A 246,884-nucleotide genomic window follows, 5' to 3' on the forward strand; every position below is an offset into this window, starting at 1 on the left:
CCCTACTATGGGTCGGGCATTGTGTTAAGCACTGGGGTTACAAAAAAGATGCAGCCCTACTATGGGTCGGGCATTGTGTTAAGCACTGGGGTTACAAAAAAGATGCAGCCCTACTATGGGTCGGGCGTTGTGTTAAGCACTGGGGTTACAAAAAAGATGCAACCCTACTATGTGTCGGGCGTTGTGTTAAGAAGCAGCCCTCCACCAAGACCTGCCTTCCCCTGGCAATGCCCCATCCCCCAGCCACTTTCCTCTCAAAATTACACACTCTAGTTAGCTAATTCAACTGTTTCCTCTCAAATCCTTCTACTTCCTTTGTCCTATTGTCTCTTATTTCTTCCCAAACCTCAATCCCACATTACTCCTGTCATCTATCTTCTCTGCTTCTACTAGCTTGCTAGAGGCCATACAATCTTGCTAATTGGGTACATTATAAATTAATGTTAATTTCAACGCAATTCAATTTAAATAATTCCAAACAGACCCTCACTCCAGTAAAGCGATTTTTTTCTCTTTCCTAATCCCCTCAACTGCTAAACTTCCAAACTATTTTGTATTTTTTCCTAATCCCTTCAACCACTAAACGTCCAAACTGTCTTGTATTTAAATAGTTTGTCTTCTCTTTACAGGGTGTAAGCACCTTGAGAGCAGGAATTGTTTCATTCTTTATATGTGTATTCTTGGGCCTAGAACAATGCCAGGTATGTCATGGGTACTTAATCAATTGATTGATTGACTTAATAATGAACCTTTCATAATCTGGCTCTAATCTAGATATATTGCTTATTAATTCCCCTTCATGCATTCCAGAATCTAGCCAAATTTGTCTACTTAATGTTCTTTCAAAACACCCAATTTAACCTAACATTTTTGTCTCCATCCCTTTTTATATGCTGTCCCATATCTGGAACATAATCCTCACCTCAATGTCATAGGATTTATATCTCCCTTGTCTGCTTCAGCAGATGTCTAAAAAAGGTACCTGTGAAACCTGGACAATATATTAGCACCATAACAGGAAACTGAATTGCTTCCATTGAATTGTCTTAGGGAGATTCTGAAGGTCACCTGGCAGGCTAGGATACCAGATACTGAGGTCCTTTTCAAACTTATTCCAAACCTATTGCAGAGAGCACAACTCCTTTGGGCTGGCCACATTGTTTGAATGCCAAATGTAGGCTTGCCAAAGAGACTATTTTATGGAGAACTCACACATGGCAAATGCTCACAGAGTGATCAGAAAAAGCAATGCAGGGACACTTTCAAAGACTAAGAACTTTAGAATTGATTGTGTGACATGGGGGTTACTGACATAGGACTGCCTAACATGGCGTGCCCTCATCAGAGAAGGTGCTGTGCTCTATGAGCAAAGCAGAAGTGAGTTAGCCCAAAGAAAATGTGAAATACGCAAAATTAGAGAAGCTACCCCAAATGTTTGTATGAACTATTTGTGTCCGACTTGTGACAGCATTCTAAGCTGGTATTGGTCTGATCAACCACCTAGGTAGGGAAGTCACTTTGGTCCTCTTCAAGAATGAAGGATAATAACCAACCAACCAACCAAAAAAGGCACCAGATGGAACAATTCCCAAGATCAGAGACAAACGTGGTTAGCTTCTCCATCTAGTTCAGGACTGCACAAAATATCCAGAAGCCTTCAGGAGGAAGCCAGCATGATAATGGCCGGAAGTCTGAATTTTCTGGGGTATTTAAATCCCAGCCTCTCTCACAGAGCCTGACACATGTGGGTGCTCTCATCAGGGATGCCCAAAAAGAGGCAGAAGTCATTGTGAGCTGTGGACAATCAAACCCAACTCCAAAGACCTCGGCACTCGTCTGTTGGTACAGCAGCAGGAAAAAGAGTCAACCCCCATTGGTCACTACCAAGGCAGACAAGACTTTGGGACTGAGGGATGTTCTCTGACAAGCAAGAGATAAAGTCATCTCAACATCCAAGACTTAGTAGGAAACCCAAGTCATGCAAGATCTCCAACAACCATAGTGGGGGACAGAGCCTATTCTCAGTTGAAGATTTCATAAGGAAAAAAGACAGAGAATGAAAGATCAACATCCAAATGGGGCCAAGAGGAAGGAGGCTAGAGCCAGAGGTTTGGGCAGTAGGTGGGTGCCAACTACTCCAGCACAAACTGCAGAAATGTTCAAACCACAGAGATCAAAGGGCCTCTATCAAGACCATCTGGCCCCAGCACAAGGCCCCAATCCAGAACCTGAAGCATGGAGGCAAACAGAAGAAAATATCAAGCATAGTGAAGACATACTGTGAGTTGAAGGGATAAACCCAAAAAAAGCATCCCCACAAAGGGAAGTACCTCTGAGAAAGAATGGCTTGGTCACAAGGATCCCAAGAATGACTGGAATAATGAAAGCAAACATTTTAAAATGGAATTAGATTTTAAATAGGAGCCCTGAAGAACAATTTGGAAGAATAGATGGGTTAGAACAGAAAATGAAAATCTTTCCCAAGCATGGATCAAATAAACTCAATCTATAAAACAAGTTATATAATGATAATAATAGGATTTTATATATCACTTTAAGATTTACAAAGTACCTTACATATATTATCCCATTTGTTCCTCACAAACAAATCACTGAGGAGGGTACTATTATTATCCCCACTTTACAGATTTTACAACAACCCTGTGAGGTGGGAGATCTTAATCTCCATTTTACTATTGAAAAACAGGTCAAATGACTTACTCATATCATAAAGCTAGTCCGTGTCTGGGTCAAGATTTGAATTCAAGTGTTCCTGAGATTGGATCCTGCAGATCCAATCCTCTATTCACAGTGCCATATAAGTGCTTCATTATTAGAACAAACTCAAAAGACTGAAAAATGAGAAGAATATGATCAGAAACAACTGACTTTGAAAATGGGTCAAGAAGAGATAATTTAAGAATGATCAGACTCTGTTCAGGACCTATTATAATATGACCACCACAATTCATTTAATAATTAGAATTTTGCTACTGCAAGTCCTAGCCTTTTTGACTCAGCAGAGTACAAATTAATTGGTATTATTTTCTATCAGGCACATAAGATGTATAAATTGCCACAGCATATATATATTATATGTATATACATATAAACACATATGTATATAATTTTATGAAAGCTCATTTATCCATAGCTACATTTACAAGCTTGTCTTTCAATCTTTGTGTATTAGAAGTTCATTCCCAGCTGAATAAATTGTGGTAGGTGATTATGATGGAATACTCCAGTGCTAAAAAAAAAAAGGATGAGCTGGATGCCCTCAGAAAAGGCTGGGAAGTCCTCCATGAGCTGATGCAAAGCAAAATATACTGTGTATAAAATAATAATATTGTAAGATGATCAGTTGTAAATGGCATAACTATTCTCAGCAATATAATGATCCAAGACATTCTGAAGGAGTTATGATGAAAAATGCTATCTGTATCCAGAGAAAGAACTAATGGTATCTGGATACATATTGAAACATATTTCTTTATTTTTCTTGAGAGATTTTGTTGTTGTTGTTCTATATTTTCTTTCATAACATGACTATTATGGAAATGTTTTGCTTGACTACATATGTATAAATTATATTGAATTGCTTAATATTCTCAATGAGAGGTTGTGGGGAGGAAGGGAGGGAGAGAATTTAGAACTTAAAATTTTAAAAATGAATGTTAAAAAGAAATCTTTGTTTTGGTCTTTTCCTCTCTGTTCTCTGTGAAGACAGTGAGTTTTAAAGGTTGTTATGGCCATGTGTTGTACTCAGCATAGCATCAATGCCCCTAGGACCTAGGCCACCAAAAATTGAGAAAAGAATTTATCCAGTATTTGTGCTGTATCAGAACATGAACTTAGTACAACTAGTGCTATGTAGAAACATAAATTGAACCTATTCTCCTCTAGAGACCAAGGTGTTATAAGGGAATATATGTCCCTCTTATACTTCTGTTCTTGCTTTATGGATATCCCAAAATTCTTAGTACAGTTTAAAGCTACTATACCAAATTGTATGGTACTAAGATTTTGGGGGCATCCTGTATCTTTGAAATAAATTTCCTTTTATAAAAGGTATGATGTGTCTGACTGAAACTGAAAAACCAATATGAGCTTGGAAGGCTCTTACATATGTTGGACACAAATAGTACAATTGGAAAATTGGTTCTTGACCCCATTTGATGTCATGGTATCCTTTTTTAAGCAAGAAGAACAATAACCAACTAACCAATTCTTAGTAAAAAAACTAATTATATCAAGTGATTAAGTGGAACTAGGGTGCTAGTCAAAGGCTCCTAACAATGCAGGGAACAGCACTGGTGGAGGCTTGAACTAAGTAGAGAAAGGATACCTCCTAGGTACCCCACAAAACTTTTCAGGAAGCTTGAGGGGTTGCAGCCTACCCCTGGTAAACGAGACTAAGCATATATACCATACTAGTTTCTGGATCTGAAGCTGAAAATTAAGACTCAGTACTTGCATCTAGTCTTAAATCACTTTAAACTCCTGGAAAAAATGAAAATGGAACTGGCCCAGAAAGCAAGGTCAGAGATTGCAGATTACATAGCTTTTGAGAAGGATGAGCAGGTTTGGAGCCATGTGGATTAAGAGAAGATTCTCTTGCAAAGGGCACTGAGACATTAGAATTCTACCATGAGCCTCATTCAGCCTGATCTATTAGATGAAGGATTAGATACTGGTCCAGCTAAATCTCCATCCTCGTTGATCTGTTACTTCTGGATTTTAATCGGAAGCATCTGAGTTGAAAATAGCTTTGCGCTGAGTATAGTAAGGAATATGACATACTCTGTAGAACAGACCAGAGAGGAAGAATGAATAACAGACTAACATACAAATAGAGGGTGAAGGCTCCATCCAAAATTCTGGTAGAGAGATACTTGGTTGAGGTGGACAAAAACTACAATGTTCTTTATGAGCCTGACTCATGGTAGTTCTTCATGGAGTGGAGACAGATTTTATTGGTGCTGGATTCACAGATAATGGGAAAAAAATAAGATGGTCACGTCAATATCTTACATTTTATACAAAGACAAACTCCAAGTGGATTAATGAGCTAGACATAAAAGATGACATCATAAACAAGAGAAGCACGGAAGAAATTATTTTTCAGATCTGTGGATAGGGGGAAAATTCATTTTTGTTGGTGAGGCATTTCATTCATGTCTGACTCCTCTTCCTGACCTCATTTGGGGTTTTCTTGGTAGAGATACTGGAATGGTTTGCCATTTCCTTCTTCAGCTCATTTTACAACTGAGGAAACTGAGGGAAACAAAGTTAAATAACTTGCCCAAGCGCATGTATCTGGGGCTAGAGCTGAACTCAGGAAGATGAAGCTTCCTTTTGAGCCTGGCATTCTATTCACTGTGCCATCTAGCTGCTTCAAAGAATTAATGCCCCAAAGAAAAAGGACCAACAAAATAAAATAGGCAATTTTGAATATATAAAATTTAAAAGCTTTTGGACAAACAAATCTAATATATTAAAAATCAGAAAACTGGTAAGTGGGAAAAAGTCTTTGCAGTGAGTATCTCTGATAAAAGTTCCATATACAAGATTTATAAGGAACTTGTTGATTTTATTCATCATAAACCAAGAAGAACTCTCTCTCTCCTTTCCCAATAATAACAATAAATATATAAATACATAAAGCATTCATCTTGGCCCAAACAGCCCCATTGCAAATAACATCAGAAATAAAAGCCTCCATAGCCTCTTGGTTAGTCAAAATTGACCAAATCAAAATTTTAAGGCTAAAGCCATTCTCTGATAGTGATTGGGCAGTTCTTATAGAAAGAAGTCCAAGCTATCAATACCTACATGAAAAATGATATACTTCCTTATAATTAGAGAAAATACATTGTTGGTAGACCTCTATATTGATCTAGCCATTCTAGAAAGCAATTTGAAACTACAACTAGTTGTCAAACTGTGTATAGCTTTTGATCCATCTATACCATTATTCAATCTATCTCCCAAAGAAATCAAGGAATGACAAAAGGGACTTATATGTATAAAAATATTTATAGCATCTCTTTTTATGGGAGCTAGATATAGGAAACTAAGAGGATACCCTTTTTTGAGGAATGGCTAAACAAATTGTGGTATATCAATTTAATGGGAATATTATTATACCAAAAGAAATTACAAAATGGACAATTTCAGAGGTAAATAAAAAGAACCCCATGAATTGATGCAGAACAGAGTGATCAAAACATGGAGATAAATTTGCAAGTTGACAATGAAGAGAAACAACTTTGAAAGACTTTAGAACTCTGATCACTACAGTGATAAACCAAATATCTAGAAAACTGAAGATGAAATATATGAATCAGTTTCTGCTAGGGAGGTGAGCAACTAATAATACAGAGAGAAAAACATACAATTTTGGGCAGGGCCAATGTGAAAACTTGTTTTGCTAAACTATGTATAGTTATAAGTTTTCTTTTTTTTCCTTCTTTCCTTCCTTCTTCCTTCTTTCCTTTTTTTCTTCTTTCTAAAGTGTATGGGAAGGACAGATTATAAATGAATATAAAAACTTTTTTGTTCGTTTTTTTTAAGAAAAAAGACATCCTAAAACAGGAAGACAAGGAGGTAATAGGTTTACAGCATCAGTTACTGAGTTCCAATGGAACAATATCTATGCCCATTTCTCTGCCCATGCCATTACCAAGTTTTCCTTTCTTTTTTTTTTTTTAATTTTTATTTAATAGCCTTTTATTTACAGGATATATACATGGGTAACTTTACAGCATTAACAATTGCCAAACCTCTTGTTCCAATTTTTCACCTCTTACCCCCCCCCCACCCCCTCCCCTAGATGGCAGGATGACCAGTTGATGTTAAATATATTAAAATATAAATTAGATACACAATAAGTATACATGACCAAAACGTTATTTTGCTGTACAAAAAGAATCAGACTCTGAAATATTGTACAATTAGCTTGTGAAGGAAATCAAAAATGCAGGTGTGCATAAATATAGGGATTGGGAATTCAATGTAATGGTTTTTAGTCATCTCCCAGAGTTCTTTTTCTGGGCATAGCTAGTTCAGTTCATTACTGCTCCATTAGAAATGATTTGGTTGATCTCGTTGCTGAGGATGGCCTGGTCCATCAGAACTGGTCATCATATAGTATTGTTGTTGAAGTATATAATGATCTCCTGGTCCTGCTCATTTCACTCAGCATCAGTTCGTGTAAGTCTCTCCAGGCCTTTCTGAAATCATCCTGTTGGTCATTTCTTACAGAACAGTAATATTCCATAATTTTCATATACCACAATTTATTCAGCCATTCTCCAACTGATGGACATCCATTCAGTTTCCAGTTTCTAGCCACTACAAAAAGGGCTGCCACAAACATTCGTGCACATACAGGTCCCTTTCCCTTCTTTATAATCTCTTTGGGATATAATCCCCAGTAGTAACACTGCTGGATCAAAGGGTATGCACAGTTTGATAACTTTTTGAGCATAGTTCCAAACTACTCTCCAAAATGGTTGGATTCGTTCACAACTCCACCAACAATGCATCAATGTCCCAGTTTTCCCGCATCCCCTCCAACAATCATCATTATTTTTTCCTGTCATCTTAGCCAATCTGACAGGTGTGTAGTGGTATCTTAGAGTTGTCTTAATTTGCATTTCTCTGATTAATAATGACTTGGGGCATCTTTTCATATGACTAGAAATAGTTTCAGTTTCATCATCTGAAAATTGTCTGTTCATATCCTTTGACCATTTTTCAATTGGAGAATGGCTTGATTTTTTATAAATTAGAGTTAATTCTCTATATATTTTGGAAATGAGGCCTTTATCAGAACCTTTGACTGTAAAAATATTTTCCCAGTTTATTGCTTCCCTTCTAATCTTGTCTGCATTAGTTTTGTTTGTACAAAACAAGTTTTCCTTTCTTATAGCCAGTTCTAAAGGGGCTATAAGATTTTGCTAATGGAGATTTGTCAACCATTTCCAACATTCATCCACTTTAGGTACCAACAAACCCTTCTCCCTAATGCATGAATTTGTGATGATGTTAATATTAATAAAAAAATGTTCCTTTGCATGGGTTGCTGTTTGTGGCCTTAAGCCACCATCTCCTGCAAGACCCTCCTCAAAAACTACTGCTCTCTATGACTCTGTTGCCTGAATTGCTATAACCAGACAAATATGTTGATACCAACAACTCACATCTGAAAATATAGACTTTGGGGGCAGCTACGTGGCATAGTGGGTAGAGCACCAGCCCTGAAGTCAGGAAGACCTGAATTCAAATGTGACCTCAGACACTTAATACTTCCTACTTGTGTGACTCTGAGCAAGTCACTCAGCAATATATATATATATATATATATATATATATATACTTAGATGATCTTTCCCTGAGATTTGAAGAAATGAAGAACAAAATGTAGATCCTTTTCATCCATTCAACTATTTTTTGTGTTTTTTCTCTCTGCATCTCTTTATGCCTCTCTGTTTCTCTATCTCTTTGTCTCTGATTATATTTTTGTTTCTCTGTCTCTTTCTGTTTCTGTCTCTTTCTCTTTGCATCTCTTTGTGTCTCTTTGTATCTCTTTGTCTGATTGTCTGTATTTCTCTCTTTTTTTCTGTTTCCTTCTGCCACTTTCTGTCTATCTGTGTCTCTGTTTCTGTCTCTCTTTATTTATTGCTACACAGCTCCAGGATTTGGGAGCTGGGACTAAGCAATTATTGTAATGAAGATTCTAATCCCTGTATTTACAAATGTTCATTTCTCCCTAAACTCTTCCTGCTATACCAACTTTTGCCACTTTCCAGTGGCAAATGGAATTAAAATCCTCTAAGAACAAAACAGGGAATGGTTCATGTCAGAGATGATTAGTTCCTTAAAATACACTTATCTCCTGTAAGTAGGATTTACAGGTTTTATTCTTGGCTGTTTTTAATCAGTTTCATTGGGGAAAAGGAAAGGGAAAATACCATGGGAGAAGCTAGACCTTGTTAGACAATGGGGAAGAGTGTAATATGAGACTTTTTATCCCTAGGCTGGAGGCAGAACTCAGAAAACCCTTAGTAAAGAGGGCAATATATAAAAATAAAAGAATATATCTATATATTCATGCGTATACATATATGTTATACACACATACATACACATGCATATATTTTACTGGCTATAAAATTATATTATGTCTGGATTTAATTGCAAAGTTTTGTGGAAAGCTGATGATATCTGGTCTCTCTTAATTCTAGTAGATTTTCAGGGAGACAGTCCCGCAAGGCCTTTTACCACTTCAATTGGAGTACTTTGTTTCTCTTCCACGAGAGGGCAGCCTTGGACAGCTCCCTGCCTTTCCTATAATATATCGAAAGCTTTTTTCATGTCCTTTCACCATTGATATCTGAATGACGATTTATAGATGAGGCAGAAAATGTTTGTTCAAGGATTCTACCTGCCTTAATACAAACATTCAGGGTTCTCTAGGAGTATGATCTGGGAATGTGAAGGGAATCTATTTAGATTATGTGGATCCTTCAGTAATTTAATCTTAAATAATTTTGTGGATACTCACACAAATCTGTTTGGTCTCTGCTTTCCCCAGACTGAACCTTCTGACATTCTAACTCTTATGTTCTACTTTAATCTATTAGCCAGCACTGCTTTCTACAAGCGAGAGAAAGATGGGACCATTCCTTTCTGCATATATAAGTATGTGTACATAAGTTTCAGATAGTATTTTTTTGGTGGAGGTATATTGCATGTTGTACTAACTCCTAAAATACAGTAGAGGTTTTTTTAAAGTTGATTTTTCCTTCCCTATGAAGTGTAAGCATTTCATAGGTAAACTCTCAAGGGGAGAAAAAGTCCCATAAGCACCTCAATAAGACACTTGAAAGAATAACCCAAGATCATTCTTCTGGCATTTGTCAAATAATTTAAAGCAAATGCCTTGGGAAGATAATTTCATTATCATTTTGGTCGTATCCTATAAATATTAATTGTCTTTTGATTTTTTTGTCCTTATTCCTAAAATCACTCAAGGAAGTCTTTCCTCTTATCTATCTTGGCTCAAAAAACCTGATAATAACTGACATCAGAGATAAAAAAGCCTCCTTATCTCCATTGTAAGTCAACCTTGAGTAAATCAGGAAATATTCCACTCTCCTGGGTCATCCCCTTCAGGCTGATACTATACTCAAAAATCTCAAAGTGTAGATCTAAAAGCAAAAGTATCAGATGGCCTTGCTTCCTACCAGTCACCAAGTTGGGGCCCATCAAATAAACAAACAAAAAAACAAACAAAAAACCAACTTCCAAACCAAAAAACAAACAAAGAAAAGAAAAACACCACCAAACCTGAAAATACATATCACAGATGGAATTTTTACTACATGGAAATTATAGCTGGAAAGACATCTATTTGTCTTTCCAACCAATTTGTACACAGATTTGGAAGACAATAGCAGTCTGCTCTATTCTCCAACCCTGATCTCAGCTATATAGAATGTTCTTCAGTAAACTTTTTTGTTGTAATTGAACACTTAAAGTATGTGTATGTGCCTTTTCTATTCCTTCTAATGTGGAGCCAGAGTTTTCACATAGTCATTCATTTGGAGAGGACTTTACTACAAATATAGTAAATCAGTAGGGGATCCTCAATTACATATGAGTGATGTCTAATCGATATTCCCTGAAAATCAAGACCAACCAATAACAACAACAACAAATAAACAAACAAAAAAAACCTAGATACTATTATTTCAAGAATCATAAGAGAATCTTATTGTTCAGATCTATTAGATATAGAGGGAAAAGTGAAAATAGAAATAATCCATCAATCATTTTTTGAAACTCCAAATTGTAAACATCTAAGAATGCCATAACCAAAGTCCAGAGCCTCTAATCCAAAGAAAAAAATACTGTAAAAAAAAGTTAAAGGAGTACCAAGGAATGATAGCCAAGATCACAATAAGACTATGTTGTAACTACCATAAAAAAGAGAAAATCTTGAAATTGTACATCTAAAACGCAAAAGATAGAGGGTAAAAATGGATCTTTTGTATAAAGGATTTTCAGAAATTCCTGATGAAAAGTCTATAAATGGATAAAATTTTTAAAACAAACCCAGGAGACGAGAAAATTAGAAATATTTAAAAAATATATCATTAGTGGGACAGGTAGGTGGCGTAGTGGATACAGCACCAGTCCTGAAGTCAGGAGGACCTGAGCTCAAATGAAATCTTAGACACTTAACACTTCCTAGCTGTGTGATCCTAGGCAAGTCACTTAATTTCAATTGCCTCAGTAAAAAAAAAAAAAATATATATATATATATATATATAATTATATTATATATATATTATAAATTATATATATATATAATTATTATTATTATTAAGGAAGGTTTTGAGGAAGATGCCAGAGGCCAGATCAGAAAACTACAAGCTCTCCAGATCTCTCTCACAAACAAGACAAAATAGTGGTCAGGGTGAACATAGAGTAATAAAAATTAACAAGCTGGGGCAAAATAGACCTGGAACAACCAGAAAAGATTCTGAAGATACCAGAATGGAGGTTTCCATTGTCTTAAATGTAAACATTCCCAGCCTAGTTCCACTGAAACAGCTAGGGCAAGCCCTGAGGCCAGTTGTTGTGAATTAACTCTGGCCCCAACTATAAGAATTTATATCTCCTGGTCCATGAGGGGAATCTGGGCTCTGAATTGGGGAAGGTTGAGAACCTCTGCTGACATGGAATCCCCAGCAAATCTGTGCAGCTGAGATAGGTGAGAAGGAACCAGTACATGCCCAGTGAATGCAGAAGCAGTAGGGCAGGGACACTGCTGTCTGTGGGCATTTATAGGACAGAGTTCTTGGTTTTGGTTTCAGATCAAAGTGCACTTCAAGAAGGATTTGAGACTGGAGTTACCATCCCTCATACTCTAGAATCAGAAGGGATTACATTAACAAGCTTCTACAAATTTAAAAAAAAAAAAAAAAAGCAGGCAAAGGAGAAAGAACCCAATGATAGAAAGTTGCTATGAGAATAGTGAAGACTGGGGTTCATATTCAGAGTGTGAGGGATGTAGAAGACCCTTACCCAAAATGACTACTCAGAGATCACTCAGTAGAAGGCAGAAAAGTTTATTGAAAACCTCCAGAAGATGAGCCGTCCCATCACGAGATAAGAAAGAGAAAGCTCATGGTAGGAGGGCTAAAGAAGTAATAAAGATACATAGTTTTTATACAAGAAATTACATCACAAGTAAGAGAGCATTGAGAAGGGGAGGGAGAGGGATCTAATTGGTTGTTGGTATTTGGGGAGATCGGAATGGAAGGTGTCTGTTTCCCTGAAATCTCCTGATTTCTAGGAAACAGAAAGTCAGGCCTTCAGGCTTAATCAAGCAGATAGTGGTCTAGCTAATAGACTAAATATCGATAAATGTCAAACACCAATAAATGTCATCAGCTCAAGTTAAGTAAATATGTTTATAGCTGGCCAAGGCTCAAGTAAGTATGAGCCTTCACATATTATACAGGTCATAGGGGAAACACAGAAATAATAAAATACAGAAAAAGAATTCATACATTCCTGTAAGTTCTTCACCTTATCTCTATTTCCCACAAGAGGAGGATACTGAAGTAAGAAAAAAGCCCCTCCTACCCCAAAGAGTAACATTAAATGGTCACCTGCCCCAAAAGAATTCATAGAAGAATTAAAAAAAAATTTTATAAACCAAATGAGAGAAATCAAGGAAAGTTTTTTTTTTTTTTTAAATAAGAATAATCCAAGAAAAACAAGATTATAAAAAGAAAGTCAACCAACTAGAAAAGGAGATCTAGAATCTTAAGAAAGAAAATGACTCCTTGAAAACTAGAATTGGGCAAGGAGAACTAGACCTGAAAAAAAAAAAAAAGAAAATGTGAGACATCTTGTAAGAAAAACAGCTGATCTGGAGAACAGATAAAGAAGAGAAAACATAAGAATAATAGTTCTTACGGAAAGCTATTCCACAAAAAATCTTGATACAATGCAAGAAATAATTAAAGAAAATTGTGCTGAAGTGGAGGGGAAAGTAAAAATTAAAAAAAAAAAATTCACCAGAAAACCTACAGGAATATTATAGCCAAATTTTGAAACTCCCAGGTCAAAGAAAAAATATTATAAGCAATAAGAGAAAAAAATCAAATATGGTGGGCCACAATTTGAATCACACTGAAGAGAGCCATCTGCATCCAGAAAGAGGACTGTGAGGACTGAATGTGGATGACAACATAGTATTTTCATCTTTTTTGTTGTTTTTTTTTCTTTTCTTTCTCATTTTTTCCTTTTTGATATGATTTTTCTTGTGCAGCATGATAAATGTGGAAAAATGTATGGAATAATCACACATGTTTAGCATATATTAGATTATTTACTGTTTAGAGAAGGGAGGGAAAATTTTGGAACACAAGATTTTGAAAGGGTCAGTGCTGGAAACTATCTTTGCATATATTTTGAAAATAAAAGCTATTAAAAAAAAAACAATCTGAACTACACAGGACTTAGCAGCAGCTACATTAAAAAACAGCAGGTTTTGGAACATGAAAACTGAAGAGTAAAAGAACTGGGGTTGTGGTCAGTTAAGCATAATCCTGAATTGGGGCGGGGGGGGGGGGGGGGGGGGGGTCGGGAAGTGTATTCAATTAATTGCCAAACCTTCAAGATTTTGTTGTGAAAAGACCTGAACTTAATAGAATTTAATTTGACATACAGTTTTGTAACTTCATAAAGAAATAAGAGGCTGATAGGATAAGAGGTAGAGTATAGAAGGGTGAGTGGGATAAAGAAGGAATAACAATATATATATTTGGAAGGCTATAAAAGCCTTTTAAATTCAGATAGAAACCAGAGGGCAAGGAAAAAAGGTTGGGGAAGAGGATCCTGGGGTAGGGGAGTGTTATAAATTAAGTAAAAGAGGACAAGATAGTGGGTAGAAGTAAAGTGGAGGAGTTTGGAAGGATTAGAAACAAGATACACATAAACATAATAATAAAGATTAGGAGTAGAATCTATTAGTTTAAAAAAAGCAGGGGTAGTAATCATGACAAAGTTTTATCTAAAATAAACTTAATCAAAAGATAAAAATAGGGAAACTACAATGCAACATGTCAGTCATATTAATCAATAGTTTTAAACTACCTAAAATAACTAGATACTATAAGTCTGGAATATTGCTGTAGTGAGGAAATGATGATTTGGTGAAGTTAGAAAAATATGGAAAGACTGATATGAAGGAAAATGTTATCAACCTTCAGAGAAATAGAGGACAAACAAGCATCATATGGCTTTACATAGAGGCATATGAATATATATGTGTATGATTATAGACATTTGTATATATGTATGTAAGTATGTAAGTATAAATATATCTTCATTTAATTGTAGCTTTCTTGGAGAAGGTACGGAAGAAGGGGGAGAGGAAGAATAAAAAGTACACAACAAAAAAAACAAAAGAAAATCTATAGGGAAGAAAAGAAAAGATGGACCACTCTAAATACAAGGTGTAGCATTTATTATATAGGCTTTCTTGAAATGGAAATTTATTGAGCTATATTGTGAATCTTCTTTTATGTCCTATCATACATGGTAATTTTTTTTTTCTATTTTGTATTTAAGTGTTAATTTTTAATTAAAAAACAAAGTGTATTAGTTATTATTAGTGATAAGAATAATAAATACATTTATACAATTGAAAGGAAATAAACAATGATGAAGTGCTTGCATTGTAATAGGATGGTGAAACAATAATTGCCTCTCCAGAAATTTTCTGCCTTTAAGGGTCGCAGAGGCAATTAAGAAAGATAAACATGGAGCCTGAGTGTTTTGTTCTCTTTGGTTTGTTTTAAGAGAGAAAATAAAAGGGAGGGAAAAAGAAATATATTAAAGAATAAATGAGAAAGGAGAAGAAATTACTATTTTTCATAATTGGGGCATACCAGAAGAGTGTACAAATATAGAGAAAAAGGCCAGGGAAAAGGAAAGAGCACCTGACAAACATTACATTTATTTGAACTGGACAAATAGAATTGTGTAATGGGCTGAGGCTTGAGTTGATGCACTGAGGTCCCAAGCACGTGAGGCTAAATAGTAATTGGACTATACTCTATTAATATACATGCTTGGATAAAGAATGGCCCCGCCCACTCTCTGTGCAAGTCCTGATGTGTTGTATAGGAAATGACGATTTTGGTGGGTGGAGGCAGGGAGACAGGAAGAGAGGCTGGGAGAGATTGGGCCTGGGTTCTATGCTGGTAGCTGCTGGTCGTGTGGCTGCTGGTCTGGCTCGCTTCTTGACTCAGCTGCACACATTGCTATTGCCCATTCTCTTCCACCTCCGATCTTTCTTCACTGAGAATAAAGATTGACGATTTTCCCCTAACCTGAATTCCTGACTCCGGCTGATTTTAAAATACGTGGTCTTCACAGAATTGAGTATAAATGAAGATAGGTGGGGAAAAAGAAGTGAGAATTTAAGAAGAAAATAAAGATGGGGAGTAAATAATCACAAGCAAAACAAATTACAACTTGGGGCATGGATCATAACAAAATATTAAAAGGAAAGAAAGTATAAGGATAAGTAATAAGGTTGGGGCTAGATGAAGAGAAGAGGGGAAGAAGAGAGGAAGATGACCATTTGAATGATGATCACGGTTTTTTTCTATCTCATGTTTTTTTCTTTTTTAAAGAGATCAATGGAAGATAAAGATAAGAATAGCTAAGTGTATAAGATGGAGAAAAATATGTGATAAATAATCAAGTGTGAATGGGATGAACTCACCCATAAAATGGAGGAAGATAGAATGAATTAGAAAATCAGAATGCAAAAATATGTTTTTTTTTTATTAATCACATCCTATTAATTACAATGTTCATGGATAACATAGACTCCTATTATTAGTACATTAAGCAGCTATTTCTCTGGATGATATCAAAACATCATTTGGAATTAAGTTTAAAATTAATGAAAACCTTGGCCTTGAATCAGGAGACCAAACTGAACTAATGGATGAAGACAATACTTATAGAGCTCATTCTTCTTCACATCAGAAGCTGTGTTTGTTAAGAGACTGATCAGCATCCTCAAGTCAAAATCAAACACATTCAGAACAATTAACATCTATGCATGGGCAGCTAGATAGCACAGTGGCTGGAGTACCAGTCCTGGAATCAGGATTAAACCTGAGTTTAAACCTAGCTTCAGACACTTACCAGCTGGGTGACTCTGGACAAATTACTTAACCCTGATTGTTTCACAAACCAAAAACTATACGAGTGTGACATTAGTCTAAATCTATACTTTTGATGTGATAACACTTGATCTTGGAGATCTCCAAATAAAATGTTAAATATTAACAGCATTAAAATTGTTAATAAAATACAGGGCTCATTTATCTAAGGCAACTATGGAAAGGGTAATACTTTCTTGAGAAAAAGGAATAACAGCAAGAGATGTTTTGAGAGCACACTATAAACAGATTAAAATTTTATATAAATACATTTGGAGCAAACATATCTCATTTCACAAAAGAAAAACAAAGGCTGACTGTTAGGATTCTTACAAGGTGCCAAGTCAGTGGAATTGATGAGATAATGATTCTCTAATTTACATGTACTTAGTACTTATTAGAATTCTATAAAATTCACACCGTTAAGAGAACATATATAAGGAGGAGCTCTCAGGGTCAAAGAGGACAAGTCCAGTAGAGGAGAAGCCCACTAGAAGCTCTGAGCCTCAGCCAGGATTCAGTAGAGGAGCTTCACAAGCCAGAGAAGGAAGCTTAAGCTCTAGGAACCAAGGAGAGAGATAGGCCTCTATTAAAGCTAACCAGGCCCCAGGAAAAGAGACAAAACTTTGAAGGAGAAAATAACAGATTTGGACTTTAACTCCTAGCTGCATTTGGGGTGATTACACTGAACTGAAAGGAAGGCTGCCTCCAGAAGCCCCCCAAGAATCTGCTCCCAGAGAACATTATATTTTAGAGAAGAACATTACAGCTGGCAACAGATAAATACCATGTATTTTTCTAATATAACTGAAAATGTCTTTTTTTTGTTTTGTTTTTATTTTCTATCTCTGCTTCTTATTTTTTTATAGATTTTGGAGGATGCCATACTCTTCATGATATATATGTATACATAGTGTTGCCCATTTAACCCATTTCTGACAAAAGTAGGTTTTCAGAACGAAGAGCCCTTCTTCCCCCTCTACTGCCTCTGGTTCTATTCTTCCTCTACATCTCATTTGTATAAACCTTTCTTTTGAGTTACCCAATTATTGATGTCAATTTTAAATAAATGGCATACATTTCCATGTAAAAAAAAATAATTTGTCCATGTAAAGTTCCTTGAAATAAACTTTAGACTTTTATATGTTAAATTTTCTATTGAGTTTGGGTTTGGTTGAAAGAAAATCCTGAAAATCTGCACGTTTTTTGAATGTCTATTTCTTTTCATTCTACATTATAGAAGATTTTGCTGGATATGATATTTTTGGCCACAGGTCTAATTCTTTTGATTGCTGATATAAAAGATTCCAGGACCTGGGGTCTTCTATTGTGGCTGCTGCTAAGTCCTATACAATTTTAATTGCAGCTCCCACATATTAAAAATTTTTTTTGGCAAAATTTTCTCTTTGATTTAGGAATTTAGAAATTTGGTAATAATATTCTTATGCATTTTCCATAAGAGATCTCTTTGAAATGGTGATTGATAGGTTTTTTTCTATTTCTACTTTCCCCTCATATTCTATTAATCCAGGGCAATTTTCTCAGATTATTTCTTGCATTATCGTGTCAAGGATCTTTTTTTTGCTCATAGATTTCAAGTAGTCCAATTATTTTCATATTTTCTTTTTTTTAATCTGTTCTCCAGATCTGTTTTTCTTATAAGATGTATCATATTCTGGTCTATTTTTTCATTCTTTACATTCTGTTTTATTTCTTGACCTCTTATAGCTTCATTGGCTTCCTCTTGCCCAATTCTAATTTTCAAAGACTCTGTATTTTCTTTTCTAATCAGATAACTTTTTTTGATAATCTTTTTGTTTTTCTTGGATGGTTTTTAATTTAATTTGTTTTAGTTTTTCCTCAATGTCTCTGAGTTCAAATCTGACAATTTCACAAAAATTGCTGGAAAACTGGAAAATAGTATGTCAGAAACTCAGCATAGACCTAGATTTCCTATACCAAAATAAGGTCAAAATAGGTACATGATTTGGGCATAAAAAGTAATACCATAAGCAAATTAGGAGACCAAAGGATAGTTTATCTATCAGATCTTTTGGAGAAGGGAGGAATTTGTGACCAAGAAGAACTAAAGAAAATTATAAAATGCAAAATGGACAATTTTGATTGCATTAAATTAAGAAGAATCTGCACAAACAAAACCAACATGAACAAGATTAAAAGGGAAGTACAAAGCTGGGGGGAATTTTACAGCCAATGATTCTGATAAATGCCTTATTTCTAAACTATATAAAGAACTATGTCAAATATAAGTCATCTCTCAATTGATAAATGGTGAAAAGATATGAACATATAATTTTTAGATGATGAAGTTAAAGCCATTTATAGTCACATGAAAAAATGCTCTAAATCACCATTGATCAGAGAGATGCAAATTAAAACAATTCTAACGTACTACTTCACACATCTCAGATTGGTTAAGATAGCAGGAAAAGATAATGATAAATATTGGAGGGATGTGGGAAAACTGGGACACTAATGCATTGTTGGTGGAATTGTGAAATGATCCAGCCATTCTGGAGAGCAATTTGGAACCATGCCGAAAGAACTATAAAACTGTACCTATCCTTTGATTCAGCAGTGTCTCTACCAGATCTGTATCCCAAGGAAATCATAAAGGAGGGAAAAGGACCTATATGTGTAAAAATGTTTGTAGCAGCTCATTTTGTGGTGGCAAAGAATTGGAAAATGAATAGGTGCCATCAATTGGGGAACGGCTAAATAAATTATGGCATGTGAAAGTAATAGAATATTGTTCTATAAAAAATGATGAAAAAGTTGCTTTTAGAAAATCCTGGAAAGATTTACAAGAACTAATGCTGAGCAAAACAAGTAGAACTGGGAATACAGTATACACAGCAATAGCAAGATTGTTCAGTGATCCAAGGCAATCTCAATAAACTTTGGATAAAAAAAAATGCCATCTGCATCCAGAGAGAGAACTATGGAGAATAAATGTAAATTAACACAATCCATGTTCACTTTGTTTTTCTTTTGTCTTCTGTTGTTTGTCTGTTTGTTTGTTTGTTTTTTTTATTTGTTTTCTCTTGTGGTTTTCCCTTTTATTCTGATTTTTCTCTCCTAACATGATTCCTAAAGAAATGTGCATTTAAAAAATTAATGTACATGTATAACCAGAAACAGAAAACAATAAAAATTATTTAAGTAAAAAATTAAATAGATATCACCATACTAAATATTCAATGATAAATATTCCAGATATAGAGACCTAATCAAAGAAATTATAGCCATAAAAGACCAAGACAGATTATGGATAATTCTCATCATCTTGACTCCTACTGGAGTTGCCCCAAATATTTTGGGTGAAACTACAGCACATGAAATTTCACCATGATATTTAATTGTAAAAGTCTGTCCTCTACTTCAGTAGTCTATAGGATATTAAATATTGATAAGCAATAGCAGGCTACTGATTTGTCTTTGGAGCATTTCTATTGTTACTCACGTAGCCTCATTTGAGCTTTACCTGGTAAGCAAGACAATTATTCTCAACCCTCTTTTAAATAAGAAAAGAGGTTAGTGGACATCAAGTGATACAATGAATATGTCAGAAATGAGAAGACATGTGGCCAGCACCTTTGCTCTACTCTTTTTTTTTTTTTTTAATTGAAGCTTTTTATTTTCAAAACATATGCAAGGATAATTTTTCACCATTGACCCTTGCAAAACCTTGTGTTCCGATTTCCCCCCTTTCTCCCCACCGCTTCCCCTAGATGGCAAGCAATCCAATATATGTTAAACAGGGTAAAAAAAAAAATATTACACACTCTATTCCAAAGTCTCTCTTCTAGTCCTGATTTTAATTTAATTTAAACATCTCTGCTGTTGAAGGACCCAGATTTAAGTCCTGGCTTTGACACTGAATACTTGGGTAATTTTAGCTTGTCGCAGAAGGTTTTTAGATCTGATCTTCCTCACCTGCAAAGGAAGGAAGTGAAAGCAGAGGCTTCCAAGGTCCCTGTCAGCTCTAGGACCCAGCAGTACTTATTCCTGAATTCTCCAATGGCAAATCAGTATCCCTAGGACTCTCTGGGGTCCAAAACCCCAGGCCTGTTCTTCATTCTGCTCCTGACTCACTCCATCCTCGGCAAGCACCTTCTCTGTGGGGCTCGGTTTCCCCTTGGCTTGTTGGGGAGGTAGGACTAGCCGTGTGTAGGATGCCTTCCGGCTCTGATGTTCTGTGGCTCTCTGTGAGGTCAGCTTCCTCTCAGACATGCTCCCCCACCCCCTGCAAACTTTCTGTAAGTCAAAGCTTTAAGGCAGGAAGCCAAGTATCTGTAAGGGGGAAGGGGGAGTCCAGTCAGAGGCTAAAAGAAAACAGCTCATAGAACTGGGGGGGTTTCTTCATGCTCAATGAGGGGGAACCCAACAAGTAATTCCCAGCTTCCTTCTCCATAGGAATCGAGTCCTTCGGGGAATCTTCAGCCAGGTAGGTGCCCCAGGGAGGCTTGGGTTAGGGCCCATGTTGGGGAGGGAAGGAGATTCAACCTAAAGCCGGGAGCAGGAAGACCCTGAAACCAAAAGCAAAAGTTATTAGAGGGCGGTGGAGTCCCTCAGTCTTGTGACTAGAGATTCCAATCCAAAAGAAATGGTGGAGGTCTCTCTCTCTCTCTCTCTCTCTCTCATATTAGGGAAACCGAGGTTTGGGAGGTTACTTGATTTACTTGATGTCTCAGTTAGGAAGTCTCTGAATCAGGGTCCAAATCCACTTCCTTCCAGCTCCAAGTGTGGCCCTCTACTACGATCCACATGGCCTCAGTTTTACCTCTAGTTTCAGGAAATGGGAAACTCCTCACTGAGCCTTACTTCTCGTTTTTCCCCCTGTGCCTCATCCCCGGTTAGGTTGTGAGGTTCATGGGGATGAGGACTGTGTGTCCTGGTTAGACTGGCAGCCCTAGCAGAGGACCTCCTGTGGCGGAGCAGCCCCTTCCCCTGTTCAACTGGAGCATGTTCCACCTTGTCTGTGGAGAGAAAGTAAGCAGCTTTGGGCCCCCTTAGTATGGGTGTGGGAGATCACCTGGTAATATGTGGGGCTGGAGGAGGCTTTGCCCTGGCAGCTTAAAGGATTTCAAATAGATTATGTTGCCTTTCCTTCTTTTTTATTTTCAAAACATATGCATGGACTTTTTTTTTTCTTTTTCTTTTCTTCCTTTTCTTTCTTTTTTTTTTCTAGCTTGTTATTTCTCTATTTGTTTGCATATTTGACTAGTCCGATCAGGCTGGGTCTACATGTACCTCTAGTGCCCAGGGTATTTCAACAACCAGAACTTCTTAATGTCAAATGAGGCCAAATTCTCGAACTCAGGTCTCTCCTGACTCAGGGCTAGATTCTCTACTCCATTGTTACCATCTAGCTCCCCAAAATAATTCTCTCCACATTAACCCTGTTCAAACACTCTTTTTTCCTTTTCTGGCAGCAAAATGGGGATGAAACTTGAGGCTCCATAACTTTGGCTCAACCTTGGCTCTGAGGCTAGGTCGAATTATCACCTCTCACTGTTTACTTCCTGCACCCCAACTCCTCAGGGTACCTTTCCTGGCGGTACCTCTGATGCAGGCTGAGTCTCTCAGTACCCTCCTGCTTACTTTTTCTAACCCTTCATCTTCTTGGCCAGCCTAAAACCTGGTGTAACTGGGCCATATTCCCTAGTAGACTTTGAGGAGCTATGAGACTTTGGCTGCTAGGAGTGCCTAGGAGTCCCATGAATGAGCAGGCCAGACCTGGATAGACCCATAGGGAGGCTAGGGCCTGTTTTCCTGGGCACAGGTATTGACTCCTGGGATGGCAGGGGTGAGCCCCACTTGGCTCTCCATTTCCATTGTTCTCAGTAGCCTTGTCTTGGCTCCTTGCTGGTAGGAGTCCTCCCCTGGATTGAAGCGTCCACAGCTGTCCCTCCTAGTAGTTGTTCTGCAGGAGGATGGGGGCACCTGTGGCTCAGAGGCCTAGAACCCATTGGCAGTATGAACTAAGTGTGGCTGATCCCCGGTGCCCACAAAGTGAGAGGAGGGGCTGTGGGCCTGCTTCTTCTCTTGGGTTTCCTACCGCCAAGTATCATTGACTCTCACTGGGGCCAGAGCAGAGGGTACCACCATTCTCTGCTCTCCCTTCTCTCAGGCTTGAGGCTGTCATGGCACCTCTGGGTGAGGAGACCCCCCTGATTGAACAGCGGTCCTACAGCCTGTCCTCCAGTGAGTCTGGCTCTCTGCAAGTGTTCCTGTGTCCCCAGAGCTCAGGGTCCCCACAGATCCTCACCTTCTCCTTTGGGGAATACTCTGCCGAAGAACTCTGCGTGAAGGCTGCCAAGGCCTGTGGTGAGCTAGGGGGAAGAATCAGGGCTGGAGGGCTGGGGATTCAAGTTTGAAACAGGAGCAGGTTTAGGAAAATTGTGATCCTCTCATTGAGTCCCCTACAGAGCCTCCATTCCCCTTATTAAGGTCCCATCTCTTCAGAGAGACTCCATACCTCCACTGAGCTTCAATTTCCCCATTGAAGGTCTACCTCACTATCCCCTTCCCTGACCTCTCTTCTCACTGAGCCCCCATAACTTCACTGAGCCCTTGAAGCCTTGGGAAGCTCATTAAAAAGCCTGTCTCTTCACTGAGCTCCAATTTTCCTTACTCTAGTACTTAGCACACAGTAGGCTCTCAATAAATGCTTGTTGGCTCCCTTTCCCTGCCCCATCCATCCCCTGAGCACCTGATTCTTTTCTTGAGCTCTCGATCACTCCACAGTATCCTTATCTCATCCCAAACACTGCCCATCTCCCCCCTGCCCAGCCCTGACCCCTCTGATTGTTCTAAGATAGAGGTAGTCCTCCCTCCCCTCCCCAGCCTGCAGCCTGAGTGGGCCAACTCTTGCCCCTTGCAGGGATCCTGCCTGTATGCCATGCTCTGTTTGCTCTGGCCACGGAAGATCTGTCCTGCTGGTTCCCACCCAACCACGTCTTCACAGTGGAGGATTCTACCATCCAAGTGCTCCTTTACAGGATCCGGTATGGGGCTGGGCTGGGGTGGGGACGGAGCAAGGGAAAGGGAGGGAAGGAGGGAGGGGCTGAGGTTTCCTCCAGATGCTATCTGCCCAGATGCTTCCATCACACACATAGGTCTCTGGTCCTTGCTTGCCATGTAGGCCAAAACATCACTCACCAGCTTACATCCTCAGATACACACATTCTTGAGTTGGGGGAAGGGGGTACAGTTAGAACCCGGAATGTCAGAGCTGGGAGAACCCCTAGAACCTAGAATGGGAGAGGCCCTTAGAACCTAGGATGTCAGAGCTACGATGGGAGGGCCCTTAGGACACAGAATGGCAAAGATGGGAGGGCTTTGGAACCCAGAAAGTCAGAGGTGGAAGGGCCCTTAGGATACAGAACATAGAGTATCCTCCAGCTCTAGATAAATCTTTAATCTAGATAAATCTAGTTAAATCATGGAATGTCTGAATTATAAGGAGTCTTGGGACACAGGATTTCAAAAAAAGATTCCTTAGGAATCATTAAGCTCAGCTCTCTCATTTTGGGGATGAGAAAGCAGGGGCCCAGGGTGGCGAGGGGACTAGCTTGAGATCATCCACAGCGGAGCTGAGTCTCTTGACTCCCAGTGCAAGGGAGAAGCAGGGACATTGTTTCTAGAGAAACCCCTCTCCTTTCTTGAACCTCCAATAAAAGGAGGTGCTTCTGTTCTCCCCACTGCGGTTGGGTACCACGTGCTCTGCAGGAGTCCCCTTTGCTAGCCCTCTCAGGATCAGCAGTCCAGGAGAACAGATGCATCCCATTCCTCCCTGTTCCATGACGCAGGATTTGTCTCGTTCTTCCACCAGCTTTTTCTTTCCCAACTGGTTTGGCCTGGAGAAGTGTTACCGTTTTGGACTGCAGAAGGACAGAGCCAATGCTATTCTGGACCTCCCAGTCCTTAAGTATCTTTTTGCTCAGGTCAGTTCCTCCTCCCCAAACCCTTCTCCCTTACAAGTCAGGAGAACCCCCATCTCTTGGGTACCAAGGATCTCGGTGATCCTCCCCAGAGCAGAACACCTCTAAAGGCATTTCTCAGCAGGGAAGAAGCTTCTTCCCCCACGACCCCTGGTAGACTTGGGCACAATTATGAGGTAGCCTGGTCTGAGGCCAAAATCAGGGCTCAGTCTTCATTAGAGATATAACACTTACATGCATGAAATGAATTTAGTTCTGCTAAGATATGATTGACAACCTTAAAAAAGCTCATTCATCAACGAGAAATTCATCAAAGAAAAAAATAAAATTTAAGTGCTTGTCCAGAAATTACAAATACTCTAGAACATAGCAGAATAGAGGCTTCCCAAGAAACAGAGGTCCAGTGGTTGCTATGGGAGAGCGCTTGCCCTGATCTTAAGGGGAGTGAGTGTCCCCTATCCCAGCAGGCAGCCTGCTAAATTGGGTACAGTCACACCAGAAAAGGGAGGGAAGGGGAGGAGGAACAGGAGCTGGAGCAAGACCTAGAATAGTGAGACGCTTGATAATCATGTAAGATTGATCATTTTGATGTTCAGTTTAGGGCAAATCACTCTATCATTTATCAGTTCTCTGGACCAAAATCCTGATTGCTCTACACTAGTTATGGTTATAATAGAAGCCTGCAGAGACTAAGTATTGGAATAAATTTCTGGTGTGAATACAATTAAGCTCTTCAGTTTTCCTCCTGAAAATGAGTGTAATAATACTCAAAACACCATCTTCATAAGTTTATTATAAGGAAGTACTTCACAAATCTTAAGAAATGTGAGTAATCACCATTACTGTCATCTGCAACAACAAAACCAAGTCATCACTTTGGATCCTAGTGAGGATTTCAGGGCTCCAGACCTGATCCTGTTTTTCTTCTTGGCCCAGTCCCAGCATGTAGGGGAGATAGAGTTTGTCCACAGCACGGTCAAGATGGACAAAGGGACTGTTGTCAGGCCAGTTGGGTCACAGGCTATGGCTGCCTTAATGCCCTGGATGGTTGTGTGGCTGTTATGGATGGGGCATAAGAAGCTTAAAATAAAAATGAGGAAGGGACCTCAGAGGCCCTGTATTTTGCAGATGAGAAAACAGAGACCCCAGGAAGGAAAATAATTAGCTCAAGGTTACCTGGGGAGTAAATGGCTCAGGAGAGGGAGGGGAGAGGGGGAGATACTCCTAATACTCCAGAACCAGAGAAGGAGTTCATGAGGATATTGATTTGCCTTATTCTCCTGTGGAGAGTAAAGGGGCTTCTTCCCACAGTCCCGAAGTGACTTCATTAATGGGAGGATGAATCTGACGCTGAATCTAAAGGAGCAGGGAGAGTGTCTGAGCTTGGCAGTGTTGGACCTGACTCGCATGGCACAGGAGCAGGGCATACGCCCCAAGGAGATCCTCAGGAGAATCAGGTGAGGATGCCCTCCCTCCCCAAGGAAGCCTGGGAGGTGGACAGGTTGAGCTCCAGCCTGTGCATGCCTCCTTAAAAAGTGCATTAGCCTCTGCCCCCGCTTGCTCTCTGTCCCTCACTTCACACATACACACCCCATCATAAGTTTAACTGGGACTGGAATAAGGCCCAGAAAAGGAGACAGAAGGAAGATACAGATCTCCAGAGACTGAGGTGAGAGACATGATTCCATAGTCTTCGCAAAGTTCCCTGCCTTTTTTTTTTTTTTTGGTCTTATTACATTCAGCTCAATGCTGAAATTTTATTTATTTATTGAATTCAGCTGTATTTTATTTTTCCAGTTACTTGTAAAAATGGTTTTCAATAATCATTTTTGTAAGACTTTGTGTTCCAAATTTTTCTTCCTCCCTCCCTAAGACAAGACGTAATCTGATATAGGTTATATACATATACAACCATTTTAAACATATTTGTCATGTTGTGCAAGAAAAATCCAAGGGATTTTTATAGGAAGGGCAAGAAAAGACCAAAAGGGAAAAACCATGAGAAAAAAGCAAACAAACCAAAAAGTGAAAATAGAATGCTTCAATCCACATTCAGTCTCCATAGTTCTCTCTCTGGACATTTTCCAGCCCAAATCAATTGCAATAAGCTCCCTGCCTTTTAACAAAGATAGGAGAGCTGGAATGAATCAATCAACAACCATTTATTAAACACTGGCTGTGTGTCAGGTGCTGTTTCTAAATTCTAGGGATACAAAGAAAGACAAAAACATTATTTCTGTCCTCAAGGAGTTCACATTTTACTTATGAGATACATATATGCAGAATATATAGAAGGAAATCTTCAAAGGATGGCATTAAGAATGGGAATGGGAGAGGAAAGGGAAAGATGAGCCACAAAGACTACCTTCAATAGGTGAGATCTTGAATCTTATAGGAAGCCAGGGAGCTAAAAGGCCAAGGTGAGGAGAGAAATATTCCAAGCATACAGAACAGCCACTACGAAAGTATGAAGGTGAGAGATGGAGCATCATTTGTGAAGAACAGCAAGGAGCCCAGTATAATACAGTTGGATCATAGACTATGTGGAGGAGAGTCAAGTATAAGAATATTGGAAATGTAGGAAGGGGCCAAGTTATAAAAGTGCTTTATAAAGGAGGACTTAAAAAAAATCTTAGTGAAAATACAAAGTCACTTAATGAATGGGAGGTAACACGGACAGATCTGTGCTTTAGAAAAATCCTGTTTACTCTTGAGCAGCAGATGGCCTGCAATGGGAAGAGACTTAGGCAGAGAGACCCACCAGCAGCCCGGAGCAGTGACCTAGGATGGTGGCTATGTGAGTGCAGAGAAGAGTTTGTATAAAAGATGTTGAGAGGGTGGGAATGACATGGTTTGGTAACAGACTGCATGTGCAAGTAGAGTGAGCAACAAGATTGTAATATATGAGGCAAGGTTCTCCAAAGGAGGCTGAAAGATAGAATACCATGGAAAGACCAAAGAGGAGCAAGAAGGTTTCAAACACATGCTGTGGATGGTGGGATAGGGAGTCAGTTAGGAAGGAATAGAATGCTTGCCTTCCTCTGGTGAGAGCCCCAGTGAGATTAAATGACACATATATAATGGACCCAGTGAACATAGTTTCTTCTCTGTTCTAGAGCACAGAGGCAAATGGTGGGAATAATGCAGGGTTCCAGGTGGTATAACATGATCAAAGAAAGAACAAAGAAAAAAGGATGAAAGGGGGAGCTCAGCCTTTTGATCCTCTTGGCAATTTGGTGAAGAAAAATGTTTTTAAATGTATACAATACAATACATATATTACAAAGGATACCAATTATATGATATACACTATCAAAAGACTTAAAAAACTCAACAAATTCAGACCCCCAGGTTAAGAACATCTGGAAAAGACTATGGTGTAACATTTAACTGGTTTATCAAAGAATCAGGTTGGGAAAAGGGGGAAGAATTTAGTCAGGGTAGAGGGATTGCCTGGGAAAGAACTGAATTATGGAGGACATGGATGTCATGGGAAAAACAGAACAGGTTTAAGGGTCATAAGGCAGAGGGAAATTATGGAGTAATAAAAGATTATGGTCAGAAAAAGAATTTTGGAGTTTGTGAATAAGGAAGGGGGAATCCTCATGGGCAATGGCAAGGTTAAAGGCATTTCAGTATGTAATTGAGGTGAAGTAAATCATGGGAATGGAAGAGACTGAGAAATTGGGAAGTCAAGGTATTGGAGAGAGCATTGATATCTATGTTGAAGTCCCAGAGTGTGAGGGCAAGAAATGGGGAGGACAGAAAGATTGTGAGACTGATGCTGAACTCATGGAAGAAGGAAAAGATTGCTCTAATCCAATTAGGGTTTGCTCTGATCATTCTCTAACCCAGAGTTTATTAACTTTTCCCACTCGATACCCCTTTTCGCTCAAGAAATTTTTACTTAAGGTTTACAGGTATATAAAATAGGTCTACAAATTAAACATTTGCTGTTGATAAATCATAATTTCATGATCCCCACATTCATTTAGTTATGAGATACAGTGTGAGGTCTTAAACCACAGTTTAAGAAACTGGGCTCTAACCCCCTACATAAAAATCTTGGGAAAAAATAATCCCTCATAAAATGAAATAAGATTGTTGTTTTTGTTCACTTGTGATCCCATAAACCATTCTGTCTGAGAGATTTTCTTGGCAAAGAAATGGAGTGATTTACCATTTCCTTCTCCAGTGTATTAAAGCAAACAGGGTTAACTCAGGTCCATCATCTTCAGAGCTCATGAACATTCTATTGTATCACATTGTCTCCCCAATGCTAGAGAATCACCTTTTTATTTTAAGATGTAGGGGTTCAAGAAGTTTGGAGAAAGGGTAGATTTCTCATTGTCGATGGTTATAATTTTGTGCATCCATGTGTGTATGTGTCCATATGTGTACTGACTATTAGGCTGAGTGAGTAAAGGGTTGGCTACTCCCCTTTAATGAATCCTTCTCTTGTTTAGGCAACATCAACCCTTTCCAGGCACTTCTTTTGTTCTTGCTTGGACTTTTCTCTTTAGTCACTCTCTCAATCCTGCCCTCTGGAGGGATGGTTTTCCTTTGAAACCTGATATAGGAAGAAAATGGAAAGGAAGAATGACCAAGGCAGAGCCTCTCACATCAGTTTTAGCCATTTGTCTGGAAATGTACAGGTCCACATCTTCTTTCTCCCTGCTATGGGAGATTATAAAAATGAGTAACTCATTCTCTTTTGTTCAGCTCAAGCTCTCAGGCAGAAAGAAATCTTTCCAGTATTAAAGTTTAAAACAAAGCAAAACAAACAAACAAACAAACAACAAAAATCTATTTCTCTCTTTCAGGCTTTCCCTCTATTGTCTGTCTCAGCTGAGTTTGTGCAAGGACTACACAAATCAGAGATGTTATGATTAACTATATTTATCTTAGAAAACAGAGTTTAAAATAAAAAGGAAGCAGAAAACAAAGAAAGTCTTTAGAACGGAGATGGGAGAAAATAGGCACACCTCTCTCAGGAAGGCGGAAGGGAGGATTGTGAGAAATCACCATCTTTGATCTCAGCCATTCAAAGGTCCGTAAATTCAGGTTCTGTTCATGAGGATGACTCAAGAGTCAGTTATAAGGTCCCTGTCCTATAGCCCAGCATGGCTGAAGTTCTCTCTTCATAGAGAGAAAAAAGAAAAGGAGAGAGAGAGAGAGAGAGAGAGAGAGAGAGAGAGAGAGAGAGAGACAAGGAGACAGAGAGTGTTTGTGTGTGCAGCTGTTCCCCAACACAGCTGCTGGGAGTGGAGAGTAGGAGCAGAGAGAGATTTCACTTCCCTTGGTGGTTCTGTTCATCCTGTTCAGCCCACTTTAGCTATTTGAACTGCAGATCATAACATCATCCCCTTTGCCTCCTACCTGGTGCTCTAAGAGTCAATTCTGCATGTTCCTTCCTCCTCCCTTACCTCTTAGATGATAGATTGTCAGTCCCTGGGGACAATAGTTTTAGAGTCAGATCATCTTCCTGGTGAGTGGAGATTAGGAAAATTGAACTTTCCATAATCCAACAAGCATCATCCCCTCCAATTAGCCTATGTAGAAACCTTTTATAAATATTCAATTTAGGATCCCAGATTTAGAGCTGTAATGGATCTGGGGAGCCAGATTGTCCATCCTCCCCCCAGGAGGAAATGGAGCTCCATATATTTCTAGATGCCTAACTATGTATTCAATTAAACTGTTGGTTATTATCATTATTGCATCCATTCTTTCTCTGTTTTACCTTACCTGAGCTATCTTGGTGTTCAGTTAGAGTCTTTATTTTTAAAGGGAAAAAGAAATTCAGTTCAGAAAGAAGGTAGCAAAGGAAGGGACTTAGAGGCAGAAATGAAAGATTTCTACCAAGGATGAGCACTGGGTTCCTTCCCTATTTCCCCATCTCAACAGAACTAAGACATGTCTTATCAGTGCCTGAGATTCCACTGGGGTGGAGAGTTCCCTACCTAAAGCTTAGAGCTTTTAACCTAACTCCCATGCCCTGATGAATCTCAGAATAAATCCCTGAAAGCTATGGAGAAACAGAATTAAAAGCATGTGCCCCCCAAATGGTCTCAGTAAGATGATGGCTGGAAGCATGATCTCAATCGGGAAGACCCAAACACAATCATCCTCCTACCTATGTTGGCTGTTTGGCCTGGGTAGATGGCAACCTTCCAATGCCCCAAGTGATTGTCTACAATTTGAAGTCCCTGAATAGTTGTCCTTGGGCACTGAGGAAGGGAATTTCCAGCCAATTCACAATTGAGCTTCCAGGGAGGAAATCCTTTCTCTACCAAGGAGGATCTGTAACTGCTCTGCCACTTAGCTGCTTAGAAAAATGCCCAGGAGCATTGAAAGCATAAGCCGTGCCCAGGATTTCAGAGCTAATGTGTGTCAGAGGGTTTGAACCAAGTCTTTTTGACTCCAACTGTGCCGTATTGCACACACACACTGCATTCTGTAACATGTATGTATATTTTGTGGATGCTATATTATAAATAACCATAGATAACATGTAATATATGTATGCATGTGTATATATTGTATTAGATATAGCATATATGTAATATAAATTATATAATGTGTAATATATACATACTATTAGTAGATATATGTATATTGATTATATATTATATATAACATATATGTTATATCATATATGACATACTCTATTGTATATTGTGTATAAATTACATACAATATATTCTATAACATATACTATATAATGTATAATATACAATGCATGTATTATACTATATATAATATGTATTCTCTGATGTGTAATATGTGTGTAATATATAATATAGTTATGCATACATACATGTACATACTATATTATATGTCAATGTTACATATAACTATATATGACAACATATTATTACATATAACACAAATTACCTGTAATAAAATATAGAATATGTATAATGCAGTACATGTTTATATGATACATAATAACATATAGTGCTCAATTGGCATTATATATGTATACAATATTTATATGTGTATTATATAACATGTGGTATATGTTATGCCATATAGCACATAATATATGTACATTGTACACATATTCAGAATATATATATATACAACCACAGAATCTCAGAGTTGCCTTCCCAAATCAGACCTGAATATAGGAAGCTCTCAAAGAACATTTATGACTCCTGGAATTCACCTTGTGGGCCTCCAGGAATGGGGAAATCAATACCTCCCCAAGACAGTACATTCCTTATTGGGCAAGCTCTATTGATTAGGCAGTGTTTTGTTAAAAAATCACCAAGTAAACCTTGGAAGAAATTTTTTACCTGTGATTAATTAGAATCATGGATATAGAGCCAGAAAGGACGTTAGTATTCATCTAGTCTCACCTCCTCATTTTATATGTAGGAAGCTGAAGCCAGTTAAGAAAACTGTCATAGTTCACACAGGTACTAAGCAGAATTTGGACCTAGAGCCAGAGATCTTTCCAAATTGAAGACAATTCTCTTATTGTGTCCCAAATCTTCCACAGAATTAGCATCCGGTCTTCTATGTTATGGTCTCCAGGCTTCACATCATCCTAGGCTCTGTCTTTTGGAAGTCTTACAGTTTTTTTAAATATTTCCTGAAATGGAGATATTGCAGGTGAAGTCGGACCAGGGCTGATGACAGTGGGAACATCCCTAACTAGGCCCCTCTTGCTTTCCTGGCTACAATATCATTTTTCTCCCCTCATTTTGAACTTGCTGCTCACTAACATATCACCATGATCTTTTTTTTTTTTTTTAATTAACAAGCATTCTCTTCCTTCCCTCTGATCTCCCTCTAATGGAAAAACAAGAAAAAAGAAAAAGAAAACTCTTGTAACAAATATGCATAGTCAAACAAAACATTGATTATATCCAAAAATGTCTTATCATTCTGCATCTTAGTTTATCTGCTTTGTGTTATGTTAGAAGCAGATAGCATTCTTCATAAATGGTTTTTTGCAATTGTGGTTTGTCATTTTACTGATTAGAGATCTTAAGACTTTAAATTGTCTTTGTCATTACTGCATGATTTGTTTTCCTGGTTCGGCTCACTTCACTCTGCATCAGGTCTTATAAGTCTTCCCAGAGTTTTCTCTGAAACCATCTTCCTCATTATTGCTTGCAACACGATCATATTAATTTATCATAACTTCTTCAGCCATTCCCCAATTTATGGGCATTTATAATTTCTACTTTTGCAATTTCAGAAAAGAAGTACAATAAATATTTTTGTACATTTGGGTCCTTTTTCTCTCTTTAAAATCTCTATAATCATTGATCAATAAGCATTTATTAAGTGCCTCCAATTGTTCAGACACTGTTCTAAGTTCTAGGGAACTTAAAAAGAGAAAATTGACAGTTCCAGCCCTTACATAGGTCACAATCTAATAGGGGAAGACAAAAAGCAAACAATTATGTACATACAGGATATGTACAGGATATTGTTGTTTGTCCTTCATTTTTGAAGAGGACCAGGGATATTATGGGGTGAAATCTTGACTCATTAGTTAATTGGATTTAAGTGAGGCAAAGTTGCATAAAGTTGTCAGCCTCACTCAATGATTCTAGAAGAGAGAATAAGGCTATATACAGGATAAACAGGAGATAATTCACAGAGGGAAGGCACAGGAATTAAGATAGGAAAGACTTCCTATCGATGGGAGTTTAGTTGGGACTTGAATGAAGCCAGGGAGGTCAGTAGGCAGAGGTGAGGAAGGAGGGTATTACAGGTATGGAGAACATATTGCTGGGTCACAGGTCATGGAGTTAGTGATTTTAGGAGGGGGTCAGTTCCAAACTGATGTCTAGAATGGCTGTACCAATTCTTAGTTCCACGACCTTCTTCCCATCTTTGTCATAGGAACTGTTATCTAGCCCATCTTTCTACACATTCTGTCCCCTGGGCTTTACTACATTGTAATGAATTGGTACCTTCAGTTCCCCTCTTCTAAACTGTCAACAGTACTATTTCTGTCTCCATCATCCCATTTAGTTGCCAGATCCAATGGCTTTTTTCTCAGTCTTCATTCTCCTTGAGTTCTCTACAGCATTTGCCACAAAGGATCATTCTCTCTTTCTTAATATTCTTTTCTCTTTAGGTTTCAGAGCACTGCTCTCTCCTGGTTTTCCTCCTATCTCTCTCTGATGGTTCCATCTCTGTCTCCTTTGCTGAATCCTCCTCCAGACAGTGCTTTCTAACTCTATATGTCCCACAGGATTCTGTTCTGGGTCCTCTTCTCTGCCTCTTTACTACTTCACTGAGTAATCTTATTAGTCCCATGATTTTAATGATCATTTTTCTGCTAATGATTCTCCAATCTATTTATTTAGCCCTTTTTGCTTACCTCCACTCTCACATCTCCAATTTCTTATTAGACATTTTGTGATGGATATCCTGCAGTCTTCGGAAACCAAAGTGCTTAAAACTGACCTCACTCTTTCCCTCTCCTTAACTTTCCTATATCTATTGAGAACACTATCATCCTCTCATCTCCCAGGTTGGAAACCTACATGTCTCTGTTTCTGTCTCTCTCTCAACCCCCCCCCCCCCCCCCCCCCCCACCAATATTCAATCTATTACTAAGATCTGTCAGTTTTGCCTTTATAACATCTCCCAAATACATCCCCTTCTTTCCTCTGATACCATTCCCCTCTGGTACAGGCCCTCATTACTTCACACCTGGATCATTGGAAGAGCAGCTGGTGGGTCTGCCCACCTCAAGTCCCTCCCCACTGCCATTTACTTTTTTTTATTGAAGTTTTTTTTTATTTTCAAGACATATGCAAAGATAATTTTTTCAACATTGACCCTTGAAAAACTCCATGTTCCAATTCCACACACATACACACTTCTCCCAACCTAGATGGCAAGTAATCCAATGTGTCCACTTTCTACTCAGATGCCTAGGTGATATTCCTAAAGAACATTGATCGGAAACTTTTGGTCTTACTAGGTCATTTTCCTATTTAGTAAACTCTAGCAATTCCCTATTATCTTTTGGACACAATCTAAAATCCTTTATTTGATATTGAAAACCTTCCTTCCTTTCTAGCCTTGTCCTTTATTCCTCCCCCAGGTACTCTACTATTTGGAAATACTGGCCTCCTTACAGCACCTCACACACGATACTCCATCCATCTCTTAACTTTGTATCTTTTCATTAGCTGTCTGCTATGTTTGAAATGTTTGCTCTCCTTTGCTCATCTCTACCTCCTGACTTCCCTGGCTTCCTTCAAGATTCAACCCCAAAATTCCACCATTTGGAAGAAACCTTTAAAAATCGTCCTCAATACTAGTGCCTTTTCTTGGACTTTCTCACTAATTTGCCATATCTATGTCTGTCTGTCTGTCTATGTATCCATCTCTTGTATGTACATAATACTTGTTTTTACAATGTAAGCTCCTTGAGGACAGGGGTTATTTTTGATATTCTTTGTATCCTCAGTGATTAGCACGGTATCTGGTTCTTAGTAAGTTCTTCACAAAATGCTTAATAACACATATATGATGAATAAATAAAAAGGCATTTATTAAACATGTATTATGTGTAATATATGTACCGCTCATGTAAGATCTATGTATCTGCATGGGATGCCTAAGCATATAGACAGACAGTTCAGCAAAGAAATACTGATAGACATTACTCTTGAGTGTTCATGGGAGCCTGAGCTTCCCACCTTGAAGGGAGAAGCAGAAAGAACCATGAGGCTGACTGCTCTGTTCTTCTCTGAGAAAGGGGATCCTGAATTTGAATTATAAAATTCTCCTCTAAATATTACTGGTCTAAGGGAATACAAAGTTCCTCAGTTCTCTGGTCATTATCTTTTCAAAGAAAGATGCAACTTAACGTGTTAGTTACCCTTAGCTCAGACCCACCATCCTTACTATCAGATGCTAGTTACGGAAATGCCTAGTTACATACTATCAGATGCTAGTTACATAGTTGCTTATGTCATAACCATGAATCAACAGTGAGTAAACCCATTTATCAAAGCAGAACAACAAACAGAAATGGAACAAGTTACACAGATTAAATTATACCAGAAAGTACACAGAGCTAATGAGTTCTCCCTCTGGAAACAAGGTATCTCAGATCAATTAAAATAGAGCTCCTAGTTCTCATCCAAAGGGAAATTCCTGGCAGTTTCTAGGGAGGCAAGCTAGAAATTGAGGACATGTTAAGGAACCAGATTTATCGACATACCTATAAGGGATTGTCTTTCTTCTCCCTGGAATCACTCCCAAAGATAGTCTGGAACTACATGTGTCTCTCAAAGAAATGAAGGATCTTTCTTCTCCAAAGTTTTCACAGTCACACAGGATCAAACCAGCTTTTTCTTCACCAATTAATAGAGTCCCAAGCAAAATGCCTTAGATTTTACTGGAGAGCTGGGTTACACATGTGGGAAACTATGCTAACTATTAGGTAGACAAATAGAAATGCAATACACTTCTAGCCCTCATGGAGCTTACATTATAATTGGGGGATACCAGACAAAGAATAGGGTTCATCTGGAAGATCTGTGGAAAGGCTGGTAGTCTCTGAGCTTTCCTAAGATTGATGTGGTAGGGAAGAAGGCAAGTCCTGGGGGGCTTAGAGTTCATTGGCAGTGCCCAGGGATCTGAAGGGCATCAAAGTAGAAGGTAGGGTCAAGTCCTATCAGCCAGTGAGTCCTTGCTCATCTATGTGGGATGAACAACAAAGGCCATGGGTGGTGGAGGAGGAAAGGATGGGGATCAGCATCCAACCAGCAATAGAGGATGGAGCAAGGAACTTTGGTAGAAAGGAAGTTCCCCTCCCTACTCTCCAACACGTACCTCATAAGGCTTCTGGACATGGGTCCAGCTGCATGTATATGAAATCAGATGAAATCAGTCTATGGCTTCTCCTCCCCCAGCTATAAGACCTGTATCCCAGGAAGCTTCAGACGTTTGATCCAGAGCCTCAGCTTCATGACTCGAAAACGTTATCGTCAGATGGTTTCCCGAGCCCTGCAGAGCGTGGCTTCCTGCCAGGCAGATGTGTACTCCATCATGCTTAAATACCTCATGGACCTGGAGAGGCTGAAACCCACCCGGAATCTGGAGACCTTCACGGGTCGGGCACCAGGGGCTACATCTGGCCAGGACCCCCGCTGTCTCATCCATGTGGCTGGGGACAGCGGTATCTCCTGGACCCCTGCGGGCAGTGAGGTGCTGCTCTTGATTCCCATTCACTTTTTGGGTGGGATGGGAAATGAATGGGTCTGAGGGCCCTCACCTAACCCCCCTTGCTTCTCTCAATTTCTCCTCTGGTCAGAGCCCCCAGCCTTTCTGCGATTTCCCTGAAATTGTTGATATCGGCATCAAGCAGGCCTGCAGGGACGGTCATCTCAGTGAGAACCGGCTGGTCACTGTTACCAAGACTGACAACAGGATCCTGGTGGGTACCACAGTGGGCAGCGCTCCTCTCTGCCTGAACTACAGGGCAGACAGAGGTGGCCAGCTGAGATGAGAAGGGGAGGGAACGTTATCACTTAGCTCTCCTCCTTTCTTTCCTCATCTGGAAGATGTCAAGGAAGAAGGTGAACTAGATAGTCTTTTATGGCTTTTCTAGCTCTGGTATTCTCTGTTCTAGGATCACCCTCCACTCTTATATCAAATATACTGACACACACACACACACATATATATATAGTCAATCAACTAACACTTATCCAACACCTATTCCATGTTGGAGCAAGGGTTTATAGTCCAGTGCTATTGTAATACTTGTTTTGAAAACATGAATTTATTCCAACTTAACTGTTATATTAGGGAATAATTTGAGCATAACCTGAAATTTTGAGTTTATTGATGCTCAGTTTTGTCAACAAGAAATGGAAACCTGTACCTAGCTAAACAGAGCATAAAATACACACACACACACACACACACACACACACACACACACCTCAAGCATATACCAGGGGTTTGACATCACTTTACAATAATTTACAAGCTATATAACTTTTCCCTCACCCACTTCCAGTTTTCACAAGCAAATTTAAGGTCTATTTCAAGGTGTGTTTATTCTGGTACAATAGGAACTGTGGGTGGAAGACAGCTGGTCCCAACCCACTCAGTTCATACTTCCTCCTTCTTACCTTCTGCTCTCACTGCCCCAGCTTCCTGGGGTTGTTATCCACTAAAGGTATCCTGGGACCCCATGGAATGAGAGGTATAGAGAGTATCAGCCCAAGGCCACTGGTACTACCACTATTTATGCAGTGTGTATGTATTTAACTTATATAATACCAAGCTACCATTTTTATGAGATTCCTATCTTCTTTATGGAGTAGGTAGATTTGTGGATAGAGTGCTGGGTGTGGGGTCAAGCTGACTCATCTTCCAAACTTCCAATCTATTCTCACATTAACTAGGTGTGTTAGTCTGGCAAGTCATCTAATTCTGTTTGCCTCAGTTTCCTCATCTATAAAAGGAGCTGGAGAAGGAAATAGCAAACTACTCTAGAATCTTTGCCAAGAAAACCCCAAATGGGGTCATAGAGAGTTGGACACAACTGAAAAACAACTGAAGATCTTTGTGTCACAAATGAAGCTTTGGAAGTTGTGTCCCTACTCCCAGATTTCCCATAAGTCTTATGGCTTTTGTTGTTTAATTTTGCACAGCATGACAATTTTTAGAAATTTGCATGTTGAGTTAGAGCAGAACTGGCCTTACAAAGAAGAGAAAAGACAATCGCCATTCTTAGGGAGTTCACAATTTAATTGAGGAGACAATATGCAAACAACTAAGAACAGGTTAGCTAACTACTTAACTACTTAGTTAGATCCTTAGATCCAGCAGTGTTACTACTGCACCTATATCCCAAAGCGATCTTAAAGGAGGAAAAGGGACCCGCATGTGCAAAAATGTTTGTGGCAGCCCTCTTTATAGTAGCTAGAAGCAGAGTGGATGCCCCTCAATTGGAGAATGGCTAAATTATGGTCTATAAATGCTATGGAATATTATTGTTCTATAATGACCAGCAGGATGATTTCAGAAAGGCCTGGAGAGACTTACATGAACTGATGCTGAGTGAAATGAACAGAACCAGGAGATCATTATATACTTCAACAATAATATTATATGATGATCAATTCTGATGGACATGGCCATCTTCAGCAATGAGATGATTCAAACCAGTTCCAATTGTTCAGTGAGGAAGAGAGCCATTTACTCCCAGAGAGAGAACTGTGGGAGCTGAGTATGGCCCACAACATAGCATTCTTTTTCTGTTGATGTTTGCTTGCATTTTGTTTTCTTTCCCAGTTTTTGTTTCCTTCTTCTTCCAATTTTTCTTGTGCAGCAATATAACAATATAAATATGTATACATATATTGGATCTAACATGTATTTCAACATATATTGGACTACCTGACAGCTGGGGAGGGGGTGGGGAGAAGGAGGGGAAAATTTGGAACAAAAGGTTCTGCAAGGGTCAATGTTGGAAAAATTACCCATGCATATATTTTGTAAATAAAAAGCTTAATTAAAAAAAAAAAAAAGATTGAAGAGCAGTGAGAGAATGGAGATAAAAGAAGGGATGACCTGCTGAGGAAGACAAGATAGATTTTATATCCTAAAAGTTTTCCCAGCTTAGATGTTCTACTTGCTAAGATCCCTTCTAACTGATGCTCTGAGTTCTGAGGGTTCAGCTAGCCCTGACATCATGTGTCCTAAGGGCCAGTTCTGATATTCTAGGTCCTAAGGCCCTTTCCATGACTGATATTTTATATTTGTAGGAGGTTGAATTTCCAACACTAAGGGAAGCGCTGTCCTTTATCTCTCTGGTTGATGGCTACTACCGACTCACCACCGATGCCCACCACTACTTCTGCAAAGAGGTGGCCCCTCCCCAGCTCTTGGAGAACATTGAAAACCAATGCCATGGTCCCATCAAGTGAGAAACAACCACCCCCTCCCTTTCCCAGAGCTCAACCCTCTCTCCACAGTGAACATTTCTGAGATTACATAAGGCTGTTAAAAAAGCCAAAATAACAAACAAAACGCTAGGATTCTCCCCTCTTGACCAAAGGCAGGCCTGGGCCCAATCTTGGCCATGGAAATGAGGAACAATGACAGGTCGACAGAGGTCATTAAGGGACCAAAGATGGTCCTGGGACTTAGTAGATCTGGGTTACCAAAGGGCAGACAAAGGTAGTAATTATATCATTGAGTTTGATCTTGGGGGAGACAATGGGATGTAGTAGAAAAAATTCAAGTTAAGAATATGGATCTTATCCCCATCTCATATATCTTTGTGATTTTGGACCGTCACCTTTTCTTTTCTCATTTTCTTCATCTAGAAAATGAGGGATTTGGATTACATGCCCTTTAAGATTGCTCCCAGCTTTAAATCTTAGATTCTTATTCTGGAAGGAGTATAGAAGCAAGGGGATTGGAAGGGAGGTGGAAGGTTGGATCTGGGTCCTGGGGCTGGGCACCTTCAGGTTTAAAAGCCCCAGGGTGGACAGGGAAAGGATGATGACCTCTAGTCTCTTTATATCTCTAAATCTTTCCATCTATTTTTTCTCTCCATTTCTCTGCATGTGTATTTATCTACCTATGTAGGTCAGAGTTTGCTGTGAACAAACTGAAGATGGGGGGGTCTGTTCCAGGGTCCTATGTCCTTCGGCAAAGCCCACAGGACTTTGACAGCTTCCTCCTCACTGTCTGTATCCAGGTAAGGCCCAATGGTCATTGTCTGCCCTTTCCCTTCGCCTGGCAGGGAAGCTATAATTTGGGGTTCTGTGGGACTTGTTATACATTATCTTTCTCTACCTTCTCAGCTGTTTGCTCCACCATCTGGAGCCATAGACAGCAGGCTTTGGGGGGCTCACTAAGTCCTGGATGGTACGGTAGATAGACAGTCCAGTCTGGAGTCAGGAAGATGAGTCTTCCTGAATTCAGATCCAACCTCAGACATTTTTTAGCTGTACAACCCTAACAAATCACATGTAACCCTGTTTGCCTCAATTTCCCTATCTGTAAAATGAGCAGGAGAAGGAAATGGCAAACCACTCCAGTATCTTTGCCAAAAAAAAACCCCTATGGGGTCACTTAAAGAGTCAGATAGTATTGAAATGAGCAAGGGTAAAACCCCCAGACACCTCCCATAAAGGAGGACCTCCCAGGGCCCAAAGCACTTAGGCCCTCCTTGGCTAGCCAGTCTAGCTAGAGAGTCAGTTCCCCTACCTGCCCTTCCAGACGCCCCTGGGCCCAGACTACAAGGGCTGCCTGATCCATCGGGATCTGTCAGGGAACCTCTTCTTGTCTGGGCTGAGCCAGCCCCACAGCAGCCTGCGTCAGCTCCTGGAGTCCTCCTGGAGCTGTGGGCTCCTTGTAGATGGGACTGCTCTGAGCCTCAGCTGCTGCTACCCTCCCAGGCCCAAAGGTAAGTGAAGCTGGTGGCTCCTGTGCCACCCCGCCCCCCCCCCATGCTTCTCTGTACCCTGAGGCTGGAATTTGGGGATGAAGGAGGGAAGGTAGCCGACATTCATCTCTTTTTAATCCCAATCCACAGAAAAGTCCAACCTGATCATAGTAAGGAGGGACTGCAACCAGTTGCCCCCATCCCCAGCCCTAGCTGCAGCCCAAGCCTGGCCCCACCCCCAGCGCCAACTCAGCCAAATGATGTTCCACAAAATCCCCCCTGACAGCTTGGAGTGGGTAAGCACAAGGGAGCAGGGGGCAGAGGGAAAAGTGGGGGACAGAATCCATGCAAGGAGCCTTGGACTCCAGGATCTGACTTGATGAGTGACCTTGTACAAGTCTCTTCCCAACATGAAGACCTCAATTCCCTCATCTGGAAAATGGGAGTAGGATGACTTCCCTCCATGAAGCAAGTCCTGTCCCCCTCTCCCCAATTCTAATGAAGGCAACCCCTGTTCCCTATTTCCCTCCCTCCTCCCAGCATGAGAACCTGGGCCACGGCTCCTTCACCAAGATATACCGTGGGAGCCGCCTGGACAATGTGGATGGAGAGACCCACAAGATAGAGGTTCTGCTCAAAGTTATGGACAGCACACACCAGAACTGCATCGAGGTGAGTGTCCCCAGCTGGTGCTGCTCCCACTCCCCCAGAGCCTCTGCCCTCCATGCCCCCGTACCCATACCCATAAGGCAGCTCTGGCTGCCAGCTGGGCCCGGATTCCAGCATTCCTTGCCCTTCGGGTGGCCAAGGACCTGTCAGGGCATCTCCTCTGGGCCTTCTGCCAGGCCAAACTCTTCCAGTAAGTATGAAAAGCAAGGTCAGCAGCCCTGAGACTTTCAAAAAGTGCATGATGTTTGTACAAATGGCACGGTCAAGGGACTGCCCTCTATTCTTACACCGTGGGCTGTTCCCCTTCCTAGAAAAGAACATTTCTCTACTAATCTCTGCTTAATTGGAAAGGACAAAATCTTCCTGGGGGAGGGGGGATGAAGGTGGAGTTTCAAGACAGAAATAAAGCAGAGATGGAGTTCCAGAGAGGCAGAAGGTCAGTGTGACCTTCAGGAGGATGGAGGATATCCCCCCCTCCCCCACAGCCCAGAGGAAGAAGGGAGCAAGAATCCTGGATTCTTGGGGTTACATGGAAGACAGGAGCCTCTTTCTGGAGAGGGGGGAGCTCTCAGGAGGCAGCAGCAGAGGGTATGAATGCACAGATGACATCAGGAGGGGAAAGACAGCCAGCCGTGGTCAGGGAAAATAAGGCAACGAGCAGGAGCTGGGGAAGTGCTGCCAGGGGGCCTGACATTAGCAAGTGAGAGGCCTGTTCTCCCTCTGGGTCACCCATCTGGGATGGCACCGAGAGCCATCTACAACCTGGCAAACTCAGTCGGATCTGGTGATTTCTACAGGGGGTCAGAAGGGAATGAGGTGAGCCAGATGATCCAGAGCTGGAGAGGAAATTCCTTATCTTGTACAGCTTGGACTAAATGAACTATGCAGTCCCTTCCAACTTGGAGACCGGGAGGTCTGAGGTTCTCCTAGCGATCACCCCGTTTTTCTTTCTTATTTTGGATCCTAGGAGGAGGCAGAAGAAGTTGGGAGAAAGAGAACTGGGTTGAGGATCATGACGTAATGGGCTGAGGTTTGAGCTGATGCACTGAGGTCCCAAGTACATGAGGCTAGATAGTAATTGGGCTATACTCTATTAATATACATGATTGGATAAAGAATGGTGCCTGCCCACTCTCCGTGCAAGTCCTGATGTGTTGTATAGGAAATGACGATTTTGGTGGGTGGAGGCAGAGAGAGAGCGAGGAAGACAAGTGGGGGGAGATTGGGCTGGGTTGGAGACTCCGAGCTGCTGGTTGTGTGGCTGCTGGTCGAGCTAGCTTCTTGACTCAGCTGCACACATTGCTATCGCCGATTCTCTTCCACCTCCGATCCTTCTTCACTGAGAATAAAGACTGACGATTTTCCCCTAACCTGAATTCCTGTCTCGTGCTGATCTTAAAATATACGATCTTAACTATGACATTTGGATTCTAGCCCCAATTCTGCTCTAACTTATTATATAATCTTAGAAATATTCTTTCTTCTCTAGGTATGCTTCCTCTTTTATAAAATGATGGAGATGAAATAAAGAGCCTATAAGGCATTATCCAGCTCCACCATCCTGGGTTCTAAGGGCCCTCCCAGCTCTGACATCCTGGGTTCTAAGAGCCCTCCCAGCTCTGACACCCTGGGTTCTAAGGGCCTTCCCAGCTGTGACATTCTGGGTTCTAAGGGCCCTCCCAGCTCTGACATCCTGGGTTCTCCAGGGCTCTTGATTATTTTGTGTTCTAAAGTCCCTTTAAACTTTGATGTTCTATATTCCAGTAGTCCCAAATGGGTGTCTAGAATCCTCATTTCACTTGATGACTTTCTCATCACTACTGCCCTCTTTCCTCCTAAAAGCTCCTATAACACTAGGTCCTATATAGTTGGACACCCAAGTACGTGTCTAAGCCCACACACAGAAGCCTCGGAGGGAGACACAGACTGTTGTTCTCTATCTCAGTAACTCTCAGGCTTCTCCAGGGATAGTCTCCCATCTTAGGTCGTGGCCCAACATAGTCTCTCAATATATAACCCACTTACCTTCTGGTTCTGGGCAGACAACATCTGTTTTATCAAGAAGGCCCAGAGGAGGGAGTTTAGGTCAGATCTGAGGGAGAACTACCCGGCTGTCCGAATGATTGGAAATGTGTGTGTGTGTGTGAGAGAGAGAGAGACAGAGAGAGAGAGAGAGACAGAGAGACAGAGAGAGAGATGGGGGAGAGACAGAGACAGAGAGAGAGAGACAGAGACACAGAGACACAGAGGGGATATTCCTGTTCGGAGATAGGGGCAACTAGATGACCCCATCAGTTCACATTCTGAGTTGATGACAGTGACTCATAGCTCTGTTTCTGTCCAAACTCATGCCCTTCCTCCCATGTGGCCAAACCTGCTTGCGGTCCCAGGCCCTTGGATCAGAATGGGGGAGAGAGAGGGACGCCCTCTGAGACTGGGGCATCCTTGATTTCACACTTTCTCCCTCTTAGTCCTTCCTGGAGGCTGCCAGTGTCATGAGCCAAGTGTCCCACCAGCATCTGGTGCTGCTGCATGGTGTCTGCATGGCGGGAGACAGTGAGTGAGGGGCCCTGCCCCTTCCCCCATTTCCTCACCCTGGGGTTTCTTCTGCTTTCTCCCATTCCCCTTAGAGTCTTCCTTCCCTATCACTCCTTTTTCCTCCCCGTAGTCCTCATCTCTCCTTTCCCATTCTTTCTCCTATTGCCTGCCACGCTGGCTCCTGTAACCCCTCTCCAGGTATCATGGTGCAGGAGTTTGTGAGGTGGGGGGCACTGGATACCCATTTACGGAAGTGCGGCCCTCTGGTCCCTGCCAGCTGGAAGCTCCAAGTGGCCAAGCAACTTTCTTATGCCCTCAACTATCTGGTGAGCCCAAGGATGGAGTGGGAGGGTCTGGGCTGAGCTTCCCTCCAGCCTAGAAGACTTTGTGCTTCTCCCTGACATAATCCCACTGGATGTGATGGGTGCAGTCCTCCCTGCTCACTCTGGGAAGCCATGCTCTCTCCCCCCCTCCCCCATTCCTGTCTCCCCCATCCGCTGGGCAAGGATTTTAATTTCCAGCTGTGGGTAGCTACCTGATGGAGGTATTCCCCCCCACATATTCATTATCCTGGTTTTTGCCTCCCACCCAGGAAGACAAAGGCATCATCCATGGCAATATCTCCTCCAAGAAGGTCCTCCTAGCGAGAGAGGGGGCCGGGGGAAGCCCCCCCTTCATCAAACTCAGTGATCCTGGAGTCAGTCCCACCGTGCTGACCAAAGAGAGTAAGTGTGAAGGAGGAAACTGTTCAGCCCTGGGACCTGATTTGCCACAGCTCTTTTTCTCCTGGTGTGCCTTCTGGGAGTTAGGGACGTTCAGTCAGGGGTGGGGGGGTGAGGATGGACAATGACTGACCCCCAAATCAGGAGGGGCAGGGGGCTGGAGGCAGCACTCAGCAACATTGTTGTGGTCCTTGCCCCTTAGTGCTCACTGACCGGATCCCCTGGGTGGCCCCTGAGTGTCTATGGGATGCCAAGCTGCTGAGCCTGGAGTCTGACAAATGGAGCTTTGGGGCAACACTCTGGGAGATATTCAGTGGGGGCACCATGCCCCTAAGTACCCTGGAGCCTGCCAAGGTGAGGACAGAGACACTGGGAGGCCCTGTCATTGATGGGTTCTCTGGTATTGGACAAATGTCTTCCTTCCCTCTCCCCCCCCCCCCACCCCAAGCTGCCTATTTAAAATGAGAAAGGTGGGTGTAAGGACACTTCTGAAATCCCTCTTAATCCTCCCAGTTGTGTTTTAATATCCATTATCCTGTGCTTTTAAGGTCCCTCCCAGCTCTGATAATCAATCAATGAAGCTCCACTATATAGCAGACAATGAAATAGTCCTTGCCTCTAATAATAGACTTACCTTCCATCAAGGAAGACAACATGTAGACACTTAATTAGATTAAAAATGACAAAGTTCCTAATTAGAGCAGTTAGAGAAATGAGTTGCTAAGATCTGACACTTACCAGCTGTGTGATACTAAGCAAGTCATTTCACTTTTGCCTGCCTTGGTTTCCTCAACTGTAAAATGGAGATAATAATAACATCTCCCTCCCAGGGTTATTGTGAGGATCAAATGAGATAATATTTGTAAAGCACAGTGTTTGGGATATAGTAAATGCTTTAATAAATGCTCGTTCCCTTCCCCTTTCTCTTCCCTAATTTCATTCTAAGGATCCTTTTCTATACTTTATGTTTCAACATTTGTCCCAGCTCTTACACTTTGTCTTAAGGTCCTTTCCAGCTTTATATTCTTGATCTAAGGACCCTCCCAACTTTGACATTATGTGCTCTAAAGGCCCTCCCAGCCTGACATCCTGTGTTCTAAGAGCCCCCCCCCCCCCCCCCCCCCCCCCCCAAGCTCTGACATCCTGGGTTTTTTTAAAGGCCCCCACCCAAGTCTGACATTCTATGTTCTCACAGCACTCCCACCTCTGAAATTGTTTTAAGGGCCCCCTCCAGTTCAACAATCCAGGGTTTTAAGAGCCCTCTCAGCTGTGATATTCTGCACTATAAATATTCTCTTAGCTCTGATATTCCATGTTCTAAGTATTCTCCCTTCTCTGACATCCCTTCTCTAATCTAAAGTTATCTTTACTCCTCACCTTTCTAAAATGATAACCAAGATAGGGGCCTTAGCCTGAAGGTCCTGTTTCATCCCTCCCTTCCACCTTCAGAAACTCCAGTTCTACAAAGAGAAACAGCAGCTGCCGGCCCTAAAATGGACAGAGCTGGCCACCCTGATTGGCCAGTGCATGGAGTACACCCCCCACTTGCGGCCCTCCTTCCGAGCTATCATCCGGGATCTCAATAGCCTCATCACCTCAGGTACTTCATAGGGAGCTGGACGTCTGCACAGGCCTCAGGATAGGAGGGGACACATAAAGCAGCTGGTCCCAATACATCATATAATACATTTGTGAATCATCTGCATCTGCGTCGGGCCCTGTGCCAGACAAACTGTCAAGAAGCAGCCTCTCCCTACTGGATGGGTTCTGTCAACAGCAGTAATATGTCCCTGGGAAGTGGGAGTGGCAAGAGAGTTTTGTAGGACTTACAGGAATCTAAAGGTGGGACTATTTCTTATCTTGGATCCCGGGCTCCAGTTTAGCTTCTGTGCCTACTGGTGATACTGAGATCCTGGGCCTAGCCAGGGGAATCAGAGTCCCAAAAGTTTCTAACTTCAAACATGGGTCCAGAGATTGACCTCTAGGCTTCCGCTGTGTAAGGAAAGACCTAACTAAACGTAGAGGTTCATGGAAGGAAACAAGCATTTATTAAGCCCTTGCTGTGTGCCGGGCACATCCCAATCACATCTGGAACTTGGTAGCCATGCAAGAAGATCATCTTCTTAGGCACTGGAGGGTTACCATTCAGGTTAATGGAGGAAGGGGTACCCTACAGGAAATCCTATAGCCTTGAAGTTTTTAAGAACTGGCTCCCAGTGGGTTTGGAGTCGATGACTGGATTCTCTGCTCTATTACCTCTCCGGGGAGATCTTGAAAAGTCCCTTGATCTTCTGGACCTGATTTTATTTCTAAGGGTCCTTTTAGCTCAAAATACTTCAACCCTGTAAAGTGTGACCAGGGCAGGAAAATCAAAGGGGAGATTGGACTCAGTTTAAGAAAGAACTTCCTAACCATCAGAGCTCTACCACAATGCACTCTGACTCAGAGGAGGTGTGAGTTTCCCATGGGCAAAAGGACAGCAACCAGAGATTGAATGATCACTTTTGGGATTGACATAGAAGGAACAATTTCCATTTCAGGTTAGGATCGGGATAGGCGATGCTGAGATTTTTTTCCAGCTCTGAGGTTCTGAGTAAAATGATATAAAAGCATTTTTTATCGTGTTTTGCAAATCTTTAGACGTTAAATAAATGAGTTAATCCTATTATTATTTTGCTAGATTATGAGCTCCTCTCAGATCTCTCACCCAGTGCAGTGGCGGCTCGGGATGGACTCTGGAGCAGTACTCACCTGATGGCTGGTCAGGACCCCACCCTCTTTGAGGAGAGACACCTTAAATATATCTCCCTGCTGGGCAAGGTGAGGGACCATATGGAATAGAAAAAGGGAGGTAAGGGATCAGCTAGGTGGTAGAGAGGATAGAGCACCAGCCCTCAGGTATTGGCAGGAGAATGTGAGTTCAAGTGTTAACTTCCTGGCTGTGTGACCCTGGACAAGTCACATAACCCTAATTTCCTCAGCAAAAAGAAAAGAAAAAGGGAGGTGAAGAACCCAGGATTACTTTTAGTGACGTCCGACTTAGCCTGTGCTCTCCCTCCCTGGTTAGGCTCTTCCCGATCCCTTCAGCTGCTGCTTTCTTGGGCAGTCATCCAACCCAAACGATATCTAATGCCTCCTGGATTTTGCTTATGTGCCCTGTAGCTGAAATCTCTATTGGTTATCTTCCTGAACTAACTTCAATTAGTAATAAAGAATCTTGAGCCCTGAACCTTCAGTCTAAAAGTATAGTAGAAAGGTTAAATACTTCTGTAGTTTGAGGACTTGAGTTCAAGTCTAATCTTGGGTGTGTCAATCTCCTTTGACCTCAGTTTCCTATAAAAAAAATGATAGGGTGGGACCATGATCTTGAATGATCTCAAAAGCCTCTCCCACTTCTAGAACTTTTGATCTTATGAATCCTTAGTTAGATTCTAAGCCTCTGGAGATCAGGGATTGTTTTCTTTTTGTTTGCATCCTCAGTATTTAACACATTGGCAATAAAGTCCTTTTTTTTTTTCTTTCATTTTCCTTTTAGCAAATTAATATATATACATGTTGCTTCACATCTAAACTATAAAAACAGAAAATGTTTTGTTTTTTCTTTGTTTCTCTAACACAGTATCTACACATTGTTGGTATTTAATAAATGTTGGTTGATCTGAACCCTAGGGAAATTTTGGCAGTGTGGAATTGTGCCGCTATGACCCACTGGGAGATAACACTGGAGCATTAGTGGCCGTCAAGCAGCTACAGAATAGTGGTCCCCAGCAGCTGCGAGACTTCCAACGGGAGGTGCAGATTCTGAAAGCTTTACACAGTGACTTCATAGTCAAATACCGAGGCGTATGCTATGGTCCAGGTGAGTCCTGCCTGAGAGAGGAAAAGGGCATCACATCCACAGGTGTGGAGTTAGAAGGGATCTCTAGCTATTCATTTTTTAAATTTTATTTTATTTGAAAAAAAAAAACAGAATAAGAAAAAAAGAAAAACAGAAAAGGAATACAAAACAAAAAAGATAATTCTGCTCCATAACTTGCCTTGCTATTCCTTAACCTCCCTCCACTCCATGGATCCCTTCCTTGTCTTCTTCTCTCATCCTTTGCTTCCCCATCTGCTCATCCCTTCTCCCTTATTTTTTTAAATAGCTTTTTATTGACAGAACATATGCATAATTTTTCAATATTGACCCTTGCACTCACTTCTGTTCCAACTTTTCCCTTCCTTCCCTCCACTCCCTCCCCTAGATGGCAGGCAGTCTCATACATGTTAAACATGTATAAATATCTTATATACAATATATGTGTACATATTTATAGTTATCTTGTTGCACAAGAAAAATCAGATTTAGAAAGGTAAAAATAATCTGGGAAGAAAAACAAAAATGCAAGCAGTCCACACTCATTTCCCAGTGTTCTTTTGCTGGGTGAAGCTGGTTCTGTTCACCACTGATCAATTGGAACTGAATTAGATCCTCTCATTGCCGAAGACTGGCTTTTCATTTTAAAAATAAAGAACTAGAGATCCAGAGAAGGGAAAGGATCTCTTCTCCCCCAGGTCACCTGGCCCCTAACCTAGGCTCTTTTCAATATATTACACTTGTCAGGGCTTGAGCTCCCTATTGCTACAGCTGTTCAGGGAGAAGCTGGCCGCCCATAACTCAGAAGGTTCACCCAGGGAAGAGCAGATGACTCGGTCTATTCAGATTATTTTATTATTTCAATTTTATTTAAATTATTTAATAATAAATAATAAAATAAAAATTATTTAAATTCAGATTATTTATTATTTAAATTTTCTTTGTGAAATCCCTGCTCTGTGTCAAGGCACTGTGCTAGACACTAGAGCTACAAAGATAATAATGAAACAAGCCCTGCCCTCAAGAAGCTTATATTCCCCTGGGGGTAGGGTAGGAGGGAGAGATGCAAAATATACACAAATAAGGAAATCTATATAAAAATAAAGGCAAAGTAACTTCTATGGGGAAGAAGCATTAACAAGTGGGGGATCTGGATAGGAGGAAGTATTAACTTATGGTGGGTGAGTCTTGAAGGGAGAGAGGGATGCCAAGAGGCAGAAGTGAAGAAGGTGAGCATTCCAGGCATGGAGATACAGCTTAGGCAAAGGAATAGAGGTAGGATGTGGAAGGTTGGAGAGATAACAGCAAATAGCCCAATTTGGCTAGAGTAGCGTGAGGGGGAAATACATGGATTGTCAGCTTGGAATGATAGGCAGTTTAAAGGAATTTGAATGACAGAGCTGGAGTATAATTAGTATATTGTTTATAAAGGAAGAGAAATCTGGAATCAGGAAAGGATACTTGGTAGGATCATTGGTGGATGTTCAGATTCTAAGGAACAGAAGTGAGGAGAGTAGCAGCTATTCAAGCAGACCTTGCTGAAGCGAGGTGCAGGATAGCTAGCTACTTTGTCTATGGCACTTAAAATGCTACAAAAATTATTTCCTCACATCTCTGGGAAGGAAGGAGCTATTGGGGCTCTCCCGGTCACATAGCTGAAAATACTGAGTTTAGGGGCAGCTGAGTAGTCCAGTGGATAGTGTACTGGCTCTTGAGTTAGGAGGACCTGAGTTCAAATGTGACCTATGATATACTTCCTAATTGTGTGATTCTGGGCAAGTCGCTTAATCCCAATAGACTTGAAAAAAAAATAATTTTTAAAATGCTGAGTTTAGAGAGGGGTTGTAATGAGCTTCACACAGCCAGTAAATGTTAGCACTTAGATTCAAACCCTAGGTTTGTGCTTTCTCACTTCCATCCCACTCTACGCTACTTATTGATCTCCAAAATCCTTTCCATCTCCTGATTCTGAGGTTCTCATATTCTCTGATGTTGGAGTTCTCCCAAGGGAGCAGGAGGAAGCAGGAAAATAAGGGGTGGGGATAATTAGGAGAGATAGATAGATAGATGGATTGATGAGCAGCTGTTGTTCCCACCCAGGCCGACAGAGTCTGCGACTCGTTATGGAATACCTCCCCAATGGCTGCCTCCGGGATTACCTGCAGCGTCACCGGGCCCACCTAGACCCCTGTTTCCTCCTTCTCTATGCTTCCCAGATTTGCAAGGTTCCATGGGGCAGAGGGCCTGGGAGGAGGGTCTGTGGAAACAGGACCAGATAGATCTCTGGGGACAGAATGGTTCCCATCTTCCTTGAGTCAGTTGGGCTGTGCTGAATGCCAAGTCAGCAGACAGAACTGGGAAGAATCACTCAGGATTATGGTGTTCCTTCTCCAGAACATGCTTGCAGGCCTTGGCTGGTGGGTTTTGGGAAAAGATCAGGATTCTACTTGGAGTAAAGAGATCATGATCTGTATAGGGGTCACAGACTGGCTTTAAAGATTTGGGGTTAGGGCCAGGGGGTAATCAAATTAGCACTGGGGTCCTTCCTGACCTTTAGTCCTCCTTCTAGGGGATGGAGTACCTGGGATCTCAGCGATATGTTCACAGGGATTTAGCCAACAGGAATATCTTGGTGGAGAGTGAGAGCCACGTAAAGATCGGAGACTTTGGTCTAGCCAAACTTCTTCCCCAGGACAAAGAATACTACGTGGTCAGAGAGCCTGGCCAGAGCCCCATCTTCTGGTAGGTACATGGGGTCTCCAGTTCGACCTTGTTCCTGGTCCATTCTTCCCACTGTTCTATCCCTGTTGAGCCTGGTGTGGTCTTGGGAGATGCTTTTAGTAAGGGGTGTCTGTGTGTGTGTATGTGTGTTCATACATCCTGTATTTCTGTCTCTTTACACATACATTTCTCTTCCTCTCTTTCTTTCTATCCCATTGGCCTTTCTCCAGAAGGAAGAAGTAATCACACAAAACAACAAGCATCTCTAAAGTTCCTACTATGTGTCATAAAGCCCTGAGCTCTGAACTGGACCCTTGTCCTTATGCAGCTCCCAGTCTCCTAGGGAATCCAACATCAATACACAGCTTTTAATTCACTAGCAATTTGTAAAGGTTTACTTAGTGCCAGATGCTAAACTAGGCTATGGAGAGAGAATTGTGAACTGGGGGGCAGAGAGAAATAACTGGGCTCTGAGCCTGGACCGTTATTTGGGCAGGCTCTCAGGAGGAAGCAGTGGGATTTGTGCTTTAAAGGATGGAGTTCACTGAGGGGAACAATAATTATAGTAAAAATAGTGACTAAGATTTAGATAAGACAGATAATACTTTAGACAATTTAGAAAATAGATAATTTGCCAATAGAGTGGCAAAGTGCTTTATATATATATAATTTCATTTGATCCTCACAACATTTCTGGAAGGGTGGGTTTATTATTAGCCCCATTTTACAGTTGGGGAAACTGAGCTTAAAGGCTGTTAAATGGCTTATCTAGGATCATACAACCAGTAAATGACTGAGGCTGAATTTCAACTCAATTCTCCCTGACTACCAATCCAGCCTTCTGTTTACTGGGCCACCTACAAGTGTTAGCATTCAGGGAACAGGGAAAGCCTGGACAAAAGTACAGAGGCAGAGAAATCAATTTGTCTAGAGCACAAAGTGAGTGGGATGGAGTAATAGGAGAGGTCTGGAAAAAGGATTATAGATTTAGCAGCAGACAGTGTCTCCGAGGTCACCCGATCTTCTCATTTTACAGCTGACAAAACTCCAGCCTGGAGAGGTGGCGATTTGCCCAGGTTTATCCGTTACAGTGTGGAAGGAGCAGGATTTGACCCCAGCTCCTTCTAACCCCAAACTCAGCCCTCCACGGAAAACTTCCTGAGGGGGCTTGTAGAAGACCTTCTAGGACCCAATGGAAGGTTTCTATCTTTACTCTGGAGGCAACAGGGAGCTTTGGAAGATTTTTGGCCTAAAGAGGCACAGGTTCAGACATCTGGAACATGATTCTAGCCTCAAGGTGAAGGAAGGGAGATCCACCTCTGGAAGGAGGTGACAGCATTAGTTCAGGGAGATAGTGATGAGGACCTGACCTAGGGGACTAATCTTGGAAAGTGAGAGGAAGTAGGTAAAAGTGGCTTCTGATAGGATATGGTTATGGATCCCTTGGCAGACACGGGATAGAGGCAAGAATCCATGAACCCAGCTCTCTCCGAAGCTGGGTGTGGAGAAAGTATAAAGAACAGGCAGGGGCTGATAATGTTGCAATCTAGGACCTGGTCTTCAAAGCAGATTTTAGACCACCTATGGAGGTGGGAGGTGGTGGCAAGAATAAGAGGAAAAGATGGGGAACATTTGACTGTAGGGAGTCGATTAGGGTGGGATAGTTCTGTTGAATAGCTTCAAGGGCCCAGTTGAGATTATAATTAACATATTATATGTATATATAATATATAGTTATATATTATAATAATTACATAATATATAATTAATAACATAGCAGCAAGATGATTATAATAAGTCACACAGCTTTAAAGCTTACAAAATGAACAGCTCTATTATAGGAGTGAGCTACATCTGATTCTCTTCATTTTCCATCTTTTTTCCTTTCATTGTCAATCAGATCCCCTCCTTTTCTCTTTTCTCGGCTTCTTTTGAAGACCCTTATCTAGCAATTTTTTTTTTTTTTTGGCTGAGGCAATTGGGGTTAAGTGACTTAACCAGGGTTGCACAGCTGGGAAGTGTTAAGTGTCTGAGGACAGATTTGAACTCAAGTCCTCCTGACTTCAGGGCTGGTGCTCCATCCACCACCCAGCTGCCCCTCTAGCAATTTTTATGCTCAGAATAAGTGATGTCTGAGTTTGTAAATTGACTCATCTGTCATAGGGGACACTGTATGGACACAGAGTTCCAAAGTTGCTGAAAGAAGAAGTGTGTTCTGGAATGAACAGGAGAGGGAATTTATCCTGGGATAACACTATAAAATTGTCCACCCTGAGAGAGAGACCCAGTGTCCCTCCCTCTCTTACAATACTGTTCTCCCCTTCTCTCTTCCTTTTCTTTCTGCCTGACTAGGTATGCCCCAGAGTCCTTATCAGACAACATTTTCTCCAGGGAGTCGGATGTGTGGAGTTTTGGTGTGGTCCTCTATGAGCTTTATACGTATAGTGACAAAATCCACAGCCCTTCAGAGGTGAGTACCTTTCCTCCTTCCCTGTCCCATCTCTTGCCAAGCTGAGAGACTCTCTGGACATGAGACTACCTACCTCCATCTTGACCTTCCTCCACCCTGCCTCAGTCCTTCCCCCTTGCATTTCTTTCTGTTTTTTCCCTATGGCCCTTTGGGACTGGCCACTTGTCTGTCTTCCTTTAAATCCTGGATGGATTTAAATCAGGAATCTGAACTTCCTCAGTTCAGATGCTGGAGAGAGAACAGAGTTCTGCCTCTCTTAGTAGAAGGTCCCCTCTATGCTTTTTGATCCGGGGCCTTCTTAAGACCATCACCTCCCTGGACTTCATCTTTCTTAAGTATAAAGTGAGGGCTGAAATAAAATGTTCACTGCATCCCTTCCAGAACTAAACCCATGATCTTATGACCCGGCTCTGGATCCCTCCCTTAGAGAGGCCCTAGTCACTCTGTTTCTGTTTCCTTGTGTGTAAAAGAGATATTCATACTGGATGCTGCTTACTTCTGTGGGGTGCTTGAGAATCACAAGGCCTGGAAAGAACCTTAGGGGCCATTTAGTCCAACTCCTCACTACACAGAAACCTAGGTTCAGATATCTCCTCTAATACATACTAGCTGTGGGGCCCTGGGCAAGGGCCCAAGAAACTCCCTAATTCTCAATCACAGAACAGTTGCTGCTCGGCCTCTTGGTAGAACTCCTCGGGAGTTCCTTACACCAAAGAAATCCCTCATAAAGAAAAAAACTGTGTGTGTATAGGAGTATGGATACACATACATACATATATGCATATATATATATGAAACATTTTCAAAATGTTTTTAAAAAAACATACCCCTGAACTATAGGAATCTCCAAGATCACTTTCAATTGAAAATCTAAATCCAAATAAATAAATCTAAATAAGGTCCTGTCCTGGCCCTCACAGATTTCTTATTGGAAATGTGACTCGAGCAACAATCACTGATTACTCTGAAAAAAAGAGGGGTAGGGATGAGGGCATCAGAGAAGGCTTCTTGAAGGGAATGACTCCAGACGTTAGAGGATGCCCTCTAGAGATTGTCACTCAGTGGTGAAAGGTGAGGGAGGGGTAGGGAGGCCACCTTCTTGGCCAGCCCCGCTCAGCTGGCTTGGAAAACCTTTGGGAGTCCCCTATTTCCTCCCAGAAGTCTTAGCACTATCCCGGGCACTGCACCCTGGCTCCCTACCCCACAATCATAAAGTGGCTTGGGCTGTGCCCGAGGAGAGGATTGTGCACTGTCACATACCTCAGTGCCCAGGGACATGCCACAATAGGATGTCTCCAGCTAAAAGCTTGTTTGGTGGGATTGGTTTTGGCTTGGGGAGCGGAGTGGACTCAGTCGGTCTTTTTGTCCCTATATTTATCCATTCGTTTACCCCACCTCAACAAACATTCTCCAGGCTCCTATGATCTAATAAAGGAAAACCTTTCATTAAACCCAATCCTACCTTATTTAATATTTAAAACCCTATTTAACAGCCCAAGCTATTGTCCTATTTTTTCCTTGTCTTTCCCATCCAAATTTCTTGAAAAGCTGCTTCCACCTTCTCTGCTCTCCTCATCTCTCCATTCCCTCCCCTTCTCTCCTGTTGCTTTCCCTCTCTTCTGTCCTCCCCTCTCCTTCTAGCAATGTGCACTTAATAAATGTTAGGTATTTAATAAATGCTGATTGAGGGATGGATTTAAATCAGAAAATATCTGCACCTCTCGGTATCCTCTTTTGTAAAACATGGAAAGTTTTTCCCTCCCAGGGTGGGGGTGAGGTTCCATTGAGGTATCCTATGCCTATAGAAAGAATATTTCTAGCTTTAAAGTTCCCTAGAAAGACCAGCCTGGGCTTTTTCTGACTTCTGTTGCCGAGAAGGTGCCAACCTATATTTCTTCAGAGGGGAGATGTGAATTGATAGGTTCTCACCACACGTGAGATCTTCCCCCCTCTCCCTGATGGATGTTGCCCTTCTCCCCCTCCCCCATATCTCTGGGTTGTCCCTCCCCTGAATGTCTCCTTCCCTCACCCCAGGAGTTTTTCCGAATGATGGCTTGTGACCGTTCTATGCCCATCCTGTGCCACCTCCTGGATCTGCTCACAGAGGGCAAGAGGCTGCCCACTCCTCCTGGCTGCCCAGGAGAGGTAAGCCAATACCCCCCTCTCCCCTCTCAAAGGCCTGGGCTGGAGGAGCTGAGAAAGCATAAAGACCAGCTCAGGTATTATCTCATTGGTGAGGTGAGACCCCCTCCTTGAGAGAAAGACTGGGGAGGAGCTGGGGGTGTGGGATGAGCCCCCTCTTGGGGCGGTCTGTCTGCGCTAACCCAGTCTCTTCTACCCATACAGGTTAGAGAGATCATGAGGAACTGCTGGGCTTACAACCCCAAGGACCGGCCCTCCTTCTGTGCCCTGGGCCCCCGACTTGATGCTTTGTGGGCTGGGCGAAGAGGGTAGCATCTGGTGGAGGGAGCATTAGGGAAAAATCCTTCATTTAGGAATTGTAGGGCCTGGGTTCAAATCCTGTTTTTGCTATAGATTTAACATATTTTGAGCAAGTCTTTTCCCATTCTCTTAAACTCAATTTCTTCACTGGTCAGGTTGACCCTAGAAATTTTTATCTTGAAGTTAAATAATCTTAAGAAGAGAAAGATTTCTTCCCTCTTTCCCTTTCACCTTGCTGAAGGGAAAGACTGATTGTTTCAAACTCCCAAATGACAAAAAAGGGGACAAGGGAACCTAAGATGGACCACAGAAGCTCAGCACATGTGGTTCCTTGTTGGGGAAATTCCACTCTCTAATGGATCTGAAAGGAGACAAGAGGGGATCCCTGTTTGGGTAGTATCTGGGTCCCACCCTACCCCACCTACTTTCTAACAGGGCATTGCCACTCCCAAGCTCAGTTTCCTGAAATAGCTTTGTCACTTTGGAGACTAAAATAAAATTTAAGGAGAAGACAGAATTGCTGAATTGCAGAGGGTGGGTCTGCTTTTGAAACGTTCCTATTCTGCCCACATGGGTCTGGGTCATTAGCCCTCCTCATTTACTTGTGCTAACCTCTTGTTGATTGGCTACCACATGTCCCCAGAGAATTTTCCCACCAGTCCTGCTTGCCTTAAATATGTCTAACATCCTCCAGGCCCCTCAATTCGCTAAATGACATTCCAGTCACAAGGGTGGATCTTTGTAGCTTGTTCAGTATTCAAACTGTTTCAAAGAGAGGTGGTGAACTCCCTGTTGATGCAGGTGTCTTAAGTGGTTGACAGACAGATGATGATGATGTGTCAGCTGTTTTAGAGGCAATTCTTCCTCTACAGGTTGGATTAAGTGATCTCTAAAATGTCTCTGAGATTTTGTAAGATTGATAAACAGTTACACAAAGTTTACGGAAGTATTCTTTTCTTTTTATGGGTGTATCCTATTTTTAATAAAGCTTTTTATTTTCAAAACACATGTATAGACAGTTTTTAACATTCACCCGTGTAAAATTAATTGTGTTCCAAATTTGTTTTCTCCCTTCCTTCCCCTCACGCTTTCCCCTAGATGGCAAGCAATCCAATATATATTAAACATGGACAATTCTTTCATACATATTTCCACCATTATCATGCTGCACAAGAAAAATCAGATCAAAAAGAAAAAAAATGAGAAAGAAAACAAAATCCAAGCAAACAACAACAAAAAAAGTGAAAATGCTATGTTGTGATTCACACTCAGTCCCCACAATCCTCTCTCTGGGTGCAGATGGCTCTCTCCATCACAAGATCACTGGAACTAGAAGCCCCTCTCTCTATATAACAGGAACCTTGGGGAGGTAAGTGAGGGTGGGAATGACCAGGACTTGGTCTAGGAGTTAGGAAGCTTGGACTTCAGTCCTAGCTCTGTTTATTCACTATCCTTGAGATGTTCAGCAAATTAGCTCCCTTTCTATTTGTTACTCCCTGTACATTCTTGGACTTTGCACAGGCTGTATCTCCTGCCCAGAATGCCCCCTTTCCCACCATTTCCTCCTAACAAATTTCCAGATAATACATCTTTGCCCTGCCTGCCTCACATGGAGGCTATAAATCATAAAGTTCATCAGAAATGGGAGCTAATGTGGGCTTGGTTTACTCCTAACCTGTTATTTGGGGAGCAGGAGCCTTAGAGAGCGAAGGGTCAGCGCCATAGTGAGATCTAGAAAGAGGGAGGGTCTCATTTCCCATTCCTCCCGGTGGTAGTCACTGAGATCAAAGGGTTCCCTTTGTAAGGTTAGGAATCTGGAGAGGAGACAGAGGGGTGACCAAGTGTCTCCTGTATGAGAATCCCTCCAGGAGGAGGAAGTGTCCTCGTCTCCTCCCACCTCCCAGGGTCCGATGACAGAAGATACTAAACAAACATCCCCAGAGCCTCGAACAGGTCAGACAAGAGCTACTCGAAGACCAGCATGCATTGTAAAGGGATAAAGCCCTTTGAGAAGAAAAGCTCAAGATATTTCAAAAGGCTTTCTTTGCTTTGGAAGGGAGCTGCAGATGAAATTTCAATGACTAATAATAATAAGCAAAAGGCCCAGGGTCCAACTCAGGAGTGATTGATGGGGAATTGGGAGTCAGGAAAGCTCTTCCTGCATTTGTACGACTCAGAACCTTGGACACATCCCTTCTCGGTCTTCTTTCACTGTTTTCAATAAGCCACCCAAGTCACATTACTCACTAGAACACGGGAAGGAAGGGGAGGGAACCCAGGAAAGAACATGGCACTTTCTGGTTTCTCGGGTTCCTCCCATGTATGGGAAAATGCCAGGGGAGGCAGTGGGGGAAGGGGAAGAAATCCATACCTAGGAACTTCTTTAGATCCTTTGTTGGCTTGTTTAACATTTCGTTTACAGAATCATCGTCAAATGAAACAACCTCAAGGTAGTCGTTGGAATTTGTTGTAGCTTCTCCTGGGAGTTACAACAACAAAAATGCCAATGGACAAACAATGGCCCAATTTTCAGCCCCGACTCTGGGCAGGATTGCGGTGCTCAGCGGTGGGAGACATGGGGGGTGAAAAATGCCTCAGAGATCCCAGTATCTATCAATCAGCAAGCAAGCACATATTAAAGGTCCACTATTTGCCAGGCAACATGCTATTTAGATTCTGTGGATTGTAGTGACATCTGAAAGAAAAACTCATTAACAATCAACTAGTCAACAGATTTTTTTTTTTTAAATTTGCAATCCAAGGGAGATGCACAAAGAGCAACATTTGAGTACAAACTCACCTCGATTTTCCTATAGGGTTTCTTTTCAGTCAATAGTCCCTGCACTTATTTTTTTTAATTAAAGCTTTTTATTTTTCAAAACATATACGTGGACAATTCTTCAACATTAGCCCTTGCAAAATCCTGTGTTCTAATTTCCTCCCCCTTCTCCCACGCCCTCCTCTAGATGGTAAGTAGTCCAATATATTTTAAACATTGTAGAAATATATGTTAAATCCAATATATGTATACATATTTATACAATTATCGTGCCTCAGAAGAAAAAAAAGAGAAGCAAAATAAAATGTAAGCAAACAACAACAAAAAAAAGTGAGAATGCTATGTTGTGAACCACAGTCAGTTCCCATAGTTCTCTCTCTGGGTGTAGCTGATTCTCTTCTTTACTGAACAATTGGAACTGGTTTGAATTATCTCATTGTTGAAGAGAGCCACATCCATTAGAATTGATCATTGTATAATCTTCTTGTTTTTGTGTACAATGATCTCCTGGTTCTGCTCATTTCCCTCAGTATCAGTTCCTGTAAGTCTCTCCAAGCCTTTCTGAAATCATCCTGCTGGTCATTTTTTTTTTTTTTTTTTATTTAATAGCCTTTTATTTACAGGATATATACATGGTAACTTACAGCATTAACAATTACCAAACTCTTGTTCAATTTTCACCTCTTACCCTACCCCCTCCCTAAATGGCAGGATGACCAGTAGATTAAATATATTAAAATATAATTTAGATACATAATAAGTATATGACAAAACATTATTTTGCTGTACAAAAAGAATCAGACTCTGAATTATTGTACAATTAGTTTTGAAGGAAATCAAAAATGCAGGTGTGCATAAATATAGGGATTGGAATTCAATGTAATGGTTTTAGTCATCTCCCAGAGTTCTTTTTCTGAGTATAGCTGGTTCAGTTCATTACTGCTCCATTAGAAATGATTTGGTTGATCTTGTTGCTAGGATGGCCTGATCCATCAGAACTGGTCATCATCTAGTATTGTTGTTGAAGTATATAATGATCTCCTGGTCCTGCTCATTTCACTCAGCATCAGTTCGTGTAAGTCCTCCAGGCCTTTCTGAAATCATCCTGTTGGTCATTTCTTACAGAACAGTAATATTCCATAATTTTCATATACCACAATTTATTCAGCTATTCTCCAACTGATGGACATCCATTCAGTTTCCAGTTTCTAGCCACTACAAAAGGGCTGCCACAAACATTCGTGCACATACAGGTCCCTTTCCTTCTTTATAATCTCTTGGGATATAATCCCAGTAGTAACACTGCTGGATCAAAGGGTATGCACAGTTTGATAACTTTTGAGCATAGTTCCAAACTACTCTCCAAAATGGTTGATTGTTCACAACTCCACCAACAATGAATCAATGTCCCAGTTTTCCACATCCCCCAACAATCATCATTATTTTTTCCTGTCATCTTAGCAGTCTGACAGGTGTGTAGTGGTATCTTAGAGTTGTCTTAATTTGCATTTCTCTGATTAATAATGACTTGAGCATCTTTTCATATGACTGAAATAGTTTCAATTTCTTCATCTGAGAATTGTCTGTTCATATCCTTTGACCATTTTTCAATTGGAGAATGGCTTGATTTTTATAAATTAGAGTTAATTTCTATATATTTTGGAAATGAGGCCTTTATCAGAACCTTTGACTGTAAAAATATTTTCCTAGTTTATTGCTTCCCTTCTAATCTTGTCTCATTAGTTTTGTTTGTACAAAACTTTTCAGTTTGGTATAATCAAAATTTTCTATTCTGTGATGTAATGATCTCTAGTTCTACTTTGGTCATAAGACCTTCCCTTCCACAGGTCTGAGATGTAACTATCCTATGTTCCTCTAATTTATTAATGATTTCATTCTTTATGCCTAGGTCATGAACCCATTTTGACCTTATCTTGGTGTCGCGTTAAGTATGGATCAATGCCTAGTTTCTAGCCATATTAGTTTCCAATTTTCCCAGCAATTTTATCAAACAGTAAGTTCTTATCCAAAAGCTGGGATCTTTGGTTTGTCAGACTAGGTTGCTATATTTGTTGACTGTTTATCCCTTGAACCTACTCTATTCCACTGATCAACTAATCTATTCCTTAGCCAATACAAATAGTTTTGGTAACTGCTGCTCTATAATATAATTTTAGATCTGGTACAGCTAAGCCACCATCATTTGATTTTTTTTTCATTAATTCCTGAAATTTTGACCTTTGTTTTTCCATATGAACTTGTTGTTATTTTTTCTAGGTCATTAAAATAGTTTTTGGGAGTCTGATTGGTATAGCGCTAAATAAATAGATTAGTTTAGGTAATATTGTCATCTTTATTATATTTGCTCGCCCTATCCAAGAGCATTTAATATTTTTCAATTGGTTAGATCAGACTTAATTGTGTGAAAAGTGGTCTGTAATTTTGCTCTATAAAGTTTCTGATTTTCCTTGGCAGATAGATTCCTAAATATTTTAATATCAGTTAGTTACTTTAAATGGAATTTCTTTGTAACTCTGACTGTTGATTTGTTAGTGATCTATAAGAAAGCTGATGACTTATGTGGGTTTATTTTAGCTCAGCACAACTTGCTAAAGTTGTGGATTATTTCTAATAACTTTTTCAGAATCTCTGGGGTTCTCTATATACCATCATGTCATCGGCAAGAGTGATAATTTGGCTTCCTCATTGCCTATTCTTATTCCTTTAATTCTTTCTCAGTTTATTCTATAGCTAGCGTTTCTAATACAATATTAAATAGTAACGGTGATAGTGGCAACCTTGTTTCCCAGATCTTATTGGGAATGGTTAGTTTGTCTCCATTACATATGATGCTTACTGATGGTTTAAATAGATGCTGCTGATTATTTTAAGGAAAAGTCCCTTTATTCCTATATTCAAGTGTTTTTAATAGGAATGGATGTTGGATTTTATCAAATGCTTTTTCTGCATCTATTGAGATGATCATATGGTTTTTGTTAATTTGGTTATTAACATGGCCAATTATATTGATAGTTTTCCTAATATTGAACCCTGCTGGTCATTTTTTACAGAACAATAATATTCCATAACATTCATATACCACAACTTACCCAACCATTCTCCAATTGATGGGCATCCATTCATCTTCCAGTTTCTGGCCACTACAAACAGGGCTGCCACAAACATTTTTGCACTTACAGGTCCCTTTCCCTTCTTTAAGATCTCTTTGGGATATAAGCCCAGTAATAACACTGCTGGGTCACAGGGTATGCACAGTCTGATAACTTCTTGAGCATATTCCCTGGCACTTATTCAAAAATCAATAAACGTTTATTAAGGAACAGGTGCTGTGTTAGGTGCTGGGAATGCAAATAGAAGCAAAAGACAGATCCTGCTCTCAAAGAGCTTATAGTCTTAGTGTCTACTATTTATTAGGATCCAAAAACTAGAAAAAGAAAGCAAAGAGCTTACAGTCTAATGGAAGACAACATGCAAAAAACTATTTGCAAATGAATTCTGCACAGGCTAATTTGGAAATAGGAGTAATTGTCCTTCCTTTCTGAAGAGGACCAAAATGACAGTATCACTAAGTCAGAATCAAGTTACAATGTGCCTGACTTTGGCTAATCAGACCAATATGAGCTCGGAATGCTCTGCCACAGGTCAGACACAAATTATCCTTATGAATATCTGGGGTAGCTTCTCCATATGAACTTTGTTGTATTTTTTCTAGGTCATTAAAATAGTTTCTTGGGAGTCTGATTGATATAGTGCTAAACAAATGGATTAGTTTAGGTAGTATTGTCATCTTTATTATATTTGCTCGCCCAATCCAAGAGCATTTAATATTTTTCCAATTGGTCAGATCTGACTTTAATTGTGTGGAAAGTATTTTGTAGTTTTGCTCATAGAGTTTCTGATTCTCCCTCGGCAGATAGATTCCTAAGTATTTTATACTATCGGTAGTTACTTTAAATGGAATTTCTCTTCGTAACTCTAACTTGGATTTTGTTAGTGATATATAAGAATGCTGATGATTTATGTGGGTTTATTTTGTATCTTGAAACTTTGCTAAAGTTGTGAATTATTTCTAATAGCTTTTTAGCAGAATTTCTGGGGTTCTCTAAGTATACCATCATATCATCTGCAAAAAGTGATAATTTGGTTTTCTCATTACCTACTGTAATTCCTTTAATCTCTTTCTCAACTCTTATTGCCGAGGCTAGCATTTCTAATACAATATTGAATAGTAATGGTGATAGCGGGCAACCTTGTTTCACTCCTGATCTGGGGTAGCTTCTCTAATTTTTCGTGCTTCATGTTTCCTTTGGCTAATTCAATTCTGCTTTGCTCATAGAGTGCAGCACTTTTTCTGATGAGGGTACAACATGCTGGGCAGTCCCGTGCCAGGGTATCCCACGTCATACAATCGATTCTAAAGTTCTTGAAAGAGACCTTGAGAATGTTCTTGTATCGTTTCTTTCTGATCACCTCGTGAGAGTTTGCCCTATGCGAGTTCTACATAAAATAATTTTTTGCCAAGTGTATATTTGGCATTCAAACAATATAGCCAGCCCAACACAGTTGTGCTCTGCTCGGAGGTAGGTGCCATTATTATCCCCATTTTACAAATAAGGAACTGAGGCTGAAAGAGATTTAAGTGGCTTGTTCAGGGTCACACAGCTAAGTTTAGACTCAGGTCATCTTGACTCCAGTTCCAGAGTTCTATCCTTTGTGCCACCTGGTTGCATTTTAAAAACATCTGCCCACCCTTTTTGTAGTGGCAAGAAACTGGAAACTGAGGGATGCCCATCAACTGGAGAATGGCTGAATAAATTGTCGTATATGAATGTTATGGAATATTATTGTTTTGTAAGAAATGACCAGCAGGATGATTTCAGAGAGGCTTGGAGAGACTTATATGAACTGATGCTGAGTGAAATGAGCAGGACCAGATCATTATATACTTCAACAATGATACTATATGATGATCAATTCTGATGGACCTGGCCATCTTCAGCAATAGGATGAACCAAATCAGTTCCAAAGGTTTTAAGATGAAAAGAGCCATCTACACCCAGACTATGGGAACTGAGTGTGGTTCACAACATAGCATTCTCACCCTTTCTGTTGTTGTTTCTTCGCATTTTATTTTGTTTCTCATTTTTTTCTGTTTTGATTTGATTTTACTTGTGCAGCATGATAATTGTATAAATATGTAAGCATATATTGGATATAACATATCTCTATCAAGTTTAACATATGTTGGACTACTTGCCATCTAGGGGAGGGTGTGGGAGGTAGGGGGGGGAATTGGAACACAAGGTTTTGCAAAGGCTAATGTTGAAGAATTGTCCATGCATATGTTTTGAAAAATAAAAAAAGAAAGAAACCCGAAGTTAACAGAAATATTTTTTTAAATGGAAAAAAAAATCTGCCCTAACAAGATAGGTGGTATATGATATAGACATTTTAAGCAAGATGTCAATGGCTTATGGTACAGACTATTGTTATTATTGTTTGTCCTTTGTTTTCAAAAAAACATGACATCAGGGAAATGATGTGATTACATACAAGTGAATTGGATTTTTAAGTGAGAGACTTAACCCACACTTTATTCTCCAGAGCCACTTGGGTCCAGTGGCCAACTATAGCCCCGGATGGAATGGAAAATTTGACCTTTGTAAAGTCTAACAGGTCTGTTTGATTGAGAGGCAATGCCTAGTCACTGATTAAAGGTAGGTAAGAATTGAATCAGAGACATGGAAATTATGGTTAAAGGGAATGACATGGATGAAGAAGCAAAGAAAGGAGAACAAGATAGGCAGGGGGTGAAGTAATAGACAGGAGTCAAGAAAACAAAGAGAGCAGAAAGTATTCAAAAAGAAAAGTCAATTAACAGTGTCAACTACTACAGAGTGATCAAATAGTACAGGCAATTAACTATACAAAGAAATATCTATTCAAAGTGAACACAGGATATATTAGGAACATTACAAGACATTTTGTTGATTTAACAAACCACTGATTTCTTTTTTCTTTTCTTTCTTTTTCAGCTGAGGCAATTGGGGTTAAGTGACTTGCCCAAGGTCACACAGCTAGGAAGCTTTAGGTGTCTGAGGTTGGATTTGAACTCAGGTCCTCCTGACTTCAGGGCTGGAGCTCTATTCACTGCACCACCTAGCGCCCCCAGTGATTTCTTAAAACCAAGATGCAGTTACTTGGGTTTAAAGGTTGATAAATCCAGCTTTAGGATAAAAAGTTAAGTTTGAAACCGCACTTGCCCTGCAGGATCTTCCATGCTATAGGAGTGTCATTATATTCAAAGGAACACCAAAAAATGAACACACAAAGTAAATTGAAGGTACTTGAAAGACAGTCGTATATTGTAGTGAACTCTATTTACAAGAAGCAAAGGAGACTGGCATAAAAAGATCTGGGTTCAAATTCCACCTCAGACACTCAGCATTTCTGTAACCCTCGGCAAGTCATCTCACCTTGGTGCCTCAGTTTCCTCGTCTGTAAAATGAGAAAGTAAGACTAATTTTGCCTCAAACCCCGTATAAGGTTTCCAATGCCAATGGACCCTAAAACGTAACAGAGTCACTGAAATTTATTGAGTAAAGGGAGATTATAATAAGATTTGTGTTTTAGGAAAATATCTTTGACACCTGTGTGGCAGATGGATGGAAGAGGGAAGGAGACTAGACCTGGATTGTGGCCATGTGAGGATAGAAAAGGGAGAAAGTACTAAATATTCTTGCGTAGGAATGAGTAAGAGTAAGGAGCTGAGCATGACACTGAGGTAGCAAACCAGGGTTTTCTCAACAAATAATGAAGATCAGAAGAAGGGCGATTTTGGAGGGAAAGATAACGAATTCTGTTTTGGATACTTTGAGTTGTAGATGACTTTCTATCAATCCAGTTTGAAACGTTTAGTGGGAAGTTAGTGAGGTGGTTCAGGAGAGAGGTTAGGTATACACACACCTGGGAGTTATCTTGGGAGAGTGGATAAATAAAATCATGGGACTTGATGAGGTCCAAGTGAGAAAGCATAGAAGAGGGGAAAAATTAGCATTTATACAACCCCAAAATTTGCAGAGCACTTTACAAAAATGATTTCATTTGACCCTCACAACTGCTCTGGGAGATAGGTGCTATCTTACTCCCCAGTTTTACAGATGAGGAAACTGATGCAGGCAGAGGTTAAGTGACTTGCCCAAGGTCAAAATGCTAATCAGAGGGTGTGATATGGATAAAGATCCAGAAAAAAAACAAAAACATAAACAAAACACTGAAAAAAAGCTTTCAGACAATGAAGAAAGGAGAAATTATCTAGGCAGAAGGATACTGGAGAGGGAAATCATCATTGTCAGATGAAGCAGAGTGGTCAAGATGTTTGAGGATATTTATACAAATACAATATTTATAGCAACTCTCTTTGTAGTGGCAGAGAACTGGAAATTGTCGGGATGCCTATCAGTTGGGAAATGGCTGAATAAGTTGTGGTATGTGATTGTGGTGGAACTAGTGTGCTGTAAGAAATAATGAGCTTCCCCTCCCCATCCCATCCCACCCCCCAAAAAAGAAAAGAAATAATGAGTTTGGTGATTTTTTTCAAAAGGGCAAATTGCATGAAATAATGAAGAGTGAAATGAATAGAACCAAGAAAATGTTGTATAAAATAACAACAAAATGATTTTAAGAACTTTGAGTGACTAAGTCATTTTGACTATTACAAATACTCAATTTAACTACAATGACGTATGAAAGGAGACAATATCTGCATCCAGAAAAAAACAACTATTGAATAGAAGTATGTACAGAATGATTTTATGTATATGCATATTTATGTCTAATGATAAGCATTTCTAGGGTGAGGGAAGGATAGAAAAAAGGGGAACAAGAAATTTACATGCTAAGTTTATTATATATTTAAGAGGAATAGCAAGTTATACATAATAGGTTTGTAGTTTCATTTGTGATTTTAAAATTTTTTACTTTTAACAGAAATGCTTGTTTATATTATAAATTAAAAACAAAATACATTTTTAATGGGATAAGAACTGAAGAAAGGCCACCAGATTGGGAAATTAAGTGATTATTTAAATCTATAGGACAGTTAGATCGGGCATACACAGATTTTTTTTTTTTTAGCTGACACTTTTGTAATTATTTAACATATCCTCAACTTCCCAACACAAAAACATCTTTAAAACTAGAGTTCCTTCTTTCTTCCATATTGTGGGTAGTGTCTGGAGCAGCTGCTGAATAAAACGGTCTTTCTCTCTCTTTTTAATAATACTTCATTTCCTTCCAGTTACATCTAAAATCAATTTTTAACACTCATTCTTTTTAATTGAGTTCCAAATTTTCTCTCTCCCTTCCTGAGACCATGAGCAATTTGTTATAGATTAAATACATGTTAATCATGTAAAACATACTGCCATATTAGTTTTTAAAAAAAGGCAGACTCAAAGGGAAAAAGAAAAAAAATGAAAAAGTTACAGAAAATGAAAAGTAGTGTGCTTTAGTCTTTATTCAAACAACAACAGTTCTTTCTCTGGAGGTGGATAGCATTTTTCTTCATGAGTCCTTTGGAGTTGTATCATTGTATTGCTGAGAACAGCTAAGCTACAATATTGCTATTGCTGTATACAATGTTCTCCTGGTTTTTTTCACTTCACTCTACATCAGTTCATATACATCTTCCCAGGAAACAATCTCTTTCAAAAGATAACATGGCTAATAGTGAACTTTTTTTAAAATTTCTAAAGCCAAAATATAAATTTATGTAGTCTATTAAATTATTATTAAATTAAATTATTCTATTAAATCATTAATAAATTAAACCTATGCATTCTACAGATCACAATAATAGTTTGAACCTATAAGAGAAATTCTAGTGATATCTGATCTTTAGGAAACCCAGGGGGAATAGTAGAGATCCGTGGGTTCAGGAACTTCTCTGGTTTCTCTATTTTGACCTCCTGCCTAGCCCTTTTTTTTTGAGGGGGATCCAGACAATCGGGATTAAGGATTTTCCCAAAGTTACACAGCTAGTAAGTGTTTGAGGCCAAATTTGAACTCAGGTTCTCTTGATTCCAGAGCTGGCACTGTATCCACTGAACCACCTATCCTCCTGTTCAGTCTTGAGGAAGAAATTTGGACTAATTTGGTTTTTTAAAATTTTATTAAAGCTTCGTATTTACAAAACATATGCATGGGTAATTTTTCTAAGTTGATCCTTTTAAACCTTTTGTTCCAAATTTTTCCCTCTTCCCCTCACCCCTCCCCTACATGATAGGTGGAATTTGGATTAATTTGAAATAAGGATCCTGGAAAGACTATAGTGTCAAATACCATGTAACATGTACATATGGCCAATATCCCAATGGAGGTCAAAGGGGAAAATAAGACTAACTTTACAAGAAATGTCCCAGGAACATGAGCTTCAGAAGACAAGAGATAGTGGTATCCCTGTAGAAAGAGCCTTTAGAAATCAGGAGAACTGAGTTCTAGTTTTCTTGCTTACTCTTTGAATGTAAAATACTAAACAGCTCAACATATTTAATAAGCATGTATTAAATTCCTTTTATTTGCAAGGCTTGGTCACAACTATTCACAAATGAATGATAAAGCATTTATTAGGCACTTACTATATTCTGAACGAGGTGCTAAGTACGGGGGATACAAATAAAAAATCAGAGAAAGTTACATTGGGAGTGATTGGTCAGTATTGGAGGCAATGGTATTTTACTTTCCCAAATACATGTAAAGATAGATTTCAACATTCATTTCTGTAAGATTTTGTATTGCAGATTTTTTCTTCCTTCTTGCTCCATTTCCCCCCTCCCTGAAGCAGCAAGCATTCTGATACAGGTAGAACATGTGCAATCCTCTTAAACATATTACTATATTTGTCATGTTGCGCAAGAAAAATAAACCAAAAGGGAAAAAAACATGAGAAAGAAAAAACAAACAAAAAAGGTGAAATATTATGCTTTAATCCATATTCAGTTTCCATAGTTCTTTCTCTAGATGCAGATGGCATTTTCCATCTCAAGTCAATTATTTCTGAGAAAAGCAAAGTCTATTATAGTTGACTGTGTTGCTGTTGTTACTGTGTACAATGTTCTCTTGTTTCTGCTCAAAAAAAAAAAACAAAAACAAAAAACCACGATGATGATTCATTCAGCGTCAGTTCATGTAAGTTTTTTCCAGGCTTTTCTGAAATCAGCCTGCTCATCATTTCTTATAGAACGATAATATTTCATTAGCCTTATACACCATAACTTATCCAGCCATTCCCCAATCGATGGGCATCCACTCAGTTCCTTGCCGTCACAAAAAGAGCAGCATCCTTCTTGGCTTCCCAGCATCCTTCTCTTTCCTTGCCTCAGCCCACATTCTTGTGACTTTGATCTCTCCTATTCTGTAACTGTATTTTCATACATTTCATACATTATCTCATTGATCCACGGGGCAATAACTCAATGAGAAAAGTGCTATTTTACAGGTGAGGAAACTTGAAGCAGAAAGACATTAAGGGTCACACAAACAGTAAGAGGGGTAGAGATTTGGACTCAGCCTTTTCTGACTCTAGGCCTGGCACTCTATCCCCTGAGCCACCTGTCTGCCCATAAAAAGAGAAGGTCCTTCTCCTTCCTGACTGACATATTTTCCTGCCTCTTTTGCTGAAATCTCATCATATATGTTCCCCATTCTTATTTTTAGCTTTCTCTGGGAGCTCTGCCCCAGAAACTCTTCTCACCAAACATTTTTCTTGATAGATTCACAATTCCCATGGGTTCAAGTATGATCTCAATACAGATGACATCCCGATATCCTTCCTGAAAGGAATCAAGGTAGTAATCAGTAATTAGTAGATAAGAGAGTTGGCTTGGGAGGTAGAAACCCTGGGTTCAGATCTTTTCTCTGACCCTAGACAAATTATCTAATCTCGATGCTCTAGGACAGTGGTTCCAAATCAAATAGAAACAGGACCTGCTGGTTACTTATTGACTTAGAAAACCATATATTAACAGTATCTGTGTTAGATTGTATTTTCATTTATTTTATCATATATTTTGATATTTATTCTGCTTGCTCAGCTGCCATATCTATTCATTCATTCATTTATTATTTGCTTGTTTGTTTATGTCAAGTATTTTTCAGCTACATTTCTTTTTTTCTTTTTTTAAACTACATTTCAATCTGGTTCTAGCTTCACTCAGGAGTATAGAGCACCATGTTTGACATCTCTGTTCCAGGCAATAATAGTCTATAATATAATAGTCCATAACAATATTCTGGTCTATCAATTGGAGAGAAACTGAAATGGTAGAGAGAATTTCCTTACCTGCAAGTTCCCTATATAAGTTAAATACCCAAAAGTGCTCAAAATCTGCCCTCAACCCCTCAAGGACTGGGATAGAGGGGTGATAGGGCTGATAGAGGCCCTGCCTGAGGGAAAAGTCCCAGGGCAAAGCAGAGGCTGAAGTCTGGGGACCTCCAACTTGCATCTAGTCTGCCTGAGCCTCAAGCTGGGCACTTCTCCTGGCTGTCCCTCCTCATCTCCTGGCTTGGCTGGCTTCCTGCAAGTCCCAGCCAGTCCCACCTCACACCAGAAACCTTTCCAGTCCAGTTGTGACATCACCTACTTCATGACAACTCCAAGAAAAAAGGCCGAACAACAATCAGTGACTTGATGCCCTCTGAGATCGCCTCCAATTTATCCCATTGAACAAAGAAAGCTCTTCCCGCTGGACCCACCACTGTAGACAGTTTCTAGGGCACAGACCGCTTTTGCCTTTCCTTGGTGTTGTAGCCAGTGCCCAAACACAAGGAACTTAAAAGTATCTGTTGATTGATGGCTTGGCAGCAGACATGAAGTCTTCAGGGTCCTGACAAAGGAAGCTTTGCAGGAGTCCTGGGGATCAAGGGGGAGGGGGCTTCTGTTTTCCCTCATTTGCCTTTCTTCTCATCTCCCCCCTCCCCCCCCCCACTCCAGTAACCAGATACAGCTTCTGGGACTTGTGAAAGGACCGAGTGCCGAGGGAAAGGCTAGGGGGACTTGGGAGCTGGGGGAAAGCAGAGGAGGGGCTACTGTGGGGCTAGGGAGAGAAGGGGCCCTGAGCAGGCCCTGATGGAGGGGGGAGGACCAGGGCCCAGGATAAGGGGGCTTCATGCCCCCTCCTGCACAGCCTTCTCGCTCTCTCACTCTGTGGAGGGCACCACGTTCCCTGGCCTTCAGCGTTATTGGTGAGTGTCAGGGCCAACTATGGACCACATTCTGGACCTCAGCAGGGGAGGTTCAGGAATACTGCCTATCCCCCTCCCCAGAGGCCCTTGCCTCTCTAATAGCACCCATCTGCTAGTCACCCAGGCGGGCATGGGTCTGGGATGATGGGTAAATCACAGGTGTGGGGAGGGAGCCAGGAACCTCCCCCACCCCAGTTAACTACAGCTGGTGACAGTCTCTCTAGCTAAATTCTTCCCTAGCTGAAACTAAATTTCCTTCCTCCACACCCCAAGGGCTCCCAAGCCATCACTATGCGGTCCTATCTCTTTCTGTTTACCTTGGCCAGACAAAGATTACTCATTTTGCCATGGTCACGCAGTCTGAGAACATGATATGATCTCTTCCATTCTTTTTTAAGGGGGTTGAAGGAGAAGTTCAAGGCCATATCTTTTCTTCATGAGCCGCCTCAACCTTTCCAGTGTTCTTACATAGTTGTTGTTCCATCATGTTGTGACCCATTTGGGATTTTCTTGGCAGAGATAGGGAGTAGTTTGCCATTTCCTTCTCCAACTCATTTTACAGACCAGGAAACTGAGGCAAGCAGGGTAAAGGGGTTTGATCAGGGTCATACAGCTAGTAAATGCCTGAGGTCACATTTGACTTTAGGTCTTCCAGGGCTGGTACTCTATCCACTGTACCACCAACCCACCCCCGTTACATAATGATACTTTCCTAAAATCTGAACACATTACACTCCATTTCCTCCCTCCTGACTCTGCACTGACTTTTTCTATGTCTAAAATGTTCTCCCTCCTCATTTCTATCTCTTGTCTTCCCTGGCTTCCTTAAGTCTCATTTAAAATCCTGTCTTTTGTGATTCTCTTCCACAATGAGAGGATCCAAATCAGTTCCAATTGATCTGTAATGAACAGAATCAGCTACACCCAGAGAAAGAACCCTGGGAAATGAGTATGGGCCACAACATAATATTTCCACTCTTTCTGTTATCGTTTGCTTGCATTTTTGTTTTCTCTTCTCAGGTTATTTTTACCTTCTTTCTAAATCCAATATTTCCTATGCAAAAAGATAACTGTATAAATATGTATACATATATTGTATTTAACATATACTTTAACATATTTAACATGTATGAGACTACCTGGGAGCAAATCCAGGAGATATTTTTTTGAAATACAAATTAAAAAAAAAAAAGAAACCAGAAGTTGTAAAATTATAGTGACAAATTTTGCCCCACAGAAGAGAAGATACCTCTCTCTCTTCTTTGCAAAAGTGGTGGACAAGAGAGTGCAAAACTGTAAGATTTTTTGATGTGTGGGTTAGTTTTGCTGAACTGCTTTCCCTCTTCCTCTTTTCTATTCTTTGTTAATGAGAGATAACTGTATGGAAAGGGAGAAGGGGAGGCATTAGGAAATATAGGTAATATAAAAATAACAGACATCCATAAAAATTTATTTTTAAAAAACCTCCCCAATACACAGAAGAAAACAAACAAAAAAGTACTAAAAGAAACACAGAGTAACTTTGTAATGCAATATATAGTCATAAAATATATTTTAAACTTAAAATTTTAAATTTTGATTAGAACTTAATTTTTAATTAATTAAAACATTTTTAAAAATCTTTAATTTTTGATTACATAAAATTTAAAAAGTTTTTTTGCACAAATAAAACCAATGCAACTAAGATTAGAATAAAAGCAAGAAACTGGGAAGAAATCTATGATAAAGATCTCATTTCTCAAATATATGGGAAACTGAGCCAAATTAATAAAACTAAGTGCTAGTCCTCAAATGATAAATGATCAAGGGATATGAATAGGCAATTTGCAGAGGAAGAAATCAAAGATACCAATAGTCATCCTGAAAAAAAATCCTTTAAATCACTAATAATTAAAGAAATGTAATTTAAACAACTTGGGGGACTATTTCACATCAATCAAATTATATATGTTGGAAAGGATGTGGGAAAATAGGCATATCAATGCATTGTTGGTAAAGTTGCAAACTGAGCTAACCATTCTGGAAAATAATCTGGAACTATGCCTAAAAAGTTATTTGTCTTTGACCCAGCTACACAGTCTATTTCCCAGAAAAATCAAAGAAAAAGAGAAAGGATTCATATGTACAAAAATATTTATAGTAGCTTTTTTTGTGGTAGCAAAGAATTGAAAACTGAGAGTGAGAGAGAATTGGGGAATGGATGAACCAGTTATAATAAATGAATATTATTGAATACTATTATACTGTAAAAAATAATGTAAGAGATGGTTTCAGAAATCTTGGGGAGACTTATATGAACCTGACACAACATGAAGTGAGCAAAACTAGGAGAACATTCTGTATAGTAATAGTAATATTATAATGATAACCAATTGTGAAAGACTTTATTAGCTCTGATAAATATAATGACCAATCACAATATCAAAGAACTCATGATGAAACATTTTATCCATGTCCAGATAGAAAGCTGATAGATTCAGAGTACAGACTAAAGTATATTCTTTTTTTCCTTCCTTCCTTCCTTTCTTCCTTCCTTCCTTGCTTCCTTCCTTCCTTCCTTCCTTCCTTCCTTCCTTCCTTCCTTCCTTCCTTCCTTCCTTCCATCCCTCCTTCCTTCCCATGCATTCTTCCTCCTTCCTTCTTTCCTATCCTTCTTTCTTCTTCCTTCTTTTCACATGACTAATATAGAAATTCATAGTTGATAGTTGTCATGGGCTTTGTATTTCTTGACTTCTCAATGATTAGGCAGAAAAAATCTGGAACTGAAAATCACATAAAATTGAATGAAAAAATGTGTAGTTAAAATAAAAACATTTCTGGAATATGTCATACAAAACTGTTTCTAGTCATAAAATGTATGCTAGCATTAAAAATGGCATTTGGCATGAGTCCATATTTTTAAAAAAAAAAAACTTTTGAAAAAGACAAAATCTAGATTCATCCTATCTCCTACAAAGATTATTCCTATATTATCTTCATTCTGACTAATTTTTAATCTTTTCTTGTCTACTGGCTATTTTATCACTGTGTGCAAACAGTGCCATCTCTCCAACCCTGGAAAAATAAAAACTTTCATTTGATACTTCCTTCTCTGATAACCATAGGTGTACAGTGACACTATGGTTTTAGTTCCAGATAATAAACCAAATATAGCAATAAAATGAGTCACAATTTTTTTTATTTTTCAGTACATATAAAAGCTATGTTTATACCATGCAGTAATCTGTTAATAGGATTACCTTATTAACATTAACATTATAACATAATAATCAACGTTATTATTAATGTACATTAACAATTTTTAAAATACTTCAGTGCTATTATCTGCATCTTTAGTGAAGTTGTAATCCTTTTGCTAGAGGAAGGTCTTACCTTGATGTTGATGGATGCTGACTGATCAGGGTGGTAGTTGTTGAAGTTTGGGGTGACTGTGGCAGTTTCTTAAAATAAGACAACAATGATATTTACCACATCAGTTGACTCTTCCTTTCATGATAGATTTCTCTGTGCTATTTGCTAGCATTTTATCCATAGCAGAACTTCTTTCAAAATTGAAGTCATTCAGGGGCAGCTAGATGGCTCAGTGGATACAACACCAACCTTGAAGTCAGGAGGACCTGAGTTCGAATTTGTACTCAAAACACTTAACAGTTCCTGTGTGACCTTGGACGAGTCACTTAACGCGAAACTGCTTCCTCCTCTCCTCCAAATTGGAATCAGTCTTCTCAAACCCTGCTACTGTTTATCAACTAAGGTTAAGTAATATTCTTCAATATTTCTGGGTCTCAGGGAATAGGGAGGCCCAAAGATAAGGGGAGAGACAGGGAACAGCTGGTCATTGAAGCAGTGAGAATATAAACATTTATCAATTAAGTTTTTTTGTCTTATTTGGGCCTGATTTATGTTGTCCCAAAACAATTACAATAATAACATCAAAGATCAGCGATCCCAGATCATACAAATAGATAAAATAACAGTGAAAAAGTTAAAAATATTGCAAGAATTACCTGAATGTTGCACTATGTGAGCTGTTGGAAAAATGGCATCACCAGATTCACTTAATGCAGAAAGGGAAGGAAGGAAGGAAGGAAGGAAGGAAGGAAGGAAGGAAGGAAGGAAGGAAGGAAGGAAGGAAGGAAGGAAGGAAGGAAGGAAGGAAGGAAGGAAGGAAGGAAAAAGGAAGAAAGAAAATTTAATTAAAAGAAAAAGGAAAACAACTGGCACAAAAAATTAAAAAATATCAGACACGACTGAAAATAACTGAAAAACAACAGAAATTCCTGATTCCAGGCCCACTGTGCTACCTAGCTGCCCTCAGAATCAGGAAAATCTGAATTTAAATCCCATCTCAGACATTTACTAGCCATATGATCATGGGCAAGTCACTTACCCTGTTCTATTTAACTTCCTCATTTGCAAAATGGGAATAATAAAAACATTCTTTTCAGAATCAAATGAGATAATATTTGAAAAATAACTGATACAAAAATAAATAAATAAAATTTCATTTTAAAAAAGAAAGAAGAAAAACCACTTGGCACATATAAAATGTTTTTTAAAAAGATATTTCCTTAATGGTTTTCTTTGTTATAATGGAATATCCCAATGTTAGAGAAGTAATCAAGAAATGACTCATGTAAAAATATATCAAAGAAACAAAGGAAGAGATAAAAATGATTTTTCTAAAAATGCTTCATAAAACTCAAAATGAACTGATGTTGTGTGAATTTTTTTCCCCCTAGAAAACTGTAAATTGTAGAGTAGTGGACCTTGACTGCAATTCTTGGAATCTTCCAACAATTTTTCATTACCAGGAAGATTAGTATACATCTTGCAACTGAAACAGGGTTTCCAAGAAGACAGTTATCTTTTTCAAGAACAGGTCATACCAAGATAATTGGGTTCTTTTTTTTTTTTTAAATCATGGGATCACTGGTAGGTCAGGGGAATAAAGTCAATAAGAAGATATGTAAGACCTTTAAAAATTATTGGTAAATATATTTGTATAACCTCTTTTCCCCAAATATATTATTATTGTTGTTGAGTCATTTTTCAGTTGTGTCCATTTCTTCATGACTTCCTTTGAGGTTTTCTTGGCACAGATATTGGAGTGGTTTGCCATTTCCTTCTCCAGCTCATTTTACAGAGGAGGAAACTAAAACGGTGAAAAGACTTTCCCAGAGTCACCCAGCTACTAAGTGTCTGAGGCTGGATTTGAACTGAGGAAGATGAAATCAGCCTCACTAGAGCGGGCACTATGTACTATAGAACCTCTTAGCTGGGCAAGACGGAGAAAAGTGTCCAAATGATCGTTCAATTAGATGGCTTCAGAACCAGTTGAGGAGTTAGACTCAGTTAATAGCTCAGCTCCACCTGTGTGTAAATATGTTTAAAAAAAAAAAAAAACCTCCTTTTTTGTTTTTATAGAAATTTAAGATAACATTTCTCCAATCTACAACTTTCTCCAGACTTTTCCCTTTAGGAAAGTCAGAAGAGCAAAAGCCACGGCCTTCCTTTGAAATTAAAATTATTTTTAGCAGACATAAACCTAAATCACAGAGCACAGTGTTATTTCTAATTTTTTTTTCTTTGACACTCAGGCTTCTATATATGGCTTCATAGCTCCAAAAATGAAAAAGTAAAATAGGGCTCTCAGCACAAAGTCAGGAAAACCTGAATTCAGACCCAGCCTCTGTGTAAGTGACTGGGCAAGTCACTTAATCTTTCCCAACTGGTCAAATGGTGATGATAATAGCACCTACTTTCTGCATTGTTGTGAGAATCAAGAGAAATATATTATTTATTTTATAAATGTTGGAGGGAATGTGAGAAAACTGGGACACTAATGCATTGTTGGTGGAGTTGTGAAATGATCCAACCATTCTGGAGAGCAATGTGGAACTATGCGCAAAGGTCTGTAAAATTGTGCATACCCTTTGATTCAACAGTGTCACTACTGGATCTGTATCCCAAGTGAATGATAAAGGAGGAGAAAAGAGCCACATGTACAAAAATGTTTGTGGCCACTCTTTTGATGGTGGCAAAGAATGACTGAATAAGCTATGGTATATGAAAGTAATGGAATATTATTGTTCTATAAAAATGATGAACAAGCTGATTTTAGAAAGTCTTTGAAGCAGAACCAAGAACATAGTGTACTTAGGAACAGCAAGATTTACAATGATCAATATGAAAGACTTGGTTCTTTTCAACAGTTCAGTGATTCAAGGCAATCCCAATAAACTTTGGATAGAAAATGTCATCTGCATCCAGAAAGATAACTATGGAGATTGAATATAAATCAACACATGCTATGTTCAATTTTTTCTGGTGGTTTTTTTTTTTTGTCATGGTTTTTCCCTTTTGTACTGATTTTTCTCTCCCAATATAATTTATAAAGAAATGTGCATTTAATTTGTGGCTATGTTTTAGGTGGTAAAAAATGGGAATGTGAGGGGTTGTCCATAAATTAAGGAGTGAATAAATTATTACATATGAAAATGTGCATTTAAAAACTTAATATATATCTATAACCAGAAAAAATAAAACAATTGATTTTTTTTAAAATTTAAGCATCCTTTCTTTTTAAAATGTTGAGAGTTCCAAATTCTCTCTCTCCCCTGCTTGCCATACCCACTGTGAAAGCAATTTAAAATCAATTATATATGTGAAGTCATGCAAAATATGTACCATATTATTTTTAAAAGCAGGAAAACTAAAGTGAGAAAATTACATTTCTATTGCAGAGTTTACCAGTTCTCTCTCTGGAAGTGGATAGCATTTTTTCAGCATAAGTTCTTTGAAATTGTCTTGGATCATTGTATTGATCAGTGTAGCCAAGTCTTTTACAGTTGATCACAGTGCTATTACTGTGCACAACAATCTCCTAGTTCTTCTTACTTTACTTTGCATCAGTTCATTATAGGTCTTGCTGTGTTTTTCCAGCCACTTTCTCATTTCCTATAGTGCAAATTGTTCAGCTATTCCCCAGCTGATAAGCATCCCCTGGATTTGAGATGATACTTGTAAAGTGCTTCCCATAGTGCCTGGCACAGAGGTGCTATATAAAAATCCTAGCTATTTATTGTTATCATCATCATCATCATCATCATCATCACTGTCCAAAATCTTTGACTTGACATTTAAAGTTCTGAACAATTCCACCAGGTACCTATGCTCACAGGAGACCAGTATAGCACAGTGAAAAGTGACCTGGCTCTGGGATCAAAGTCAAGTCTGTCTGACTGAGGGCCAGTGCTTTATCCACTGTGTAATCTAGTTGAACCCCTACCCCCCTTATTCATAGAAAGCTCTCTCTCCTCACTTTGATAGATCAAGTACCATCTCCTCCATGAAGTCTTTCCTGATTTCCCCATCTATGGTGGGGGAAATTTCCTCAGTTTCTTTCCTCTCTTCCTTCTTTCCTTCCTTCCTTCCTTCTTTCTTTCTTTTTGGAAACGTTTCCATTTTAAGATTTTTATTTGGGTTCTGTACTTTTCCTTAATATATAATTGTATTTTTCCCCAATTACATGTTAAAACAATTTAATATTTTTTTTAAAAAGTTTTGGGTTCCAAATTTTATCCCTCTGTCTCCACCCCCTTCCCTGAGATAAATAACCAGATATGTTATACATGTGTAATTGTGTAAAATATCTCCATATTAGTCATTTTGTACAAGACTTGAATAAAAGAAATAAAATGAAAATAGCATAATTCAGTCTGTATTCAATCAATATCAGTTCTTTCTCTGGTGATGGGATATTATGCTTCATCATTAGTCCTTTGGAATTGTCTTGGATTATTATATTGCTGAGGATAGCTAAATTATTCACAGTCCTCCGTCGTATAATATTGCTGGTATTGTATATAACTCCTGGTTCTGCTCAATTCACTTTGCATCAGTTCATGTAAGTTTTTCCAAGTTTTTCTGAAATTATCCTGTTCATCATTTCTTATAGCACAATAGTATTCCATTATATACATATACCATAACTTGTTTAGTCATTCCTCAATTGATGGGCACCCCCTTAATTTCCAATTCTTAGCCACCACCGGAAGAGCAGCAATAAATATTTTCATACTTTTGACAAGAAATTTATGCAACAGACAATGGATAGGAAGAATTAGGAATGGCCCTAAAATTTTCCAATGCACCTGCAAATCAGATAATATTAGCCTGGTAAAAAATAGCACATAATTCTGTACAAGATAACAATTCAAATAATTGATATAAATGCTCTACAATATGCAATTTCACACTTTGGTTGCGGTCAGTCCTACTTGGGACTTCCACAAAACTTTAAAAATCCATTGAAAGTAATTTGAGTAATAAGGACATAGCAGCTCCAAAACATGACAGTTATCACAGAGTAAATACAGGTTTCATTTTGTGGGAAAAGCTCCTATCTAGCTAGAAAAATGAGGCCTGGGAAATAGAATGAGATAAAAGCATGATCGGGCAAGATCATACTTTTATGTCAACTTTCTTCTTGTTCTTATTCCTTTTTGAATTCTCATCTGAGGGGTCTCTTAATGGGCCAAATTTCAATCTTTTCGAAAGGAAAGAGCCCAAAATCAGAATTCATCTACTCTTTATTCTGTTTTGAGGTTTCTTTCATTGGTGTAAACCTTATAAAGGAGCAAAAGAGTGTGTATTTCTTCTGGCAATTTTAATAAGACCACTTCTGAGGTAAAAATCTCTGCTATTGCTCCTTTTCAAAACCATATATATGTTATCACATTGTTGTGTTGTTATGATAACAATTGGAACAAAGAAATCATGTCCTTTTCGTATAGTGAATAAGCATTTAGAAAATACCTACTGTGTGCTGGGCACTTTATTAATATTTTCTCATTTGATCCTCATAACAATCCCTATTTTAAACTTTTTTTTTAAAAACCCTATTTTAAACTAAGACACATAGAACTTAAATGACTGTCCAGAATCACACAGCTGTTGTGATTTATCCCTCATTTTTCTTTATTTTTAATTAAAAAAAATTTTTTTTAATTTTTATTCTTTTTTTTTATAGTAACTTTTTATTGACAGGACCCATGCCAGGGTAATTTTTTTTACAACATTATCCCTTGCACTCACTTCTGTTCCGATTTTTCCCTCCCACCCTCCACCCCCTCTCCTAGATGGCAAGCAGTCCTATATATGTTGAATATGTCGTAGTATATCCTAGATACAATGTATGTGTGCAGATCCAAACAGTTTTCTTGTTGGACAGGGAGAATTGGATTCAGAATATCCCTCATTTTTCAAGAAAACCAATGACATCAGGAAGATGCTATCTTAACTTACAAGTGAATTGGATTTAAATGACACTTGGGCTGGTGCAAAACTTTTGATTTACTCTTTCCCCCAGGGTCAGGACAACTGGAGATGTCCTTGGATGCAGTAGGTAACAATTAGTAAACATCTGGAGCTAGATTTGAACCCAATTCTTCAGGGTCTGTGCTCTATCTACTGTGTCATCCACCTACCTTTAGAACATAAGGGCAGGGATTGTCTTTTTTGTTTTTATAGCTCTAAATATTCAGAAGATTTTTTTTTTTTTTGCTTGTTTATTTTTGCTCAGGACAAATCTAAAGTTACATTTGCAATTTCTACCTCCAGCTCCTAGTTCTGGCCCCTGGTGTCAAACAGAACAAGTCAGAACCCACTTCCACCTGTAAGCAATGAGCATTTATTAAGCACTTATTGTTTGCTGAGCTCTGTATCCCTGGGGATGCTAATATAAGCAAAAAAGACTATTGCCATAGCTTCTGGTCAGCCTTCCTATCTGAAGTCTCTTTCCACTCGAAACAATCTTCATCCTCTTCATCCTCATCACCATCTTCATCATCATCATAGATAGCATTTATATCACACCTTAAGATTTACAAAATTTGCAAAAATTTCATTTGATGCTCACAATAATTTTATGGAGTAGATTTTATTATTAACCACATTTTACAGATGAGGAAACAGAGGCAGACAAAAGTTTAAATGACTTGTCCAGGTTCTTTCAGCTACCAGAGGTTAAATTTGAACTCAAATCTTTTTCAGCTCCAGCTTCAGCTCTCAATCTATCTTCTACTTAGCTTCAATTTGGTCTTCCTAAAATGCACATCTGACCATATCATACCACCATCCTCTCCCCTTATTCAATACACTCCAGCGGCTCCTTCCTACTTCCAGGGTTAGATAGAAAATTCTCTGGTTGATAATTATGTGGAAATATTATTTAAGGGCATATTGTATTAGAAATTTGAAGAACTGAAGTCGATTTTCAATCCCAACTCTTGTAATAACATTTTTAAAGAGACCATGAAATTGTCAAAATGCACATTAATCAAGTTTTAATATGCTGTCAGATGGGTAGAGGAGACTGTCCATTGCACTTTATTTAGTGCATGGTTTTGGCAGTGCAAGAACCCTGTAACGTTAACAAATTAAATAAAATGGAAATGTATATTTAAAAAAAGAAGAAAATCCCCTGGTTTAGAAAGTTCCTTATCAATTGGCCATTTCCTCTCCTTCCAGTCTTGTTTCACTCCTGAACTCTGCAATCCAGTGATTTTGCCCTCCTCACGCGATTCCTGACCCCAATACTCCATCCCCTCTGCCTGGAGCATTTTCTCTCTTCCTAGCTACCCTGACTTCCTTCAAGTATCAACTATAGTACCATATTCCTCTTTTCTTTTGAAGCAATCAGGGTTAAATGAGTTGTCCAGAGTCACACAGCTAGTTATTGTCTATGGCCAAATTTGACTCAGATATTCCTGACTCATTATCCACTCTGCCCCCTCCCCACCTTCTTAACTCTGTTTCTTCTTTCTGAGTCTGCTCCCCTCCCATCTGTATCTACACATGAGTTTGTATATGGCTGTTTACACATTGTCTCCCTCATTAGCTTATGAAGTACTCAGGAGTACAGACTGGTTTTTATAATGTTGCCTTGTGGGGTTTGTTTAAGATTTTTTGGCCTTTCTTTGTATTCCTGGCAATTAGAACAGTGTCTGACACATAGTAGGTGCTTAATAAATGCTTGCTGACCGATTGTGTGACTCTGACTACCATTTGGGACTGACACTGATAACCTGGAAAGTGCCCAGAGGAAGATGATCGAGAGGATGAAAAGCCCCAAATAATATCATGAGTGGCGGGAGTTGGGGATGTTTGCCTTTGAGCAGAGAAGGCTTTGGGCTTTCACGATCAATTCCTTGAGATTTTTAAAGGTCTGTCTTGCTGGCTCTTCCTCTGCTTGTGACTTTGGGGTCTTTAGTATCCTGGCTCAGCTGCAGCTTCCCTTACCCCTTGGGACCCCCTCACCCTGAAGCATCTGCCCTTCCCTGGAGCCTCATCACCCTAGGACAAATGCAACCAGTCCCGTTTTCCATTGGTGAATTCCTCCTGATGCCTCCATCTTGGGGAGAAACCAAGATAGGTCAGCCTTCCTTCCCCTCCTGGCTGTGCTTCTGAAGTTCTAGGTTTCATACTAATAGTGTGAATACCCGTCCCCTTTTTCAGCTTCCTTTTATCTGTTATCTCCCCCCACTAGAGAATAAGGGACAGTGAATAAGCATTTAAAAAGTACCTACTGTGGGCTGGGCACTTTATTAATATTCTCTCATTTGATCTCATAACAATCCCTATTTTTAGCTTTTTTTTTTTTTTTTAACCTATTTTAAACTAAGACACATAGACCGATGACATCAGGAAGATGCTATCTTGACTTACAAGTGAATTGGATTTAAATGACACTTGGGCTGGTGCAAAGCTTCTGCTTTACTTTTTCCCCCAGGGTCAGGACAACTGGAGATGGCCTTGGATACAGTAGGTAACAACTAGTAAACGTCTGAAGCTAGATTTGAACCCAGTTCTTCAGGCTCTATCTACTGTGTCATCCACCTACCTTTAGAACATAAGGGCAGGGATTGTCTTTTTTGCTTATATAAATATACCTCCAGAGATACAGGGTTCAGCAAACAGTAAATGCTTAATAAATGCTCGTTGCTTACAGGTAGGTGGGTTCTGACTTTTTCTGCTTGATACCACGGGTCAGAACTAGGAGCTGGAAGTAGAAATTGCAAATGTAACTTTAAATTTGTCCTGAGTAAAAATTAACAAGCAAAAAAAATCTTTTGAATATTTAGAGCTATTTAAAAATGGCCTGGGGAGGCTTCCTCATCCCTGGCAAGCTTCAGGCAGAGACTGGAGGAGCCCTCTTTGGGCACATTCAGATATGAACAAGAGCGACCACTGGGCCTTTGAGACCCTCTCTCGTCAAGGGTGGGCGTCCCATGCCATCCCTTTGCTCCAGCCTTTTACTCCCTGTGGTCCCCTCCAGGATCTCCCTGCCTTATTCCCTAGCTCCCTTCTTCTGGGCCTCTCATTCCCCTGGCCTTCCCCTTGGCCCCTAAGGTGCTCCCTGTTCCTGCTTCATGGGCATTGAGTCCAATCAGATCTAGAACTGCCCAGGGACTTTGCAGCTGCAGGGGATGGGAGGGGGAAGGGGCAGAAGGAGGCTATAAGAGCAGGGAGATGCCCTTCCGCAGTCTCACTTGAGCAGGGAGTCACATCAGCCTCTTCTGACCCGGTGTCCGAGCCATGTCCCACCTGCTGCCCCTCCTCCTGCTCCTGCTCCTGCCAGCCCGCGGATGCTCCAGGGAGGAACCCCAGAAGCTCTGTGCCCACAACTTCATCCGAGCCCTTGTGAGGGCCTGTGGCGGCCCCCGCTGGGCCCTCCCTGATGGAAGGCAGGGCACCGGCGGTGACCGTAAGTCCCTGGGACCGGGTGGGTGGGGTCCCAGATGCTCATCTGTTTGGGTCCCTGCATCTTTAAGGTGATTGATGAGCATGTCTCCAGACTATTCTCACCTATTTCCAACTATGTCTGTTTGTCCATCTATTGCTCTGCAGTTCTTTACTAGGGCCCTGATCCAGAGGATAGGAAATAAGTATTATGGGATAATAGAAAGAGGGCCTGGTTTGGCCATAATCTGGGTCCACCTCCCAGCCTGCTCTCATAAAACCCCATATTAGAATTGGATGGGACCATCTAGGCCAAGGCTTCTTAACCCTTTCTTGGGTCCCAGCCTGGGGACTCCTTCTGGGAATCATGATGAAATAAATGGCCATTGAAGGGAGTGCCAAATTCCAGTCCCAGGTGAGTGAAAATAAAGATGCAACTTTTCCCTGTCCAAATTCACTAACTCTCCTGGAATCTAGCCAAGTCAGGGAACCCCAAGTTAAGAATACCTGATCGAGTCCAACACCTTTATTTTAATGATGAGGAAACAAAGCTGAAAAGTGACTCAGTTTACCCACGATTACACAGCTTGTGGCAGATCTGAAATTCAAACCCAGGTCTTTGGATTCCAAACCAGGTGTCTTTTTCTAGGAAAAACAAATAAGGAAGGCCTCTCTGCTATCCCCAAGCCTCATTGTTGTGCTTTATAAAACTTAAAGGGTCAAGCAAATGCTGATTATTAATAGATAATAAATATCAATGTTAATATTCTTAATATAATAAATTAAATTAATAAAATATTGGTAATCAATAATGTCAATATTAATAACATTGTTGCTAATGATTGATAATATAGGATTTAGAGGTTTACATCTTAGAGGTCATCCAGTTATTTTATAGAGGAGGGAGCTGAGGCCCCAAACAGGTGATTGACTTGCTCAAGCTCAAACAGAGTAACAAGGTCAAGATTTGAATCCAGAGGGGCAGCTGGGTGGCTCAGTGGACAGAGCACCAGTCCTGAAGTCAGGAGGACCTGAGTTCAAATCCTACCTCAGACACTCCTGGCTGTCACCCTGGGCAAGTCACTTAACCCCAAATGGCCTCAACAATAAACAAACAAAAAAACAAGATTTGAATCCAGAACCAATGTTCTTTCCCACTATATCACAGTATACAGTACTTCATTGAATGTCAGAGAGATTAAGCAATTTCGTTTATGGGCTTGTGGTCCACATTGATGACCCTTAGATGGGGAAGGAGGATTGGGGGGGTGGGGGACAGGGGACACATTTTGCTGATGTCCTTGGTCTCCCCTCCCTCCCTCCCTCAGGAGAAATACTTCAGTGGCTGCACAACAGATCCTTCCGGGGCCTGGCCCCGGATGCCGACGTGGGTGAGGAGTCGGACGTGGGGCTGCTGCCCAGACCCGGCCTGGCTCTGGATGCAGGGGGGCCGGAGCCCCCCTCGGGGATCCAGAGGGCCCCCCGCCGGCGAAGAGCCCCCAGCCCAGCCAAGCACTGCTGTAGCAACGGCTGCACCAAACAAGACCTGCTGGCCTTCTGCCCCCGTTAGTTTCCCGGACTGGGAAACTGAGGCCCCGGAAGTCCGTGGACTTCTCCCGGTGCTCCCACGGGAGCAGAGAGCCTGGGGCCAATCTCAGCCCCCCAAGGACTAACTTTTGGGTTCACACCGGTGGACCCAGGTCTCCCTGGAGCAATCCGCCCCGGCCTGGTCTGTAGTTCCTGTAGCCAGGAAAGCCCGGTTCCCTCCACTAACCCCGAGCTCTAACATTGTGACTTCAGATGTCCAGATTTTGTCCTCTGTAACTGCCTCCGGGGGAAAAATCCCTAAGAAACTGGCAAAAGGTTATGTTTGTCTGTGCTGTGTTGGGGGATGGGCTGGAGACCTTGGCTGACGTCACTCCCAGCAGCAAATTGGGTCATTATCCTCCCAGTGCAAGGAGAAAAAACCTCCAATGTGGTGGTGGGCGGTCCCTAATCTCCCTGGGGTGGAGAGTGTGGGAACCTTCTTTGCCCCCAACTTGCAGATAAGGCCCCTGAAAAGCTAAGATAACATTCCGGATCAGAACAGTGCAAGGCCCTTGTGTGTCTCAAAGTAAAGGAAGAACTTAAAATCACAAAACCGGCCTCTAAAACGGGTCTCCCGCCTCCGCGGCGGGTTCCTTTTCCTGCGCGGAGCTGCCTTTGTGGATTTTGGAACCTCAGCATGTGGCTACGACCTTCATGGCCCAGAAATCCACTGGGTCCCAGCTCTTAGTGGCTCAGGGGAAAGAACTCCGAGGGCCGGGTGACCCCTGAGACCCTGTTATTAGCTGTGACCCTGAGCCGTTCACGTTTTAGTGCCGCTGTCTGCCTCAGTTTCTTCAGCTGTAAAACGGGGATAATAATAGCACCTACCAACCCAGGGCTGTTGAGAAGATCAAATGGGATATTTGCAAAGTGCTTCCATAGCACAGTAACTGTCATACATAGTGATTTCCTTCTTGTCTGGCTGTCCTCCCCACATGGCCATATCTCCTCCATCTCCGGTATCGATTGAGCTTAGAGTAAGGAAGATTTCTGGCACGGAAAGGTGGGAAAGGAAACCCAGAAATCTAGAGGGGGAGAAAAATTGGGAGTCCAACCACTGATGCTCCCTTCAAATAAGAGCTTCCGGGAACATGGGCTCTGGGTCATATTCAGAGATCATGGATGGGGAGAAAGATAGGTTCACAGAGCTTTCAGCAATCATTTTATTGGGGAATACCAAAGCCCTGCCATTGTACCACTCCCCCCCAGCATCCAAGTCCCCAAAAGTTAGCAGGACTCAGTAGAAAGTCCCCAGGGCTTGGATTTAAGTCCTGGGATCTTACTATTGTTGTTTTCAGTCATGACCGACCCCATTTGGAATTTTCTCAGCATTCAGTTTACTATTTCCTCCTCCAGCTCATTTTACAGATTAGGAAACTGAGACGAACAGGATGAAGTAACTTGCTCAGGGTCACACAGGTAGGAAGTGTCTGAGGCAGGATTTGAATTTGGGTCCTCCTGACTCCAGGGCCAGTGCTCTAGCCATTGAACCACCCGGGGCAACTGCTCCCTCAAACCCACCGCTAAAACGAGAAGGTAATAGTAGATTAGATTATAAACATGTGGATAAGAACAGGGGAGGGCTTTTGAGTCTCTTTGTATCCCTCATGCTTAGCTCAGTACCTGGTGTCTGGCAGGAGTTTAATAACAGTAGTAATAGTAATAATAATTGCTTTCCCTAGACCAGATGGGCATCTAAAATCATTTCCACTAGAGCCAGAGAAATATATCAGTTGCCTGATATCACAGTAATGAGTCTCAGTGATAGGATTTTAACCTGGGTCCCCCAGCTCTGGAGGCATTGATTCCCCTGCCATCCCATGTTATCACTGGGCTAGGTTGTGTGGTTACATATCCCATGTAGGACTTCAGCCTGTGGGATTTCCTGGGAAATGAGGACTCTTGGTGAAAGAGGGCTCCTCCTTCCTTCTCTGGGGTATGATTTCCTGAGGAAGATGGACCCCGAGGGAAACTCAAAGTATCACAGGATTTAGACCTAGGAAAATCTCAAAAGCCCATCCAGTCCAAACTCGCCCATTTTGCAGATGGGAAAATAAGTTTTGAGAAGAGAAAGAGTGCCTAGTCATGGTTTTGTGGAAGGAATACAGGATCTACAATGAGAGGACCTGGATGGATGTGTTTCAGGCCTTTTTAATTATTACCTATGTGAGTCCAGCCTGGTTGTTTGCTAATTAGATAGTCCAGTGCACACTGATCTTAATCTTGAAGCCCCGAGTTCAAATTTGACCTCAGAGCTTTGCTACCTGTGTGACTATGGCTTTGTACCTCAATTTCCCCATCTGCAAAATGGGGCTCATAATAGCAGTAACATCCCAGGATCTGAGAGAATATTTTTAAAGAGGCTTGACATATCACACTTAAGAAAGTCTCGGGTTTCCTTCATTTGATTGCCCATGACCCAAGTTTTTTTTTTGGTTTTTTTTTCAGGAAGAGGCTGGTTTCAAAAGCTTCTGGGGTCTTTCTGCCTTTAGGCTACAATCCCACGATCTTGACCAAATAACTCCAAGGCATTCCCACAAAATGAAGGCTCTGGAAGAGATAACCTTCAAGTTCCCATTTGCTGGCAAATTATAATCATGATCTTAGGTTAATCAGTGCACAACTGGCCCAGTCAGATCAAGCAGTCCCTGTTAAAAACAGGCTTCATGAGCAGATCTCACTCCAAATCTGCTGCTCGAATCTACTCCCATTTAGGGCAAGCAGCTAATCCAGTGGCTTTATGCACTGTCAAAGGTATCCTCCCAACCTGGCCTTTTCCTAAGGCAGTCATTTTCTCTAGGGCCTTTTCTCGACAATGACTGCCTGTGCCTCGTGCCTGGAACACCTTCCCTCTTCTGCTTCTTAGTTCCCCTGTATTCTCTCAAGACTGAGCTCAAAAATCCACCTTAAGCAAGAGGCCATTCTCAGGCCCCCTCTCCTAGCCCCCAGCCCCATCCTGTGCTTCCCCTTCCAAAGTTCCTTTCCAGCCATTCTGTCTCTCTGTTTACCTAGTGATTTACATTGTGGATTTTGTCCTTTGTTCTCCAAGACCCTGAAATCAGGGAGGTGATGACGTGGCGTGCAAGTGAACTGGATTTAAGTGAGGGAGGCTGGGCAAGGTCCCCTGCCTCACTTCCCCCCAGAGCCCTCTGGGCCCAGTGGCCAGATAGAACTCAGGACAATTGCAGATGGCCCAGGATGCAATGGGAGACTTTGGCCTTTTAAGCTAAGGTCTTCAACAGGTTTCGATTTGATTTAGGCAACACCCATTCAGTGCTGAAGGTTGGGTACCCAACCGAGGCAAAGAATCTCCAGATCCCCTGTTATACAAGAAATTACTGGAGGGCCGGGATGGATTTTTGTTTTTCTTCGCACTCTCAACTCTTTTAGCTCTTAGCAGATAATTAATAAAAGTTAAACAGGGGTTCTGGGTGGGGAGGGAAAAAGCAACATTCTAAGGATAGGAGTCTAAATTCCTTAGGGATTTAAGTCGGGGAAGAGAGAGGCTCATATCTGTCCTCTGGATCTCTGAATAAACTCCACAGAAAAAACAACCCTCAGCCCAAATTAGGCGGGAAGATGATGTAGGCTGTGCAGAGCTTGCCTTGTGGGGCCCCACTCTTTCCCCAGCTCCTCGGGTTTCAGAGTAATGCAGGGGGATGACTAGAGACCACTCCTGATCTCACCCCTGAGAGAGGAAGAGAGAAGCCACATGCAGGGTGGCGTAGAGGAGAGAGAACTGGACCTGAATTCAAATCTGGTTTCATATTTACTAGCTGTGTGACTCCAGACAAGTCACTTAACCGCTGCCTGCCTCAGTTTCCTCAACTGTAAAATGGGGATTTTCTTCCCTTAATTAATGAATTCACAAGCATTTGTTTGTGAGAATCAAGTGAGATAATATTTGATAAGTGATTTAGTACAATGCCTGGCACATAATAGATAAGTGCTTGTTTCCCTCCTTCCTCACTTTTTGAGTAAAGCCTGTAAAAAACCCACTTCCCTCCTTAAACAAATTTTTCCTCAAATTGTGTGGCCCTATGCCCTGGTCCCAGCTGTGATCTTCTCTCACCCTCGCTGCAGCCTAGGGGAAGGACTCTGTCCACTCTGCTGATTAAGGAAATCGAGGTAGGATATTGGAGAGGGACTCATCCAAGGTCATTCCAGTTGGGCGTACCACAGAGACTCAATGTTCCCTCCAACCCCCAGTGAAAATTCACATTTCTGTAAGCTTACAAGATGTGTTCCTCACACAGCCCTGTGAGGTAGGTCATGTCCAGTGAGCTCCCCATTTTACATAGGAGAAAGCCGATTCAGATTCGGGGAAATGACTTGGCCAAGGTCACATGTTGATTCAGCCGTTTTCTGTCCTAGTTTGTTCTGAGTTATCACGTGCTGTCTCAGTCTCTTCAGGGTCTGACCCTCTAGTCCTCTAGACCCGCCCTCAGTTACTCGGGGTAGCCAGGACTGACTTGCTACATTTCAGATCTGGCTTCTTGAGGGCATCCCACATCAGGAGCATCTCATAGGGTAAGAAGCGATGAACCAGCAGCAGGTCCTGATAGAAGCAGGGGTCAAAGGACCCTATGCGGGGGGATGGTGATTGAACCCCGACCATCCTGACCCCCATGTGCCTGGCTGGGGCTAGCCCTTCGTGCTCCAGGCACATGCCCAGATAGACATCATCAATGGGGAAGAGAGGGATGGCGTGGGAGGCGTGCCGGATGGCCCGAGCTGTGAATCCGGACATCAGGATCCCACCGCCCCCACAGTAGGGGGGGTACCTCTCTTCCTTCATCACCATCTTGGAGACGAAGTATTTGCTCCATGGTATTCGGATGGGCCCCACGTTACGTATGACGTGTCCCACGTACAGGTGCTCGTCTGCTTTATTGCCTTGCAGGTAGACTACCATGTTGTTCGTGTGAGCAAAGACATCGTCATCACCATTGAAGATGAAGGAAGCATCAGGGAAGTGGAGAGCCTGCCACTCGAGAAACAGGACCTACCGGAGGAAGGAGAGCAAGGGATATGATGCTGAGTCCTCCAGTGGCCACGGTACACCCCAGTTAGTCTCTGAGGCTCTTCCTAGCTCGTGAAGCTCCCGTTGGTTCCCAATACCCTCTAGAGGAGCCTAGGGAAGAATTTCCTCCCCGTCTTACCAATAGAGATAGACCCAGGGTCTATCCTATCCAGGAATCTGAGGGTTCCAATGCTTAAAGTGATCTAAACTGGTATTTCCCAAACTCATTTAGCATTAGAACCTCTTGGCGCTTGAAATACCCAGAAGGGACTATTGGTGCTAACCTAGAGTGAGAGAATGTGAGAATGATCCCTCTAATAAAGTGGGGGACAAATGCTGGAAAATTTAGAAATTAAACTGAGTTTGATACTGAAAACTGAAATAATAATTATTTTTAAATCATTTCCCCTCTGTGTGTTTTTTATTTTCTCTTCTACAGTATGATATAATGGATATTGGTTCTGAAGATAGAAAACCTAGGCTCAGATCTCTCCACAGATGTACATTAGCCAGGGGACTAGCTTACTAGCTACAGCAAGTCTTTAGACCTCTCGCTTCAGTTTGCTAGTGTGTAAAATGGGAATAAAAATCCTCACCTAAAGTTTAAAGTGTTAGGAATTATGAATTATTATTTTCGAGCCCCTATTATTTTCCAGGTGCTATGCGTGACACTGGGGACAAAAGACAAAAGTGAGAGTCCCTCCCCTCAAGGACCTCACTTTCCACTGAAGAGGGGGAAGGAGGACAAGGATGTTCACAGATAAGTAAATAATATAAAAATAAAAATAAATAAATAAAATAAAGGATAAGTGAAAAAAAAAAATCCAAAATGGAGATGGCACTTGAAATGAGATTCTGATGTCCTGAGATCCCTCCCAACTGATGTCCTGTACCCCAACTCTGACATCTCATATCCTAAGGTCCCTTAAGCTCTGACACCCTGGGCTCAAGGGTCCCCATTGGCTCTTGTGATTCTGCGAAATCGACATGTTAGAAAGAAAAAACCCTCAGATTCACCCAACCTTTAGTCACTATGTCAAACAGTAAGGCTCGGTGGACAGCTAGTCCAATACTCTCATTTCAGAGAGGGCCTCAAAGACAAGAGGGCCTGGGATTAGCCCAAAGTCACCCAGTAAATTGAAGACAAACAGATTCAGGACTACAGTTCAGGTTTCTCTTTTTCCTTCACCACACTGCCAAGAGGAAGAAATTACTATTATAAATAGAGAAGATTGATGCTAACTGAAGATATCACGAAGGAGTTGGACAGAGAGAGACTTCAGGCCATGGGATGATCCAATTTTCTCAAAGTACAGCAGCTCCAGGTGGTGGAGTTTGAGATTGGAAAGGAGAAAGGTACCATCATCTCCCACCCCGGGGTTGGCCACTCACCTGCTTCAGGGTCAGATTGAAGAAAGTGTCATGGAAATCCCACTGGATAATATCACCATAAGCCCGGGCCTCCATGGCCAGGAGCTGGTTCACTTTTTGAGCTTCCAGGATATCAGACTCTGTGCCCACCAAGAAGAGCCGGCAGATGGTGGCTCCCTTGACCTCCCTCTCCTCTCCCCATGTCCGACGAATGAGATCCCGCCTCTCATAGTTCTTAGGAGATGACTTGATGGCCAGAAGGAGGAAGGGAGAACCCAAGGCTCCGGGAGACCCTGTACATTTATTTGGGGGGACATTCTGAAGGATCGGGAAATCCCGGCAATGTTTGTAAAGGAGGAAGTTCTGGATGTTCCGGGGTTCGGCCGCAAAGCCAGACGTGTTGGCCACAGAGTCGTTGGCAAAGCAAGGTTCCACAGGGCGTTGAAACACGATGGGGGGCTGGGTCTCTGAGACCTTTTGCTGCTGCTGCCACTCTAGGACTTTTAGGTGCTGAGGCTCGAGGGTTTCTGAACCTTGCCAACGGTTCATGTAGGGATGCTGTAAGACTCGGTCATGGAAAAGGAAAAATAGGAGCCCAACAGTTAAGGGCAGGAGGACCAAGATCTGAGTGCATCCTTTCTTCAGTGATCGCATGATGTCCTGGGCAAGAGAGGAGGGCAGATGAAGTGAGAGAAAACCTTAGGCGTAGGGTAGGAATGAGTGGGTTTGGAATGGTCACTTCTCTCTGGGTCTTAATTCTGCAATCGTAAAATGAGCAGTCTGGTTAAATGATCTGTTAACTTCAAATCCAAAACCCTGTGTCCCAAGGGCCCTCCCAACTCTGACATCCTGGGTTCTAAGGGCTCTCCCAGCTCTGAGTTCCTGGGTTCAAAGGGCCCTCCCAGCTCTGACTTCCTTTGTTCTAAGAGTTCTCCTTGCACTGATATTTTGTTTTTTAAAAGTTCTTCTCAGATATCATGTTCTATGTTCCAAGGGTCATCTCAAACTTTATTAACCTGAAATTGGAGAAATTTTTTAAGTAATAGAAAAAGGGAACAATAAAAATTTATTTAAAAAAAAAATAAAGCCAGAAATTGAAATTAGCTTCCCTATAACTGTCCTCCATTGCTTCTAGTTCTGTTGTCTTGGGTCAAAGAGCACAAGTTGGCTACCTTTGTCCTTTGATGGCCCTTTAGGTAGGTATGTATTTTAAAAAATCATTTAAATTTTTTTTCCAATTCAAATTCTCCTTCCCCACACATATGCATCTTTCAAAGTCATTGAAAGGATAAGGAAAAAAAGCCTATTATAAATATGTAATTATGCAAAACAAATCCAGAAGAAAAGAAGGAAGGAAGGAAGGAGGGAAGGAAGAAAGACTAAGGAGGAAAGGAGGAAGAGAGAAAGAAAGGAACAAAGAAAAAAGAGAAAGGTAGAAAGGAAGGAAGGAAGGAAGAAAGAAAGGTAAAAGGGGAGGGAGGAAAGCAAGGAAAGGAGGGAATGAAAGAAAAAAGAAAGAAAAAAAGAAGGAAAAAAGGGAGGGCAAGAAGAAGGAAGGAAAGAAGGAAGAGAAGGAAGGAGGGAGGTATGCTTTAGCCCGAAAACTTATTTTCTTTTCCTATAATTTAATGAATGATAATAGTTAATATTAATAATTATATTTTAATTACATTTCTGTTATTCTTAAACTGTCTTCTGGTTCCCTTTAGATCTTTGGACACATTTGGGCTTGGAATCAGATGATCTGAGATTGAATTCCCAGATCACTCACTTCTTGTGTGACCTACCATGGACATCTCTACCTCTTGGGCCTCAGGTTTTTATCCATAAAATAAAGGGGTTGGATTACTAGAACACCACTCCATGCTCCTGTGATCTCCCCCCATCCCTGCCTCTGGGAGTAACATTCTTGCATCCTTCCACTGCTCCTCCTGCCACAGACCTCAGCCTCCTCACCATCTCGGTTCTCCTCTGATCTTGCTCACCTTTGCTGTTGTTCCTCTGGAAATACAGCCCCTAAATTAGATGGTGTTTTTCAGGTATTTCTGCTCAGGGTAGAAACCAGCAAGGCAGCTTTCCTCCCTCATTCTGGAAGCTCTATTTTTCTTAGCTCAGCTTAGAGTTACATGAGCTTTATGAGATCAGGGGTGAGGTCCACCTGTCAGCTCATGTAACATTGTGGCCAATATTTCACATGCTCTTTATTACATGAATTTCTGGTTTTCTTAGATAATCCCCATCTTGTGCTTGTGTGTCTGGATTTCAGAGCACAAGTACTCACTCTAAAGGGAGAAGCTGGGTCTCCCAGAGTCCTCCGGGGCAGATGTGCCCCCCATGTCTGCAGGATCTTGAGGGGAGGAAGGTTCAGGGCAGATTGCCATAAGGTAGGGTAACTCCCTCAAGAGGAAGCAAGCATACAACCCCCCAACAGATATTAGCCACCTGCAGCAAAGGTCCACTCCTCCCGAGCTAGTTACAGTTCTAGTTACCCAGAGCTCCTAGTGGGATTCCACTGTGCATGGTCAATCTTTTGTACATCCATGTTCTTCCACTGTTCACAGGCTTCCTGTATCTCCTGAACTGGAGTTCAACTTTCTTGCAGCCCAAGCATTTTCTCTACCCCAGTCACCCAGTGCACAATTAATGCTTCATAACTTGATTAAATGATTTCTGTAATCTTTTCAAATACATGAGAACACCCTCTCAATATCTTTCTACAATTTATGGTCTTACAGATTTGCCTGAGGCTCTGAGAGATTACTGCCTTGCTGCTTAGTCATTTTGAGTGCTGCCGGTCGTGACCCGAATTTGGGATTTTCTTGGCAAAGACACAAAAATGGCATTTCCTTCTCCAAGTCATTTTACAGTTGAGCTGAGGCAAAGTTAAGGGACTTGCCCAGAATCACATAGCTAGTGTCTAAAGTCAAATTTCAACTCACTCCTTCCTGACTCCAAGCCCCATGTTCTATCCACTTAATTGTCCAAGCTGACTTGATCAGCTAGTGTCAGAGGCAGGATCTGAATCTGGGTCTTTACTCCAAGTTGAACAATTCTCTCCATCCGCTATTCTGTGTCATCTAGGAGAGAATGTCAGTCCCACATGTGCCAAGGAACTAGAAACTGAGTGGGTGCCATCAGTTGGGGAATGGCTGAATAAGTTGTGGTATATGAATGTTATGGGATATTATTGTTCTGTAAGAAATGACCAGGAGGATTTCAGAAAGGCCTGGAGAGACTTACATGAACTGATGCTGAATGAAATGAGTAGAACCAAGATTACATTATACACGGCAGCAACAAGATTATACCATGATCAATTCTGATGGATGAGGCTCTTTTCAACAATGGGGCGATTCAGGCCCCTTCCAATAGACTTGTGATGGAGAGAGCCATCTGTACCCAGAAAGAAGATTGTGGGAACTGAGTGTGGATCACAACATAGCATTTTCACTTTTTTTGCTATTTGCTTGCATTGTTTCCCCTTTTTTGATCTGATTTTTCTTATGCAGCATGATGATTGTGGATATATATATACATATATATAAGAATTGCACATGTTTAATATATTTTGGATTACTTGTTGTCTAAGGGAAGGGATAAGGAGAAAGGAGGGAGAAAAAAATTTGGAACACAAGGCTTTGCAAGGTTGAATGTTGAAAACTATGCATATGTTTTGAAAATAAAAAGCTTTAAAATTAAAAAAAAAAAGGGGGGGGGGAGGGTCGGAGTTCATACTCACTAAATCCAACCTCAACCTGGAGCATACTAGGTATAATGACTCAATAAACTTTGAGATATCTGTGAACTCTGATATTCTCTGTTCTCTGCTACCTCTGATAGCCTCTTGTCCACGGCACTCTCCAATTGGCAGGATCCAAACCTGGATTTTGCCTCCCCAGTAGGCAGCTGACTTCTGTAGCACGCATAATTGATCATTGTCTCAGTCACAAAGACAAACCCATACTTTTTGGTTTTCCCAGAAAGTCAAAACTCAGAATGAGTTGAGAATTGAGGGACGTGCTGAAGTCCATTTTTGTTGTTACTGTTCAGTTGTTTTAATAGTGGGACTTCCTTGACAAAGATGCTGATGTGGTTTGCCATTTCCTTCTCTCAGCTACCAAATGTCTGAGGCTAGCTTGCACTCAGATCTTCCAGACCCCAGACCTAGTGCTGAAGTGTACAGGAAGCTTGAACTTTTCTTTGATGTTTTCTACAACAAAGTTAAAGACCAAGTCAACAAGGGAAAAAGCATTTAAGAAGCTCCTCCAAAGGAAGGGTACCATGTGAAGCCCAAGGGCCACAAAAGAAAGATAAAGACAGTTCTGGGCCTCTAGGAGCTTCCAGTCAATGAAAGGAGAGGGCTTTCAAACAAGATATAGGCCAGATAAATGAGGTGTTATTAGCAGCTGAAGGACAGGAGGGGATTGGAAAAGAGGTCTTTCAGTTGAGACTTTGGTGAAATTTAAAGGAAATCAGGTTCTCTAGGTTCAAGGTACAAGTGGTTTCCTTCCTAAAAGAGAAGGGCAAGCTGATGGAAGAATGGCTCTGAGAATTCCATGTTATAAGAGGACAATGAAGTGCTACTTAAAAAAAAGAAAGGAGGCGAATCCCACCTCTTGGAGAGTACCAAGGACTACAGGCTATCAGAGGGAGCAGAGAATAGAGAATGAGAGAGCTTGCAGGTACCTCAAAGTTTATTTAGTCATCATACCTAGGATCCCAGTAAGCCCCAGGCTGAGGTTGGATTTATGAGCTCCTCTGAATTCTGACATTCCTTTTATATGACACAGATAGAATAGCTGGATGGAGAGAGTTGTTCAACTTCCTCCTATACGGGAGGAAGGGGAGAGGGTGGGAGGTTTGAAGAGTAGAAAGATTATCCTCCCGGGTTATTTTTACCTTATGAATCCAATTCTCCCTGTGCAACAAGAAAACTGTTTGGATCTGCACACATACATTGTATCTAGGATATACTACAACATATTCAACATATATAGGACTGCTTGCCATCTAGGGGAGGGGGTGGAGGGTGGGAGGGAAAAATCGGAACAGAAGTGAGTGCAAAGGATAATGTTGTAAAAAAATTACCCTGGCATGGATTCTGTCAATAAAAAGTTACTATAATTAAAAAAAAAAAAGATTATCTCAAGAAACTGACTATAGGGAGGGAAAGAGAAGTAGACTTAGTGGGAAAGAGCTACTTGTTTCCCAAGGAATAAAATACTGACAAGTATTGCTGGAGGAGAGTATACAATAAAAGTTAGAGGAAGAGGCAGGAAGTTGGAAACATCCTGATGAGGACAGCATGAGAAAACAATCTGTCAATCCTTTAACAACAATAGGAAGTTTGTTTTCCTTCAGTGACAGTTACCTAAGACATGACAGAACATCCCCAGGCTTGTGAAAATAATTACCACAAAGGGAATCCTCTGGGTACAGTTCCTAAGGATTAAATCTTTCTAGAGGAGATCAACCCAAGGGACTTTCATGACACTGTCAAGAATAGAACATAGAAGATGGGGGAAATTCCAGCAAAGAACAAAAAATACCTGGAGATGTATTATAAATTATGAATGCATAGGGAACTCACTACCCAACTTTGATTTTTAAAAGATGTATATAGGAGATGGAAGCAAGGGAAAGCAGGCTCTGCTTCCTCTCCTTTTACTCCTCAATTTTTTACAAATCAGCTGTTGATTTATCTTCCTGAGTTCAAATGTGACCTTAGACGCTTCCTAGTTTGTGGCCTTGGGCAAGTACTTTACCCTGTTTGTTTAGTTTCCTCACCTATACAATGAAGTGGAAAAAGAAATAGCCAACCATTCCAGTATCTCTGCCAAGAAAATCCCAGAGGGTTTGACATCATTGACCGCTGTTGTAGACAAAGTGCTTTACAAACCTTTATGTATTATAAATCCTAGCTATTAGTATTTTTGTTATTACTTTTATATAATGTTTCCTCCCTAGGTTTTCATGACATTGCTATTTCTTGGTTATTTACAAATCTAATGTTTTTTTTTGGTTTTTTTTTGGTGAAACATCAACCAAATTTTACTGTGTGTGTGTGTGTGTGTTTATTAAAGCTTTCTGTTTATGAAACATATATGTATGGGTAATTTTTCAACATTGACCTTTGCACAACCTTCTGTTCCAAATTTTCCCCTCCTTCCCCCCACTTTCTCCCCTAGATGACAGGTAATTCATGTTAAATATGTTAATTATGTGTTAAATTCAATATATGTATACATATTTATGCAGTTATCTTGCTGCACAAGAAGGAAAAAAACTGCAAAGAAAACAAAATGCAAGCAAAAAAAAAAAAAAAAACAACAACAGAAAGAATGAGAATGCTATGTTGTGGTACACACTCATTCCCACAGTCCTCTCTCTGGGTGTAGATGACTCTCTTCATCACAAGATTATTGAAACTGATCTGAATCATCTCATTGTTGAAGAGAGTCATGTCCATCAGAATTGATCATCGTATAATCTTGTTGCCATGTACATTGATCTGGTTCTGCTCATTTCACTCAGCATCAGTTCATGTAAGTCTCTCTGAAATCATCCTGCTGGTCGTTTCTTATAGAACAACAATATTCCATAACATTCATATACCATAATTTATTCAGCCATTCTCCAACTGATGGGCATCCACTCACTTTCCAGTTTCTCTCTTCTCTTCTTTTCTATGGTGATTTCCTTAAATCCTACAGTTTAACTACTTCTATGCAGGTGACTCCCAAATATTCCTATTCAACCTTATTTTCTCTCCTGCACTCCAATTTCCTTCATCACCACCATCTTATTCAATAATTCCCACCAACTGGCCCATAAATATCTCGACTGAAGCATAAACATAAAGAGTGATCCTATAAGCAAATTAGGAGAACAAGGGATAGTCTACCTGTCAGATCTGTGAAGAAGGGAGGAATTTATGACCAAAAAATAACTAGAAAACATTATGAAATGCATAATGGATAATTTTGATTACATTAAATTAAAAAGTTTTGAACAAACAAAACCAATGCAGCCAAGATTAGAAGGGAAGCAGAAAGCTGGGGGAAAATTTTTACAGCCAGGATTTTTGATAAAGGCCTCCTTTCTAAAATATGTAAAGAACTAACTCAAATTTATAAGAATACAAGCTATTGCCCAATTGATAAATGGTCAAAGGATATGAACAGAGAGTTAAAAAAAAAATTAAAGTCAATTATAGGCATATGAAAAAATGTTCTAAATCATTACTGATTAGAGAAATGCAAATTAAGACAACTCTGGGGTACCACTTTACACCTTTTAGATTGGCTAAGGTGACAGGAAAAGATAATGATAAATGTCGGAGGGGATGTGGGAAAACTGAGACACTAATACATTGTTGATGGAATTGTGAAATGATCCAATCATTCTGAAAAGGAATTTGGAAGTATGCAAAAACTGCCCACCTTTAGATTCAGCAATGTCTCTACTGGGTCTATATCCCAAAGATATCATAAAAGAGGGAAAAGAATTAACATGTGCAAAAATGTTTGCAGCCTATTTTTATTTATTTATTTATTTGGTAATGACAAAGAACTGGAAATTAAGTAGATGCCCAACAATTGGGAAATGATTGAATAAGCTATGAAATGGAATATTATTGTTTTATAAGAAATCTTGAGCAGGCTGATTTCAGAAAAGCCTGGAAAGACTGACATGAATTGATGCTAAATGAAGTGAACAGAACCATGAGATTATTGTACACAGTAGCAACAAAATTGCGTGATCAACTGTGATGGACTTGGCTCTTTTCAACAATGAGATGATTTGAAGTAATTCCAATAGACTTGTGAAGGAAAATGGTATCTGCATTCAGAGAGAGAACTATGTATGGATACAGAATATGGATCAAAACAGTATTTTCACCTTTTTATTTTGTTGTTGTTTGCTTCTTGGGTTTTTCTTTCTTTCTCATATTTTCTCCCTTTGATCTGATTTTTCTTGCACAGCATGATAAATACAAAAATGTTTAGAATGATTGCATATGTTTAACCTATATTGAATGCTGTCTTGGGGAGGGGAAGGAAGAGAGAGAAGGAGAAAAAATGTGGAACACAAAGTTTTGCAAAGGTGAATGTTGAAAACTATCTTTGCATGTATTTGGAAAAATAAAATTCTATTCAAAATTTTTAAACATCTGAAAGGGAAGGTGAAAATATAAAAATCAAATAATCCCTGACAGCTTTGAAAAAGTTGGATCACCAATTAAAAGAAAATAAGAATAAATTGCCCTTATATATTAAGCAACTAGAGTTGGAGACAAAGCAGCTTTTAAGCTTTCCAAACTGAAAGGGGTTTAGGGAATGGGGGTAGAGAATATGGCACTGCCAATAGATCTGGTAATAGCACTGATGAAAAGAGCAATGATAATGAGAATAATAGAATATAGGAATATAGAAATATGATTTCCGATCCCAAAAACATGTTAGAAAATCTTCCAAGTTTAGGGGTATGAGGGAAAAGACTAGGGGTAGAAGTGCCAATTTAGAGGGTAAGCTAGAAATTGTCCTTTGTCCCTTTCCAGATAGGTAAAATGGTGAATCCTGTATATATTGCTTCACAAAGGATAGCAAATAGGTGAAATTTTTAAATCTCTCTCTCTCTGTCACACACACACACACACACACACACACACACACACACACACTCCTATTTCAAATGCAATGACATCCTGTCTTTGGGCGAGCCCCATCTAAATTGTGTGGCCCCTTTCAACAGACCGAGATCAATTTGTGAAGTTTAAGCCTGTTACCATGTTATTCCTTAGTCTAGACTAAAGATATCCTTTCCCATAAAGAGATTTAGTGTGATCACAGGATAGGTGATATTAGTCAAATTCTAATTAAATATCTGGGACAGATGCAGTAAGGAATCTTCTATCCAACAAAATTTAGGGCATCTCTGAAAGTCTCTGCTTTTTCTGGTGACTATATCAACTGATCATATCTCCACTATACCTGGTCATCTGGAATCCTAAGTCTTTGCATTTAGATTTGAAAAAGTATGGGAATAAGTCTCCCTAAGATAAGGACCAAGGTTTCTCCTATGTTCAGATTATTGTAAAGTGAAGGACCATAGGGAATCATATGCTTGAATCCATTGGCTTGGGAAGGAGAAAGGGAAAATCATTAGGGGCTGTTGGATCTCAGCAGGTACGCTTCTTTCATAAAAAGTAATTCTCAACATCTCCATAGATTTATCCAGTTTCCACTGAGGTTTGGGAGTCAAGGCCACAGAGGGAAAGAACATTTCTTGCTCACCTGGAATTGGGTGGAAGACCTGCTGTTTGTGCCTCAGTTGGGATAGGTATGGCTAATGAGGGCAAGTATATTATGGACATAGATATTAAGACTTGTGCCTACACAGGCGTTTACATTTCTATACTTGTTCTTGTAGGTTGGGCTAAATGGACACCCTTGGAATTGCCTGAGCCATCTTGTGTAGTTAAATACTAAATAATCTTAGGTAAAGTGTGTGAGTATGAAAGATATTTCCTTGCCAGTAATGGAAATGAAGAAGACTAAAGTACTTTGATATCTATATTTTGCATATAAGAATGTTGTGTGCCCAATGAGGAAAGTAGACTGGAGACTGACAATACATTATTCTTTTACAAGGGATTCTTTTACAAAGTATTTCAGCTCTTGTCAGGTTGGTGGACCGGGAAGTCCTGGGCCTGGACTACCAGTAAGAACTTATTGATTTTTCCATTGCTTTCTCCATCCCCTTGACCAATCATGAAAAATTTGTTGTTACTTGGAAAGGAATTCAGTATCCCATCACTACTCTTCTTCAAGGTTCACTGAATTCACCCTCATGATGCCAGTTTAATTGACTTTTTCTAGTCAAATCTGAAGGAGGCCATCTTTTCTGAGGGTAGTGGGGCCCACTTTTATACTAAATATGTAACACTGGCTGGGCTAGATGAGGCCACGTGGTTGTCAAACAGATTTATGAGGGACAAGAATGGAAAATTAACCCAAAGAAAAATTAAAGGGGAGAAACTGTAAGGAAAACCCAGTTATAGAAATATAATTTGCTAACACTCCAAAGCTTAGTAACACTCAGACTTAGAAGGAAACTCAGAGGCTTATTGTACTCCTTCAGGAAGAATTATGTGACCAGGATGGGCAATATTTGGATATAATTCCAGTTAATCCTCTCTGCTTCTTCCTGATTTCACATTCTGGGGAGTTTCCAGTGCTTTGGGAAGATTCCATACAACTAGGACAAACAGATCAAGCACTTCTTTATAGCAAAAGTCTGGGGTGGATGAAAGTGTGAAATAATTAGGAAGTGCTTTGTTTTTCAATGCTATGAGTAAAGTGAAACTATCTTCCTTTTTTGTTTATCATTAAGGCAAATGGGAATTCAATTGGGGGAAAAAAAGGGAAGGGGGATCCTTTAGCTGACTAGTTAATAATCCTGAGTTTCTAAATAGAGGTGAAAGGGAATTTGCACTCAGTTCCCAGAGAAGGGGTTCCCTAGTAGCAAAGGCCTCTAAAAGACAAAACTAGCTAACAACAACTGCTATTTATATAATGCTTTGTTTCAGGCTTTACAAATGTTAATTCATTTGTTTCTCAAAACAACCCCGTGAGGTAAGTGCTATGATTAACCTCCATTTTACAAAAAAGGAAACTGAGAAACAAACAAACAAAAGTGATTTGCCCAGGGTCATCTAAATGGAAAGTGTCTCTAGCAAGATTTGAACCCCCATCAGCTATTTATTGAATCACCTAGCCAATTGTCATCCAATCCCTACTCAGACTAATAAAGAAGTGGAAGTTTGATCTGGTGACCAGGGAACAATGATTGGGTCCGTCCATCCGTCCCTCCCTCCTTTCTTCCTTCCCTCCTTCCTTCCTTCTCTCCCTCCTTCCCTCCTTCCCTCTCTTCTCTCCTTCCTTCCTTCCTTCCTCCCTTCTCTCCCTCCTTCCTTCCTTTTTTTCCTTTATTTTTTAAATTCCCCATCCTAGGAAAAGTCCATATACTTATGGAATAGATGGAGGAGGAAGAGGAACATGATTAAAATTAAGAACTACAATTATCCCTTCTAGTGGCACCCTTGCAAAAATATAAAAATCCATGGAGAATTTTTTGACTCTTCTTATGTACTAGAAAAGACTTCTGAATTTTTTATGGGGTGTTTTACAGTATTTTATTGTAAAATCTGGATTAAGTATTTGGTCTTGATTATATTATACAATACTATACATTTATTTTATGCATTTCTGAGTTTCTAAACTTTTCCTGTGTCATCTGCTGGCCTTCATATGTTGTCTGCAGCTCCCACAAAACTTCCCAAAAAATCCCATTTAATTTCTAATGCCGACCTGTGATATATCAAAACTGTAAGGGGGGGAAAATCACAAGATAGAAGAGATAACTATATATCAGTATTGTACAGAAGTTGAGATGATAACAGCCAGCGATGCTTTAGTGCCTTCAGATTTGCAAAGTGTCATATATATATATATATTATTTTATTTCATCCTTGTAAAAACCCTTAGAAGATAGCTACTATAATTATCTTCATTTTACAGGTAAGTGATTTACTTGCTCAGGGTGTCACAGCTAAAGTATCTGAGGGAGGGTTCAAGCTCATATCTTCCCGATTTCAACCTGGCCTTAATCACTGAATAAATGTTGCCTCAATCAAACTGAGACCTGTTAAAGCCCTTAGCTTAAAAAGGCTAAGGTCTCCCACTGCATCCGGGGCCATCTCCAGTCATATTTGGCCACTGGACCTAGATGTCTCTGGAGGGGAAAGGAAGACTTTATACAACCCTCTCTCACTTATATATCCAACTCCTTACTCATGCAAGTCATAGCATCTTCTTCCTTCTGTCATGGTCCTCTTTGACAATGAAAGATGAACAATCATTATTGTATATCTTATAATATTGTGGTGATTAAAATCCAACCTCACTCTCGTCCCCTCCCAATTTTTTTTTTCTTCAAAATAACTCAGGAAGTGATTGTGGTTAGGACTCCTGCACCTAACTCAAGTACTTCTGTTCTCTACCTTATTGTTCAATAACATATAGTAGGTATCCTTTTCTTTCAAATAAGGGACTTGTGGAATTAGGGGAACAGCAGGACTTCTTAATCGTGTGTGTGTCCTGGAATCCCTTAGGAATCAATCTAGTGACGTCCAGGTGAAGATGTCTTCTTAGAATCATTTTAAACCCATAAAATAAAATACATAGAATTTCCAAAGAAACCAATTTTATTAAAACACAATTAGCAAAATAATGATAATAAAAACAAAACCAATTTCATTGGACTCTAGATTAATGATCCTTATTTAGTGTATTTTAAAGTTGGGGCAGCTAAGTGGATTGAGTGTTAGCTATAAAGTCAGGGAGACTCATCAACCAGAGTTCAAGTCCAGTCTCAGACTGTTATTCTAGGCAAGTTATTTAACTCGTGTCTGCCTCAGCTTTCTCATCTGTCAAATGAACATGGCAAACCAGACTAGTATCTTTGCCAAGTAAACTCCAAATGGGGTCACAAAGAGTTGGACATGACTGAAAAACAATTCAACAACAAAAGATTGGAAATCTGAAAAAAAACAAAACCCAAGACATAGGGTGCTTATTAAAAATAATGGGTTCCTCACTTATAGCATTTACAAAATTCTGTCTTAAAATTAGCATTACTTCATAGTACACAGTAAACAAAATATTCTTCTTTTTGCTCATCTTCACTGTCTATACTGATTAAGCAAAACACTGAATTTGCCCTCAAAATTTTGAATCCTTTCAGAAATGGCATTTTTGTCAGTGTGGTGAAGAGAATGTGAGCTGAATTCATATTACAAGTTTTTCCTGAACCTATATTGAAATAAAAAAATGTTATCTGTATCATCTGTGCTGTGGACCTAATTTTCTTCACACTACTCCTGGCCATTTTGGTTGTCTATACAGCAATCAACCTATTGACAACTTCATTACCCTTGTATGATTTGGATTTTTAATGACATGTACTGTTCCAAGATTTCTATTATTTGTATTAAGCTCTTCCTCCAAAGCTGTTCTAGGATTCCAGTGTTTATTCTAGGACTGTTTTGTTTTGTTTTCTGAGTGAATCATATTAGAATTGTTTTAAGATTATTTGGTGGCAGAAAGTGCCCTAGAAAATGGTGGGGATCTTGCCACCAAGAGATAGGATGTGGAAGGAATAGTTTTATGTCGGTTGGGTAGGTTCTTTTTTTTTTTTTTTTTCTGAAACAATTGGGGTTAATTAAGTGGCTTGCCCAGAGTCACATAGCCAGGACGTGTTAAGTGTCTGAGATTAAATTTGAAGTCAGGTCCCTCTCACTTCAGGGCTGGTGCTTTATCCACTGAGCCACCTCACTGCCCCTGGGTAGGTTCTTTAAGAAGGGCAGAGAGGCTGTTTGGAGAATTGGTATAGGGAGTTTTACTAGTTTGAGACTGGGCTGGGGAGAACTGGCATGGAGTTTTGCAACAGATTTTCCTGTCCTTCAGGGAATGTCTTCCTGACCTAGCCCGGGTAATTGCCACACTGAATGCAGAAGCTTATGGGAGTAGCTGTTGTTATATGAATTAGTATCTTTTTAACTTCAGGAATTACAACCTTTTAATCCTTTATCACTAGTAAAAAATTTTAAATTGTATTTTATGGTCCATAAGTATCCTATTTCATTTTAATCATGAGCCTGAAACCACTGGACTGACATGAATTAACCTAACCCAGAATACTTCTTCTACCCACCCTTCTTGGGAACTGCCTCTTTCTGCTGATGACATCATTCTTTTCCTAAATGGCCAAGTTCATAACCTCAGCATAATTTTTGACTCCAAATGTGCAGTTGCCATATCTTGTTAATTTTTTCTCTATAGTTTCTCTTATATATACCCCCTTCTCTCCATTCACTTGGTTGTTACCATGGCTCATCAAGCCCTTATCATTTATTAACTGGATGACTGCAAGAGCAACACTCATTGTTGTCCAGGACACAAGTCTCTCGCCAGCCTAGTTCATCTCCTGCACAGCTGCCACAGATTTTCCCAAGCACTTACTTTGTGCCTGGCATGATATTGAGTTCTATGGATACAAAGAAAGGCAAAAAATTGTTCCTGCCCTGAAGGACCTTCCAGACTAATGGGAAAGCCAATATGCAATCAACTATGAACAAACAAGATATAAACACATATATTATATTATATATATATACAAAGTATATATGTATAAACTATATATGAAACAAATCTATACTTCATATAAGAAAATATGCCATACTATATATGGCATATATACTGTTCATGAAAATTTTGCTACACACATCACAAATTTACCACATATCAGAAAAATTGCTACATATGATATATATAGTATACATAAATATATATTACACATTATGCTATGTATCAAAAACATGATGTATATGAAAAATATGTATCAATAGACACTATACATGACATATATATGTATATATATATAGTGAAAATATCAAAGTTAATAATAACTCATTTTTCCTGCATTAATTCCCCAATGTAAATTATTTTATACTGTGTTAATTTTAAAACTGGATCTGCAACCACCTGATTACATCCTTGAATTGAGCTCAGGATTTCCACATTCCTTCTGAGTTAGTTTAAAGTTATAATTAATGGAGGAAATGGTTAATACCATCAGCTTTGGAGAAAATACCAAGGCCAGGTTATCTTTAAATTCTGAAGCTAGATCTAAAGATAAATTTTCTTTCCAGAAAGCTTTATCTCTCTAACAAACCTTCCTAGGAACCAGGAAGTACTTAAACACAGGTCCATTAACAAGGCCAGCAATATGCAAATAGATCCCATAAATCAATCAAGCATCCCTCAGTGACAGAAAGGGGTGGTTACTAGCCCTTTTCCTTGATGTAACCAACCATCTTGTCTTTACCCCATTCTCCCAAGATGCTGTCTACCCTGTAACCAATCATAATGTTTTCCTCATCTACCTCACTCACCCAAACTATATATGAAGGCTAGTGAGCCCTACCTTGGGTCATTGAGAGAGGCCATTGATGCACTTTCTTGGTTTCTATTAGTTTAATTAATAAATTGACCATTTATTAATAAATTATTATTAATAATGCTCAGACCATTGTCTCTCAGTTTACCTTAATTTTCAAATGGAAGACACTATATGACAAATAAATAACACTATATGTGACAGACACATCTATCTATATGACAAATAGGAGATAAAAAGCAAATGTGTAGTCCTGTTATTCCTCTTCTCAATAAATTACAGTGACTCCCTATTGCCTCAAGGATTTAATGGATTTCATAACCAGGCTGTGACATAATTTTCCAGTCTTATTATACATTACCTTGCCTATTCTAAAATTTCAATCTACTCTTCTTGCCGCTCGTCATGGACTGCTCGATCATCTTTCATCTTTGTGGCTTTACAATGGTAACAAATGGCAATAAATATATTTTTCCTTCAATTCTGCTTCTTAAAAATTCCTTGTTTCTTGAAAAATTCGAATCACCTTATATACAGATGTCCCTAGCTGTAAGTGCTCTCCCCACCTAAATTACCTTGCATGTATATAGTTCTAGCTGCATGTACTATATACTGTAATAGGATATATACTCCTTGAGGGAAAAGATGGCCATTTCTGTCTTTGTATTCCTAGTACTTGGCAAGAAGTAAATGCTCAATAAGGGTGTGTCTGTTTTTCTTCCTTCTTTCCCTCCCTTTCTCCCCTCCCTCCTTTCCTTCCTTTCTTTCTTCTTTCCTTCCTACTTTCTTCCTCCTTCCCTCCCTCCCTTCCTTCCCCCTCCCTTCCCTTTTTCCCTGAAGTCAGGTTCAAATCCTTCCAGATACTTACTAGCTGTGTGTACTGCTTCCTTCCCTTGAGCCTCAGAACCACATACTTAGCGCCAAAGAGACCTGAGATATTCCTTTTTTTATGGATCAAGTCATTTGAGGTCTACAAAGAGAAAACAGTAAACTTTCTCTTTACACAGCCCTTATCTCCCAGACCTTTCTCCTCTAAGAGGAATTTCAGACACCCTGAAGTAAATCTGTTTCCTCTCTCCTTCCCACTCTTCCATAGTTCCTCCAGAGGAGACTTGGAGCCATTAGCTATGAACCCCCAGTCTAGGGAGGGCCTGCAGTCAATACTTAAGATCCTGGCCCTCCCCTTCCCCCACTGCCTCCTATAGAACACTTTATCCCAAAGAAGACCCAGGCAGTATTATCTCTAAAATATATATGGGACCTAGAGTCCCAAGAGTCCTAACTCTCTCACTTTTTGCCTTCAGATTGCATTTTCTACCCTCTTGCCTCAACCTAGGATTTCTTTCCAGCCCAACCCCCTCTCGGCTTCGGAGCCTTTTGTTGGGAGAGTCTCACAAAGTCTGAGCAAACAGAGAGATCAACCGTCTCATCATTGTTCCCCCAGGGCTGAAACCTAGGGTTTTTGCTCAGTCTCCTCCCCTTTCTTTTCTGTACTCTCCCACTCGCTGTCCTTCCCCCAACATATCCTCCTGCTCTTCTGCACATACCAGACCCCAAGAGTTGAAGTCCTGCGGCCCCCTTCTCCAGACAACACTATCCTTCTCCTTCAAGGTCCAGTGTGAACATCATCTCTTCCAGCAAGTCTTTGTCGTGAGATACCCACTTCTAGATTTGAAGTCAGGTTCAGATCCTTCCAGACATTTACTAGCTGTGTGTACTGCTTACTTCCCTTGGGCCTCAGTTTCCCCATCTGTAGGGGGTTGGACTCAGTGACCTCGAAGATCCTTTCTACCTCTAAATCCTTCCCAGAGCCTCTCCATTGTGTCCTCGACACTCCCACATTCTTGTGTCAACCTATTTCCTGAGGGAGGGGGTAGGGAAGAGGTAGGGAAGGGGTATTCCCTTTTTTTCTGGGATTATCCCTATCTCATCCTTCAACTAGCCTAAGAATCCCATCAGGATCTGGTTTTACCTCTACCTCTCTTTCTCCACTTCACTCAGCCCAGGACCTTACCAATAGCAAAGGGCAGATACAGTTTTGAATTGAAGTGAAAGTGCCTTCAATAAAAAAATCTTTAAATCTCATAAACGGTTGAATGTATGAAAGGGGAGGACAGGAGGGGAAGTTGGTTTAGTGTCCTGTTTGGTGCAGTGGTTAGAGTATTGGGCTTGGGATAAGAGAGACCTAAATTCAAATGCCCAGTCAGAGACTTAGTAGTTAGGAGACCTTGGGCAATTCACTTTTACTTCTCAAAGCCTCAATCTCTTATTCCATAAAAAAGGAAATTGAATCTAAAAGCGTTCAAGGCCTTTAGGTGTAGTCCATGGTTCTTATACTGGTCTTTTTACTTACTATCTCTACGTACCACTGGGCTTCCTTCCTCCTCAGAGATCCTAGTTTCATCCTTTACAATATAAAAGGGCCAGAATGAGTGATATTCAATGGGAGGGATGTAGAAGACCCTTACCCAAAATGACTACTCAGAGATCACTCAATAGAAGGCAGAAAATTTGTTTATTGAAAAACTCCGGAGGATGAGCCGTCCTATCACGAGATAAGAAAGAGAAAGCTCGTGGTAGGAGGGCTAAAGAAGTAGTAAAGATACATAGCTTTTACACAAAAGATTACATCACAAGTAAGAGAGCATTGAGAAGGGGAAGGAGAGGCATCTAATTGATTATTGCTATTTGGATAGATTGGAATGGAAGGTTTCTGTTTCCCCCAAATCTCCTGATTTCTAGGAAACAGAAAATCAGGCCTTCGGGATTAATCAAGCAGATAGCGGTCCAGCTAATAGACTAAATATCAATAAATGTCAAATACTGATAAATGTCATCAGCTCAGGTTAAGTAAATATGTTTCTAGCTGGCCAAGCTCAAGTAAATATGAGCCTGCACATATTATACAGGTCATAGGGGAAACACAGAAATAATGAAAATAAAATACAGAAAAAGAATTCATACATTCCTGTAAGTTCTTCACCTTATCTCTCTCTATTCCATACATCCAAGATCCTTTTCAGTTCTGATAATTTTAAGTGCCTTGTGATAGGAAAAAAAATCAATTAATAATCCAGGGCCTGGTACAGGGAGACTAGGATCCACCTGGCTTGGGAGATGGGAGTCATTCAGCACCCAGAACTAAGCCAGAAAACATTAGGTGTTATTCAATTTCACAACCATTTTTTGAGTATTCCTTTGTGTCCAAAGACAAAACCAACACATCCACTGCCCTCAAGGACCTTACATTCTATTGGAAGAAAACCAATATATACAAAGATAACTATCTACAAAAACTACACAGAGTCATCTTGAGCACCCCCAACTCTACCACTTGTCTGGCAGGAAAACCAATATATACAAAGATAACTATCTACAGAAACTACACAGAGTCATCTGAGAACCCCCAATTCTACCACTTGTCTGGCAGGATAGAACCATGCGCTCAAGTTCTAGCAACAGGGTCCTGGTCCCCAGAAACCAATGATGCTTCTCCTACTTCTTTCCCCTCAATAATGGAGGGATGGAAAATCAATTGAAGAATGGTTGCACAAACTATGGTATAGAAATATAATGGAATATTACTATACTATAAGAAAGGGGGAAGAGACAGTTTCAGAGAAATCTGTATTGAATTAATGCAGAGCAAAGTGAGTAAAATCAGAAGGACAATTTATACAATACCAACAGAACCTAAAGACAAACTTGAAAAGACTTGAGAACTCTAATTCATATCAATTATGAAGCTTATCATCTACCTCAGAACAGAGAAATAAGGGACTTGGGCTACATGGATTCTTGAACATGGCCATTTTCTTTTCCTTCACTATGCTTATTTGTTATCAGGGATTTAAAATTTTTACTTTACATACTGGTGAGGGGAAGAAAGGAGGAAGAGAAAAGTTTTACTAATTAAAAAAAAAGTAGAGTAAAAATAGGGAAAGGAAAAGGTCAAATCCCTTTGGCTTTTGGGACTTAGGGTCTGGTTCTCCAGTTTGGATTCTTCCCAGGACCCATTGTCCAGGAGGAAAGACAAGCAAGGGAGTCAAAGAAGTGGCAAAGAAAGATAGACTGGCTATTTTCTCTTATTTTTCCCTCAACTCTCTCTGACTCCTAAAGTGAGGGGAAAAAGAAGCAAGAGAAGCATGTTTGATCCCAGGAGGTTGCTGGAAGATCTTCAATAATCAGATTAGAGTATGGTCAGTGTGGAGGTGTGAGATGAAGAAGAAGGGTTGGGAAGAACAATAGAAGCAGAGAGAAACTTTAGGGTTGGAGAAACTATTTTTCTGACTAAAGTATCCATACTGAATCTCCTTCTAGCCTTTGCTTGAAGACTTCCAGGAAAGGGGAAACCACAAACCTTGAGGCAGCCTCTTCTACTCTGGGGCAACCTTATTTGGTAAGAAAATTTTTTCTGACCTCAAGTTTAAATTTGCCCCATTCCAGTTTTTCATACATTTTCTTTCTATAGGTTTTAGCTAGATACTGCTTATTATTTTAAGGAAAGCTCCCTTTATTCCTATGCTCTCTCGTGTTTTTAATATGAACGGGTGCTGTATTTTGTCAAAAGTTTTTTTTTGCTTCTATTGAGATTATCATATAATTTCTGTTGGTTTTCTTATTGATATGGTTGATCATGGTCATAGTTTTCCTGATATTGAACCAACCAAACCAACCCTGCATCCTAGTATAAATCTCACTTGGTCATAGTGTATTATCCTGCTGATAAGTTGCCGTTATTTCTTTGCTAATATTTTACTTAAAAATTATGCATCAATATCTATAAGGGAGATTGGTCTGTAATTTTCTTCCTCTATTTTGGCCTTCCTGCTTTGGTTGTCAGTGCTATATTTGAATCATAGAAGGAATTTGGCAGTACTCCTTCTTTACCTATTTTTCCTAAAGGCTATAAAACTGTGCATAACCTTTGACCCAGAAGGGTTATTACTGGGTCTGTATCCAAAGGAAATCATAAAGAAGGGGAAAGGACCCACATGTGCAGAAATATTTGTAGCAGCTCTTTTTGTGGGTCCAAAGAACTGGAAAATGAGTAGGGAAATGCCCTAATGGCTGAACAAGTTGTGGTATACAAAGGTAATGGAATATAAATATAAAAAATGATGAAGAAGCTGATTTTAGAAAGTCATGGAAAGATTTACATGAACTGCTGCTGAGCAAAACAAGCAGAACCAGGAATACATTGCACACAGTAACAGCAATATTGGATGATGATCAACTACGAAATGGTTCTTCTCAGTGGTTCAGTGATCCAAAGCAATCCCAATAGATTTTGGACAGGAAATGCTATCTGCATCCAGAAAAAGAACTAAGAATACTGAATGTAAATTAACACATGCTGTCTTCACTTCTTTTTTCTGTTTTTTTTTCCCTCTCTCCCACATTTTTCCCCTTTGCTCCGATTTTTCTCTTTCAACATGATTCATAAAGCAATATATATATATTAAAAATAAATAAATTTACTAAGAAAAAAACTTTCCTTCTATAAAAGACATCTCCTTCCTTCCAAATACCCAGGTTTACAACCTCAGCTCTTCCCTATCTCTCTCACCTATCACATCTAAGCAGTTGACAAATCTGGATGACTCCCTCATATATCTTATATATGTCATATCCATCCTCTTTTCTTTTTGTATAAAATCACCCCCTTCATTCCATTTCTCCTAGACTACAGCAATAGCTTCCCAATTGGCCTCCTCACTCTGAGTCTCTTTTATCACTTCAATTCATCTTGCACCCAGCTATCGAACCAATATTCCTTTTTTAAAATTACATCAATACATATTTATGGAATAAAACAAGTATTTCCATAACATAGTACAATAATAAAGATGATTGCACATGGAACCACAAATCTGCTGTGTATAACTACCTCTTCCTTTCAAATATCCTACAAAATTATCATGTAATTTTTTTCTCTTTTTTTCTCCCCTCCCTCAATTCCATCCTAGAGAGGGCTACCATTTGACACAAACAGGAGTGTGTGTGTGTATATGGATGCAAGTATACACACACATATAGGGGTATACACATACTATACATACATTATATATGTATGTGTGTGTTTGTATATATATAGAGAGATAGATAGATATAGATACACACACTTTTTCCTCTATATACTTCTATTTATCAGTTCTTTCTCTGAATGCAGATAGTATTTTTTTCATATGTCCTTTACAGTTACCTTTAAAAATTGTATCTTTATATATAGTGCTTTCATAGATAATTTGGCATTTATAATAGTCAAAATAACTTATTCACCCAGTCATTTTAAAAATGATATTACTCTTACTGTATACAATATTCCCTTGGTTCTGTGAACAGATATTCCTAAACTACGAGTCAAGCAAATTGTCATCCATCTGCTTAGTAAACTCCAGTGGCTTCTGCTAGCGTCTAGGGTAAAATACAAATTCCTTTCTTCTTTAAATCCCAGCACAATCTGGCTCCAGTCCAGTTCTCAGTCTTATTTTAATTAAACAAAGTTTTTCAAGTAACAAATATTTTTAAAAAATTAATCTGTCCCTTCCTTTGACCAATTTTTAAAAATAATTATAACTTTTTATTGCCAGAACCCATGCCAGAGTAATTTTTTACAACATTATCCCTTGCACTCACTTCTGTTCTGCTTTTTCCCCTCCCTCCCTCCACCCCCTCCCCCAGATGGCAAGCAGTCCTATACATGTTAAATATCATTGACCAATTTTTAAAAAATTCTCCTGACATATTCTAACAAAACAAATTCTTATGTTGGTTATGTCTGCAAACATCTGTCTCTTTCTGACTTTTAAATGTGACATTTAGTGACATGTTTCATTTTCATTCTTTTGGTCTCCTTGTTGGCCATTGCATTGATCAGAATTCTAGGGTCTTTCAAAATTGTTTTTCTCTAATGTTCGCTCTGAACAGCTTACTTCTTTTTGTATCATTTGTCTGTTTCTCTGAAATTGTCCATTTCCTATTACACATGAAAATTTCATTAGATTGCTATAACACCATTTGGTTAGTCATTCCACTTCCAGGTTTATAGAAGCTACTCTCCCATCATGCATTTGCCATACTGACCGGCTAGACTCTACCTCCCATCTCTGCCCCTTGGTACAGATTGTTCATGCTTGGAACGTTCTTTCTTCTTACGTGGGTCTCTTGGAGTTCCTAATTTCCTTTAAGACTTAGCTTAAGTGAAGCCTTTTCTGATCTACCCCAATTGTGAGTTTCCTTCCTTTGTGGGAGAAGGGTGTGTATGCTGGTAAATGTTTACTAACCAGCTTGGGGACGGGTAGGGATGGTTAGAGTTCACAGTTTTAAGATTAATTTGCACTCATATTTTCTCCATGTAGACAAGCAATAAAATTCTAACACAAACCCTGATTTGTAGTTCTGGCAGGTTTCTGAGATGTAAACCTGGCAGTGAAAACATTCCATATGCTTATTTTGGTATATGTTGTCTCCAAAAGAAGGGTAGCTCCAAGAGACAAGGGTTAATTCACTATTGTCTTTTTATCTCCAGAGCTTACTCCAGTGCTTGGGTTTATGTAGGCATTTAATGCTCTGGGAATTGAATTAAGATTACAGTTATCCCTTTTCAAGGACTGTGGGCATGGAGCACCCCTAATCCGGAAAATCCAAGTAAAAAGTTTTGTACCTTGCTTTGTACCAGAGAAGTCTGAGTTATTATGGCATTAAAAGATAAAATATGTTGATATCGTACAACACTATACATATATTTTATGCATTTTTGTGTTTCTAAATTTTTTCTGTGTTATCTGCTGGACTTTGCATTTCATCAGCATCTGCAGCAGAACTTTCAAAAAATTCCCACATAATTTCTTATGCCAATCATGGGGAAAGTTGTGCCGGGGAAGGAATAACTATACTCCTAGCTCTGCCTCTGGGGTCAATCAGAACCTACACTATCTCTTGTGTACACTACAATTCTTTAAATACTTGGAAAGCAGTTATCCTGTTCTACCCTTACTCCCTTCCCCCCTTCTCCAGTCAAAGTATTCCCAGTTCCTTCAACCAATTCTCTGGATATTCCTCAGTTTATTAGGGTCCTTCTTGGCACCCAAACTGAATACAACACTATACCTGTTACCCAACCAAAGCTCGGTTCAGAGAGAGTATCATCACCTTTCCTCCTTCTGGCCACTCTGTCTCTTTAAGTGAAATCTAACAGCATTTTGGGGGCTGCTAAAACATACAATGCTGATTCATTTGATGTCTACAAAACATGAAAACAAAAATAACTAGCAAAAACCTTCCCCAGATCTTTTTCAGATAAGTTGTTGACTAGCCAAGTCTCTCCCATCTATCTATGTTTACATGGATTAAAAAAAGAAAGAAAAGCCTATTAAATTCATTCTTATTGGATTCAGTTCAATATTCTAAACAGTTAATGTCTTTTCAAATCCTGATCTTGTCATCCAACGTACACTCTAACCTCTGCGCTATATGTCATCTGTCAATTTAACAATCATACCCAGTGTCTGACATCTGAACAGTACTTCATAAATGCCTGAGTGATTCATTTATGCATTTACCTAAGGCTAATAAAAATGTTAAATAGCCAGAGCCAAGCACAGCTCCCTTGCTGATTCTACCGGTGACCACCTTCCACGTTGATCATAAGAATTATAGAGTTAAAGCTGAATGAAACTTTAGAAGTCACTTAGTCCAATCACCTCATTTTACAGAGAAAAAGCTAAAAGCCTAGACACAACAAGTGATTTGTTCGAGGTTGTATAAATGAAAGAATCAAAATCAGCTATAAATCCAAGATTCTTTTTATTGTGCCATGCTATTTCCTTATTGAAAGAGGAACTTCCCTTTTGATCCACTGTTCAACTACTTTTAAATTCATCCAATTGTTCTGTTTTCTGCAGGCAGTTATGTTAACCAGCAGAGAAGATCAACAAGCTCTGGATCTGAAGTCAAGAAGATCTGAATTCAAATCCAGACTCGGATATTTCCTTAGTGTGTGACCATTTACCTCAGTTTCCTCAATTGTAAAATAGGGATGATAATAACATCTGCCTCCTAGGTTGCTGTGAGGATCAAGTGAGATAATATTTAAAAACTGCTTAGCACAGTGCCTGTTATATAACAGACACTATATACATCTTCATCATCATCATCAGGATTGCTGTTGTCGTCTAGCCCACATCTCTCTATTTTTCCCACTTTGTCAATAACTGCTGACATTTTCATAAACTCTACCTGCAGCATCCCCTAGATTTCTGTTTTTTAAAATAGTCAAAAAGAAAAATAAGTTTAATCAGATACGATTTACTCTCAGCTACTCATCCATTTAATCTCCTGCTGTTGTTGATTTCCTCTCCAAAAGTTCACCAACACCTCTCTAATGAGCCTTTTTAGAATTTCCACAGAAATCCAAAACTCCATTCTCTTCTCTTTCTTTGAAAATTGGGACAAAACATGCTCTTTCTCCATTTGGTCAACAGATCTCTTGCTTATTATCATTTATCAAAGATCCTTGACAATCGTTCATCAAGTTAAGCCAAGCTCACAAGCTCTTTCCCTGGACTAGGCCACATGCTAAGCAATGGAGATACATAGAAAGTCAAAAATAGTATCTGCCTTTAAGGAGCTCACAATGTAATGGGGAATTGTGCAGTCCCGTCTATCAGTCCTTCCATTTCTTTGTGACATGGTCTACCTGATCAGGTGGATTTTTGCCTCCCCTTAATTTTCTTCCTGAAACCTCATTTTAAGAAGGGAGCCCTGGTCAACCATCTCTATTTCCTGGTTGGCTACACTCCTTGAAGTCTTTCATTATGCAACTGTACCAGGCAGAACTCTAGCTTTCTGATTCCATGTGCTCATTCTCGTCCTATAGCAAAATTTATATTTATTAAGGTCAGAGGCTGAACCATTTTAAAATAATAATGGCCCTTAGCACAAGTCTTTGCATACAGTAGGCAATTAATGTGTTCACTAAATTAGGTTACCTTGGAAATCCCCTCTCTATCCAGTCAGGTGAATCAAAGCTAGCTGTCTGAGTGACCACTGACTGTCATCAGACTACTGAGTCCCCTGCCCTGCCCTGCCTCCATCTTAGGGCAATAGGGAGAATTTGAGGAGAGAATGGGTTAGAGCTTTTATAAACTTCTGAGGAATATAAGCTATCACTTATTCTTTTCTTCCAGGAAGACACATTTCCATTCCAAGCCTCCAACTCCAGCCTAGACTTGAGTGACCTGATAAAATGTTGCCCTCCCAGCTCTGCCTTCCCATAGGGCAGCTGGGTGCACCTGGTTGGATTCCCCTAGGATTAGGGGAGGAAGAGACTAAATGCTGTGTGCCAGCAATATTAAATATATTCAGGTCATGGGCCAACCTTGGGCAAAGCCCTAACAAGCTGGACTCCACACCCGGTCACATACTGGCCTATTAACACATCATTCCACCCTAAAGGTCTTGCTATAACATATTTTAAAGGACTTTAAAAACTCACAACCCTGGACAAACCCTTCCTGGTTCTGGACTGAGTCTATAGAAAAGGTAATATTTAACTGAATACATGTGGAAGGAGGCCTTGGTCCTGGGCCAGGTTGGGTGTAGGCCCCACCTTCATCCAAGTGGTAAATAGCTGTCAGCCCTTGCCCACGGCTTCCTATGGCTCCTGATGTCAGACCGGCCACCCAATGTGCCCATATCTGAACAATCTCTGGAATCCAATCTCTTCAAACTTCTCAGTTCTGGTCACCATGAGGGATGGTTCTTGAAAAGCAATGGTGCCAGAGCCCCAGGATCCAGCTTCTGCCCACAGCCTTGGCAGCCAGTTTCTTTCCATCCAAGTGCCATTCAAAGGAGTTAGACATCTCCTGGGGCTCTCCTCACACTGGTGTCAAAAGGGTCCAGGGCCACAGCCTCTGGGTGGCCTGATCTTTCAGGGCTCCCCCCCCCAAGTCCGACATCATTTCAATAGCACCTTTTCCCTTGTTTATAGGAAATCCCTTTACCCTCTCTGGGTCTCAATTTCCTCATCTGTAAAATAAGGAGATTGGAGTGGATTGGGAGCTCTTCATTTATAATCTGTGGTGCTTTTTTTGTAGTAACTATTTCAATATAATTGGTTTCCTTTATAATAAAAATAAGGTTCAATACACACAAAAATTAATTCCTGGTCTAGATGATCCATAAAATCTCTTCAATTTCTAGAATTACATAATTTATTTTTGATGGGGAAGTTTCCAACTTGTGGGCCAAACTATGCAAAAGGTCCAACTCATTAAATGATTAACAATAATAAACAGATTCACAGAAGCATAGATCTAAGACAGAAAGGGACTTCAGTGACCATGGAATCCAATCTCATTTTATAGATGGAGAAACTGAGGCCTGGAGAATGAAGTGACTTGACCAATGTCATCATCAGAGGCAGGATATGAGCCAAGGTTCTGCTGATTCAGTGCTTTCTTCGGTACTTCACACTGCTTCTTTTATAGAGTTTCTGTATACCTAATAATGTCACTTTACAGGAAAAGTCTTTTTGAATAGATGTGGACTCTGCTGCAAGTTCATTTAAATTCATTTTAAACTGTTAATTCACAGTGTATTATCTCAGTGGATAATAATAATGGTTAGTATTTATATGGCTAAACATTAAGATTCTCTCAAAGTACTTTACAAATATTCTCATTTGAATATTCTGTGAGGAAGGTGCTGTTAATAGCTTCAGTTTACAGATGAGGAAACTGAAGCAAACTGAGGTTAAATGACTCATTCAAAGTCACACAACTAGTAAAGTATCCAAGATGGAATTGGGTCTTCCTGACTCTAAGTGCTTTCAATCCTGCATCACCTTATTGCCTCAAGGTAGTTTAGTCATTTTTTCAGTCATGTCCAGCTCTTCTCTTTATGACTTCTTTTGGAGTCTTCTTGGCTGAGGTGCTGGAGTGGTTTCCCATTTCCTTCTCCAGCTCATTTTACAGATGAGGAAACTGAGGCAAACCGAAATGACTTGCCCAGTCTAGTGTCTGAGGCTGGCTTTGAACTAAAGAAAAGGAGTCTTCCTGACTCTAAATTCAGCACTTTACTCACTGTATCACCTAGTTGCAGTTAGCTATAAGGTCATGATAATACAAAGATTAGCTTTGTGAAGGTCCAAGATATTTTCTAGTCAAAACGTCAATTAATCAACAAACATTTACTAAACACCTACTTGATATTGTGTTAAGTCCTGGGGATAAGATGAAGGGCAAAAGCTAGTCCTTGATCTTGAAGAGAACACAGTCTCATATGGAAATGAGTATGGACAAATGAATTAGACGCAGGGTAAATTGGAGATAAAGACCAGAGAGGGGACATGAGCATTAGGGGGAATCAGGAAAGCCTTCCCTTAGAAAGTGGGATTCTAGCAGAAGTTTGAAGGAAGTCAGGAAGTGGAGATGAGGAGGGAGAGTATTCTAGACATGGGGGAAGAGCCCCTGTCTCTAGATTGCAGAGAACATGGAGTGGTAAGGGGAGAGGAGTCACATTTTTTATCTGATCATAGAAGTGATAAAGAACCACTTGAAATTGTTGAATGTCGGGGAGAGAGGGAAATATAGGACATGGTCAGATCTCTACTTTAGGCCGGTTAATTTGTGCTGACTAGAGAATGGAGTGAAGTGGGGGAATCAGTCAGCAGATTAGTACAGTGGTCAGGCATAAGGTAATAAGAGTGGTAGCATTGTCAGAAGAGAGAAGGGGGCACAGAAGAGATAGTTATGGAGGCAAAATCGACAGTTCTTGGTAACCAAATGGTTGGATATGGGGCAGGAGTAGGGAGTGAGGAATCAAGGATAAAACCTCAAGTTTCAAGCCTGGATGGCAGAAAATAATGGCGTCCTCAGAAATAATGAGGAAGTTAGGAAGTGCAGAGGATTGGGGGTGGATGGGAAGATTTCCCATTTTTTAAAGATTGGAAACCACTGACTTAGGTCATTTTTAAAAATTTCACCTAGCTCCCATACATCAGCTGTTTGTAGTCAACAGTTCTTGGAAGATTGGATACAGAGGCCATTTTATACCCAAGGTACCTCTCTCCAAAGCCGGCTGGGTGACCTTCCCACACTCTCCCTTCTAGTCAAACTAGCCTGCTAGGTGCCCACTGAGGACCGGCCATCTCCCAGCCTTCCGGTGCCTGGAATCCACTCCCTCCACATCTCTCCTGAGAAAGGCTTCCTAGCTTTCTTCAAAACCCTTCCAGGAGACCCCATCCCTTATTGGCCACTCTCACTCTTGACTTTTATACTTTGTATATATTTAGAATTTCCCATATTTGTATCCATATAGTATCCTCCCCCACCCCCCAACCAGTAAACAAACACTTATTAAGAGCCTCCAAAGTCCTAGAGCTGGGAGTTCCAGCCATGAAAAAGGTTACATTCTATTGGAGTGTTTCCCCCAAACGCAAACAAATTTATACAATGTAAATGGGGAGTATAATTCCAGGTCCTAGCTCTTAGGAAACCAGGAAAGCCTTCCGGCAAAAGATGGGAACTGAGCTGAGCCTTGGAAGACACATTCAGAGCTGGAGATGAAGAGGAGGTGAGGAGGGCTTTCTCCTGAGTGGGAATTATTTCACTGTTGAGCTCCCCACACCTACCAGGCTTCGGCTACACACCTGAGGTAAACATTTGTGGAATTTATGTTAATTAACATCCCGACGTTCTCAAATCCCTTCCCAGAGCCCTCCTGGCTCTGACATTCTGTTCTCCTGCACTTCCGTTATATCCCTTCCAAAGTCGGCCACAAGCTGTGGGGTGAAAGAGCACGGGACCACTGTGCTGGAGGGAAGTAAGCATAGAAAGCAGAAGCGGAGGCGGGGAGAGAGGAGGGCTGGGCTGGAGTTTGTGTATTTTAAATGAAAACCCTTAGCACCCTCAGCTGAGGATTTTTAACCCAAACTGGGTGTCCAGTTTCTATCAGTCTCAGGCGCTCAGATCCGGGGCCCTGCCCGGACAATTGGTGAAGGGGCTCATGGGTTCCTAGGTGGGGATATAGTGGCTGAATGAAGTCCTGGGACTATTTCAGCTCCTGGTTTTCCCGAATTCTTGATTCCTTACATTCTAGTTCCACCCCAAAACTTTCACATAAAGGAAAAAGGAGGGATTTTCCTTCGGAGAATTTGAAGCAGGTGACAAGCTCAGAATTTGGGACTGGCCCTTTGGTCTCTGCCCCAAGGATCGGAGGGGGAGGGAGGGGGGAACTCTGGTTGGTACAGACAGTTCACATCCTCAGAAAGCCCGCTCTTTGTCCCGCAAGCGATTCAGCACCAACCAGGACGCCAAAGGAAATGGTGGTGGAGGGAGACTGGGAAGGCTAGAGCTTCTCCCTAAGAGTCTCCTCCCTTGGAGGTCTGGGAAATCGGCTACCCCCAACTCCTCACTGTCCTAAGTGAGCCCCGTTCCCTTGCAGAAGACTGGGTGATCTCAGGCCCCCTTCTTAAAGCACTCACCACTAGGCAGTCCTGCCCTTGAAGCAGACAGCTCTTCCCCTGGAAACCGGCTCCAACGTTTTGGCCACAGTATTTCCCTCTAGACTAAAAAAGCTAGGTTTCACCTGCTCGGAGAATTGGCCACGTCCCCTTCTTCCCCCGCCCAGCTCAGGCCCCTCCCCGCAGCCGAGCCAAAGTTTCCCGGACTGAGGCGATGCTCTCTGTGCTTGGGACACTCGAAGTTCAGGTAGTTCTCTGCCCCCTCAAACTCTTTTGTCTTCAAGCTCAAAGTTTTCTTCCCTCGTCTTCCAGTTACAAAGAGTTTGGGCTAGGAGGCAGAGGACTTAGAATCCTTGCCACATCACAGATGTTTCTACAGCAAATTGCTGCCTCTATGAGCCTCAGTTTCTCCATCTGTCAAATAAGGACTTTGAACTAAGTCCTTCCTTCTCCGTTCCCCTCCCTCCTTCCCGCCCAATTCTGATAGTCTTTGTTCTGTGATACCTCCTAGTTCTAATATTCTGCATCCTAAAAGTCCTCCTGGCTCCTACTTTTATATTTCCAACATCTCTCCCTGCGCTGACATTGTATGCATTAAAGTCCCTTCCCAACTGACTGATCTGCTTGTAGGCGTCCTCCTCCTCCGCCTCAGTATTCTCTTAATATTACCCCTCCTCCAACACTTGGGGCCTCTCCTAAAACTTCGAGGAGAAAAAAGGGAAGAGGTCCTCCCTTTGAGATGTAGATTGGTCTTTGTTCTCAGAAACAATTAACACCTCAAGGCTACTTTTCTCTCTCCGCTTCTAGAGACTTTTTTTTAAAAAAACAAACTCTCATAAACATCCTCTCCCAGATTCCTCTAACTGCCCTAGGTAGGAGGTCCGGAAGAGGGAATTTCTCCCCCTTAGAAAATGGAAAATTAGGAAACTGGAACTTGAGGGTGGGGGGAAGACATTCTAGGTGACTGGGAATGAATCGGCAATAAAGCCTAGACTAGGCTCCAGCTACCTGAAATGTCCCCATCCCACAACATTTTTTTTTTTTTTCTTTTTACTTAAAACTCTTCTGGCAATCTGGTGAATTGGATCCCTTAATTCAGGGGACCTCAAACTACCGCCCGCGGGCCAGATGCAGCAGCTGAGGATGATTATCCCCCTCATTCAGGGCTATGAAGTTTCTTTATTTAAAGGCCCACAAAACAAAGTTTTTGTTTTTACTATAGTCCTCCCTCCAACAGTCTGAGGGACAGTGAACTGGCCCCCCATTTAAAAAGTTTGAGAACCCCTGCAAGTAATTGAAGGGCAAGCTCAGTTTCCATCAGTCAGTGAAAATAAAGCTAATTTCCCCCCCTAACCAGGCTCATGGAGCTTCTCATCTTTCTATAGGTCTTGAACACCCTCAGATCAAGACCTCCCATCCAAGGGCATCTTGGGAAGCAAGAAAATATATCTGAGGGGCCAAGAATCAAGAAAATATATCTGAGGGCCTATGGCCAGGCTCAACATCTCAGGAACAGGAAAAGGTTGGTTAAATGACTCAGAGTAGATGGCTAAAGGATGTGTTGGAGGATGTGTTGGAGGGTGAGTGGGGGGCCCCCACCCTCTGAGAGGAAAGATGAGGATATCACTTCATAGAATAAACATCATCTTATTTTGCCAGCGCTTCCACCCAATAATTTCTGTTTTTCATCCTTATGGTGTGCAAATATGTTTTGAAATAGGTATACAAAACCTCCCATATCTCAGAACACTATATAAAAGTTGTAAATATGTACATTTTTTTCAAATTGTGTTCAAATATACCATGATGTTAATTAGAAACTAGTATAAAGAAGCTAGGTGTACCGGCTGTGACTTTTTGTGCCCAATCTTCCTGGTACCCAGATATTAATAGAAACCTTGGTGGTGGTGAAATCTACCATTGGAACCAATGAGCCAGTTTATAGCCAGTCCAGGATCAGAGGATCAGGCAATCAAGTGATCAGGGAATCAGGTGATCATGATGTGGCAAAGATTCCTATCTTTGATTCCCAAACCCCTCTAGTGAATGTAATTGCCCTTTGACTCACAAATCCTGGTCCCTTTGAATTCCAGTAGAAGATCCCGACCTGTCCCAGCCCCATTCCGATCTGAGCCAACTTTGGGGCTACACCCAAAAGCCCCTCAAACTAAGTCTCCTATTATAAAAGGGCCCCGCTGGGAACCCCTCTTTGCAGAGATTCCAAACATGCTAGCCTTGTGAGGACTCTCTGTCCACTGGACCCTCTGTCCGGTGTCCTCCTTATCTCTACCTTCACCTATCTTCTACTTCTAAAATCAATAATAAAACCTCTTTTATCAATCTAGCTCTCGGGCTAATAAATGCTTTTATTGGGGACTCGCGGTTACTAGACCTCATTTACCGCCGTATCCTTGTGCCGAATCCAAGGGGGTTACAGGGGAGCTTTGCTTGACTTCCTGTACCCAAACCTGCCACTAGACCTTAACTCAAACCCTAATTTCATTTAGGTACCCCAAATCTACACCTCAACAATCAGGCGATCAAGCGATCAGGGGATCAGGCTATCAGGGGATCAGGTTTGCCTTCAATAAATCTTAGCTAGTGAATACAGTGTCCAGTACAACCTAGCGTGCTCCCCTCTCATGCCAGATTCATCTTTCCCTCTAGAGGAGCAGTCCTAGGACTTTTGGACCCTTAGTGAAAGGGGAGGCACACAATATCTGAGGAAGAAAGATCGGTTCAAGAGGGAGGTAGGGGCTTTAAGTAGGCCAGATACCAGGAACAGTGGTTACATTTCCAAAAATGAACCTTGTAAGGACTGGGTAGGAGGAACTCGGGAATCTAAGTCATGATACTTACAAGTGCCAAAGATAATGTCAAAAAACAAAGGAAAGGAATTAGGGGAGAGAGTCCTGGGATGGGAACCAGGAGAGCAGATTCTCAGGCCCGCGCCAGAGGATACACCATCTATTTTCTAAACTCTATTCAATGTCATAACACAAAACCTTAGACCGAGTGGGAAGCTCACAGAGGCTGAACAGAGATAGGGCTGGGTGTGGGGGCCCAAAGACTGAGCAAGATAGAAGTCCGCCTCTGCCACCCACTGGCAAAGTTAGTGACCATCAGCCTTCTCTTCAGTAAAATAGAACAATTGTATCTCCCTGGCAAGATGGGCAGGAATCCAATAGAAGGTAACGTGTGTGGAAAACTTGCCAAATTAATACTAAAGATATAAAAGCCAGTAGCCTCTGACTAGCCTCGACATTACCATGTTTAAGGACTCTCTGGGTCTTTGATTCGGCTCTAAGGGCCCTCCCAGCCTTGACCTCCTGGGTCCTAAGGGCCCTCCCAGCTCTGACCTCCTGGGTCCTAAGGGCCCTCCCAGCTCTGACCTCCTGGGTCCTAAGGGCCCTCCCAGCTCTGACCTCCTGGGTTCTAAGGGCCCTCCCAGCTCTGACCTCCTGGGTTCTAAGGGCCCTCCCAGCTCTGCCATTCTGGGTTCTAAGGACCCTCCCAACTCTCATGTCCTAGGTAGCTCTGACCCTGTCTATTCTAAGGCCTGGGTTTCCCACATCTGATATCCTCCCAGATTTGACATTGTGTTCTACGGGCCCTCCCAACTCTGATATTTTGGGTTCCAACACTGCTACTTGCTGATCTTATGAGCTTTTCCTTACAAAAGCCTCTCCAATGTAGAGTCTGGATGAGGTTCCACATTGAAAAGTTCCCAGAGTAGCCAAGCAAGGCCCCCTCCCCCTCTTTCCCCAAATGAGAAGCCCAGAGCCAGAATAGTTTTATTAGAAAATAAAGTGTTTATTCAAATGACATAAAACCTCAGGGGCTGACCTGGCCTTGGGTTGAACAGGAGGAATGTGGGAGAGAAGAGGAAGTTCAGGGGAAGGGCTCAGCCCAGAATGGGGAGCTTTGGGCCCCCCCCCTCTTTCCCAACTATTCCAGTCCAAGCTAGAGCTTTAAAATCAACTTGGGCCCAAATTGGGAAAGCAGGGGGGGGGGCGCAGACTCCCCACGGAATCCAAAGTGCAAATCCAAGCCCGAGAGGAAGCAGCACAGGCTAGCACAGCCCAGCTCCGCAGCTGGCCAGATAGGTCCCTGTGGAACAAGAGCAGTTTGCTGGGTCCAGAGAATGGTTCGGGCCGCCTTGCCTGGCTGCTGACCGCTTTTCCCCTCTCCATTCCATCCAGTTTCAGACGCCCCTGAGGATCCCTTTTCTCCTCCAGTCCCAAGTTTGAATCTATTCCCTCCTCTCCCCTCATCACCTCCAGGCAGCATGACTGCAGATCCTTTCCTGGGCTCCCGGGGTGGAGCCTCATAGGGACTTTGAAGATGAAGGAAGCCCCAGGAAGGGGAGAATGGCCCCCTCCCCAGTCTAGTACCTGTAGTAAATCTTCTCTTCACCAAAGACATGCGGTATCCATTGCCCACGAGCTCCACATCCACCCCAGACAGGGTGCTGCCCTCACTGGTGAAGTGGGCCGCTACCGGGCCGGGCAGGCTGGGGCCAGACAGAGGTTCCCAGCTGGCAGAGAGATGGCCTTGGCCTGGGGGGGCAAAGCAGCCAGATGCTGGTCCCGCCTAAGCGGGAAGCGGGGCATTCCCTGACACCTTACAGGTCTGAGGAGAGCACAGTGGAGGCCACTAGGGCCCCAGTCTCCTCCTCAGCCTCAGAGATGACATGACTGGCTCCTGCCTCCCCGCCTAATGTTTCAGGGAGGAGCACAGCGAGTGATTTGCCATGTGCCTTGAACAAGATCTCCTTACCCCAATCCCTGGGATGGGGCTGAGGAAGGATCCTCCCGACTCACACTCCAAATCTCTACCCCACTGGAATCACCATCCACTCTACAGGTTCCTTATATGTCTCCCCCAGTAGAATGTGGGCTCTTTGAGGGCAGGAATTTGTTTCTTAGTATTCCCAGGCTTAGCAGAGCGCATGGCACATAGAATACAATACCAACAAACCCACCACACAACCACTCTGACATCTTGTGTTCTAATGAATTCTAAGGGCCCTCCCAGCTCTGACCTCCTGGGTTCTAAGGGCCCTCCCAGCCCTGACATTCTGGGTTCATCTCAGATTTATATGTTAAGGTTCTGTAAAGGAAGACTTAGGACTGGGGACAGGTTGCCAGAAATTTTAAGATGAATCTCATCTTCCTCCCCATCTTCAAGGGCTCACCCCCTTCTTCTGATACATCTGGAAGTCTCCATAAAAGCCTCTTCTCCTCCAGGTTCCTACAGGCAGAAAAAGGTACAGACCTCAGCTAAGTCTGCTAGCCGGGGCCCAGTCCCTTCCTCATCCCATTCCTCCCAGAGCTCAGGCTGGTCCTGGGTTCCTAGACCCAAACAGATGCCCTTGGGCCTCATGTTGGAGCCTCCTCCTCTGCAGGGTGACCCCCTCCTGTATCTTACCAAGAAAACTCCAAATAAGCTCACGAAGACTCAGACATGATTCACAGACAAAGCAGCATTTGTTCATTCCCCCATCCATCCGGTCCTTCTAGGTCCCACTTCTGGTCAACTTCCCGTTTCCCCCAGAACTGACGCGCCACTTACTGCGGCCTGCCCAGCTGGCAACTTCCACCCTCCATCAACCTTTCTTTCTTTGCAGACAGCACATGGCAGGTTATGTACCCACTCACATGTCTATGTGGCTTCCCTGGCTAAGCAAGTTCCCTGAGGGTCAGGACTGCTCGACACACTAGAGGTTTCCAAGATCCCAGAATGTAATCCAGTCCCTTGTAACTACTTCCTCATTGGAAAACGCAGGGAGGTCTCACCAGCTGGCAGAAGGCTGCAGACGGACGTTGGTGACTGGCTCCTCCACAGGCAGCAGGATCTGGACGTTGGTGAGCGGGGTGGGCAGAGCCATGGCGCTTGGGCAATAACTATACTCCACTGAGACTTGGGTCAGGGCCCGGCCACATTGCCAGTGGGCACTGAGCTGCAGAGGGGCTGCCTGGGCCCCAGGTTTAGAGAACTGGGCAAGGAAGAGGGCAGCAGTTAGGGAGAGAAGCAGCTGGTCTTGTCCCCTTCCCCAATTTGTCCTGTGTGTTGGCTGAGACCCCTTCCAACTCTAGATCTGATCAATACTGTCTCTGTATGTGAGCAATGAAAGTTCTCTATCCTGTGCATTGGGGCGCCCTGGAGAGCCCCCATCCCATCTCCCTGAGTTAAAGCCCCCTTCCCATCTCACTGAGTTAGAGCCCCCTTCCCACCTCCCTGAGTTTCCATGTAGAGCCCCCATCCCCACGTCTAGGCCTTCTGAGACCACACGGCCCAGGCTTCTGGGGAACTCCTGCCAACTTTCCCTCCGTCTCTTGTTATCACAGCTGACATCTTCCTTTTGGGCTTCCAGCTCTCCCTCTTCCTGTAGCCCCCCCCCTTCTAGGCCTTCACCTGGTATCTAAGCAGCACCACATTGTAGTAGGAGGCTGCCGGGGTCTGTTCCGCCTGGCGCTGGAGATGCCCCGTCAGAGCAGACATGTTCAGCCAGAAGTCCTTGGTGGCTGGATCGCTTTGAGAAGGGTCACTGGAGAGCAAGTTTGGGGCTAGTGGGTCCAGGCTCCCCATCCCGAGTCTCCGGGACAAAAGCTGGCTCTTTCCTCGCTCCTCCCCCCAGTTAAGATCTAGGGTTCCCTCCCCAACGCCTCCCACCCAGTTCCCTCCTAGCTTTGGTCCCATGCCCCCAGGGTATCCCACAACATTCTGGCCAGACCGGCTGCCCCAGCCCCAGCCTCCTCCACACCTGAAGAGCAGGTCAGCGTTGGGCTGGAAGTGTTCAATGACGGTGGTTCGGACCAGACGGAAGCTGAGCACGGGCAGGGGCATCGTCCCATTGAACACCCTCACGATCCCCGCAGGGAAGGACATGGTCAGCTCGCCTGTCACCTTCACCATGCAGCTGTGGGGCACGGAACTCAGAGGGGGCATTGGGCCTCCCCTCTCCCCCCCACCCTCCTGCTGGGTCTCACCTCCAGAGAAAAGAGCTTTCCAGAGCGTAGCTATGGCATCATGAATAGAGCACTAAACATGGAGTCAAGGAGACTCCAGTTCAAATCCTCCTTCAGATTCACTAGCTTTGTGACTCTGAGCATAGCCTCTTTCAGCCTCAGTTTCCCCATTTATAAAATAGAGACCATAATAGCACAAACCTTCCTGGGAAGGAAGTGGTTCCTGAGATGAACCACTTTGTATGTCTTGAAAGGCTTTATAAACAATCTCGATAGCTATTATTTTCACTATTGTATTTTACATATTTTATTTTTTAAATATTTATCTTACATTTATATTATAGCTCTATAATTTATATATATTTACACATTAAAAATGGAATATTTAATTAGATATTTAATGTGTAAATATATTAAAATATAAATCTACATGACAATGTTTAACATATAAGATACATCATATATTTTATATAACAACATAATTGTGTTGCTTTATTATATAAACTATAGAGTATTATAATTTTAAAAAATATTTATATACTATCATAAACTTTATTAATATTTTAATATTACATGTTTTGTTAATGTTAATAAATTTTCTATGTTGTATATTCTATTAATATAATATATTTAACATTGTTTTGTTTTGCTTTTTGCTAAGATCTATGATTTAATATTATAAATTTTATTAATATTACATGTTTTGTTAATGTGTAATAAATTTTCTATATTGTATAGTCTATTAATGTATAATATATTTAATATATTTTACATTGTTTTGTTTTGCTTTTTGCTAAGACCTGTGATTTTATCACTGTAGGAAACTCCTAGTATGTCAGCTTCCTCCACAGACGCAGGCCCAGGGTTTCTCGGCTTTCTAATCTCAGCCATTGGCCTGGGCCAGGAGAGGTGTTTTAGAGGCCAAATATAAAAATAGCCTCCCCACATAGCTCCCTTAGTAAGATCCTAGGCTAACACTGCATTTGATGTCACTGTTGTCTGTTGAAAAGTAAAGTAAAGAACCACTGTTCTTTACTATCCCTGATCTCACCTGAGCCTCAGAACTCAATGAGAGGAAGCCCAGGAGGCCAACAAGAACTATTTTGCAACGTCTCAGACAGAAGAAGATGCTCACCTAAGGTGGTCCTGTAAGTTAGTTGGGGAACCTCAATTCTTATTCTGATTCTATCCCTGATCTTGTAAATTAGTTAGGGAACCTCAATTCTTATTCTGGTTCTATCCCTGATCTCTTGGTCTCTGTCCATTTGACCATCCAGTGGCCAGGGGGAATTTTTAGAGGGCAGGACTACAATGGCTCAAGGGGCAAGGAGAATGAGTGATGGTCAGACCTGCCAGCGCTCTTTCCCCCTCAACCCCATCTATTCCAATCTGTGTCCTACCTGAGGGCATCCTGGCCCCGGAAGTAGGCATTTATGTACTCGGTGAAGGCTGTGGCTACGGGCAGGGCATCCTGGGAACCTAGCACCACAGGGCTCGGACCCCTGGAGATCCCTGTGGGAAGAGGCGGGGAGAGAAAAATAAGTCTCAGGAGCCAAGCCTGCCCCTCAAAGAGCTGTATCAGAGGATAAAATAACAGAGCCAGGAAATTCCTTTGGGATAATAAAATGTAGCCTAATTTTACAGATGGGGAAACTGAGGCTCAGAGTTGGGGTGGGGGGAGACTCATCCAAGTCAAATCTGGGGCAAGGCTGGGATTCAGAATGACAGGATGTCCTAGATAGAAGGCCCAGACTGCAGAGGGACGCCCTTAGCAACAGGTGATTCAGGCTTTCCTTAAGTCCTCCAATGATGGGAAGCTCATTACCCATTCCACTTCTGAGCAGCCTTCTTGGTTTCTAAGCTTTTCCTAACTTAGCGCAAGAATTTTCCTCTCCTGGACCTGTCTTCCATCCATTGCCCCCCAACTTTGTCCTCAGGGGACATAACAAAGAAAGTTAATCCCTTTTCCTCTGGAAGGCATTTTAGGCACCTAGAGGATTTTAAGTGTTTGAGTTGGCCCCTTTCTCAGAAGAGAAAACTGAGATCCACACAGCTAAGAAAACTGAGGTCCACACAGCTAAGAGAAGCAGAGCTGAGGCAGAGTTGGGGATTGAAACTTTTAAATTTAGTCAAGTCCCTTTAGTCAACCTTATGGAGATACTTTGCCCTCAGGAAGGTTGCAATCACAGTCAAGGGATCTCCTGTTTCCCAGCCCAGAGCCCTATCCTTTGTGTGACTTATTCAAGCTCTCTCCACAGCTCAGACCCTCCCTTCCACCCCCGACTCCCAACATTCTACAGGGTCCCCAAGACCTACCGAGGCTTGACTGGGAGAATCCGCTGTTCCTCTCTGGGAAGCTGGTGGGGCCGGAGGAACTCAGTGGGGAAGGACTCAAGGATCGAGACTGGAAACAAAATAGAGACCATTGGAGCTGGCCAAAGGTCAAGTCTGGCCCTCTTCATTAGGAAAACAGAGGCCCTTAAATAGACTTTTCCTTAGTAGCATCTATTTAAAACCATCAGCAAGCATCATATATAATATGGGGATAAACTAGAACCATTCCCAGTAAGGTCAGGAGTGAAACAAGGTTGTCCACCATCACCATTACTCTTCAATATTCTATTAGAAATGTTAGCTTTGGCAATAAGAGAAGAAAAGGAAATTAAAGGAAAATAGAGGCCCAGAGACCAGGGAGTTGGGATGTAAACCCTGCACTCTGGACTCCCTCCCCCAAACTATGTGGGCAGAGGTAAACATCCTGGGCAGTGCCCAGTGCCTAACTCCCTATATTGTCCCAAGAGCCTCTTCCCATTCCTCTCCCCATCCAGGCCCCCTTTTTGTCGTGGGACCTGTCACAGTCCAGAACCATGAGCAGCCATGCTCTATAGGAAGTCAAGCACATGCAGCAAGCTGCCAACCCCAGCCTCCCGGGAGCTGTGCTGCCCCTACCAGGTCTCCGTTGCTCCGGGTGAGGGCACTAGGTATCTTCCTGGTATAGCCTCTTCTGGGCAGCACGGCCTGTCCCTCCCGGATCCCTGTCTCGGGCAGAGCAGGCACCTGGTCTGAGTATTATGGGATGAGAGACGAGTAAGAACAACAATAATAGAAATCATAATAGCTCTTATTTATGTAGCATTGTAAGGTTTGCAAAGCATTCCACATGCACATGTAAGTACACACATATATGATTATCTGATGCTTTCAACACTCCTACAGTGTCATCCTCACTAGGAAAGCAGGCCTGATAGGGGCTGAGTGACTTTCCCAGTTCCCTGGGCAACCTGAATTATTTGGGGCAGGATTTGAATTCAGGTCTATATGACTGTGTACAGTGCTCCAAAAGACACAAGTTAACAGTGATTAGAATTTCCAATGAAATTTGGAAATTTACTTCTAAATCTACATTTTCCTCACAACAGTTCCCTCCAGGGTGTGTAAAAACTATACTCTCAATTTTTTTACCAATCAGGAAACTGAGGTTCAGAATGGGGAAGGGCCCACCCTGGGCTGTACCCGGAGTCATTGGCGAAGCCAGGACAAAGCCTCCTTGTTTTTCTATTTTCTTTCCACCACATCCCAGTGCCTCCCTTCCACATTCATTGCACCCTAAATCCCCAGGCGTTTGGAAAGGAAAAGGAGGGAAGAAGACTCAATTTCCCTGAGGAGTGGGTAGGAGTCAGAGGAAGGCACTATCACTGGGAGTATTTGAGCAAAGGCTAGACCTTCTGGGAAGATGCAACAGGGCAGTTCTTTCAGGTCCAGGAAATCTTGGGGAGGGGCTCAGACTCACCATCACTGGCCCAGGGGTCAGGGCGGGGCTCGGATCCTGGAGGCCCCCCTGGCGCTGTCCAGGCCAGGCAGGTGTGGGGCCGAGATGATGGGGAGCGTGGAGGCCTCCTGGTCCCAGGAGGACTCTGGGGTGTGGCTGGTCGGGGAACCCAAGAGTCTGGAGAGGGGCCGGGAGCTGGGTGAGATGGAGAGTCCAGACCTGAATCTTCCACATTCTCTGGGGATGAGGAGGAAAAGGGAGAGGGGCTGGAGGTAAGGCCATAGCTGCCAGAGCCTGGAGAAGGACAGAGGGAAAGGGAAAGAAGGGGATCAGACATGGGGGAGCCCAGCCTCACAGCCTGGCCTCCCCAAGCGGCCTCCCCTCCAGCATCACCTGGAAAGTCTTCTGGCTCCAAGGCCGACTCCAGAGGAGGGCCAAACAGGGCCTTGGACAGCTGTACTTCTGCTTGGGGTGTTTCTGCACATCTGGAGAGGGAAGAAGGGGAGGGTTTACAGCTGGATCTCTGCCTCCAAAGAGTGGGGAAGGAGGGGTTTAAATAATGGATCTCAAAGGGTAGGGAGGAGATTAAACAGGGGATTAAATAAAGGAGGAAAGGGCATGATCCAGGGCTCAGGGGAGAAGATACTGGGAGTGGAGGGTAGGGGTTCTTCACCCCCCTCCCTCCCCTGCACGTGTACATACCGGATGGCTCTGGAGGCTGAGTGTGGCCTCAGTCGTTTCCCTGACATCTCCCCTGTAAAGAGACCCTACACCTCAGTTTAAGCTCATCATGCTCTCCCACCCATTACCCACCCGATCTGCCCACCAGGGGTCCCAGAGACCTCCCCTTCCCACTCAGACTGGTCACTCCAGGACAAAGACTCCAGTCACAAGAGGGCAGAAGTGGTCCAGGAGGAGAGGGCTGGGAGACCCTGAGAACTGCCAGAGGCTCCAGAAGCAGGTTGGGGCCAAGACCTGGGCTGACCCAAGCCACTCCACCCTCCGTCTCTCACTGCCCCCAGCCCTGCAAGGAGAGGTAGTACTTACGGGAGGAATGGCGCTTCATGGTGCCCTGGGAACAGAACAGGGTTGTCAGGGGAGTGACCCGGTGTATACCTACCAGCCGCCCCATCCTGCAACCAATGGGCCACAATGTGCACGACCTCTGACCTCCCTCGGCCCAGCTCCTTACCCCAGGGGCTGGTGGCAGGATCAGGTTGCCCGCTGTGGCTTTGAGCTGGGCAGCAGCAGCCTCAGTGTCCCGGGGCTGGCTGGGGGGTAGAGCTGGTTTGATTTGTACAAAGAACTTTCGGGGTTCCTCCTCGTCATCGAAGTCAGAATCACTGGACGAGCAGAAGCGAGAGTTCTCCCGCTCTGGTGCTCAGGGGTCAAGGAGTAAGTGAAAGACTGTGTCACGCCCCTCCTGGCCCCTCTCCTGCCCCAACCATCACAGGCCTGAATGGACAGCCTCCAGTCCCACAGACTGGACCAGTGGACAGTGCAGATAGAATCAGAAGTAGGTTCTAATCCCAACTAAGCCTTTGCTCAGTTTCCTCATCCGTAAAATGAGAGATTTGGGCTTCTTGCTCCAAATTTATGACTCCATGGATGATTCTGAGGGACCCCTGACATCAAAGGCCTTATTCCTTCCCACAGAAACAGCCAATGGCACCATGGGCAGAGCACTGGGGTCAACAAAACCCGAGTGCAAACACAACTCCAAAAACTTACTAGCTGTGTGACCCTGATATCTAGGCACTTCACTTCTGTTTGTCTCACTTTCCTCAACTACAAAATGGGGAGATAATAGTACCTACCTTCTAGGGCTACTGTAAAGATCAATTATCTCATGATAATAATAAAATATTCAGCACACAGGAGGAATTTAATAAATGATTGTTTCCTTCCTTCATCAAATGAGAATATTTATAGTGTCAGCACACAGGAGGTTAATTTAAGATTGTTTCCTTCCTTTTCTCTTTCATTTTCTTCTCTCCCTCCTTTCTTTCTCCCTCTTAATATTTGTAAAGTGTTCAGCACACAGGAGGAATTTAATGATTGTTTCCTTCCCTCTTTTCTTCTTTCCTTCCTCTATTCCCTCTCCTCCTTCCTCCCTTTCTTTCTCTCCCTCTTAATATTTGTAAAGTTTCAGCACACAGGAGGAATTTAATAAATGATTGTTTCCTTCCTTCATCCAATGAGACAATATTTATAAAGTGTTCAGCACACAGGAGGAAATTTAGTGATTATTTCCTTCTTTCCTTCCTTTTCTTTTCTCCTTCATTCCCTCTCCTCCTTTCCTCCCTTTCTTTCTCCCTCTTTTTCCTTTCTCCCTCTTCTCTTCCTTCCTCCTTTCCTTTCCTTCTTTCTCTCCTTCCATCTTCCTTTCCTGTCTTTCTCTCCTTCCCTCCTCTCCTTTCCTCTTCCTTCCCTCCCCCTCCTTTCTTCCTTGGACCAGGGATTCCCTTAAGAGTGTTCCGTAGGTAGCTGCACATCTTTTGCTCACACAAGTGGCTCCCTGAAGGCAGACCCAATGCCAGGGTCATCATAAATTATTCTAAGGGACAGAGACTGGACCTATGATCTAGCTGATATAAGGAACTCCCAGGTGAGTTCCCTCCCTCTACCGATTCAGGTTGGTCCCTGCCGAGAGATCCCAGCTTCCCTAGAGCCTCAGAAATGAACTTGCCAAGGTCATACAGCCAGTAAGTATCAGAAACAAGACTCCAACCCAAAGACTTCTTGATTCTAAACCCACTAGGTCTTGCTGCTTACTGCTTATTATTCCTTAAAAAAATATATATATGTTATTCCTGTTTTCAAAACCAACTTTAGAAAACTCTCCAAGTTCATTAGCTGCAGAAAAGGGTTATTGGCCCAGTGTCCTTATCTGGGAATTCCCTAGGCCAATTAATTAAAAGTGTGGTCCTATCAGAACTCCCTATCCTTCTTACCCATCCTCTCCCTGGGCCCCGCCCCAGGCAGCGGCCTTGGCTGCCATTCTCCAAGCTGACCACCAGGTGGTGACCATTTACCACTTTCCAGGCCTGAATTCTGAGCTTCTCCACTGAGGATCCTGGCCAAGGGCACAGGCGAGGCTGGGAAGGGGGAGAAGGAGGCAGCGGGTCTCTAACTTGGTCCCACTCCCCTGGATTGGGGGGGAAGGATATTGTTCTGATTGACATCTGGCCGGACAGAGAATCCTTCCTCGTCCACCACGGGGCATGTCTGGGGGAACAGGTGTATCAGGGGCACTGGGAAAGGGGCTGGCCCCTATCTCGTGCCCCTCGGACAAACACCAACCCCCCTGGAGGAGAAGGGACAGCGGGAGGAGCCCAGGCTCCCTGCACACTGAGCTCTCAGTCCCAGCACTCCATCCAGCCCCGATAGCTTTGTATCTCGGTCCCACAGCTGGGAGCCCTGACTCCTCATCCATGGCTCCTTCAACTTATATCCAACCTGCTGCAAGTGGCCCTTGGCACCCCTCCCAAGAGCTGCGATTTTCACATAACCTTTTTATACTCCATAATATGTATCTCGCATGTCCTTAGACATCAACGTGCCTTCTTCCCCATTAGGACGTGTGCTTCTTCAGAACGGGACTGAATTTGTTTGCCTGCCTGTCTGTATACCACCCCAGCACTTGGCACAAAGCCTGGCTTACAGTTTGTTGGCCAAGTGTTATTGGCTGACCCATGGTGTGGTTGGGGGAAAGATCTTTCCCTTTTGGGGGGGCTTGGTTACATATACCAACGTCCTCTTCTTGAGTATGGTTTTTAAGGTCAGCTCCTTGTCTTCTGAGTAGGGGTGGGAGCCTCCCTGCCTTCAGCCTCCCTCAGTCCCCAGGCCTGGGGCCCCATCAAGATCTCAGACTTGAGGGGAGCAGAACTCTCACAGCCCCTACTCACCACTGATTCAGCCTCCGGGGAATCCCTGGAGGAAGAAAATTCCAGACTATTAGAGACTGGCTCCCCTCGAACCCCATCCTTTCTCACCTTTCCTTAGAACCCTCCCAGCTCCTCCATGCTCAGATTCTCCTCTCAGCTCTCAGAAGGGAGTTCCCTTCTCTCACCTTTCAATTTTCTACCCCCATCCGAAGGGTATCTTAGGCCCATCTACACTCCTCTATTCCCCACTCCTACCACAAACCCCAACTGTCTCAACCCTGATCCCTGGCCTCCCATCACCCACTATCTCTGACTCGAGTCAGGATCACCCAGAAGATGAGAAGGAGGCCTGGTGCCCCTCGCGGGGTGGAACTGGGCTTCCTGAAAAGCTACGTACGATGGCCGATGTTCACGCTCCCTCCGGCTCAGCCCAGGAATTCGGAAGGGCCTGCTTCCACCACTGGCTCGGGGGCGTCTCCCACCTGTGTTGAGGAGGGGGGAATAGGGAAGGGGATAGACAAAGGCAATGAGCCCCAAGAGAAGGGACTGTGGAATCTGGCAGCTCCAAGAGAAGGGATCATGGAATCTGGCAGCTCCAAGAGAAGGGATCATGGAATCTGGCAGCTCCCTGAATTTGGATTCAGTGGGAAACAGAAGGAGAAAGAAAGGACCCTCCCATCTGTATCACCATGCCACATTCCCCTTCCCCTCCTCTGTCCAATTGCTGGGATTCTGGGGTCTGACCAGACTTCGGACAGGAGTAAGGGGAGAGGGGGTGGAGGGCCCAGGCAGGGCCTCCAGGGGCCCCCACACGTACTTGCCTTCCGGAAGGGCCATAGAGCTGTACTCCTCAAAGTCTAGGACACCTGAAAAAGAAAAAAATTGCAAGAGCCCATCAGCTACTTTCCTGCCATCTCTATCTGTTGAAATCTTACCTTTAAGGGCTATCTCAAATGCTGCTTATATCTCTCAGAATCAGATCTTTTTAAAAAATATATTTTAATAATTAATTTAAATCAGAATCAGATTTTCCGAGCTCATCAGGTTCAGAAACCTTGACTATAACATCCCCTTTTTTCACAGAAGAAGAAACTTGACCCAAAGGAAGTGACTTGGCCAGATCATAGGTACAGGCAGAGACAGAAACTAGGTCTGCTCATTCTTAATTCACTGATTTAGATCTAGGAGAGAGCTTAAAAGTCCATCCAAATCTGCCTCTCCCTCCTTTTACAGATAGCTATATGACTTACCCAGAGATATACAAGCCAGAATTTGAACCCAGATCCTCTGACTTTAAGACCAGCACTCTTTCTACTTTCCCTGAAATCTTTTAATTTTAGAGTGAACTTTGAAAGTTTTTTTTTTTTACCAGAACTTTGAAAACAAGAAAACAAATATCTAGGTACAATGCTTGCCAAGTTAGCAAGATCCAGTCACTGATTTCTAGTTCTGCCTTCATAGGACTCTTTCCCTCCCTCACGGCAGGCCTCCTTTGGCTCCTCACAGCACAGAAGTGACCCATAGGGTCTGACAGTAGACCTCAGTTACAGTTAATTAGTTAGACAGTAGTTAGTAAGGTTCAGTCACTGACTCTGCCTCTTGTCTAAGGCCCAAATTAGCTAAGTAGAAGCCTACCTCCACCCCTGGGCCACCAGACCAATCTTTGGCCATGGCATCCCATGAAAAGAAGAAAAATACAAATTAGACTTCTGTCCTGCGTAGGTCCTTTTCACACCTTGGTGGAGAAAAGGGCAGAGGATGTAAAAAAAAGCATGGCTCTGAGACCATTTATGGACCTGGACTTAGGCCCGGCTCCCTATATGGTAAAATCCTTGTCCAGTGACAGATAGACTGACCTACTATAAGCTATAGGAAATGAACCCCAGCAATGCTGATATTTCCCACATAAATGGGACTAGCAGTGAAAAGAAGTCTCAGCTAAAGGATAAGACAGCTTCTGGGCTCTGCTCAGAGGGGCTGATACAAAGGAATTGGCAACATGCTTCAATGGGTGTCCGTGGGGAACAAAAGGAACTTCATTTCATGGGACACTCTGTCATTTTCCTTGAAAACACATCAACATTTACTACAAAGGACACAGAAATTCCATAAAGCATAAGAGTCCAAGATCCACCAAGCCAAGTCAACAACCAGGTCACCAAACATTAACCTTAATACTTAATTTCAATATGACAGGAGGTAGGGGAGATGTTAACAATATGTTGGAAGAGATGGCCCAAAGATTAAGAAATGAAAGTGGTCAAAAGCTCATCTGATTACTCAAAAGTCTCCCATCTGAATCACATAATCTCAGGATTCTAAGAGGCCACAGCAGCCATAAGTCAACCCACACAAAAAGGAATCCTTACTATAATATACCTGACAAATGATTGTCAAGCTCCTTCATGAAGACCTCCAAGGAGGGCACTCACTGCCTCCACAGGAGCTAAGTTGTACTGCTGCAGAGCTCTAATCACTAACAAGCTTTCCCAAATCTAAACTGGTATCTTTCAGCATCTATTCCCTCCCTCCTGGTTCTGCCCTTTGGGACCAAATGGAACAAGTCAATTCTTCCTCCACATGATAGACCTTCAAATACTAGGAAATAGCTGCCATGTTCCCAAACTCCCAATGGCCATGCTGCTTTTCTCCAGGTTCCTCCCTTCCTTCAAGGTCTCACATGATCTGACACTCAAGGCCCTTCATCATCGTTTGTTCTCTGGTCACTCTCCAGCTTGTCAAAGTCCTTCTGAATCACTGGTTCCCAAAGTAGGAAGGTGACCATGGCATTATCACTATCCTGGGGCAGGCTCCCTGCCTCAGATTTCTAATCTAATCCATCTTCCACTAGGTTTCCAAAGTCATCTTTTTAAAATACACATCTGACCATGTCATGTGGTCGGCTCCCTATCACCTCCAGGATAAAATATAGAATCCTCTGGGATTCCAAGCCCTTCATAACCTGTCCCTTCCCACTTTTCTACTCTAATTAGACTTTGTATTCCCCCTCCCACATATACTCTGGGATCTGAAAATAATGGGCTCCCCTTCCCCACTGTTCCTCATACATGACATTCCAGGTCCCTACTCTTACTGGCTGTCATACTGCCTGAATATTTATTTCCTCCTCCTCCTGCCTTCTACCCGAGGCTTTTTCTGATCCCTTTTAATAATGTTACCTTTTGTTGATTGTTTTCAATTTACCTTGTCTCTCTTGTTTGTACATAGTCATTTGCATTTTGGGCAGCTAGGTGGTGCCATAGTACATAGAGCACTAGGCCTGGGGATAGGAATACTCATCTCCCAGAGTTCAAATCTGGCCTCAGACAATTACTAGCTAAGAGATACTGGCAAGTTCTTTCACCCTGTGTGCCGCCTTGGTTCCTCATCTATAAAATAATCTAAAGAAGTAAAGGGCAAACAGTATCTCTGCCAAGAAAACTCTGACTGGGGTCATTGAAGAGTCACACACAACTGGAAGCAAATGAAAAACAAAGAACAGAGGAATGTTTTCTGCCTTTCTTTTAACTGCCAGAATTTAGCACTGTCCTTGGCACATCACAGGGACTTTTAACTGCTTAGAAAACTAGATAACACTTTCAGTGAGCTTTCCAATACCAAAACCCCATTGAGAATCTTCCATGATGCTTGAAGGCTATGAATCATGGTATATCACCATCTCTGCAGATGATTCAAAAGCAATAGAAATATCACAAGGTCCTAGAATTATGGGTAAATATCTGAAAGGGCTCTCAGGGATCATTCACTTTACAGACGAGAAAACAGAGGTGAAGAGAATGAAAATCAGTTTCCCATTTTTCTCAGACCTAGATCAAACCTAGAAGGGCACAAAGTGATCCAACTCTTATCAATAACAATGACCTGCACATTGAGAAGTAATAGAATTGCAAGGATTGCAAAAGGAGGCGAGTCAGTTATACGATAAAGGCAAAGGATAATAGACAGAAAGTACATCCTGTGGGTAGCCAGGAAATATCAAAAAGACCCAAAGAGGTCTCTCGTGCATTGAGTCATCTTCTCTGGAGGATTACAGGGCAAGGGGAGGGGAAGAATAGAGAATAATAACCCCAAATGTAAGAGCATGGAGGAGTTAAGATTAGTAGCAGTGGAGAGAGTGCCCCGAGTGTCATACATCCATGGAAATATTAGGGTATGAATCAGAGTGGTGAAATGAAAAAAAAAAATCCTGACTACTATTTTATGACCATAAAAATCAAATCACTTCTCCAGGCCTCAGTTTCCCCGTCTGTAACAAAGGAGTTGGATTAGGGAGCCTGAGGTCCCTCCCTAATTCTAAATCTATGGCAGCGTATTCCCATTCTGAATCTTATTTACACACCTTAATTAGAATATTCCCTTGTAACTCGTCCCACTTCTCTTAATTGATAGTCTATGAAGACTCCTTCCTTTACAGTAGGAAATCATCTTTCTTCCCCTCCTTGGAGCTGTGCTTCTCTATGTCCTTGTCACTTAGCATTCTAGTAATTTGGGGTCATGTTCTAGCCCCTGCTAGGCAGTGAGCTGTGTGAGGGTGGGGGATGGGTGTATTATTTATTCTCAGATCTCCCACGGGGTTCTGCCCTGAGTAGGCGCTCGATAAATGTTTGCTGGTTTTGGTCTTATATCCCCAGTGTCTTGTAAATAACAGGCATTTAATAACAAAAGGCAAAATGGATAAATGAACTAATGGCAGTTTATAGAACAAAAGGCAAAATGGATAAATGAACTAATGGCAGTGGCAGTCCCCCTTTTTAAAGGACTAAAAGATTTACAAAAATATTTTCCTTATTATTATCCATAGCCCTGAAGAGGTGATGGCACCATTGTTTTGTACCTTGGTCAAAAGCCATATCTGAAAGCAAGGTGGTCTTGGGATCCTAGGGGGCCAAAATGGCTTTGTGGACATCCCTAAGACGCTGGTCTTAAGGGGATGACTCTGAATGGATAAGGACAGGATGTGTGATCTATTGGGTATGAGGGACTCCTAAGAGAAGCCTCTTACTAAAGGTAAACTAAATAATCTAATCCCAAAGAATGAATGGGTCAAAGAACATAGAAAAAACAAAGAATTTCATTAAAGAGAATGACAACAATTAGACAACATAAAATGTATGAGATGTAGCCAAAACAGTACTTATGGGAAATTTTATATCTCTAAGTGCTTATATCATAAGCACTTTTAGAGAAAGAATAGATCAATGATTATGCAATGAGAAAAATTAGATAGACAACAAAATAAATATACCCAAACTGGAAAGCCTCAAAATCAAAAGAGATTAGTTTCAAAGTAAGAAAACCAATGAACTAATAAATAAAACTAGAAGTTGTTTTAAAGAAATAAACAAAAATAGATAAAACAATTAATTTGAATTTTTTAAAAAAAGAAAACCAAATTACCAGTATTAAAAATGAAAAGAGTGAATTCATTACTAATAAAGAGGAAATCAAAGCAATAATTAGGAACTCTTTTGCCCAACTATATGCCAACAAATCTAACTAAGTGAAAGGGATGAATATTTACAAAAATATAAATTACTCAGATTAATAGAAGAGAAGGTTGAATACTTAAATAACCCTTTCTTAAAAAAGACATTGAAGAAGCCATCATTGGTTTCCCTAAGAAAAAAATTCTGAGGACCAGATGGATTCACAAGTGAATTCTACCAAACACTTAAAGAGCAATTAATCCCAATTTACATAAATTATTTGGGAGAATAGGCAAAGAAGGAGTCCTACCAAATTTCTTTTATGACCCAGATATGGTTCTCATACCTAAAACCAGGAAGAGCAAAAACAAACAAAAAAATAAAACTATAGACCAATTTTCCTAATATTTATGCAATAAATTTAAATAAAATTCTATAAGCAACTTACAACAACATATCCCAAAGATTATAATATAAGCAAGTGGGATTTAGACCAGGAATTCTGGGCTGATTCAATATTAGGAAAACTATCATTCATGATTAACCAACCACATTCAATAACATAACTAAAAAAATCAGAATTATCTCAATAGATGCAGAAAAAATTCTTGACATAATATAACATTCATTCCTCTTGAAAACTCTATAAAGAACAGGAATAAATGGAATTTTACTTAAAATGATAAGTAATTTTTATCTTAAGTCATCACACCAAGTATTACTTGTATGGGGAGAAGCTAGAAACCTTCACAATAAAATTGGGGTAAGGAGAGCATGTCCATTATCACAGCTATTATTCAATATTGTACTCAAAATGCTAGTTACTGCAATAAGTAAAAAAAACTCCTTGCAGATGATATGGTATATTTGGAGAATCCCAGAGAATCAACTAGAAAACCAGTTGAAAAAGTTAGCAACTTTAGCAAAATTGCAAGATATAAAATAAATCCATATAAATAATAATAATGTCTATATATTACCAACAAAGTACAGCAGCAAAAGATTGAAAAATTTCATTTAAATTAACTGTGGGCAATATCAAATATTTGGGAATGTGGACAAATTCAAGAACTATATAAACACCAATTACAAAACACTTTTTACATGAATAAAGTCAGAACTAAACAAACTAGAAAAATATTAATTGTTCATGGGCAGGCCAAGACAATATGATAAGATTGACAATTCTACCTAACCAGAAAAGATTTATATGAACTGATACAAAGTGAAGTGACCAGAATCAGGAGACTGGTACACAGTTACAGCAACACTGTACAACAATCAACTGTGAACGACTTAGCTATTCTTAGCAATATAGTGATCCAAGACAAAGATTCTCTAAGACTTAAAATGAAAAATGCAATTCACCTCCAGAAAGAATTGATGAAATCTGAAGCATATTATATTTTATTTTCCCTTGTATTTTCTCCTACAATATGAGATACTTCTGTATCTGTATATTTCTATATATTTTGCATGACTATATCCAATTGCTTGTCTGTTCAATAGTAGGGGAGGGGTATGAGTATAGGAGGGAATCTAGAACTCAAAATTGCAAGAAAACAAAGGTTAAATATTGTTTATACACAATTGAGAAAATTAAAACTAAAGTCTTAAGAAAAGAAAAATATTAACTATTAATACTATGTTTTGTTTTGTGGTTTGTTTTTTTTTTTTAAGCTTGGGCTCAGGTCTTCCAGAAAAAACTGATTTAATTAAACATTAATCGATTTCCAAAGCCACTTCTGCCTTGAAAAGAGATATGCAAAACTAGCATAGTCCCCATGCCTTTTGATGTGACTCCTCTGCCCAAGATGAATTCAAGATCAATCTCAAACAAGGAAAAAGCCTCTTACAACATAATCTTGGGCAACATTCCAGAAAATGAGCAACTAGATCTCTATCTCCTTCGTCCTGGACCACTCACTCCAAGGAATCACTGGGGTTCCTTGAAAATAGAATCTAATTCTGAATGGAAGATGGCCAGTTCCTCCATTTGAAGAGGGATATTTAAAATTGTCTTTCATGTGATTATTGCAGAAAAGACGGAGAAAAGTAAGAAGGTATAACTCAATGGAATACTCTGGGTGAATAGCTGAAATCATTAATGTTTCAACATCAGTCTGAAAGGAAGTCCTCAGAGGAATGGGCGCAGAAATCTGTGGGGAACTATACCTCTAAAATTGACAATTAAGAGTGATAAATGCTTATCAAATTTTCAAACAATACAAAGATGAGAAAAATAATGAGAAAAAAGCTCAATATGTTGAGGTCCAAAAAGATTGTCACAGTAAAACATTAGGCTAAGTTTATTAAGATGAATTTTATAAGGATAAATATATGATATGGAGAAGGCACGGCTTGCTAGCAGCTCATCCAAAAAAAAGAGGGAATCTTAGTAGATTGTAATTTCTGTTTTATGGCTCCTCCCAGCTCTGACATTCTGGACTGTAAGGGCCTTCCTAATTCATTTGCGGTTCTAAGGACTCTACTAGCTCTGACATGTTTTAAAGGCCCTCCCATTCCTGCCATTCTGGGTTCTAAGGACCCTCCCGGCTCTGACACTCTGGGTTCTAAGGACCCTCCTAGCTGGCATCCCACATTCTAAGGGTCTTTCCAGCTCTGACATCCTGTGTTATTCTAAGGCCCTTTTCTGCTTTGATGTTCTATATTCTAAATGTCCTTCCAGCTCTGAAAATACTTTGACTGGAAGCCCTATTTCCTCCATGAAGCTTTTCCAGGTAATTGAAAAACTAAAAAATTAAAATGAAATGAAAATGAAGATTAAGATGAACATGAAAACTCATCTCTTTTCACACTCCAATGATATAACAATTAACAGCAAATTTCAAGCTTGACCTGAGCAGAGAACCACTCACCTGGCTTTTCCCGGCCCGTTCCCTTATTCTCAGCAAACTTTCTCACCAGAGTTTCCACACTCACATTTTCCACATTCTGCTTAAACTCTTCATGAACCTGCATGCACCACAGGGAGAAGGAGAAATGGTGCATTATTCCGGGGAACCCCAGATGTGACAGCCCTTCCAGACATCCTGTAGCCTAGGCCATTTTCCCTGGGCCAAGACCCCCCCTTCTCTCCTGAGTCCCTTCCTCAATGGCTTCCTCTTTTGAGGAGTTTGTCCCCGACACAGGCAGATGTTGGATGGGAGCCCACCTGCTCCTCCCTTCCCAGCCTTGACCTCACCTGCCCAATCTGTACGTGTGTATCTTCCACAGAGTGAGCGTACGCGCCCAAGATGCCCTTCATGTGTCGAAGGTGGGTTTCCTCAATGGCCTGGAAGCGCTGCCCACACACAGGAAAAAGGTCACACGGTACCTACTTGGCCAAGACCATCCTACCCCTTTTCCTCTCAGGAAACTTATTCCCAGCCCCTGAATTAGAGCCAAAAATAGTCCTTTGTGGACCACAAAGATCATATTCCTAATGGTCAGCTCTCACCATGTATCTGGCCAGCCTCAAATGCCTTCCATGGCTCCCCAAAACCCACAAGAGGAAGGCTTGACATTCAAAACCCCAAGCTCCCACTCCGGCCCTGTCTCCCCATACTCCAGCTCCATGTAAGCTATATCATAGCCAAGTTAAATGATTCGACATCTCCCTATCTCAAATCACACTCTTTCTAGGCAATATGATTTTGTTCAAACCCTTTCCTAGCCCTAGAAATGCTTTGCTCTCCATTTTTGGTGAATGTATCCTAATGATCCTTTGGGATTCCCTAGCCTTTAAGAAGACTCCTAGATCTTGCATCATCCCCACATCCTATAAAGAATTCTCCCAATGGGATCACAGGCTGCCAGGCTGGGAGGAATGAGAGATTTGTTCACAGTCACACTATAAAAGTCAGAAGCCCTGGCTTTGAATCTTATTATTTATCCTTATTATCTGACTGGACAAGTCTTATTATCCTTATTAGCTGGCTGGACAAGTAATCTTATTATCCTTATTAGCTAGTTGGACAAGTCCTTTCATTTCTCTGCGTCTGTTTCCTCATCTACAAAATCAAGGGCTTGGAGTAGATCATGAAAGCCAGTTCCAAATCCTAGGAAGAGCTGCCATGAATTCTCAGTGTATTCGATTTACCTTTTTAGGATGGTCCCTTCTACTTAATAATATGGACAGGAGGGCCTTGTATTTCCCCTCTTAAGCAAGGAGCTCTGTGAAGGCAGCATCAGAACCTTATGCCTCCCTAGACCTCCTCCTCAGCCCAACACAATGCAGTCTAGAACCCATCTCTGAATGTGGGCTGAATGAGAGGGTCAGTATTAAGTAATGCTGGAGCTCTTACTGGCAACAGGTACAAGGAAGTAACCCAGAAGATCTAGGGGCTTTGAAGGGTTGGAAACCCACAGTTTCTCTAACTATTTGTTGTCAGAGATCACTTCCCGGGGGGAGTCTCCCCATGCCCATCCAGGCTTCCTTCGCCTGTATTCTCATACCAGGGCTGATTCCAGCATCTTCCGCTCAAAATCAGCTCGAGCATTATTGTACTTTTCCACAAAGCGACGCAGAGTCTCTGCTGCCTTCTTCGTCTTTCCTTCTACCTACAAGGGAAACAAAGAGGCTTTTTTTCTAATTACAATAACATTTTTTAAATCCTTTTGCTTTTAAGTTTTTAAAAATTTAAACTCTTTGTTAGTCCAAAAAAACTACTGTTAAATATAAATCTGCTAACCAAGCTATATCCGGAATTAAATATATATACATATATATTGTAATATATATGTATATCATAATTATACATACATATAATTACATGTATATTATAAATATATAAAATTCAGAGTTGAGAGGCGCATTTAGGGTATAGGATAGAGAGAATTTAAATCTAGCATCAGACACTCACTAGTCATGTGACTCTGGACAAGTCACTTAACCTGTGTGTATTTCAGTTTCTTCACTTATAAAATAGGGATAACAAAATCTCTCAAGATTGTTGTGAGGATCAAATGAAAGCAGTTGTAAAAAATACTTAGCACATAACCTAGTATATAGAAGTGCTAAAGAAATGCTTATTTCCTTTCCCCTGCTCCTCCCTTCTCATTCCCAATGAATAAGCTGTCCAAAGGCATGGACAAATAGAAGAAGTGTAACCAATTAATAGTAAAATGAAAGACTGCTCCAAATCACTAATAAGAAAAGAAACACAAATCAGCATAACTCTTGAGGTTCCACCTTATACTCAACAAACTGACAATGATGATAAAAGATAAGAGTCAATTTTGGAAGGGCTACGGAAAGATAGGCATACTAATACTGCTGATGGAGCTGTGAAGTGATTGAACCATTCTGTAAAATAATTTGGAATCATGTAAAGAATGTGACTAAAATGTCTACATGCTTTCACTTAGAAATCATACAACCCAAGGAGTTCAAAGGCATAACAAAAAGTCCTGTAGAGGCTGGTAATGAAGAATTGTTTGGTAATGAATTATTGGAAATAAAGTAGATGTTCTTCTATTGGGAAATAGCTAAAACAATTGTGAACTGAATACAGAACTGAAGAATTGAAAAGGATATCAGCATCATATGGTCCAACCCACACACAAAAGAAACTCCCATTATGGCATAATTAACAAGTAATCATGCAGCCTCTACTTGAAGAAATCTAAGGAGAGAAATCTTACCACCTTTTTTAAGGCAACCCATTTCATTCTTGGACAGTTCTAATTTTTTTTAATTAAAGCTTTGGCTTTTTATTTTCAAAGCATATGCATGGATAATTTTTCAACACTGACCCTGCAGAATCTTGTACTCTAATTTTTCTCTCTTTCCCCCCTCCCCCCCTCCCCTATATGGCAATAATCCAATGTGTTGAGCATGATAAAAATATGTTAAATCCAATATATGCATACATATTTATATAATTATCTTGCTGCACAAAAAAAAAAAACAGATCAAAAAGGAAAAAAAAGAGAAAAAACAAAATGCAAACAACAAAAAGAATGAGAATGTTATGTTGTGATCCACATTCAGTCTCCACAGTCTTCTCTCTGGATGTAGATGGCTCTCTTCCCAAGATCATTGGAATTGGCCCCAATCATCCATCAGAGTTGATCATCATATAATCTTGCAATTGCTGTGTACAATGATCTCCTGGTTCTGCTCATTTCACTCAGCATCAGTTCATTAAGTCTCTCCAGGCTTCTCTAAAATCATCCTTGAGATAGTTTCTTATAGAACAGTAATATTCCATAACATTCATATACCATAATTTATTCAGCCATTCTCCAACTGATGGACAGCCATTCAGTTTCCAGTTCTTTGCCACTACAAAAAGAGCTGCCACAGACATTTTTGCACATGTGGGTACCTTTCCCTCCTTTAAGATCTCTTTGGGATCTTAGAAGAAACACTAATAGCTCTAATTTTTTTCTGAAGCAATTGGGCTTAAGTGATTTGCCCAGGATCACACAGCCAGAAAGTGTTAAGTGTCTGAGACCACATTTGAACTCAAGTCTTTCTGACTTCAGGGCTGGCACTCTTATCCACCATACTAACTAGCTGTCTGGACAGCTCTAATTTTTAAGCTTAATAAATTTAAGTCTCAATTTCTCTCTTAAAACTGTCACCTATTGTATCTATTTCTGCTCTTTTCAATCAATCACTCCTCTCCATGAGAGCCATTAAAATACTTGAAGATTACTATTATGTTCCTCCCAAGTCTTCTCTTCTCCAGGCTAAATATGCCCAGTTTCTTCAACCAATCTTCATTTGTCAAGACCTTCATTACCCTAATAATTCTTCTCTTGATATTCTCCAGTTCATCAGTGTCCTCCTTAAACCATAATACTCCATATGAGGTCTGACAAAGATAGAGGAACATGACTATCACCTGTTGTAGGAAGGTAGGTCCTTCCTTATTCAAGCAGCAGTCTGCTTTATTTTCTTTGGTTACCAAATCACAATAACAGATTCACATTGTAGTCCATTATAATTCTGAGATCTTTTTTTCTGCTTCACCCCTCTGTGAGGACAATTTCTTTGGTTCCCGAGTATAAAATTTATTTGTGTGTGTATGTGTATTGGGGATATTTTGGGATATTTTATTTTTATCCTTAAAGAGAAAGGGAGAAAGAAATTCCAGTTTTTCAATTCTTAGTCTGGTTGTGGCCACATGTAAACTTTACATTTATCTATATGGAATTTCATCTAATTAGGCTCAATTTGACATTTTAATCTGTCAAGATAAATCCTGACTATTACCTACCATTAATTATTCCTCCTAGCTTAAAGTCACCTGAAAATATGAGCCTGTCATCTATGCCTTTATCCAAATAATCGGTAAAAATGTTAAACAGCAAAAATCTATCACCTACTGTTAACTATTCCTCCTAGCTTGAAGTCATCTGAGAATATGAGCAGCCCGTCACCTATGCCTTTATCCAAATAATCAGTAAAAATGTTAAATAGCAAAAAATCCAAGTATAAATCCCTGGAGCACTCCTCTAGAAATTTCTTGCCATGTTGAAACTGAACCATCAACTATTCTTTTGAGTCATCTAGGCCTGACTCAGGCCTATTATCATCTATTCTCTCTCTCCATCTTCTCCACAAGAATCTTATGTGAGGATTTAACCAAAAGCTTTGCGCTACAGTTTAGGTAAACTATATTCCTAACTTTCCCTCATCTACTAGTCTAGTAGTCCTGTCAAAAAAGGAACTAAGGTTATTCTGGCATAACCTGTTATTGATGTTAGCTCTTTATAATCAATGCTTCTCTTTCCAAATATTTGCCATCTATTTCTCTAAAAATAAATCTACTCTCAGATTTTCCTAGGAACGGAAGTCAAACTCCCTGACCTGTGGTTTGCAGACTCTATGCTCTTTCCCTTTTCTGAAAACTGGGACGACATTTACATTTCTCTAGTCTTGTGTTCTCTCCTATTGATTATGGTCTTTCAACGATCACTGGAGATGCCTCTGCCATCATATCTGCTCATTTCTTCAGAACCCAAGAATGTAATTCATCCTTACAGTTGTGGTACATGAATGTAATAAAATATTGCTTTGTTATAAGAAACAATGAATACCAAGAATTCAGAAATGCATAGGAATGGATACAAATGGATACAGAGAGAAGGAAGCAAAACCAAGAAACAATTGACACAATGACAATAGCAATGGGAAAAAACCACAAAGAAGCCAAACTGAACACTATAATTATGAGAAAATGCTCCTCCCGCCCTCCTTTGCAGAGGCAGGGGTCCGGGGGTGTGGATTATCACATAGACTGTCAGACCCAGCTGATGGGTAGGTTGGCTTAGCTGAACCTTTTTTTTTTCTCTTTTTATAATTTTTTTTAATGAGTGGTGAGTCATTGGGGAGATATATATTCAGAAATGAAGGTGATGGGAAAATAAAAAAGACTAATATATCTCTATAATACCACTGAACTCCAATACAACTGACAAAGTAGAGGAAAGAGGGTAGAATGTAATAAGCCTAAAAAATGTAGATGGGGGAGAAAGGAAAGGAGGAGGAGAAGGAGAATTAGAAATAAATATGCATGAAATAGGTAAACAAAAAAAGGGAATACAGACATGAAGGGCAGCATCATAAGGGCATTATCATATTAAAGATCGTGTATATTTAAAATAAAAACTGTAAATGGGAGATTCATAGCTTCAATCTTTCTGTCTTTTGAACGAGATTTCATAGGACTCAGATATGACTCACTAAAGAGCAGAAAAATCTCAACGATGACCAAGGTTTCCAGTCTGGATGACAAGGAAGATAACAAGGAGGGATATTTAGAGGGCAAATTAAAGAGGGAAGAAGAGACGTGGACAGAACACTCAGGCAGATGTCCAGTAGGCAGCTGGAGACATTAAGCAGGAGTTCAAGTGAAGAGATTTGAGCTGGACACAGACTTGAGCATCACCTGTCAGGTGACAGTTGAACCCATGGGAGTCAAGAAGTGCTCTCTGTTACGCAGAGTTATTGCGGTCACCCACAGTCATAGATGGGGCAGGAGGAAGAGGATGGGCAGAAGACCAAGAAGGTACAAGTAAGACAGAATAACCAAGTGAATGGCCGTTGTCCTTCGTTTTTGAAAAATGACATCACCATGTCAGGGTTGATGGATGCTGTGTCTGACTGAATGATCAGACTAATAGGAACCACTTACAAAGCCACAGGTCTGACACAAATAGTCCCAGTGAACATCTGCGATGGAGAAGTCTCGAAATGTCTGCATCTTGTGCTTCTTTTAAGCTACTGAAATTCTGCTTCCCTCAGAAGAATACAGGGCCTTCTTTGACGCCGGCACACCGTGCTGTTAGGTCCTGTGCCAGCATTTCCCATGCCAGGCAATCGATCACAAAGTTTTTCAGGGAGACCTTGAGTCTATCCTTGTGTCGCTTCTTCTGACCAGCTCGTAAGCACCTTCCTTGCATGAATCCTCTGTAAAACAGTCTTTTAGGCAAAACATACATTTGCCTTTCAAACACCATGGTCAGCCTATACGTCAGCCTATACCGGCTCCATGCTAGCAAAGTGAATTGCTTCCATTTGAATTGTCTCAGGAAGGTTCTGAAGGTCACCTGACAAGGTAAGGTATGGACACCAAGGTCCTTTCTAAACTGCCAAGCATTCAGATTCTACTGCAGAGAGCTGCTGTGTTTGTACTTCATTCCAAAGAGGCCCATGACATCAGGGAGGATGCAAGTGAGGTGAATTTAAGTGAGGGAGGGCTGTGCAAGGTCACCGGTCTCACTTTCTCCTCCGCAACCACTTGGGTCCAGTGGCTAGATACAGATATCAGGACTGGAAATGGCCCTGGATGCCATGGGAGACCTTGAGCACAACCCAAGGAAAGGAAAGCACTGAAAACTACTGAATGAGAGGGTCCAGCAAGAGAGGGAAAAGGTTATTAGCATCAAAACCTGCAGATGAGTCAAGGAAGATGAAGAAAAAGCAAAGCTCAACTGGTCAAGGTCACTGGTGACCGCTGAGAAAATTATGTCATGAGGATAGTGGGAGTGTAGGAAGCCTTAGTGTCCAGGGTCAAGGAGGGAATGAGTGATGAGGAAGTAGAGGCAGAAAGTATAAACTGTTCTTTCCAGAAGCTTCGCAATCAAAGGAAGGGACACAGGATGTTAACTGAAAGGAACAGTACAGCCAAGATAAGAATATTAAAGATAAGAGAATGCTATGCCTGTGAGTAGCAGAGGAGAAATCGGGAAAGAAAGAAAATGAAGACAAAAAAAATCAAGGGAATGATCCTCAAATAAGGGGATAGAAGATGGAATCATGGGCACAAGTGGCAAGGTTAGTCTTGGAAAGGAAAAGGGTCACATTAGCTTCTAAGACAAGGAGATATTTTCAGGTGTGGAGCTCCCAGAATGGTATCAACTTCATTAAGAGAAATAACAGTTTTCTTCAAAGAGGGGAGATTAAAGTTGGGGGGTTTGAGTAGATCATAGAATCACAGAGTTAGAAGGGGCCTCCAATACTATATAAGGACAAGAGTGTCTTCTACACTGTATACAACAAGTTATCATCTATCCAAGGCAATACTAATAAACGTTGGGTAGAAAACTATCTGCATCCAGAAAAAAATTGTGGAGATTGAAGTAAATCAATTGCTATGTTCACTTTTTTTTTCTATTTTTCTTTTCTCTCATTTTTCCCTTTTGTTCTGATTTTTCTCCCCGTGATTCATAAAGAAATTTCTATTTTAAAAAGTTAATATAAAATTGAATGAATGAAAAAAATATCATATAGCCAACTTTTGAAAACCTCTACTGAAGATGGCCCCATCTCTACCTTCAACCATGGCACTCTATTCTATTTCTGATTAGCTCCAATTGTAAGGATGTTGGTCCTGACTGCAAGCCTACACTCACCTCTCTTTGGGGACGAACAATCTAATCTCTCTTCCCTATGACATTTCTTCAAAAACATTTAAGGAGCTGCCATATCAAATCCTTCCTGATTCTTTTCTTTTTCTAAAATGAACTTTGAACATGGAGACTTTATTGATAGTACACAATAAAACGCTCTAAAATTCTCCCCGCTACTACAAAGTACTACAAAGATGCTTTGGGGCAAGGATGTGAATGGGATCCTTAGGAATGGAATACAAGTTAGGGATGTGGGCTCCTCAGTGGTGGAATTTTTTGCTTTCAACTAATGCTTATAAAGCCTTTACCACTGTGGTGAATACTTTACTCTTCAACTCATCAATGTCCTTTCTAAAATCCCCAGAATGGATCAAAATATTTCACATTACTTGATTAGATCAGAGGATAGTTGGACTATCACATCTCTTGGTTTGTAACCTCTGCCTCTCTAAATATGGCCTGAACAACACTGAGTTGTGGGGCAGCACACTATGGACTGAAACTGAGCTGCTGTTGTTGAGTCATGACTTTATCTGGGGTTTTCTTGGCAGAGATAGTGAGGTAGTTCATTATTTCCTTCTCCATCTCATTTTGCAGATGAGGAAACTGAGGCAAATGGGGTTAAATAATTTGCCCAAGTGTCTAAAGCCAGATTTGAACTCACGAAAATGAGTCTGACTTTAGGCTCTATCCACTGCACTTAACTGCCCCATATTGAACCTGCTTGTCTACCAAAACTCCGAGGGTTTTTTTGCAGGAGACTTGCTATCTACTTAGACCTTCTTAACTTTGCCTTGAAATTTTGATTTTGTCTAAATTTAGCTGTAAAATTTTACATTTGGAGCAACTAGGTGGTGCAGGGGATAGAGCACCAGCCCTGAAGTCAGGAGGACACGAGTTCAAATTTGACCTCAGACACTTAACACTTCCTGAGCTGTGTGACTTAACCCCAATTGCCTCAGCAAAAAAGCAAAACAAAACAAAACAAAGCAAACAAAAAAAACCTTTTATTTATCTCTATTAATATTGCAGCCTGTGGCAATCTTTTTCAATCTAGACTCAAATCTGATGTTTTTAGCACTGTGTCATTTGTAAAGTGCAAAAACAATGCTCTTGCCTTTATCCCAGAATTTGATGAAGGATAAATCCCTGGGGCCCTTCACTAAGGACTGCTAAGTTGACATCAAACCACTAATGACAACTACTTATGCCAAGCCACTCAACTCATTCTGAATCATCCCATAATATGATGGTTTTTTATTTATAAGAACAGCATGTCAGATTCAAACACTTGGCTAAAATCAAGATAAACTATCAATTTCCATTTATCAATTTAATAACACCTTGTCAAAATACAAAATGAAACTTGTCCAATGAGGCTTGCTCTTGAAAAACCATGCTCCTGCTTGGGAAGCTAGGTTCCTTGGCTAAATGTCCACTAAACACCTCATTTGTAGTGTCTTCTAGAATCCTGCTCAAAGTTCACTGGCCCATACTAGGCAAATTTTTTGAAAATGTTAATATTTGTCATTCTCCAGTCCAATAACACTTCTTTTATTCTCCAGACTCTAGAATCATATGGGCTAGTTCTTTCAATCTCTAGGGAGGAAGTATATCTGGACCTGGTAGAAGTAGTGGAAAGATTTCCAATCCAGAAAGCCCAGGACTGGATACCAGGCTTGACTGCTAACTTCCTGTGTGACCAAGATCTGCAACTCAATTTTCTTGCTTTTAAAATGAGGGGTTTGGACTAGATAGTTTCTCAGGTCATAGAAAACTTTTATGATCACGTCTAAGCCTCCTGATTCTAGAATCCCTAATTCTTAAGGATCCCTGAATCCCTAAATCTTCTGATCCTATAAACACCTATCCCTGAATCTTCCTGACCCTAAGGATCCCCAATCCCTAAATTTCTTGATCCTATAAAACCTTATCCCTGAATCTTCCTGATCCTAAGAATCACTAGATCCTATGATGACTTGTAACTGAATCTCCCGAATCTATAAATCCCTATCCCTGAATCTTTCTGATCCTTAAACCAAGAGTTTAGGAGTTGGATGATCTTTCACAATCTTCCTATTTGTCCATTCTCTCATGGGCTATCATTGGTCTGTCCTTTCTAATCCAAAAGATCATTCTCTCTGGTGAGAAAACAAGCAGAATCAAAGTCGATCGGCTCTTTTCTCCACTCTTGGTATTAGCATTCAAACACTCCAGCCAAGAAATCCTAACTCTCTTCTGACCCCTCTCTACTCCTAATACAGCTCTGAAAAACTCATCTGACTTAAATCCTCGTTTTCCTATTTTCTCATTATTCATCCTTGTGTATTCATCCTCAGTCATTTGACCTTGCTCTTATCTTCTGTATGTGTCTTTTTCAAAAATCTAAATTAGTTGACAAGTTGGGTTCTTTAAACAACTTCCCCTTTTCTTTTTCATTGCAACAGTTTCTCTGTTTTTAGAATTTCACTCAATGACTTCCTATACTTCCTGCACTATCTTTTTTAAATTTAGTAATTGTAGCTTTTTATTTTTTCAAAATACATGCAAAGAGAGTTTTCAACATCCACCCTTGCAAAACCTCATGTTCTAGATTTTTCTCCCTCCCTTCCCACCTTCCTTCTCCCCTAGACAGCAAGTAATCCAATATAGGTTATACATGTGCAATTGTTCTAAACATATTTCCCCATATATCATGCTGTGCAAGAAAAATCAAATCAAAAGTGGGAAAAATGAGAAAGAAAATAAAATAATCTGCTATTTTTCATTATGGGATTTTAGTCTTATTCTTTCAATAAAAAGAATTTTTCATGTGTCTCCTGAACCCTCTGGGAAGTGTGGTAAAGCCTAATACCACTATGGTTTGTAGCCTACATACATATTGAAGGAAATGCTCGATTTCTGGGAGAGATTAATAAAAGTAAAGATGCCATTTTCCCCCATTCAAGTTCATGAAACCCCCTGAAATCCATCCACAGACCCCAAGGTTAAGAAGTCTGTTCTAAGTGCTTGTAAACCAAAGGGTTTTAAAGGGGGAGGGGGTTCCATCTTCTCTCTAAATCCTTTGAAATTCACTATCCCCAAATCTGGGGTACAGGACACATATCTAACTAACTATTATAGATTCCAAACTAGAGTGCTCACTTTTCCCCAAGATTCTAATCATTTTCTCCCTAATCCCCTAACTGAGCATCTCATATGTCTATAAAAATTCCTTGATTTCTCCATTTCCTTCCAAAAATGATTAAGGCAAGTTAAGAAATTATTAGGGAGGTCTGTTTTGGAAAGTGAAAGCTTCAGCTGATGTGCAAATAACTGATCTTCAACTCTATAATTTATCTGTCACCTAGCTTAGGACTGATTTCATTCATCATTGTCTATTTCCTCTTTCTCCCCAAGTGGTTAGTGGTCTTCTCTGTTAACAATATCCTTTCCATTTCTACCGCTGTAGATCTTCGCCTGAATGGTCTCAACTAGACTTTACCCCATTCTGTTTGGTCCCCATATTCCCTCACGCAACTCTTTTCTTAATCTATAAGGCGACTTTGCTTTCACAGGTTTTTTTGTTTTTTTTGTTTTCTTTACTCCTGTTTCTTCTGAAAAAACAAAACAAAACAAAACCTCAAAGTCATCATATCCAGCTAAGAGTCTCAGTTTTTCTTCTAAGCTTCTTAATGCCCAAGATGCCAAATTTTCCTCTTAGTGTTAGGATCTTATAGATTTGAGGCCATGGATTTTCCTTCATGCCCCTTCCTTGAATTTTGTTCTTCTGTGAATTTCCGCATGTTTCTGCTGCTATTATCATTCCTACATTGTAACCACTCTCTATTGGGATGGCGCTTGGTAAATAGAACTAGACAGTTTTCTCTCTTTTATTACCCACATTAGATTTGCTAGATTTCAGGAAAATACATTCTTGCCACACTGGCATTTGATCCCTGACTGGGAGGCCATCACACTTCTATCTAAAGCTATAGTCCAGAAAGCCAAATCCTACTTTCCCACATTTTTCATCTTAAGCTAAGAGTTCTTAACCTTATTTGTGTGGGGGTGTATGTCATGGCTCCCCCTTTGGCAATCTGTTAAAGCCTCTGAACCCCTTTTTAAAACAAGGTTTTCAAAGGCTATTAAATAGTTTACAGAGGAAACCCAAAGATACTGAAATATAATTATCAAAATATTTTTTCAAAATGAGTTTATAGGCTCCAGGTTAGGAAAGCTTGCTTAGCAATTTGTCCCCTTTCCACATCTCCCTTTCCCTTCAAACCTTTGCCTTTCATTGTTAGCACTGATGAAAATCCCATCAAAATGAAAGACCCTTATTGGAGACTTTATAACTTTTGGCAAAGTTTTCTAGATGCCTTTTTGGAGTCATCATCTGTGCTTATGTGAAAGTTATCACAGGTTGTCTAAGTCTCTGGAGATTTCCTTCATAACCTGGGCTTATACCCCACAAGTTGTCAATAAATAATAAATCTGAGATAAAAGATGGATGGTGAACAGACAGTGGTGAACAATGAACAATTAGTCAGGTAGCCGATTTTGAGTGAGCATGGGCCACGTGAATTTAAGACTTCCTAAGCAGGGGTCCTCAAACTACAGCCCACGGGCCAGATGCAGCAGCTGAGAACGATGATCCCCCTCACCCAGGGCTATGAAGTTTATTTAAAGGCCCACAAAACAAAGTGTTTTTACTATAGTCTGGACCTCCAACAGTCTGAGGACAGTGAACTGGCCCCCTATTTAAAAAGTTTGAGGACCCTTGTGACCTAAAGTATTTCACAACAGTCAGAGAAAAAGGTGGGCAAGAATCAGCCTCAAGCTGCAGGGAATCCAAGGCAGAAGACAAAGCCTTTTAGAAATAGTTAACTTTTGGGTCAAAAGAATGAAAGGAAAAAAATTAGGTCAAGAACGATGGATTGAAGTGGAGGTGGGGAGATGCTGTTCAATCATTTCAGTCATGTCCAACTCTCCATGATCCCATTTTGGAAAAACAGGGTTAAATGACTTGCCGAGGGTCACACAGGCATTAAGTGTCTGAGGTTGGATTTGAACTCATGAAGATGAGTCTCTCCTTGATTCCAGGCCTACTGCTCTACAGGTGGGAATAGGGAAGGTCAAAGGAACCGAACATCTCCATGAGGGCAAAGAATGCACTTGGGGTAAATAGCAGGGGCAGAGGGGAGCGGGAGGGTCAAGTGAAGTCAATAAGCATTTATTGAACACTTACTATTGTACTAGGCACTGTGAATTTAGAGGGAAGAACCTGATATAAAATATCCAGTCCAATCCCTCCCTTTTTACAAATGAGGAAAATAACTCCCATGGAATGGAAGGGCCTTCCGAAGGTTCCAAAGTCAGTAAGTAATGGAGTTAGGACTTGATTCCAGGTCAACCCTCAACAGGGCCATCTGAGTGGAGGGACCAGGTTTGCTTCGCCCTTTCCAGATACCACATGCTCATAGAACCCTTTCCAGTTTAAAAAGCACTTTCACATCCATCTCATTTGACCTTCCTAATTACCTGTAGTTATTACCCAATTTTGCAGGTGGGAAAGTCCCTTAGAAGGGAAACAAATTAACTAAATTTTAGCAAGTCAACTGCCTCTCCTGACTAATCTTTCTGACCCTTCCTTTGGACATCACTGACCATGGCAAGGTACCTTAGTTCAGACTCCAGGGTCAACCAAGCTCCTTACCTTATCAATCTCTTTCTGATTAGTGCCTTCTTTCCTCAGCCGATCCAGCTCCAGGCACCTGTTCACGTAGCTCTCCCTGGATTTGGGCAAGAGCTGGGAGACTCCATGTAGTGCCTGGACAGCTTCCAGGGTGCCCACAGCTTCCTCCTTGCACTGTGGAAAGAGTGGTCAGGGAAGAAAAATCAGGAAGAACCTGTTGCTTCCCAAGAAATGTCTTTCAACTGCTCCTGGTGTTGTCCTCCCAGGCCCCTTCCCCAGGCTGCATCTGCTCAAAGCACAAAGTAGAGGGGGGCCAAAGTAAAGGGAAGGGGGTCCTGGACATCACACCAAGTGACATCTCTTTAATCTCAGGAATAGCTGGAAAAGATCAGGAGGTCATGATCACTCTGAAAAGCTACTGAAGAAAATGGACTAGGCTTCCCCTGCTTGGAGCCCAGGCTTTCAGCTTAATATATAAGGATTGCTCAAGTAATTGTAGATTTAAAATTGAAAGGAACTTAAGAGGTTAATACCCAAAGCTCTCATTTGACTAATGAGGGAACCAAATTCCAGAAACACCCATCAAATAAATATCTCAGGCTGGATTCAAACTAATTACAGAGGCATCGCAGGATGGAGTGGGCTTCCTCGGGAGCAGGTCTGTCCAGAGACAGACCGGATGGCCACTTCTAACACTGGACTGGACAGGCTGGGACACTTAGGGGCCGAGCTGAGAATGTCCAGCTCATCTCAGAAAACTGTCTCGGGGTGGAGGATTCGGGGCACAGGAACACCAGGGGACGCACCTTCTTGTGAGCTTTGCTCTGCTCCTCCCCGTAGCGGACCACATCCTTGATGAGATCGTTCAGCTTTTTGGTCAGCTCCATATGGCACAGTGACAGCTTGTCCGAGGACACCCGGAACACCTCCCACAGCGGGGCGAATGTCCTGTGGGCACCAGCCAGCGGGCATAGAGTCCTGGACGCTCTTCTCCTCGTCCCACTCACACACACGTTCTCTCTCTCACACACACTCACTTTTCAAAGTCCTTCTAGCTAAATGAGACGTGTCCATGGTCTCTGAGTCTCACATGACGAGCAAGGTCAATAAACATTTGCCCAAACTGGCAGCTTTGTTACTGACTAGACAGATGTTGACATGAGATTTTCTCTCAGGATGAGGAATACTTATAGCACAAAGGCCTCCATTCCCTTTCCCCTGTGCCCAACCACCAATGCAGTCAGATTCTTTCACTCCTTCCCCGGCTTCCCAACAAGCCCCTCCCCCATCCTTTCCCCCCATCCAGCTCACCCCATGGGGGTCCCATTGCCAGCCATCTTAGCAAGCTTTGCCATAGCCTTAGAGTAGGTCTCCTCCACAGTGGCCCTGGAGGGGTAGAAAAGATCAGCATTTGGTGGTGGAAAGGTCAGAGGCTGGAGGATCGGGGGGAGCAGTGACCCTTTTTCTCTTTCTCCACTCAGGGGTTGGGGATGGGCAGCAATGTGGGAAAGGAAAAGGATGGGTCTGGAAGTGTGGGAGGGCTGAGGGTTGGAAGAGCAAGGAGGGCAGGGAGAGAGGTACCTTTCTCGGATGAAATCAGCCAGTTCCTTGGTGGAGACCTGCCCCTGCTTCATGCTGTGGTAAAGGACATCAAAACCGTGGTTCTTCTCCCCCTAGAGAATGGGAGTGAATAATTGTCTGGCTGTGAAGCAGTCCCAGTGCCCTCCATCTTGGATATCTCTGTTGTCTCCTCTGAGAGTCCTCCAAACTCAGAAATCCCATGTTCTAAGAGACCTTTCACTTTGAATAGTCTATGGCCTAGGGGTCCTCCCAAGCTTGGATATTCTTTGTTCTGTTCTAAGGTCCAATTCTTTCCTTCTGGGACTTGGTTTTTCTGTAAGGGCTCTCAGAAGGAGGAATTGAGGTTCTATGCATTCAAGGTTCTTCAGTGAAGTAGCAGTGAATTCAATCACTAGAGCTGGAACAGACCTTAGAACATGAAATGTTAGAGCTGTGAGGCTCCTTGGAATAGAGGCTGTCAGACTTGAAGGGCCCTTAGAACCCAGGATGTCAGAGCTGGGAGGGCCCTTAGAACAGAGAATGTCAGAGCTGGGAGGGCCCTTAAAAAATATCTGAATCACTATTTTATAGACCCAGAACAGGAAATGGATTTGCTCAGTCACAAAGCAACAGTGGAAGTCTGAGCTAAGAACTAAGTTCACCTTCCCTGAGAACACAGGTTGTCAGCAAGGAGGCTCACACCTTCCCCTGTGCTGTGACGATGACATCTATCATTATGATAACGGCAGCTGGTATTTCCATAGTATTTTGAATTTTGCCAAGTGGTTTTCCCATATGTTCTCATTTGATCCCCACAATAAGCCTGGGAGAAAGTGCAACGATCCCCATGTTACAGATGAGGAAAGCAAGGCAGAGGGAGGTCAGCCGATTACTTGCCTAGGGTTAAAGAGCCAGGAAGGGGTCGAGGAGGATCTGGGTTAACCCAGAGGAGATGATCTCTCAAGTCCCTTTTCAGACCTAGCTCCGAAAATCACAGCAATTCTGGCAGGGCTAAAGTCAGATTAGGACGGGGGTCCCTGGCAGGGGAGGTAGGATGGGGGCAGGGGGGTGGCAGCAGCTCCCAGGGCTGGGGTGTGGTAGGGGTTGGGGGTGGGGTGGACAGATGGCCCGGAGTCTAGAGGGGACCAGGGAAAGCTCGGGATGGAGGCAGCCTGGGGTGGGGTGGGGGTGGCGGGCTGCCTGTCAAGCACCTGCTAGAACAGAGCCCGTTCACATCAACCCCTGTGACTCCAGCCCCCAGTGTTCTGCCTGGCATGTCACACAAAACAGCTTTTCTTTTTGCTGCTTAGCTTCAGCCAAGTCCCCCAGGCTTGGCCTGTGCCAGGCGGGCATGCAAAGGCCCCAGGGGTCTGCCCAGTGCCACGTCTGCGTCCCCCAGATTCAGAAGCCCAGAATCCCTGGGCGTCAGAGTGCCAGCCAAACCCTGCCCTGACGGGTGACCAGCCAGCCTCTGCCTGAAGACGTGGGAGGAGGGGGGAAGCATCAGCTCCAACAGGGAGGCTCTGGAGATCCCACCTGCACTGGGCTCTGCCCTTTGGGACCCCAGAAGACAGCCAGAGTCTTTTCTCCAGGCCAATCCTCCCCCAGCTTCTTTAACTGTTCTGCTTATGGTCCCCTCAACCAAAAACATCAATAATCACCAGCTATGGACCTTTCTACCTCATTGACACCCTCCCAGGCACCCAGAAGTGAGGGCCAAAGACAGAGGGACCGCTGCCTTCACAAATTCCAATGCCTCCCTCTCCCCTGGACATTTATTACAGCACAGCCTCTCAACATCACAGCTCAACTCAATTTGTCAGTGAGCCTTTATTAATCAACGAGCAATCTAGAAGCATTTATTAGACACCTACCAGACACAGGCACTATGGCAGGTACGATCCATGGGGATTGTGGGAAATTTGGGGAAAAAACTGTCATATGAGACCAAGACTGACTCGGGCCTGGGGAAGACCCAGAGAAATGCTAACTCTCCTTACTCATTCTCTCTGGGCAAACCTCTGCTGCAGACTTAGCATGTTCCCCCCAAAGCTCCCACTGACCCACCCGCCAGGGGTCCCACCATCTTGCCGTCACTTCCTCACATTCAGTTAGGCCCCTAGTCTTTCTCTGGAGTATTTCTTCTATTCTCTCCATCCCACAGTCTCATCCCTTCCCATCTGAACCTCGTTTCTTATGATGTCCAGTCTATGTCCCTCCAAAGATCCTCTGGATTCATCTTCCTAAAGTCCACATCTGACCACATCTTGGTTCCCCAAAGGCCACAGAAGGGAGTCCAGCCTCTTAAGCTTCACATCCGGTAACCTCTGTGAGCTACCTCCCACCTCCGGCTCCAGCTCCTCAGGCTCAGTCCTCCTGCTCTTCCCACCTTCCAAACATGCCCTTTGCCGCCATGCTGCTTTAACGTTCTCCATGGCAGGAGCTCCTCCTGTATCCCTGGCACAAGGCTCTGCCCACCCTTCTCACCTGGAAGCCCTCACCCTGCGTCCCGTCAGCCCTCGGATTGGCGAGTTCCTCCCAGAGCATCTGCTTTCAAGAAAGTCATCAAGGCGGTCTGCCTCCTGCCATCCAGAGTGCTCTGGCTCTGGCCTGGACTTCTCCAGCAGGCCCTGGCAGGGCTGCTCTCCAGCCCACTCCTCCCCTGCTTTCTCATCGTTTTGGTGAGCTGTCTCCCTGTTAGAATGTAAACTCCTGACAGGCAGGAGTTCTCTCTGGGCTTGGTTTTTAATTTTTTTCCTTTTATTTTCATTTTCAGAGCTTAAGCAAGGGACTTGGCACATACCAGGTGATTACCAAATAATAATTTCAAAGCCCAGCTCAGGGCACGTCTCCTCTAGGAAGCTTCCTCTGCCCTCTCCAGTCAACAGTAACCTCGCCTTTCTCTGAGCCCCCCCCCCCCGAACTCATTGTTTATTCAGTTCATGGGATACTTAGCACATCATGTCTCATAATATTAGTCATCTTTCCATATGAGAGTGCCCATCTTTCTTGTGAGCCTGTGAAGGAGAAAGGAGAGGGGAAAAGAAAAGAGAGAAGAAAAGGAGAGAGGGGTAAGGGAGAAGAGGGAAGGGAAGGGGAGAAAAAAGGAAGAGAAAAGAGAAGGGAAGGAGAGGGGAGGGAAGGAGAAAAGAAGGAAGGAGGAAAAAGGGAAATGAAGGAAAGGAGGGGGAGGAGAAAAGAGGGAAGGGAAAGGGAAGGAGAAAAGAAGGGAGGGAAGGAGAAGGGAGGGGAGGAAAAAAGAGGGAAGGGAAGGAGAGGGGAGTTGAAAAGAGGGAAGAGAAGAAGAGGTGAGGGAAGAAGAAAAGAGAGAAAGGAAAGAGGAGGGAAACAGAGGAGAAAAGGTGGAAGGAGAGGAGAGGAGAAAAGAGAAAGGAAGGAGAAAGGAGGGAAAGGGAGGAGAAAAGATGGAAGTTGAGGAGAGGGGAGGAGAAAAGAGGGAAGGAAAGGAGAGGGGAGGAGAAAAGAGGAGAGGAAAGATGGCAAGAGGTGAGGGAAGGAGAAAAGAGAAGGGAAGGAGAGGGGAGGGAAGGAAAAAAGAGGGAAGGGAAGGAGAGGGGAGTTGAAAAGAGGGAAGGGAAGAGAGATGAGGGAAGGAGAAAAGAGAGAAAGGAAAGAGGAGGGAAATGGAGGAGAAAAGATGGAAGGAGAGGCGAGGAGAAAAGGGAAAGGAAGGAGAAAGGAGGGAAAGGGAGGAGAAAAGATGGAAGTTGAGGAGGGGGGAGGAGAAAAGAGGGAAGGAAAAGGAGAGGGGAGGGAAGGAGAAAGGAGAGAGGAGGGAAAGGAAGGAGAAAAGATGGGAAGAGAAAAAAAGGAAGGGAAGGAGAGGAGAGGGGAAGAGAAAAGGAAGGGAAGGAGAGGAGAGGGGAGGGGAGGAGAAAAGAGGGAAGGAAGGAGAAGGGAGGAGAAAAGAGAAGAAGAAAGGTGATGAGAGGTGAGGGAAGGAGAAAGGAGAAGGGAAGGAGAGGGGAGGGGAGGAGAAAAGAGGGAAGGGAAGGAGAGGGGAGGGGAGGAGAAAAGAGGGAAGGGAAGGAGAGGGGAGGGGAGGGGAGGAGAAAAGAGAGAGGAGGGAAAAGAAGGAGAAAAGATGGAAGGAGAAAAAAAGGAAGGGAAGGAGAGGAGAGGGGAAGAGAAAAGGAAGGGAAGGAGAGGAGAGGGGAGGAGAAAAGAGGAGAGGTGATGAGAGGTGAGAGAAAGAGAAAAGAGGGAAGGGAAGGAGAGGGGAGGGAAGGAGAAAAGAGAAGGGAAAGAGGGGAGGAGAAAAGAAGGAAAGGAAGGAGAAGGGAGGGGGGGAGAAAAGAGGGAAGGGAAGGAGAGGGGAGGGAAGGAAAAAAGAAAGGAAGGAGAGAGAAGGAAAAGGGAGAAAAGATGGAAGGAGAGGAGAGGGGAGGAGAAAAGAGGGAAGGAAAGGAGAAGGGAGGAGAAAAGAGGGAAGGGAGGGAGACAGGAGGGAAGGGAAAAGAAGGAAGAGGAGAGGAGAGGGGATGAGAAAAAAGGGAAAGGCAAGAGTGGAGGAAAAAAGGAAGGGAAGAGAAGAGAGAAGAAAAAAGGGAAGGGGAAGAGAGGGGAGGAAAGGAAAGGGGAGGGGAGAAAAAGTTTCCCAGGAATCTACCGTTCTTTGGGCCCTCTCAGTTCTGACCTTCCCTGCACAAACTGGGAACGGGGTTCCTTCTAGGCTTGGCCTGGGAGTCTTCAATTCCCAAGGCCATGGGGACTCGGGAACATTTCTCACCAGGGAGAAGAACCTTTGTTTGAAGTGCCGACGGAGCATCCTAACAGGAAACCCCACCTCTAGTCTATTGAGAAACAGACAGAGGGGGAAGGACCTGGTTCAAGGTCACACAGTCAACGGCTAGCGCTGGACCAGATCCTGAACTCCGAACGCTGACACTGCCTTACAGCAGCTTGACAATTCCTTGATCTTTGATTCCCTCAAAGCTTTTCTCTTCCAGGAGGGCCGAGACCCCTCTAGTTAAAGGCAGAGAAAGCACCGCGAAAAATCGGGGTCTGGACAACCAGCAGAGCCAAAGTACTCTGAAAGTTCTGTGTTGATCCTTCCCTTATATTCCCAGTGGCTGCTAGGCTCCCCTCTATGACCTCAAGGACAGCCCCTCCCCCCATGACCTCTGGGATGGTCCTTCTCTTCTATGACCTCTGGGATGGTTCTTTCCCCTCTGACCTCTGGGTCCTTCCTCCCCCTCTCTCTATGGGTCTCTGCCATGCTCAATGATGGCAGGACCTCAAACCTAACTCAGTTCTAGGAGAAGGAAGAGAGCCTGCTTCCTGTGGGCAAGGGGAACCATGGATGATTTCTCCTCCATTCCCGGTGTCGGGTCAGGCCCCTTTAAGGAAGGGGACCTTGGCCCCAGGCTATAAGTGGAGGTTGAGAAGCTGAGCTGCCTTTTCCTGGCTCTGTTGCCAGGGGCAACGGTTTACTCAGCAGCCTGGGTCTCCCTTTGGCAGTTTGGCAGGCTTCTAGGAAAAATTAAACAAGGAAGGTTGAAGCCCACTCCTCAATCCATGTTTTTCCCCATCCTTCCAAGGTATAGCCCTCATCTCTCCTATGGGAAAGAAGCCCTCTGGCCCCAAAAGTACACAGGAAGAGGGAGAGACAGTTGGGGAGAGCTAGAGAGAAATGGGAAGACGGGAAAAAATCCTCAACATTTCTGGGTCAGAGGCGGCCTGGAATCTCCTCAGCCCAGAACCACTGCTGTCAGGGCACAAGGGCAGCCAGGCCGTGAGGGTGCCAGGGGACACAGAGCTCCCCTGGAGCCCGGAGAACTTGTTCAGAAAGCCCCGGGCCCTGCTGCTGCTCCAGTGTAGAAGATCCAGTGGGGAGACACTGAGGGACCTGCTACCTGCGGCCCTGCTACAAGAACTCTCCTCCAGGAAGTCTTCCTCGATTAAAGCTGCCCACCATTTTGGATCTCACCCTATGGCTGCCCCTCCAAGTCGAAGGCCGCCTCTTCCAACTGAGTTAAGGGTAGAGTCCCTATGTCCCCCTCATCCACCTTCCCTAAAAGGACTTTTATAGGTCACTTAGTACAAGCCCTCCACTTTTCAGATTCGGAGAGGGCTGCCCAAGGCTGAGGGCAGGAAATACCAGAAGCCAGCTCTAAAATCTCTTTCCCGGTGTCTCTGGCTGCCCCTCTCTCCTTCCCCCCACCCCCGCCCCGGGGGAGGCCCCCTAGGCAGAGTAAGGAGCTCAGCACTGGCTGCCACCTGTCATTTCGTGGTGCCCATTTGTGCCACCCAGAACCAAATCTCCGTCCTGGCAATGGCCCCTCCCCCCGGCCGAACAAGGAGCTCTACTTACCCAAAAATACTCCCCAAAATAGGACATGGTGGCTGCTGGCCGGCCTCCCGAAGACCCTTCCTCGGTTACTCACTCTAGAGGAAACCAGCTCAAGTCAGTCCCTGCCGCAGCCTTGGCTTCAGCCCCTGCAGGAGGGGGTAGAATTCCACTCTGTTTTTCTTTCCTCATCCCTAAGGGCAGAGGAGAAGGGGACCCAATGAGGAACTGAAAGCTGGGAGGGCAGAGGGCTTGGTGGATGAAGTGCTTTCCCCCCCCCCCCATCCTGGGGCCTGGAAGCTGGTGGCTGGCCTGGTTGGGAGGCAAAGGGAGAGGAGGTCGGGCCCGCCGGGACATCTGGCTCGTCAGTCTGAGGTCTCGGCCGCAGTCGTGGTTGGGGCAGCAAGGCCGTGGCCTGCGATAGAGCTCCCCGAGGCGGAGGGGACGCCCTGTTCCCTCTCCCCGGGAAGGTGCTGCGAGCCGGCCACAATTACTTATTCAGCGCGATGTGACATTTCTCACTCGGCGGGTGCTGCGCCAGGGCCAGGTTGGGGAGGTACTTCCCAGCTCAGGGACTTTGGGGAAGCTTAGGGGGAGGGGCACCAGGCTGGCCGGCCTTGGGGGCTCTTCCATACGGGACCATCAGGGCTAGAGGGCTAAGGGCCCTGGGGTGGGGGCGGGGCAGGATCTGTGTTCTTGGCTAACTTGACCTCAGCCTGGGCCCGGGAGCTGTCATAGGAGCTGGGGAGTAATTCATAATGCAGGAGGTGGTGGAAGCCGGGTGCTCGCACCAGCTGGGGAACGATGCTGCAACTAACCCCAGACAGGCACCTGAAAGCTGCATGGGAGGAGCTGGGATTGGGGGGAGAGCAGTGACTTCCGGCAAGTCTCATGGGGGTCTCAGGCGCATCTATGAACTGGGATGGGGGGCAGGGATGGGGGGCAGGAATAACATAACACCCCTATCGTGTGTCCAGCGCTCTGCTAATCACTTCACAGATATAATCTAATGGGACATATAATCCAATTTTACATTCACAACAATTCTGAGAGGTGGGAGCTATTATCTCTATTTTACAGATGAAGAAACGGAGGCAGACAGAGAGGGATTTGCCCAGGGTCACACAGCTAGTGTCTGAGGCCAGATTTGAACTCGGCTCCTCCTGATTCCAGGCCCGGGGCTTTACCCACTGTCTCATACTTTTAAGCAGATGGTCCTTTTAAGTCTGATGTCCTGATCCAAGCTCTAAAGATTGTAATAGCTCAAATGGTCTATATTCTTTGTCCTAAGGGCCCTCCCAGCTCTGCCATCCTGTGTTCTAAGGGCCCTCCCGGCTCTGCCATCCTGGGTCCTAAGGGCCCTCCCGGCTCTGACATTATGTTCTGAGCTCCCCCCGGCCCTGACATTCCCTGTCCTAAGCCCCCATTTGACCCATGGGTGACACTGAGACAGTGTGGCGGCCAGGAGAGGGCCGGGGGAGGGGGTGGCAGCATGGCGTCCCAAAGCCCAGCTGAAACCCCGGCGGCTCCTGGCCACAGACAGAGACGAGCAGAACCCCCACGTGGGTGCCATGGACAGGCCCACCTCCCACCCCTTGTTCAGGTCTGCAGGTGGGCGTCATTTCACTTCCTTGGCCTCCTCTTCCCCTTACCTACCAAGCCCCAAACCAGAAAGAGAAGCCATTTCCCTCTTGAAACCCTGGCTTGGGGCTGCCTGGGGGACAGGCTCATTCCTTGTGGCTACTGAGTTTCTGTCCTGCCAGCGCCATTGGCGGAAGGGGGGAGGCCCCAAGGGCCGCACTGTGGCTGCCAGGACTCACCCAGGGCTGCGGGATCAGGTGCCCTCCGGCCTTCTCCATCCTCAGGCTTCCTTGGCGGGGGACCCCAAGAAGACGTAAAAGCTGAGCCGGCAGCAGGGAGACCTCAGCGCACTTCCGCCCGCGCCAGAGCCTTTTTTGTGGGGCGTGACACCTGAGTGCTGGGCTGGGGCCCTGGCAGGAAGGAGGCAGGGCTGGGGAGCAACAGGGTTCCTGCTCCACCTCAGCTGCTCCTGAGTGTGTGTGTGTGTGTGTGGGGGGCCAAATAGGAACCGCTAGGGCAGCTGGGAGCACCGGGGACTCTAATTCTAGCTTTGCCACTTGTGATCCTGACTCTGTTTTCTCATCTGCAGGGCCGGGAGACTGGACTGTCCCTAATTCTGACGCTAAACTACAATTCAGTAGAGTCCAACGTGGGGGTGAGTGCGATGATGGGGCCGCCCTGGGGAGGTGGACAGACAGGACACTTTCAGAGAGAACAAACCCCTCCAAGTGCAGTTTTGTCTTTTGTGACACTAATTCCCATTGCTACAGGAATTCCAGATTCACAAAGCTCCATACCTAGGCTAAGGGGGGCAGAGCAAGTATTAGTGTGCCCATTCTAGAGATGAGGACACTAAGTCTTGGGGAAGTTAAGGAACTTATTCATCATTAGCCAATTACTAAACACTGGAATCGGGACTTGAATCCACATCTCCTGGCTCCAAGTCCGACACTCTTCCCGTGATACCAATAAATAAAATAACCAAAAAGGGTCTCTCTTCCTACTCCAACCTGGGGGTGTCCCCTTAGATGTCACCAGCCTCTTTGTAGCTAGTGGGATAACCCAAAGGCAACCTTGAGACTTGGAAGTAAGCAGAAGCCCCACCAGCCTGGAGTGGGACCAAGGAGTCCTGGATCCTCGTCACAAGGTCACACATCTTGGGCCTAAGGGCACAAGCACTTTTTAAGTGCCTTCTATTTGCTGGGTGGTATACTTAGTGTTCACTACGACTGTGAAGGGAGGTGTTGTTATCTCCATTTTACAAATGGGGAAACTGAGGCAGGGGTGAGGTGACTTGCTTAGATTCACCCAGTTACTAAGCATCTAAGGCTTGATATGTCTTCCTGACACCTGGTCCAGTGGAGAGCACTATCCACTGGACCACCTCCCTGAGAGAGGCCATTAAGTCCTCACTTTCCAGAGAAAGACACTGAGGTCTAGAGGGGTCGCCCGGAGCCTGGGACTCCAAACTCAGCTCTCTCTCCAGCAGGCTCCATACTGGCTCTGCCCCTGTGACCCTGATTGTGTGACCCTGGGTTATCTCCCCCCGCCCCTCATCTATAAAATGGAATAATCTATAAAATGGGATAATATCCCTGCCTGGAGACTCTCCCTGGGCCCTGAGTCTCCCCTGAGCGGCTGGAGGCCGCAAAGTGCTTTGTGATCCCCGGCACATCATCAGTGGGAGCTCTGGTGGTCACTGAGCTCCTGATACGCATCCAGGACCAGGCGCAGTCGGGCTCCAAAGCCAGACCCCAGTCCAAGCCTATGTGGGACCTGAACCTCTCACGCTTCAGATGGAGCCTGGGTCTCCTCTCCAGGGACACGACTTCCCCAGGTCCGAGGGAAGGGAAGGCCCATGTTCCCCATCCTCTCTCCCCCAAGCCTGGGGCGGAGGGAGCCAGAGTCCCCGGGACAGTCGCTGGATGGGAACCAGCTCAGCAGAAACGAGCCAGAGGGGATGCTCTGGCCCGGCCTCTGGGTCAGGGGGTTCAGGAGGGTCATGGAAGGGGTCAGGGGCCTAGCAGGGTCTGGGAAGAGACAGCCGGAGGGCCCGCTCTCTCTGCCCATCTTGCTCAGGCTGAGGGAGGGTTGACACTGCACCAGTCTGCCGCAACTTTGATTACTTCCAGGCTGTCTCCCCATCAGTGTGCGAGCTCCCTGAGGGCAGGGCCCAGGCTTTTGCCCTTCCTTGTACCCTCATAGTAGTCAGAGAATCACAGGATGCAGGCTATCAGAACTGAGTGGGCCTTGGGAACCCAGAAAATAAAATAAATGTCAGGCTGGAAAGGACTTAGAATGTAGAACACAGGTCAAAACTAGGAACTTGAGATGTAGAACATCCAAGCTGAAGGACCTCTGAAAACGGAGGCCCCAAGAATAACTCACAAGAGCAAAGAGAGGTTTACAAGTGAGCCTACCACTTTTAAACTCTCTCACTTCACTTTCTGGGCTCAGTTTCCTTATCTGTAAAATGGGAATAATCATATTTGCAAGTGAAAATGAAACACAACTGTATGACATACATCAATAATATACATAACATAACCTATATCAGATTGCTTACTGTCTTAGGGAGGGGGGTGGTAAGGAATAGAGGGACATAATTGGAACTCAAAATTTAATAAGAATGAATGTTTAAAAAGATCTTTACATATAATTGCAAAAAATAAAATACTGTTAAAAAAAAAGAAGAGGAAAGAGGGAGGAAGGGAGAAAGGAAGGAAGGGAAGGAAGAGAAAAGGGAGGAGGGAGGGAGGAAGGAAGGGAGGGAAGGAGGAAGAAAGAAAGGGAGGCAGGAAAGAAGGGAGGGAAGAAGGGGGAGAGGGAGGGAGGGAGGAAGGAAAGGGAGGAAGGAAGGTGGGAGGAAGGAAGGGAGGGAAGGGAAGGAGAAAGGAAGGAAGAGAAGGAGAAAGGAAAGAGGGAGGGAAGGAAGGAAGGAAGGTGAGAGGGAGGAAAGAAGGAAGGAGGGAGGGAGGGAGAGGAGAAAAGGGAGGAAGGGAGGAAGGAAGGGAAGTGAAAAAAATCAGGAGTCAGAGATAAAGTTTCCATCTGCACTAAGACTTTGGGGCACTCTATATACTAAGGGACTGCAATAATCAGAGTAAGATCAGAGATTTAGAGCTTTAAGGGACCTCAGAAGCCATCTAGAACAATCCCCTAATTTTACAGGTGAGGAAGCCCTAGGGAAGTTAAGTGACACAGTTATTAGCAAATGGAAAGATTTGAACTCAAGCCTCTGACTGTTGAGCCAAGACCCCTTCCATTAGAATATTTAAGAATGACAATCAGAAGGAACCCTTGTGTAATTATGAGCTTCTTGAACCTGAAGAAGAGCTAGAAGAAAATGCCTCTTCCCCGCAGAATCAGGGGACCAAGGGTTGGAAGGCCACCCATTCTGTCGGATCCCCAATGTTCCAGGTGGCTTTGCCGCCTTTTGGTTTTGAAGTCTGTTTCTGGTGTAGTAAGTAGTCAGCTTCAAAGCCAAGTTCAAATCTTGCTTGGGACATACCTCAGCTAAGCATTGAACTGCTCAGTGCTCTAGGCAGCTCTCTAGGACTGATTTGTAGGGAGGAAAAAAAAAAGTGCTAAGGTGCTGACCTGCCTAGAGAGAGTGTTTCCTCACAAGGGAGTTCCCGGTGCGATCAGATCACTGATTCAGTTCCTATCTCTCCATTGTTATAAGGGATGGCTCACTGGGTGGGAGAGAGAGGAGGAACATATTGAGAAATGAAACTATGTAAAAATGAGAGATAGAGATTCAAATTGCAAATGACAAAAAAAAAAAAAGTTGCCCAGCCTCTCTACTGTATTGTGATAAGGGAACTCCTTCGTGAACCTTCAAGGCTAGAGAGGGCAGGTAAGGGTTACTGTATACTCCCCAGGATCTTTTCTTCCCGCTCCCTACCCAGCAGGGACTTGCTGGAAGATAGGGTGGAGAGGGGAGCAAGGGGAAATGGGCATCAGAGGAGATCCTGGCAGGTATCTCCCCAATGACAGAAGCCTCAAGGGGAGAGAGGGCTTAACAAATGCTTAGTGATTGTTCCCCTACTCCTGCCCTGAAATCTAATCAAGGTTCTAAAAGGAGTTGACTCCAAGAGAGTATTATTGAGAAACAGGGAAAAACTTCATGTAATGAGCTATCTGGGGTTCCGATGGACTGTGGGCAATTATATCTCAGTTTCCCTAGAAGAGTTTGTCCCCCTTCCTGAGGCAGTCATGGGAAGAGACTGCCAAGATTCTGGAAGAGTCGCAGCTGCTCAGTTTTTCCCTCGCTAGCTACTCTGCAAGGCGGAGGTCCCTAGAACTGAACTAGAAATGGGACAAGACTCTTCCACTGCCCCGAGCAATGACCCAGAGCCAGGTACCCTGGGATTTGTCTGGCTGTCCCATTCCCAGGGATACTGATGCTCACTGTCAAGTGGGAGGGAGGCAGGAGCTATCCAGCTTTGCAAGATCAGGAAAACAGCCACAGGAGAAGGAAGGTGCGTACCAACCACACCCAGAGGCCAAACCTGCTCCCAGGCGTGGGTGCACGGCCTCCTGGAGGCACAGACCTGGTATGTGGGTCAGGAAACACCCTATGGGGGTGAGGATGCTGCCAGCCAGCTCCCCCTCCCACAGCCCAGGTGGGATGGGTGACAAATGGAATCTTTCTCCCCTCAGCTGTCAGTCATAGAAAGTGAAGGTCCTTAGAACATCACAACTGGACTGGAACCCAGAACATGGAATATTGGAGTTGGAACCCAGAGTGTCATAGCTAGGAGAACCCTTGGAAATGTGGACTATCAAAACCGAGAAGGACCTTAGAACACAGAAGGGGCTTTAGAACACAGGGTGTCAGAGCTGGGAGAGCCCTTAGAAATGTGGAATATCAAAGCTGAGAAGGATATTAGAACATGGGATGTCAGAGCTGGGAGGGCCTTCTTCTGCCCCCCTCATTTTACAGAAAATGACAGCCTACATTTTTCCTGTGTTTTAAAGTTTATAAAACACTATTCTCAAAACAACTTTTAAGTGTCAATAGCTGAAACACATATCTCATAGGTTCAGAGATCATTTGTCTGATGTCTTCATTTTAGAAAAGGAAACCAATCTCCAAAAATAAGTTGTCAAAAGCCACACTAGCAATGAGTGCAATGATCATCTCCATTTGATAGGTGGTCAAACTTGGGCCCATCCTCCAGAGTTCAAATCTAGCCTCGGACACTTCTAGCTTCGTGATCCTGGGTAAGTCACTTCACCCTGTTTGCCTCAGTTTCCTTATCAGTAAAATGAAGTGGAGAAGGAAATGACAAACCACTCCATTCTCTGTCAAAACCACAAAATGGGGTCATGGAAAATCAAGAATGACTAAACATGCTCGGGCCCAGAGAAGGGAAGCCTTTGTCCAAGGTCACACAGCCATTACTATATGTCAGCTCCAGGCTTCAGGTCCAGTATCTTTTTATAAATATTGATCTCGTAGCAATTTATTATGCGTACAAGCATCACAAACCCATTTTACCGATAAATTAAGTCTCAGGTAGGGGAAGTTACACATCCAGACAGGAGGTAACTTGGGAGGAGAACCATTGTCTCTGAAGCTCTTGTCCCAGAGCTCTGAGGTAGGGATGATGGTGGAGAACTATTATCGCCTACTGAACCTGTCGGGGCCCAGATGCCCTCCATCGCTTCCCAAATCGGAGTGAGACTAGGTGATGCTCAGGAGAAGGTAGAGGTACCCAACGCAACTTCTGCCTAACCGGAGGGGGTGTCTGTATGGGAGTGATGTATATAGCACACTATTAATCAGCCTAATCAGCCAAGCAACACCCCCCTCCCCCGGCCCTGCTCCCAGCTTGAGCTCAAACCAGATGCTCACTGCCAGGCCTACTCTGGGAGAAAGGCAGGTTTTGGGGAGAAGGATTTGCTACATGTATACACACACACACACACACACACACACACACACACACAGAGTTGCACCCTCCTCCTCCTCCTCCTCCTCCTCCTCCTCTCCCCCAGAGCTGCTAGGGAGAGCTGCCAAGTCAGTGAATAGAATAAGATCTGATTTTTATTTTAATCCCAGAGCAGATGCTCTGCTGAAGCTGCCACACAGCGGACACAGACCCCGTGCCAGCCGGCCCTCGGCCCCAGCAAGGATGCCCCCAGCCCCAAGGGCAGGGAGAGGCCCAGCCAGTACCACCACAAGCTCAGGTGCCCTCGGGCCCCAGGCCCGGGAAGGCTGACCCTCAAACACACAGCCCACAGACAGGGTGCACCAAAGCCAGCCGGCCTGCCTCGGGGCCTCCGCACTGCCCCGGGGTCCCTTCAGCAATGGCTCCCCCACCCCATGGCCACCCTGGGGGCTCTTTGGCTCCGGGTCTACAGTGTGCCCGGGCCCCATTGTCTCCTTGAGCAGGAGGGCACAGTGGTGATGAGCTCTTTGCCCATCAGTCTAGCACCTTCCCGGGCGGAGAAGTGGGGCGGGAGTGAGGAGGATGGATACAGGAGGGGTGGGGTTGGCCCTCTTATAGAGAAGGGCTGGTGATGGCTGCTCCCAAGAAGGCAATGAGAAGCTATTGTTGGGGGGAATAGGAAGCTTCAGGAAGAGGGGAGGGAGAAACGGGGCGATGCTTCTGTGCTGGGGTGATGGGAGGGGGACGGCCCCGCTGCGGGGAGAGGGATGGGGAGAGGTCACAGCTGGAGAGGTGGGGGCTTGAAACCGCTTCTGAAGGGGGTTGCGGATGAGAGCGGAGGAGGGAAGGGGGTGCCGCTCGGGGAGGGGAGGGGCGCCACTCTGCAGGGATGGGGCGCTGCTGCAGGAGGAGCCGTACTCCCGGGAATGGGCACCGAGAGGGATGCAGAGCCGTCTCCCGGTGCCCGGAGGAACCGAGGGCACCAGAGGCAGCGGGCAAACGGGGACCCGGGGAGACTGGGGGCGGCTCGCTCTCCGCACCAGCCGTCTCCGGAGCCGAGGTCGCAGCGGGAGAAGGCGCCCGCACGCCCCCCAGACCCGTGGGGCCAACGCGGCCACTCACCTCCCTGCGGCCCTCGCAGCGTCCTCCTCCAGCCGGCGTAGCCACCTGCGGCTCCGGGCCCGCCGACGCCGACACTGACACCCCAGCGCGCTGGGCATCGGAGCCCCGCCCCGCCCGACCCCGCCCCCCCAATAGGCGGAGCCCACGCAGCCCACCCCCACCCCCGCTCTACCCCTCCACCCCGACGCGCGGAGCACACTACCCAGTTGCGGGGGGGGGCGGAGCTGCCCGGCCACTCCCCCGCTATTGGTACGTTTTGAGCGTGGAACTCTCAACCTCATCTTCTGATTGGCTAAATTCAGGAAGGCGGTCGGTCTCTCTTGGAGACACTGGAAACGATTTACATACCTTAAAGAGATCGCTCTCTTTAAAAAAAAACAAAAAATAAATATGCTCCTGCAAACTCCTTCCCGCAATTTGAGATCGTGAGAATTAAGATTAGGACTGGGAGAGGGAATGACCATTCTCTCCCGCTCCATACCCCGAAACAGAGAACCAGAGGGATTCTCTATTTCCCCATCCCACTTTTCAGGGTTATTTCCCTCAAAGAAAAACCTTTTCCCTCCCTACCTCCACAAGGAAAAAAATCCGAATTTCCCAACAAGCGACTCTTCCCTAACGGAACAGCTGCCTCCTACGGCTGTGAGCAGCTCCTCCTGAAGGTATTAAGATGTAGGCTGCATGACCTCATGGCTGCTGCGAGTAGAGGGAACTTCTGCATTGGGGGTGGGAGGGAGATGGGGTAGAATTTGAGATCTCAGGAACCATCATCAAGCCCAGGCAAAGTGAGCCAGGACCCTAGACCAGAAGCTTGGAGCCCTGAGTTCAAGCCTCTGCCTTTGACTTGCGGTATGCTCTTGCGCAAGTGCCCTACCTACTCCGGGTCTGTTTCCCCGTTTCAAAAAGAAGTACGATCTCTAATCCTTCAAGATGTCAGATTTGTTAGGGATCCTTCTCTACTCAAAGGCAGCGAGTGCCGTTGGCTCAATTCAAATCTGCCCTCAAGACACTTAACACCTCCTAGCTGTGTGACCCTGGGCAAGTCACTTAATCCCAATTGCCTCAGCAACAACAACAAAAAAGCCAGCTAGATGGCACAACGCTCAAGATCCGAGTTCCACCACAGCCTCAGACCTCTACCAGCTGGGCAATTCACTAGCTTACCTCCTTTCTGCAAAATGGGAATGGTGTATACAGCTCAGGGTCGACAGGATGCGAGCACCAGAAAGCACTCTGCAAAACTTAATGAGCTGTGTGGCGAAATTGTATCTTCTTGTGGTCCTCCCAGCCACCCACTTAGTACAGTAGGTTTATAAGTAACTAGTGTAAGGTAACAATAGTAGTAAAATGGCAAAGGGCAACCTAGAAGTCACAAACTGTCCCATAAATTAAGGGAGCTGAAAATAAAACAGGGATGCATGGGAGCAACTGGCAACTGTCTCATAAATGAACTAAGGCTCCTTAGGGGAAGCCAACCAGACCTGAAGGTAGTGGCCCCGGCTAAGGCCAGTAAATTTCAGATAAACTTTAGATATGCAGTGTCAAGACCAGCAAAATATTTACTAAAGAATTAAATTGAGGGACCTGCAGATTACTTTGAAACAATGTAGATGTTAATGAACTAAGCCTAAATTGTAGGGATGTGTGATAGTCTGCCCTGCCCTAAATCCTGGGACCTCAAAGACCTGACCCCTCCCCCCCCACTCCAATCCAAGGTTTTATAATTGTCTTTAGCCCTCTCCTTCCCCTGGATCTTTCCAACCCATCCCTTATCTCCGCAGCATTTGCCTCTGTGCTTTCCAAGCATTGAAACCTTATTCCCCATTTGCTGTCTGGCTAGCATCAAATGCACTGGGCATGCCGTCTCCCCCCAAACGCTCCCCTAGCAATCTCATTCCTTTAAGCCAGAAACTGGAAGCACTAAAGACTACACACGATTTACCCTTCCTCCCTTCCCCCCCAGCATCTACCATGAACAAGCATGTCAGGATGAAATCATTGACAGAAAGCCAGGCCCCTGGATCTTGTGCCTCTCTTACATTCTCCCCTTTATCTGGGTGGTAATAAATCAAGAGATTTACACTACATAAACTCTAATATTTTTTAAACATCTGATTATCATTGACCAGCAACTATTGATTGAGAAAATACATGATTAGTTACATATCTGCCCTGGAATAGCGTCAAGGTCCAAATAATGAGAAATTCCCTCTCAGTTCTGTGTTCTACCGGCCCTCCCAGTCCTGACCTCCTGGGTTCTAAGGACCCTCCCAGCTCTGACAGCCTGTGTTCAAGGTTCCTCCCAGTCCTGACCTCCTGGGTTCTAAGGGCCCTCCCAGCTCTATCTAATATTCTGATGTGTGAGACCTTTGACCCTGACTCTCTGGCCAGTTTTGAGGAGGCAGAGAGAGCCTGGAAGGGAGGACTCATGAACCAGCTCTTTCAATCCATATCTGAACAAGACCATGTGCTCCAACATTCTTGAAGAGTAGTCAGCCAGTCTTGCTGGATGTGAGAGAGAAAGCCAGCCTCAGTTTGCCTCATTTGCAGCTTCCCAGATTTACTCCTGCTTCCCCCCCCCCCCCCCCCCCCCCCGCAGCCCCCCGGCGCTCCGCAGGTGCTGCAGCCGCGATGGCCCCGCCGACCCCCGGTCCCGCAGCCGCTGTCAGCCGCGAGCGCACGGCGACTCTGCCCAGCCCCGGGGCCCTGGCCACAGGCAAGGGTGGCTTCCCGCACGAAGGGTCCGAGGCTACGCCCTCCCACCCTCTCTAGCCGATTCTCAAACATCGGCTTCCCCAAAGTCCTTCACCCCTTTCTGGCCTCTCCAGTTCATCAATACATGCTCTAAAATCCAATGCCTAGACTTAGCACTCCAAGCAGGGCAGGATGCAGAGGATTTCCAACTCGGGATTTCCCGATTTGGTTTTCCCACAAGCTCACGGTTTCTTTCATTTTACAGACAAGGAGACTGAGGGCCCAGAGAGAGCTGAAGAGATTTACCCAAAAGGCAGACCCAGGATTTGAACCCCGAGTCTCTCCCACCAAATGCAGTGCTTTCCCCCCCTCCTCCTCTGGGTCTTTGGCTGCTCCCAGGGCTGCAGAGGGCATCGGAACAGATAAACTTCCAAATCCAGTCCTTTTTCCTGGTCCCGCCGCACCTCCCGCCCTCCTGGGCTCAGCCCATCCTAGTTTATTTTTAGCTCTGAGACCCAGATATGATGGTGACCAGCCAGCTGTCAGGATTCCTGAGCAGAACATCCTCTTGTCCCTGCTTCCCTCAGGGCTGGGAAGAGGCCCCCGGGGGTCCCAGAGCTACAGAAACAAAGCAACAAGGGCGCAGAAATACAGGAAGAAAGAAGGCTGGGGGGAGGCAGAGGAACAAAGTACTCAGGCAGCGACCAAGGCCTTCTTGGTAGCAAGGGGCTCAGGAGCAGGTCTCAAATGGCAGAATCAGAGCCAACGGGGAGGAGTTACAGGTCAGCGATTCGGTTAGAGCTTGAATGGTTGTTAGAGATAAAACGTGTCCAGCATCTTAAAGATGGGGAAACGGAGGCCTTAGAAAAGGGTGGGGGCTTGCCAAAGGCTGGAACATGGGTCTCCTGACTCCCAGTCTTTCTATTATACCAAGATTTAGGCAAGAGAACCAGATCCTAGTCCTGGCTCGGTCTTTTTCTTTCTCTGTGCCTCAGTTTTCTCACCTGTAAAATGGGGCAATACTCAGACTCATTCTCTGCTCTGGAGACGGATTGTGGCAGTGTGCCCATTTTTTGTCATAGTAACCCTTCCACGCCTCCTCCATCCCCAGCCTGGCATCTGGCGGGGCTGTTTTGCAGGTTCCCACTGCCTCCATCCCCCATATAACCTTACAGTAATTTGGGCTCCCCAGACTTAGCCCAGGACATGAGGCTGAAGTCCAGCTCGACACACAAAGAAATCACCTCCACTTAGGGAGGATATAAGTCTGGTAGATAGAAGCCTGGCCCTGGATCAGAGAACCCAGGTTCAGATGCCGTCTCTAATGCCCACTGCCCGATGACCTTGGATAAATCAAATGAAATTTTCAGGACCTCAGTTCCTCCCAAAGGAGGATAACACTACTTCTCTCCCAGGGCTGCTGGGAAGCTCAGTAACAGAAAGCCAGTAGAGCATTTTGTAAACCCTGGGGAAAAAAAGGCCTTACATAAACGTCACTATTATTAGCAGTAGTGACCATGAAGACCTTATTGATAATAATGATAATCTCATCACCTTTCTGGGCCCTCAGTTTCCTCTTCCCGGGAAAGGAGGGGATCTGAGGTTCTTCCCAGCTCTTAATCTAGAACCCCATGATCAAACACGGGTTCTGCCACTTCTCCCTCAATTGTGGGCAAGCAATGACCTCTGTGGAGGTAAAGTGACTTAATGTCTCTTCTCTTCTAGAGAACAAGGAGGCTGAGCCACCCTTTCAATGTCTCTCTCAGCTCTAAATCCAATGATCTGGGGCCAGAGGAGAAAGGCTACGTGGTTTTGCTGAGGGGGAGAGCAAGGAAAGGGAGAACGGAGAGGGACTAAATTAAGGGTGAGGGGAGGAAGGTAACTCAAGGTGAAAAAGCTGCCTGGGGAAGAACCAGACCCTCCTCAGTCCCCTCAAATCCGCCACACAGGCGGATCCCCTACCTCCTCACCCATTGTGCCCAGGAGCAAAGTCTGCCACTCACTCCCTTGGTTGCCATGGCACTCCCCCAACCCCATGAACAAGACCCCCAAATATTCAGTGTCAGACCTGATCCTTCTGGGCTTCAGGTCTGCATCTCCATGGCCCCTGCCAACTTAAGTCAGCGAGGGGCACAGAGGACAAAGCTAGGTCTGGAAGCAAAAAGACCAGAGTTCAATCAAATACAGCCTCAGACACATAATTAGTCACCTGACTTTTTGCCTCCATTTCCTCATCTGTAAAATGGGGATAATGACAGCACCTATCCTGTAGGACTACTGTAAGGATCAAATGAGATACTAATTGTAAAGCATTTCTGCAAACCTTAAAGTACTAAATAAATAAGTGCCTAGAAGCTACCATCAGCGTCATTATTATCAATGTGCTTATTATCTGACCCAGAATGAGCTTGTGAAACCAGTCTCACTAGTTCTGGTTCTTGAGGTCATCTAGTTCCAATAGAAGAAGAAACCGAGGGCCCAAGTAACTCCATGACTTGTTCTCACACAGGTGGGAAACTGCAGGGCTAAGGTCAAACTGAGGGTCCCTTCCCCCACTCCAGATGTATTGTTCTTTCCACCATGTCCCATCCAGCTCCTTCCTGCACGCACTGAGGCCCTTCAAGGGCTGCCCACTAGGAGGCGCCTCTGACTGTCCCCTCTCTGGCCCTTCCAAACAATCCCAGGCCCCCTCACTTTCCTCTCGTCTGTCTCTAACACAGCCACCCTCCCCCGTTTCCCACAGCCCAGCTCTGCTGCAAACCCAAAGCCTGCCTGGCTCCAGTAGGTCCTTCCGGTCCCTGCTCCCCAATAGGAGCTTCCTCATGCAGCCCTGGATCCTTACTCAGACCAGACTACAGATGGGCAATCAACAAGCACTTAGTAAAGAGCCAGTCCCAGGGCAGCCACAGGGAGCAGCGAGCTCCCCCACCTCCAAGCCTCCGCTGGCTTCGCCTGGAACGTCCTCCTTCACCCCTTCCTGAATTTAATTCCTCCCTTTACAGACGTACTCAAACTCCCCCTTTGCAGACCTACTTAAATGCCACTTCCGCCAGGAAGCTGCCCCTGAAGTCCTCAATGTGCCTCCTTGAAGTTCCCACCTCCCGGCTCACTCATGCCCGTTTCGGTCCTATGAGGTCCCGACCACTCCATTCCAGAAGGGTCTTTCCTTTTAGACCTCACATATAACCCTGACCCTGAGGGCCCCTCCTGAATTATCTTACTCCAGTGCTCCAAGCCTGGGTTTTTATCTCCCAACCAGTGAGAGACCCCTGGGACCCTGGTTTATTTACATATTCTCTAAAGCCCAGCACAGGGCTCACTAGCCACTTAAAAGTTGGCTGTGTTCTATCATGTGGTTTTTCCTGGCTCAGAGTCTGTTCTACGGTACAAGGTTTCTTCTAGGGATGTCCTCCCAGCCCTGGAGTTCCATGTTATAAAGTCCCTGTCTGTAACATTCTGTATCCTAAGGGCTCTCCCAGCCCTGACCTCCTAGGTTCTAAGGGCCCTCCCAGCCCTGACCTCCTGGGTTCTAAGGGCTCTCCCAGCTCTGATATCCCGGGTTCTAAGGGCCCTCCTCCAAGCTCGGCCATCCTGGGTTCTAAGGGCCATCCTGGGTTCTAAGGGCCCTCCCAGCTCTGACATCCCAGGTTCTAGGAGCCCTCCCGGCTCTGACATCCCGGGTTCTAGGAGCCCTCCCGGCTCTGACATCCCGGGTTCTAGGAGCCCTCCTAACTCTGACATCCCGGGTTCTAAGGGCCCTCCCAGCCCTGACCTCCTGGGTTCTAGGAGCCCTCCCGGCTCTGACATCCCGGGTTCTAAGGGCCTTCCCAGCTCTGTTCTCAGGTCCCTCCTGGCTCTGACATCCCATGTTCTAAGGGCCCTCCCAGCTCTGACATCCCATGTTCTAAGGGCCCTCCCTGCTCTGAAGTTCCACATTCTCAGGTTTGCTCTTAACCTTGGTCTTTCGCTTCCCCATGACCAGTCCCCAGACCCGGCCTTTGCCCCTCACAGCCCCATCTTTCTCCAATCCCCAGAAAGGAGTCAGGCCAAGGGTGGAGCAGGAAGTGAAGCTCCTTTTAATGCTGTGTGTCAGTGACGTTGGGTGGACAGACAGACAACCTGGAAATGTGAGGGGCTGGGGGTGGAAGGGAGGAGTGGGGGCAGCCCCTTCTAGCCCCGGGCCTAGCTTCCACTTCCACTTGCCCACCAGGGAGGTGGCGCCTGGGACAGGGCTCTGGCTGGAGGCTCAGTGGTGCCAGTATGTGTGTGCCGGTATGTGTGTGCACGTGTGTGTGAGCGCCCAGGTGTGCCCACATATGTGCACCGTGGGCGCCCACATGCGCACACAAGACTGAGGGTCAGAGGTGGCCAGGAAGGGCTAGAACTCCACCTTGCAGGCAGGGAAGGTCTCATCCTGCATGGCGACGGTGCTGTTGCTGCCAAGCACGGTGATCCCCAGGTCCTGCTGTCGGCCGTGTGTCTCCTGGTACCACTCGTGCATGGCCAGGGAGTCAAACGTAGGAATGAGGGTCACCTGGAGACAGAGAGAAGAGCTGAGGGATGCACCCTGGGCAGGGGCAGCTCCGAGGGAAGTCTCCGAGTCCTGGAGACCTCCAAGCACAGGCTCCGAGACCCGGAGAAGAACCAGAGAATGGACGCCTCCTCACCGGCAAAAATGTGGTACATCCACAGCCCACTGCCGGGTCTGGGAAGGCAAGTCGGAACCTCCTCTTGCCCCAAGCCTTGCAGATGACTGGGTCACTCCTAAGTGTAGGCATTTACTTTTCCTGGCATTCAGTACTTCCAAACATCCCAAACTTCTCTCCGTCACCCATATAGAAACTTAGGCTCAAATCCCAGCACAAACAGCCCAAGCTCATTTAGGTCCGGCTTTGTTTTCCCATCTTGCCACGAGGATCTTCCACCTGTACCCAAATCTGATTTGCCCTTCCCTGATTCTAAAGACCCAAACTTGCCCTGGCTATTTTTGCCAACACAAATCTGATTTGTCCCCTGGTGGGGACAGGAAAAGAGTGTGGGACCTGGAATTCCCCCAACCACAGACTTTAGAACAGAAGGGAATCAGAGAACATCAAAGTCCAGAGTTTTCAGCTTTTTGCCCTCCTTCCTTGTATTCTTTGCTACAATCAACTATGGCATAAAATAAAATGCATCTAAAAACTGTGGTGTAAAATAAAGTGCATCAAAAATTGTGGCATAAAATAAAATGCATCATGCATCAACAAACTGTGGCATAAAATAAAATGTATCAACAAACTGTGGCGTAAAATAAAATGCATCAACAAACTGTGGCGTAAAATAAAATGCATCATGCATCTACAAACTGTGGCGTAAAATAAAATGCATCAACAAACTCTGGCGTAAAATAAAATGCATCAACAAACTGGCGTAAAATAAAATGCATCATGCATCTAAAAACTGTGATGTAAAATAAAGTGCATCAAAACTGTGGTGTAAAATGCATCAAAAATTGTGATGCAAAATAAAATGCATCAAAAAATTGTGACATAAAATAAAATGCATCATGCATCAAACTGTGGTGTAAAATAAAATGCATTAAAAACTGTGGTGTAAAATAAAGTACATCAAAAACTGTCACAAAATAAAATGCATCAAAAACTGTGGCATAAAATAAAACATATCAACAAACTGTGGCGTAAAATAAAATGCATCAACAAACTGGCGTAAAATAAAATTCATCAACAAACTGTGGCGTAAAATAAAATGCATCAACAAACTGTGGCGTACAATAAAATGCATCAACAAACTGTGTCGTAAAATAAAATGCATCATGCATCTAAAAACTGGTGTAAAATAAAGTGCATCAAAACTGTGGTGTAAAATGCATCAAAAATTGTGATGCAAAATAAAATGCATCAAAAAATTGTGACATAAAATAAAATGCATCATGCATCAAACTGTGGTGTAAAATAAAATGCATTAAAAATTGTGGTGTAAAATAAAGTACATCAAAAACTGTCATAAAATAAAACATATCAACAAACTGTGGCACAAAATAAAATGCATCATTCATCCAAAAACTGTGGCATAAAATAAAGTGCATCAAAACTGTGGCACAGAATGCATCAAAAAATTGTGACAAAATAAAATGCATCACACATCAAAAACTGGCGTAAAATAAAATGCATCAACAAACTGTGGTATAAAATAAAGTACATCAAAATCTGTGTCAAAATAAAGTGCATCAAAAATTGTGGTATAAAATAAAATGCATCATGCATCAAAACAAATGTGGAGTAAAATAAAATGCATCATGCATCTACAAACTGTGGTTTAAAATAAAGTGCATCAAAACTGGCATAACATGCATCAAAAATGGTGGCATTAAATAAAATGCATCAAAAAATTTTGACAAAATAAAATGCATCATGCATCTAAAAACTGTCATAAAATAAAGTGCATCAAAAATTGTGGCATAAAACAAAATGCATAAAACTTCAAAGGAAAAAATATACACACATGTAGGCGGCAACATGCATGTGTGCACATGTATATGGGGTGGGGGGAAGTGCATGCAGAGATGTCCATGTACAGGAGGCACACACATGCGGAGTTCCCGGGTAAAGAACTTCCTACCTCGAGTTCTGACATTAATGTGAGGGAGGGCCATAGCCACCCTGGCCCCTCCTCTGACTCCAGGGTCTGGGGGCTTCTCTCTGGACTCCCTGCCTCCCCCTTTCCGTAGTGGGCCCAGAAAGCCTCCCCATGCCCACCTGCAGGTCTGCATCCCAGCACTCCTTCCCAGCCAGCAGCGCGTCCAAGATGCCCCTCATGGCCTCCTCCTTGCCCTGGTCGTGGCCACTGATGACATAGCAGAGGGCGCGGACTCTCCGGAAAAACTCCTCATCCACAGAGCGGGCGCTGGCCCCCCCAGGCAGGTAGGCCAGGTCCAGATAAATGGGGGGTCCCGGGGGCACAGCACCAATGCTTGCCCGGCCTGGAGCGGACCCTGCAGAGAGATGGCGCCTGACTTTCCCCGCTCCCTCAGGCCCCCAGGCACAGAAGGCAGAGATCCTGCAGGGGTCGGGGCCAGTCTCTGCTGTTGGAAGTGCCCTTGCCTCCCCCCCCCCCCCCCCCCCCCCCCCCTCCCTTGGGCCCCCTGAGGCTCCCGCCACAAGCTCCAGCCCATCTACCCCTGGAAATCCTGCAGGCCATCGGCCAGACCGTGTGGGACCTTGCCCTCTCTGGGCCTTGGGCTCTAGCTCTTTCCCGAGGGCCATGGCCGCTCCCAGGCTGGCCGGGCCCTGCTCCCCCCCCCAGGGGCTTCAGGAATGAGGGTTCTGTTCTCTCGGCCTCCTCCCTGACTCACCTGATGGGCCTCGGGGACCCGTCCTGGCCCCGCTGCTGCCCACGGCGCGCCCTGCCACACTCCCCTTGGCGTCAGCACCCGGTCGCGGACCCCTGTCTGTGGGTTCACTCCTGGTACTGCTAAGAGACCCCTTGGCCTTGGTGCCTGGGCCGGGAGCGGCCTTGGCAGGCCCAGGGCTGGGGCCCGTCCGGGGGGGAGCCTTGCGGAGGGAGGCCCGGCTGGCAGTCTCCCGTCGTTTGAGGTGGTCGGGGGGGAGTGTCTCGGGATCCACCATGCAGATGCCTGGCTGGGCAGGCAGAGGGGGCGGGTCTTTCATTGGGGCGGGCAGGGGATCCCGGGAAGGCCCATAGTTCTCTGTGTCCTCCTCATCGGAGTCTGGGGCCAGCGAGGGCCCATCTTCTGCCGTGGGTGGGGGGTCTGAGTCTGAAAGGGTAGGCAGCGACTCACTCACCGAGGTGGGGGGGGTCTCCTCAAGGAGCCCTCCGCTGCCCCGGTGCCCGCGGGCCAGCTCCTGGGAGCGGGCGCTGCTGTCGTTGGAGACGTCCCGGGGGCTGGCCAGGCCCGCAGGGGACAGGGCTGACTTGGGGTGCTCAAACTCACAGGGGGACACCAGGCAAAGATCCACGTCGTGGGGCGAGGCCGAGCGCGGCGCCCGTGTGGCCGGCGCCCTCAGCGGGAGGCTCAGCCCCACCTTGCCAGGCTCTGCATCACCAGCGGCCGCCGAGGGGGGCAGCACCTGCTCGAAGGACACCGACAAGGACTCGTCCACCTCCGTGGAGTGTGGGGAGCCCACCTCCGCGGGCAGCGAGGGCGTCGTGACTGTGGGGGAGACGTCCGGGCCTGCCTCGCGGAAGGGGCTCAGGGCCAGCCGCTCGGCGCCCTCGGGGGGCCTCCGGGGGCCAGCGGGCGAGGGTGTGGGGGCCGCCGAACTGGAGGGGGACATCAGCTCCAGGGTCTTCTCCTCCGAGCTGCCACCGCCGCCTCCGTCCTCACCAGCTTCCCCAATGTGGTTCATGAGAGCCTCCAAAGGCGGAGTCAGGCCCAGGCCCAGCTCCGGGCTCTGCTGCCCAGGAGGGGTCTTGGCCAGGGGGGACGGGGAGCCTGGGGTTGACGAGGGGCAGCCATCACTGCAGCGGAAGACGGATGGGCTGTCCCCCTCCAGGGCAGACCCACCTCCTGGGCCCGGGGTCCTGGGAGGTTCCCTGCTTTTGGCACTGCCCGCCTTGGAGGCTCCCGGATCCTTCAGGGCTGCCCGAGCAAGGCCCTTGTCAGCCGCCTTGGTGGGGGGGTGGATGCCGCTCCTGCGTGTGCTCCCGGGTCGCGAGGGCTGCTCGGCTGCTGCGGAAGACCGGCGGCCGGGGACCCTGGCGGCCCCCACCTTCTTGTCTTCGGCTCGGGGGTCCTTCTTGAGGGGCTCAGCCTTGGATTTCCCCTCTGCCCTGGGCTCTCTCTTGGGGGCTCCTTCCTCTTTCTGGATGGCCCGCTTTTCTTCCTTGCGTGCTGGGGCGTCCCCCCGGGCGCTCTCCTTCTTGGCGGGGAGGCTACGCTCCTTGCCCGGCTTGGGTGGCTCCTCTGTGGGCCCCCGGGGCCGGTCCCTCACAGAGGCCGTCCTGACCTCCTTCCTCTCGGCCCTGGCCGGCCGGGCCCCATCAGCCAGGCTGCTCCTGGATGCGGAGCGCAGGCTCTCCTTGCTCTCGGCCCGGGCCGGCGCCGGGGCCTCTAGGTCCTGGGGGGTCACCACGGGCTGGCGGAGGAAGGTCAGGTGCTGGAGCTTGGCCAGGCCCTCCAGGAGCCGGCTCTGGGGGGTGCAGCCGGGGAAGAGCACGCGCACGATCTTCTCTGTGGGGCTGGCGGGGTGCCAGACCAGCAGGGCGCAGGCGGACACTGCCAGGCTGGGCGAGGCCGGGTCCCGGCCGGCCCCGGCCCGCGGAGGGTGGAGCACGTACATGTCCAGCCGGCCCACGCCCATCTTCAGGAACAGGACCAGGGGCTCAGAGGGCACCGGGCCGCGGCATAGGGGCGTGGGCACCACGCCCAGCCGCTCCAGGTAGCCCAGCGCCAGCCCCGCCTCGTCGTCACCCCCCGCCGGGTGCCGCTCGCCCGTGTTGAGGAACACCACGCCCAGGTCGGGGGAGATGAGGTGCCGCAGCCAGTCCTCGCTGCCCCGCCCGCCACCCGCGGCCACCCCGGCCGCCTCCTCGTCACGCTCCGCCAGCTTCCGGCGCAGCAGGCTGTTGATGCCCGGCAGGCTGTCGGCCCGCGTGGCCAGCACCGCGTCCACACGGTCCAGGTGCCTCACCAGCTTCCAGAAGCTGGACCGCGCGCTTGAGCCGCCGTTCACCAGCACTGTGAAGCCATTGACGGCAAAGAAGGCGGCGTCGCCCAGGCCGCCAGGGAAGACATAGCAGCAGGGCCGGGAGATCTTCAGGAAGCCCGCCGTGGCCGGGGGCTCCAGGAGGTCGAAGGGCGAGGGCGGCTCCAGGGACTCAGCCACGTACTCCAGGAATTCACGTAGGCCCTCTGACTCCGGCCGGTGCCCGGGGGGGTTCAGTTGCAGCTGGACAAAGTCCTGGAGGCCAGAGCCATCCAGCCCGGGGTATGCCCACTCCCCAAAGTCGGGACAGGTGATGGTGAGCCTTGGGAGGGCCGAGGAGGGCGCAGAGCTCCGAAGGTCCTCGATCTAGGGAAAAGAGGCGAGCATGAGGCCCTCCGCGCCCAGAGGGGGCGGACAGGGGCCCTCCCTGTGCCCAGAGGGGGCGGGCATGAGACCTTCCCTGTGCCCAGAATGGATGAGCAGGGGGCCCTCCGGCCCAGAGGGGGTGAGCAAGGGGGCCTCCTCATGCCCAGAGGGGTCTCTGAGATCCTCTGCAGGGACCTGGCTGCCCCTGGAGTAAGGTGCGGACTCTGGATTCAAATCCCGACTGCCCCTCCTGCAGGAGCTCAGGCAGATTGCACCAAGCCACAGTCCTTAACACCAGGCACTCCAGGGCTAACGAAACCTGGATGAGGCAAGAGTCACTATCCTCATTTTGGGAGGCCCCTGAGACCAGAGAGGGAAGTGAGTGGCCCAGCAGGGCCCAGGTCTTCCACACCTAGCACTTAGGAAGTCTAGCACTCTCCATGGCTGCTCCAGCATCACTGGACCCCCGCCCTCCCCTGGGGGACAAGCCCTCACACTCCCCGCCTCACCAAGAGCCAGACAGGAATGTTCCCAATAAAGAGATTGGGTACACAGGAATCGGAGGTTAAGGAAGGGTCCGAAGGCCTATGGTCCCCAGGGGGAGAAGTGAAGGCAGGGAGGGAAAAAGGAGGGCAGGAGGGAGAAGGGAAGGGGGGGCTGAAAGGGCAAGGAGGGCAGGGAAAGGGAAGGGAGGGGAAAGCTGAGGCAGGGAAGCCTCCTCCCAGACCCCCTCCCCAACCAACACCTGCTCACCTCTTTATCAGTCAGGATCTGGAAGAAGTGGCGAGGGGAGAAGCCACCTGTCTGCAGCAGGAGCTCCCCCGTCTCCTCCACGAAGGGACCGGCCAGCACCAACAGCTTATGGTAAGAAGGCTCCAGGAGCAGGTTACGGAGCTGGGGCAGGGAGGGACACAAGTCAGCACATGCCCAGTAGGGCCTCCCTCATCCTCATCTCTCCATCCATAGCCCATCATTCCTCCATGGCCTCCCACCTCTGAAACCCCATCTCGCATTCAGTGCTCCAGAGGTAGAGAGGATCAGTCCAGGGGCTGAGAAGGGGCACATGGGAGGTCCTTCCTCCCTGCCCTCAATGCTAGGGCCTCCCCTCCTCCACTACTGTCCATCTACATTCTCTAGACCTTGCACAGACAATTTCTAAGACTGACTCCCTTGTGGAAGGCCAGCAAATACTCGTTCTTTGTAAGGAGCCAGATACTTAATACACCTTTACTGACTGCTGACTGACAGGGAGACCAGGGGCTTTAAGAATGCCGATGGAGGGAAAGTGAAGTTAAGAGAAAAAGAGCAGACTCCTCCTTCCTCTCTTTTAAATCCTCCAGGGCAAGGCCCCCTCATAACAACAATAGCTCTTCCCAAATTGCCATGACCCCTGCCCCAGCACCCACCTCGTCAACAAGGGACTTGTCCGAAGGATTCAGCAGCACCAGCGTTTCTAGCTCTTCTCCCCGGTGATGGAGGCTTCTTTGACCTAAGAATAGAACATGGGATGTCAGAGCTAGGAGGGCCCTTAGAACCGGGAGGTCAGGGCTGGGAGGGCCCTTAGAAGCCAGAATGAATGGCAAAGGTGGGAGAGACCTTAGAACACAGATCAGAGCTGGAAGTGATCTTAGAACATGAGATGTTAGAGCTATGAAAGAACTTAGAACCCAAGAGGTCAGAGCTGGGAGGGCCCTTAGGGCCCAGGAGGTCAGAGCTGGGAGGGCCCTTAGAACACAGGATGTCAGAGCTGGGAGGGCCCTTAGAACCCGGGAGGTCAGAGCTGGGAGGGCCCTTAGAACCCAGGAGGTCAGGGCTGGGAGGGCCCTTAGAACCCGGGAGGTCAGGGCTGGGAGGGCCCTTAGAACCCGGGAGGTCAGGGCTGGGAGAGCCCTTAGAACAGAGAATTCTAATCTAGGAGGGCTCCCAGCACATGTATAAAAGGGCACGTCTGTGACTTGTGTCCAGCTAATCAGAGATTGAGAATCAAACCCTTGGAGGGAGGGGGAGGGGTGGGAGACAAATCCATCCTCTCTCACCCCTCCCCCAACGTCACCTCAGACTGAAGCTGGATTCATCCCCCTGACAGCTGGCCAGCAGAATCAGGACAGGAAGCCTGGATTTCAATGAGACAATGCAAGCCAGGACACTTCCTTCCCACTGGCTAGGAAAGGGAAAGCAGGCTGGTTTCTCCCTGCCTCACCTGGCCACAAGATCAAGGGCTGGGGTTCCACGCTCCAGCCTGGGGGACAAAGAATCTCTACACTCAAGACCCATATGGTCGCTGCGATCTCAGGCCCTGTCTGGTCCCCGATGGTCTGGGACAAACAGCCAGGCTTTCCTGCTCCTCCCATGGCCAAGTCCATACCAGACACCCACTCAGCAAACACTCGTGGGGCTCTCAGCAGCCACTCTTCCTCCTCCTTTACCACCTCTCTAGATATCTGGGGGGGGAGGGGAGGCAGGGAGCTAAGTGCCAGCCCACAGAGCACTCGGGTCTCAGGGAGCTGGTGGCTGAAACCAGAGCAAGGACCAATATGGAGGCCTGCAAAGCCCCTCTCATCCACTCAGGCCAGCTACCCTTTGATGCCCCTTGGGGCCCTATCTCAGGGCCTTTGAGGAACATAAACTCTGATGAGAAAACAAGGATCGGGTACCCGACCACCGGGAGATGAAGGCGACAAGCCCTGGCCTCTGTCTCTGGTCCCTTGAGCCCCAGTCTCCCTCCCAGACTGGGTATATCTCTCTGGTGGCTCTCAGCAGGGGGCCAGAGACAGGATCATAGCTGAAAGGCCCCTCAGATCACCTAGATTCGAATCCCACCCCCGCATATGACCCACAAGGTCACACAGGGATGAATCAATGAACAAGCACTTAGGCGCAAAACACAGAAATCCGCCCTATTCCCATGTTTGTTCTAAGCAGGGCACAGTCCTGCATGCATGTGGGCACAGTGTAAAAAAGGAGAAAATATAACCTTGGAGAAAAGCATGAGTGGCTGGGGAGGAGCCTCCCGAAGAAGGAAGTGACAGAGTCTGCAAGGAAGTCGGGGAGGGAGAGCTTCCAATCAATTGATAAATATTTATCTATGTGTTGGGCACAGTGCTACTAGCAAGAGATACAAAAAAAAGGTAAAAGATAAGGAGCTTACAACTGAATGGGAGAAACAACAAGCAAATATGTGAACAAAATAAAAAATAAAGAGGTCATTAACAGAGGGAAGGCAGTGGGGTTGGGGAGGCCTTCCTGTAGGAGTAGTGAGGGACTTAGAGGAAGCCAGGGAGGTCAGTGGTCAACAGAGGAGGGAGGGTTCCAGCCATGGGGAAAAGCCAGAGAGAAGCTGAGAGATAAAGGAAAGAAAAATCAAGAAGCCCCAGATGCTAGCCCCACAGCCAATTCTCTTCACTGTCCCCCTCAGGTACCACTGCTACTGTAGGGAGCTCAGTTAGGCCATGGGCTGTGCCCTCAGAGCCCACAACGAAACCTCAGGGGTTTCAGGCTCTGCTAACTCTCCATTTCCAATTGTACGACTTACCACAACATTATTAACACTTATATTTGTAATACTTAAATATCAAAATATCCACGTGATACTAATAACCACATCGCTTCTTCCCTCCAGCCCACTTCCCCTCACACAATCTTCTAAACTTGGAGATTTGCCACTGTGAATGAAGTCAGATATTGGAGAGGGAGCCCTAGGCTTGGAGTCCAAATCCCGCTTCTGATACCAAGTTTCTTGGAATCTCACCTAGAAAATGGGGAGGTGATAAAACCCATAGCAACAAAGTCAATCTAGGATCATAACCCTTGAATGAGAAGCCACGTGCATGTCCTTTGTAAGTGTTAAGATACCATGCAAAGGTCAGTAAGTATTCCTGTTTACAGATGGGGAAACTGAGGTCCAGGAAGGGTGACTTGCTCAAAGTCCCAGAGTGAGCAAGTAGAGTTAGATTCAAACGCTGGTCCTCTGACTGGAATTGTTGGTGGTAGGGATGCTGGGTTTTTACTGGTGATGCTGGTGGTGTTTTTGTTGGAGATGTTAGTGGTGATGGAGATGGTCCCATGGTCTCCACACTGAAGACTCCAACCAAGCCCATCCAGTGTTTTTCATTCCCAGAGAAATTACGGTCCAAGTCCATCCGTCTGCCTGCCTGACCCCAGGGGCACACTCCATCTGACATTGCCCTGACCTGTCTCTCTCACTGCCTAAAATGATTCAAAGGGCCTTTGTGATTCCTTTCCTGCTCTGGTCCTGTCCCTATATCAGATCCTCCTAAACAGATCATCTAATTCTTTTAAATACCTTACGGCAGCTGCCATAGACTTGCTGAGCTTGCCTTTCGGCTCTCTGGCCTAAACACTTGCAGTTCTTTCAGTTGATTCTCAAATAGGCTGGACTGAAAACCCTCTACCATTCTGGCTGTTCTGTCTGATATCACCTCCAAATTACTCATCTCCTTGCTAAAACATGGCACCCAGAACCAAATGTGTGGGATGGATTCTGTCCTCCTTCAAAGCCCAGAGTGGAAGCTAATGTATGTTCCCGGTCAAGGACAGAAGTAGGGTAGGGCAAGAAATCCAAAGAGAAGAGAAGGGAAGGGAAGTTAGGGCAACGGCCACACAGAAAGGGAATCGGCTTAGAATCAGGGCTTAGAGTCCAATTTCTGCCCCTTACCTTTTACAATGCTGGAGAACGTAGCTGAGTGACGGGAGACAAATATTTTTAGCTGTTCATCCAGGTTACAAATTCCTGGGTCAACATCCCAAGAGCGGATCCCTGTTGTGGAGAAAAGACAGAATGTTACTATGATCCTCCCCTCACAAAATGCCCCCTTTAGCATCTCTAAGGGGCCAGTTTGGAAGAATCTCACAGAAAGATGGATTCCCAGCCTCCTCCTATCCTGCTACATCTTTTTCTTTCTTCCTCACAAAATTCTCTTCTTGTCCAAAGAGGTGAGAAATCCTTAAAGCTAGAATGTCGGGGAGATAGAAGTATGAAGAAGTATATACTTCAGGACAAAATATCAGAAATGGAAGTACAAAGAAGTATATACTTCAGGACAAAATATCAGAAATGGAAGTACAAAGAAGTATATACTTTAGGACAAAAAAAGTCAGAAATGGAAGTACAAAGAAGTATATACTTAGGACAAAGAAAATCAGAAATGTAAGTACAAAAGTATATATTTTAGGACAAAACGTCAAAGCAGGAAGTATGAAGAACTATATTCCTCAGGACAAAATATAAGAAATGTTAATAAGAAGTACATATACACTTCAGGCCAAAACATCAGAGTGGGAAGTATGAAGAAGTACATATATACCTCAGGACAAAAACATCAGAAATGGAAGTAAGAAGTATACACCTCAGGACAAAGAACATCAGAGTTGGAAGGTCCCCTTAAATGGAAGAATGGCAGAGTCAGTGATGGAAAGACAAGCCCATTCATGACTACTGGTAGAGATGCGAGTTGGTCCCACCATTGTGAAAAGCAATTTGTAATTATTCAAAGTAAGTCACTAAAAGAAAGTGTCCCTACCCTTTGACCCAGACATTCTCCTGCTAGGCATGTGCCCCAAGGAGGTCAGTGTATTCAAAGAAATGTCCCAGAAATACCAAAATATTTATAGCAGCCCCCCCACACACTTTTTTTTTTATAGGAACAGAAAAACAGTGGATGCTCATCACTCAGGAAATGGCTACAGAAATTGCTTCAAATCAAAGTGATGGAATATTATTGTGCTGAATGAAACAACAAATATGAAGAATACAGAGCAAGGAAGCAACCAGAGCTGGGACCGCAGAACATGCAATGGACCACAACAATGAAAATGGAGAAAACAAAACTTCTGGAAACAAATGCTGAGAAGTGATAACACGCAAGCTTGGTCCAAAGGAGAGATAGAAGGCACCTCCCTTTTTTGCAGAGGTACACTTGAAGCGTGGAACACTGCAGATAATGCCCGACTTCTATCAGCTGGTTAGTTTTGTTAAATAATCTCCCCACCCACACGACCCCTCTAGAAAGATAAGACTTTTGGGGATGGTGGGAAGAAATAAGGAAAACACTGGGAAAATTAAGAGATAGAAAACCAACAGATATCAATAAAAACCTATTTAAAAAAAAAAAACCACAGAGCTGGAAGCAGTCTTGTTGTGATTCAATCTTATTCTACAGCAAGAGAAACTGAGGCCCAGAAAAGAGGGTTTTGTTCAGTTACAACATATCATCAGGTGTGGAATCAAAAATGAATAGCTAAACCCTGTTGAAAATTCTGTAGAAGGGCAATACAAGATTATCTGAGACCTTCCTTCCCACAATCCCTACCCCTTCAAATCTCTGATGAAGGCCTATCCTAATAGCTTACATCCTCAGGACTTCTGACTTTGTAGCCTTCCATGTTTCATATCTTCTTGCCACAGGAGGCAGGAACCCTGCTGATCCTGAGCTGGGAACACACATGATTGCTGCATTTCCTTCTCCACCAAACATGTGGAGATAGGGTGGGGTGATACTGGGTTTTCTTACCCAGAAAAGTATAGATTAGAGATTGCTGCCCTGGGGTCACACCTACTGGACACAAAGTGGAAGACAAAGGGCTCCTGTGAAAATGGATATATATGTTCGTGTCCTTCCCAGATTGTGTTCCAAGGACCTTCCTCCTGGCTCTGACATTCTGAATCCTAAGGTTCCTCTCAGTTCTCTCATTCTGTGTTCCAAGGGCCTGACACTCCGGGTTCCAAAGGCCCTCCCAGGTCTGATATCGTGGGTACTAGGATTTCCCACTCTGACCTTTTGGGTTCTGGGGACTTCCCACTCTGACTTGGGTTCTAGAACTTCCCACTCTGACCTTCTGGGTTCTAGAATATAGAATGTCCTAAGCATTCTCCCTGATCTGACACTCAATTCTAAGGGCCCTCCCAACTCTGACCTTTTGAGTACTAGGACATCCCATTGTGACCTTCTGGGTTCCAGGACTTCCCACTGTGACCTTCTGGGTCCCAGGACTTCTCACTCTGACCTTCTGGGTTCTAAGACTTCCCACTCTGACATTCCTTCAGGAGCATACTTTCTTTACTCTTATCTGTGCTTTTATGAACAGAGATACTTTTGTTACTTAGAGTATATGCCCCTTCAGAGCAGGGACTCTTTGTACACCCAGTACCAAGTTCAGAACAGTGCCCAGCACAAGGGAAGCACAAACTAAATACTCACAGACCAAGGCCCCTCCAAGGCCAGATTCTGTTTTAATTCAATGAACATATCTCTTATATACATACTTATATACTTATACATACTCTTACTATGTCCAAGGAAGTGGGCAGGAGATATACAAAGATGACAAATAACGTCACGCGGACCCTGCAAGATCAGGCATAAGGAGGCAGACTGGGGGCAGGGGCGAGTGTGTTACCAAGAGGCTCTTAGCACAATCTCCATTTGTTCTGAGACCCCTTTCCTGGACTGCTATTTGGAAAGCGGCTTCTCCAGCTGCTTTCCACCTTGCAGCTGTGACTCACAGAGGGAGCCAGTGCCAAAGCCCCCATAGGGCAGGGCAGGGCAGGGCAGAGCCCGGCCTCCTCCAGCCCCACCCCAGCAATTAGTGCTGTGGGAAGCCTTAGGGAATGGATTCTCAGGTGTGGTTTCCCCTGTGCCAAGGTGAAGCTTCCCTTCTACTCCACAGACGCAATGACCCCAGATCTCTGAGTTCAGCAGGGTTTGTTTGTCCGTTTTTTCCCCCTTTCCTTTCTCCACATCTTGTTAATTAGTTGTGTCACCAGAGGGGAAACAAGCATTTATTAAGCACCTTCTGTGTGCCAGAAATTGTGCTAAAGACTTTCCGGGTAAAATCTCATTTGTGGAGGGCAAGGTCAAAAAATTCTCCCCACACCTATGGGGAAGCCATAATCTCCATCCATAAAACAATATTCCTAGGGCACTTCCAATTGATGAAGCAAGCACCCTCTCATTCATTTTCATCTGCTCCTCACACCGACTTTGGGAAGGAAGCCAAGTAGGCACTATCCTCCCTGGGTGAGACGAGTCCAGAGACCGGACCTGCTAGTCCAGGGCAGAGCCGTGCCCATTTTACGGATGGGAAGGCCCTGATTCAGAGCTGTTAAGTGATTTGCCTGTATTCACACGGCTATTAGGCGCCCAGTGGTGGTGGTGGGGGCCACTCTTAAGTGCCCAATGATGGAGGTCACCTGTGCAAAACGAGGTAGCTGTCCCAGCTCTAACTCTATGATCCTATCCTTGTCTAACTAGGAACCCTCCCTGAGAACGAGGGCTAAGGTGGGCACTCGGTGCCACACAGTGCCTGGCACATAGGAGGACCAGGGAGATGCAGCCTTCTCTCCACTACTAACTAACTTTTAAACAGCTACCGGGGGCCATTCATTGGGAAGTCAGAAGCAGCCTCTGCTCTCAGACTCCCGAGTGGCCTCCCTAGACAGAATGCCAGACCTGAGGAGGGGAGGTGGGGCTCTGAGGGCTTAGTAGTGGTTTCGGCTCGGACTGGAGCTCGGCTTTCCCGAGCCCTCCATCCCAGGGCACCTCCCTCCCACCCTCCTCCCAAATAACGGAACTCCGGCCTCCTTCCTCTCCCAGCTGCCGGGCGGGCTGGAGGAGACGGGAAAAGCCCGGCCAGGCCCAGCCCAGCCCAGCTGACCCCTCCTTCGCCTCTTAGGGCCCCGGGGGCCAGGACGGGAAAGCCTCTAGGGGGCCGCGGGGGTGGGGGGAGCACACGAGGTGCCCCCGGGTGGTCTCCAACAGCCCCAAAGGGCTCTCCAAGCGGAGAGAAGCGCTCCGCGCCCCGCCCCCGGCCTCCAAGCGTGCCCACGAGGATCTTCAGCGCGGCCTTCAGGAGGATCCCGAACGCGCTCCCCAGAGGAGGCTCCCAAGCGTGCGCCGAGACTCCGGGCGCACCCCGTCCCCAGGAGGAGGCTCTCCCGGCGCAGCCCCGCAGGAGGAGGGAGACTTCCAGCGCGCCCAGCCCACGAAGGGGTCTCCAAGCGCAACCCCCGCCCCCCCGGCTCCCCAGGAGCGTCCCCCGGGAGGAGGACCCCACCCCGGGGGAGGGTCTCCAAGCGCCCAGCGCGCGCAGCCTGGCCGAGCTGGGCCCGGCTCACCTCTCTCCAGCTGGGCCAGCACCGGGCGGAGCAGGCCCGGCCGGGCGCACTCGCCGCCCACGATGACCAGCAGCGAGCAGCGGCTTCCGCCCGCCGGGGCCGGGGGCTGGGGCTCGGGCTGGGGCTGCAGCCGCCCCGGGATCGCCGGCCCCGCCACCGCCGCCGCCGCCATCTTCAGCCCCGGGGCCGTGACGTCCGGAGCAGACTCTCTCTCCCCCTCCCGCCGGTCCGAGCCCGCCCTAAGCGCTCCCCGGGCCCCCTCGCCGCCCCGCCCAGTGATGTCATCGGCAGCCAACCAGCGGAGCGTCGGGGGTGGGGAAATGGTCAGGCCACGCCCCTTCCTTAAAGGGTCCCCTAGATGAGCGATGGAGGGACTTGGATGGATAGACCTAGAGGGATTGGTGGGGTCCAGAGGGGGCTTGGGAAAGGGAGGAGCAAGTTAAACTAGGCCTTGTCTCCCCTCCTTGCATCCCCTCCCTCCCAGGGTCTTTGTCTGCTAGCAATGATAGTTGTACTACTATTTTGTGTCTATAGATAGGTTCAAATACATGACATCACATTGTATTCCAGTATATTATATTGTTATGTCACGTTTAAGTGAGATGGTATTTGTAAGGCGTTTTGCAAACATTAAAGAACTATCTAAGTGCTAGCTATTGTTGCCTGATCTATTACATTATATTGTTACAATATTGAATAATAATGTTATATATGTTACACTGCATTATATTATATTGCATCATATAGCATATTCCATTGTTATATTTATCATCTCTTTCTTTGTATCCCCAGCGCTGACACAGAGTCACAAACCAACTTATGTTATGTTATATTCAGTCAGACCTGCGATATCACTGGTGAGGAAACTCTTCCAGTTCTAATTAATTACTGCTCTGCAATTTATAGTCTTAGTTACCTGATTTACCCAGGCTCACATGGATAATATGTGTCGGAGATAATCGATGACTCTAAGATTTTCCTGACTGACACTGGCTTTCTACCTCCTCCTCCATGCTGCCTCCCTATTTGGGAGACAGATAATGTTTATACTTACTTTCATTACTATATATTTTTACATATAATGCTTATGCTTACTTTCATTACTATATATTTTTACATATAATGCTTATGCTTACTTTCATTACTATTTTTACATGTAATGCTTATGCTTACTTTCATTACTATATATTTTTACATGTAATGCTTATGCTTACTTTCATTACTATATATTTTTACATATAATGCTTATGCTTACTTTCATTACTATATAATGCATATGCTTACTTTCATTACTATATATTTTACATATAATGCATATGCTTACTTTCATTACTATATATTTTTACATATAATGCTTATGCTTACTTTCATTACTATATATTTTTACATGTAATGCTTATGCTTACTTTCATTACTATATATTTTTACATGTAATGCTTATGCTTACTTTCATTACTATATAATGCGTATGCTTACTTTCATTACTATATATTTTTACATATAATGCTTATGCTTACTTTCATTACTATATATTTTTACATATAATGCTTATGCTTACTTTCATTACTATATATTTTTACATGTAATGCTTATGCTTACTTTCATTACTATATATTTTTACATATAACGCTTATACTTACTTTCATTATAATAGTGCCTTAATCCATTAGAGTATAAAGTCCTTGAGGATAGGAAATACCTTTTACTTCTTTTTGAATTCCCAGTGTTTAGCATAGTGTCTGACCCATAGTAAATTCTAAATAAATATTTATAGATCGATTACAAAACACCTAACCCACAACTTTTTTGGGGGGAAACTGAGGACTGGAAAGGTAAAAAAACATAACACATAGGGCCAGAAAGGAATTTGGGAATCGTAAAATATTGGAAAATAAGTTGAATTTGAAGTCACAAAAATTGAATTGAAGTCACAAAAGTCCTGGGTTTAAAATCCTTCCCATGTCCCTAATCTTGGTTAAGCCTCAAGTTTCTGAAAATAAAGGTGATAAAATACCAGGTCTGGAGCCAGGAAGACCCGAGTTCAAATTCAGCTTCAGACATTTACTAGCTATATGACACCACTTTAATTTTTGTTTGCCTCAGTTTTCTCATCTGTAAAATGAGGATATTGACATTGCCTACCTCCAAGGTCACTGTGAAGATCAAATAAAAGAATAATTTAAAAGTGTCCGGCACAAAAAAAGTGCTTATAAATGCTTTTTTTCCTTCCTTCCTTGTGGGGCAGAGCAGGGAGAGGAAGGATATAAAATGAAGCTTATATCATAAAAAAGGGGTAAAACACATTTAGGAAATCCGTGGCTAGGGAAGGAATCATGGAATAAGAGTTGAAATCACTGGAAGCAAACAGTGAGGTGGGGCAAGTCGCCAGCTCTGAGAAGGCCCTGATTTCCTGGTGGATGACTGGATGGGATGAGATGTGTGTCAAGCACTTTGCAGACTTTACAAGCATATATAAATGTCAGTTGTTATTGCCTTGGATTGACTTGGCTATAGGCTTGGAATCAGAAGAATGTTCTCAGAATGAAGTCCGAGCAGTTACCAGCCACACAAGACCAACATCAGGCAACAGAGAACTTGATTTGGAGATGAAGAACTTCTCCACATCTCGTTTCTTTTTACCAGAATTGTGATCTTGGACACTAACTACTCACTAGAGAAAGTTTCTTTGTCTCTAAAGGGAAGGATAGTTGATTATTACCATTGTTGCCCTAAGTAGTCCCTCCCATGTATTTCTTTACTGTATAAAATCTCATAAATCATTATTTTATTTGGGGGAATCTTAACTATCGTTACTGGTGTTTGCTTTGAAGTGTATTATGAATAGAAGGTCATATGTAACAGGAATGAAAGGTTGTACTGTTATCTGCCCCATACTGAACGTGAATTGGATTTAAGTAAGGCAGAGGCTCACAAAATCATCAATCTCACTTTCTGTTCCATAGTCATTAAAGCCCAGTGGCAGGACAAGTCAGGATGACTGGTGATGGCCAGGGATGTGATAGATGACCCTAGTGCTTCAATGTCTGCCCAAACTCTAAGTGCTTCACGAAGAGTTTACTTTTTTTTGGTCATTGGAAAAAATTGTTCTCATCTGCCCATTCCGTCAGGGAAAGTCTTCACATGCTTGGGGTAGACATTCCCCTAACTCATACAGATTTGAGGCCTGTTAATTCCCCTGGTTTAGCCTGTCTGCTCACGTAGTTTTACCAAGGTGTGGTTACTTTACATGCTACAGCTTTGTGGAGTTACAGGTGAGAGTTGGGGAACAGATGGACACTAAAAGTTGATGAGCAGCCTTGAAAAGGGTTTGGCATTCTTCCCTGATTGCCCCATATACCCCAAGGTTTTGCTGGTGGCAACAAAAAGAAAGAAAATTTAAAAAAAATTAAGCCTATGAACCAAGTGGATATGAAAGATGTGGTTGATGTTATACCATTATTGACTTATAGCAATAAAATAATTGCAAGATCTTATACTATTAATATTCGTGCAGCAACAACTACACCCAACTCTAAACTTTAAGCAGGGTGATTTATTGTGTGAGTAGAAACCCTTTGGAGCATAATTTTAATTTGATCTCCAATTGAAGCCAAGTAAAAGCATTTATATTGATGAATCCCTAAATTCCCACAGCTGCCAACAAAAAATGATGCTAGCACCTCCCAGATGGATTTGGAGTTGGGGAAAGCCAGAAAGGATGACCTTATGAAGATAAACGACAGGATTCTCTTGACTCAATTTTCCCATTATATTTTATTTTCCTATCTATTGAGTATGCATACAGTCTTCAAGGTTCCCAGCCCCTTCCACTTTCCCCCCCAACAAATTTCTGGTTCTTGTAGGCACTTTACTGTCCAGGTAAGCCTGACACTAGATCGTGGGCCCCTAATTGCCTCTTCTTATATTTCTTTTCTAGAGCACTGGTGACTTAATTATAAGAGATGGATTTGGGGAAGTGGCTTCTCCAGGACTTTGGGGTACCTGGGATTCTTAATTGAAGCTGACTGACAACAGAAGGAGTCTTTCACAAATATAACTTTGTTTTGTTTTGTTTTTCTTTTTAAAGATGTTACTGTTTTTTTTCTGATTATACATGTACATTAATTTTTTTAAATATACATTTCTTTATGAATCATGTTGGGAGAGAAAAATCAGAACAAAAGGGGAAAATCACAAGAGAAAAAAAAAGAAAAAAAGAAGTAAACATAGTATGAGTTGATTTATATTAAGTCTCCATAGTTCTTTCTCTGAATGTAGATGGCATTTTTTATGCAAAGTTTGTTGGAATTGCCTTGTATCATTGAACCACTAAGAAAAACCAAGTCTTTCATAGTTGATCATCACATAATTTTGCTGTTTAATATATTCCTGGTCCTACCTTTTCCCCTCAGCATCAGTTTGTGTAAATCTTTCCAGGTCTTTCTAAATCAGCTTGTCATCATTTTTTATAGAACAATAATATTCCATTGCTTTCATATACCTTAACTCAGGGGTCCTCAAACTTTTAAAATAGGGGGCCAGTTCACTGTCCCTCAGACTGTTGGAGGGCCAGACTATAGTAAAAACAAAAACTTTGTTTTGTGGGCCTTTAAATAAAGAAACTTCATAGCCCTGGGTGAGGGGGATAATTGTCCTCAGCTGCCACATCTGGCCTGCGGGGGCCGTAGTTTGAGGACCCCTGCATTAACTTATTCAGCCAATCCCCAATAGATGGGCATCTACCCATATTCCATTTCTTTGTCCAATACACCCTTCTTAGAGAAGATGAAAAGGAGTACAAGCCATTTCCTAACTTGCAAAGAGATGGATCTTGAGAAAGTTGGATAGAACAGAGCAGAAAGGGAAAAGGAACATTTAAAAGCCACCAAGTGCTTTGATCTTCCAGGAATAATAGAAGTTAAGGGCTATTATATCATATGTGATATAATATGTAAATTTAAGCTTATACATCTTTTGTGTTTTCAATGTATCTTTTGTGGTGAAGGAAATAAATAGCTGTCCTATACCAAATTTACACAGAAATCTTCTGTTCTCTTTTGTGGAAACCCTAAATGTAAGCTCTAAGCAGTTTTCCCCATAAAGACATAAGGAGCCAGAAATAAGAAGATTCTGACCCCTCTCATAAACCAGCAAATGGGAGCCCAGAGTATTCCACAGACTTCCTTGCCTCAGAAATCTCTTGTTGCTTATAGGAAGTAACACAATAATATTAAGAGACTTCAATGTTCATTTGTTATGGGCCTGGACATTAATGGAACTGGGATAGTTTGAGATAATCCCCAACTTTCCATAACGACTCTATGAAGCACATGTGGGGCAGTTTGAATTAACTTTGTCCTTGGGAAGATTGATCAGGAACTCAGCTATGGTTCCCTTCCAGAAAGGAGGATATAACAGCATTTTTTTTTTTTTAAGAATTTTGAGAGCTCCCAAGACCCAAGAACTTCCTTGAAGGTGACTTTTAAGCTTTACCAGTGGTTTTTGTCTCTTTTAAAACTTCCTGGGAATTTCTTTTTACTGCCTTGGAATCTAATTTCACATGGGGGTTTCCCAAATATGTTTTTAATTAAGGGACTTATTCTCAAGCCCCAAAAGTAAAGCTATAACTGGTACATTCTCTCTCAGAAATGGACCCCCCTGAAGGATGCCCTCAATTCACAGATATTGCTCATAAAGACTTTGTATAGATAGGACATATAGATAGTATATAGATCATTGGTTATTGTTTTGATCACCTTTTTTTGGAGTACTGACAGGGCCCAAGATTTTTCCTTTGCGTGGGATCTCTTCTCTTCATTCAGGTAACATGTATATTGGCTCCTCAATGCCCTCAAAAGTGCGTTAACACTCTGCCACCTGTGAATCTACTCTTTGTATATTTGATGCCATCTAGCTGTTTCTACTGCATTTATTCTCAGTAGTGCCATATCTATCTCCTCCATGAGCATAAAGGAAAATTTTAGTGGCCAAGAGTAGGGCTTCCACTCCTTGATGGAAAAAACAATTTGATTGTTGTAAATCTTTTGCATTATTTTTCTGGCTCTAACTCTCCTTTGATTTTCATTCTTGAATCCCCTTGGAATGATACATAGTAGGTGTTTGATACATAGAAGGAAATAAAAATTTTTCTATTCATCTTTAAAAGGGGAAGGGGATGATTGATTACTTAATTACTTAATAATTTAAGCTCTTGGTTAGATGGTATCTTAAATGTTTCTTCATAATGACCTTGTCCAGCAGGTCATTCAAGCCCAATCATCCCCATTTTATAGATGAGATCACTTGCCTGAGGTCACCCAACTGACTCCTAGGTTGTCCTAAAGCCAAATCTCCCCTCAGGAAGAGAATTTCACAGATGGAATGGACCCTTAGAGATTACCTCATATAACCCCCTCATTTGATCCTAAGCCTTTAAAATTACAATGCTGGAAAAAATAGTAGGCACTTAATAATTGCTTGTTGATTGCTGAATTTTACAGAAGAGAAAAATAAGTTGTAAGGAGGGAAAAGGACTTGTCCAAGATCACACAGCACTTATTTGCAGAGCCGTCCAATGAAAAGACGCAGGGAAGTTAGGAACTTCTTGCCTGCTTGTATTTTCCCCATCTTCCAAGCCCCACATCAAATACTATTTCCTCCAGGAAGCCTTCCTTGAGAGCTACTCCCTTTCTCTCTTCTATTCTTTTTTTTCTTTGAACAACCATTCCCAGGACCCTTATTATTGCCTCCATTTCACAGTCCCTGCTCCTTAAAAGAATAAAAGGTAGAAAATATGGAAGGGGGGTTTTGGATTAAACCTTTAAGGATGAATATAACAGTTGGGATGCATTCCCAGTGTATATGGCACTAAATAAACCTAGGGAACACACTAGAAAAGCCCCTTGTTTGTCTGGAGTGCTGAGTACCTCCAATGCCGGCATGAGGTATCAGGACCTTGGTATTTGCGGGAGAAGAAATTTCAACCACCACAGTGGAAGGATTGATCAAGGGACAAACTGGAAGCAGAGAGGTCGTTAACGGCTGGAAGAGAGCCAGACCAGAGGCCTTCCAGCCTGGCCCTCACTTCCATCCGGCCAGTAACAGTCACGAGTCCCTCTCCCTGCCCCTCTGGCCACTTCTGCATTTTGCAGACAAATAGAAACAAGTCAGAGCCTCAGGGTGCTGAAACCATGAGTATGATAGCATCAGGGTTCAGCCCCAGTGGAATCCTACTTTTCAGAGTCCTACAACCTTCCCCCCAATTCATCATTCTAAGTTTGGAACTTTGGTCCTGCCCTCGGGAGCCTTCTGGTCTGAAGGGAAGGGGGAAAGTCAGTTCCTACCTGGGAAGGTTTTTGTCTTACTCTTTCCATCACAGCTATACCAATGGGATTCTCACTTGGGGCTGCCCACTTTCCTGTCATCAGAAAGTTGAGGGATTGATCCAGCCTGGTTTGGAGAAAGGGAAATGCTGGTTCAGGCACTAGGAAACCTCCATGGGAGTGAAAGAGTATACCTCATTTATTGATATTTTTTAGAATAGATCCTACTCAGTCCCTCCAGCCTCAGTCCCTCGTCAAACTCTGTACTAATCCTGATCTTCCTAAGGGAAGGTATAAGAAAGACTCAGTCACTCACTAGCCAAGTGTCACAGCAGAAAGAGATGACCCTTCTTAGATCACAGAATGCCAGAGCTGGAGGGAGGAAGGGGATCTTGGGACATCAAACACAGAAAAGCTGGAAGAGCGCTTTAAACATAAACAATATGCATGTTATATCAGATTGATTTTATATTTTAAACCCTAGACTGAGCTGAGTAAGAACCTGCCCAAGGAGACAGGGATCCAGGCAAGTGCTTCCTGGGAAGCACCTCATAGCCGGTGATTAACCATCCACCTCTCTTCCTTCCTCTGGTTACCACATAAGAGGCTGATACCTCACAATAGGATATTCCTTGCTTTACCTAGGAGCACCAGCACCTGCCTTCTCCACTTTGAACACATGGGGGGTACCAATCTTTCTAAATGTTTTGTAATTTTAGCTTGCTTTCCAGCTCTGACTCCCTATGTTCTTCAAAAGCTTTTCAAGTCATTATTGTGGTAGGTCTCTCTCTGATAACTAAAAAAATGACCATTGTTTCCTGTTCATTTGCTAGGCAAGCTCTAAAATCTGAAAATTCCCATGGATCTCTTAGCACATCACTGATTTATTTCCCGAAGTACATTGTTCTACAAACTCAAGCTCCACGCTCTCTATTGTCTCAGAAGGGATTTTCTGGTGTTCTTGAGTGCCCCAGTTTCTCTGGCAATTTAGACACCATCAGCTTGAAATTCCCAATACCTAAAAAGTAGGGTTCCTACTCAAGTAACAGGATGTAATACCTCCCACTCCACCCCATATCTCATTGTCCATGTTGTTCTCTGTGAATCTGGTTTCTTTCTGAAAATTGTCTATTTCTGGTACATTAATGGTTCCAGGTAATTCGTCCCAATTTTTCCCCATTTCTGGTCCCCATCAAGGACCATCTGGGTTGGAAACTACTGGGGCATGCAAAGGAAAATGTGTTTAAGTAGGTATTACACAAAGTCTGATGCAAGGGGAAATGGTGCTGGATTTGAAGTCAGAGTTCTTGTATTCAAAACTAGGTTCTGCTACTTTCTCTAGGGAAAGTGACTTTACCTTTTGACTTCAATTTTCTTATTATTTTCATATCATATCCCTTAAAGTAGTAAAAATAATAATAAAAAACAGCAGTGGTACTTAAGGGATTTGGGGAGGTTGTATACACTAATAAATTGTGGGCAGAGCTACGAATTTGGTCCTATCATTGTGGAAAACAATTTGGAATAATGTGAGAAAAGTGAACAATCGTTTCATAACTTTTTACCTAAAATTCCCATGACTGGACATGTGTCCCACAGAAGTCAAAGAGAGAAAAGTCCAATACACAAAGTATGCTAATAGAGCAAAGTTTTAAGCTGCTAGAACTGAAACACTATTAAAGCTTGATCTTATGTTATTAAGGTTTAAAACTGCATTGAGACTTTTGGGACACCTCACATACCAACATATTCAGAACCACACTTTTGTAGTGGCCAAAAACTGAAAACAAAGGTGGGAGTTCCATTGATTTGGGGATGGCTGAACAAAATATGGCATGCAAATAGGACAAAATATAATTATGTGCCAAAATAAACTCAGAATAGCTATGTGGAGTGGATATTAAAGGTTATACCCTAAAAAATAAAAAGAGAATCTGATCAGATGCTTTTTACAACAATGATCCAATAAGTACTACAGGCTATTACACAAAATGAAATAAGTAATTTTGATTACATGAAATTGAAAATCTTTTGCATGAAAAAAATTAATGAAGCTAGAATAAGAAAAGTGATTGATTTGGGGAAAATCCTTTGTATTAAATTTTCTGCAGAATAGTTGATATTCAAACAACTAATAGAAATCTATTTTTAAAAAAATTTTTTTGTGGTTGTTGTTGTTGAGGCAATTGGGGTTAAGTGACTTGTCCAGGGTCACAAACTAGAAAGTGTTAAGTGTCTGAGACCAAGTTTGAACTCAGGGTCTCCTGACTTCTGGGATGGTGCTCTATCCACTGCACCACCTAGCTGTCCCAACTAAGCAGTTTATAAGCCCAAGTGACATTCTAGTCTAACAGGAGAAATAACAAATATGTAAATAAAGATATTTCAGTCAGAATGTAAGCTCCTTAGATTTGGGGCTTTTTCTTTCTTCTTTATGTTTATATTCCCAGTGCGTGGCATTGGATATTTTGGTCTGGGAAATCACAAAAATGATGATTGGAACCATGAGAGGAAGGGCAGAAAATGACTAGAGTGAAGAAGAATCCAGGAAATGCAAAACTGAGTGACTTAACTTCCCTAGGAAATGGTCTCTAGTTGTTTGTTTCTCTGGATTCAAAAGGAAAAAGACTAGGGCAGTGTTCTTTTAAAAATCTATTTATTTATTTATTTTTGCAATTCTCTCTCCTTTCTTGTAATTTTATTTTATTTTTTATAAATATTTTTATTTTCAAAACATATGCATGGATAATTTGACAACATTGACCCTTGCATAGCCTTGTGTTTCAGATTTTCTCCTCCTTCCCCCCATCCCTTCCTCTAGATGGCAGGCAATCCAGTATATGTTAAACATGTTAAAATATATGTTAAATACAATATGTATAAACATATTTATACAATTATCTTGCAGCATAAGAAAAATCAGACCAAAAAAGAAAGTAAATGAGTAAGAAAACAAAAAACAAGTGAACAACAACGAAAAGTGTGAAAATACTATGCTGAGGTCCACATTTAGTTCCCATAGTCCTCATTCTGGGTGCAGATGGCTCTCTTCATCACAAGATCATTGGAACTGGCATCAATCATTTCATTGTTGGAAAGAGACATGTTCACCAGAATTGGTTGTTGTATAATATTGATGTTGCCATGTACAATGATCTCCTGGTCCTTCTCATTCCACTTAGCATCAGTTCATGTAAGTCTCTCCAGACCTCTATGTATTCATCCTGCTGGTCATTTCTTATAGAACAATAATATTCCATAACATTTGTATACCATAACTTATTCAGCCATTCTTCAACTGATGGGCACCCATTCAGTTTCCAGTTTCTTATAGGGCAGGTGTTCTTAATTTGGTTTCCCTGGATCCGTGATCAATGGGACAACATTTCTGAATTTATTTATTTTTATTTTTTAAAATAATAGCTTTTTATTGTTCAAAATATATACAAAGATAGTTTTCACCCTTCACCCTTGCAAAATCTTGTATTCCATATTTTTTTCTCTCTCTCTCCTTCCCCATCTCCTAGACAACAAGTAATCAATATAGATTAAACATGTGCAATTCTTCTAATCATATTTCCACATTGACCATGACGCACAAGAAAAATCAGATCAAAAAGGAAAAAATGAGAGAAAAATAAAAGCAAGCAAGAAACAACAACAAAGATGAAAATATAATGTTGTGATCTACTTTCAGAATCCATAGTTCTCTCTCTGGATGCAGATGACTCTCTCCATTACGAGACTATTGGAGATGTTTCACCTGTGAATTTATTTTTTAAGTATTTTTAAGAATACTTTGATAACACATGTAACTGGAAAAAAGTAAAATATTTTTAAAAAAGAAAACTTAGAAAACTATTTTGATAACCATATTTCAATATAACTAATTTTTATTGTGAGCCTGTGCATTTTATTTTGTGCATTTAAAACATGATGCTGAAGAGTCCACGGGTCTCTAGAGAGCCAACAGGGACCATAAGCTTGACCAACTGTCAAAAGTTTCCAAGACGTAAAAAAATTAAGAACTCCCTTGGTTAATGAATGGATGCCTATCAATTGGAGAATGGTTGGGTAAATTGTGGTATATGAATGTTATGGAATATTATTGTTCTGTAAGAAATGACCAGCAGGATGAATACAGAGAGGCTTGGAGAGACTTACATGAACTGATGCTAAGTGAAATCAGTAGAACCAGGAGATCATTATATACTTCAACAACGATACTGTATGAGGATGTATGCTGATGGAAGCGGATTTCTTCGACAGAGACCTAACTCAGTTTCAATTGATCAATGATGGACAGAAGCAGCTACACCCAAAGAAAGAACACTGGGAAATGAATGTACTGTTTGCATTTTTGTTTTTCTTCCCAGGTTATTTTTACCTTCTGAATCCAATTCTTCCTGTGCAACAAGAGAACTGTTCAGTTCTGCACACATATATTGTATCTAGGATACACTGTGACATATTTAACTTGTATAAGACTGCTTGCCATCTGGGGGAGGGGGTGGAGGGAGGGAGGAGAAAAGTCAGAACAGAAATGAGTGCAAGGGATAATGTTGTAAAAAAAAAAATTACCCAGGCATGGGCTCTGTCAATAAAAAGTTATAATAAAAAAATTGGGAAAAAATAAATAAATAATTTTAAAAAAAAAAAAAAAAAGAAAGAATAAGAACTCCCTTGGTTGCTGGCAAATTGTTAATTAATTAATTAGTACTATTAATAGAAACTATTCATCATCTCCACTATAATCCAGCCTCAGCTGGGAAAACAATCTCTCCTTCTTGGTTTGGATTTCCCCTTCTTTCAATTTTACTCTATATTTTCATAATCTAACAAATATATTAGTATATAGGTTTCCCATTTTTAAAAATAGCTTCAAAGAGATTGTTGGGAGTATTAAATGAGATAATACTCGTAAAGCACTTAGCATAGTGCCTGGTATGTAGTAGGCACTATGCAAATGTTACTTATTATTGGTTAGTTATTATTATTATTCCAATCCCATGACCTTGAGCTGTAGAGGGCTGAAAATCTTGATTCAATACACTGCGGTTGGTTTGAATACTTAAGGCTAATTACCGATTGAACAATACTCTATGGGCATGTGCTTGGGGAATGGCCCTTCCCACTATCCTGTGCTGGCTCTATGATTGGTATATGCAGAGAATTATAGGAGGGACTAGGGAATGGAGTAAGACAAGCCAGGGTCACTTGCTGGGCAGGAGATGAAGAAAGAATGTTGCGGAGATTCTGCTTCTCTCAATTCAATCCTACCCCTGAAGACCAAGAATAAAGACTAAGGACTTTTGCTTATCCTGACTCCAGATGATTCTAAGGTATCCAGGGTGCTAGTGTGGTTGTCACATCTGGTGCCCAGCGTGGGGCCCGAGGACCCTACTTTCGCTGAAGAAGTCTCTGGTGACTAGGAAATAGGGTGAGTATTTTAATAGACAAACAGGGAACTTACCTTGTTAAGGGCTAAACTAATAACCTTTTCTAGCTAAAATGGGGCACATATTAAGAAAAGATTCTCCCTCAGCCTCATGCCCACCCCTGCCCCGGGGAGGGGGGCACTATAGAAAGCATACTTAAGTTGATCAAGGAACAAGACTTAATTGTAACTTGGTTACAGATCGCTAGACTGTTGGGGTACAATAGAACACACGTCCCCTTGGTTCTTAAAGGAACAGGAGATAGGGCTAGATAATTGGAAGCTAGTAGGACAACAACTATGTCAATACTACAATGGTAAAGGTCCTCATTTAATTTCCAAGGGAACATTCTATACATATAACATAATATAATTGGCCTTAAAGAATCCTGCAAGTTATAGAAAAAGGAAAAATTCTAAGAATGGCCAGATGAGGAAGTGTGAGGAAAATGAGGAGGACAAAGGAGGGATTAAAAGCAATATCTCCAGAGGGCATGGGGAGTTAAGTGAGGATGAAGGGCGTGGTGAAGGACGTGATGATTCTCTCTCACACAAGGCAGCTTCAACCCCGCCTAACCCGGAACAGGTTCTTGACATGCCCATTCAACTTCACACTCCTTCACATCACACTCCTTTTGATATAGAAATCCTCAAAGACCTGAAAAAAGCTTGCACTGTTTATGGGGCTACATCAGCTTATGTTAAGATGTTATTACATAATTTGGATTATGAAGGCTTAACCCCTAGGGACTGGAAATCTATAGCAAGGAAAAGCTTAGAATCTGGACAAAACTTGTTGTGGCTTTCTGAATATAGTGAGTTCTGTAGGATACAAGCCCAACAAAATAGTCATAGTGGAGTTAATCCTTCAATCACCTGTGGCCAACTAACAGGTGTAGGTTCTTATGCAGAAATTTCAGTACAAATTAATTACCCCTTAGCAGCTTATGGGCAAATTGCTGCTGCTGCTATCAAAGCATAGGCTTCTCTCCCCAATAAAAATGACAAGGGTGAAGCCTTCACAAAACTAACACAAGGGCCAAATGAACCCTTTTTGTGGGACGTTTGCAGACAGTTGTCATACGAACTAATGGTGAAAATGGAGATCATAAAATGCTGTGCCACAGTGGGCACAAATGCCTTTTATAGCCAGGCTATGATGCATACTTCCCAAGATCCGAACATGGGAAGACAGGGTCCCTTTTGGCAAGGGACTTCCAGAGAGACTCATCAATTCTTTCAATGTGATAAAGTAAGGCATCTGAAAGCTCAGTGTTGGCATAGAGACAGAATGAAAAAATAGGAAAAAATACCCCATGTCCAAAATGCAACAGAGGCTTCCACTGGGCCTCAGAATGTAGACTGATTCAGGGAAATGGGTTGAGGGGCCCAGCTCCAGGGCCCCAGGCAAAAAACACCTGGGGCATGATGGCAGCCGATGCTATACCCAGAGAGTGCCTAGAAGTCCCAGTACCCAGACATGGCCAATCAGCCAGGAAGCCATATGACGGGAGAAAAGGATTACACAATCAATCAGCCAGGAAGCAACCTGATGGGAGATTGGGGATTACAATTGGGGAGAATAAAGTTGTATGCAGTTGGGACAACTGAGATACCCCCTGGAGAGGTGAAATCTGTTCCTTTCCAGCCTATGGATCTCTTGCCTCCAGGCATAGTAGGCTTGACCATTTCACTTCCTGAGAGTAGTACAAAACAGTGTCCATCTATACACTGATGTGGGAAACTGGCGAATGTGTAGATAATATCCCAGTCACTAAGAAAGGTAGACAATGTGTAACTTATCAACCAGGAGAAGTAGTAGCATCAGGTTTACTGATATAGACTTCTAATAAGCAATCTGGTGACAGTCGCCCAGATTCTGACTCCAAGCAACAAAATCCAGGAAAATACTGGACAGCAGCGTGACAGCTGACCATCATATGCTTACTATCTATATAAATAGCATACCATTAGAAGGATTGGTAGACACAGGTACAGATCGTACAGTCATTAGAGGTGCCAACTGGCCCAGTCACTGGCCAAAGATCAAAGCAGACACCTACATGTCTGGTGTAGGAGGATCAATAGCAGCTAAAGTTAGTGCTACCCCTTTGAGATGGACATTTGAAGGTGAAACAGGAGTTTTTACTCCTTTTATAGTTGAAAAAACCCCCATCAATCTGTGGGGAAGAGACATTTTACAACAATTAGGATTACAAATGAGTTCTTAGGTTTTTTAGGCAGGGCTGTTGTTGAAAGCCTTTCAACACTTTCACCTGTTCCTATCCAATGGAAAACTGATACACCAGTGTGGATAGAACAGTGGCCCTTAGATAGCAATAAAATTCAGGCCTTATTAGATATTGTACAGGAGCAACTTGACCAAGGACACTTACAACCTTCTCTATATCCTTGGAAATCCCCAGTATTTGTTGTAAGAAAGAAATCTGGAAAATGGAGGATGTTGACTGATTTAAGAAAGGTGAATGAACAGATGGAAACTATGGGAACTCTTCAGCCTGGACTTCCATCTCCTATCAATTGCCTAGAGAATGGCCTCTTTGGGTTGTGGACATTAAGGATTGTTTCTATTCTATCCCTCTAGATAAGGAAGATATGAAAAGATTTGCCAGTAACACTGGTTTACCCAGTGGTAACTTAGCTGAGCCTTATAAAAGGTATGAATGGACAGTTTTGCCACGGGGAATGAAAAACAGCCCTACTATATGTCAAATGTATGTTGCTGCTGTTCTTACTCCAGTAAAAAAAGCATTTCCAAAAGTAATATTATTACATTACATAGATAATATACTGGGATGTGCACCTGAGGAACAAATGTTAGAAGCATGTCTATAAAAGACCATAGAAACACTAATGAACTAGAAATTGCACATAGCTCCAGAAAAAATTCAAAGACATGCTACTTTTCAATATTTATGATATGAAGTATATATACCTTAAGGTGCTTACAGTACAAAAACTGTCCTTAAGAACAGAGAAGCTAAACACTTTAAATGACTTTCAGAAATTGATAGGAGATATCCAATGCATGGGTCCAGTGTTAGGCTTGAGTACCTATCAATTGCAATCATTATATGACATTTTAAGGGGAGATAGTGCTTTAAACTCACTTCGTCAGCTTACAAAAGGTTTTGAGAGAAGTTGAACTGGCTTTATTCAATGTGGTTGAAAGAGACACTCAAAAATCCTTGGAAATATCAGTTTTTGCTACACAAGAGGCACCCACAGCCATCTTCATCAAGGAGACACTGTGATAGAATGGGTGAACCTAGCAGCACAATCAGAACAAAGCCTTACTTCTTACCCAGTGCTTGTGGCTAGAATTTTATTAAAGGCCATTAAGCAAGCAGTATAATTATCTGGGATAAGACCTGACAAGATATACACCTTTTATACTAATGCACAAATTAATGAATGCTGTGAAACCATCCCAGAATGGCAAATTTTATTAGCCATGGCTCCAAATTTTACACACAGGTCTCCATTAAAGATAACCAGACTATTACATAATTGGCAATGGATTCTTGAAGAAAAGGTTTCTAAAGTTCCTCTTAAATGACCTACTATCTTTATAGATGCATCCAAACAGAATATTTGTGCTGTATACTCTCATGACTTAACTATAAAGAGAGTAGTCAGAACTCCTTTTCAGTCCACTCAGCAGAATGAATTGTACGCGATTATTCTAGCTCTTGCTTATTATCCAGGAGATATAAATATAATATCTGATTCAGCCTATTCAGTAGGTGTGGTACAAAGAATTGCCACAGCCCAAATAAAATTTGCAGCCTCTAATATATATCAGCTCTTTAAGGAACTTCAAGAGCAAATGAGAAAGCATTCAGGTAAGATTTATATCTTGCATGTCCACTCTCATAGTAGACTTCCAGGTCCTATTTTTTATGGCAATTCAAAGGCAGATAGCCTTCTAATTATGCTGGCCAATACTCCTTTATTTCAAGAAGCCCAAGAATCTCATTTTAAATATCATCAGGCTGCCTGAGCTTTATGTTTACAATTTGGAATAACAAGAGAGCAAGCAAGAAGCATAGTAAAAGCCTATACAGCTTGCCTTCCTTATCATGCTCCTATACTACCTCCAGGGAAGAACCCTCGTGTTTGAGGGTTTGAGACCCAATGAAATCTGGCAAATGGATGTGACCCATTATAAATCTTTTGGTCGTCTGTCTTTTATCCATGCTGTGGTAGACACCTTTTCAGGATTCACTTTTGCGATATCAGCAGCAAGAGACAGCCCAAGTAGTCACTGAATTCCTTATCCAAGCATTTGCAATTATGAATGTGCCACAAGCAATAAAAACAGACAATGGACCTGCATATACTTCTAAACATTTTGCACACTTTTGTGCACAGTATAAGATTTCACACACCACTGGCATACCCTTTAATCCTCAAGGACAGGCAATAGTAGAGACGAGAAACAGACATTAAGACACTCCTCCAAAAAAACAAAACAAAGGGGGAACCACGGGTAACCCTAGAGAACTTCTAAATCTAGCTCTTTATACTATTAGCTTTCTGATTTTTGACAAAAATGCACTGGCTCCGGCAGACAGGTTTTATAACTCACCAGAAGGGCAGTGTCCAGTGCGAGCAGCTCCACTATCTTTAGATAATCACCAAGTGATGTGGAAAGACCCAGAAAGTGGTGAACGGAAGAGATCAGATAGGTTAACTGCTTGGGGGAGAGGCTTTGCTTGTATCTCTACAGATGGAGAAGGAATTAGATGGTTGCCAACGACCATATTCACCTGGTCCTTCAGAGAGAGACGGAGCAGACCCTTGAAACAAAGGAGAAGACTCAAGAAACATCAGGTGGTTCCGTTGCTGACTGTGCCCACCACTGAATGAACATAGCAGTTATGGTAATTGACTCATGGACATCAAAAATTGTTGGACTTCAAAACCCTCAGGAATCATTGGCTTCTCTGAGACATGATAAGACTGTTGTAGGACTTCAAAACCCTCAGGAATCATTGGATTCTCTGAGATATGATAAGACTGTTGCAGGACTTCAAAATCTCCTGGAATCATTGGATTCCCTAACACATAAAAAGACTGTTGCATGACTTCAAAAACTTGTGGGGAATCATTGGATTCCCTGACATGTGAAGCAATGGACAATAGATTGGTTTTGGACTATGTCTTTGTGACTATTGTTCACATACCCTCCTTCTAGGACTTCTGGAAATCTTTTACAACACCATGTTGATTCATATTGTTTGTTACATCACTACTTGCATGTACAATTCATGTTTGTTGCACTACATTGAGCTTGCACTGGTTGTGGGGAGAGTTATCACTAATAGCCTGTGCTTATTGCTATGTGCTTGTGTAATACCTCCCATTCTGATAGGTTTGTGCATATCTATTTCTAATAAGACCCTTCATCCCAGAAACCAGCTAGTAATCTCCACTTCCCTTTGGTGCTTTTCATCTCCCTTCCCGCGATGTCAGCGAGGGCATGATCATCTCCTTTTTAGTGTTTTTACCTCCCTTCCTGAGAAGTCGGGGGGGGGGGGGTGGGGGTGGGCATGATCACCTCCTTTTGGGGGCTCTCACCTTTCTGAGAAGTCAGGGATGGTGACCACCTGTGTACTAAAACAAAAGAAAGCAGGACATAAAGAGGGCTGAAACTTTGATGCACTAAGATTGGTTCGAGCACTTAAGGCTAATTAACTATTGGACAATACTCTATGGGCATGTGCTTGGGGAATGGCCCTTTCCACTATTCTGTGCTGGCTCGATAATTGGTGTATGCAGAGAATTGTAGGAGGGACTAAGGGGTGGAGTAAGACTAGCCAGAGTCACTTTGGCGGTAGACAAGGAAGAATGAGGTTGGGGAGATTCTACTTCCATCCAATTCAATCCTACCTCTAAAGACCAAGAATAAAGACTAAGGACTTTTGCTTATCCTGATTCCGGCTGATTCTAAGGTATCCAGGGTGCTAAAACGGTCATCATGTTGAGCCATTCTGCAACTCCATGTTTAAACAGTCTAGGTTAGACACTCCATTCCAACTCTCTGTCAGCCCCTCCAGGCTGACACTTCTCTATAGTTCCTTCAGCCAAAAGCCACATGAACTTTAGGGATTCTAGGTAATGTTTACCCACCTGCTGATGGACACCAAGTTTCCATGGAAATGCTTGGGATTAAGGGGGGGCAGGTGTTGCAGAATCTCTGCCAAAACAAGGCTTAAGGCAGTTAGAAAGGATAAACCTGAGGAATTCAGAGAAACATGGAAAGATATGTAAGAACTGATGATGCGAAGTGAAGAAAGCCAGAAGAACGATGGCCACAATGACCACAATTACGTAAATGAAAAGAACAAAATTGAGCAATTGTAACACAAAATGTTGATTCCAGAATATAGGTGAAAGAATAGACTAATAATAATAGCATTTTATAGATAGACAGATAGATAAATAGATATACATACAAATATATATGATCTCATTGGATCCTCTTACCAACACTGGAAAATAGGTGCTCTTGCTACATTTTACAGATGAGGAAATTGAGTTAAATGATTTGTCCTAGCTTGAAACAGATTTTGACTTCCAATCTTCTTAACTCTTAAGTTTATTTATGAAACCCATTTCCCACTTTGTGCTTCCCATCTACTGGGGAGAAAAAAAGGCAAAGGAGAACAGGGGTAGAATGATGCTTACATCATCTTGATCACAAGGGCGGGTGAATTGGCTTTTCCTAGAAATGATTGTTTTGCAAACAAAAGGCATCAATAAAACTTGCTTTGTTTAAAAAAAAAGTTTCTGTTAATCATCTAGTTTGGAGGGAGAGAACAGGAAGGGTGGGTATACCACAAACTCCATTCTAACAAGGCTTTTCTCTCCCTTCCATTTGCTGGGTACCTGACTCATATAGTCAAATAATGCTGCTTTGTAGCTGTTTGCTCCTGGAAACCTGGACAAAGAAAACCAAGATTTGTAAATGTGAAATTGGGAGTAGGGCATTCACTGGCTTCTGAATTTGTGTTCTCCAAATGTCAAATCCTTTGGCAAAGTTTTATTTGCCAGGAAAACTCATACTATTAAATAAACTTTGAAATGATATTCTCCCTCTTCGCAGCCATCACATCCCAGAAAATCTTTAGTTCTCAATCCCCCTGAGGCAGAGAAGAACAGGGGGTCCCACGTGGTGAGGGCACATAGAAGTTAGAAGAAGAGGAACTAAAAGATCAATGAGTAGCATAGGAATTAGTTCCAGAAGTAAAAATACAAATAACTACAGTTCAGCGAAAGGGGCCTTCAAAAGTGAAAAATCTGCAGGGCATTGAGAGCAGTTGTACTCATGAAACAGGAGAAAGAGCAGAGCTTAGCATCTAGTTAGAAAAGAAAATTAGGGATAAAGAATGGGGCCTAGAGTCAGAAGACCTGAATTTAAATGTGACTGTATGACTCTGGCCATTTCTGTTTGCCTCGGTTTCTTCACCTGTAAAAAATGAGCTGGAGAAGGAAATGACAAACCATTCCAGAATTTTTGCCCTGCCCCCAAATACCCCAAAAAGGGTCACAAAGGGCCGGATGAGACAGAACAACAACAACAAAAAAGGATACTTAGTAAAAACAGGAAGTTAGTTACCAGATGGCAGATCCCTCAACTATGTGCTGCTGATCTATCTTATGTAACTGTGGGCTTCTTAGGGCCCAGGTCCCCACAAATGGAAGGCATTCAGCATGCTGCTTGCCCCAGGCTCAGTTTCTGGTATTTGTCTCAGGCCCAATAATTCTTCCTTTGAGGTGCCAATTCCAGCTTTCTCTTTGATTTTGTAAATTAGGGACTGTTTAAAATATAAAGGCTCTCAAGGCCATCTATACCTGGGTCAAACTCAAACAGAAATGAAGTCTGCTAAACAACACGTAAAGATCCCTGCATTTTGATTTAGAAAACTATTTTTTTAAATCCATCAATGATAGAACAACACATTAAAATAACATAGGAACTACACTTTAATCTGGCTCAGGCTACAGACTCCATAAGGCCCGAGGGTGTTTGTTACCTCTGATTTAGACCAACCACAATTTACACAGGGAAACTGAGGCTCAGAGAGCTTTAAAGTGTATTCCCCAAGATCAAAGAAGTTAAATGTAGCAGAGCCAGATCTCATGTTCTGAGTTCATCCTCTTTCCTTATTAGAAGCTTTTACTGGTTAGGAAACAAATGGCCTCAGACTGTCTTGACCAAGGTCATATAGCAGTAAGTGGCAGAACTAAGTTTGTTCCATAGTTTCAAAAGAAAAAAGTCCTTTCACAAAATGAACTGCTCTCTTTGGGAAATAGCTAGTTGTTTGTTTATAAATAAGTCTAATTAAATGTATTAAATTAGGTTTGTTCATTGCATTCGATTTTCATTTTTAGAGCCATGTGGCCGAACTAAAACTGTTATCAGGAGACCTTTTTATATACTGGTGTGTGGTGGAGTTGGAATCAGAGCATGGGAGAATAGATAGTAATGAGAATTTAGGTAGGTTATTTCTCCTCATTTGATCTCAGTTTTCTCATTTGTAAAATGGGAGTATTGAATTAGATTGAATAACGTCCTTTCATACTTTAGACCTTGTGATTTCTAAGGCCTTTAAAAAAAATAATAGCTTTTTATTTTCAAAATATATGCAAAGATAGTTTTCAACATTCACCTTTGCAAAACCTTGTATTCCAAATTTTCCTTCCTCTCTTCTCCCCCCTATCCTAGAGAGAAAGTTATATATATTAATATATTATATGATAATATAGTAATAATATATAACATATTATAATATATTAATATATTATATATATTCAACATGTGCAATTCTTCTATACATATTTCCACATTTATCTTGCTACACAAAAACAATCAGATTAAAAAGGATAAAAATGAGAAAGAAAACAAAAGCAAACAACAAAAAAAAAGATGAAAATACTATATTGTGATCCTCATTCAATCCCCACAGTTCTTTTTCTGTATGCAGATGACTCTCTCCATCACAAGTCTATTAGAATTGACCTGAATCATCTTTCTGTCGAAAAGAGCCATATTCATCAGAACTTATCATAGCATAACCTTTTTTGTTAATGTGTACAATGTTCTCCTGGTTCTACTACTTTACTCCACTTACTAGCTATATGACCTTGATCAAGACAGTCTGAGGGCAATTGTTTCCTAACCAGTAAAAGCTTCTCGTAAGGAAAGAGCATGAACTCAGAACATGAGATCTGGCTCTGCTACATTTAACTTCTTTGATCTTGGGGAATACACTTTAAATACACTTACACTTCACATCAGTTCATGTAAGTTTCTCTAGGTCTAAGTCTTTTTTCCATTCTCCCCCCCCCCTTGTCAAGACACACACACACACAGGCACACATATGTGTTTGTATATATGTGCACATATACATACATATATACAAATATATGCAAGAACACACATATATATAATTATTATATTTGTGTATATACGTGTCTAAATATATGTATATGTATAAATATATATACATACTTAGCTCTGATATATATATGTATATATACATATATATCAGAGCTAAGTGACTTGCCTATAGTCACACAGATAGTGTGGAAAAATAATAATGATAAATCCAATCCACCATTATTTGTAAGATGCTTCTCCAACCATTCTCCCAATGGATGCTTTCAATATAATTGCCTTGGTAAAGAGACTAGGATGGAGCATCTCCATTTTCTAGAGGATCCCAAAAGAAAAGCAGGGCAGAGATGGGACTTGCCCATTGGCATCTACAGGTTATACGTAGCCTGGGCTAGGAGCCAGGATTAGCCTGAAGATTTCCTTATACTCTACTGTGTCTTCTCTTTCCTGAAGAGAGAGATGACCATGGCACCTTTTCAGGTCCCAATCCATACACTTTAAGAGTTGGGCCTCCAGGGTCAGTAGGAGCAGGTCGGGGGTCTCAGGTCTCACTGTACATAGGATCAAAAACCATCTTAGAGATCATCCAGCCCAATGCCCGCATTTTATAGAGGAATAAACTGAGGCTCAATGATTGGCCCGAGGTCACATGGAGGTAATTGGCAGAACAGTATTTGAATATAAATCAATGAGATCTTTACAAATCCAGTGGTCCCTTCGCTTTGGGAGTGTTCCCACTCCATTCTACTAAGGGACCACCATCCATTTACAGAGAATGTTCCCGGGGAATCTCCAAGAATCAGAATATGGGTGGAGGAATATGCAGCCCCTCTCCTGGGGATACATTCAGAGCACAAGCGGCTCATAAGTGTCAGGAATGAGTCACTGATGGAACTTCTCCGACTTCTGTCTGTCACTTGGGGACTTTCTGGGGAACAGCTCGCCTCACCAGGGCTGGGGGGGGGGGGGGGAGGAGGGAGGCGGTGCTGATGCTGGGGATGAAGGATACGCAGCTTAGGTTGCTAAGGCTATAGAGGCAGTTCCTGATTGGTTGGGATTTATAAATATGCAAATATGAACAACCACAGTTTTCTACCTTCGTTTTTCCAATCCATTCTTCCGAGGGTGGAAAGGAGGAAAGATCCCAGGTCACTGATTGGCAGGACCCTTATGAATATATAAATATATCTCCTCCTCCCCCTTCCTCCCAAATCTCCCTTCCCTCTCCCTAGCTTCCTTCCTCCGGACTTTCCCTAAACAGCGCGTCCTGGATTGTTTCTGGGACTGCTGTAGAAGGCGGGAAACCGAGGAGGTTTCTGATCGCCAATGGGCTGGGTGTTCATTAATATGTAATTCGATACTTTCTATTTCCTCCTCCTCCTTCTAATTTCTAGCTGTAGGGGCTCTGAGGCAATTCGGGTATTGTAACCAGCAGACAAAAGTTGTAACGGGCTATGACATCAGACCCCTTGGGTACCCCCAGAACCCTGAAGAGAAGATGTAGCCTGTCAGTGACAGTGGCGCTGATGGGGATCTCAGTTTGTTTAAAAAAAAAAAAAAAAAAAGCCTAGGATTAGGAGCGTATTGTGGCGGATAGGCGGATAACTCCGGGACGTGACAATTTGCAGCGGGACTAGATGAATACGCAAACGATTTAGATTGGCTGGGAATTCATGAATATGCAAATATTCTCTCCTCCTCTCGCTACCCTCCCGGCTAATGAGAAAGGAGAGGAGAACTGGGAGAAAAGGGGAACTGGTGAGAGGGAGGAGCAAATGCACAAACGTGGAGAACGGCTCTTGATTGGCCGGGCCCTCGCGAATATGCAATAACATAACGGTGCCTTCCTAGGGCGGGAGGATGTTAGGTTTGGGTGCAGGCGTGGCTGTAACGGAAGCAGCGAGGGGAGGGGAGGCTGCGCGCGCTCTTTTCTAGCACTGACACGCCTGCTCTCTGACCACTGCAAGCCCAGCCCAGCCCTCAGACCCACGGGAGACTTAGGGGGGGCACTGGAAGGAGGTCGCCACGAATTCCCGGGCGTTTCTATCCTTTCTAGCAAAGGAAGCCCCCGCTTCCTACCCCGTGCCTCAGTTTACCCTCTTTGTCAATTGAGCACTGGGGATGCTCTCCTAAGGGTCCTTCCAATCCCATAGGTTCCCAGGGGAAATGAGATGATCTGTCGCGACTAGAGCTCCTGAATCTCTTCCTGCCCAGGAAGCTTAATTTGTGGGGGAAGGGGAAGAAAAAGTAGGGGTCCTCCTGCCAAAAAAAAAGCAGCAGCTGCGGCCCCCGGGAATACGGAGGTGCCTCTGAGGGTTCGAGCAGCAAAGTCACCCTGTGCCCTTGAGATGGGAGACCCCTCGTGTCTCCCCTTCCTCCCTTTCCTAGCACTCCGAAAATATAGCCGTAACCCCCGTACGCATTGGTACAAGCAGTGTTCGAAACCAAGTCAACAAAAAACTATTAATTCGTTGATTTATTGTGTGCCAGGCGCTTTACTAAGCGCCGGGGGTTCAAAGACCAAAGGCAGGCGCCGCGCTGCGCGAGCTCACGGTCCCGCGTGGGAGAGCACGTGCGAACACGTAGGACCGGACAGGAAACATCCGGGAGGCGATCGGGGAGCCCCGGGAGCGGTGGCTGCCCCTCCCCCGCCCGGCACACTTTCGCACAAGCCCAATCCGGGAACAGCCCGTCCCACCCCGGGGGCCCACTCCGAACAGGGGTCCGGAGGTCTGGAGGAAATCCAGCCCCTCCGTTTTACTGACGGGAATCTTGAGCCTGGGGAGGGGAGTCAAGCCTCAGAGGAAAGAGTTGCATTGGGGGTGCTTTGACTGCAGACCTCTGTTCTTCCCCACTAAGTCCTGGAAGCCTCTGATCATTCTTAACATAATGTTGGTAAAGTGCTCAGCACCGTGTCTGGCGCGTGGTGGAGACTTGCTTGTTCCTGTCTCTTCTTTTGTTGATAGGAGGAAGAGGAGGATGGGAGGCCGGAGGGGTGATGGTGGTGGAAGTGATAATAGCCTGACAGGACTGAAACCACTGAACAAAACCGAAGTGTGCCAGGAGCTGCGTTAAGCATTTTACAATTCTATCATCTGATCCTCAGCCCTTTAAGATAGATACTATTATCTATATATAAGATAGATACTATATAATAGTATCTATTGTCACCTCCATTTTTACAGATGAGGGAACTGAGGCAAAGAAGAGTTAAATGGCTCACCAAGAGCCACATAGTTTGTTTATTTCTATATTCAGATAGGAAAGCCCATCCTCTCCTGACTCCAAGCCTTGCACGCCTCCCACCAACTGCTTCTTGTTTGGTCTTTCTCGCCTCCCAGACTCTCCAAGAATGCTACCTCCGGGAAAAGGGATATTATCTTTTCTGTCTAGAACTAAAAGTCTCCTTTTAGGCATGGATTATGAGATGCTGTAGGGTTCAATAGAAAGTGCATTGACTGAAAATAGAAGCTCGATACCATAAGCAAATTAAGAGAACATGGGATAATTTACCTATCAGATCTTTAGAGAAGGGAAGAATTTATGGCCAAAGAAGAAGTAGAGAACATTATGAAATGCAAAATAGGCAACTTTCTGTTAAATTAAAAAGGTTTTACACAAATAAAACCGACACAAACAAGATTAAAAGGGAAATACAAACTGGGGGAAATTTTTTACAGTCAGTGTTTCTGATAAAGGCCTCGTTTCTAAAACATATAAAGAACAGTGACAAATATATAAAAATACAAGTCATTCCTCAATGGATAAATGGTCAAAGGATATGAACAGATAATTTTCAGATGATGAAATTAAAGCCATGTATAATCATATGAAAATAGAAGCCTCCTAATAATTCACAATTATTTTTGCTACTTGTATGATCTTGAATAATCTTTTTGGATCTCATTTTCCTCATGTGTCAAATGTGGGGGAGGAAGAATATCCTCATAGTCTTAACTTATGTCGTTTCAGAGTTTGACTTTAGAGTACAGATCATAGAATGTCAGAGTCGTAAAGGTCATGTCATCCAACTCTGACCAAGTAGGGAAACTCCAGCCCAGAAAGGGGCATTCTTCACCAATTCCCCTGAATTATACTTAATTGTGTGTCTATTGTATCCCACAGGTATGATAGAAGCTCCTTCAAGGTAGGGAATACTTTTTTTTCTTTGTATTGTAGGCATTTAGAAAATGTTTTATTAAAATTCATAAGGCTCCCTTGCTTGTTAATGGCAGAATTGGTACAGAAGTCCTGGTGTCCTGAGCCCCAGTTTAGGGCTTTTTCCTTTCAGTTTTAAATGAGAAATGGGCCTTGGGGTGTGAAATCTTTTGACTGAAATATCAAGATGCCTTCCTGTGCTGAAATAAATCACCTTAGCAGTTTTTAAAAGCACAGTTCCTATTCTGGAAAAGGATTATGAAGAATAATCATCTGGTGGCTATTTGTAAGATTGTCTCAGAAATTCCCAGATTTTACATGTTCTTCTATGAGACCTTTCTTTTAGCCCTCATAGGTTAAATGTAATACTCTGTAAACAACAACTCAAATAAGCAAAATAACCCACATCAGGTTTGATTTTTTTTCCTATAATATTAGATGGACTTGAAATGATCTTTATGTTTCTTTAACCTGTTGCTGTCTAGCATCTTTAATCTTTTTTTCACTTTCTTTTTTTGTCATTCTATTAGTATTTTATTTTTCCAATTACATGTAAAGATAGTTTTCAACATTCATTTTTGTAAAACTATGTTTTTAATTTTTCTCCTTTCCTCTCTCTTACTTCTCCCCCTCCCTTAGACAGCAAGCAATTTGATACAGGTTAAATATGTACAATCTTCCCAACATTTTTCCATATTTGTCATGTTATACAAGAAAAATCAGACCAAAAGGGGAAAAAACATGAAAAAGAAAATAAAACAAACAAAAAGGTGAAAATACTGCAGTATCTTTTATCTTGAATGAAAAGGAATTATTAAGTACTTACTATACACCTGGTGCTGAACTAAGCATTGGTGATGCAAATATAAAGGAAACAAAAGAATCCCTGTCCCTAAGCAACCTATGTTTTGATAAAGGGGGATAATGGTTATATACTAGAATAGAATCTGGAAACCATGTGCTTTGTTTGATAAATGAAATCATAAGGACAGTGAATGGAGTAATAGGACAGATGACAGATGTATCTTTCCTAGGAATGCTGATATTAATTCCTGTGCCCAAAGGTAGAGTTAGAAAGAAAAGAAGAGGGAGGAAGAAAAGGAAGAAAGGACGTTTGGAACACGTTCATGGTGACATGGAATGTAGATGTCTGGTGGAGCATCACAGTGGTTCTGGGTCTGGCAAAATAAATTTCCCCATAGACCATGCCCAAAAATGCATATTTCATTCTGTAACATGAGTTGGGCACCGTCTTGTCAGGAGATGGGTATAATGGTCCCATCAATGATCCTCTGGGATTATGGCTAGTCAGTGTTCTTAAATCTTTCGAAATTGTTTAATTGTTCAAATGTTATTTTACAAATTGTTCTGATCCTCCTCATTTTATTTTCTATAAGTTCATTAAGTCTTCTCAAGTTTCTCTGAAACTGTCCTTTTTTATAATGTCTTACAGCACAATAGTGTTCTGTGACATACATATTCCACAGTTTTGTTTAAATCTCCAATTGATGGGAAATCCCTCAGTTTTTAATTCTTTGTTGTTTGTTGTTCAGTTGTGTCCAACTCTTTTGACCCCATTTGTTTTTGTTTTTGTTTTTTGGCAAAGAAATTGGAGTAATTCACCATTTTCTTATTCAACTCATTTTACAGATGAGGAAACTGAGACAAAGAGGGTTAAGTGACTTGCAGATTTGAACTCAGAAAGATATCAGATTCCAGGCCTGGGACTCTGTGCACTGTGGTACTAGCTGTACTAATTCTTTGCCACCTCAAAAAGAGTTGCTACAAATATTTGTGTGTAAATGGACATTTTCCCTCTTTTTTGGGTCTTTTTGGGGGACAAGCCTAGTATCACCAGGTTAAAAGGTATGCACAGTTTATTTTTTATTTTTATCTTATTTATTTTTTTGCTGAGGCAATTGGGGTTAAGTGGGGAAACACAGCCAGGAACTGTTAAGTGTCTGAGCTCAAATTTGAACTTGGGTCCTCCTGACTTCAGGGCTGCTGCTCTATCCACTGCACCACCCAGTTGCCTCTGTATGCACAGTTTAGTAACCATAGTTTTTGTCCACAGTTCCAGATTGCTTTTTGGAGTTACTGGAGCAACTCACAGCTTTATCAACAGTACATTAATATGTCTGGTTTGGGTCATAGGGGGTGAGGTGTTAAGAAAGGGCTAGCACTTTTTCAGGGCTGTTTATTTACCTTTGGTGTCCAGCTCTCTCTCATGCATTTCTCATCCCTGGTTCCAAGAAGCTATTTTAGCAAGCCCAGTGGCCACAGACTTGTAAAATTATCTTATCCAGGTTGAGGATAACCTAAGGGTCTCAAACTATCGGTGAGTTGGGGGTGGGGTTGTATCTACCCCAAGCATGTGAAGACTTTTCTCAGTGGAATGGGTGGATGAGAACAATTTGTTCCAATGGCCATGAAAGCAACTGAATCAGGCTCTGTAGAGCCTTAGAGCTTGATCAAAGGATGCCAAGGTCATCCACTCCATCTTGGTCAACGTCCATCATGACTTTTTTCTCCCATCTCATGAGCATGAGCTAGAACCTCAGAATTGCCTTAATTTACCTTTCTCTAATTATTAGCAATTTGAAGCATTTTTAATTTGATTGTTGATACCTTGGAATTCCTCCTTTGGAAATTGTTTGTCCTTTGACATTTATCACTTGAAGAATGGGTCTGGTTCTTATAAATTTTTATTAGAGAAACTTGCTGCAAGTATTTTTTTTCCCTTTTCATTTAAATGTTTTCTTTTCAGTTTCAATTGTGTGGCTTTTGTTTGTGGAAAATCTTTTCATTTCTCCTTTCTAATGTTAAGGGTCCTCTGAGTGTACTGTTAGTTGATATGACCTCTTCATAGATTCTGGGTGCTAGAAAAAAATAGGAGATGCTTATTCCTTAGCCAATAGGGTTTTAAAGTGGTCATACAGTCTAACTCTCTGACTTCACAGATGGATAAACAGAGGCTATACATGGGAATGGTCACTTGTCAAAGATGTAAAGAGGGTTGGGGATGAGAATGGAAGACCATAGAGTTCCCTTCCAATCTGAGATTCTATGATTCTAGGTGACTCACCCAGAAGCCAGAACTCAAAACTGGATTTCCTACCTATGGGTTTGGTGACTTATCCCTACTTATTAAAATGAAAAAAGGAACACTGCTTTTGATTGTTTTGTTCATTATTTCTTTGAATCTTTCTGTTTAAAGGAGATTAGAAGCCTTCCCAGGGTAAGGGTCATAGCTCTAAAATTTACTTGATCCCAAGGGTAGCCAGCTGTTGGGTCAGGGAGCACATCTGGGCTTTGACTAGGACAGATCTTGTAGTGTTCTTAGTACATGGGGTGGTCTTTGAGAATGCCAACAGTTTTGGCAGCCACGTGAACCTTTCCTGGCTAGCTGTGAATGAGTTTTTCTTTATCTTTTGGAAGTTGTGTTCCTAGGACTTTGGAAAAAAACTTTCTTTTGGAGATGGCATCTTATAGAGCTCATAGTAAATTACTTCTGCCCAGAATGGGCTTAATAAGAAGGGACAAAATTATAAAACAGTATGATATTTAAATAGGGAGAAAGCAAGGTGGTTCAATGAATAGAGCTGGGCTTGGAGTCAGGAAGACTTAACTTCCTGAATTCAAATCTGCCCCCAGACACTTATTGGTGTGTGACCCTGGGCAAGTCACTTAACAGTATTTGCCTCAGTTTTCTCAAGTGTAAAACGAATTGGAGAAGGAAATGGCAAACCATCTCAGTATCTCTGCCAAGAAAACCCCAAATGGGGCCATGATGTGTTGGACACTATTTAAAACAACTGAAAAAAAAAAGACACATAAAAACCTTGACAAGAAGAAAATCCTTGAAAGTGCTTTATTTCTCCAGGCCTTACCTGAGCAGAGTCGGGGGAGGGATGAGAAGAAAGAGGGAGAGAGAAACAGAAAAGGGAGAGAGACAGACACAGAGATAAAGACAAAGAGAGAAACAGAGAGAGAGAGGGAAGAGACAGAAAGAGAGATACATGGAGACAGGGAAAATCAGAGAGAGAGAGATTTCTTTTAAATGTTTTCTTTTCAGTTTCAATTGTGTGGCTTTTGTTTGTGGAAAATCTTAAGGGTCGAGAGAGAGAGAGAGAGAGAGAGAGAGAGAGAGAGAGATTCTGTTGTTCTGTGACCTTGTAGGCTTTATCTTATTCTTCAAGTCTGGACTTTCTTCTTTTCCATTAGCTCTTCAACTCCATATAAATGGAACCTGGAATTAATGTGTGGATATGCCATGTGTTCTGTGTATTTTTCGCCCTAACTTGTTTAGTCTGGTATGAATGCACGATAGTTTCAAGTTTAATAATAGTAGTTTCAGTTGTTCCTAAAAAGACATGAGGGCATCCACTTTATCCTGGAACGCTTCAATCCTTGAATAAGACATTGGAGAGCCCTGTCAGAAGTTCTGGGTTCTAGTGCTTTCTTAGCTTCTTGGTCTAAGGCCTTCCCCTGAAGAATTCTTCCCATGGCTCATCGTGGCTGTCCTGAGCTGCTATCTGTGTTGGAGAAAATAGCTACTCCAGGGAGATCACAGATCCTTGAAGTTTTGAATTAAGCCACCTACATCTTGGATCATGGAAGACTTAGGCTGGATGACCTCCAAGGGCCTTTCATGTGCTGACATTCTGTGATTTGATATCTTATTACTCTTATGGGACAAGTACTGCTACATAGCTACCTGACTGTTCTCTTGGCTCGTCCCCTCAGTGGTTTCTGCCAACAATACCTCATCCAAAATGGCAGCACCGACTCCATTGCTGCTGTATTCCCCAGTCACATTTTAATTGAAAGGGAATGATTGAATATGAGCTACTATGACTTTTAGGAGCCAACACAACATGCACTCAGAAAGTGGCCAGATTCTGTGCAGGTGACCTGGGACAGAGGTGTACAAAATGCTCCCCAAACCACACTACAGCCAGCAGTACTCGAGGAAGCAGCTCAAACCATATTACGTGGTAATTGGGAAATATTTAACAAAATAAATAGAAATACAATAAAAGATAGCTAAAGTTAATTTGTGCTTGTCTGAGGTCATGTGAAGCCAGCAGGGACCTTTAGGTGTGATTTAGCAGCCCTGATTTCTTTTGAGTTTGACACCATTGAACTGGGGCATCAATCAGCCATCTTCCAGATCAAAGAAAATATGATTGCTCCAGAGGTGGACCCATCTCCATTCACACTTTGGACCTCCTCATGTCTAAGTACCACAAATACTGGAGACATTTTGGAAATAAGCTCTCACACTTTGGATTGTCTAAGAACTGTGGAGAATGAATTTCAGATTTATAGGGTGAGGAAACCCAGACCATCAAACAGTATATATCAGTCTAAACTACCAACATCCTAGTGGTTCTGGGAGTCAGTGTCATAGCAACTAGCAAAGTAATAAAGAAGTATTTGTACTGTTTAAATGAGTAGTAAATAAATGTTTATAGAGTTGAGGGTGAAAAAGTGAGTTGAATGGCATTGAACAGAAACTAAATGACCACCTCTCATACTCCTGTATGCAAGTGGGGATTGGATCAGATGTCATCTAAGATCCCTGCCCTAGAATCATTGAATTTCAGAGCTGATGGGACTTTAGACTGTAAGATCATAGAATTTCAGAGCTGAAAGAGACCCTTGGAGGTAATCCCGGGTGTGACTCTTAGAGGTGATTCAGGCCAATGCCCTCATTTTATAAAAAAAGAAAAAAGCCAGCAGAAGAGGGACTTAGAGAAGGCCCCTTGGCACCTCAGCGACAGAGCCCACTCTAAAAGTCCATAAATCTGTAACTGTCTAGAAGATTAGGTTTGAAAGCATACCGATGGTACAAAGTCCTTAAAGCTCTGCCGCCCTCTGGGGTTGGAAATTGGGGTCTTGCCAATTTGGAGAAGAATCATAGACTCTAAAACTGAAAAGGGACTTCAGACTCTTCCAAGAAATCTAGAAGCCCAGAGAGATGAACCTTTCTCAAGATTGTATTAAGTAATCAAGAAAATCAAGAGTTTGAATTCTGATTCTCTGACTCCAAATCCAGAATTATTTATTTTATGCCTTCCTTTCCCTCAATTTACACAATTTATTATTGACATACAAGAAAGTTGGGTGGTCCAATGTGAATTGAGTTCAAATCTAATGCCATATACTTACTAGCTGTGTGACTCAATGAGAAGGTATATTTACTTTTCACTGTACAGTATTTAAAAAGAAAATTTTAAAAATTCATATGGCCAGAAAAGGAAAAGTTATATGGTGGAAAGAGAGAGAGAGAGAGAGACAGAGAGAGAGAGAGAGAGAGAGAGAGAGAGAGAGAGAGAGAGAGACAGAGAGACAGAGAGACAGAGAGAGAGAGACAGAGAGAATGAGAGAACTATGGAATCTGAATGTGGAGCAAAGCATAGTATTTTCACCTTTTGTTGTTGCTTGTTTGCTTCTTTTTTTCCCCTCATGTCCCTCCCCCTTTTTGATCTGATTTTTCTTGTTCAGTATGACAAATATGGAAATATGTTTAGAAGAACTGCACATGTTTAACCTGTATTGGATTGCTTGCTGCCTAGGGAAGGCATGGGGGAGGAAGGGAGAAAAATTTGGAGCCCAAGATTTTGCAGAGGTTGAAAATTATCTTTGCATGTATTTGGAAAAATAAAAAGCTATTATAAAAAATGGGATGCCACTTTAATTGTTGTCTGCCTCAGTTTTCTGCAGTGTAAAATGGGGATGATGATAATTACATCCATTTGCCTGGTTTTCTATGATGATAAAATGAAATAATAATTATAAAGGGGTTTGCTAAACATTAAAGTACTATATGAATGCTAGATATTATTATTTTCATAGAATTGAGTGTGAAATAGTGAGCTGAGTGGCATTGGACAGAGACTGAATGACCACCTCTCAGGGATTATTATTGTTATTATTAATTTCCATAATTATGGCCAAGTGCCTGGTTGTAATTGGCCATAATCATGGAAACTAATAATAATAATAATATTTCCAGTTGGTATAATTTGACCCATCTTGAACTTAATTTAATAGTTTGTGTTTACCAGCTGGGAAAGAATAGGAAGGGGAAACCTTGTGAACTTTTCACCTTTTGAATGTCCCCTTATAGTCTCAGTATCTCCGGAGCAATTTGGGAGACTAAATGGCTGTTTAAACCTTTGGCGAATGTTTCCCTCTTTCTGACTTAGCTTTTCCCATCTGGGAAATGAGGGGGCTGGACTGGAGATTTCTCAAAGCCCCTTTCAGTTCTGACATCTTGGTTTCTATGTTTCATCCCAACCCTGATGTTCTCTATTCCAAAGTGCTTTTTCCCTCTGTATTATTCTAAGGTCCTCCTGATTCTCATTTCTCTAGTTTGAGATCCTTTCAGTCCTAATATTCTGTGTCCCTTTATTTTTATTATTTGAGAATTAAAAGGATTTTATTATAACTACATCAAGGTATAAGCACATCATAGGCTGATCACAGAAGATCAGCCCATGTCCTTTTAAGGTTTCTTTCAGGTCTTACTTTCTGTGAGGTTTTATTACTAGATCTTTGTCTCTTCTTTAGGGACTTCTGAGGTTATCAGTACCCAAGCAGCTGCTTCTGTGATTGTTGTTGTTGAGTGATTTCAGTTGCATCTAACTAACATTTGGGGGTTTTCTTGACAAGGATCCTAGAGTGATCAGCAATTTCCTCCTCTAGCCCATTTTACAGATGAGGAAACGGAGGCAAACATGGCTAAGTGATTTGCCCCAAGTCACACAATTAGTAAATGTCTGAAGTTGGATTTGAACTCATGAAGATAAGTCTTCTTGATTCCAAGCCACCTAGCTGTGCTCTTCTGCTCCAGTTGGAGAACCAGAATAGTAACGGAGAAGGGGAGATGATGGGAGCAGGAGAGGGCACGCCAAATGTCAATCCAGTGCATGCTTATTGAAAGGGGTCCCTTTACGAAATATTTTAGGTTTCCAAAATTTAAATGGAGGATCCTGCCAAGAGACCCCATATTCTTTAAGGAGCCGCACATGTAGCCACCCTATTAATGGATTTTCTCAGATTTTGTTTGTTTCTGGCTCTTTGGCACTACTCAGTGGTCTTATTGGGAACTGCCTCTAAACATTTTGCAATGAATCACAAGGGGAAAAAATTGTATTAGAATCATTGATTTTAGGGCTAGAAAGGACCTTAGAAATTATCTAGTACAATCATAAAATATTAGAGGTGAGAAGGGATCTTAACACAGGAAATGTCAGAGCTATTATATATATACATACATACAATCATATGTTCATATACACATACACATGTATGTGTATACATATATCTGATTTAATCCAACTCCTTTATTTTTCAGTAAAGGAAACAGTTTCAGAGTAGAAAAATGATTTGTTTATATATACAAAACAAAAATTTTTTTGTGTGTATATATATGTATATATATCTTTGTCTTGAAGGAGAAATTTTTTTTTATTACTTCTTCTGCAAGATTTTTATTATTTTCGTTTTTCCTTTCCATTACTGAATTCAATTTCCTTTTTGGCGATTTCCTCAGTTATACTGTTGTCATTGTCACTGTATGTATCTTTTTTTATTATTTTTATAGCTTTTTATTTACAAGTTATGTACATGGGTAATTTTACAGCATTGACAATTGCCAAACCTTTTGTTCCAATTTTTCCCCTCCTTCCCCCCCACCCCTTCCCCTAGATGGCAGGTAGACCAATACATGTTAAATATGTTAAAGTATAAATTTAATACAAAATAAGTATAATTGTATGTCTCTTCTTGGTACTGTTTACTTTGTATCAGTTCTTAGAAATCACATCTCTTTTCCTCTTTCCCTTTCTCCCTTCTTTCTTCCCTCTTTCTCTCTCTCCTTCCTTCCCTCCTTCTCTCTCTCCGTCCTTCCTTCCTTCCTGGTTTTTTTTTATTACAACATTTCATTCTATTCATATAGCATGGTTTTTGTCTGTTCCCCACTTAGCAGGCAGCCAGACTATTCCCAGTTCTATGGTATCACAAAAATTACCACCATGAATATTTTGGTATATATTGATTGGACTTTTGTTTCTGACTTCCTTAGGGTTATGTGCCCTATAATGGGACTGCTTGGTCAAAGGGTATGGACAGTTTAGTCCCTTTTTCTTGCATAATTCCAAATTGAAACTCCAATAATTGAACCACTGACCCAGCTATACCAAGAGTGCATTAGCATTTATTAAGCACCTACTACATGCCAGGTGCTATGCTAAGTGCTTTATGAGTATAATAATAATAATAAATGCTAACATTGATAGAATGCCTACTATGTGCCACTAGAGAATGCAGGCAGATCCTGGAGAAGATCAGCATCAGCCAAGCATACCCAATATAACCGTAAAACTGCCATTATCTGCCAGGTGGAGCTTGGCTTCCACTTCTGTTTCGGGGGCTTTCCTAAGAGTGGAACGATCTGGAGGCACAGCAGTATGTTAGTAAATATTTAACAACCAACTCTTGGTGGTGGTGGATGATGGGGAGAAACTACTCATGAGACACTTTTGATTTTGATTGATATTAATATTTCTTTCATCACTTTCTTAAATCTAGCTAATCAAAAAGACAATAAATCAAACCCTGATGGTTAGCATTTGATGGTTTCTGTGGTGTAAATGTTTGCTTTGAAAATTTAACAATCAGCTCTCCCAAGCCAGTTTGAGCCGGCCCCAGCAGCTTTGGGAAAGTTCTCCGTGGCATGAGGACTTTGTTGGGGGAGTGCCTGGGAGCAGGGATACTGAATCCTGGAGGAGGAGGAGGCAGACTTCCAGGCCTGAGCTGGCTATCTCCCCCTGCAGGCAATGCTGACTTCTCCATGATTCCCCATGGGCCCTGGGAGACCTTATAATTTGGTGACTGGGTGAGAGAGGTCTCGGTCAGTTCTGGTGCTTCTTTACCTCCTGGGTGTCCGTCCTGCTCATTTCTGGGGCTGCCATGAGATCCACAGCCCTTTCTCTTGGAGGTGGGGCATTCTGGCGAGCTGGACTTTTGGAAAGTTTTTTAAAAGGCTGGACTGGATGAGATTTGGATTTCTTTCTAGATTTATGTCTCCTCCAGTGGCACGGAGAGCATACACCTTTCTAGACTCTTGTTGCTCAGCATTTTTTACCAGGATCCATAATTGTTGGTTTGAGGGGTCATATTCTTGTTATCACCTTAGTCAGCCATAAGCATTTATTAAGCACCTGCTGTGTGCCAGGTGCTGGGAATAGGAAAAAAGGCATAAACAAACCTTGCCCTTGAGGAGCACCTGGTCTGCCGGGCAAACCAATATGTATGACAATAATATTGTTATTATTATACATATATAACAACAATAATAATGAACATTTATGTAAAGTGTGCTATGTGCCAGGCCTCATTTGGGGCTCATGACAGCCCCATGAAAATTCATCTCCATTTTACAAATAAGGAAACTGAGGCAAATAGCAGTGAAATGACTTGCTTAGGTTCACACAGTTACTAAGTGTCTAAGGCTGGATTTGAATTCAGGTCTTCTGCTATCCCACTGGGCCACCTCCCTGAAGGAGAGGTCATTGAGTCCTCACTTTCCAGAGAAAGACACTGAGGTTTAGAGGGATCACACGGAGCTTGGGACTCCAAGCTCAGCTCTCTCTCCAGCAGGCTCCACACTGGCTCTGTCCCTGACTGTGTGACCCTGGGTGATCTCCCCCCCGCCCCTCATCTATAAAATGGGATAATATCCCTGCCTGGAGACTCTCCCTGGGCCCTGAGTCTCCCCTGAGCGGCTGGAGGCCGCAAAGTGCTTTGTGATCCCCGGCACATCATCAGTGGGAGCTCTGGTGGTCACTGAGCTCCTGATACGCATCCAGGACCAGGCGCAGTCGGGCTCCAAAGCCAGACCCCAGTCCAGGCCTATGTGGGACCTGAACACCTCACGCTTCAGATGGAGCCTGGGTCTCCTCTCCAGGGACACGACTTCCCCAGGTCTGAGGGAAGGGAAGGCCCATGTTCCCCATCCTCTCTCCCCCAAGCCTGGGGCGGAGGGAGCCAGAGTCCCCGGGACAGTCGCTGGATGGGAACCAGCTCAGCAGAAACGAGCCAGAGGGGATGCTCTGGCCCGGCCTCTGGGTCAGGGGGTTCAGGAGGGCCATGGAAGGGGTCAGGGGCCTGGCAGGGCCTGGGGAGAGATGGCTGGAGGGCCCGCTCTCTCTGCCCTTCCTGCTCAGGCTGAGGGAGGGTTGACACTGAACCAGTCTGCCGCAGCTTCGGTTACTTCCAGGCTGTCTCCCCATCAGTGTGCAAGCTCCCTGAGGGCAGGGCCTAGGCTTTTGCCCTTCCTTGTACCTCCATAGTAGTCCTTAACAAATGCCTGTTAACAGATAGGGGAAAGAGCTGGGCAGGGTTCAGAGAATCACAGGATGCAGGCTATCAGAACTGAGTGGGCCTTGGGAACCCGGAAAATAAAATAAATATCAGGGCTGGAAAGGATTTAGAATGTAGACCACAGGTCAAAACTAGGACCTTGAGATGAGATAGGACCTCATATGTAGAAATATGAGAACATCCAAGCTGAAGGACCCCTGAAAAGAGACCCCCAAAACAATTTGGGGTAACTGGAAGGTGCAGTGGTAGAACACTGGTCCAGGAGTGAGAAGGGTCTGCATTCAAATCCAGCCTAACACTTACCAACTGTGTGACCCTGGATAGGTCACTTAACCCTGATTGCCTCCAAAAGAAGAAGAAAAACTTATATTTCAGGTTTGCAAAGTAGGGAAGCATTTTTTGTTCCTATTTTACAGAGGCAAAAATTGAGACTCAGTTCAAATTTGAACTCATTCTCTGGGTTTCACATCCGTAGCCTTCCTACTACACAACACTGGGAACTTCTCAGATTCTAGCCACATTTATTGGTCTGATTCTTCTACTCCTAACACCCAGCTCTGTCAGTGAACCGAGAACCTAGAATAATGAGCATCCTCCCCAAAGATGTGGAAATTTACAGAGCACTTCCTTCTCTGAGCCCTGGGTGGAACCCAAGAGTCATATATAACTTCATAGAAAAAACCCAAGGTCCAGACAAAGGAAGTGCTACCCAGGGAGGGGCAGGGTCCAGTGGCAAGCCACACAGGCTACCCTCTCTGGCTGCCCCTGAATTTTGTACGAAGCACCTGAAATGCCACTTTGTCCTCCAAAGGACTTGTCATGAGATGAATTTCACGATAGCCTGAGCTTCTCCTGGATTCCGTCCTGTGGGGTTTAGTTACTAAAAAGATCTGTTCTAACAATCTTTCTTTCTTACTTTAAAAAATATATAGCTTTTCATTTTCCAATTACATGCAAAGATAGTTTTCATCATTCATCATTGAAAAAGTTTGTGTTCCCCAAAGAGAGGACTGTGGGAACTGAGTGTGGACCACAACATAAAAGCATTTTCACTCCTTTTGTTATTGTTTGCTTGCATTTTGTTTTCTTTCTCATTTTTTCTGATTTTTCTTGTGCAGCAAGATAACTGGATAAATATGTAGACATATATTGGATTTAACAAGTTCAACATATATTGGATTACTTGCCATCTAGGGGAGGGAGTGGGGGGAAGGAGAGGAAAATTTGGAACACAAGGCTATGCAAGGGTCAATGTTGAAAAATTACCCATGCATATGTTTTATTCAGCTTATATTTATTTGTTTGTTTGTTTTAATTTAAGCTTTTTATTTACAAAACATATGCATGGGTAATTTTTCAACATTGACCCTTCATGCATATGTTTTGAAAATAAAAAGCTTTAATAAAAAAATAAGATAACTGTAAATAATAAAGAAAAACTGTGCTCCAAATTTTTCTCCTTCCTTTCCCCTTAGCCCCAGCAACTAATCCAATATATATTAAACACATGCAATGCTTCTATACATATTTCCACATTTATCATGCTGCAAAAAAAAAATGGATCAAAAAGGAAAAAATGAGAGCAAAAAACAACAACAAGAGGTGAAAATACTATGTTGAAATCTACATTCAGTCTTTCTGGATGCAAATGGCTCTCTTCATCTCAAGTCTATTGGAACTGGCCAAAATAATTCATTGCTGAAAAGAGCCACATCCATCAGTTGATCATTGTATAATCTTGTTGCTGTTGTCAGTGATCTCTTGGTTCTACTCACTTCATTTAGCATCACTTCATGCAAGTCTGTCCAGGCTTTTTTGAAATCTTTCTACTGATCCTAATAGTCTTTTCCCCCCTCCCCCTGAGCAGTTAGGATTCAGTGACTTGCCCAGGGTCACACAGCCAGGAAGTGTTAAGTGTCTGAGGCCAGATTTGAACACCTGACTTCAAGGCTGGTGCTCTATCCACTGCACCACCTAGCTGCAATAGTCTTTCTTAGGACAAGGTTCCACAGCCTCCAAGATGGTGCAAAAGTTAGATTCTAGTCAATCACACTTTCCTTCTTCTGTCCTATCCTCACCCCATCCTCCAGGTGGGTCTGCCTTCTTGGTGTTGGGCTGAAATTCAGATTGATTGGTGTGAATATTCTTTTCCAAGAGCTATTCAGATTTAGGAGGCTCTTTTTCTTCTTAATTGTTAAACTATTCTCTACTTTCCAGCAGAATATGTGATCAGATCCCTATGTGCCTTTTGTTTCCTTCTCTGCAGATTTTGGCTCCATCCTTCTTTCCTGGGCTGGACTGCCCAAGCTCAAGCTTGTAACAAGTGTTCAACTACAGTAGTGAACTTTAATACCCTTTTCCTATTGTGCCTGCAGATGTGAGGCTGATCATGGTAATCCCATGGTCCCCGTATAAGAGGAACTAAGACGTTATAGAAGATTTCTTCTAGCTTTTGACCACATCTGGGGGACTCAAGTTTTATGATTAGGAGTATCCTCCTCCCTCCCAGGGCCTGGCCAACACTTCCTAAGTTTTATGGCACATCTTCCATCTCCAAACAAGCCCCCATTAGTGTATCTTTAGCCAAGGACTCTCTGACTTTCATCTGACCATACCTTTAGTTTACATGTAAAACACTTTTCATTCATACCAGCTTGATTCAGAGCTGCGTTCTTCCCTCTGACTTTGGAAATAAGGAGCAATAGTAGCCTCCCTTTGGGGAGGAAAGCTATCGTGCCCTTCAATGTTATTCATCCTCTCCCTTCCCACTCCTTTTTTTTTTTTTTTTTTTTTTGATGTTGTTGCAAGGCAGAGTCGAGTGACTTGTCCAGGATCACATAATTAGTAAATGTAGAGTGTCTGAGACTGTATTTGAATTCAGATTCTTCTGATTCCATGGTACCATTCATATTCTTCTGAGAAACCCTTTATCTTATTGTTCACACTATGGCTAAGGAGACTTTCTCCTTATTGGTGAGACACTTTGGCACTATGCACATAGTACTAGCCTGTACACTTGGACACCTGAGCTCTTCTGGCCTTGACTGTTCCTGGATGGTAAGTAATCCAGTATAAGTTAAACATGTGCAATTCTTCTATACATATTTTCACAATTATCCTGCTGCACAAGAAAAATTAGATCAAAAAGAGAAAAAATGAGAAAGAAAAAAACCAAGCAAGCAACAACAAAAAAGTGAGAATGTCGTGTTGTGATCCATACTCAGTTCCCACAGTCCTCTCTCTGGGTGCAGATGGCTCTCTCCATCACAAGTCCATTGGAATTGTCGGCCATCCTCTTTTCTAAGGGTCTTTGGGTCCTACTACCTCCCCCAGTTGGTATTTCTGTTCCATTTGCTCAGCTCGTTATTCTGTGACTTTAAGGAATCATTTCAAGAAGGTGCAATGCTGGTCCCTTTCTCCTTCTGGCTCTGTTTGTTCCTGATTCTGTATTTTTCCCTATCCTGATAGTTATCTGTTCCTGTAAACGCATCTGCTACTGAGTTTTTGTGTTTGTATTTTACATCCCCCCTTTTACAGCTCCCCCCACAAAGAAAAACTATTAACAGACAATTTTATCGATCTATATTATTATTTGTAAGTGACTGAGCTGAATGTTTCTCAACATGAAGTCTTGCTATTTTGAGTTCTGTGCCATAAGCATAGGTAGGAAATAGAATTGCGATTTTATTGGTATAGGGGACTCCTGTTAAAACTTAGAGCATCGGCTAGTATCCACAGTGACTGAGTAACTGGCCCACTCACTCAGCAAGCATTTATTAATTGCCAACTGTCTGCCTGGCAATGTGCTAAGCACTGAGGATACAAAAAAAGGGTAAAAGTAAATTCTGCTCTCAATGGATTGATCATATAATAGGTGGTGGGGAGGGGGATGAGAAACATGCAAACAAACATGTACAAATAGGACATACACAGCATAATTTAGAGGCAGTTAGGTACCCCATAATGCACACAGAGCACTGGGCCTGGAGTCAGGAAGCCCTGAGTTCAAATCCGACCTCTTACACTTCCTATCTGTGTGACTCTGGGCAAGCCACCTCATTGCTGCTGCTTCAGTTTCCTCATCTGTAAAATGAGGATGATAATAATAGCATCAACCTCCCAGAGTGGTTGTGAAGATAAAATGAGATGATATTTGTAAAACATTTTGCAAACCTATATAAGTATAACTCACTTATTGTTGACTCAAAATCTACAGAAGGAAGGTATTAAGGGGGAATCAGAAAAGGCTTTTTTTTTTTTTTTTTTGTAAAAGGAGGGATTTTATCTGCAACTTGAAGGGAGTAGGGGAAGTCTTAGAGATGGGGGGAGAAGACATTCTAGGCATGGAGCACCAAGGAAAATGGCTGGGAGCATGTGGAAAAATGGGGTATTTTGTTTGAGAAACAGGAAGGAAGTCAGTGTCATTGGATTGCAGGGGATAGAGATGGGGGGGCAAGAGAGGTAAGATATTAAAAAAATAAAAGGTAGGAGGAGGGCCAGGTTAGAGAGGGCTTTGACTGCTAAACTAAGGGTTTTACATTTAATTTTGAAGGTGATAAGAAGCCAGTGAAGTTTATTGAGTGAATATATGTGTATGTGTGCATGTGCACATGTGGATGCATGCAAATCCCTTTGACTCAGCAGTGGTATATACCACTACCAGGTCTATATCTCAAGAAGAACAAAAAAGGAAAAGAACTCATATGTACAGAAATATCTTTATCAGTTTTTTTTGTTGTGGCAAAGAATTAGAAACTGAGGGGATGCCCATCAATTGGGGAATAGCTGAATAAGTTATGGTATATGATTATGGTACAATATTATTGTGTCATAAGAAATGATGAGTAGAATAGTTTCAGAAAAACACAAGATTTATATAAACTGTGCAAAGTTAAGTGAGAAGAACTAGGAGAATATTGTTTACAGTTGACAGCAACTTTGTATGAAAGACGTAGCCACTCTGATCAATAGAAAGATCCAAGACAATTCCAAAAGACTCATCCTAAAAAAATGTTGTGAAATGAAGGTGGCCTAGTTACTGTATTACACTTAAAACTATATTATAAAGCAGCAGTCATCAAAACCATTTGATACTGGCTAAAATAGAGTAGTTGATCAGTGGAATAGGTTCACAGGACAAAATAGTCAATGACCATAGTAATCTAGTGTTTGACAAACCCAAAGACCCCAGTTTTTGGGATAAGAACTCACTATCTGACAAAAACTGCTAGGAAAATCGAAAACCAGTATGCAAGAAATTAGGGATCTACCCACACCTAATACCATATACCAAGATAAAGTCGAAATGGGTTCATGATCTAGACATAAAGAGTGATCTTATAAGCAAATTTGAAGAACAAAAGATAGTTTACCTCTCAGATCTGTGGAGAAGGAAGGAATTTGTGGCTAAAAAAGAACTGAAGTATGTTATTGAATAAAAAATGGGTAATTTTGATTATATTAAGTTTAAAAGTTTTTGTACAGACAAAACCAATGCAGACAAGATTAGAAGGGAAGCAATATATTGGGAAAAAATTTTAGATTCAAGGGTTCTGATGAAGACCTCATTTCTAAAATATGTAAAGAATTGATTTATTTATAAGAATTTATAAGCATTCAAGCCATTCTCCAATTGATAAATGGTCAAAGGATATGAACAGCAATTTTCAGATGAAAAAATTTCTAGTTATATGAAAAGGTGCTCTAAATCCCTATTGATCAGAATAATGCAAATTAAGACAACTCTGAGATACCACTACACACCTCTCAGATTGGCTAAGATGACAGGAAAAGATAATGACAAATATTGGAAGGGATGTGGGAAAACTGGGACACTGATACATTGTTGGTGGAACCGTGAATGGATCCAACCATTCTGGAGAGTGATTTGGAACTCTGACCAAAGGGTTACCAAACTGTGCATATCCTTTGATCCAGCAATGTGTTTACTGGACTTGTATCCTAAAGAGATCATAAAAAAGGGAAAAGGACCCACATGTGTAAAAATGTTTGTGGCAGCCTTTTTTGTAGTGGGAAGAAACTGGAAATAGAGTGGATGCCCATCAGTTGGAGAGTGACTGAATAAGTGATGCAATATTATTGTTCTGTAACAAACGATCAGCAGGATGATTTCAGAGAGACCTGGAGAGACTTACATGAATTGATGCTAAGTGAAATGAGCAGAACCAAGAGAACACGGACATAGCAACAGCAATATTATATAATGATTAACTCTGATGCACATGGCTCTTTTTAACAATGAGACGATTCAGGCCAGTTCCAATAATCTTGTGTTGAAGAGAGTCATCTGCACCCAGAGAGAGGACTATAGGAACTGAGTGTGGATCACAACATAGCATTTTCACTTTTTTGTTGTTTGTCTGCATTTTGGTTTCTTTCTCATTTTTTTTCCTTTTTGATCTGATTTTTCTTGTGCAGCATGGTATTTGTAGAAAAATATGTAGAAGAATTGTACATGTTTAACATGTATTAGGTTATTTATCTTCTGGAAAGGAAATTGGGGAATGGGGGGGAAAATTTGGAACAAAAGATTTTGCAAGGGTGAATGTTGAAAATTATCCATGTATATGTTTTGAAAATAAAGAGCTTTAGTTTAAAAAAACTTGGGAGAAAAATAAGAAGAAAAATTGCTATCTGCTTTCTCACGGGCTAAAGAACTGATGAATTCTGAGAGTAAATTGAGGTATAATTTTTCTCACTTTCTTTATTTGGAAATATGACTAATATGGAAAAATGTTTTGCATGATTTCATATGTTTAACTGATACGTTGTTTGTCTTCCCAATGGATGGGGGAGGAGGTGGGAGGAAAAGAGAGAATTTGGAATTCAAAATTTAAAAAAGAAAAGAATATTTTTAAAAAATAATTAAAATGTTAAAAAAGAGAGAGAGAAAGAATGGGCTATACACAAGAGAGTTACAATAGTTAAATCTATAGAACTGAACAACACATTTGATATGGGGGAAGGGTGAAAAGGAGTTAAAAGTCAAGGATATCACCTAGACGGTGAGTCTGAGTGATTGGGAGAATGATGATAACCTTAACAGTAACAGGGAAGTTGGGAAAAGGTGAGAGTTTAAGAAGAAAGGTAATGAATTCAGTTTTGGACATGTTGAGTTTATGATGGCTATTGGAAATTTAGCATGAGCTGTCTAAAAGGTGTTTGAATATGTGAGAGTGGAGGTCAGCAGAGAAATCGGGACAAGATAAGTAAATTTGAGAATCCTCAGCTTAGAAATGGACATTAAATCTATGACAGCTGCTGAGATCCTCAAATGAATGAAGTAGGCTAGAAAAAGAAGAGAAGAGATTGAATTGTATTGCCTCTCTAGACTAGCCCCCACCATCTATGTCTTTGGTTAAAGCCGAGGAGACAGCGAGGATAGGGGAAGAGAGATCTCATCTTGAGTTAGGTCAGCACATTCACTGCTCTAATCTGGAAAGGAAGCAGAGAATAATGCCTTAATACCTCTTCAGAGATTGACTATTCAACATCATCCCCATTGCTGTATGTTTGGGGAAGTAGAAACCTTTGAGGATTTCCGAATGTGATGATCCTGTGAACTTGAACAACCATCTACTTATCTGTCTCTGTCATAACTTTTCATAGCTTTTCATCTAGTGGTTAAATAGATCTAAGAATCTGAGGCTAGGAGCCAGAGATGTGGAAGGGAAAGCATTACAGGCATGGGGGGAGGGGGGACAGTCAGAAACAATGGCTGGAGTTGGGAGATGAAAATCACTTTATCCCCACAGCCTGGGATGTGATATTATTATATCCATTTTACATCTGGGGAAACTGAGGTAAGAAGAGATTAAATGACTTGCTCAGGGTCACATAGCTTATAAATGTTGGAGGCTGGATTTATTTTTAGGTCTTTCTCACTCCTGATTCAGAGTTCTGTGCTTCACAAGAAAAAGGAAATGCTTTATTAAATTAGAGGAGGAATTGTATAGTTGAGAGGTTACAAAGGTAAAAATCACTGGGACTGGTAGCTCTTATTATTTTTATTGTTAACAATAAGATCCCTTCTGGCTGTAACAAGCTATATTTCATGAACTCTTTCCTATTTTTGTTCTTTATAACTCACATATTTTAAGAAGGCCTGAGTATTCAGGCCTTTCCCTACATTCTTGAAGTATTTGGAAACTTCTGTGTTTTTCACATATCAGTAAGTCATCTGCCCATTGGTTACAGTCAAATCAAGCAACATGGAAAGAGCAGATTATCTGGTATGTCTTTCTTTACCCAATAGCTCCAACTAACCTGGTCTGTGCACCAGAACAAAGGATAAAGAGAGCTGATGGGGAGCATTAGGAATCCCAGGAATCCAGGAATCAAATGAGATGATGATTATAAGTGCTTAGCACAGTGCCTGGTACATTGTGGACGTCATATAAATGCTTATTCTATTCCCCTTCCATTCTTTTACCTCAAGGTAGATGGGTGGGGGCACATTCTGATTTTCATGTAGTTGACTATATCTGAGACTTTGACTATTCTGAATGGGAGCCCAAGTTGGATTTTGGGTCTGGCTGGCAGGTTAACATGTAATAACAACAATAAATGGGAGAGGGTGAGATAGGGAAAGAGAGACAGAGACATAGAGAGACACAGAGATTGATAGACAGAGAGAGACAGGGCCAGAGACACAAAGACAGTAAGATAGACAGAAAGAGAGAAACAGAAATAGAGAGGGGGGAGGGGGAGAGAGAGAGAGAGAGAGAAGATTAAGGAAGCTGAAATAAATTTCAGTCATATCTTATGTATAATTTTTTTGCCGAGAACATGAGAATGTACTTGCAGTTATCTGATGGAATGCCAGGGAAGCACAAGAAGGATCAGCTGCCCTTCTGGTACCTTATCGAATATCCTTTATGACAAACCTGTGTTTACCACTGGAAACTGGGCAGTTCCTTGAGTAAACATAGTCCTCCTAAAGAAATGAACAAATCTTCTCCTTGGTGGGCCTTTTGTGATGGAGCATCCTGGACCTGAGAGGCTGCCAAATCTCAAGAGTCATGTATCAAATGAGAATACTTAGCGTAGTGCCTTCTTTCTTCTCAGCCTATAAAAACCCTTTCGTGGAAAGGGACTTTGAGGATTTGGGCTAGGAACTTGCCTAGCTATGGCTCCCACTTGAGATTCTGAATAGCTGTGACCATGAGTCCTCTCAATAAAGGAATCCAGATGTTGGTGCTTCTTTGGAGTGGTGATGATGTATTGTTGGCATCCTTACAAAGTGTTAACTCATTAGAGTTGATAGAGACAATAATTATCTAATTTAGCATGGTTCAGTATGATTGATCTGATCCTATGAGATGTTATGGGCCAGAACTTGAAACAAGGTACTAAGTGGAATTGAGGAGACAATGTTTAAATCTAGTTTAGAATTGATTTAATCATACAACAAATAATGGTTTCCCAGTGATATAATGATTGGTGTATACTCAGTGAACAGCATATAAGCAAGAAGCTCTCAGGGTTAAAGAGCACTCTGGGAGATACAAAAGCCCACAACCCCACTCTCGGAGGTGAAGTCAAATTCATTCCATCTTCCACATTTGTGTTGGCTGGAAGCTGAAGAAAGCAGAAGCAAAGGACAAGCTGCAAGAGCTCTTGGAATCAAGGAAGGAGAAAATAAACATTTGGATTTTATCAGCTGGCTATATTTGAGGTGATTATTACTCTGAACTGAAACTAAGGCTGCCTCCAGAAAACCTCCCCAAGAAACCTGCTCCCAGAGAACCATTATATTTTAAAGAGAACAGCACAATGTATGATGTATGTTGTTTATTTGTTTTAGTGGTCACTGTGTTTGTTAATTGTGTATTACTTTTATGGTATGAGTTTCCTCTTCTCTTATGTCTTATTTAAATCAAGGTTCTGAGCAGTAATAAACTTGTACCTACCCTCTTTAAAACTATGCCTATTGAATGTGAATTCTGAATCTAGATTAATTTTACAGAGAAAGAAAGAAAAAGAGAGAGACCGACACAGAGAGAGAGATAGAGAAAGAGAGAGGGAGGGAGGGAAGAAGGAAGAGAGAGAGAGGAGGAGGGTGGGGAGAAAGAGAAACAGAGAGAGACAGAGACAGAGAGAGAGACTGAGGGAGGGAGAGGGGGAGAGAGACAGAGAGAGAGAGAGACAGAGACAGAGACAGAGACAGAGACAGAGAGAGAGAGAGAGACAGAGACAGAGAAAGAGACAGAGAGAGAGAGAGAGACAGAGATTGAATTCTGTTGCATGGAGGCCTTGTATTGGCAAGGACTGTCTGATTGTCTTCCATTCTCCAGAGATTGAGGGGATCCTTACAAAGCACAGGATTTGGTGTAGGTCCTAGTTCTGAAATTTTCTAGTTGTCGACTAAGTCCTCCTCCCAGGTCCAGGACTCAGTTTCCCCCTCTGTAAAATGGAGGTCATAGCCTCTTCCCACCTCCTTCTCAGAGTTATTATTATGCATAAGTGAGAGAAGCAATGGGAAGTGCTTTACATGCAAGTATAAATCTAGACTCATGGTGTAGGTTCCAGCTGGTTTCTTCTAGACTTACAGATCCAGTTGGACTGTGCCTAAGGGCCAACCAAGACTCTTAGTGGTATCAGGGTCATGGGAGACACCAGCGTCTGTGGTGGAAGTAGCACTTCTGGCTGTGCTCTTGATTCTGTGGGTTGTGCATGGGGAAAGCAACTTTGGGAACTTGGTTAGAGAACTTAACTAGGGAGCTTCCAGGGAAAGAAATCATTTCATCAGAAGCCCAGACAGATTAAGGAAATTGACCAAGGTCATTAACTTGCCACTGGGACACAGGATTTGTTCCCATGAGAACCTGGACATACTTTTCTTCCCCTCCCCTACCCCCTTCCTTTATTTTTAGGATATGACTTTTGCTCTGCCATTAATTCCTCCTCTCCTTTGCCAACAGTTAAGTGGTTTGTAAAATAAGATGGTGTCTAAAGGCCTGTCTAGTTCTGACATTCTGTATTCTAAGGTCCATTTCGGTCTGGGATCTTAGAGTCTGACTAAGCTGCTCTATTGTGAATGTGCTGGTAAGTGTTTAACAGCCAGTTATTTAACAACTATAGTCAGGTGGTACAGTGGATAGCGTTGGGCCTAGAATCAGGAAGATGAGTTCAAATTCAGCCTCAGACACTTACTAGCTGTGTGATCCTGGGAAAGTCACCTAACTCTGTTGGCTCTGTAAAATGAGCTGGAGAAGAAAGAAACCACTAATAGCTTTGACAAGAAAATCCTAAATGGGGTCATGAACAAAGAATGCACGAATGACACACTTTTAAGCTAAGTCTAGATAGTCAACAAAACAATAAATCAAGCCCTGATTGTAATATCTGCCCTTTCAGAAGCACTGATGTTCACAATGAAAACTGAACAATTGGCTCTGGTTGGAGTTAGGTCCAGCACACTGCTCTGTATCCCTGCTTCTCACATGCAGTTGCTCGTGAGAGGACTGAATTCATGACCTTTAAGTTATGAGACTGACATGCTACAGCACTAATTCAACTCGAAAAGGCTACTAAGTGGAGGGAGTGTTGGTGCATGATTTTTTTTGCAACCTCCGAAGCTGAGGAACAACAAAATATGGATTGATCCTCTGCTGCTTGTGCTCATTTTGGCCTAATAATTAACGCCAAGAAGGTCCTCCATCAGTCAGCACCACACCATCCATATGTGGAGCCATCAGTTACAGCAAATGGTGAAGTTTTAGATACATGGGATAAATTCTCTTCCCTTGGCATTGTACTTTCCAGGGAAGTCCACATTGATAATGAGATTGACACACATGTTGCCAGAGCTTCCTCAGTGTATGGGAGGCTCCGAAGGAAAGTGTGGGAGAGAGGGATTAGACAGACTACCAAACTGAAGGTCTACAGAGCCCTTGGGCTGATCGCATTGTTGTATGCCTGGGAAACCATGCCAGGAAATGGAATCTCTTCCACTTGAATTGGGAAGATTCTGAAGATCACCTGGCCAAAGAAGGTACTGGATACTAAGGTCTTCTCTCGAACTAAACAGTCAAGCATTCCAACTCTGCTGCAGGGAACACAACTCCATTGGGCTAGAATGCCCCAAATAATTATCTTATGGAGAACTCATACAGGGCAAGCACTAAGATGGTCAGAAAAAGCCATACAAGGACATCCTCGAGATATCTCGTAAGAACTTGAGAATCAATTGTATGACATGGGACACACTGACACAAGACCGCCACCATAGTGCATTCTCATCAGAGAAGGGGCTGTGCACTACGAGCAAAGAACTGATTTATCCCAAAAGAAAGGTAAGATGCACAAAGTAGAGTCCACCCAAATGTTCACAGGGACTTCGTGCCTAACTTGTGGCAGAGCACTCTGAGCTCATATTGATCTGGTGAGCCACAATCAGACACACTGTGACTGGACTCTAAGATAATGATGTCATTTCAGTTCTCTTTGAGAATGAAGGACAACCATCAATTATCTAACTTCCTCTATAAAGTCACTGAAGAAAGTTCTTGGGTCTCAAGGATAGAATTCTGTCATTTTGACCATGATTCCTGGATTGTCAGAGGCAGTGGAAGGCTATAGGGGTTAGGAGACTTGGGCTCCGTGAGAAAGCCTGGAGATTCAGGCCTGAATTCCACCATTAACTTGCTAACTACATACTCCACTTAATCAGAGACTTGGGTATGTTTGATGGGGGATTCCTTTACTGTCTAGGGATTCCTTCCATATCACTCTGATGGAGTGATTCTGTCATCCCTGAAACTGTAACCTCTGTCTTTGAGCCCTTTTACCTGTAAAACGGGTATAACACCTGCCTCTTAGAGCTGGTTTGTAATTCAAAGGAAATCATGGATGAGAGATCCCA

General features: G+C 42.7%; 5 protein-coding genes and 1 long non-coding RNA gene across 13 annotated transcripts; 3 read left to right on the top strand and 3 right to left on the bottom strand.

Moving 5' to 3' along the window:
- Positions 1–20,040: 20,040 nt before the first annotated feature.
- JAK3 (Janus kinase 3) lies at positions 20,041–57,050 on the top strand. 2 transcript variants are annotated; one of them, XM_003762761.4, is made up of 25 exons: positions 20,042–20,736; positions 21,150–21,281; positions 22,423–22,619; positions 23,176–23,299; positions 24,127–24,238; positions 25,547–25,692; positions 36,139–36,433; positions 36,540–36,662; positions 39,007–39,164; positions 39,836–39,947; positions 40,472–40,658; positions 40,788–40,933; positions 41,178–41,309; positions 43,778–43,862; positions 44,043–44,170; positions 44,437–44,569; positions 44,769–44,920; positions 46,016–46,166; positions 47,247–47,386; positions 48,236–48,425; positions 50,523–50,647; positions 50,992–51,164; positions 53,496–53,613; positions 55,648–55,758; positions 55,960–57,050. In XM_003762761.4, exons 3-25 carry the CDS (start codon positions 22,436–22,438, stop codon positions 56,065–56,067), a joined length of 3,333 nt encoding a protein of 1,110 aa, XP_003762809.1. In that variant the 5' UTR covers positions 20,042–20,736; positions 21,150–21,281; positions 22,423–22,435; the 3' UTR covers positions 56,068–57,050. The 2 variants fall into 2 exon arrangements, with proteins under 2 accessions (XP_023354228.1, XP_003762809.1); XM_023498460.2 differs by lacking the exon at positions 21,150–21,281 and having other exon boundaries at positions 20,041–20,736.
- A 26,581-nt stretch (positions 57,051–83,631) lies between these two features.
- Positions 83,632–85,709, top strand: INSL3 (insulin like 3). Its single transcript, XM_003762760.4, has 2 exons — positions 83,632–83,867; positions 85,171–85,709. The coding sequence occupies exons 1-2, from the start codon at positions 83,699–83,701 to the stop codon at positions 85,410–85,412; spliced, it is 411 nt and encodes a 136-aa protein (XP_003762808.1). The 5' UTR covers positions 83,632–83,698; the 3' UTR covers positions 85,413–85,709.
- Positions 85,710–87,865: 2,156 nt separating this feature from the next.
- On the bottom strand, positions 87,866–121,456 carry B3GNT3 (UDP-GlcNAc:betaGal beta-1,3-N-acetylglucosaminyltransferase 3). 3 transcript variants are annotated; one of them, XM_023498459.2, is made up of 4 exons: positions 121,333–121,456; positions 107,713–107,814; positions 91,845–92,483; positions 87,866–90,434 (listed from the first exon to the last, which is right to left on the bottom strand). In XM_023498459.2, the coding sequence occupies exons 3-4, from the start codon at positions 92,475–92,477 to the stop codon at positions 89,874–89,876; spliced, it is 1,194 nt and encodes a 397-aa protein (XP_023354227.1). In that variant the 5' UTR covers positions 92,478–92,483; positions 107,713–107,814; positions 121,333–121,456; the 3' UTR covers positions 87,866–89,873. The 3 variants fall into 3 exon arrangements, with proteins under 3 accessions (XP_023354227.1, XP_003762811.1, XP_023354225.1); XM_003762763.4 differs by lacking the exon at positions 107,713–107,814; XM_023498457.2 differs by lacking the exon at positions 107,713–107,814 and having other exon boundaries at positions 91,845–92,581.
- LOC116420801 lies at positions 89,875–94,705 on the top strand. Of its 3 annotated transcripts, none has more exons than XR_004231252.1 (6): positions 89,875–89,959; positions 90,333–90,487; positions 91,109–91,216; positions 92,959–93,023; positions 93,533–93,639; positions 94,559–94,705. It is a non-coding gene; the product is annotated as an uncharacterized LOC116420801 (long non-coding RNA). The 3 variants fall into 3 exon arrangements; XR_004231253.1 differs by having other exon boundaries at positions 92,959–93,019; XR_004231251.1 differs by lacking the exons at positions 89,875–89,959; positions 90,333–90,487; positions 91,109–91,216 and having other exon boundaries at positions 92,576–93,023.
- Positions 121,457–125,089: 3,633 nt separating the features above from the next.
- Positions 125,090–174,464, bottom strand: FCHO1 (FCH and mu domain containing endocytic adaptor 1). Of its 3 annotated transcripts, none has more exons than XM_031948239.1 (27): positions 174,402–174,464; positions 165,823–165,992; positions 159,510–159,601; positions 159,240–159,314; positions 158,735–158,876; positions 157,950–158,102; positions 145,844–145,948; positions 144,591–144,689; positions 144,265–144,361; positions 136,760–136,804; positions 136,336–136,420; positions 135,960–135,984; positions 135,222–135,279; positions 133,244–133,428; positions 133,099–133,123; positions 132,754–132,805; positions 132,445–132,536; positions 132,073–132,345; positions 131,232–131,344; positions 130,599–130,686; positions 129,683–129,794; positions 128,078–128,233; positions 127,729–127,861; positions 127,110–127,309; positions 126,509–126,564; positions 125,706–125,870; positions 125,090–125,421 (listed from the first exon to the last, which is right to left on the bottom strand). In XM_031948239.1, the coding sequence occupies exons 2-27, from the start codon at positions 165,847–165,849 to the stop codon at positions 125,384–125,386; spliced, it is 2,691 nt and encodes an 896-aa protein (XP_031804099.1). In that variant the 5' UTR covers positions 165,850–165,992; positions 174,402–174,464; the 3' UTR covers positions 125,090–125,383. The 3 variants fall into 3 exon arrangements, with proteins under 3 accessions (XP_031804099.1, XP_012399367.1, XP_031804098.1); XM_012543913.3 differs by lacking the exon at positions 174,402–174,464 and adding an exon at positions 167,619–167,827; XM_031948238.1 differs by lacking the exons at positions 165,823–165,992; positions 174,402–174,464 and adding an exon at positions 164,239–164,507.
- Positions 174,465–181,148: 6,684 nt separating this feature from the next.
- MAP1S (microtubule associated protein 1S) lies at positions 181,149–196,490 on the bottom strand. Its single transcript, XM_031948240.1, has 7 exons — positions 196,260–196,490; positions 191,802–191,903; positions 188,533–188,615; positions 187,880–188,020; positions 184,447–187,126; positions 183,851–184,086; positions 181,149–181,629 (listed from the first exon to the last, which is right to left on the bottom strand). The coding sequence occupies exons 1-7, from the start codon at positions 196,429–196,431 to the stop codon at positions 181,474–181,476; spliced, it is 3,570 nt and encodes a 1,189-aa protein (XP_031804100.1). The 5' UTR covers positions 196,432–196,490; the 3' UTR covers positions 181,149–181,473.
- Positions 196,491–246,884: the final 50,394 nt, after the last annotated feature.

Source organism: Sarcophilus harrisii, chromosome 1 (assembly GCF_902635505.1).
Source record: "Sarcophilus harrisii chromosome 1, mSarHar1.11, whole genome shotgun sequence".
Classification (NCBI taxonomy): Eukaryota; Metazoa; Chordata; class Mammalia; order Dasyuromorphia; family Dasyuridae; genus Sarcophilus; species Sarcophilus harrisii.

Excerpts from the sequence above, each read along its gene's own strand:
- B3GNT3 (XM_003762763.4), bottom strand. The coding sequence starts at position 92,477 with ATGCGATCACTGAAGAAAGGATGCACTCAGATCTTGGTCCTCCTGCCC. Across the intron at positions 90,435-91,844 it reads TCAATCTGACCCTGAAGCAG|GTCCTGTTTCTCGAGTGGCA; the intron begins GTGAGTGGCCAA and ends TTCCTCCGGTAG.
- JAK3 (XM_023498460.2), top strand. The coding sequence starts at position 22,436 with ATGGCACCTCTGGGTGAGGAGACCCCCCTGATTGAACAGCGGTCCTAC. Across the intron at positions 22,620-23,175 it reads GAAGGCTGCCAAGGCCTGTG|GGATCCTGCCTGTATGCCAT; the intron begins GTGAGCTAGGGG and ends TGCCCCTTGCAG. Across the intron at positions 24,239-25,546 it reads TTAAGTATCTTTTTGCTCAG|TCCCGAAGTGACTTCATTAA; the intron begins GTCAGTTCCTCC and ends TTCTTCCCACAG.
- INSL3 (XM_003762760.4), top strand. The coding sequence starts at position 83,699 with ATGTCCCACCTGCTGCCCCTCCTCCTGCTCCTGCTCCTGCCAGCCCGC. Across the intron at positions 83,868-85,170 it reads GCAGGGCACCGGCGGTGACC|GAGAAATACTTCAGTGGCTG; the intron begins GTAAGTCCCTGG and ends TCCCTCCCTCAG.
- FCHO1 (XM_031948238.1), bottom strand. The coding sequence starts at position 164,277 with ATGCTCCGTCGGCACTTCAAACAAAGGTTCTTCTCCCTG. Across the intron at positions 135,985-136,335 it reads GAGCGTGAACATCGGCCATC|GGATTCCCCGGAGGCTGAAT; the intron begins GTACGTAGCTTT and ends TTCTTCCTCCAG. Across the intron at positions 125,871-126,508 it reads AGATGTATCAGAAGAAGGGG|GCCAAGGCCATCTCTCTGCC; the intron begins GTGAGCCCTTGA and ends TTGCCCCCCCAG.
- MAP1S (XM_031948240.1), bottom strand. The coding sequence starts at position 196,431 with ATGGCGGCGGCGGCGGTGGCGGGGCCGGCGATCCCGGGGCGGCTGCAG. Across the intron at positions 191,904-196,259 it reads GCTGGCCCAGCTGGAGAGAG|GGATCCGCTCTTGGGATGTT; the intron begins GTGAGCCGGGCC and ends TCTCCACAACAG. Across the intron at positions 188,616-191,801 it reads GTTCTCCAGCATTGTAAAAG|GTCAAAGAAGCCTCCATCAC; the intron begins GTAAGGGGCAGA and ends TTCTATTCTTAG.